Genomic DNA, 257821 nt, shown 5'->3' on the forward strand with positions numbered 1-257821 from the left:
AACTAAGCCACTAAGGCGCCCCCTCAAATGTATTCTTTTTTTTTTTTTTAATTTTTTTTTTCAACGTTTATTTATTTTTGGGACAGAGAGAGACAGAGCATGAATGGGGAAGGGGCAGAGAGAGAGGGAGACACAGAATCGGAAACAGGCTCCAGGCTCTGAGCCATCAGCCCAGAGCCCGACGCCGGGCTCGAACTCACGGACCGCGGTGACCTGGCTGAAGTCGGATGCTCAACCGACTGCGCCACCCAGGCGCCCCTCAAATGTATTCTTAATATGCTTTCAAATAAGGGGCGCCTGGGTGGCTCAGTCAGTTAAGCGTCTGACTTCAGCTCAGGCCATGATCTCATGGTTTGTGGGTTCAAGCCCCATGTCAGGCTCTGTGCTGACAGCTCAGAGCCTGGAGCCTGCTTTGGATTCTGTGTCTCCTCCTCTCTCTGCCCCTACCCTGCTCATGCTCTGTCTCTCAATAATAAATAAACGTGAAAAAATGTGCTTCCAAATATTATTTTCAAGCTATATGCAGTAATTAAGTAAAATTATATTAATGCCTATATGAGAAAGTAAACAAATATTACATCTTATATACATATGATACATAATAAAATAATTTAGTAGTCATGTGGGTGACTTGGTGTGTAGTGAACAAAATGAGGCCTAAGTCTTGTTTTTTTTAATTATTATTAAAAATTCAACACCCTAAAGCCAAATAATCCAATTAAAAATGGGCAGAAAACATGAATAGATGTTTTCCCAAAGAAGACATACAGATGGTCAATAGACACATTAAAAGATGCTCAACATCATTCATTATCAGGGAAATACAATGAGATGTCACCTCATATCAGTCAGAATGGCTCAAATTAACAACACAAGAAACAACAGGTGTTGGCAAGGATGCCCAGAAAGGAGAACACTCTTGCACTGTTGGTAGGAATGCAAACTGGTGCAGCCACTCTGGAAAACAGTATGTACGTTCCTCAAAAAGTTAGAAATAGAAGTGTCTTACTATCCAGCAATTGCACCACTAGGTACTTATCCAAAGAATATGAAAATACTAATTCAAAGGGACACATGCACCCCAATGTTTACAGCAACATTGTCTACAATAGCCAAGTTATGGAAATGGTCCAAGAAGATATGATATATATATCACGTCTTGAATGAAATCCATAAAAAAGAATGAAATCTTGCCATTTGCAACAGTGTGGATGGAGCTAGAGAGTATAATGCTAAGTGAAATAAGTCAATCAGAGAAAGATAAATACCATATGATTTCACTCATATATGATGTCTGACATACTGTTCCCCAGCTGATCTGCAGTTCTAGGACTAGGGCTACACTGAGAGCTCCTTATCTGGCTTTTCTTCTCAGAATCCTCCCCAAGGTGTTCGTGGTGTCCCACAGCATTACCTGTGCCCACCACACAGCCCAAGATATAGATGGTTGAGTTTGGGGTTTGCAAGTTGAGTGAGTTACCCTGAAGCAGGGATTATCTTTGCTTCTATATACCCAAGGAGCTATTCGATGGTGGCAAGAGGATACAAAATGTTTCATGGGGCATACTTGTGCAAGAACAGTCATGAAATATGAGCTTACACATGCAGACATATGATTTGCTTTGTTGCATCAATTTGTTCATGCCATAAAGTATAAATGAAAATGTTATGGATGGGGAGTGCCTATCAAAGTTGCTAATGATCTCTATTGTTGACAAAGATCTACTAGACTAGGATTCTTAGAACTCCAGATAAATTACATCAGGCCATGTCCTTCTACTTAATGGGTGAGAAAGAGAAAATTAGTCCCTGGCATCTAGCTGTTCTCCAGGTCCTATCAGCTTGGCTTTGGTATTCACCTGTTGGACATAAACACATTCACAGAACATCAGCATTAGACAAGGCCACTCTGTGACCTTGATGAAAAAAAGACATGATCCCTCTGTAATCATCTCTGAAAACAGACAATACCAAAACATTGGTATTGTCCGTGCCACAGAAATAATCTGATATACTGTGCTCTCATGAGTGACTCTTGATTCTTTACTTACTATATGGCTCTAGCCTTAGTCTAGTCTATCCTCCTTCTAGATAAGACTTTTAAAGATCCTCATTGAATTACCCCATACACCACTTCCTGGCAGCATCCAAGTCAAAACAAACACACTTCCTTAAATCATCCCCCCGAAATAAAGAGTACATTTTACAGTTCAAACACCCCCTTAGGGGGATGTCCTCAAATTCTCATGATATGTGTTTTCCCTCATAGCAAAAAATAATAAGCCCAATTTGGATATTTTCAGGTGTGTTCCTGGTAGTCAACAGCTAAAAGATAAACTATTACTCAATGATTATGGTAGGAACTTTATAGTTGATCAAACAGCTATGGTCCTTCTGATGGCCAACAGTTGCTGGTCCTTAGGTTTTTTTTTTGTTTGTTTGTTATGATAAAATACATGTAACATAAAATGTACCATCTGAACTATTTTTAAGTTTACAGTTCAGTGGCATTCAGTACATTTACACCGTTGTGTAGCTATCACACTATCCATCTCCAGAACTTCTTCATGATCCTAAACTGAATCTCTGTGCCCATTAAACCATAATTCTCATTTTCCACTTCCCCAGCCTCTGATACCTAAATGTTGTACTTTCCATCTCTATGTATTTTACTATGTTAGGTAGCTGATATAAGTGGAATCACATAGTATTTGTCCTTTAGTGTCTGGCTTATTTCATTTAGCATAATGTCTTCAAAGCTCATCCATGTTGTAGCAGGTATTGGAATTTCCTTCCTTTTTAAGGCTGAATAATATTCCATTATACAATTATACCACATTTTGTTTATGCACTCATCTGTCAATGGACATTTGGGTTGTTTCCACCTTTTGGCAATTGAGATTAATACTGCCATGAGCACTGGTATAATTACGGGGTAATTATTTTATTTTTAGCAAAGATGAGTAAAAAAAGTTTCAGGATTTTAAAAAATTCTGCACATGAACCTAAGAGCAGTCTCTTCCTTCCTTCCCAGGCCATCCTTCACCTCTAGCAACTCCCATTCTCTGGCAACTCAAACATTTTGCAAGTAACAACCCCTCAAAATCAACATCATGTTTTTTCTAAGTGTCATCACTGACTTTACCAAGGTAGCGCTAGGGCTGGGACAAATTAGAGGAAACAGTAGAGATGCAAAACAATTTGAACCAACTTTTCTTTCAAAATATACTCTCAAAAATAAGTTATGTCTTTTAGTACTTAGTAAAGTGCTAAAAGACAGGCAGACTAAAGGAGGCTTATTGACATTGAGATGTCATTTATTTATTCAGCCATTAAGTTATCATTTGCCACTTTCTGCTAGAAACAAATTCAAGGGACTTGCTGCTCTATCTTCTCTAAGACCACATAAGAGACATTCAAGAAATATTTACTAAATGAGTAAGTGAGAGATTATTATGAGCCCTTATTATGCCTGAGGCACTGTGAAAGCCATTATAGGGTATCAAATAACACCATCCCTGTCCATATAATGCTTTAAGGCTAAATGCAGAATTAGAAATACACTACAAGATAGCTATAAACAAACTGCAGTGGGTGTGCAGAAAGAGAAGATTACTTCTACTATGGATAGTAAGGGGAGTTGCAAAGATGAGTTAGAATTTTGACAGGTAAAAGCACGAAAGTCCATTCCATGGTGGTCACAAGAAGCAGAAGTATAAAGTTTACGGAGTTCCCATTCTGCTCAGTAAATTTTAAGTTCTCCATTTAAGCCTTGGAGTGCCTTCCATTTGCCCACCCACAGGAGGAAATAATTTCTCTTCACACATTAGTTAAGGAAACCAAGAAACACACAATAAGTGGGAAAACATGGATTTGAACCCAGGCCTTCCAATTCACGAGCACGTGATTCCAACCACTAGATTATATTCAGTGGGTGCTAACAGCTTCTTCTGGGCTGGCACATAAGGTGCAGACATAGGGGAAGAGGGGAGAGCGAGAACTGAAAACTGCAGGGTCAAAATGGTGGAGGGAAATGGGGATTGTAACTTTTTTTCTACTTTGACCTTAAGTGCAGAAAGCATTTTTATACTCGAAATACAGTAAAGCTTTTTGAATGGACTATTGTAAACAATAGTGAGAAAAAAATCCACATTGATTTTAATAGCTAATTTTACAAAGGTTCTTTATTGCCCATTTTATGTGCCCTTTTCTTTAAGTTTGACTCTATAAATGTATATTTCCAAACACTGTGTTTTTTAATGATCTGGCTAAGATCATTAAGCAGACATCCTCTTTTAAAATATTTATTGTTCAGCTGAAATGTGTTCTAATGTTTTCTGACCTATAAGAATCTTTGTTTTTCAGAACATAATTCAGGAACAATTTAATTATAAAAATAAAACACATATTCTCTCCAACAACTGAGAAATATTGTGAACTACTGAAAGAAAATGCATAGCAAAGAGGCATGTATATTTTTTCCTCTAATATATTTTACTTTTTAAATCAAAGTATAATTAACATATAATGCTATATTCGTTTCAGGTGTACAACATTGTGATTCAATAATTCTGTATATTACAGGACTCACCATGATAAGTGTAGTCTTCATCTGTCACCAAACAACATATTAAAATATTATTTATTATATTCCCTATGCTGTACTTTTAATCTTCATAACTTATTTATAACTGAAAGTTTGTATCTCTTAATTTCCTTCAGCTATTTTGCCCATCCTCTTACCCACCTCCCTTCTGGAAACCATCAGTTTGTTCTCTGTATTTAAGAGTCTGCTTTTTGTTTGTTTGTTCATTTGTTTTGTTTTTTAGATTCCACATATAAGTTATATCACTTTGTATTTTTGCTTTGTCTGACTTATTTCACTTAGAATAATACCCTCTAGTTCCATTCATGTTATTGCAAAATCCCATTCTTTACCATGGCTGAGTAATATTCCATTACATTATATATGGTATAATATATATGTGGTATAATATCCCATTATACCTATCTCTATCCATTCATCTATCAGTAGACCTTCGGGCTGCTTCCTTATATTGGCTATTGAAAAAAAATGCTGCAGTAAACATAGAGGTGAATGAATCTTGTTGAATTAGTGTTTTCATTTTCTTTGAATAAATATCCTGTAGTGGAATTACTGGATCATATGGTATTTCTATTTTTAATTTTTTAAGGAAACTCCATACTGGTTTTCACAGTGGTTGTACTGGTTTACGTTTCCACCAACAGCTGCATGAAGGTTCCTTTTTCTTCACCTCCTTGCTGACACTTGTTATTTCTTGTCTTTTTTATTTTAGCCATTTTGACAGGCGTAAGGTGATATCTCATTGTGGTTTTGATTTGCATTTTCCTGATGATTAGTGATGTTGAGCATCTTTTCATGTGTACATGTTGGCCATCTCTGTCTTCTCTGGAAAACATCTATTCAGGTCTTCTGCCCAGGTTTTGATTTTTGTTTTGTGTGTGTGTGTGTGTGTGTGTGTGTGTGTTGAATTGTATAAATTCTCTATGTATTTTGGATATTAAACCCTTACCAGACATATCACTTGCAAATATCTTCTCCCATTTAGTAGGTTACCTTTCTGTTTTGTTGATGGTTTCCTTCACTGTGCAAAAGTTTTTTATTTTGTTGTGGTTCCAATCAGTTTATTTTTGATTTTGTTTCCCTTGCCTGAGGAGACATATCTAGAACAATATTGCTAAGTCCAATGTCAAATTATTGTCTATGTTTTCTTCTAGGATTTTTATGGTTTAAGGTCTTATATTTAGGTTTTTAATCCATTAAAATTTTTTTTAACATTTATTTATATTTTGAGAGACAGGAAGAGACAGAGTGTGAGTGGGAGAGGGGCAGAGAGAAGGGAGTCACAGACTTTGAAGCAGGCTCCAGGCTCTGAGCTGTCAGCACAGAGTCAGACACAAGGCTCAAACTTATGAACCGTGAGATCATGACCTGAGCTGAAGTCGGATGCTTAACCGACTGAGCCACCCAGGCTCCCCTTTAATGCATTTTGAGTTTATTTTTGTGTATGGTGTAAAAATGTGATCCAGTTTCATTCTTTTGCATGTAGCTGCCCAGTTTCCCCAGCACTATTTGTTGAAGAGACTGTCTTTTCCCCAGTGTATATTCTTGCCTCCTTTGTTATAGATGGACTGACCATATAAGCATGGGTTTATTCCTAGGAAGAAAGAACCATGTATTCTTAATAGTGGAAGAGGATATGAAGAAAATGTTCCAAATAAGTAGCAATGTTTACAAACTGGGCATGTGTGATTTTGATGGACAACTAGAGTACATGAATACGTTTTAATGGTAGCATGGAACCACTGCAATAAGTTATTTTGTTCTTTCCAATTACACTTAGAACAATTTTTTGAGGTTAGCTGTTATTGATACCACGATTAAAAGTCATTACTATTTTCTCATCTCTGTTGTGGCGATGAAAATTTTATTCTATACCTTGAGTTTTCTTAGGGTAAAAGGATAGAGTTAAAAAAAAAGACAAAGGAAATATTTTCATTCTTTCTCTTGCTATTTCCAGCAGCCATATGCATGAGAAAGTTGTAGAATACTAGAGTCACAGTGGTCATTAGAAATCAGTAACAACTTCTAGCTTAGTCCAGTTCGCCAGTGGTAGTGATGGTTAATTTTATGTGTCACCTTGGCTAGGCTATGATGCCCAATAGTTTAGTCAAATACTAACCTAGATGTTGCTGTGAAGGTCTTTGTGGATATGATTAGCATATACTTATTTGACTTTAGGTAAAGCAGATTATTTTCTATAATGTTGTTGGGCCTCACCCAATCAGTTAAACGTTTTAAGAACTGAGACAGGTTTCCTAAAGAATTCCTCTTCAAGTCTGCAGCATAGAAGTCCTACTTGAGTTCCCAGCCTACTGGCCTGCCTTTTGGGTTTTCCAGCTCTTATGATCACATGAGCAAGCTCCTTAAAATAAATCCTTCTCTCTCCTTCCTTCCCTCCCACCTTTCCTCTCCCTACTTCTCTCTCTCTCTCTCTCTGTGTGTGTGTGTGTATATATATATATATATATATATATGCAGAGAACCGTGACTTATACAGCGGGGAAAGTAAAACCCAGTGAAATCACATGATTTTCTTAATGTCATTTAGTAAGTGGTAGCAGTACTGGTAATAGAAAGATGAGGAAACTGGGTCATAAAGTTGCCTAAAAGATTGTTTATAAGGCTGGGAAAGAAATTCAGAACTATCAACTTTCAACCCTGTCCTTTCTGGTGGATTGCATGCTGAGAAATGTGAAGTTTTATGCAAAATCAATATATTAAAAATTCTGGAATTTAAAGCAGATAAAATAGGAGAGGGATTGTTTGCTTTACCAAAAGATACAGTGTACAATTCCTTATAGAGACAACTTTCCTCAACATTTAAAGTGGTTTCATTAAAAAAATAATAAAAAATGTTTGTAAATTTTTAGAGACACGTAAGTTCAACATACTTGAGCAGGGCATATTTTTAAAGTGTATCCTATTAAAAAATATTCCCAAGATTCAATAATTATTTCATTCTCTTGAAGATGAATATTCTGTAATTATAGAAAAGGCAATAAAACAGACATATGTTATTGTCTGAATAAACATAAATCTCACATTTCATATGCTGCTTTGCTGATAACAAAGCTTTTCATATATGCCCCTAGAAGATTTACTACAAATCTCTGAGTTATTATCACTATTTTATAATGGAGATAACTAGGGCTGACAGAGACTAGAAGACTTGCCCAACATACTCAGAGACAGAGCAGCTGATTCCAGATCTGAGCTCCTATCATGGCCCTGCCATGATGCCCACAGAGCACCAACATTAGTCAGAAGGGTGGTATTTGTAGAATCTTATAGTGAGCTAAATTCTTCACTCTAATCAAAAGGATATGTGGGTTCTTACTAGGCTAGCAAGAATATTAAGATTTGCCTTAGGAAAAAAAAAAATCCCAGGACGTTTCTACCTTATTCTTAAAGATAACCCTGCCATGTCTTCTTGAAGCTATGAACTGATTCTAGGCAGGAATGGAAAATTTGATCACAAGGATGGGGACTGATCTCTTCTCTCCAACCTTCTCCCAGTGCTCCCCATTTGGAGTCAATATTCTTTGGGCTATGCATCTTCATAGGATAAACAAGCTTTAGTCGTGGATTTTAGTGCTGTAGGGTTTACTGAAATGAAATGATCATTCCCAGGTTTGACAGCTCTCTCTCTCACCTTGTTTTCATTTCCCCAACCGACTAGCATTTACTTTAGGAACAGGATTTACACACCACTGGATCACAGAACAGAGGCACCGTGTTGCATCTACATTCTCTGGGTTGCAAAGACCTAGCCAATTTTCAGTGCATCACTTATACATTCCTCAGGCCACCCTTAGACTCATCACGTTTGTAAAACTTTTCCTTCTCTTTCTCATCTGAGAGCAGGTGGACCAAGACAGTTCTTTGGAGGCTCAATGAGTGATTTCTCCTGAGAGAGACACATCTCTCTAGTCTGCCAAGGAATGAAAAATCAGACAATCGCATAAATCATTTTGAACGTTGCCAAATAAATTCCACCAAATGGTACTGGCAATAATCACAGTATGTCACCAGGAAATGTGATTTTCTTCTATCATTGGGCTTTAGCCTTGTCCTGAGTGCCGTGAAAACGAGACAGAGGACATAGCTTTCCCATGGCGATAACAGATTTCTCATGATCCCAGAAACGAAGGGGTTGAAATGCTTCTTTACCTTGAAACGTCTGGAACAGGGTATCAGGAATTAAGTAGGAACCACCTGGAATTTACTGCTCTTTGCCTACAGCACAATTGCCAACCATTCCCCAAATGAGGCAAATGGTGATTAAAGACCACCATTTTGTTATACGCAGGGCTGTGGGCTCCGGCTGAGGAGAGGCACAACCTGTTGTAGCTTATAAAAAAAGGAAAGCTCTTTGGTAAGAATGGAAAGTCCTGAGAGCCAGTAGGCGAGTCTGCTCCCCAGGAGGCGATAGCATCCCAAGTCCACTAGGATTTTAGCTCCAACCACCGGACTGTCTTTCGTCCAGACTGGACCAGGAAGTCACATCAAAGGGCCGAGCAAGACCCTGGGCAAAGCAGCTGGGTGAACCAAGTTACAAAGAAGCCAAGGAAAGCTGCAGAATGGCGAGAAAAGGCAGAGACGCATAGGAGGGATAAGACGGGAGGAGGGAGGCGGGGAGGGAGGGGAGAGAGCAGAAAGCCGAGCACGGACGTCAGGAACAAAAGCTCCGGCGGAGTCTGGCGGAGGCACTAGGGGAGCACGGGGTGTTTTGAATAATTATTAAAATTAGCATGTGTCTGCGCCATCCTGTGGGTGTGGCGCAGAGCGGAGTGTAAACTCTAGCGGGGCCGGAGCAAACACTGGATTAGCGGCAGCAGCCTGCCAGCCTGCCCGGGAGTGTGGGGACCAGCGCGCGGCACGCCGACCGGCACGATGGCCTCGTCTCAGGGGAAGAGCGAGCTGAAATTCGCCGACTGGATGGCAACTCTGCCGGACAGCATCCACAGCATCCCCCTCACCAATTTAGCCATCCCAGGTAGGCGCGCAGAGGCTGCCGACGGGGCGCTCCACCCGCCCCGCCCTGCATGATCTGCCACGAAGTGGTAACTTGCCACGCTGCCCGAGGGAGAGGAGCTGGTCCCCAGGGGTGGGTCTCCGGCCAGGCGAGCGCGCGCTGGGAGCCTCGGGCCTCCTGGCGTTTTGCAAACCTCTGGGGACCGTGGCGCGGCGAGTCAAGGTGACTGCTGTTGCACTGGGCTGTGGAAGCAGGCAGGCTGTGCGAGAGGACTGGGGCAGGGGGAAGCCTCGGCCCTAGGGTCCTCCTCGTGCCCCCTCCCACGGTTTTCCTCCCAGACTCGGGGTGGGGGGGGCGGGGGCGATTTCTGGGTCTGCGGGGTGACAGTGCGCGGGGAGCGCGAGCTGGCGTCCGAGGGCTCGGCTCCGGCTCGTGGACCTCCGACTCCATCCCTGTCACGGAGTCGAGCGGATTTGGTAGATTCTCGGTTAGAACCTACCCGAACCATTAATATTCGTCCCCAGTCTCCTTTAAAGAGACAAAGCGCTTCCCGAAGAGCGATGAAAGTTCGGGGACCCGCGGCGGCGTGACCACTGCCCTTGACGGGGAGCTGAAGGGAGCGAGGGGCGGAGGGGCGCCGCTTCCCGGTTTGCGTGGACCCGGCGGGCTTGGCCGCGTGGTCACCGTCTGGATTGCGTTCCGAGTGCTGTTAGCGTCGTGTAGCGTCCGGGTCAGGAAAGCAAACCCTTGCGGACCGAGCGTCTGTGTTGCTTGGGACAGAAGCCCAGCAGGGAAACCTGCGTGAGCGGCGGCCGAGGGTGCGATGAACTGGCCAACCAAAGGGGAAATAGCGGACAGTGCGAGCGTCCAGACAGCCTAGAAGGAAGTCCGGCAAAGCGAGGAAGAGACGCGAGGGACCCAGAGTCTTCAGCATGGCGCGCGCGGTTTAGACCAGAGAACTAGGCAGCTTTCCGGGGCGGGAGCGCTCAGTAGCCCCTAGCTCAGGTGTGCAAGAGAGAGGGACATTTCAGGGCGGACTACTACGGTGAGAGCTGGGGCCACGGCCATACTTGGTTACCAATTTGACTCTTCACTTGGGCTGCGGGTGCAGATGTCTGATCCCTCCAGGACCCGGCGAAAGGACAATTTACCCAAAGGTAGTCCATCCCTAGCCCAGAGCTCAGCCTGGTTATCAAGTTCACCCTTCTGGTCTATCTCCTCTTGACCTGCCCCATCCAGCGCCCCCTCTCAGCCACTGGAGGAAGACATAATAAAGAGGAAAGGAGAAAAAACAAGAGAGAAGGGTTCTTTTGAAAAATCCCAACAGGCTCTATCTAGCCAGCAGCGCTGGAATTGATCAGTAACTCAAATCAGTGGTCGTTAGTCAAGTGGATGTTTGGCTCCTAGGACAGGCACAGGTTGCATTCTGAGGGCCAACCCCTGAAGGAAGGGTTTGTCTCCTTTTGCCCTTCTTCAAGAGGTTGCTTCCCGAGAGCCCAGGTATCTCGGAGGAAAAGAACAACCCAGCTTCTCCACCCTGCACTTAACCCTGAGACCCGGGTGAGCCTCCAGATTGCTCTTTTGAAGGAGACGATAGAAAGTGCACAACTTTGTTGGCAAGATTTCACTCTCACTTCCACAGGCGTTCCTATCTTTTCTTGCTTTTTATTTGGCTTGTAGACGGTTGCTTTCATATGATCTCACCTGAGCATTTCTGTACACATAGAAAGTAATAAAGGCAAGGACTCTGATGCCAGCCTTCTGATAGATGACTCACCAGATATGCAGGGGGTTTAAAAGCCTAAGTTCACATTGCTAGTTCTGAGGGATGGTATGATACTATGTCAGAATCTATATTACATTTCTCTAATTTTTCACCTTTCAAAGCCGTAGTATTTACACCAGATCACATAATCCTTCCCCAAACCTCATGAAGCACACTGGTTCTATTAACTCCATTTCATAGCTGCAGCTCAGTGAAGGCAAATGATGTACCATCAGATAAATGATCTGGCCCCTAAAGTGGTCCTTGGGGAAAGTCTCCTAAGACTTTTAATAGGGAAACGCATTGGGATTTGTATCGGGATGACTCAGTGGCAAGAACTACTAACCAGGGTGAGGGGACAAGGAACGAGGCATTAGCAGGATACAGGGCAATTTTCCTTTTCTTCCCATGGGTCAAAGTGAAAACCTGAGGTCAGAGACTCTGATATTCTGCTTGTCTTCCAGTAGAGGCATTGGGGGTGAGACTGGGAGGCTTCACATGAGACCCATTTTGAATATGGTAATAGAGGTACCATTTGAATATGGTACTGTGGCATTGGACACAGTGGGAATTTTCACTGCTTTCCCAGCCCTTCTTAATATTATACTCAAAGCGAATCCCCTGCAAAGCATCCCATTCTCACCCCCAATACTTCTGAGAAAAAAAAATGTTTTGCCAAACCCACACCCCCGAATTTCCCCAGGATTTTGTAAAGTAGGTTTGGTAGACCCATACATATAAATGTAGGTGTAAAAATGGGTTTGGTACTTTTCTGCATTGCTCAACTGTGAGAATTTTTGGAGGAAAAAAGACATTCAAACTTTGATACAGAAGACTAATTGGAGACTATTAAACACTAATGGAATAATTGCCTTAAAATCATGCTAATAGCTTCCTGGCTGCTACATGTTTACTTGGCCAGTTGCTGCAGCTTGAATTAAGTAATTATCTCCACCATTTAAAACCACTCCTGATGCACCATACAAGTGTTTCTGTGGAAGGGAACGCCTGCTAGGTCATCCACTAAGTTCAGGTTTTCTTAGGTGAAGCAACCAGAGAGTGAAGAGCTGCTTGATAATGAGGCTACCCTCTTGGGGCAGCTGACCCAGATTATTCAGGGCTAGTGCAAAGAACAATATGCAGGTGCGCGATATTCCCCACCATGAGTGCAGTTCTGGCATCTCTAAACATTTCTCTCCTGGCGTCTTTAATGCTTTCAGAACCAAATCGCTTACTGGCTGTTTTGCATTTAAATGGTGTCATGATTTGGTATTGACTGGCCTAAGGAATTAAGTTAGTATTAGTAGTTTTTGCTTCTAGTCTACTTTTCAAAAGAATGGTACTGTCAGAATACGTTGACAGTTACTCAGATTTTAGTCTCATTCGTCATTTCTTCCAGCCTCTGATGACACCAAACTAAATTTTCATTCATACATGTTTCTTTAAACAATATCCTGGCATTTTGGGTTATGAATGATACTTCCTCTCACTATGGGCAGGTGAGAGAGGATCGACAGAGATGCAAACAGAAAGACAGACTATAAAATTCAGGTGAGAGCGAGTCTGATGAATTTCTGGCATCATTACAGTAGAGTTCTAACTCTATAATCATGGTGCCTCCAGAACCATGGTAAAGAGATCCATCATTGGAGCAAGCAAGCTGTTGCTTGATATGGCTAAAGTGTTAGTGATCTGGGTCTATGATAGGTAGTCATTCTGTCCAAAATTTGAAACATCGGGAAGGGTTTTATTATTCCATGGGAGGGATCGGCTGTGCGTTTTCTGATATGTGATGAAAATCTTCTTCACATAATGCAGCAAACTGACCAAGTGACAATGAAAGATGGGCTAAAATATGTGGTATTGGAACTCAGAGAGGATGTATGTTTCCTTGGTGTTGGAGGAGTTCATGGAGAAGTGGAGACCTCAAGATGGACCCCACAATCAGAGGCTCCTTACCCCACCCCTATCCTTGGAATGTGTTTTCCACACCTGGAGCCCTTTTCAAGGATGCTGCCTTAAGAGAGTAAGTTGTTATTGAGACCATCTGGCAGTACACGTGACTGAATCTGGGTAAGGCCTCTAAGATTCTCGTGGGTGGGTGCAAAGATGTACTCTTCTTGAGGCCACTGAAGACAAGCCTTGTATGTAGGTTCTCTTGCTTTACTAAACTTGCCACCTACCAGGCTGGGGGGGCCTGCTTCTTTCTTTGGTCTCTCCTGCCCTCTGTGTACACAGGTCAGGGTTTAAACCAATGCTTAAACTTTCGATAAGGAACACAGAAATACTTTGGAAATCAATAATCATGCTGTTGATTTTCTTCATTTCTTCCAGAAAATGCCAATGGCAATGAAAAAGAGCAGTTTTACTTAGAGAAATTAGATCTTTATATGGTCCTGATTTCTGTGTTCTTGTGTCTGCTTTTATTAGTTTTTAATGTCTTTCCCTACAACGATCTCTTCTTGTTGCCAGTATTTCTGGAGCCAGCTGTCTTTTTCCTTTTCCTTGTAACTTACTATTTCTGTTTTGATTGGGATGAGACCATCTACAGGACATATCTAGGATTGGGTCTAATTGTACAAATTTCTTTTAAAAATCAAGTTTTTTTCCCTATAATTTTAGGATGGTGACACTGAGATTAATCCTGGAAAGCAAACAAAAGCAACAAAATTGTTTAGGATGAATATCTTTCTTGTGTTGCCTTTCCAATTCCCAGTTTTGTTTTTGATTTTGCTAAAAAGGAAAAATTAAATATCTGGAACATAATTTATTCTAGGACTTTTCTTGATGAGTTGAACTGAATCACCAACTTTTAATATAAAGTGATCCTGATGCCATTTTACAAAATGCTTTCTCATGTACATACATGTTTTCTACATGTTCTATCAGTAAACCTCCAAGGCTTTGCCACTCAAAGTTGGTCCAGGAAGCAGGGAAGGAATAGGGGAGCTTGTAGAAATGGAGCTCAGACTCTACCCCTCAGACCAGTTTAATTACAATGAGCATTTTATGTGATCCCCAGGTCTTGTGTTTTTTTTTTTTTTTATGTTTGTTTATTTTTGAGAGAGAGCGCGCGCGAGAGAGCACACAGCGGGGGAGGAGCAGAGAGAGAGGGAGACACAGAATCTGAAGCAGGCTCCAGGCTCCAAACTGTCAGCACAGAGCCCTGTCGCGGAGCTCCAACCACAAACTGTGAGATCATGACTTGAGCCGAAGTTGGACACTTAACCAACTGAGCCACCCAGGTGCTCCCCTCGCCAGGTCTTGTTATATACACATTTAAAGTTTGAAAAACACTGCTTTAGGGTAGCTTTAAAGAGATCCTTTATGTAAGTGGTAGAGCCAAATTTAAATATACATTTTTGAGTAAGCTCTTTCTATTGGACTATGCAGTCTATTTATGAGCGTTCCAATTTACAATCAGGCTTAGAGCCAGAATATGGGTATTTGACTCCAGGCTAATGGCCCAGGTTGGGAACATACTGATAAGCTGATATTATAGTTCCTCATGCACCTTGAACATAAATGTGACTTAATTGCTACCTAAGTGTTCAAATTAGGTCGCTGTGATAAATGTAAAACCTTTCCCCTCATTTCCTTAAAGTACTGCTATCAGCCATCAACAGCACTTAAAATCATCCTATCTGGTGATGCTTGTGGTCACTAATGACAATTTAGGAAACAACCCTGTGTTGGTTCGTTGTCCATTGGTGTCATTCTTCATTATGTTACAGGCTCAGCTACTATTGTTGTATTTATAGGTTACAGATTCATTCAATTTATCTATAAGCTAGAACTTTTCAGTATTGCTCTTGAGTCATAGTGGTATCATGAATGCAAAATGTGTTAAATTATCAGCATCAGAAAGCCATCAAAACCATACGTGAACAATAAATTGATGTTTTATTAAAAAGGAAATGATTGGGGCGCCTGGGTGGCGCAGTCGGTTAAGCGTCCGACTTCAGCCAGGTCACGATCTCGCGGTCCGGGAGTTTGAGCCCCACGTCAGGCTCTGGGCTGATGGCTCAGAGCCTGGAGCCTGTTTCCGATTCTATGTCTCCCTCTCTCTCTGCCCCTCCCCCGTTCATGCTCTGTCTCTCTCTGTCCCAAAAATAAAATAAAAAACGTTGAAAAAAAAAAAAAAAGGAAATGATTGAGGGGTGCCTGGGTGGCACAGTCGGTTAAGTGTCTGACTTTTGATCTCCGCTCAGGTCACGATCTCACGGTTTTTGAGTTCGAGCTCCACATTGGGCTCTGTGCTGATGGTGCGAAGCCTGCTTGAGATTCTCTCTCTCCTTCTCTCTGCCCCTCCCAGTGTGTGCTCTCTCTCTCAAAATAAATAAATAAACTTAAAAAAAGGAAATGATTGATCTTGTTTATTTTGCAAACCATGCCTCATTTGTTTGAAGCATGGTTGACATGGAATAGATATATAAATATGGTTATAATTCACTTACTTGAATTTTAGTTATTGAACATAATCTGTGTTCTAAAACAGTTAAAATTTTTAAAAATCCTCAAATTGCTTCAATGAATAACACAATGTTTACAGGTTAAGGCTTACACACTTTACCCTTATGCAAATTTCTCATATCTTTACTTAGAGTTTATTTTCTCATATTTGATGCCAACCCTACCCAATCCAAATAGAGAGTGAATTACAAAGAAGAGGAATATGACTGCTGAGTGTCATATATCAGCAGTAACATAGGGAATGTTCATGGGGGAAGACTAACAAAAGAAGACCCAGGGACTTCTGGGTTTCCTAAAGGTAGGATTTCCTAAAGGTAGGGTTTCCTAAAGGTAGGGTTTCCTAAACCCTGCCACTCCCAAAGTAAAATCAGAATCATGGGGAAATTGTCTGTTTTGATACTTCCCAGACACCTCTTTAACGGACTTCCACATAGTTCTAGAAATCTCTGGTAAAATTCTTAAGTATGCTTTATAAGCTGATTTGGGGGGCTACCACATACATGGTGTCTGCCATTTTTCTTCTTTCCTGTTTTGAGGACACTTTAAGGAGTTGTCACTTTTGCTGATTGGACATCTACAGGACCTGTGCTTCCACAATTTTTATACCCACAATACCACTGCTGCTGACAATCCTGCCACGGCCAGAGATATGTCTGCAGAGACCCAACGTTGAGGATGTTAGTGTGTAAAAAAGGCCCTGGATTCCACTGTGGTCAGAGGCTCCCAGAACTGGTTTCCCTATTGTGGAAGCTGCTAATGCCAACTTCTGACCTGGTCTGCCATCACTGCTTGAGCTACGAATGCCAACAGTGACAGAAACTTTTAATATTTTTGCCTAGTAGGGATGTCAACAAAAGAGCTTTCTGAATTTATATTGATTCTTTTGTTGTTGCCCCTTACCCTAGAACTCAGGTATGAGTTTATAAAATAGAAGATAATATGTAGGATAGACTTTGTTCCTTACTGTGAATTATTCTCAATTGTAGCCCACGCTCCATGTGCACGTGTGTGTGTACACACATATAGTGGTTATCGACTTTAACTATTTTTCCAAGAAGCTTGTCTTTTCCCTCTGCCCTGTAAGTAGACCTCTGGTGGGTGCTACCTAATTAATCCTTCCTCTGGACGGGTCCAGAGTAGGAATGCAGCTGGGGTCTATATTGTTTTTGGTGAGCAGCCTGGAACAATGTAAATAGAGCCAAATAAACTGACATACCTAAAGTAATTGCTGACACTGCCGTTGTTTGAAAGCAGAATAGTAGAGTAATTGATGTACTCTGAGCCTTAAAGAAAAGTTTAAATCTCATGCATATGTAGATCTGTATACACACGTTTTATTGTTGATCAAAGGAGTCAGCTCTGTTAATATAGAAATTTTTACCTATTACGACTAATGAAGCTGCCTCTTACCTAAAAGCATTAGTTTGGGGAAACCGGAGAACATGTCATCTTGATGAGCACTCAAGGAACTTCTGGATACAATCATGGGACTTGATAGTTTCAAGAAGTTTATATATTCTCTTATTTCTCCTTCTCTGGGTGGGGTTAGGATCCATCTTAGAAGATTGGGAGCCAGAAAAATGCCTAAATCGCATATTCCAGAAGGCAGGAAAAAGTGAGAGAGAAATTTACCATGGTTCACATGGAATTCTGCTGCCAGAAGCTTTCTACTGAGCCATATGTTTTTATTATGCTCTATTAAGAGAGGAAGATGGGTCAGGAAGAGGGGCAGGAGGAGATGGTTAAACATTCTTGAGAAGCAGCCAGGATTAGTCACCTCCGGAGGCCAGGTACTGAAGCAGATGGCACATTGATTTGTTAGATGTGCTCTTGTTATGTTCCTATCTTTCATCACAGACCCTGGGAATGGACAGCTCTGTTACCACTGTATCTTAAATGCCAGCCAATACTATGTTTCGCATAGAATTCTTCCTGTGAATTAATTTTTAGGAAGCAGCTATGTTTATCCTTAGTCAACATTATAAATGATAGTTGTGTTCCTTGATCTACTTGGAGAATTTACTTCATGAAGAAAAGTGGACTAAGATGAATGGATAATCTTAGTTGCCTGCTAGGCTTTCCTGGAGGTCCCCTCTGGCTTCTTGGGTGGCGAAGAGGAAGATGTGCTTGAAGGTGTCCTAATGGGCAAATGGGAACTTATCTCAATGCATGTCTCAGGCCACATTGCACTATGGAAGGAGGAGGGGCAAGGGGAGCAAGAGGAGGAGAAGGAAGTCCAGGGCTGCCTTTTGTAGAGTTAGCTCTGAACATACTCCTGCCATGTCTGGCCCTGAGCTTTTCTCCCAGGAAAGGGTAGGGGAGAGGCGGTGTTTGGGGGTTGGGGTCGGTGGTCAGGGGGATGTGAAGATACTGACTTGAAAGTTGCTAGAAGGGAAGGCTACAGAACTGTTTTGTTTAGACTTGATCACACCCTCAGGTCCTTATTTCTCCTTGTATCTGTTCAAATTCCTTGGGTCCAGCATTAGAGTCCCAGTCTTGAAAATGTCCTTGATTCTCTTATCTCACTCTTTCTATCTGCTTAGCTGGAAAAGCTTCAACTTCATTAACCTCTATTTTTTTTTAAACTTATTTAAATCCCAGAAAACTTCAGTGGCTAAACATTACTGGTGGAAAAATTACATAGCCTGGATGCCTCAACTCACTAGAAATTTCTGACCGTATATCTTATTGTACATCCCCAGTAAATTAGTTTCCCTGTTCTCTAAGATGATAATTTCATATTTCTTCTTGCTCCTCAAATCAACTTGCTCCTTCCCACCTCACTCTAAACTTAGGACCTCATCTTATGTTTTACACACACACACACACACACACACACACACACACACACGTGCGCGCGCACACACACACACACACACACACAATATACGTACAGAGAAGAACTTCCTCAGTTTCCCATCATTAACCCAGCAACCTACCTGCACTGGTTTCTACACATTCTGCTTTTTCTTTATGTAAGAGAAAGCCCTGGATATGTTCCTCCCTAAGTCCATCTTCTCTACTTGTGGTCTGGATCACATCCACTTAAATCTCCTCAGAGTTTACTCCCAAATTCATCCCCTCTCTCTCCTGTGTCATTATTTTTCTCTACCTCTACTGGATCACTCCAGTCAGTATACAAACATATGTTATTATTGCCCCTCTTAAAAAAAAAGTCCTCTGGCTCCATACCAGCCTCTCTCTCCACTGTAGTATTTCTCTCTGATATTTGTAAAAACAACTCCTCTGTCTTGAAGTTTCTTCCTTTTCTCTCTTTATTCCATGCTAATCTCATTATTTCCCTACCACTGGCACTAAAATTGTTTTTATCACGTTTTTCAGTGATCTGTATATTGCCAAAGCTAATGGCTAATTCTATATCATCTTATTTGATCTTTCAAAATCATTTGAGGTGTTTGACCCCACATCCTTTCTTAGACATGTTCTTCCTTTGGCTTCTTATGGCACTTAAAAAAATTGTGGTAAAAACACACAGCATGAGATTAACCCTATTTTTAAGTGTATAGTATTATTAGCTATAAATATAGTGGTGTGTAGTATATCTCTAGAACTTTTTCATCTTGCATGTCTGAAGTTTTATATCCATCAAATAACAACTCCCCATTTCCTCCCTCCACCACCCCTGGCAACCACCATTCTACTTTTGCTTTGATGGGTTTGACTACTTGATGCCATTTGAATGTAGTATCTGTCTTCTGGCTTATTACACTTACCATAATGTCCTCAGGTTTCATTCAGCATATGACAGTATTTCCTTCATTTTTATGGCTGAGTAATATTCCATTGTATGTATATTCTACATTATATTTATCTGTTCATCCATTGATGGACAGTAGGGTTGTTTCTACATCTTGGCTGTTGTGAATAATGGTACAAGGAACATGGGAATGCTAGTATCTCTTTAATATCCTTATTTCAGTTTTTTTTTGATAAATACCCGAATATGGAATTGCTGGGTCTTATAGTAGTTCTGTTTTTATTTTTTTTTGAGGATCTGCCATATTGTTTTCCATAGCACCTGTATCATTTTACAGTCCCATCAGTAGTAAACAAGGGTTCCAATTCTCCACATTTTCACCAACATTTATTTTCTGTTGTTGTCTTTGATAATGACCTTCCTATCAGGTATGAAGTGACATCTCATTGCAGTTTTGATTTTAATTTCCGTGATGATTACTGATGTTGAACATCTTTTCATATACCTGTTGGCTATTTTTATGTCTTTTTTTGGAGAACTGTCTATTCAAGTCTTTTGCCATTTTTAAAGTTATTTGGTATTTTGCTATTTGGTTATAGGGGTTAATTATATATTTTAGAAATTAATCCCTTATTGATATATTGTTTGAAAATATTTTCTCCCATTTCAGAGGTAGCCTTTTCACTCTATTAATTGCTCAATTACTTTCTTGCATGTGGAAGTTTTTTTATTTTTATTTATTTTTTATTAAAAATTTTTTTAATATGAAATTTATTGTCAAATTGGTTTCCATACAACACCTGGTGCTCATCCCAACAGGTGCCCTCCTCAATGCCCATCACCCACTTTCCCCTCTCCCCCAACCCCCCATCAACCCTCAGTTTATTTTCAGTGTTTAAGAGTCTCTTATGGTTTGCTTCCTTCCCTCTCTAACTTTTTTCCCCCATCTCCTGCCTGCTGGTCTTCTGTTGAGTTTCTCAGGATCCACATAAGAGTGAAAACATATGGTATCTGTCTTTCTCTGCCTGACTTATTTCACTTAGCATAACACTCTCCAGTTCCATCCACATTGCTACAAATGGCCAGATTTCATTCTTTCTCATTGCCAAGTAGTATTCCGTTGTATATATAAACCATATCTTCTTTATCCATTCGTCAGTTGATGGACATTTAGGCTCTTTCCATAATTTGGCTATTGTTGAAAGTGCATTGGGGTACAAGTGCCCCTATGCATCAGCACTCCTGTATCCCTTGGGTAAATTCCTAGCAGTGCTATTGCTGGGTCATAGGGTAGATCTATTTTTAATTTTTTGAGGAACCTCCACACTGTTTTCCAGAGCGGCTGCACCAGTTTGCATTCCCACCAACAGGGCAAGAGGGTTCCTGTTTCTCCACATCCTCGCCAGCATCTATAGTATCCGGATTTGTTCATTTTAGCCACCCTGACTGGTGTGAGGTGGTATCTGAGTGTGGTTTTGATTTGTATTTCCCTGATGAGGAGTGGCATTGAGCATCTTTTCATGTGCCTCTTGACCATCCGGATGTCTTCTGTTTTTGTTTTTAATTTTTTATTTTAAAAAATTTACATCCAAATTAGTTAGCATATAGTGCAACAATGATTTCAGGAGTAGATTCCTTAGTGCCCCTTACCCATTTAGCCCATTCCCCCTTCCACAACCCCTCCAGTAACTCTCAGTTTGTTTTCCATATTTATGAGTCTCTTCTGTTTTGTCCCCCTCTCATTTTTATGTTATTTTTGCTTCCCTTCCCTTGTGTTCATCTGTTCTATGTCTTAAAGTCCTCATATGAGTGAAGTCATGATTTTTGTCTTTCTCTGACTGACTAATTTCACTTAGCATCATACCCTCCAGTTCCATCCATGTAGTTGCAAATGGCAAGATTTCATTCTTTTTGATTGCTGAGTAATTCTCCATTGTGTATATATATATATATATATATATATATATATATATATACCACATCTTCTTTATCCATTCATTCATTGATGGCCATTTGGGCTCTTTTCATACTTTGGCTATGTTGATAGTGCTTCTATAAACATTGGGGTGCATGTGTCCCTTCAAAACAGCACACCTGTATCCCTTGGATAGATACCTAGTAGTGCAATTGCTGGGTCATAGGGTAGTTCTATATTTAGTTTTTTGAGGAACCTCCATACTGTTTTCCAGAGTGGCTGCACCAGCTTGCACTGCCACCAACAATACAAAAGAGACCCTCTTTCTCTGCATCCTCGCCAACATCTGTTGTTGCCTGAGTTGTTAATGTTAGCCATTCTGACAGGTGTAAGGTGGTATCTCATTGTGGTTTTGATTTGTATTTCCCTGATGATGAATGATGCTAAGCTTTTTTCATGTGTCACTTTTTCATGTTTCACTTTTTTTCATTTGTCGGTTGGCCATCTGGATGTCTACTTTGAACTGTCTATTCATGTCTTTTGCCCATTTCTTCACTGGATTATTTGTTTTTTGGGTGTTGAGTTTGATCAGTTCTTTATAGATTTTGAGCACTAACCCTTTATCTGATATGTCATTTGCAAATTATCTTCTCCTATTCTGTCGGTTGCCTTTTAATTTTGCTGATGGTTTCCTTTGCTGTGCAGAAGCTTTTTATTTTGATGAGGTCCCAGTAGTTCATTTTTGCTTTTAATTCCCTTGCCTTTGGAAATGTGTTGAGTAAGAAATTGCTGCGGCTGAGGTCAGAGAGGATTTCTCCTGCTTTCTCCTCTTGGGTTTTGATGGTTTCCTGTCTCACATTCAGGTCCTTCATCCATTTTAAGTTTATTTTTGTGAATAGTGTAAGAAAGTGGTCTAGTTTCATTCTTCTGCATGTTGCTATCCAGATCTCCCAGCACCATTTGTTAAAAAGACTGTCTTTTTTCCATTGGACATTCTTTCCTGCTTTCTCAAAGATTAGTTGGCCATACTTTTGCGGGTCCAATTCTGGAGTCTCTATTCTATTCCGTTGGTCTATGTGTCTGTTTTTGTGCCAGTACCATGCTGGCTTGATGATTACAGCTTTGTAATATAGCTTCAAGTCTGGGATTGTGATACCTCCTGCTTTGGTCTTCTTCAAAATTACTTTGGCTATTTGGGGCCTTTTGTGATTCCATATGAATTTTAGGATTGCTTGTTCTAGCTTCGAGAAGAATGCTGGTGCAATTTTGATTGGGATTGCATTGAATGTGTAGATTGCTTTGGGTAGTATTGTCTTTTAGCAGTATTTATTCTTCCAATCCATGAGCACGGAATGTTTTTCCATTTCTTTTTTTTTTTTTTTAATTTTTTTAACGTTTATTTATTTTTGAGACAGAGAGAGACAGAGCATGAACAGGGGAGGGTCAGAGAGCGGGGGAGACACAGAATCCGAAACAGGCTCCAGGCTCCGAGCTGTCAGCACAGAGCCCGACACGGGGCTCAAACTCACGGACCGTGAGATCATGACCTGAGCTAAAGTCGGACGTTCAACCGACTGAGCCACCCAGGTGCCCCTGTTTTTCCATTTCTTTGTATCTTCTTCAATTTCCTTCATAAGCTTTCTATGGTTTTCAGTGTACAGAAAACTTTTACATCTTTGGTTAGTTTTCTTCGTAGGTATTTTATGATTCTTGGTGCAGTTGTGAATGGGATCAGTTTCTTTATTTGTCTTTCTGTTGCTTCATTATTAGTGTATAAAAATGCCACTGATTTTTGTACATTGATTTTGTATCCTGCGACTTTGCTGAATTCATGTATCAGTTCTAGCAGACTTTTGGTGGAGTCTATCAGGTTTTCCATGTATAGTATCATGTCATCTGCAAAAAGTGAAAACTTGAGTTCATCTTTGCCAATTATGATGCCTTTGATTTCCTTTTGTTGTCTGATTGCTGATGCTAGAACTTCCAACAATATGTTAAACAACAGCAGTGAGAGTGGACATCCCTGTCATGTTCCTGATCTCAGGGGGAAAGCTCTCAGTTTTTCCCCATTGAAGATGATGTTAGCTGTGGGCTTTTCATAAATGGCTTTTATGATGTTTAAGTATGTTCCTTCTATCCCGACTTTCTCGAGGGTTTTTATTAAGAAAGGATGCTGAATTTTGTCAGATGCTTTTTCTGCATCGATTGACAGGATCATATGGTTCTTATCTTTTCTTTTATTAATGTGATGTATCACATTGATTTGTGAATATTGAACTAGCCCTGCAGCTCAGGAATGAATCCCACTTGATCATGGTGAATAATTCTTTTTATATGCTGTTGAATTCGATTTGCTGGTATCTTGTTGAGAATTTTTGCATCCATATTCATCAGGGATATTGGCCTGTAGTTCTCTTTTTTTGCTCTGTCTCTGTCTGGTTTGGGAATCAAAGTAATGCTGGCTTCATAGAATGAATCTGGAAGTTTTCCTTCCCTTTCTATTTTTTGGAACAGCTTGAGAAGTATAGGTATTATCTCTGCTTTAAATGTGTGGTAGAATTCCCCAGGGAAGCCATCTGGTCCTGGACTCTTATTTGTTGGGAGATTTTTGATAACCGATTCAATGTCTTCGCTGGTTATGTGTCTATTCAAATTTTCTATTTCTTCCTGTTTGAGTTTTGGAAGTGTGTGGGTGCTTAAGAATTTGTCATTTCTTTCAGGTTGTCCAGTTTGTTGGCTTATAGTTTTTCATAGTATTCCCTGATCATTGCTTGTATTTCTGAGGAATTGGTTGTAATAATTCCATTTTCATTCATGATTTTATCTATTTGGTTCCTCTCCCCTTTTTTTTTTGAGAAGTCTTACAAGAGGTTTATCAATTTTGTTTATTTTAAAAAAAAAAACAACTCTTGGTTTCATTGATCTGCTCTACAGTTTTTTTAGATTCTATATTGTTTATTTCTGCTCTGATATTTATTATTTCTCTTCTTCTGCTGGGTTTGGAGCGTCTTTGCTGTTCTGCTTCTATTTCCTTTAGGTGTGCTGTTAGATTTTGTATTTGGGATTTTTCTTGTTTCTTGAGATAAGCCTGGATTGTAATGTATTTTCCTCTCAGGACTGCCTTCACTGCATCCCAAAGTGTTTGGATTCTTGTATTTTCATTTTCATTTGTTTCCATGCATTTTTAAATTTCTTCTCTAATTGCCTGGTTGACTCATTCATTCTTTAGTATGATGTTCTTTAACCTCCATGCTTTTGAAGGTTTTCCAGACCTTTTCCTGTGGTTGATTTCAAGTTTCATAGCACTGTGGTCTGAAAGCATGCATGGTATGATCTCAATTCTTTTATACTTATTAAGGGCTGTTTTGTGACCCGGTATGTGATCTATGTGCATGTGAGAAGAAAGTATATTCTGTTGCTTTGGGATGCAGAGTTCTAAATATATCTGTCAAGTCCATCTGATCCAAGATATCATTCAGGGCCCTTGTTTCTTTATTTATTCTCTGTCTAGATGTTCTATCCATTGTTGTAAGTGGAGTATTAAAGTCTCCTGCATTTACCACATTCTTATCAATAAGTTTGCTTATATTTGTGATTAACTGTTTTATATATTTGGGGGCTGCTGAATTTGGTGCAGAGACATTTATAATTGTTAGCTCTTCCTGATGGATAGACCTTGTAATTATTATATAATGCCCTTCTTCATCTCTTGTTACAGCCTTAATTTAAAGTCCACTTTGTCTGATATAAGTATGGATACTCCAGCTTTCTTTTGACTTCCAGGAGCATGACAGATAGTTCTCCATCTCCTCACTTTCAATCTGAATGTGTCCTCAGGTCTAAAATGAGTCTCTTGTGGACAGCAAATAGGTGGGTCTTGTTTTTTAATCCATTCTGATACCCTATGTCTTTTGGTTGGAGCATTGAGTCCATTTACACTCAGTGTTATTATTGAAAGATAGGGATTTAGAGTCATTGTGATATCTGTAGGTTTCATGCTTGTAGTGGTGTCTCTGGTACTTTGTGGTCCTTGCAACATTTCACTCAGAGTCCCCCTTAGGATCTCTTATAGGGCTGGTTTAGTGGTGACGAATTCCTTCAGTTTTTGTTTGTTTGGGAAAACCTTTATCTCCTTCTATTCTGAATGACAGACTTGCTGGATAAAGGATTCTTGGCTGCATATTTTTTCTGTTCATCACATTGAAGATTTCCTGCTGTTCCTTTCTGGCCTGCCAAGTTTCAGTAGATAGGTCTGCTACTACCCTTATGTGTCTACCTTTGTATGTTAGGACCCGTTTATCCCTAGCTGCTTTCACAATTCTCTCTTTATTCTTGTATTTTGCCAGTTTTACTATGATATGTAGTGCAGAAGATCGATTCAAGTTATGTCTGAAGGGACTTCTCTGTGCCTCTTGGATTTCAATGCCTATTTCCTTCCCTAGATCAGGGAAGTTCTCAGCTATGATTTGTTCAAGTACACCTTCAGCCCTTTTCTCTCTCTCTTCATCTTCTGGAATTCTTGTTACAGATATTGTTCCGTTTGATTGAATTGCTTAGTTCTCTAATTCTCCCCTCATACTTCTGGATTTTTTTTTCTTTCTTTTTCTCAGCTTCCTCTTTTTCCATAATTTTATCTGCTAATTCACCTATTCTCTCCTCTGCCTCTTCAGTCCATGCTGTGGCCGCCTCCATTTTATTTTGCACCTCATTTATAGCATTTTTTAATTCATCATGACTATTTTTTAGTCGCTTGATCTCTGTAGCACTAGATTCTCTGCTGTCCTCTATGCTTTTTTCAAGCCCAGCGATTAATTTTTTCAAGCCCAGCAGTGACTATTATTCTAAATTCTTGTTCTGTTATATTGCTTAAATTGGTTTTGATGAATTCTTTAGCTGTAGCTACTTCCTGGAATTTCTTTTGAGGAGAATTCTTCCGTTTCATCATTTTGGCTAGTTTTCTGTCCCTTGTGTGTTTTAAAAGCTTGTTGTGTGCTCTGCACCTGTGAGCACTGCTATATTAAAGGAGGGTCATACACTATCCAGGGCCTGGTGCTTCAGGAGGTTTTTCTCTGGAGATTGTTACTTGCTCTCTGTTGTTGTGACTTTGGCTATTTTATTACCCTACTCGTAGCAATATTATGGACCCTCCACCAGGTGTGCTTTGATTTGTTCCTTGGAGTAGCCCTGTGAAGGAAAACAGACGAACAGGAGAAAAAAAACACGCAAACGCACAAATAAGTAACACAAACAAACAAAGAAAAACAAAAACCTAAAGACTAAAAACAAAAAACCCCAAAACACCGACTACAAGTAAAGGAGTGGGTGGAGGTGGAGCTAATGGAAGAGCACATACAAGGAGAGAAATAACAGGAACGGGGTGGGGGCGGGGGTGGGGAAGAAAAAATAAACATTGATTAGGCAGAGAGACTAAAAGGCTTAATCCAGAAAGATAGAAAGGAAAATAAAGATGGAGGCGGGGAAAATGGAATGAAGATAAAGTTACCCAGATGGAGAAACTATATGGCTTGATTATTCCAGAGAGAGAGAGAAAGTGTAAAGAAGGAAGTGTAGAACATGTATCAAGACACTGGATTAAATATGTTTGTTTAGACAGGCCAATAACCAGAGCAATCAGCCTAAGGGGAGGGAAGAGATAAGGAGGAGAAATGGGGGCAGGGGGAGAATATATCTCTATATCCAGAATTGACCTAGAGTTAATCCAGGCAATGCTGCATCACTTGAAGGTAGTCGCTGTCTTCAGGGTCTCTGCCCCTCCGGTGGATATGCAGTTACCCAGTGCAAGGGGGCGTGGTTTGGTGTAATCTGAACCTACCTCCACTATGGGCCCTGGGAGTGATCCCTGAGGCCACGCCTTGGTGGTGGTGGGGCAGGAGGGAGGTGGACGGTGATTCCCCAGTCTCTTCTCCATGGAGCTGGACCGGGTGGAGTCAGTTTGAGTCGTCCTCACTGTGCCGCTGGCAGAGATTGGGTGGTCCTTCTCTCTCTGCCAACTCCTTTGACTCTGCGCTTGGCTAGGATTCAAAGTCCCACTCCATGAGCTCTGGCCCTGGGGAGGTGCCTCTTAGTGCTGCAATATGTGGTCCCAGCTGGCTTTGTCTGTGCCACTGCACTTCAGGGAGGTCTGACTTCTCCTACTGCAGACTGAGCCGCTGCCCTCGCCTCTACCAGCCCCCAGGGGGGTGGACACAGGCAGGCTTTATCCTTCCCACAGCATTCCAGGGAAACAGCGGCCTTATCCTCCTGCAGAGTGCACCCTCAGCCCAGCCACTGTGCCTGGGGGTGGCAGACGCAGGCAGGTTCTGTGCTATCATGCAGCCCTCCAGGGAGGGAACTGCTTTCTCCAGCTGTGGACTCAGCCTCTGACCTACCCCGCACCCAGGCCTGACTCCCCTCCTCCCCAGGTGCACTAACAGGGAGCCGGCTGGATCCCTCTCAGTCTCAGTCCGAGGTCTTTCTCCTGTCCAGATACGGTCCTGCACTTCTCTAGCCGCTCTTTCTCTTCTTTTTGTCTCTCCTCAGAAGGGGGTCCCTCCCCTCCATGCCCACATGGCCTTTTTTTTATCTCTGCCTGTTCGCAGTTACCCACCTATGTTTTTTTCCAGCTTTCCCATTTTATTCCTAGAAGATTCAGTCTCATTTCCTCCCAGGCTCTGGTGTTCAAAGTCCTTTGGCTTCTACACTTTTTTGTTTGAGAGATGCTGGAATTATGGATTCCCCCTACTTCTCCACCATGTTGGCCCCCACATGTGGAAGTTTTTTAGTTTGTAACCCCACTTTTCTATTCTTCTGTTGTCTGTTCTCTTGGTGTCCTATGCAAGGAATAATTGCCAAGACAAATGTCCAGAAGGGTTTTCCTCATGTTTTCTTCTAAGAGCTTTACTGTTTCAGGTCTTATATTTGAGTCTTTAATTCACTTTGAGTTATTTTTTGTGTATGGTGTAAGATAAGGGTCCAATAAATTTTATTCTTTAGAATGTAGATATCCAGTTTTCCCAACACATTTATTGAAGAGCCGATATGTCATTGTATATTTTTGGCAACCTTGTCAAAGATCAGTTGACTGTATGTATATGTGTTGGTTTAGTTTTGGGCTCTCCATTTTGTTCTATTGATCTATGTGTATGTCCTTATGTTAGTACCATACTGTTTTGCTTACTATAGTTTTGTAATATGTTTTGAAACACAAAGTATAAGTCTTCCAGCTTTGTTCTTTTTTTTTCAAGATTATTTTGGCTATTTGGGTTTTTTGTGGTTTCTTATGAATTTTAGGACTGTTTCTTCTATTTCTGTACAAAAAGGTCATTGGGATTTTGATGGAGATTGCATTGAATCTGTAGATAAATTTGGGTAGTCTGGGCATGATAACAGTATTGTCTTCCATCAATGAACAGGGGATGTCTTTCCATTTATGTGAATCTGTTTATGTCAATCTGTTTCACAAATGTTTTACAGTTTTCTGGGTACAAATATTTTATCTCCTTGGTTAAGTTTATTACTAAATATTTTATTGTTTTTAATGCAGTTATATGGGATTATTAATTTCCTTTTTGGATTGTTTATATTTATTTTTTAAGTTTATTTATTTTGAGAGAGTGAGGGACAGTGAGAGAGAGAATGAGCAGGAAAGGGGTAGAGAGAGAAGGAGGGAAAGAATCCCAAGCAAGCTCCTCACTCAGCACAGAGCCCGACTCAGGGTTTGATCTCACAAACAGTGAGATTATGACCTGGACCAAAATCAAGAGTCAGACACTTGATCGACTGAACCACCCAGGCACCCCAGGATTTTTTTTTTTGGCATATAGAAAGGAGACTGATTTTTATATATTGATTTTTGTATCCTGCAACTTTACTAAATGCATTTATTCCAACTGTTTGTGTGTGTGTGTGTGTGTGTGTGTGTGTGTGTGTGTGTGTAATCTTTAGGATTTTCTACATATTTGATCATATTATCTGCCAGCCAAAATCATTTTAATTCTTTCTTTCCTATTTGAATGTCTTATTTTTCTTGTAGAATTGCTCTGGCTAGGTCCAGTACTGTGTTGAATAGAAATGTTAAGAGTGGGCATACTGGCTTTGTCCTAAGAGCTTTTAGCTTTGAGTGTGATATTATCACAGACATTTCATATATGACCTTTTTGATGTTAGGGTCATTTCTTTCTACTCCTAGTCTGTTTAGTTTTTTTTTTTTAATATGAAAGGGTGTTGAATTTTTGTCAAGTGCTCTTTCTGCATCTGTTAAGATGATCATGTACTTTTAATCTTTTATTATGTTAATGTGGTGCATCATATTGATTTTTTTTTTAACATTGAACTATCCTTGCACTCTTGTGTTAAATCCCACTAGGTTATGGTGTATGAATTTGGTTTGCTACTATTTTGTTGAAGAGTTTAGCGTCTTTAACTCATCAGGGATATTGGCCTGTAGTTTTATTATCTTGTAGTGTTTTTATGTGGCTTTGGTAGCAGAGTAATGCTGGTTTCACAAATGAGTTTGGAAGTGCTACTTTTTAATTTTTTGGAGGGGTTTAAGAAAGATTGGTGTTAATTCTTTAAATGTTGGGAGAATTCAACAGTGAATCTGATTTCCAGCTTTTCTTTGTTTAGGGATTTTTGATTACTCGTTTAATCTCTTATTAGTTATACATTTGTTCAGATTTTCTGTTTCTTCATGATTCAGTCTTGGTCAGTTGTATGTTTCCAGGAATTTATGCATTTATTCTCGGTTATACAGTTTGGCATATAATTGCTCATATTAGTCTTTTTTTGAACTGTTTTATTTCTGTGGCCTCAATTGAAATGTCTCCTTTTTCATTTTTGATTTCATTTAAGTCTTCTCCTTTTTCTTATTTAGTCTTGCTAAAGCCTTATCAGTTTTGTTTACCTTTTATATTTTTTAATTTTTTTTTAACGTTTATTTATTTTTGAGACAGAGAGAGACAGAGCATGAATGGGGGAGGGGCAGAGAGAGAGGGAGACACAGAATTGGAAACAGGCTCCAGGCTCTGAGCCATCAGCCCAGAGCCCGACACGGGGCTCGAACTCCCGGACCGCGAGATCGTGACCTGGCTGAAGTCGGACGCTTAACCAACTGCGCCACCCAGGCGCCCCATTGTTTACCTTTTAAAGAAAACAACTCTTAGCTTTGTTTTCTATTTTTCTATTCTCAATTTCATTGATTTACTCTCTAATCTTTGTTATTTCCTTTCTCCTACTAACTTTGGGCTTAATGTGTTTTTTCCTTAGTTTATTGAGGATCTAGAATTAGGTTGGTTGAAACTTCATTCTTTTTTTTAATGTTTATTTATTTGTTTTGAGAGAGCAAGTGCAAACAGGGGAGGAGCAGAGACAGAGAGGGAGAGGGATTATCCCAAGCAGGTTCTCCACTTTCAGCAGGGACACAGAGGTTGATCCTATACTGGGATTGATCCTATGAATTGTGAGATTATGACCTGAGCCAAAATCAAGAGTTGGGTGCTTAACTGACTGAGCCACCCAGCGCCCTGAGATTTCCTTCTTTTTTAATGAAGGAATTTGTTGCTATAAATTTCCCTCCTAATAATGCTTTTGATTTATCCAATAAGTTTCAGTGTGGTGTCTTCATTTTCTTTGTCCCAAGATATTTTCTAATTTCCCTTTTAATTTCTTATTTGACCCATTGGTTTTTATTTTTTTTTAATTTTTTTTTATTAAAAAATTTTTTTTTCAACGTTTTATTTATTTTTGGGACAGAGAGAGACAGAGCATGAATGGGGGAGGGGCAGAGAGAGAGGGAGACACAGAATCGGAAACAGGCTCCAGGCTCCGAGCCATCAGCCCAGAGCCTGACGCGGGGCTCGAACTCACGGACCGCGAGATCGTGACCTGGCTGAAGTCGGACGCTTAACCGACTGCGCCACCCAGGCGCCCCAACCCATTGGTTTTTAAAGAATATATTGTTTTTATGCATTTGAGAATTTCTCATTCTATTGATTTCTAGTTTTATTCCATTGTGGACAGAAAAAGACACTTGGTATGATTCTAATCTTTTAAAATCCTTGAGACCTGTTTTGTGACCTAACATATGATCTGTCCTGGAGAATGTTCCATGTGTGCTTGATAAGAATGTGTATTCTGCTATAGTTGGATGGAATATTTTGTGTATGTCTGCTCAGCACATTTGGTCTGTAGTGTTCAAGTTCTCTGTTTCCCTGTTGATCTTCTGTCTAGATGTTCAATCCATTCTCCAAAGTGGAATATTGAAATTTCCTATGTATTTCTCCTTTCAGTTTTGTAGTATTTGCTTTGTATATTTAGGTAATTTGTATATTTCCCTTGTGAATTGACCCCATTGTCAAGTAGGTTTTATCTGTGGGATGCAAAGATGTTTTAACATATACAAATCAATAAATGTGATATCCCATATTAATAGAATCAAGAATAAAAATCATCTGATCATCTCAGTAGATGCAGATAAGCTTTAACAAAACTCAATGCCATTTCATGATAAATTCTCCCAACAAATGGGGTATGCAAGGAACATACTTCATAAAATAAAGATCATATATGACAAAGCCATAGCTAACTTCATACTCAATGATGAAAGCTAAAAGCTTTTTCTCTAAAATCAGAAACAAGATAAGGGTGCCCCCACCAATTATTCCTATTCAGCCAAGTATAGAAGTGCTACCCATAGCAACTAGGCAATAAAAAGAAATGAAAGGCGTACAAATTATAAAGGAAGAAGTAAAATTGTCTGCTTGCAGATGACGTGATTTTATATGTAGAAAACCCTACGAACTCAGCCAAAAACCTGTTAGAACTAATAAACAAAGTCAATAAAATTTCTGCTTAGAAAATCAACTTACAAAAATCTGTTGTCATTCTATACACTAACAACAACATTTCTGAAAGAAATTAAGAAACAATTACACTTACAATAGTACGAAAAAAAAACCCAATAAAATACCAAGGAATAAATCTAACCAAGGAGATGAAAGATTTGTCCATTGAAAACTATAAGACATTAATGAAAGAAATTAAAAAAGACAGATTAATGGAAAGATCTCCCATCTTCATGGATCATAATATTGTTAAAATGTCCATACCACCCAAAGCCATGTAGATATAGATTCAATGAAACCCCTATCAAAATTCCAGTGGCATTTTTCACAGAAATAGAAAAAAACTATCCTAAAATTCATATGGATCCACAAAAGACCCCGAATAGTCAAAGTAATCTTGAGAAAGAACAAAACTGAGGTTTCACAATTCCTGAATGAAAACTATACTACAAAGCTATAGTGATCAAAGCAGTATGGTACTGACATAAAAACAGGCACATTGACAAATGGAATAGAATCAATAGTTCAGAAATTGATCCATTCATATATGATCAACTAATATTTGGCAAGACAGCCAAGAATAATCAATGGGGAAAGGATAGTCTTTTCAATAAATGATGTTGGGAAAATTGCTATTTGCATGAAAAGAATGAAATTGGACCTCTATCTTAACTATACACAATAACTAGCTCAAAATGGATTAAAGACTGAAACTGTAACACTCTTAGAAGAAAACACATGGCAAAAGTTTCTTAGCAGTGGTCTTGGCAATGACTTGTTTGGATATGACACCATATGCATAAGAAATAAAAGCAAAAACCTAAACCAAAGAGGTAAAATATCTGCATACTGAAAACTACAGAAAGCTTATGAAAGAAATTGAAGAAGATGCAAAGAAATAGAAAAAAATTCCATGCTCATGGGTCGGAAGAACAAATATTGCTAAAATGTCAATACTACCCAAAGCAATTTACACATTCCATGCAGTCCCAATGAAAATTGCACAAGCATTCTTCTCAGAGCTAGAAAAAACTATCCTAAAATTTGTATGGAACTGGAAAAAAACCCAGAATAGCCAAAGTAATGTTGAAAGAAATCCAAAGCTGGAGGCATCACAATTCTGGACTTCAAGCTGTATTATAAAGCTGTAATCATCAAGACAGTATGGTGCTGGCATAAAAACAGACACATAGATCAATGGAACAGAGTAGAGAACCCAGAAATGGACCTACAAATGTATGGCCAACTAATCTTTGACAAAGCAGGGAAGAATACCCAATGGAAAAAAGACAGTCTCTTCAGCAAATGGTGTGGGGAAAACTGGACAGCGACATGTGGGAGAATGTACCTGGACCACTTTCTTACACCATACACAAAAATAAACTCAAAATGGATGAAAGACCTAAATGTGAGACAAGAAACCATCAAAATCCTAGAGGAGAAAACAGGCAACAACCTCTTTGACCTTGGCTGTAGCAACTTCTTACTTGACATGTCTCCAGAGGCAAGGGAAACAAAAGCAAAAATGAATTATTGGAACCTCATCAAGATAAAAAGCTTCTGCATACTGAAGGAAACAGTCAACAAAACAGGCAACCCCCCCAGAATGGGAGAAGATATTTACAAAGGACATATCGGATAAAAGGTTACTATTCGAAATCTATAAAGAACTTATCAAACTCAACACCCAAAAAACAAATAATCCAGTGAAGAAATGGGCAAAATACACAAACAAAAGATACTTTTCTTTTCTTAAACATTTTTTTAGTTTTTATTTATTTTTGAGACAGAGAGAGACATAGCATGAGAGGGGGAGGGGCAGAGAGAGAAGGAGACACAGAATCCGAAGCAGGCTCCAAGCTCTGAGCTGTCAGTAGAGCCCAACGCGGGGCTCGAACCCATAGACCATAAGATCATGACCTGAGCCGAAGTCAGAAGTTCAACTGACTGAGCCACCCAGGTTCCCCAAGACACTTTTCTTTTTTTTTATTTTTTCAACGTTTATTTATTTTTGGGACAGAGAGAGACAGAGCATGAACGGGGGAGGGGCAGAGAGAGAGGGAGACACAGAACCGGAAACAGGCTCCAGGCTCTGAGCCATCAGCCCAGAGCCCGACGCGGGGCTCGAACTCACGGACCGCGAGATCGTGACCTGGCTGAAGTCGGACGCTTAACCGACTGCACCACCCAGGCGCCCCCCAAGACACTTTTCTAAAGAAGACATCCAGATGGCCAATAGACACATGAAAAGATGCTCAACATCACTCATCATCAGGGAAATACAAATCAAAACCACATGAGATAATACTTCACACCTGTCAGAATGGCTAAAATTAACAACTCAGGAAACAACAGATGTTGGTGAGAATGTGGAGAAAAGAGAATCCTTTTGCATTGCTTATGGGAATGCAAATGATGCATCCACTCTGGAGAACAGTATGGAGGTTCCTCAAAAAATTAAAAATAGAACTACCTACAACCCAGCAATTGCACAACTGGTATTTATACAAGGGATACAGGTGTGCTGTTTCCAAGGGCACATGCACCCCAATGTTTACAGCAGTGCTATTGACAATAGCCAAATTATGGAATGAGCCCAAATGTTCATTGACTGATGAATAGATAAGAAGATGTGGTATTTATATACAATGGAAATATTACTCAATGATCAAAAAGAATGAAATGTTGCCATTTGCAATGATGTGGATGGAACTAGAATGCATTATGCTAAGAGAAATAAGTCAGTCAGAGAAAGGCAAATATCATATGATTTCACTCATATGTGGAATTTAAGAAATAAACAGATGAACACAAGGGAAGGAAGGAAAAATAAGATAAAAACATAGAGGGAGGCAAATCATAAGAGACTCTTTTTTTGTTTTGTTTTAATGTGTGCTTCTTTTATTATTTTTATGAAGATCATCTTTTTTATATGGTCAGGAGCCATTGGTTTTTCTTTTTTTTAACTTGTTTTATTTTGTATTTTTTAAAATTGACATCCAAATTAGTTAGCATATAGTGCAACAATGATTTCAGGAGTAGATTCCTTAGTGCCCCTTACCCGTTTAGCCCATCCCTTCCCCCACAACCCCTCCCGTAACCCTCAGTTTGTTCTCCATATTTATGAGTCTAATCATAAGAGACTCTTAAAGACAGAGAACAAACAGGGTTGCTGGAGGGATGATGGGTAGGCAGATGGGCTAAATGGGTGATGGGCATTAAGGAGGGCACTTGGGATGAGCACTGGGTATTACATGTAAGTAATAAATCAGTAAATTCTACTCCTGAAACCATTATTATGATATATGTTAACTAACTTGGTTTTACTAAAAAAATGCATTCTCCACATTTTTAACAGAAAAAAAAAAAACCCTTCTTTGTCAAAAAAAAAGAAAAGAAATAAGCAAAAATGAATAAAAGCACATCACAGCACCTGGGTGGCTCAGTCAGATAAGCATCCGACTCTTGATTTTGGCTCAGGCCATGATCTCAAGGTTTCTGTGTTCGAGCCCCACATTGGGTTCCCTGCTGATAGTGCAGAGCCTGCTTGTGATTTTCTCTCTGTCTCTGTCTCTCTCTTTCCCTCTGTCCCACATTTGTGCTCAAAATAAATAAACTTAAAAAATTAAAAAAATAAATAAAGCAGGACTATATCAAACTAAAAACCTTCTGCACAGCAGAAGAAATAATCAACAAAATGAAGAAGCAATATATAAGATGGTAGAAAATGTTTGCAAATTATATGTCTGATAAGGGGTTAATTTCCAGAATATAAGGAACTCTTACAGCTCAATAACCAAAAAACAAACAAACAAACAAACAAACGAAAACCCAATCTGATTTAAAAATGAGCAGAGGACATGAATAAGGCACTTTCCAAAGAAAACATGCAAATGGCCAACAGGTACATGAAAATATGTGCAAAATCACTAATCATCAGAGAAATGCAAAAAACAAAACCACAATGAGATATCACCTAAAATCTATTAGAATGGCCATTATAGAAACATACAGTTAACCTGGCTAGAGATTCTAGAGGCCTCTCGAACCACTTTTGTGCATGTGTCTTCTCTGGGCTTGTGTTTATAGATTCTTCATTAGAGGGATTTGCTGGTCCCTCCTCTACCCTGCCAGCATCTCATAATTTCTCACTCCCTCTCGTGTTTATTATGATGCCACCTAGCTCTTTTTTGTTCTCAACAGTTCTTGGGCATCTAGAATATGCCAGATCCCATCAAGAGGCAGGCAAAGCAGCGGTCAGTTCCTTGAGCAGCTCCTTGAAAAATCACGTTGGACACATGCTCTATTCTTCTCTACTCCTTGAGGAAGAGGTTGCCAAGCTGTACTGGCCTCTGTCTGTGATATTGCCAGTGCTCTGGAGCAACAACAAACCACACAGCTTTCTTGTTTTTAGTGAGCTCCAGGCATCTAGAATGTACTGGGCTTTCCATTACAGCTCTTAGACAGGTGAGGCAGAAGCCAGTGTCTTGGGTAGCCCCTTGACCCCCAAAAAGTCAGAACATTGGAAAAATGGTCCAATCTTTCCCTTTTCAAAAAGAAGCTGGGAATTTACTCTCAATCATGTAGCACTGTGTCAGGGAGGGACTAAGGCAAGAGTGTGCCACAAATTTTCCTACCAGCTTCAATGGTTTGTATTGCACTTGTGTGGGGCGTAGGGGCTTCTGACTTGGTTTCTGGATTTCTCACAAAAGGAATTGATTAATATATTGTTGAAAAATTAGTGTCTCCATGGGGGGAAGAAGGGTTTGTGGCTTCCTCTTCTGGCATATTGCTACTGTTACTCATTACTATCTTATTTTTCCAACCGTATTACTATTTCCTTTAGGTCATCTTTGCTAGCTAGGCCTCCGTTTCTTTATATCTAGGGCTTAGGCCTTGATCTCTCTTTCTCTCTTTTTCTTTTTTTTTTTAAATTTTTTTTCAACGTTAATTTATTTTTGGGACAGAGAGAGACAGAGCATGAATGGGGGAGGGGCAGAGAGAGAGGGAGACACAGAATCGGAAACTGGCTCCAGGCTCTGAGCCATCAGCCCAGAGCCTGACGCGGGGCTCGAACTCGCGGACTGCGAGATCGTGACCTGGCTGAAGTCGGACGCTTAACCGACTGCGCCACCCAGGCGCCCCTCTCTCTTTTTCTATAATGACACTCTTCCCCAAGGTTAAAATATATAAACCAATGACTTGAGATAATATCTATGTGCTGATGACTTCTTAAGTTTATATTATTTGCCAGATACCTCTGCTGAACTCTGTCCTCAGATACCCCACTACCTTCCTATCATTTTCATTTGAATGTCCTATAGAAACCTCAAACTTAACATGACCTAAAAAGAACTCTTAGGTTTACCATCCATTGTTACCCTCCAAGTTTGTTCCTAATCAAGTGTTCCTCATCTAAGTGTTTTACCTCACTGTCCATCAGTTTCTCAAGTCTTGGAATGATTCTTCAGTTTTTTCCCCTTCAAACCCTAAAACCACCCAAACAGTAAATCTTGTTGAATCTTTCTCCAAATGTATCCCATATCTTTTCATTTCTCACTATTTCCACTATTAAAATGCTAATCTAGTTACTGTCCCCTCCTACATGAATTACTCCAAAGGCCCCGAACCCATATCCCTGCCTTCATTTTTGTCCCTCTACACAGAGTAGCTTTCAAAAGTATAAATGTGGTATATTATCCATTTGTTAAAACTCCTCTACCTTTAATTACTAAAATTACTGATCCCTGTCTGTCTCTCTGACCTCAACTCCTTCTACTCTTTTCTTACTCATCATAGCCTTTTTTTTTTTTTTTTTTTTGGCCATCAGGCCCTCCCAGTTTCCTCTTGCTTTAGAGATTTGAATCTTCTAGATTGTCACCACTCTGCCTTCTTCCTCTTCTAATGAAGTCCTCTCCTCAGGAGACATCCCCTGACCATGCTAGCCAAAGCAGTTTATCTCTATCCTTATAATTTTTCCAACCATTGCTTGACCTATCTTCTTTATAGTGCTTAAGTAAAAACAATTAACTACTTTCTTTATATATTTATTATATATCAACAGAGTATAATACAAGCTCCTTGGGAACAGAACCTTGTCAGTCTTTGTAGGTACACAGAATATGTCTGGGCTACAATCAGTATGCAATCCATACTTGTCGACTAAGAAATAACAGTATAGAGGGAGCCTGATCTTGCACAAAGACCTCTGGTCAGTTGATTTGAGAAAAGGCAACCCAAAAAAAGTATTCAAGGCAGATTTATTATTTGAATTCTTTGTAAAGTCCTGACCTCCATGAACATTAGTTAAGATTATACTGGGCCCAATGTTTTTTTGAATGAGATACATGACAGTTGAACAGAGTGAAATCGGAATTTGCTTTATGTAGCAATTTTTAGCCATTAAGGTACCCACATGTTCAACCAGTTTTCTTCTATTTTTATATATTAAATTGAGTGATCATAATAAAAACTTTGATGAAATATCAGATTGGACTGTGACTTAAGGGTAAAAAAAAGTATGCAATCTTTAATACTATTCTGGTTTCTTATTTATTTATTAATTTTTTTTAAATTAATTTATTTTTGGGAGACAGAGAGACAGATGCAAGCAGTGGAGGGGCAGAGAGAGAGAGGGAGACACAGAATCTAAAGCAGGCTCCAGGCTCCAAGCTGTCAGCACATAGCCCGATACAGGGCTCAAACCCATGAAGTGCAGTATCATGACCTAGGCCAAAGTCAGATGCCTAACCGACTGAGCCACCCAGGCACCACAATACTGTTCTGGTTTCTAAGCTTTGTATTCTAATTGTCTGTAAGTTGGTCACTTGAATATAATCTGTATAGTGACTTATTTAACCAAAATATAGTAATAATACTAGACCCCCACAATTACTTTGAGTGCTTTTATTATTAGCTTCATAAGAAATATGAGAAATTCTATTAAAATACAACAAAAGTATACAGGCTAGCCCACAAGGCAAAAAAAAGAGGATACAAATATGTGCAAAAGATGTAGGAGCTGTCATTTAATTGCAGAAATGTATCCGCGTGACTGAAGTCCAAAAAAGGTTGACACTCAAACAAAGATGATATCAAGATGTCTCCTCCCTATGCTTGGAGCTAGATGTAGTACAAGGGAGGTCTAGAACATTGCTTGAGACAGATAATGTAAAATGAACAAATGATACCAAGAAATAACCACTCCCTAAGTCAGGCAGGGGAGGCATAGTTTAAAAATTCAGGCTCTGTTTTCAAATACCTGGGTTTTGGGTTTGCCATTTATTAGCTCTGTGAATTTGGGAAAATTATTTAATCTCTCTGTGCTCCAGTTTCCTCAACTGAAAAATGAAGATAATAACAGTACTATAGGTTGAGTACTTCACAGGAATAGTATTTCTTGGCTTGTTGCTAGGATTAAATGAGAATTAAATGCTACCTATTCATATTTTATTTGTGATTTTCAACCAGAATGAATAATCTTCAGAAGCAAAGTGAAAAGCTAGTAAGAAGAAATGTTTTCAAATGTGTTCAAGCTTTTGTGCCAAGGCAATATGTATCTCCAGGTACTAAGGGAAAAAAACAACTGACAAAATGTTATAGAAGTCAATGGTCATTTCTAGAGATTGCAGAAACTGAAGTATACAGATATGTAACTGCCACAGTTTTCAAAAGAGGAAAAATAGATCCTAGCAACTTTACGTGGTAATAATGAATGGTTTGTGAGTAATTAAAAAGGAAGCGATGGTAATCTATATCCTGGATAGAGGTAAGGCATCACCCTCTGGTGAGAAAAGTGAACTAACTGCCTGGGAGATATAAGACCCGCATTATGGTGTTGATTTGCAAACAAGTCTTGGCAAGTCACTTAACCACCCAGCCTCCGGTGTTACCTTTGTAAAACTGCTTAACAGTTGATGTTGCGGGCCAATTTGGTCCAAGCCATGGCTCTGCTACTTACCAGCTCACTCAGGGGAGCTCCTAAAAATTCTCTGGGTTACAATTTCTTCAGCTCTAAAATGGAGAAAATGACAGTACCAACCTCACATTCTTTGTTATAAGGATTCAATAGGAATAAGCATGTGTATGTGTGTAAGGTGCCTGGGTGGCTCAGTTGGTTGAGCATCTGACTCTTGATTTCAGCTCAGGTTGTACATGTGGTACATATGTACATGTATGTGACAGCATACCTGTCACGGAGTAAGTAGTCAATAAATGTGGTTTTTAAATCATTCCATCATGTCTAATTACCCTCATTTACTTTGCTGACTGGGTCTCTGGCAAGGCCTACCTGGTTCTCTGCCTCTCTAAGTGCCTCTTTCCTTGTCTCCCCTCAATTAAAGCTTCTTGGCTTTTCTGTCTTCCCTGCTCAGGCTCAGCACAGCCTTGGGCTCCAGAACCAGTCCAACTATAAACAAGGGAATGTGAAGAGGGCTACTTCAATGTTCACCTTCCTGTGTCTGGCATTCAGGTTCTCTGATGCAGCTGAGTACAGAAAATGGGCTTTATAGGAGGGGCAGATGTGAGTAACACAGAGAGGAGACTGGATCTCCCACGGGTGGAGAAGATGTTGGCTAGGTAGATACAGTGACAAGTGATTGGGAAGGTGTCCATAGCCAGAGAGGACAGTGACCAGCAATAGTTCTGGTGCAGCAGAGAGAATAGGTTCCAATATATGGACAGAGATAATAGGAAATCTACAAGTAGATTTTACAGAAACACAGGAAAACTGCAGCCAGATTAGACTGCTTCATATGAAGTTTACTTGTCTGTGTTTGAGCTTTGGACACCACCTAGATGACTAGATTTTTCTAAGATTAAGCTCTTCAGCCCCAGACTATACCCATATCATAGGACAGAAAGATTTCTGTACGACTCTTCCTACCAAGGTTAGAATGCCTTGTGCCTGACTGAGTGCTCTCTCACTGTGATTTATGAGAAAACTCCCAGTTGTCACAAGTTGATATATTAGGTAACGGAGCCTAAATTTTAAAATGACTTATAAACTTGAAGATTAATTGAAGCTATTCTGATGAGCTTTAACAAGAATCAAACTAATAAAAAAAACAAATTAAAATATGAAATATGTAATAGGAACCTATGGTTTGTGAGAAAAAGACCTAGGACACATAGCCACCTGGAAGCTGAGTATAAATTAGTAGTGTGACATGGCAGCAAAAATGTATATATGTGCTTGGGCTGCATGGCTAGATACAGTTTGCAGAGCAAGGGATGTGACAGCCTGGTTGGCCCCGTGCTCAGCTAAGCCATTTGCAGCATGGTGCTCCGTTCTAGACTTCAGACTTTCACAGAGATCTTGGAAAGCTGCAGTGTTTTGGGATAGCAAGGGAGTGGGGATTGTGGGGAGGGCTTTACCAAACCATTGACTCTGACATTTCTGGAAGCCAAACCATATGGGAATATAGCTACCTCTCTTCAAATACATGAAGGAGAGGTCTCTGGAGTTCTAAATTAAAGCAACCATAAAATAGAATGGAGGTATGAAGGTTTTGGCAAGCTGAAGGGAAAGGGAGAACGCCTTATCAATGTGACTTTTAAGTAGTGAACTCGTCCTCTCCAGTAGAAGTGTGTAAAGAGAGGCTGGATGGTCATCTTCCAAACACCTGCATTGACACAGTGTTTGAGCCAGATGACCTCTAAGGTCTTTGCTGGTTTTAAGATACTGTGTGGTTTGGGCTATGTTACTTAGTCTTTTTGAACATCAGTTTCTTATATAAAATACCGATATGAATAGTACCCATTTTCGTGTGGTTGTTATGCAAATTAAATGGAATATTTGGTGTGAAATATTTAGCATAGTGCCTGACCCCTAGTAAGTTCTCAATGTATGAGTTATGAGTATTTAAGTTACCTAATGAATTATTGACAGACAGAATAAATCAAATGTCCTAATCACTATTTCTACCTTACCTGTTCTCCATCTATAGCATGTTTTTGGTCTTTTACCTTCATTTTTTTTATATAGTTTTACTTATTGTTTAATTGCCTATAAGGATTTAGCAATCTCTTTCGGCAGGCAGGATATGAACTGAAAATTGAATACAGCAAGACCAAAGGCCATTTTAATTTAGGACCTGAATATTATTTCCAAGGCTATTAGATTAAACAATATTTTGGCATATCAATAGATAGAACTTACTTTTCTCTTGTGTCAGTGTGATTATTGAGACTAAACTCCTGTGATAGAAGATGTGCAGACTCCAGGCTGCAATCATTCCATTACCTATACACAGATTGGGATCCCCTGGGCCTTTCCTGAAGTCAGGGTGCCAGAATGACCCTAAGGACCTGACTTCGAGCAAAGTTCTTGAAGGAGAAAGCAACAACCCTGACTTCAAGATTTTTGAAGAATGTTTTCCCCCTGAAGCCAACTGATTATTTCATTATGATAGCAGACAGTTCATCTAAAATCCATTTAAACAATTTATTGGGGGGCACACTATAGTATTTGGCAATGGTATTTGCTTATTTAATGGTGATAAAATGAAAGATTGGCAATAGAAAAAACTGCTGGACTTGAGAGCTAGAAATGTAAGAACAAACACCTTGCAAAAAGTTGCTAAAAAACAAAGGTATGTGACTCATGGAGACAGTAACTTAAACATGGCTCCCCTACTTTGGTCTCAATAATTCAACGAATGTGCATGTAAACACTAGAATATGTGTGCATTTGTGTGTTTTAGTATCTTAAATCACACATTTTATTGGTATCATGTATTACCAAGTCAGTCTGATTAAATATTGGAAATCAAAAATGTAAGACTAATTTCCCATCCCTCCCAGTGCACCTGAGAAAACAGGCATTACCTTTTTTTGGTGATTGCTGACAGTCCGGACTCTTGGGGTAGAGTAAGTCACTCAACATCTTTGTGATTGTTTGCCCACCTACTCAGATGGTGGTCTCAATTATTGCTTTCTCAAAAGGAGAATGATTCTATGTTAAAGCATGTAAGGCTTTTGTAAAATATGTGTGATAATACCAGGATCAGTAAAATTAGACTAAATAATTATGTGTGCGTTTGTGGTGCTGACAGTATTTTTGATGCAGGAGTGCAGAAAAATGGCAATTCAAAATTGAAACACTGACACATGACTATGAATTTACAAGTGAAAATGTGACTTTTTACTTCCCAAGTATATCATCTAAGTGACCAATAATTTTTCAAGATGTAAATAGTGTTTTATACATATATAAATTTAAAGATTTATACTTGAAAAATTACGGTAAGAGATGTACAACACAAGATTTGCCATTTTAGCTCTTTTTAAGTGTGCAGATCTGTGACATTACATACATTCACTTTGTTGTTGCAGCCATCATGGCCATTCATCCACAGAATATTTTCATCTTACAAAACTGAAACTTGCTAAACAATAAGATTTAAAAATTACTTTGAAAATAATCTTATCTTTTACCCATAAAGCACTTTTGATATTGTAAAGACATAGTATCTATTTTATCATACTTGCATCAACAATCTTTTAAGAAAGATGGGGACTCAAGTGTCTCTGAGTGCTTGGTAGCTTTGCTGGCTCTCGCTCTTCCCATTAATTGGAAAGTCAGGACTGGAACTGAGGACATCTGGCTTCCTGTGCAGTAATTTTCCTTCTTAATCCCTTAATAATAAAAATGAACTCATCGTTGTTTTCGCCTGTACTCAAGTAACTGGGCTCATTTTTCCTTGATTGTGCTAACCCATTGTAAACTTTGTATTGCCCTCCAGGTTCTCTTTTTAATCCCCATTGTTCGAGGTTTGTGGGTTTTTTTCTTTTTCTGATGGGATCATATTACGTTCCCTTTAATTGAGATTCTTTATGCTTTCAATGATATATGGAGAAACTCATGTTAAAGCGAACCTGGATCTTGAGAACATGATGCTAAGTGAACTAATCCAGTCACAAAAAGACATATACTGCATGATTCCACATACATGAGCTATCTAAAATAGTGAAACTCATAGAATGAAAGGGTAGATGCCAGGGGCTGACGGCAGGGCAGGGAGCTGGGCAGTTGTTGGGCGTGAATAGAGTTCCAGTTTTGCAAGATGAAAAAGTTCTGGAGATCTGCTGTACAACAATGTGAATACAATTAACACCATTGAACTGTACAATTAAACGTGGTTAACAGGTGGAAAGTTTTATGTCACGTGAGCATGTATTTGTTACCACAGTTGGTGGGAGACAACTTGCCCAGTCAGATCAGGTCTTATGGTTTTGGACATAAGCGGCTGGAGGTTAACTCTGCGGTTTCCCAGACTGTTATAATTCTTTGAGTCTCTAACATGAAGAAACAGCATCTTCTTTAGCTTTGCTTCTGGCTATGAGACTAATAATCTTGTTTTTTCCTCATTTCATTCATGATTTCACTGATTGGAGGTGGCCAAGTCACATTACCTTCTTAGGTCTCTGTGATATCAGACTAATGTACTTTGTTGTCTTTAATATCCTGCTGGTAAGGATTAATGAAATAATAGATGACAAGCTTTAAAATTCTTTCTATTGGAAACATCTTCCTGGGTTTGTAAAACAGGTTAGGATTCACATTGCACAGAGTTACCTACCAAGGAAAATTTCTCTTCTTGGATGGAGTGAGTGGCACCATACTACAAATTGGACAAGATCAGGATTCATTCTTCTAGAAATTACATACTAAACAACATATCCCAAACTGTTCTTGGAGCTAGAAATGGAAGTAAACATAAGTCAGGAAATTCCATTCAGTAGTAGGAGGGAAGGAGACCCTTTGAAAGAACTGGCAAGCAACTGTAAGTTGTAAAGTAAAATGTATATGTTTATTTGAGGTCTTAGCGATTGTAATCTGGGAGACAGAATCAACCAAAATCAAAAACGTGCTGGAGAAAGACAAGGAAGGCTAGAGTTTTTAAAGAGGAAAGAGGGGATTTGCATAAGTTGTTTTGAAGAAAAGGTGATTGGTACTGGCTTATCTACAGTTACATTAGTCTATGTGTGATTGGTTGCTGGGGCTGGTGTTAGGCAGAAAGTCCATTTATGCCCATTATATCAAAAGTATGTGCCTTGGCTTTTAGCTGAATTCAGGAAAAAGATAATCAATTCCAAGAATTTGAGACAAAAGATGTGCATGAGTCCCACCTCCTCAGTGTCCTCTCAGCTCCATTTAAAAGAACTCTCTTAGCAATAGTTACTCCATTTTATTTTCTTCATTGTTAGAATTTACCTAAATCAGAGGATAATGTTGAATTTTATTGAAATATCTGAGCTGTAGGTGAAAAAGTCCTCTTGGAAGATTTTATTTGTTTTTCATATTAAAAGGTACAGCATGGGCACAGTGGTTGGGGCCCCATCACATGCTCCCATAAGCACTCTTAGGTCATTATCCACATGGCTTGGGCCCTGAATAACCAATTAAAGACTGAAATTTCCACTCTCTTAGTTTCAAATATCCAGTTGAAGGCTTGGACTTTTCATCTTTCTCAGGGATGTTCTTGTGGACTAACTTTCTGATCTTCATGCTGGAAAGTGGGACAAGGGAGGGAGGCCATGGCTGAGGTGCTCATCCCAGAAGGCTCTCCGCCAGCCTTTAACCTTGTTCCCTACGCGGCCTCTGTTTTTTTAGTCTCCTTCCAGACCTGGGGACAACCGCTTGCAATCGTATTACACTCTTTATTTTTCTGCATCTTCAGTTTCAGGCCCTGACGGGAGTAATATCAAAAGAAAGCATCTGCTCTTTTTGCTTGGCCCTTTTAGAAGCTGTCCATCTGGTTGGAGAACGCTTACTGAGTTCTGGGGTCACCCTGCTGAAAGAAGTTGTTTCAAAGGTGATGGAAAGGCAGTTGTTGGTTTTTTTCCTTATGTTTGATTCCAAAAGTGTAACCTGACTCATCTTTAGTAGGCTGGAAAGCTCTCACGCAGTTCTGGGAGGTTTAGGTAAAAGTCCTACAGCAGTATGTTTGTAGAACAAGATTGTGTAGTAATAGCTGCCATTTATCAAAGGCCTGCCTTTTGGCAGTCTCTTATGTATACTAACTCTAATCTTTATAATAACCCTGTGCAGTCAATATTATTCCCATTTTACAGGGGTGCAAACAGAGATTAAACGCTTGGGTTCACAGAAGTATCAGCTGATGAAGACAGTGCTGTCAAATTTCCAAGTTCAAGTGTTCTGTTCTTTTCTTTTTTAAAATTAGGTTTTGTATCCTGAATAAAACTTTTAGGTCTTATGTAGCAGTCCCCATTATTTGTTCAGAATTTTTTTCATTGATAAATGATATTTTTCTGTGTTGTTCTGTTTTAAGTAAAGAGCATATTTGAACACATTTAAAGACAATCAATATTTGTGTATTTAAAAAAAAATTTTTTTAATGTTTATTTATTTTTGAAACAGAGAGAGACAGAGCATGAATGGGGGAGGGGCAGAGAGAGAGGGAGACACAGAATCGGAAGCAGGCTCCAGGCTCTGAGCCATCAGCCCAGAGCCTGACGCGGGGCTCGAACCCACGAGCCATGAGATCGTGACCTGAGCCGAAGTTGGATGCTCAACCGACTGAGCCACCCAGGCGCCCCAATATTCGTGTATTTTAATGTTTTACTTTCTTGTTGGGCTCTAACTTTAAAAAAAGGACCTAGACATTTTCTTAAATCCTTAAACAAGTAAAGCACCAAACCTAATGGAATTAAATTCAGCAAGAGTAAGATTAAAAGTTTGCTTTATGGCCAAATTGTGTTTTTTCTTTACACTCTATCCCTGGCTGCAAATGTCATCATACCATTTTCTATCAGATGAGAAATAGCAAATGTTATAAATGAGAAAAATGTTCAGTGCAGCTACATCAGCCTCACAAGTGCCTAAGTGGAACTTTAAATCCAGTGTTATATTCGAAAGGACATTGCTGCGTAGTGCAGCTTGGAAAGCCTCTCAATGGGTGATGCATTGGTCCTTGACCCTGAGAGATGGCATTTTGATTTTGATTGCTTTTTTTATGGTGAGTTTAGAACCTTTCCTAGAATATTGCTTTCAGGGGATTCTTCTTGGCTAATGTTTGGGCAAAAATCATTTTTATTCCAGCTGAAAGTCATCTTTTTTATCAGAATTCAGAGTAGAATATGACAAAGCTTTGGCCCCCATCTACTTAAAACGGTTTGATTTCACTGTAATATTTGCTGACAGTCATAACAAATGCATTTTCCCAAACCTTAAGACAATATTTTAATAGAAAATTAAATGAAAGAAATAAACTTTGCTAGATATTTCCCATTTCCATTAAAAAAAAAAAAAAGAAACCTATGGAAACAACATTTAATGGTTACTTTCTATATTCTAGGCCATGTGTTAGATACTTAGCCAAATATTGGCTAACAGTTCCATGTAATGAATTCATGGGGTTATTATTTTTTTATTATAGAATTTGTTTCTTTAAGGTAGATACCATGATTAATTTTAACTATTTTGAACAAAGTTTTATTTTTATTTTTTCCTTTGTTTCGTGTTATTTATTTATTTATTTATTTATTTTCAACTTATTTTTAATTTTTTAATTTACATCCAAGTTAGTTAGCATATAGTGCAATAATGATTTCAGGAGAAGAATCTTGTGATTCATCCCCTACATATAACACCCAGTGCTCATCCCAACAAGTGTCTTCCCCAATGCCCCTTGCCCATTTACCCATCCCCCCACCCATAACCCCTCCAGCAACCCTTAGTTGTTCTCTATATTTAAGAGTCTCTTATGTTTTGTCCTTTCCCTATTTTTATATTATTTTTGCTTCCCTTCCTTATGTTCATCTGTTTTGTATCTTAAATTCCTCATATGAGTCAAGTTGTATGATTGAACAAAAGTTTACAAAGGACCATACTTTCCTTTTTTGGTCTTCTATTAATGACTAATATAAGTTAGTCATTTTATGATAACAGGATAATTATTAGCATCGGTTTTTGAACTACGTACCATACAGAGATATTTGGAAGAAGCTATTGGTATGCGCACAGCTGTTTGCGCACACACTGGACTAGACATCTGGGTTTTTTTGTGTTTGAATATTACAGTTTCTAAAATTTAAAAAAATTTAAAAATTGTGGTAAAAGGCACACAGCATAAAATTTACCATTTTAACCATTTTTAAATATAGAGTTCTATAGCATTAAGTACATTCACATTGTTGTGCAGCCATCACCACCATCCATTTCCAGAACTTTCTCTTCTTCCTTAACTAAAACCCATTAACACAACTATCCATTCCTCCCTCTCCTACCCTTCCCTAGACACTACCATTCATCTTACAGTCTCTATGAATTTGACTACTCTAGGCAGTTCACATACGTGGACTCATGTAATATTTGGCCTCTTGTGAATGGCTTATTTCACTTAGCATAATGTTTAAGGTTCATCCATGTTGTAGCACAACTCAAAATTTCTTTCCATTTTAAGGCTGAACAACACTGCATTGTATGTATAGACCACATTTTGTTTATCTGTTCTTTTGCTCGTAGACACTTATGTTGTGTCCACCTTTTGGCTATTGTGAATCATGCTGCTGCAAACATGGTTGCACCAACACCTGCTCAAGTTCCTCTTGTGCTGTATTTGTGGACATGTCCAGAAGTGGAATTGTTAGATCATATGGTAGTTCTATGTGTAACTTTTTGAGTAATGTGATTGTTATAGTTTTGATCTCTTCTTTTGCTGCCATTTCTTTGAACTTTTAGTGTGCTTGTCTTTAGAAACATTTTCCTACCTAATTATACCTCTTTATTTGCTGTTTATTTTCTCTTAGTTGAAGAGGGACTTAGCTAAGTTGATTGTACTTAGAATAGAAGTAAATAGGACTCTGAGGGACATTTAATTAAGTTCATCAGCTTTAGTATATAAATGTTATCACATCTACTTTAACACTAAAAGGTCCTTTTATATATACTTTTAATGTATTTAATTGCAAGTGTAGTTGATGGTGTTTTAGATAATTAAGATATAGGAGTTGTGACTTCTAGATAAGCAAGATATTATAGTTATTTGAGTTAAGATTCCTTAACTAGATATTAACTATGTGTATTCTAGTAATGAACCAAACATTGGATGCTATCCATAGCAGAATTTTGGGGGCAAAAATTCATCAATTATTGTTACAGATGCTTATTATGTATCTGTGTCAGCCTCTAAGCACAGTTTCAGATTAGCGTGTAGAAGTAGTCTAGATCTTGAATATAACATGTAAAAATAAGCCTTGTGCACCTGCCAAAACAAAACAAAACAAAACAAAACAAAACAAGACATAATTTACTGATCTTACAAATGACTTTAAGAATAGCCAATAATTTCACTAAAAATAAATAAATGCCAATAAACAATATGGCTACATGGAAAGGGGATATGTTATGACTATGAAATATTAAATCTTTAGCTATGATATTTGCAAATCATCCTAAGATAATTTCTCGATGGTGTGAGAAATTTACTTTACTTCTGCAGCATTTCAGCAAATTGGCTTCCCTGACTTCTTTCATTTTTCAGGCAAGCCAAGCTACCCACCCAGCACTAAGCCACCTAACTAACACTCCAATCCCAATCAGGACCTTTACCTTGGATCCTGGTTTTTTGTCATCCTTCCCACTTGTGCTCTGGGTCCATGTTTCCATTCAAAGTCTATTTGAATTCTGACCCATTAGGCTTGTCTCCCATTTCTACTTGTCTCTCACACTTGATGACAGGGAAAAAATAGACCCCTGGAAAATAAAATAGGAAGAATTATTTACATTAGAAACTTCATCAACACCAAATCCAAAATGGAAAAGACTTTTTTGTCCTGAAATGGAGAAGCTACTCTATTGAGGATTAGTAGTAGGAAATCAGTATACCTTCCTCCTCCTTCTCTTTCTCTCCCTCCATGTCTTTCATTTACCCAATGACCTTATAGAACTTATTAGACACTGCTGGTTTCTATGCCCTTGAGTAGCTCATAGATTCCTGTAGGAAACACACATGTCAAAAATAACAAAGCAAGAAATAACAGGTATTGGCAAGGATGTGAAGAAAGGAGAACACTCTTGCATTGTTGGTGGGAATGCAAACTGGTGTAGCCACTCTGGAGAACAGTATGGAGGTTCCTGAAGAAACTGAAAATACAACTACCCAGGATCCAGCAATTGCACTATTTTACCCAAAGGATACAAGAACACAGATTTGAATGGGTACATGTACCTCAATGTTTATAGTGGCATTCTCAACAATAGCCAAATTATGGAGAGAACCCAAGTGTCCATCAACTGTTGAATGGATAAAGATGTGGTATATGCAATGGAATATTACTCAGCCATCAAAAAGAATGAAATCTTTTTTTTTACAATGTCATTTTATTTTTATTTTTTTCAATATATGAAATTTATTGTCAAGTTGGTTTCCATACAACACCCAGTGCTCATCCCAAAAGGTGCCCTCCTCACTACCCATCACCCACCCTCCCCTCCCTCCCACCCCCCATCAACCCTCAGTTTGTTCTCAGTTTTTAAGAGTCTCTTATGCTTTGGCTCTCTCCCACCCTAACCTCTTTTTTTTTTCCCTTCCCCTCCCCCATGGGTTTCTGTTAAGTTTCTCAGGATCCACATAAGAGTGAAAACATGTGGTATCTGTCTTTCTCTGTATGGCCTATTTCACTTAGCATAACACTCTCCAGTTCCATCCACGTTGCTACAAAGGGCCACATTTCATTCTTTCTCATTGCCACATAGTACTCCATTGTGTATATAAACCACAATTTCTTTATCCATTCATCAGTTGATGGACATTCAGGCTAAAAAGAATGAAATCTTGACACTTGCCATTCACAATGATGTGGATGGAGCTAGAATGTATTATGCTAAATGAAGTAAGTCAATCAGAGAAAGATAAATACCATATGATTTCACTCATATGTGGAATTTAATAAATAAAACAGATGAATATATGGGAAGTTGGGGAAGAGAAGAGAAGGAGACAAACCACATATCTTAATGATAGAGAACAAACTATGGGTTGACAGAGGAAGGTGGGTAGGAGATGGACTCGATGGGTACTAAGGGGCACTTGTGATGAGCAGTGGGTGTTCTATGGAAGTGATGAATCACTGAATTCTACTCTTGAAACCAATACTGCACTGTATGTTAAGTAACTAAAATTTAAATAAAAAGAATAAAGATCTATAGTATCTCACGGAGGCCAATGATTTTAGGGAAAAATATGTAAAAATACAAAAAATAAAAATACAGTATGATTAGAACCAAAGTAGAGATCTGCCATGTATAAGCAGTAGGAGGAGTGGACAGAGAAGATTTACCGTAAGAGGCAATGCTGAGGTTATGTCTCAAGGAATTCGTTTTCTTGGTAGAAAAGGAAACCCAGGACAATTCCAGGCAGAAGGGTCAGTATGTGCAAAAAGCATCAAGGTGTCAAGTAATAAGGCACATTCATGGAATCGTTAGTTGTCAGACACAAGGAGACATTTGGAGATGATGTAGAGTAGGTAAGGAGTCGATAAGAATTAGAGGAGAATGAGGCATTTTCAGCGGGAGCTGAAAAAGAAACATTCTGGCACCTATGCTTAGGGAACAATTCTATATTTAAATATGAAATGCCAAATAAGACTTCATATTAGAACAGCTATAAGTCTGGGGAATCCTATATCACTGCATTCTTTGATTTTTGGAACTGGGACCACTCAGTTCCACTCACTGTATAGGCTCCAGGCAATTCATCTAAGACTTTGGGGACTGGAGATAATCTCTCCCAACAGATTGGTTGCTTAACGTTAATTTAACTTCATTTCCCTGTGCATTAATTTCTCAATATAAAAGAGGCTTTGGATTGGCTTCTCAATCAAATTGGTGATCTCACTCTGACATTTGGTACAAGGTTCAAATGGGCTTCTTAATACGGAATCCTAGAGTTAGCTTGGCTAACTCTTTGGGACTCTAATTGTTATAACCTGACAGAGAGGGAAACATAACACATTCTCTGGTAGGACAGGATGTCTGGCAAGAGAAAGGCAAATGCTATATGTGATAGAGTCATTCCTGTGCCCTTAAAGGGAAGAACAAAAAAGTAGGCATAGAAAGAAGGAAGGAATTCCTCCCCTCAAATAATATCTGCTCAGGTTTCCATAGGACTTGAGTTTTGTCTTTCCACATGATCCTCCAGAGGACTTAAATTATACCTTGAATCATGGTTCCCATATCAATCCTGTCATCAAGTTGGACACCAGGATACTGCCTTCATCTTGGCTTTCTTTTCTTGCCTCCTATTTAAGGTTCCCCTAATTGCCTTTTGGGTTTGTCTCAGCTTTATAACCTGTCAGCAAAGCCTAACAGCCAAGTATTGTTCGTAATGTGTAATTTTACTCAGTCTTTCTAAGCTCTTATTCCTGTTGAGGGAAGATCATGGTATGTGTGATTCATTGTGTGTGAAAAAATGGTTTCCTCTGGCTAGTTGTCATTTAACTTTTCTGGTACTCAGAGTTCTTGTTTTTAAAATCTGAGGATTGGACTAGATGATCCTAGGATCCAGGAGGCTATCTTATCTAATGACTCCATAGTATGTTGAAATATTGGCCCCTGTTCTTCATCTTCCCACTCATCCACATGACATAGCCTCATTATGAGCAGAGGATACTTTCCTACTCCTTGATTTTGGAATTGGCTATGTGACTTGCTGAGAATAGACAAGAAGGTACAGTATGTTAGTTCTGAACCTAGTCCTTAAATATGCCTCTCTCCTGCACTTCTGCCATGATTATGAGAGTAGCTTCTCTGGGTAGCCTGCCAGTCCCAAGAAGAGGATGAGAGAGATGTGGAGCAGAGCCACCACACAAGCCACTGCTTCCTCATGTGAAGCCTTCTTGGCCACTTCAAACTTTTAAACAAGAAGTGAGTGTTTATTGTTGTCTGCCACTGAGGTTTTGGTTTATTAAATAGCATTATTATTGGAATACCTAACTGATTCAGCCTATATGGCTGTAGTGTTTTCATATAGTAGACTTGATAAATATTGATTGAATGATTCTGTTATTGAGAATTGTCTTATTGTTTTTGCATGAACCACAATGGTCAATATAAAATTCCCCTTAATTATACATAGAATCCATCTAAACTGCACTGATTAGGGATTCTTAAAAAACACTTTTCTGTAAGAGAAAGTGGAGTAGCAGTTATTGAGTGCTATACCTTTCAGACATTTCTTAAAGTACTTTTACCCTTGCAACTACACTCAACTGCACCCCTAGTCAGTACCTGTCTGTCATCAGTCCTTAGAGACACTACTCCACGCTCCCTGCAGAAGCTTCTCAAATGACTATGTAATTTCTCTAGCTGGTTGTATTGGGCCATCCTGACCTAGATCATTTGGGGGAGAAAAGAGCAGCTGCTGAAGAGATGAAGGTTTTTAATGAGACTCTTTTCACTGGAGTTTTTACAAATTAGGTCAGTTATAATCTGATAAAAGCAGGAGATAGTCTAGTGGATAATTAGGAAATTGCACTGAGATATAGGACAGCCTCTTCAAAATGACTTTTAATGTCTAGATGAGTTTTTCTGGAGCAAGCTGCAATGCTGAGAAATCCCGAGTTCAGAAGTTACTGTGGTATAAGGAGAATGGATCTTAGGTATCATGGACAGGAGAGACCTCTTGATCCTGAGTACCATATAAGGCTAAGTATCTGAGAAAAGAGGCACCTAATCCTTTGAAGGATCCTTCAGAGAGAACCAGGTAATGTCATGAGCCTTTTAGCAATAAGGATGCAGACTCAGACGATAAGAAATTGACCCAAATTCTTTCTACTACCCACTGACACTCTGGTTATTTTTGCCATGCTAATAAAGTATGTTTTTAAAATTGATCATCTGCAATAACCTGTGCATTGTACTAAGAGATGGAAAGATTATTGGTTCTTTTTGAAACTACATCTATTACTAGTAGAAAGTGCCATTTCTTGAGTTCTTATTTTGAACTAGATAATTTTATCTGTGTTATTTCATTTGATTTTCATAATTTTACTGTAAGGATGATAGTATTATTACCATGTTTCAGATGAGGAAGTAAAGCCCAGAGAAAAGAAGTAACGTTTCTTCTTGTTCATAGGACCAGAAATATAAAACATAGGCTTTTAGGAGATTTGAGGGAGTTTTTCTCAGGATAACAGGGATAGAAAAATGATATGTGGTAGATGATATCAGTACATGTGGCATAATATTGGCTAGGAGAGCAAGGCCTTGGCATGAAGGGTGTAGACGACAGAGCTCAACCTTTTTCTATAAAGGGCTTTGAGGGCCATATGGTCTCTTTTGCATTTACTCTGCCAGTAACATGAAAACAGTCATAGAAATTTGTAAACTAATGGGCATGGGTGTGTTCCAATAAAACCATATATGAACACTCAAATTCGATTTCTTAATTTTAATGTCCTCTTTTATTATTCTTTTGCCTTTTTTTAACCATTTAAAAATATAAAGGTATTCTTGGCATGCAGACTGTACAAAAACAGGTAGCAGACTAAATTTGTCCTGTGGTCTGTAGTTTGCTGACCCCTGGTCTGGTGTCCAGCAGTATGTATGTATCCATATGTATAAGTTTTCATTATTTATTGTAGCAGGAAATGGGAACAACACTGTCACCGAATACTGGTTAAACAGAGAAATCTGTGGAACCTCATTTTGTAGCCGTCTCAAAAGCAGTGGAAGATTGGAATGTTCAGCATGTTATGTCCCCCAGAATCATCTTTGACCTTTACTAAAAGCCTTGATGAGAACTTTGGGATTTTCTTAACCTTTCTGTACTTCAGTTTTCTCCTCTGGATAATGTGGGCAATAAGAATACACTCTCTAAGTCAGGTTCCCTGAAACCATCCCCAGGTTCAGCAATTCACTAAGAGGAATCAGAGGACTCATCATTTGGTTATATTTACAGCTGTGACTTACTGTGGTTGAAAGGATACAAACCAAAATCAGGAAAGGGAGAAGGCACGTGGGACCAAGCTAGGAAACCAGGTGTAATCTTCCATTGGTTCTCTCTCTCCATGTGCCTTTTCCCTTTCCTGATTTTGGTTTGTATCCTTTCAACCATAGTAAGTCCCACAAGACATGCATAATTCTTTCAGCAATGAGTTAAGACAACACATGTGAGATGTTGTCAACCAGGGAAGAGCATTAGAGATTCAGGGTTTTTACTGGGCGCTGACCACATAGGCACCCTCTGTCTGGCATGTGTCAAATTCCAGATACCCAGAAGGAAAGCAGATGTTCAGGGTATCATTCACACAGATAGTTTAGGCATAGTGAACTATTCCTGTCATTTCCGTAAATGGTAGAAAACTCCCTGAAACCCAATTCCTAGATGCCAGCTAAGAGAGAAAGTTGTAAGTAGGCCTTTCAAAGGATAGTAATGGGGCCTGTTAACTCTTTATTGCGTACTTTCCCAAAGTGGTGAGGATTACATATGAGTTAACATATTGTTAACATATTGTGCTTAAATAATGCTTGGAAGAGAATGAACCCGCCCCCCCCCCCGAAAAAAAAAACTGTACATATCACTCTCCGAAGATTAACCAGGAGACAAGAAGGCCTAATTAGAAGGTGTCCTAGGGTTGCAGATAGGGCACATTCTTTCATGGATATATTTTTGTGGTGTGAATCATTATACACTCATATAAACATATGGGAAAGTGTAGTTAATTTTACCTCTTAAACTATAGCAATTAAGAATATGCCTTTCCCCAGTAATCTATTCAGTGTTATGCCTTATAGGCCAAACAGATACTTAGAGAGGTCCACACACCAGAGACAATGTCATCCTTCTGTTCACTCTCCTTCTGGTAGTGGAGGATGCTGTTGCTCATGAACTCCTGAAGATTTGAAGAGTTGTTTGAAATTAACAAAGAAGAAATTTTGTTGTAAGTTTCCACTGAAGGACTGGAGGGGATATCCAAATCATTGTACAATAGTAAGTGACAAGGTTACCTCTGTGGACTGTTCTGTATGGCTTTCTCTCTACTAAGGATGCCCGAATGCAGAATGGTTCTTCTATTGGTTCAGTCATTGTATTACTCACAATTGGTACCAAGAAAGGATGATAAATGTGCTATCAGTTTGTACGAAGGAGCAAGTCATTACTTTGTTTTGTGCTGCAGAAACCCCAGTGATCATAAATTGATTCATTAAAGGCCTAAGATGTCAGAGTTCCTCTTTTATTCTGTTGAGATACTGTTAATCCTCAATTACCCGCCAGTGCATTTTCCACTTTATGGCTAATTTAGATGCTAATTTTTAACACTGGGCAGAGTTTCTCGTGCCATCCAGAATATTTTCCTTTACGTGGTAATTTTTTTTAGACAATAAAAATGCTTTAGAGAGCAAAACAGTTAAAAATCTTCTGCATAACGTATCATATAAATTAAAGAGCTAGACATGTTCTTTACACATAATAAAATGATTTATCTTTTTATAATGGAGCTGTAACTTAAGATACATATTAGTATCTATAATGAGCAGTTCTTCCTTTTTTTAATCTCCTGAGTATTGAGGAATTGATACTGAGCTAAAGATCATCAAGTCTCTAATAACCCAATGGTTTTCTGACAAATCCATAACGTTCAAGCCATCACCACTTCTTAGAAAGCAGACCCTTAAGCCACGGCAGTGTCATCTCTGAAACACAACAATATGGCCTGCCTATTCTGGGATGACAATTCATGGTATTTTTTTTAAATATAGAAATTACGGTCTAGATCGTTTTCTTTTTGAGAGTCTGCTTTAATTACTGACAGACTTAAAAAATCCCCTTGAGTGAAAACTAAAAATTGCAGCTATTTCTAATTCTGTCATGTACAGTTTAGTATAGTTTATAAATGTCTTCATCACCTTAAATATCTTACTGAGTTTTGTAGGCCTAGGAGTCTTAAGTCACGAGAAAAATGGTATTTAGTTTGACAATGAGGAGAATGAATAATTTACCCAGTTTGGGGGCTATACTCTCTTTACCAAGCGGTTTAGAAACCAGACAGGGCAGATTGGATGCAGCTACTGATACCTACAGAATTAACTGCCTGTTCCTGAAATGTATGGAATGGCAGAAGCATTACAGTTAGAAAAATGGAAAGAGAAACTGCCTCAACAATATATCTTTTATAACCAGATAGGGCATCCCTTATGCCATAGGCCTGTTGGAAACTTTAAATTGTGAACTCATTATATTTGGCAACTTAATTTTAAGCAAGAAATAGATCCAGATTTTAATTCTGTGCCACTGTTCTGAGATGGGACCAGGGGTTTAGAGTCTTGGTAGTCATGGAACAGAGGAGACAAGATAATCATTAGAGGGCAATCAGCTACATAGTGGCAACAGGAAATAAGGCAATATAAAGAGGGAAGGGTATAAGCAAATAAACTATAATTTGCCAACAAACATTTCTATATGTAACAGTAGGAAAGACCATCTTTAGGTCTGATAAGCAATCATGTTGGTATTTAAGCTTGGTTATGAGTGATTAAGCTCAGTCTCAACCCCAGAACCTTAGTTAGTGAAGTGGGGAGGGGGTTTTTCATTTACCTTCAAAGATGGGCCTAAGGAATGGTTCTGCCTTTATTAATTCAACTAGACTCAAGATCAAAATGCTCATTTTATTAAAATTCATATAGGTTTGTTACAGGTGTTCATTTAAATTATCCAATTAAAATCTGAATTAGGTTAACTGTAACTTTCAGTATGAATGCACTTTGAAACTTGCCTTTACTAGAAAGTCCATTCTAGGATACATTCTAAGAATGTATCCTACTGATATGTGTGTACATTTGTAAAGTGATATGTGTATTAAGATGTTTCAACATTGTTTGCAATAGCAAAACATTGGAAACAACCAAAACACCTATCTGCAGAGATCTTTAAATAACTTATGAACAATGAAATACTCTGCCAGCATTAAAAAAAAATAGTAGGATAATTCTATATGTCCAATGTGGAATGATCTTCACAGTATTTTAAATGAAAATTATCATGCATAAATCTGTATTATGTGCAGCCATTTGTATTCAAGTATATTTTAATGCTTATTTATGAATATATATATGAATTCATATATGAATATATTCATATAAATATGTATTTATATTCATGTAAATATAGGAACATATGAATATAAATATAGGTATGCATATGAATGTAAATACATATTTATATTCATGTTCAAAATCCATAGAACATCTTTGGAAGGATACTTAATAATTGGTAACAATCACTGCTTCTTGACAAATGAAAAGGTGTTGAGCACTAGGGATGAGAGGAGGATTTAAATTTCACCTTATATACTATTTTACACCTTTTGACTTTTGCAATGTGTGTGTTTTATCTACTGAAAATGTTGTCTTAAAAAATTTACCTGCTTGGGAAGAGCAAATGAATTTGTCCTCTTTTGTCCAGAATACTTTGTTCATACTATTATTATCACATTTCTCAAATTGTCTCCTACTAAGAGTTTTCTGTTGAATTCCCTTGTTAGTTTGTGAGCTCCTTTACCTTATATCTGTTTTATGCATTTTAACATCAGACCTAACATCTGGCATATGGTAAGGGTTCAATAGTGTTGTATGAATAAATGTATTTTTGTATGACATGATTCACTTTTATCTGACTAAAAACTACCTTAGTTTTTACTTTATTATTTTATGATAATCAAATTGCAAACAAATCAATAAATTATATAGTACAAAACGGCTTATATTGTGAAAAGCAGAAGTCACCTATCCCCATCCAGTTTTGTCCTATAGAGAAAACTACTCTTAACTTCCTTTTTGCTGCATTTTCTGATATTTGCTTCCATACCTCTAAATAATAATTTTATATTGATGTTTGATGATATTTCCATTTTAGACACCATCTGTTGGCTTCTTGGTATAGTACTTGAGGACTTAACTCCCTTTGCTGACTCCTACTGCCTCCCACCTCCACTCCTATCATCCTCTCATTATGATTACATTGCTATTTTTGGTTAAATCCTAGAATTAATGTGTACATTCCTATGACTAGATATCTATTGTTCACTACTAAGCCAAGTAATATACTATGATTATATTTCATACAGTTTTTTTTCTAAAGCTAAAGATTGCATTAAAAAATTGTTTTCTTTATGCTTATGGCTGTTATGTTCCAATGCTCACAAAGGCTTGTCACTTGCCTATAATAATTTTTCCAAATGTTCACAGTTCCACATGGTGCATGGGTTTATTTTTCCCTGGGTACCCCACTCCTTAGCCCTCCAAGCTTCTATCCTAGTGTGGATTGTTCTCTAGATAATATACAGCTATGCCCTGGACTTACTTTTCTGCCTCTGTGTCAAATTTCCTTTCTCCTGGATTCTAAATCTGTATCTTCTGTGATATAGTAAAGCCAGTAGTGATACTGAATAGCATTTGTTATGTGCCAGGCACTGTTAACATTCATGAACTCACTGAATCCTAATATACTCATGAAGTTAGGTACTATCACCTCCATTTTACTGATGATAAAATTGAGGTGCACAGAGGTTAAATAGTTTTCTCAGTGGCCCACAGCTGGAAAGTGAAAGGATTCAAACCTAGGATTCTGATTCCAGGATCTATGCCTTAATCAATTTAATATACTGCCTCTTGTTCTCAAAATGTGTCTTCAGTATACATGAAAGGGCATTTAGGAGGGAAAATTTTGAGTCTTTGCATGTCAGAAAATATAATGTATGCTCATGATTGACACATTAGCTAGATATAGAAGTCTAAGTTGAAAATCATTTCAACTCAGAATTTTGAAGGTATCGTCTTTTATTTTTTATTATTTAAAAACCTTTTTTTAAAATTTATTTTGAGAGAGAGGTAGAGAGCAAGCAGGGGAGGGGCAGAGAGAGAGGGAAACAGAATGCCAAGGCAGGCTCTGTACAGAGCCCAGTGCCGGGCTTGAACTCATGAACTGAACGGTGAGATAATGACCTGAGTTGAAATCACGAGTTGGACTCTTAACTGACTGAGCCACCTAAGCACCTCTGAAGGCATTGTCTTTTAGCATCAGTGTTACTTTTGAGAAATAAAATGCCATTTGCCTCCCTGTGTTTTGATCTGTTTATAAATAACCTCTGTAAACTCAAGAAATCCTGTTTAGCTCTAGTATTTTAAACTCTGATGATATGCTTTCATTCATTCATTTTGCTGGGTAATTGGTAGCCCTTTCAGTCTATAAATTTCTGTTTTTAGCACTCAGAAATTTCCTTTTATTGCTTCTGTGCTAATTTCCTTCCTGTTCTTTTTGTTTGTTTCTTTATAAAAATCCTATTAGTCTGTGTCCTTAGAGATCCCTTTTCTCATTTGTTTCTGGTCTCTTTCATGTTTGGAGTTTCATTCAAATATATGGTGATCCTTGGATTCCCAGTCATGCTTAAGAGTGAGACCAGATGAAAGTTTATTGGAAGTTTGAGAATGATGGTGGTGATGATTTGAATGTGTATTGTAGGGAGCTGAGGGGTGCAGCTTATCAATTCTCAGGATTCATTCTAAGGTGATCAGATGGTAAGCATGTCTGCTCACTGAGGTAGATACCTCCCCAAGTTGTTCTGGGGAAGTATTTTAAGAACATTGTAGGGTTTTATGTGTGTGCATGTGCATATGCATGTGTATGCATGTGTGTGTGTGTTCTGCCTGTTTAGGCTTCTAACATTAGGGAAAGTAGGCCAGCTGGGATTTCCACTGCTGAGTAGCATTTACCCACCTTCAATTTCCACCATGCATAGGCCCCTATTGGGTCAATTTCTCCTGAGCAAATCTTTGTCCTCCTTCCAGTTTGTGTGAGGAGAAATCCTTGCCAAGTTGTATGGGATGAAGGAAGATACCCAGTTATATGGGTCTAAGTGCTCTGATTTCTAGATTTTTGACTAATGCTTTCCTCATTTCTACCTTGTCTCACTGATTTCTAGATTTTTGACTAATGCTTTCCTCATTTCTACCTTGTCTCATTGCATCTCCCATGATACTTGGTGCTTCTAAATCCTATGCTTTTTCAGGCTTCTATGGAAATTGTCTTTACAACTGTATCCTTCAGGCCCTTGGGTTGCAGCTTCCTCTGCTCTTCTGTCATTCATAAGTTATTTGTTCGTCCACCTTTTACCTTCTAGATATGTGTTGATATTTCTTTATTTCCTTTTACATTCTCATTTTTTCCTGTAATTTTTAAATCTCTCTCTCTTTTTTTTTAATTTGGAGAGGAGGCAACATATTTAATTTGCCATATTTCCTAAGTTTATTCCACATTGTCCACTAAAAAAAATTGAAGTATTGTTGGCATACAATGTTACACTGGTTTCAGGTATAGAACATAGTGATTCAACAAGTCTGTACATTATGCTATGCTTACCACACATCAGATATGTGTATGTATATGTGTGTGTGTGTGTGTGTGTGTGTGTGTGTGTGTGTGTCTGTTTTAAAGCTCTATGCCCAATATGGGCCTCAAACTCATGACCCTGAGATCATGAGTCACATGCTCTACCAACACATCATATATCTTTAACTGATGCCTTGTCTAGCAAAATCACTGGACACAGCTGCTGGTCTGGATCACACCAAAGAGGCCTTCTTTCTAAACTATCTCCTTTCAGCCCATAATCACCTTGATCTCACCATTCTTATTTTCCATGTCCCTGAAGTGAAGCAAAGTATTTAAGAAGATAGAGACTATGGATAAGGCTGTTGGTGCCTAAGATCTTTCGTTAAGGTGAAAGAGTATGGTAGATGAATTTGTGACTCACACCACAAAGTAATAAAAACAGCATAGGCTCTGACAGAAAGAAAATTTTCCTACCAAAATAATATATAAGTATAAAGATGAAATGTACCCTGATGTTTTGTCACTCATTATTTCAGTGATGGTAAGTTTTTAAAAACATAATTACTGCTATTTTATAAAAATTTGACTATGATACCTTTTATAGTATGCTGCTTTTCCCCACATTGCTAGATTCAATTATTAACTTTATATCCATTTTTAGATCTGCTTTTTCTATCCAGTGCTCGATTTTCTTATGCATGAAAATACTTTTGTTTAGTTTTTTTTAATTTATTTTTTTAAGTAATCTCTACACCCCAACATGAGGCTCAAACTCACAACTTCAAGATCAAGAGTTTCATGCTCTACTGACTGAGCCAGCTAGGCACCCCTGAAAGTACTTTTCAATGAAATCTTAAAAAAATTCTGACCCTCAAAATTTGTTTTTTATTAAACATTTATATAGTATTTTAATGTTAAATTCTTATTAGAATTTTAATTCTATTTAGAGACTACAACTCTTTAGGAGATTAGAAAAAGAGGGCATGAAAGAGAGAGCAATGCTTTTTTTTTTTAAGTGTTGGTTAATGAGATCCAGGGAGAAAGATGAAAGAAATGGGTTTCCTTTTGTGTTTGCAGGAGAATAAGGGGAAAAAAGGAAGAACAGACTTAATTGGGTAGTTTTTTTCTTACTCAAGATTTTGTTTTCATGGGTTAGGAAAATTTGGGACTTAAAGTCTTAGTCAATTTCATAGCAGAGGTATATATTCACATTGAATTGAGAGGAAAGGTCTTTTGAGGTTAGTAAGAAGCATCAAGAGGGAGCTGAGACAGCAGCTTTTACCCTAGGCTATTTGAAAAGTCAAGAGCAGAGCTAAGAATAGATGTTTGTAATGGCCTGTCCAGTTTTCAGACCACAGACACATGCTCCTTGGTCCCCATGGCTGCTTAGAGTATCACTTTAGAATATGCAGTGGTTGGATATATTGGAAGAGACTGAGTCACTTGCCTATCCAGGCTCAATTTTTCTTTTACTCCCCTGGTTGGTTATTAGATTGAAAGCAAAGCTGAGGCAAGGACCAAGAGCAAGGCTTCTGGATCAAGAGAGTGAATTGAGAATTGAGCACATGCTGAATCATCTCTCATATGCTTTAAACTCATACAAAAATATTGGGTGCATACTTATAAAAATTAAGAAAAAAAGACATAAATTTCAAATGCTGAGAAAGGGAAATCTCTGGAGACTTTAAGTAGAACTGCTTAAAAAAATTGACAAACACCTATGTGGATAGGTAGAAGCTGAAGTTTAGGAACATAAAATGCTGTTCTTAAGCTGAGTTTTCCTAACAGGGTCTGAGTGTTGTGCACTACACCATCAACGCTGAAGACTTCATGAAACTATAATGGGTTTACACAGAAGATAACCTCCCTGAGTACCTGATAAGGTCAATAAAATGAAAAGCATGGAATAAATTTAGCAAGCTTAGGAATCTATATTTCCCAAAGCAGGGATTATTAAGTAATCTGAACAAAATTAAACAAATACTTATAATGTCCTTTAAAAGATAAATAATGGAATAGGAACATAAAAATGGATAGGTGATAATAAAATAAGAATAAGTGACCATGAAAAAGCAGGTGTATTGAAATTAACATTAAGGTTCTTAGACGGTAGTAAAATAGTTCTAGAAAAACCAGAGAGAAAACACATACATTGCATAGAAGACTGGAAACAGATGAGGAGAGAATGATGAACCAGGAGAACGCAACACAAAGATGTAGAAATGGAAAGTATGAGATAGTGAGGGGACATAGAAGATTCCCAAAGTCCAACACACATGCGCTACAAATTGAGAAAGGAGAAAATACAAAGAATGGTGTCAAAACAAAATATAAAGAGATAATGGTTGACAATTCCCTAGAACGAACATAAGAGTATTCAGATTAGAAATGCCTTTTGAGTACTGAGCAAGATGAACAATGACCAGGGGAAAATAAAGGAGCAATTTTTGGGAGTGGACACTGAAAATAAAATTTTTACTGATATTTATTGTATCTCATCTCTTTCTATTATATGCGTTATACTGTTCACAATATACAAAGCAGTAGTATACACACATAAATATTTTTTTGCTGATTGTGGTGCGCAGTCAGTAAAGTTTGGGACTCACTGATATTTATATCTTATAAGTATAATCTTAGGATTTTTTAATAGGTAATTAAGCTCAACCTAAACTGTGGGAACTTGATGTATCCTGAACCTCGTATGTCCTGAAACTAGACCATAGAGTTCTTCATATTAAAGCTGACTGATAAGTCAGCACAGTGTAGAGTGAGGGATCCTGTCAGACTAAAAAGATAGAATAATGATTATTTTGCAATCAGTACTGGGCATGATGTTGGACTGGTGTATGAGTGGCAATTGGATGGTTCAATTATGGAAGCCCAGATGGTCAGCGAAAACCTGACCAAAAGTGTCTAGAGCAATACTTGTAGCATAATAACTAAGAAAACAGTTACATTAAAAAGTGTTGTCACTGATTTTGTTGAGTTCCCAAGGATTTAGGAAGCCTAATTTTCCTTGAGAGGGCAAGTATTCAAAGAGGAAGGGTAATCCTGAAAGTGAATGCCGTGATTAGTAGAAAAGAAGGAAGCTCAAGGAAAACCAAGCCTAATAGTGGTCAATGCCGATGCACAATACAAGAGGCATGGAAATAATAGTACATCAGCAGGTTAGGGATACCTGCCATGATCAGGAATACAAGCCTATGCTAAGGTAATTTAACTCTGGGGAAAATTTAACTCATAGAACCTTTGCATCCAGATAGCAAGATCTGGGAAAATCCCTAAGAAGTTGCAAATAGGGATTACAGATGGAAAGCAAACACTCAAAGACCAGAAATATGAATCTCCTACCATTAGAAGCAAGTACACTATGGGGCACCTGGGTGGCTCAGTCAGTTAAGCGTCTGACTTGGGCTCAGGTCATGATCTCACTGCTGGTGAGTTTGAGCCCCACATCGGGCTCTGTGCTGACAGCTGAGCCTGGAGCCTGGTTCGATTCTGTCTCCCTCTCTCTACCCCTCCCCTGCTCTCTCTCTCTCTCTCAAATATAAAATAAAACATAAAAAAAAATTTAAAAAAGGAGCAAGTACACTATGACAAATTCTTCTTGAGGTAGGATTGGTGTTTAGGTGAGACCACAGTAGTTTTATACAATTGGTTATAAGGCACACAGTTCATAAACTTTTCTCAAAGACAAATTTGCTCTGAGTTCTATACATGGAAAGATCTTACTTTCCATTCATTTTCTCACTCAAATCAATCTAATTGCTGTCCTTACCATTTTACTAAAAATGCTTATTATAATTTACTGATAATTTTAGGTTGGCAAAGCGAATGCACACTGTTTAATCAGCATCATTTCACAAAGTTGAGCTTACTCTTTCTTTCAACAAGATAGTTTATTCCATAGGCTGCTGTTCCGGGCACTCTCATGGATTTTTTTCCTACCTCTTAAGCCACTCCTCCTCAGGCCTCCTCTTCTATCACATTTCTAAATATTAGATTTTGGTTTTATCTTGGACCCTCTTCTGACCCCTCAGTCTAGATGAGATCATTGAACACCACCAATCTGCAAATAACTCCTAGATTTATATGTTCAGTCAAGATCTCTCATCTGTGTTCCAGGACTGCTCAACTCCCCACATGCTGTCTCCATGGGACTGCCTCACAGGCATTGCAAATATGTTAAAAACTGCACTCCTCAAAACCCATTTCCCCTGAAATCTCATACCCCGGATTTCCTGATCTGACCCTTGGTTAACTTGTTAGCTCTGTTCTGCTGGTGACTTGATCAGAGCAAAATGTTAACCATATTTTTATGCAGAATTGCTTATGATAAATGGCCTTGGCTTTCTAAACTGAATCTTGACTAAGAGCATTGCCATATACCTCATGTGAACATCATAGCTTTGGGCTTCCCTGAATATGGTGACTCTTGTAATTGGACATGTTCCTTGCAGAAATATGACACTGATTGCCTGGGCTAAATGACTTGCTGAAGGACTAGACTGAAATCACATATGATCCTGAGGCTCTCTAAGGCTGCTAGGTGCAGTTTTAATATCATTAATTTCTCAGGGCTGTGGGTAGAACAAAGTTATTGATTATGAGACATGTACTTCTTCAGTGGATTTGATACCTAATTAGAATTAATTAATGTTAATTAATGTAAAACAGATGTATGGACCTAACTTATCACAGCTCAATTTTTAAAGAGTTGTCCCTGAGATAGGAGTGGAAGGCTGATGTGTTGGGGTGGAACCCAATTGGGTTCTGATCATGACACTGAATTGGTCTGCTGCTACTGATTTGGAGCAGAATAAGTCGTTTCATTCTCCATCTTCCAAGCAACCACCGTGGCTGACCCTTCCTCTGGATGGTCTTATCACTTAATCATTTGAAAGATGATCAAGCACTTCTGAGACACTGTAAAAATAAGGTGAAAGTAGAAATATCAGTGTAGGTTAACGAGTGGGGAAAGATGATGAAAAATGCTCCTATAGCCCAGTGTCTTTGGAAGAAAGAAACCACCACAATTTTGCAGCACACTTTATAGGGGAGAGAGAACTAAATTCTCAAGTGTGTGTGAAACCAATTGCAGTGACTTAGAGGAGAGTCATTATTTCAAGAAAATCACATTATTCCTCCCCCTCTCCTCTTCTACAGATTTTAGAGGTAGGAGGGACAATTTCCTGATCTTTTGTAGGATACAAGAAAAAAAAAAGGAAATTATTCCAGTCATGCATTACACTGTTCCTGGAGGCTTCTCTAGCTTAGAATCCTGTTGCCTTCATTCTTAATGCACAATAAGCTAAAGTACCCATTTTGGTTTTATCTGTTTTTTTTTTTTTTTAATTTTTTTTAACGTTTATTTATTTTTGAGACAGAGAGAGACAAGAGCATGAACGGGGGAGGGTCAGAGAGAGGGAGACACAGAATCCGAAACAGGCTCCAGGCTCCGAGCTATCAGCACAGAGCCCGACGCGGGGCTCGAACTCACGGACCGCGAGATCGTGACCTGAGCCGAAGTCGGCCGCTTAACCGACTGAGCCACCCAGGCGCCCCAGGTTTTATCTGTTGAGTCAATTTATGGATTATATAGAAAAGTCTGTTCCAGTATCTAGAAGAAATGTTTTGCTTGAGTTTATTTACAAATAAACCAATATAATAGCAAAGTGTATTATACAATTTGATTATCCATTTCAGGTTTTAGATGTAGTCCGAACAACTTTTAGTCCTTTTGGAAAATAGCAAACCAATTGTTAGAGGACAAATATGAGACACCACTGAGAATGTATTTGCTGATAAAATATGAACAATTAATCTTACACCAAATTTAGAAGCCAGACTTATTATAATCCCTTTGATCAAAGACAGAATATTTAGGCAGCAACAATAATTGCAGCAAGAATAAAAACCTGACAATTCCAAAAACAATCAAAGAATAGTTTCAATAACTTTAAGTTTACACGTTCGTAATAAGACTTGTAAATAACACAGAATGTAAACTGTAAGCTTCTTGTTAATGACAATACATAAAATCTAATTATCAAAGATTTCAAATGAAATTTCATTTCATAAATACATTAAAAAGTCTATCATAAATAGAGCGATGAATCCTTCAATTCTTGCAGGGTAAAGAGGACTCACTGGGTAAAATTATTTGTGTGGAAACACATTTAATTTCTTGGTTACCTGCAGTACAATGTCAGTAAAGTAGAAGCATATGTAAACCGCTTGACTTATTTCAGTGTGCCAGGCTCTGCTCTCCGTGTTGATGAGCTGCAATAAAGCCCGGAGTTTCCATGCTGGGATTTGATAGCACACATTCTGATGTTTCTTCAACTTAAAAAAAAAAAGGTGAATCTGATGATGCACATGTCTTAGTCCATTAGGGCTACTCTACCAAAATTTTATGGACAAGGTGGTTTATGAACAAGAGAAATTTATTGTTCTGGAGGCTGAGAAGTCTAAGATTAAGGTGTTGGCAGATTTAGTGTCTGGTGAGAGCCTGCTCCTTGGTTCATAGATTGTTATGTATGTATGTATGTATGTATGTATGTATGTCCTCACACGGCAGAAGGGGGAAGGAAGCCTTCTAGGGCATCTTTTTTTAAAAGGGCACTAATCCCATTCATGAGTGTTCTACTCTCATGATCTAACACCTCCCAAAGCCCCACCTCCAAAGGCCATCACATTAGAGATTAGTGGTTTCAGTCCATGAATTTGGGAGTGCATATTTGGTTTAAAGCAGCACATACTCTTACAGAAGATGAGAAAGTCATGTATCACCTGTGCACCTCTATTTAGCCACAGTTTGAATGATTTAAGTACAGTTCAGCAAGAACAAAGATGAGGTGTATTAAAATTCAACCAACATTTTTGATAATTGACTTGTGGTCACCACTGTGGTGGGCATTGGTGTGCTGAAATGAAATTCCCCAGTCTCTGAGAGGTTTATGATATACGTGGGGAAATAAAGCATCCATAAAAGCACCTTTTGCAGGAGACTGGGAATTACGTTATATTTTTATACACACATATCTTTCTTAGAAAACATAGGTTAGTTAACTCCTTTAAATTGGAGTTCTTTTCTCTCTGCACTGTATAATTAAGTCTTTGTTGCATATGACCTTTGTTGCATATGACCCTGGGATTGTTTCTTGACGTTTTACTTTGACCTCCATCATTAGTTCCTTGCAGGATTTGTGTTTATGTATCCAATCATTTCTCCTTCCCTTCTCCCCACACAGAATAGATGGTCAGTCAATACTTGTCACTTGTTTGATTGTATGCTTGATTGTATGTTTGACTGTATGCTTGTTGGGCACAAAAGAAGCTGGTAGGAAGAGGTCAAAATCTGACAGGTAGTTGAGAGTGCTGATATTGGCAGAGAACATAATGGTAGACTGAGAAGTCATAGGGAGGTATCTGATGGAAAGGAGTAGAATGTGTTATGAAACAGTAAGAGATATGGCCATCTAACCAGCTGGCAGTCTTGAAGCCGGGGCTATGAAGTCTTGTTATTATTGATTTTAGGAACATGGTATTTTAGGAACATTAACTTGACATTGGTGTGCTAAAGGGACTTAGGTAGTGTTGCTAGTTGGACATGTACCATTCATTCATGTGAATTTATCATTCTTTCAAAATTAGTGAGATAAAGCTGGATTTGAAGTATGAATTCATCATGATGTTATTTTTTTTTTTTTATCTCAGGTTGTGTTGACTGATTTCTCACCTCCATTTATAGTAATGGAATCTAATTGAAGGGCTTTTAAGTAAGCAACTCTGCCACACTGATGTGGGTGATTTTTTTGTGAAATTCTGATGACTCTTTTTTCCTTTTATCTAGTCTGAATGGCATTTACATTTGGAAGAATCAAGACATGAAATCCTCCTAGCCTCTTCAAACATAAAAGTGGCTGTGAATATGTTATTTGTCTTCTTAAGCCATATTTTTCTCTACAGCCTTGAACCTAGGTGAGGAGACTTAGAAGAGAGTGTTTAATCAATGACTTTACTATTCTTTTATTTAGTCATTTGAAAGAGTACTTGGCATTTAAGGGAAATATTTTTCTTTGAAAAAATAGGTAAGAAAGAGAAAAACTCAAGCAGTATGCCGTGGAAATGTCTAAACAAAAGATGCTTTGCATAAGGAAATAAGTTGTAGGAATAGATACTCTGAAAAGAATATAAATATATCTTTTCTTACTTGAAAGGGTACAGCTAAAATGTAGCATGAGTTGCATATGTTTGCATAACACCACCCAGTGTTTCTGTATACATTTTTTTTACAGGGTCTGATAAGAAACCTTCCTTGTTAAATGTGTATGTAGCTCCTGAAATAAATGCAATTTATGTAGATGCCTTTGAATGTTTTCCCTCTGATCCTTTATTTTTCACTTCAGCCCATTCTTCCTGCTTCAGCTTTCTCTGGCAGCCTCACAGCCTAAAGAAAAACATTCTCGGGTTTCCAGGGGGGAATTCAGCATTTCTGTGAGCTGACTCCACCCTTTATCTTGGCCACTTGCTTTAAATCCACTGTTTTGTCCACCACTTGATCCCAACAATTAGCATGGCTTGTGGCATGGGATTGGCATTCAGTTAACATTTACTAAATGAAAATGATTAAAGGTCCTTAGATTTGCCCCAACTGGTAAACTTTTGCTCTTCAAAGTAAATGACTGTATAATTTCTTATCCATCTCTATCACATTTCTTCTTCCCTCTTATTTTAGTTTCAACTTTTCAGTTTTGGTGTCTAACTTTCATTTCCACTGGAGATTCTCAGGCCATTCACTGTGTTCTTTATTCCTTCTATGTTCAGTTCTTTGCATATTGAACCCCTAAAGCTTCAAGTTGGGTCATATCTAAATCTGTTTTCTAAAATCTTATTACCCTGACTACCCTCTACCCTTTCATCTCTGATCTAATTAATTTTTAAGAATTGAAGTAAAATTGACATATATTAGTTTCAAGAGTGCAGCATAATGTTTCGATCTTTATATTTATTTCACCTAGCTAACCTTTACCACCATGGCTATTATCTAGAATGGGGAGAGGGAGAAGGAAAAGCGATTGATGGATGGTGGTTAAACATTGTTCCGGTGACAACACACATTTGCTCTCTCCCTTTGAAAGTTGTTGTGGGGGCGCCTGGGTGGCGCAGTCGGTTGAGCGTCCGACTTCAGCCAGGTCATGATCTCGCGGTCCGGGAGTTCGAGCCCCGCGTCGGGCTCTGGGCTGATGGCTCAGAGCCTGGAGCCTGTTTCCGGTTCTGTGTCTCCCTCTCTCTCTGCCCCTCCCCCATTCATGCTCTGTCTCTCTGTCCCAAAAAATAAATAAACATTGAAAAAAAAATTAAAAAAAAAAAAAAAGAAAGTTGTTGTGTTTCAAATATATTGTGTATGATGATGGTTGATATTTCCCTAAATTAAACTTGCTGCCTCTGTTGATTCTTTCCACTCATATATACACAGTTTTTCTTTGCAGCCATCCACCAACAGCATTCTATTTCTGTGACTTATATACTGTTTTCTTTCTTATAACTATAGAATATCATTCTTTGGGAGAGTGAGCTGAGACACAATGGTCTGCTGAGATGGGGAAGACCCAGTCTTTTTGCAATTCCTCCAAGAAACTTATGGCAAAGTCAGGGAAATACGATACTCGTCTCAAGAATACCAGGGACTTGCTGAATGACTCTGGGGAATTCAGCAGCTATCCCCTTCTGGGGAAAAGCGACTGAGACACAAATTTCCTGTACATGAACTTATTCTCATGTCTAAGGACTGGAGTCTGGTTGATACACAACCCTGTGCATAGAAAGCATCTATGTTCCATTGAGGAAATATATTTAGTAACTACCACATGCTCAGAGGTATACTAGCGTCTTTATAAAACGTAAGTAAGTCATCTATTTCTCCAGACAACCCTGTAAGATACTTATTAGGTCCATTTTACAGAAGAGGCAAAGGTATTGTTAAGAAGGTTAAAAACATTTTGCCCAAGTTAAATAGTATTAATGAGCCATTGGACTAGAACTTGTACCCACGTTTGTCTACACTTATGCTGTACAACAGAAACAACAAAGCAGACAAACTCCAGGTGAGTGACTAAATGAGGGAACATACCTATGAAAGAATACAGATCTCTAGGAAACCAGTTCCCATGTGGTAGGAAAAAGATGATAGAAAATAATAGGCATAACAGGAAAACATTCAGCCAACAGTCTGTGATGCTTGTATCAGTTCTTTGGCATAAGAATATTGATAGGACCGCCTGGATGGCTCAGTCAGGTAAGCATCCAACTCTTGATTTCAGCTCACGTCATGATCTCACAGTTCATGAGTTTGAGCCCCACATTGGGCTCTGTACTGACAGTGTGGAGTCTGCTTTGGATTCTCTCTCTCCCTCTCTCTCTGCCCCTCCCCTGCTCATGCTCTCTCTCTCTCTCTCTCTCTCTCTCTCAAAATAAATAAATAAACTTAAAAAACAAAAGAATATTGATAGACTCTCTGGCAAGAACAGGAATGTTACAGGGTTTTTAGACTGGAGTTAGCTGTGGGAACCTCAGAAATGTGTTGCTTTAAGTGTAAATGCTTTTAAACTTCTGATACTTGCTGGGAGGGCCAACATTGCTCAAGAAAATCATTAACTATTGTTTTAACAAATATGTCTTTGCCCACATTGATCTTGAAGTATACCACACAGAGATCCCTGGGAGGAAGGCAGCTGAATTGTGTATCACTGCCTTGTGTGCCTGCTTTTGAGATTTTTCAGTTGGAGGTCATATTTGACACTACCTTTGTTGTTGTTAGTTTTTTCTCTGTAATCTGTAGTGTTGTCTCTTTATCAACAGTTACACAGGTCTCTTGGATTGAGTTTCACCTGCTCTGGGAGATCATGAACTTCTCATTTTAGATGCTGCACTGGATGAAAACTTCATAGCCTCTACTTATAAAGTTTAGACCTTTCAAACATGCCTTATAAATGTGTTGAAAATCTTACCAGCTTCATTTCATGTATGTAGATTTTTCTTGAGTAATTTCCCCTTTGTTCTTCCTTAATATTTAGGAAGTTTCCACCCTTGTGAAAGTTCTATGCCATAGTACGAAAGAGAACCAAAGGGAGTCTTGTCCCAACTCTGATGAGCGATTTTACAGGAGACAATGCCAGCAAAATTTGGGAGAAGAGAAGACTATGGGAAGGGCAAACTTGGGAGACAAGATCAGGGCAGCTCTGTCTGCTTTCCCCATCAAACTCTTTCAGGCATCAGTGCCTTGGGCACTGGTTTTATTTCAATAAGGAATGTGATCCCTGAGAGAGGAAGGAAAAACTAGGCTGACAGTGTGGTAATCGAAACATCTCTCTTTCTCAACATTGCCACAAAATCGTCCTCATCTGAGAGTTGGGTAAATATTCCACTCCGCATGCCAGGCAGGACTTGGGAAGCCTCTACACCAACAAGAAAATGATATTTTATCTTACTGTTCAGTGAATCAGTTGATTATATTGTTTAAAGAAAATTGCTATCTGAAAACTCTAGAATAAAGTAATAAAAGTGAAAAAAGAAAGAACCCCAGGGAGAGCCAGTTCTTAGGGTGCGGCCTCCCTCCGCCATCATTCAGTGAGTTCATCTGGTTCTTTGCTGATAACAAGGATTAGGAATTGATGCCCAGTGGAAAATAAAAAGAGTCCAGCTCTACCTGACAAAACAATCACTCTGTTCCTCTTCTGAGGTATTTCTCAAATGTTCTTGGCAAAGCAGTGCTTTTTCATCTCTGCATAAACATTCGGGGCACACCACCTTTATTATCACAGTGGTCTACACCCGTCTTTTCTGCTAGACTTTGACCTTGTTGACACCAGGGACAGTTTTATGCTCACTTTTGTAGTAATAGGCATACGAGTGTCTGTCAAACTGAATTGTAAATATAATCCTACCATTTTCCTCCTCAAGTGGAGATCTTTTATAGAGTTTCCCAATGATCATCATATGGCAAATATTCTATGCACTTCTTCCGGCCTGAAATTCACTGGCTTACAAAATGTTCCGTATGTGTATCTCAGGAGCCAAAAAATAATAAAACAAATTTCGATGTGCACTTCTTTTCATTGAGATGTCTTAGGATACTTTGACATATCTGTGTCTTATGAAGAGTGTAGAGTAAAACTCTTTGTTCAGTATGTACCAAAGGAACATTATTTTCCCAGATTCCACTTATTTCATCTGAAGTTTATCAGAACATGCTCCTGATTCTGAGACCTACTCCAAACTAGAAAGAAGGACACCTAGTTGCATTCCAGGGGCATACTAATTTGGTATAGAGATAGCAGGAGGCTCCATCTCCCGTTTTGCTAACTGGCCTCCTCATCCTCCATTTTTCTGCTTCTGTTCTCCCCAAGGTGGATGGGTCTGTGCTGCAAACTATCTCCTTCTTTGCCCCCTTTCTATTGTTTCTCTTCTGCTTATCTGGGGAAACTTTGAACAGAGAAGAGGGAATGAATTGATGCCACCCTTCTTCACAGAGAAGGATGAGAATGCATGCCTCGGCGGCAGCCCAAGGAGCCGGGAGACCTGCATTTAGAAAATGTGCCACTGATAAAGGAACTTCTATAGAAACTTTTATCTCCCCTTAACAAATAAAGCATTTTTGGAAGATGAGAGTTAAATGGGAAAACAGGAAATTTGTCTGTCTTCGCTAGTGGGGAGACCTGAAGTCAGGTGTGTTTTGCAAGAAAATTTCAACATGTTCTATCAGTTTAAAATCTGTGTAAATTGCCAGCAGTTCTCCTGACAGCCGCCTTTCCCAGGAAGTGCCCATGGAATGTCCTCTTTAAACTGCTGAGGAATAGAAGGTTAATTTTCAATTCTCTGTCAGCTGAAACTTGTCAATTAAAATTTCATGTTCTTTTCTCTTTAAGACTTTTGAAGAATGGAGTAGAGGAGCTTGTCTAGAGATAATATAACTACTACCTGGCTTGAAGTTTTTGTACCTGAGATGCTATAAATGTTCATTTCCTATCAGTTGCAACCTGCAAGAAAATCCACAGCTTTCCTGCTTTCCTTGCATCAGTCTTTCATGTGGCATCTTCTTAATCCTATCCTTTGTCCCTATCTTCACTACGCTCCTCAACATCTTGATCTGGGGGAAATCAAACTAAAACTAAGGGGAGCTTTGCAGATTAAAGAAAGGTTGAAGTCCCATGGAACAGAGTTACTTTTTATCTGTTTGTTCTCAGGGTACCATTTCTGTATATAGATGTACTTACTATATAATTGCTCTTGTGCATACTCCTCCAAAGAATGTCATTGACCTCTCCTTTAGAATGAGGATTATGAAAGTATTCGGTGTCAATACCATTTCTCTGGTAACAGTTATGCTTTAAGATACACGGTATAGCAAACCCGGTTGATGTCCTGTATGTATATCCCCTTGGCACTCCCCATTCCTGTGCCTGCCAGTGGCTTCTAAATGCAAGGCTTCTTAATGACACGATGATGGGGGTGGGGTGGGCGGTGGGATGCCAGCAGAGCTCTAACCAATGAGGAAAGAAAGTTTTCTTCACCCACCCCCCCCCCCGCCCCCCCGTAAGACAGCTCTGGGGCATGTTCTATTTTATATCCTAGATGGTCCCAGCAGGAGGAAGCCCTGGTCTCACAGTGATACCCTGCTCATTACCATACCTCGCATTGGCTTCTTTTTCTTTCCTGTCTCACTTCCCCACTCTCCTTCTGGTGCTTCTGCAATCACCTCCCAAATAAACTACTCATCTTAGGCTCAGCATCTGCTTTTGGGCAATCCAAACTCAGCTACAAGCAGAGATAATACATTTTATTCTTCGAAAACGAAAATGTATGGTGTCATTGATAGTGGTAGAAAAATCTGTGTATAATTTAGAAAATTAGAAAGTTATCTTGAAAATAGACCTGGGCCTGTGCTCTAAGATTTCTGCTTTATAATCTTAGCACAATCTTGTTCAGTCACTCATTTAAAATTTTTTTCTTGAGCTTTGATATAAAAGATATTAATGCAAATTGCTGTGGGGATATCAATAAATGTAATATCTTTTCCTATTCATAAGAATATTAGATTGTACATTTGAAGAGATTAGGGGAAACATAAAAAGATAAAAGATAATAGATAATATGCAGAATGTCAAGCAGTAAATGTTAAAATGTAACACAAAAATCGAGACAATATATACTGTAGGAATTCAGAGAGACCTATGCATGGGCTAAAGGAAGTTTTACAGGTACAGAGTGTAGAAAGCATGTGTGTGTGGCATTCTGGGTCTGGCTGAAGTGGAAGATTCTTTTAGGGAAGTGGTAAAGTTAAAAATATGTAGGTACCATGGTGGGGAGGGAAGGGGAAAAATAGTTACAAACAGAGGGAGGGAGGCAAACCATAAGACACTCTTAAATACAGAGAATAAACTGAGGGTTGATGGAACAGGGGGAGAGAGGAAAATAGGTGATGGGCAGTGAGGAGGGTACCTGTTGGGATGGGCACTGGGTGTTGTATGGAAGCAATGAATCATGGGGATTTAGCCTCAAAACCAAGAACACACTGTATACATGATATGTTAGCCAACTTGACAATAAATTATATTATTGGGGCACCTGGGTGGCGCAGTCGGTTAAGCGTCCGACTTCAGCCAGGTCACGATCTCACGGTCCGTGAGTTCGAGCCCCGCGTCAGGCTCTGGGCTGATGGCTCAGAGCCTGGAGCCTGTTTCCGACTCTGTGTCTCTCTCTCTCTCTGCCCCTCCCCCGTTCATGCTCTGTCTCTCTCTGTCCCCCCAAAAAATAAAAAAATAAAAATAAAAAAAATAAACGTTGAAAAAAAAATGTAGGTACAGGGGTGCCTGGGTGGCTCAGCTGGTTGAGTGTCTGACTCTTGGTTTCAGCTCAGGCCATGATCTCATGGTTCGTGTGTTCGAACCCCATGTCAGGCTCTGCACTGACAATGTGGAGGCTGCTAGGGATTCTCTCTCTCTCTCTCTCTCTGCCCCTCCCCACTCTAAATAAATGCATAAATAAACAAACAAATAAATAAATAAATAAATAAATACTTTAAAAATAAAATGCTTCTTCTCTTTAAAAACAAAATATTTAGGTACATTGTCCCAGTTAAGAAGAACCTGAATGTGTCTAAGGAGTTTGGAAAGTGAATACAGTTTTTCTATTTCTTTTCTTTAGGTTTATTTTATTTATTTTGAGAGAGAGAGAGAGAGAGAGAGAGAGAGAATGAATCCCAAGCAGGCTCCACACTGTCAACACTGAGCCCAATGTGGGGCTCAATCCCATGAACAGTGAGATCATGACCTGAACTGAAACCAAGAGTCAGACGCTTAACCAACTGAGCCACCCAGGCACCCCATCTTTTTTTTAATAAAGTGCTATCATATTCACTTTCTCATCTGTTCACTAAACACATACTAAACTGCTCTATTTAAAGACATACACTTGGTTTTGTTACTTGAAAAGAAGACAGAGAGGAGAAAAGGATGACTCAGATGATTAAGAAGGTAGGAAATTTGAGAGAATTGAGTTTAATTTTAGACAAATTCTGTATTTATTTAGTTATTCACTAACTTTTTCAGCAACATTTAAGGCAGGCCACCCTGAACCCAATATACCAGTCCTGTGTGGTTTTTACAACATGAGAGATCTTTACAAATTTCTCTCATTCTCTGATTCTATCCATTCTTTCAGTTACTTTTTGAAAATCTAATTGGCACCACATTTTAAGATATTTTTCAAAGCATTACAGTAATGGCCAGTAGCCAGATTAGGATGTGGGATCAAGAAGGCTCCAGCCAAAGTAAGTTCACCCTAAGCTTGGCCCCAGACCTCTTCTCTTCAAGGTCAGGTGGCCTTTTCATCCTTCTCAACTCATTGAAGTCCACAGGGTTTCTGGCTTGGATCAACTCTGCAGGTCCCAAGAGGGATGAAAAAAATGGGCTCCGGGTGCCAGTCAAGAGCACCTTGTCAGGTGCATTGATTTTATGAAACCTTTGATGTCTGTTTTGGTCCTGGAGATCTGGGGAAATATGATCTATAGAGTTGATGTTTCCACACTTTATGGCATGTTAAGAGCTATTATGAGGCTTTCAGTTACAGTTGCACCAATGTCGGAGGGTAGGTTTCTCTCTTGCCTCCTCCAGTCTCGTAATTTTGGTGTGTGAATGGTTGGTGGTGTTTGTAGTGTTATATTGCACATCAACTGACAACAGCCAGAATGCTTCTGAATCCGCATTTAATTTATTCACAGCACTGTGTGCAACCAGATGATGATGGCAAGTTAATGGGCTTTGCCTTAATGAAATAACTGCCTCCCAGGTTTGGAGGTTTATGCTAGTTTTATTTGTCAGCATTACCTAAGTGGATACAAGAAGAAATTGTAGCTTTATGCTGACATATTATCAGGTCCATTTGCAGAGAAAGACAGATGTTATGGCCTCCTGCTGCTGCTCTGTTCTTTGAGCCATGTCAAGTTTTATCTCCCTTCATTCTTGACAATTAAATGCTACAGCCCTTGGGGCTCACCTATGTGGCTTAGATGAAGAGGCTTTTCAAGTTGCATATTCCATGGAGTTGCATCTTAATTCCAATATGCTGTTATCGAGCAAGGCCTGTAAGTGTACTGGCTCTGTCTCTCTCTCCCTTTTCCCTTTCCTGCCTCCTTCCCTGTCTTTACCTCATCAGCATTTAGAATCCCGGAAATAATATGACATAAAAACCAGTGCCTCCCAATAAATGGGAAATTGACAAGATGCTTGGCCTTAGTTTTATATGTACATATTTTGGCTTTGTTCTTTTTCTCTCAAATTCTTTTTTCTTCAATTACTACTGAGTCTTTAACCCTGGCTAACGACTATGCCTTTCCCAGTCTGCCTTTCTGGTAACTCATTAATGCTTAGCAATGAGAAGAAAAGGGCAACGGCTCTATTAACACAACCAAATTGATTTATAATCAGACATGAACCAGGAACTGGGTGAGAGTTTTACAAGCACTAAAGGTTAATAGAACCATTCTCTAGCCCATTTTCCAAACCAACCTTCTTGAGGTTTTCTGACCTCCACCCCCAGATATACAGCCATTGCATAAGAGACTTTGGCAAGGGTGGCATGTAGGTGGAAGTTATTTATGAACATTAATAGCTTTTTCAACTATTGTACAATTATCAGAGAACCCCTACATGTAGCCCTAGCTAGGTTCAGAATAAAGCAATTATATAGTTAATTTAGCATTTATCTGGAAGACTGGGTTCCAAATTAAAAAGCTTGTTCAGTTGAGACTAGCACTTATTCATTTCATGGGGATTTTTACACAGGCTCTGTTTGCCAGTATGAAACACTCATATGAAACTCTTTTTTGGAGTTGACTAGTTGAGTCAGATCACAGTCCAATCAATTTCAGAATGAACAGCCAGCTGGATAGAAGCCATACTTTCCATTACTGGTTAATTGCTTTGGTATGAATGTGAATGGCTAATCCATCCTCCAAAGCCAAGAAGACTTTAAAATAGTTTGTATGTGGTAATTCACTGGTAGGAAGGAATCAAACAACAGCACTCCCCCTCAACCACCCCTTGTATGCTAGTCTCTGATTCTTCTGAAGAATAGTTTCACCTTCCTCCCTCTCCCCACAAATACAGTTTCCCTTGCATTTTAGTGTTTGGAGATTTTATCTCATTGATCTTTTTCTCAAAAAACGACTCTGCCACAGCTTCACAGAGGAACTCAACGAAGCCTCTCCCCTTGGAATTCGAGCCTTGCTTCCTAGTGAGAATCGGTGGCAATATTGCCATATTCCCACTGACAGAGTTTTAAAGATTTTACTAATCCTTTACCTGCTGGATGACTCATTTGCTGAAATTCTGTCATGTACCTGAGGTGTGATATTAGTTTTCCTTTGACCCACTGGATAAAATGTGGCATAATAAGGACACCTCAATCAGCATGATTTCTGTGTTTGGAGCCAGGATGGTCTGATTTATGTGCCCTTCCTTAATAAGAGACCCTGAAACACTGGATATAAATAAATTGGTACTTGAAAATAGTCTGTCACCAGGAATTATGCCCCACAATGCAATAAACCAGCCTTGTTATGAATTCGGTTGGCAGGATCCTAGCATCACAAATCAAAATTGACCCTACCCTTGTCAGCTGTGCTCAGCACATTAATATAAAGAAATGGGTTTCTCTTCAGGGCCATGGACTTAGATTCCTTTCCCATCAATGGAGAGTGTTTTCTGGAGCTGTGTCTAGGAAAACCATGTTACAGATTCACATGTTGTTCCTAGCTGTCTCTGTGACAAAAGCTTATTGGGGAAGCTCATTCTCTTCCTTTCACTTCAAGAATACGACCCAGGGGCTCCTGGGTGGCTCAGTCAATTGAGCGTGTGACTTTGGCTCAGGTCGTGATCTCACGGTTCATGAGTTTGAGCCCCTTATCCGGCTCTATGCTGACAGCTCAGATCCTGGAGCTTGCTTCAGATTCTGTGTCTCCCTCTCTCTCTGCCCCTCACTTGCATTCTGTCTGTCTCTCTCTCTCAAAAATATACATTGAAAAAATTTTTTTTAAAAAGAATATGACCCAATTATTACTTCTCTCTCTCCCATTTTATTCTTTAAAATATAATACCCAAATAATACAAAGAGTACTCTACTAATTCTACTGCCAAAATTAATACCCATAGTAATAGCAAACTCTTATATAGACCTTACTATAAGCTACCATAATCAAAAAGCCTAGCAGGTGCTAATAAAATACCTTGGGCACAGATATGCTATGAGAAATTTGTGTGTGTCTGTTCTGATGCACAGTTAATGGGCTTCAGCCTATGATGCCTACTTAAAATTGAATTGACCACTTGATTACTCATTTTTATTAATGTCATTATCTGAAGTTATGAAACCAATGCTTAAAAGGTGTCCTCTTTTATTGATTCATGTAGTATTAACCTTCCAGCATGTATTGTAGCTTAACTGGTATTATAGGACCCAAGTCATTTGTTTAAGTGATGAGGAGAAAATAAGAAGAGCTGGCCATATATTTCAGAAGGAGGATTTAGCTCAATTATAGGCAAATAGGCTGCTCTTGGCAGGCAAAGTTGATACTACTCCCCAGGTGGAAAATGTTGGCTAATGCTATCTGAGAAGCACCGAATGAGTCCCTGTAACCTCAACCGAAACTGTGACTCCATCTGTGTCTTGTGGTACCTGAAGTGCTATCATTAGGATTTCTTTCCTTTGAATCTAACTTTGCCATCCTTGGACAGAATGGTTGTAGTAATAGTACTCCTAAAAAAGCTTGAGGAGTCTTGGGGACATGTATGAAGAAAGCCAAATCAGATGGAGATACCCCTGGATATACTAGGGACTAAAATACCAGACAAATAACCAAATGACTGTTAATGTGAGAAATATGGTTGTCATCACTGTTCACTTGGAATTAAGGCCACTGAATTCTAGGGCCTTAATACTTGCCTGAAGATAAGTAATGAAACGTGAGATGAAAATATGTATACAGACTGATTTACACTCGCTGTTTTTCCCATGTAAAAGAATGCCTATAATAATTTAATTAGGAAAAAAAAAAGCAGACTCCAACCTCTTACCAACAAAATAGCTCAGGAAAAGTACCAAGACAGAACAGAGTTAAAAAACAAAAACTAAAACTAAAAGTTGCAGAAGAGTATATATGGATTCTCAGACAAATTTGTTCTTTTTTAGTACAGTCACAGGCCATCCTAGATACTTACACCTAAGTCTGGTATGTCTGTACTTCACCCCAGCTGCCCTGAAATACTATTTTAAAAAGCTAATAATTTTGTTTATCAACACATCTCCAGTTTCCTTAAAGGGAAGACTCAATTCCTATTTCTTCCCTAAGACTGCTGCCCTACCCAGCGTTCCTGCAGAAGGTCAGCAGTCTTTCCTGCCTCTGTGCTGTGCTTCTCCTAATTAAAATAATAATAATATATTGAATACTTACTAAGTCTGAGGTCCTTTAATGACTGATTTTATCTATCTATCTATCTGTCCATATATCTATCTATCTATTTAAATTACTGGACAAATATTAATATGTGAGGATTCCCTGGATCTCCTTATCCTCATAATAAGGAGAATTCTTCTTCAGAATTTACACACACACACACACACGCACACTAATAGAATCATCACAACAACTCTCTATAAGGTAGATATTACTTCCTTTACTTAATGGATTAGAAAACTGAGACATGAGACATTACATAATTTGCTCAAGGCCACGTAGCTAATAAATGGTGCAGTTAGGATCTGAACCCAGTGGTCTGGCTCCTGATTCCATGGACTTAATCGCTATATATTCCACAGCTCTTTATAAATGGCCATCATATAAGCCAGGCCATGGCCCCCATGTCTATGAATATTTCCCTTCCTACCCTTGTCTCAGTTGACTTATTCCTTTCTACTTCTTAAAAGTCATCATCACTTCTATTCAATTTAACACTAGTTACTATTGTACTATTGTTTTTCACTGTTTATTCTCTAAATTCTTCCTGCCCAACTAGCCTGAGCAAATATCTGAAAACAGACAACGTTATATGGTTCTTCTGTGTCTCTGGAGAATCTGGTACTTGAAAAGGGACCGACATACAACTCAATGGAAACTTGAGATACTGCAAGTTTTAGAAATTAGGTTTAAATGTATAGGAGATTGTCAATTTAGGAGTAAGTTTCATGGCGTAAAACAGAAGAAAAATTCAAATAATAGTAGCTTAAGCAAGATTTATTTTCTTCATGCCTGAAGGAAGTTTGGAGGGCTAAAACGGGATCTTGAAGATGTCTTCAGGGACCCAGGCTCCTGTCTTTATGCTCTGCCATCTTTAGTAGTTAGTGTCCATCCTCAAGGCCACTTATGGTCAGATATTACATCTGCATTTCAGACAGCAGAGAAAAGGAAGGGCACTTTTCAGTGGGAGAACTTTTAAGGAGACTTCCTGAAGGTCTCAAATAATACTTTAATTTATATCTCACTGGACGGACCTCTTTATATGGCTACATGGCTGGGAAAGGTAGTATTTAATTTAGCCTATCAATGTGCCCACTTAAAAATCAAGGTTCTAGTAATAAATTGGAAGGGGATAATGGATATTAGTCAACTAGTAAGTTTCGTCACAAAAAGAATGAAAATCAGTTTCTTCTCAGGTATCTTTTGTTTTTTTTTATGAAAAGGTTTTCCATTCATGACCATGACTGTGCAAGAAATTAAAATATATTCTGGGTAGCTCCTGGGAGTTGCAGGACACCTGAAAATCAGCCTGGTCTCCTTTCTATAGAAATAAGTATCAGGAAATATCCCTGAGCACCATTGCCGATCACTGATGGTACTGTTTTTGTTTGCTTAGATTGTTAAAGATGAGAGTTTTCTTGCATTGAAATTTACCTTGATAAATGTATTTTTATAGTTATAGGAACGAATACATGTAAAGCTTTGCTTTCTTTGGCTCTTTTCCAAGGAGGAAAACATTTGGCTGAGCATTTAGATTTTTTGATGCTCTGAATTTAGTTTGTATAAATAGCTTGTAAAGTTGTTTGTCTAATCAGAGGTTCAATACTAAATAATAATTTCCAAAGAACACTCCCCAAGTTAACAACCTTGGCTATTTCTAATGGAGAGACTTCCATATGTGTTTGCATGCTGCTCTTATTGTCTTGTTTATTCATTAAGGTATGATTAAGCTGCTGAAATAAGAAGCCCAACAATACTTTGACTTAAAAAGAGGAATTTAATTTCCCTCTCACATAAAATTCTTATGTGAGTGTTCTAAGTCAGCAGCTTTGGTCCACATAGTCATTCAAGGATTCAGTAATGATTTGTCTAGTGATCACCTTTCCAGGCAACTTAAGACAGAACAAACCAAAGCCTAGGGCTAGGCATTTCTTTCCAAACATTACTTTCCCTGCATTCCATTGGTAAGTACTGCACATGTCTTATCATGTGTAAGAGGAGTTGGGAAATGTCTTGTAGCCTTGTGTCCAGTGGGGTGCCTGGGTGGCTCAGTTGATTAAGCGTCCGGCTTCGGCTCAGGTCATGATCTCATGGTTCATGAGTTGGAGCCCTGCAGAGGGCTCTGTGCTGACAGCTCAGAACCTGGAGCCTGCTTCAGATCCTGTGTCTCCCTCTCTCTTTTCCCTTTCCCCGCTCTCACTCAGTCTCTCTCTCAAAAACAAATAAACCTTAAAAAAAAAAAAAGAAAAAACTAGATTTGAGTGAATGGCTAGCAGTATTTATCTCACACTAATGGTCAGTAGTTAGTCTCCCTTCTTTCACATTCCTCTGCACGTCATAATCCAATCTCCCCCAACACTAAAAAGGTCTTTTGAAAAAGTAAATTAGATATTACTTTTTTTCTGATCCAACTTCTCTGATGGCTGCCCTTAACATTTGAATAAAGTCCAAACTTTTTGCCACTATCTACCAGACAGGGCATCATGTAGCTTATGACTCTTCTTCACTCCATCCCCTACATTCTTGCATTGTTTGGGTTCTGCCACATCGGATTTTTAAAAAAAAATATTTGTCTATTTTGGGGAGAGCACAAGTGGAGGAGGGGCAGAGAAAGGGGGACAGAAGATCCCAAGCAGGCTCTGTGTGGACAGGCTGATAGCAGCAAGCCCAATGTGGGGCTCAAACTCATGAACTGAACCATGAGATCATGACCTGAGCTGAAGTTGGATGCTCAGCTGACTGAGCCACCCAGGTGCCTCTGGCTTCTATTTTCTTGACCTCACCATGCTTTCCAACTTTCAAGCTTGTGAATTTGCTGTGTTGTGGGTCCAGACTAGAGTACTCTGAGATGATCCCGTTGCTGCTTCCTTCTCATGATTTCACTTTCTCCTCAAATGTCACCTCAGCAAGGCAACCTTCCCCAACCACTTCTCACTACCAGTTACTGTAATAAGACTCTGTTATTAAATTACCTTTTTAAAAATGCATTTTCTTATTTATCGTGTTTATTTGCTATGTGTGAAAGTTTATTGTGGCCAGAGCCTCTGTCTGACTGGATCATAGCCCTATCCAATGAGCCTGATGTCTCAGTAGTTCATATTTCTATTGGTTTCATGTATGTTGCATTGTTCACTATATTTAGATTATAAGCTCCACAAAGACAGAGGTGATATTTTCTAAATAATTATATATTTAAATTTTCAGTAGGCTGAGTTTATTAAAGATAAAAGGGAAAAATATAGAAGGTTTTTAAAGAGAAAATGGCCCAAGGGGCTAACATTTCAATCAGATTAGATTTTACACCACTTCTCTTTCTAACCTCATGAAATTCTGGTGACAAAGCTTGTCCCTATGATGCTTAAGTAAACAAGTTTTCAGGTGGAATTAAAGTAACACTTTCTGTTAAATTCATAGTTTTTCCTTGACTATATATGCTAGATATCCTAAAGTATAGAACCATGCAATAAAATAACCGAACTTCAGTCAAAGTGTATAGAGAAATTATTTTGATTTTTGGTTTTGAAAAATCTGTTCTGAAGTTGGTTTACATCTTTTGTCCAGTACAGCTCACAGGAATGTGTAGTTTTCTGCTTCCTACAGGCCCTGAATTTAGCCCTCTATACCTTCATTTTGTGCACCTGCTAAATAATATTGAATTGAAAGATGTCATGGCTGCTTGCATAGTAGGTACTAGAGGGTCACAACCTTTGACTGTTGGAATTTCTTAGTAGAATACCTGCTGATGCTGTTACAAAGAGATGCCTTATAAGAACTTTTCAAATAATTCAGCAATAGTAAGAATTAATATTTATTGAACATATTAAGTAGCAAACTCTGATGAGAGTGTGTGTGTGTCACTATTTAACCGAATTTCTGGTTGGAGATGTATCAACCAAGGGTTAGAGACGTTAAGTCACTTACAAATGATCAGACAGCTGGTAAGAGATGAAGCCAGGATTCAAACCCAACTCGGTCTAAGATCCCATTCTTTTAAACAATGCTAAAGTGCCTCGTATTAGTAGGTATTTACAGGGATGGTGCTCAGATATCTTAGAAAATTGCTAAGTTAGTTTTCAGGGTTGACATTTATAAGTCTAACCAGTTGTAGTATTCAAAATATGTATCAGGCATTCAGTCAGAATGGATACCTAACTAATGTAAATGGATGCTAGCACATCTTACCCGATGCATGCTTACTGAATATCATTCCTGTTCCAACGACTCTTTCAATATTTGCCCTTCCTCAGAGAATACACCAAGAACCTCTCATCCCCAACCAACGTGTCAGGATTAAGTGGTATCTGCAGGGCGGGCCATGCTGTCAGGTGCACGGCTGCCATCCAGAAGGTGGTATGGAGTCATCTCAAAGGCCCCGCAAAGAGTTCTGCGTAGTATGATGCTGAATGATGGTTCTTGTTTCTTCATGGTAGAAAGAGGGTCTCCTTTCTCTGCTAAAGTATGAATAAGAACCTCTGTTCCAGTAACTCGTCTCCATAAATATTATCTTACAAACTTTATTCAGTGCTTTAAAACTTATTTTGCAACAGAACCATTATGTTTACCAAAGAACACCTATTACCTTTGCTCTGGATTAGTGCTTTGGAAGTGCTATGTAATCTGAACGTGACTTCCCCTCCTGTACACGACCAACCCTTCTCCCCCCACCCTACCCCCTTCTCTGTCTTTCCCCCCTGCTCCACCTCAGTTACATATGAAGAAATTCATTTTCAGAGAAGCTTGGTGACTTTCCTAAGATTTCTTGGGCAAAAGCTGAGACTCTTACGTTTTCAAAATCTTTACCATCTAGTCCAGTGCACGTTCCACTATATCCCCCCTGCTTGCACACTACAGCTGACCAGTGTCCATGTGAGTGGCACCCAATGAACTTCAACTATCAGATGATAGGCCAGACACTAATCTTGAGTTTCAATGGCACGTTGACATTTTTTGCATACTCTGGCTTCTCTAAAGGTGTTTTTTTTTTTTTTTTTTTTAATTTTTTTTTTTCAACGTTTATTTATTTTTGGGACAGAGAGAGACAGAGCATGAACGGGGGAGGGGCAGAGAGAGAGGGAGACACAGAATCGGAAGCAGGCTCCAGGCTCTGAGCCATCAGCCCAGAGCCCGACGCGGGGCTCGAACTCACAGACCGCAAGATCGTGACCTGGCTGAAGTCGGACGCTTAACCGACTGCGCCACCCAGGCGCCCCTAAAGGTGTTTATTAGAAGGTTACTAATAATTGTCAAAACTTGGAAAATAATATCCATCCACATGGGACTAGTTCTATAAATTATGGTGCAACAATATAGTGGCATCTACTGTCTTAGATATGGTGACAGCATTGTACACTTGTGGAAGAGATGCCTAGAGCATATCAAACAGGAATAATGGCAGCTCACCAAATAATGTTCTCGGTATGATATCATTTAATATTATATGTATGTCTTCGTGGACACATGTCTATATGCCAAAAAAAATCTAAAATCTATATGTCAAAATATTTACAGACAATTATTTGAATAGTGATATTATATGAATTTTTATTTTCTTCATATACATTTTATGCTGCTAGAAATATTTTATGATGAGTGTGTAATACCATTAAAATTAAGAGGAAAAAGTTATGAAGTTATTTTCTTTTTAGAGAAACAAAACATCAGCCATTTTTCATAGCTCCTTTACCGGTTCCAAACCCACCATTGTCTCTGAGTCTTCCACAGTACCTGCTAACACTTATCTCCAGGCGTAACCCCAGGAGCCACCTAGAAATAATTCCTCCTGCCCTCTCTCTCATCAGGCTCCCTTTCCCCAGGTCCTTGATAATTGGCTTCCTTCTTGTATGCACAATGTCTGCCTCTTCACCTTTCACCATGTTATCTCTATCTACCAAAAATGTATTCATCTCTCAAGACCCATTCTAAGATTCACCTTTGGATAAACAGCTGCTTGGTGCCTTTGAAATCACCCCATCCATTGTATTTTTATGTTGCTTTTATAAGATTCCATATCACAGGATTGGATGCAGGGCTCTGTGCTGAATATGCCTTGTGTAGAGGTGTGTGACAAGGGAGTGAGTGGAGAATGAAATCCAGACTGCAATCTGATCATCAAGCTGAGCCCCCTGACCTCCATTACTAGGTCACATCCCTCTGTTATTAACCATTGTCCCACTTATAATTAAGCATTATTAATACTCATCTCTTCATTACCCAACGAGGAGAGGGTTTGGGTCTGCTTTTGCTCCCCAGTACCTAGTACTGTGTCTGGCACACAGAAGGTGCTCAATAAATATTTCATTGAGTGAATCAATAAATTAATAAAAGGCCAAGTGACTTGTCTAAAATGACAGACAGAAATCACCCCTGGGGTGCTTTGTAATACAGCATCTTGGGTCGTTGCCACCAGGGCAAAGAGAGGTAAACAATGATATGTAGAAGAACCACAAGTGTCTCCAGCTTTTGGCGAGTGCCTCCTGGGTCTTTCTTTCATGCTGTTTCCTGTGCAGCGGGAGAGGAATGAATGGCTGTGGCACTGCTGCTGAATGTGTTTGCAAGGCATGTGCCACCCGTGCTCAAACACTCCTTCCCATTGGCTCCAGCCACATCATAAGACATCACAGCGACACAAGTGACCCATTCATTTTCTCTTCCCACCTCTAGGCGTTTGATGGAAGCAGATTACAGGAGGGGAAAAACCAGATCACCTCAAGGGGGATGAGTCATTTTATGTTTTTGTTTCTGTGCATTAAAGAATTGATTCATGAGATTTTAATGCTTTACTTGCTATTGCAGAAATTTTCTCTCCCTACTGTGAGGGTGCTGATGAGATCCACTGAGATGTGCAGCACTGCGTTCACACCACTGTAATCATTCTTGGAAGGAGCATTTTATTTCCTGATTTCTACTGTCATCCTTGTGAGTCAGTAATAGAAAAAAACACTTTGGCACCAAGGCTCAGGTCTCGTATCTTCTGTGCCTGAGCAAATATGGAAAAATCTATAATATTGCTCTCAAGGTTACTGAGAAATTAATCTAGCTACCTTCAGCTTGAGACTGAGGAGAGGGGTGTTTTAGCAATTATTGAGTGGACTGCCTTACGATAGGGAGATTTGGGGACCGAATATCAGACCATTTTTCTGGCTTTCTCATTAGCAGTACTGAGGCACATACTAGGTGAGAAAAGGGGCAAAAGGGAAAGAGATGAGTATCACTTAACAAACACTGGGCATATTCCAGGATGTCAGTATTAAGGATTTATTGTCATGTAATCCTCAAACAGAAGGATAAGGTTGGTGTGATTATTTTCACTTAGGCTGTGGGTTCCGAGGTTCAGAGAAGCAAAGATTGGCCCAAGGTTACCTGATTGGTAAATAGCAGTGTCTAAATTTTCATCCTGGTCTCACTTTAGCAGGGGAACAGCCTCGAAGGCATAGAAGGCAGGCTGGTGTGCGCAGGTTAGCCCTGAGCTCCTCTTTTCACGTGATGGTGAGAGCCTGGCTGTCAGGGTGGTTGAACAGAGCTTCGGTGTGCAACATGACCTTGCTAGCAGCACCAGCTCACTGCTCCAAGACCTTGAAAATAAGGTCGAGTTCCTTGTGAAATAGGAAAAATGGTTCTCAGTTAAAAGAAAACTACAGGCAAGACAGAGTGAGATGTACGGAAGACAGAGTAGACAGTCCCTTTTGCCCCTTCACGGGAAAAGAAAAAAATGCATCAGTCAATTCATCCTGTAAGCAGGTCAGTTCAACAAAAATATCAAGGAAGTCACTGGGTTGCACAGCTATTTATTTAAAGCATAACAACTGGTTGGCTACATTTTTTGTTTTTCATCTGTTGGTCTGTTATATTAAATAGAATCTTCTTGGTTGTGCTATTATATTAAATAGAATCTTCTGGCTACCATTTATTTACTCAACAAATATCCATTAGTCACTGACTGGCAGATTTTGCTGGGTGCTCAGATATTACAGATGTGATCTCTTTCCTCTTGGAACTTGGTTCTCTTGCTTTTCTTTGGCAGAAGGTGCTTTGGAAAGTACAGTTTTATTTTTTATTTTTATTTATTTTTATTATTTTTTTCAACGTTTATTTATTTTTGGGACAGAGAGAGACAGAGCATGAACGGGGGAGGGGCAGAGAGAGAAGGAGACACAGAATCGGAAACAGGCTCCAGCCTCTGAGCCATCAGCCCAGAGCCTGACGCGGGACTCGAACTCACAGACTGCGAGATCGTGACCTGGCTGAAGTCGGACGCTTAACTGACTGCGCCACCCAGGCGCCCCGGAAAGTACAGTTTTAAAGCACTTTCTGGAGAAGTAGACATTGAAAGAACACCGTGCAGTTTATCACTGAAAATCTTAAGACTTTATGAAGGAAATAGGGAATAAACATCAATTCGGTACGTCTTCCTTCCTCTTCCCTCCACTTCCTCTGCTCCTCTTTTCTTCCGTTCTTCCTTTCCTTTATCTTTTGAATATACTCATTGCTGTCCACCAAAAAAGCAGTGGCAGCCAAAGAAGTGAGAGTTTTTCAGCTATGATGAACTTCCCCAACTTACGCAATTGAAGCATTTAGAAAGAAACTCTACTTGTAGCACAAGTATAAGAATTGCAATTTCTACATTAAAGTTGCTTTTCTTTTAAATTATAGAGTCAGGTGAGCGAGGCTTGCAAAATTATCCAGGGTATGGGCCTTCTAAAAGTCTTAGTCTGCTCTGGATTATTAAGTCAATTTAAACAATTGACTTTTCATCCAACAGCAGGAAACTAGGGAAAGTTGGGTCCTTTGTGGCTAGGCACTGTCTAGTTAGAAAAAGTCCCTCTTGTTTCCCAGTGAGATCTGTCTCTTCATCTTTCTTGCCCCTCACTAGCTTCTCCCTCCTGTTCATCTTTCTCAAGGTCCCAGATGGTTGCCTTGGTCACTTTTTGAACGACAAACTTTATGGATCTAGCTATCATGGACCAGTTGTAAAGAGATGGCCTTGAAATTGGAGGTAATTACATTATTGTTCCCCTCTTGAATTTCTGAAAACAAAGTGTAATCTGAATCCCTCTGAAATTGTCTGCTTCTTACCTTCACAAATCTTGTTTCTATTAGGGATTTGTGAGTAATGGCTCAGCAAGACAGCCAGGTCAATGAGACCTTCCTTTGTGGATTTTAATGTAAAATACTCCACATTTAGTCTGAAAACAATCAAACAAAAGGATGATTGGATTCTGTTCTGCTAGTTTTCATTTTGAATGAAGAACAGAAAGATAAAATATATAGACATACAGCTAGCCACTTAATGTAATATCTAGTGAATGTTTTCCTCCCAATTCATGTTGTAGAATTTCTAGGACCTCTATATCTAGAAAATTATCTACCTTGACAGGAAAATTTAGGATTAACTTATTGTGAAACGTGTTTGTGTTATATGAATAAACCTATAACCTAATACAAAAGTCACCATAAAGTTATGCGTAAGAATTTATAACTCTAAATGTAGGGAATTTTATGGATATGTTTATGACATAAGTCGTGATAATGGTTTCACGGATGTTTACTAATCTCCAAACTCATCAAGTTGTTTTTGCTATATATGTACAGCTTTTTGTATGTAAATCAGACCTCAATAAAGTGTTTTAAAATATAAATATAAAAAAATAAAACATAAATATCAAGAATTTTATATACTCAGTGTGCTTTGTATCTTTGCACTCTTAGCACTCTGAGTATACTCTCATATACTCAGAAGTATATATAAATAAATATTTTTCTGATTACTATTCAAACCAGAGAATAAACCAGTAGTTCTATCTGTGGCCATTCTATAATTAATTAAACTAAATCTAGTGCTTAGAATTCAAAACATCATTAGTGAGTAATGAAAGCTCTACATGGAAATGGATCAGTCTGGCCTGGGAAATTGGCATGAATATTCTCTAATTCTGACATTCTCTGCATCTGCTTGGTGATTCTTTTTTTGTTTGTTTGTTTTGAGAGAGAGAGGGAGAGTGGAGTAGAGGGGAAGATGGAGGGAGAGAATGTTAAACAGGACCTGATGCAGGACCTGATGTGGGACCTGATGCGGGGCTTGATCCCACGATCCTGGAATCCTGACCCAAGTTGAAATCAAAGTCAGATGTTCAACCAACTGAGCTACCCAGGCACCCCTGCTTGGTGACTTGCCCATGGTATAGTGAGCTCTCAGCAGAGAATTTCTTTCTTACATATTTCCAAGTGAAGAAAGTTTGGTCAAATACCCAGTAGAGGACAACCAGTTAGTCAGTCAAAGCTGGGGGACGACAGTTGCTCTTAGAGCCTGCTTAGATGAAAACGTTGTAATGGGCTGGAAGGACAAAGTTCTGAGGTGCCAGCATTTCCTCTTTCATGGTAACTTTCCTATTTCCTTCACACCTGACCATAAGCTTTTAAGGATTTTATCATTTAAATATTTCACTCCCCCTTCCGAAGCTCTTAGGTAATTTATATCTTCTAATTATATGAGCCCCAAGTACTATACCCCCTTGAAGGTGTCCTGGAGAGAAACCGGGAAGGTCACCCGCTAATTAGTAAGTACCTTCCCTTGGCATGCAGCACACATCGGGACAGAGAATTCTCTTGTATGCTTGCCGAGTTCATTTTGGACAGGCAAAGGCCCAAGTGGAGAGGCAGGTGAAAACCTAACCACGCCTGTGAAACATTTCGTGTCTTTCCTAAATATTCCTGCCTCATTAAGCTCCATTATTATGGGAAGATGTGGAAATTTTTGCTGCTGAAGGTGCAGTTATCTCCAATAAATTGAATTAGTGCTGTTTTCATACTTAACCTTGGAAAACTACAGACAGGTCAGTTCTTTATAAATTCATTATTTTAGTTTCACAATCCGATCTTACCAGAATTCCAAGCAACAGTTTGCTTCATTTCAATTCGTACCTTTCATATTCATTCTTCTTTCAATTAATTAAATGTGTGGATTTACTTTATTGACGAACATTACATAACATTTGCTATGTGCTGGGTACTGTTAAAAGTGCTTTACAAATATTAACTCACTTAATTCATAATAACCTAATGCAGTAAGTGCTATTATTATTCCTATGATATCTGTGAGGCAACTAAGATACAGAGAGATTAAGTAATTTGTTCAAGGCTATACAGCTGACAAGTAGCAAAGCTAGGATTCAAACTCAGACAGTCCTGCTCTAGAATTTGCTCTCTTGCGTTAGATTGCTGCGACATGCCTTGCCAAATTGGCATTAGGTCCTATCTTTGACATTTGCTTTCCTCTGATATATGAAACAGTGTTTACAGAGGCATCAAGGTTGATAAGAAGCTGAATATTTTTCTAACATTATGATACTGGTAATTAACTGGTGCTGAATGAAAACATTAAACATAAGTTAAACTTTAGCTTATATGACTTCTTAACTGACTTTTGTAAATTTTTGGATCAGTTTGGATGTGAAGAGATGTTAGCTTTTACAGAGAAGTCTCAGATCTGAACTTTTCCCTTCCTTATCCTTTTTTCTCTTTCCCATATCCTTCCTTATCAGGCTTGCTCATTTCTCTTTTTTGAGGACATTTATTTCTAAAGCATCTGCATATTCACAGCATCCACTCCCAGTACACCTGTTTTTTTTTCTTATGTGAAATCATGTGAACACATTCATATTCAAGATGATATGGATCCCCAATTTGGTGACATAAAAATCCCAGTTCAGTAAGATACAAATCCACAAAATTCCCCTTAAATTATTTGGCATACAGTCATGTGTAATCAATCTTTACAATTATATTTGACCAGGTAGTTGCTAAGGTAACATGAAATAACATCATTAGCCATCTCTCTTTATCCCTTTCTCTTTTCCTCCCGCTCTTTCTCTGTGCCCCCCCCCCCCCCCGCCGCCCAGTAGGTCATTTCCAGATATTAAATGTATCTATTCCCCTCCCCACCAGTAGCAGTGTCTTCTTTGTCCTATTCCATTCAGTTTTCAGTCTCATCCATTAACTTGGTCTTTCCTAAGCAAGCCTTAGCAGAAAGCAGACAGATCGTGCATGAGTCCAGTAGCTTTTCTCAATGGTGAAAATTTTCATAGGTAATATCGCATTTTTGTTTTGGTGGTTGACGGTATGCCTAATGCAATAGATGAAAGAGTGACCGCCCTTCTGAGGAGCATCCCAAAGTCTTGGCCGTTTGGGTATAGCCTGAGTGGTATAGATACAGAGACTTTCTAGGAAGCTGGGATAATTCAGTACTTCTTCAAGGTAGAAATGCTCGTTTCCAGCTCTCCCAAAGTCAGTCCATAGTCTGACTATTCCAGTTTCTGAACTTAGAGAGTCTTTGAAATATTGCGCGGATAAAACTGGTACTTGTTTTACCCATCCTATGTATCTTACTGTGATACCAATGTTTTAAAAACTACCTTTTGTTACCAACTGTTTGCTTTTTAATAGCAACGGAAGCTTCTATAAAGCATTTTCTTTGTGTAGAAAAATGCACGAAATATTATGGGGTAGAAATAGGGAGGATGAGGATATTGATTTTTAAAAATTAAGCAATTTCTGGAAGAAATATCAGGAGACTAGGATGGAGATACTTGTGGTAAAACACGGTAATAGTCTGTCTGCTAGGGCTGTCAAGACAAAATAGCACAGATGAGTGGCATAAAAAACAAATTTATTTTCTCTTAGTTCTGGAGACTAGAAGCCCAGGATTAAAGTGTCAGCAGATTTGGTTTCTTCTGTGGCCTCTCTCCTTGGCTTGCAGATGGCCATCTTCTCGCTCTGTCCTCGTATGATCTTTTCTCTGTGTGTGCACACCCTGGTGTCTCTCTTTGTATGTCTAAATTTCCTCTTCTTATAAGGACACCAGTCAGATTGGATTAGGACTCACCTTAATGGCCTCATTTTGACTTAATCACCCCTGTAAGGCCCTATCTCCAAATACAGCTACATTCCGAAGTTAGAGCTTAGGGGTTAGGGCTTCAACATAAGAATTTTATGGGGACACAGCTCAGCCTATAATAAACATCTAGGAATGCTGGTTGAAATATAATTTCTTAAATATATGTCCAAGCTTAGAAGAAAGATACAGAAATTCCTGTGAGCCGGAGATAAGAAGGAGCTAAAGGCTAAGGGAATTGTTTTCCATATAAGCCATGGCAGAATGGGGTGCAAGGTGTTGGGGGGGAGGGATAAAGCTTAGGTTTGAATGTCCTCACAGGGACAGAAACAAGGCATCTGACCCAAAGAGATCCCACGGAAAGTTGGAAATGGGTACTGAGACTCCCAATGAAAGATGGAAACCTTGAAGCATTTCTACTTTAAGAAAAAGGAGGACTAACTGGATTCACCACTTAGCTTGGGAAAAATGCAAGATGTTTTTTTGTTTTCTGGTTTTGAATAGACTAAATAAATATTCCCATGTGCCCTTAATGAGATTGGAGCCCAAATTTATCCTGCCTAAGTAGTACTTCAAGCCCTAACCTGAAAAGTTAACTTAGAAGTTGTTTCCATGTGAATGATACCCATGGGGTGAATGGAGGAAGAAAATCCCAAACTGTTTGAGAGCAACACTTCAACAATCCAGACTCTCTTAGGAATGGGAGTCAGGATTCCCTTAGGAAAAACAATGCTTGCTTAAAATGGCCTCCCAATAAAAGTTTCAAAACACACTTGGAAATTATCTACCATGAACATGAGGCAGCAGATGATTAATTTGTAAGGCTGGCTGGAGGATTAGCAACCAGAAAACTTGATAAAAATAGACAAATCATCTGAAAGAAATATTCACATAAGTATAGCTAAAATTATTAAAAAGCTAAAACAAGATTTAGAAGACAAAAAAGAGTAAGATGTTACTTATAAGAATAAGAAAAATATGAAAAAACTCTTATGTAGAGAGTATTCTTCACTGAATTTAAAACATGATATACTGGGTAAATAGCCATTTTATATAGAGCTGAAGAAATTTAATGAACTAGAAAACAGAGCTGAGAAAATTAACCAGACTGCAACACTGAGGGAAAGAAATGGATACATGGATGATAGGGTAAGAGTCATGGAGGAAAGAATGAGAAAATCCAAAATAAAGGTAATGGGATTTCTGAAAGAAATAGAATGGGGAATGCTATTCTTAGATCCAAGAAATCATGGCGGAGAATTTTCCAGATTTGATTAGCAACGTGAATGTTCATAATGAAAAACTCCATGGGTCCTGAGTAGAAAGAAAACAAACAAACAAACCCCCCAAATCTACATGTAAACATACTGTAGTGTGATTGCAAAACAAAGCAAAAAGTCTTAATAGCAACAAGAAGGAGGATCAATATGTTACAAAGAATAAAATCAATTAGGAGAGTCCTCAATAAAATCATTAGTGATCAGAAAAGAGTGAAATACCTTCAAAATACTGATACTAATAATAGTCATTCTAGAATTCTTTATTCAGATAAATTATTTAAGTGAGAACAAAATAAAGCCATTTTCTGAAAAACAAAAACTAAGAGAACTAATCACTCAAAGACCCTCATCAAGTGGATTACATTAAAAAATGGCCCTTTAAGAAAGAATGGGATGAAAGAAGTAATGGGGAACAAAGAAATTAATAGATACATATGTAAATCTAAACGAACATTAGATGTAAAACTTAATAACGACAATGATCATTTGGGCAGAGCGTTATAACAAGATAAAACTAAGACCTATCTTCTATATAACTGATATATATAACTGATTTGTCAGTTCTATAATACCATGTTTTTCCAGAGAAGGATAGAAACATTAATACTAGACTGTTGAATTAAGTATGTGTGTCAAAATTTGAAGGATAATGACTAAAATAGAAAAAGAATGAATAATTTTCAAAGCAGTAAAAGTACAAGAGAGAAATAAACTTGATTAATACAAAAGAAAGCAGAAAATAATCAGAAAAAGTACGGCAAATAGAAGACACAAATAAGAAGGTAAGAATAAATCCAAATTCATTGCTACAATGAATATAAACAAATTAAGAGACGATTAAGAAACACCCCAATTAAAAATGGGTCAAAGACCTTAACAGATACCTCACTAAAAAAGATCTACAGGTGGCAAATAAGCGTATTAAAAGATGCTCCACATCGTATGTCATTAGGGAGTTGCGAATTAAAACAACAGCGAGATGTCACTGCGCAGCTATTAGAATGGCCAGAATTCGAAACACTGACAATACCAACTGCTGGTGAGGAGGCAGAGCAACAGGAACTCTCATTCACTGGGGGGAAGAATGGAAAAGAGTTATAGTCACTTTGGAAGATGGTTTGGCAGTTCCTCACGAAACTGAACATACTAGCAGTAGTGTTCTTTGGTATTGACCCAAAGGAATTGAAAATTTATGTCTACACAAAAGCCTACACGTGGATGTTTATAGCAGCTTTATTCCTAATTGTCCAAACTTGGAAGCAACAATGATGTCCTTCAGGAGAATGGATAAATTGCGAAACAGCCAGACAACGGAATGTTATTCAGCACTATAAAGAAATGAGCTATCAAGCCATAAAAAGACATAGCAGAATCTTAGATGCGTATTACTAACTAAAAGAAGCCAATCTGAAAAAGCGACATACCATATGATTCCAACTGTGTGACATTCTGGAAAAGGCAAAGCTCTAGAGAAGTGAAAGGGTCAGAGGTTGCCAGGCATTAGAGAAGGAGAAAGGGATTGATGCGCAGAGTCTGTTTAGGTCAGTGGAACCAGTCTGTATGATTTTATAATGGTGGATACATGTCATTATATATTTATCTAAACCTAGAGGTGTACACACCAAAAGTGAACCCTAACGTAGACTATGGACTTTATGTGATAATGATGTGTCAGTGTACGTTCATCAAATGTAACAAAAGGTTGATAATGTGGGAGGCTCTGGGTGTGTGAGGATAGGGAATATATGGGAAATCTGTGTAGCCTTCAATTCACCTAAAGCTTCTTAAAATATAAAGTCTATTTTAAAATAGACTTAAAAACAATTAGGAGGCAGTTTCAAGGAGTCCTGCTTTTGCAGTCTTCACGGGAGACTCACCTGAGACATAAGGACACAGGAAAGTTGAAAGTAAAAGGATGGAAAAAATATACTAAGTAAATATTAACAAAGGAAAATTGGTAATAGTAGTTATCAGACTGTATTAAGACTGTAAGGCAAACAGCATTTCTTTTTTTTTTTTTTTTTTAATTTTTTTTTCAATGTTTATTTATTTTTGGGACAGAGAGAGACAGAGCATGAACGGGGGAGGGGCAGAGAGAGAGGGAGACACAGAATCGGAAACCGGCTCCAGGCTCCGAGCCATCAGCCCAGAGCCTGACGCGGGGCTCGAACTCACGGACTGCGAGATCGTGACCTGGCTGAAGTCGGACGCTTAACCGACTGCGCCACCCAGGCGCCCCGCAAACAGCATTTCTATGGCAGAAAGATAGTTACTACACAGAACAATTCACCAAGAAAAAGCTTGAACAGCCCTAAAGATGGCATTCACCTAACAAAATCAAAATAGCCTCAAAATATACAAATAAAAGCTGTGTGCATGTCAGTCACTAAAGCCACAATTTTAGTTGAAGAGTATTTTTAGTATAATTATCATATTATGTGCTAGATCATGCAGTTAAGAAATTAGTAAGGGTGTGTATGGTTTGACAGGACAATAAAAAAGCTTGATATAATGGGTATATAGAATCATGCTCCCCTCAAATTAAAGGATACTCATTCTTTTCAAGCACATATGGAATATATTTAAATATTAATCACATACTGGGTCACATAACAGGTCTCAAGAAATACCAAGGTTAATTATCAAGATTATACCTATCACTTTCCTTATTTTCAATGCAAAAAAGGGAGAAATAACAAAAATACAGAAAAATTAATTTTTAAAAACATCATTAAAATATTAAAAAAATATTTCCTATGTTGAAGAAAAAGTAATGGACACTAAAAGTAGGTATCAAAACTTGTGTAAGAAAGCTAACCTGGTCAATAGAGTGGAATTCAGAGCCTTTTATGCATACATTAGAAAGGAGAAACATGGGGGTGCCTGGGTGGCTCGGTAGGTCAGGTGGTTAAGCGCGGACGTCAGCTCAGTTCCTGGTCTCACGGTTGGTGAGTTCAGGCCCCAGCGCCAGGCTCTGTGCTGACAGCTGAGAGCCTGGAGCCTGTTTTGGATTGTGTGTCTCCCTCTCTCTCTGCCCCTCCCTCTCCCCCACTCATGCTCTGTCTATCTCTCTCTCAAAAATAAAGAAATAAACATTAAAGAAAAGAAAATCATGGGAATTAAGAAGCTAATCATCTAATTTAAGAAGTTAGACAAATAAAGAGAAATTAAATCCAAACAAAGGAAGGGAAAATGATACTGGCAGAAATTGATTAAATACACATCAGAAAATATAGAAAGACAGCAAAATAAAAATCTATTTCTTCTAATAAAATAGACTATCCTCTGGAAAAACTAATCAAGGAGAAAAGAGATTACAGAAATAAATAATGCTAGAAATGAGGAGGTGTAACTATTAGTGCTGTAGAATTTTAAAAGTTCATGAATTACTTCATGCCAACACATTTGAAAAATTGAATGTTTTAGAAAAATATAACTTAACTAAAAATAACTCATTTGAAATAGAAAATCTGAAAGGTCTATAATGATTAAGCATTAAAAAAAATTTTAAAAAGTCTATCTTAACTGACAGATAAAACATTTGGATCAGACTATGTTCCAAGCATAATGTTCTAAGTCAGCAGAGAACATATAACCCCTATTTTGTATAAACCCCTGGAGAAAAGAAAAAAAGTTAAAATAATAAATCAAAGCCAGATAGGGCTGATGTCAAGAATGCAAGGATATTTTAAAATGAGAAAATCTATAAATGTTTTTTACCACATTAAAAAAATTTAAAAAGGGAAAAAAATTGATCAACTCACAAATGCAGAGAAAGTATTTAAAAAATTAAACACCCACTTATAATTTTTAAAAATATATACTTTTTAGCAAGCTAAAAATAGAAAGGAGAATCCTTAACCTGATAATGTATCTACCAAACAACTAATTTTAGCACTCTATTTAGCAATGAAAAGACTCTCATTAAGTTTAGAAACAAGACAAAGATGCCCACTGTCATTACTGCTCTCCAGCACTGTGTCGGAGGTCCAGCTAGAGTATTTAAAAATAATAAATAAAAACACACCTATTGGAAAGAAAGAAAGAAAACTGCTACTTTTTGTAGCAAACCAAACTATAACATACCTGAAAATAAGTCTAACAAAGAAGCATACAAACTTCATAAACAAATTATAAAGCCTTATGGACAAAAAAAAGACTTGAAGAGTTCAATATGTTAAGATGACAATTCTCCCCAAATTGTTCTATCAATTACTGAAATCCCAATCAAAATCTCAACACATTTTTTCTTTTTTCTATTTTTTTTTTTTTAATTAGAGAGAGAGTACAAACAGGAGAGAGGGGCAGAGGAGAGAGAAGGAATGTTACGTAGATCCACGCTCAGCACGAGACACAATGCGGGGCTCCATCCCATGATCCTGGGATAATGACTTGAGCCAAAATCAAGAGTCGGATGCTCAACTGACTGAGCCACCCAGGCGCCCCTCAAGTTTCTTCACTGGATCTAATATATTCTAAAATTAATAGGAAAGAATGAAACTCCAACATTAGCCAAGGCAATTTTCACCAAGAAAGGGAAGTGTAATGGTGAGACCCATCATATCCAGATATGTAAAGACAGTGGGTGATAAATTTCCCAAGACTAGAGTTTAGTAAAAGGCAAAGCTAGGATTAAATCCTAGTTCACATTGCTGCCAAGTCTACATTCTCACATAGCATGCTCCTCAACGACATTTAAGTCATAATTTAAAGCTATTTCTAGGATTGATAAAATGGATAATGTGCATGTAAAACAACAAGGGTAAGGAAGTTATAAGAAGGAGCAAGCTAACTAATTGGGCTGTGGACCACATTAAATCTACATTATGAATAATTATTCAGAACTATAGAATTATAAGTCTTTGCACAATAATGTATGCTTTCTATTATCTATAAAGATCCAGAGGAAGGATAAAAATACAAGAAGCATGTTAAAAAGAATACATACACAAGTAATTTTTAAAGCAAGGTTGACAACTATTTATATGCATTAGAAAAATATATAAAATATATATTTGGAAGAATCTAGGTTATCTTTTTATGAGTGATACTGAGAATTGAGTAAATATGTGAAGAAAGTATATGTCATTACATCAAACTTGTTTTATTAATGGGTAATTAGAACATGAGATCTTACTGCTTGGGACACCTGAGTTGACTTGAGTGTAAATTTTTGTTAAAATCAGCTGAAATGAGAATATGCATATATTTAAGTTTTCCATTCATCTGGTTTCTGCCAGCTAGTTTTTTTTTTAAAGATCTGCTGAAAATCCACAGTATAACACTCTGTAGACTCTTAAAAGAAATATAATTCATGGACTCTACCTACTCTCAAATTCCTTGTATTTTAATTGAGAGATATGGTCTAGACACAATTAAAAAGGAATTAAGGATTGAGCATTGTGAATCCGGCAATGGATTTTATGAAAGAGACAGGAAAACAAAAGTATTAGTAGGGAAGAATTTAATACATTCTGGTTTTAGTATTTGGAGTCCTGATATTTAACATATTTTTTAATTTTTATGTTACTGAAAAAACCCTCTAGGACTTCAGAGATCAGATATCGTTACTGGAAAGGTCTTTTGTTCACCTTGGAAGAACAGAAGAGAATCAGAGGTCTACTTGGTAGGTAGGATTCAACTGAAAGGACCAGAGAATGCAGGGGGAAATGTCCCAATCTGTGAGCTTAATTGATAGTAAGATTTGATTATCTGTAGCCTCACATGATGGAGTTAACTTGTAGAGAAGTCACCTGAAAGAGTTAGGATAGTGAAAACAACCAATAACTTTCTACCACGCAGAGGTGGTGTGACAAAATTAAGGGGTGGGGAAAGACTAGAAATGCAGAAATAATGTCATTTTTTAATCTGTGTTCCATGGCCTGGCTGATTGCCTATAATTATCCTGCTGTGAAAAGGTAAATTCTCTCCTGAGCATTAAAGGTGCCATTTGCCACAGAGGAGTGGGAGGAATTGCACTGCTAAGCATGTTGGGTTTGGCAGAAGCCCAGTCTGAGAGATATAACCTATTTGCTGACTAGTAGGGAAAGGAGTTTGGTAGGTGGGCATAGACAGTTTAATTTCTTTGCATCTTTTCTTGTTTCCCTTTAGAGTCCTGAAAGAAAATGTGATTATCATAATCTTGTTTCATGTGGCATCTTAAGTTGGCTGTTGTGGAGGATGGGGAACACTGAATTGGTGCCAATAGGTGTTGGGGGTTGTTGTGTAGCCATGTGACTCTGAAAAATGTGGTTTTCTGGGCCAAGGAAAAGAGACAAACAGAATGGATTCATTTTTTTTTAATTTTTTTTTAAATGTTTATTTATTTTTGAGACAGAGAGAGACAGAGCATGAGCAGGGGAGGGGCAGAGAGAGGGAGACACCGAATCTGAAGCAGGCTCCAGGCTCTGAGCTGTCAGCACAGAGCCCGACACGGGGCTCGAACTCACGAACTGTGAGATCATGACCTGAACCGAAGTCGGACGGTTAACCGACTGAGCCACCCAGGCGCCCCACAGAATGGATTCATTTCAAACACTTAGTGACATATATGTGCTTTCTTCTTTTTTCTTTTGCTATATGCTCTGACATATATCCAGAAGTTCCTTTCTGTTGTATGAATAAGAATTAGATATAAAAAGAAGTCCGTTTAAGAGCTCATAGGAGAGGTACTTGATATAGGTACAATCATGGCCTTTATTTTTATTTATAATTTACTTCCCACATACTTTTGGAAAAGATTTGAGCATATTGTAGCACACCACATTTGACTAGATAATTAAAATAAAAAAATAAAAGGAGATTAGCAATTAAAGGAAAGAGATTAAAGAAACTACCATATATCTCTAGCCTGGAATTATATAGCTACCAAAGGAACTTGCTAAGGAAGGTTCAAGATGTAATTTTCTGACAATAATCATAATAAAAATCATAATACCTAATTCTTTGGCAAGCACTGTGCTGAGGGCTTTATGTGCATTACATCATTTAATTCTGCTCGTGGCCTATCAAGTGAGGTTGGTCTATGGTATTTTCCCTATATCACAGCTCAGGAAACTGAGGCACAATAAGATTAAGTCATTTAAATTGTCAGATAGCTAAGAAGTAGTGGAACTGGGTAATCTAATTTCTAGAATCCATGTCATTCTCTCCAGTATGACTGTTGACGTGGAATGAGTTAGTGGACAATAGGGTAATACTCTTCAAGAAAATAAGAGGATTTTGCCCTGGATATCCAGGGGTTCAGTCTCTGAGTTTTTTCAATTGCTTCACGGTAAACATATTGCAGAATGCTATTTACCATTTTCCCCAAATTCCAACTATGTCTTGGCATCATGGATATTTGTCTGACTTGCTATATATATGTTGTCTGTTGAAAAGAAAATATCATGTCCTAGGAAACCTCGTAAATCCTCCCTAGCTCTTTGATTCCAAAGTTCCAGGAAATTATTCTAAATAATGCATGCATTGCATAGGATATAGGACCTAATTTTTTGTGATATCCTTTTTTTAATCGTGAAATCTGAGGGTATGGAGTTATATGATTTGGAGGAGACTTGTGACTGCACAATCTTCAGCAGAACCGGGAAGGGAAGAATTCTTGCTGCTGGCATTTTCCTATAGGGAACCCCATCAGAGGGCATTTTCCCTCAAAATGATTAACCCCCAACCCCTTTCCTGCCAAACTTCCAACTTTTATATTTCTAATCTACATAGAGGAAGAAAAGGGAACTAACAGTGACATAGCGTAAGATCTGTTGTCCAGCAATTAAGGGCTATGGCCTCAGTCATAGCCAGTCCAAGATGGCAGAACTTCCTCTATTGCCTGAGATTCAGATTTGGACCCTTTTTGACTCTACTGCTCTCCCCACACAAGTGATTTTATAAGGCACAGTGTAACCTTTTGGGCTGTAATGGTTCATCATTTCATTGTGAATCATAGGAAATGATGAAATATTTGGGAGTCATATCCTTTCAAAAAAGATGAATGATTCAAGTGTCACTGTTGGAATAGCAAATGGCTCAGATAGTTTATGAGTGAATGTGTTTTCAGTTGGAATCTGGGGTGGAAGGTGTGGGGAAGGGGTATGGCAGGAAGAAGAGAGGGAATAAGAAGATATTAGTTCCACTTTAGGAACTCTTGATCTAGTCTTATAAGCTAGAGGACTTGTGAGGTAATCGTAGTGTTCAACTTTGTGTTTGGCTCAGTGTCTAGGATATTGCCAGGCATATGTTAAATATTAAGTAAAGTTTACCAAAAAAATATAACCCTTATGTATTTTTTGTCCTAAGCTTCTAGGTTTATAAAAGACCATAAGAGTTCTTTCTGCTGCTTGTCCCTCCGTTTCCACATAGGGCTGTACATTACCAGAATTTATTGGAATTTTCCACCCAAATACTTCTCTTTTTTAAAAAAAAAATTATATATAGAGAGAAAGAGAGCATAAGCAGGGGAGAGGCAGAGGGAGAGAGAGAGAATCTCAAGTAGGCTCCACTACATGGGGCTCGATCCCTCGAACCCTGGGATCATGACCTGAGCTGAAATGAAGAGTCAGATGCTCAACCAACTTGAGCCACCCAGGCACCCCTGTACCCAAATACTTCCAATGACTCTTTGTGAACAGAAGCCCCCAAATAGGAGTGGGGAGGGGGGTTTGAGTGTTGTCCAGAGTAGCCTGTCACAAGAGAGGAAGTCTTTGAAGCCTCATGTTTCATCTTAAAAACAAAAGCAACTTTTGTCCTCTTTTTGGTGTGTGTGTGTGTGTGTGTGTGTGTGTGTTTGATAAAAATAATCTTATTCTCTTTAAAATACCAGCCAAAATTGGTGTTCTGTAAACATATGCCATGCTTATGCATTGGCTTCTAGAACACCACACTGCCATGTACCTACATTGCAATTTGAAAAGACCAAAGCCTTCCTGGACAAATTTTTCCCCTAATAATTAAGAAGCAGTTAAATTTGTTGTCTGATTATTTGATAGGGCTGAAGTTCAGACACTTTAATATGTCAGTTGAATTCCGAAAAACAGTGCATAGGTAATTCTAAACAGTTAGAACTGTTAGTAAGTAGTAGATGACACAACACCTGAGTGTATTTTCTCTCCTCTATCCCATACATCCTACTACCCAAAATCTTGCTTGATCTGTTCAGCCAGTTGACATGTGCACCAGATTCAGCTCCACTGTAAGCAGGCTTCTCTGGCCACCCTGCCCTGGTGTCCATGGATTTCTCACGGAAGTCTAGTCATTGCAGGTTTGTGTAGCACATATCTGTGCCATAGCTTGACAGCTTTGTGATGGCAGCAGGGGAAAGGTCGGTAAACTCATTTGCAGCAATTAGTTGCTGGTCAGAGAGTAGTTAATACTAATGTGTTATTCTTTACAGGATGTTTTTTTTCTTCTCTTGGGATTTCTCCAAGGTTTTCTCAGAGGCCTGATTGCCTTCCTCCTGGTGATTCTTCAGTCACCGGCTCTGTCTTCTTGCCTTGCTAGCTAGAACAAGAGGCAAGGGACTACTTTTTCACAGTCTGGATCAGACAGCACCCTGAGTCCCTTTCTTGTCATCAAGCCAAGTTCATCATCTGCTTCTATTAGTCCTAGGGTGTGAAGAAGGAAGCTGACCCAGGAATTCAGCTGGGGTTCCTGAGAAGACATGTTCCGTTAACATTCTTCATCTAACTGCAATGAGGAAACTGTTTGTAATGCAGGAATCGACAATGGAACCATCTGTCAGGATAGTGGCCATCCTAAGGTGTAGAAATGGATATTCCTTCCTGAGGCCATTAGGCAGCCCACAGTGGGTAATAATAACAATTGTCATATGTAGAGAGCCCTACAATTTACAAAGTGCTATTTCATTGTTTTGTTTAATTATCATAATAGCCCAGTGAGCAATGTCTACAAAGGAATAATGGGCACCATTAGTGTTAACTACATATTTGAGAATGAAAGAGAGAGGTCTAGTAGACATCTACTAGATCATCCTGAAATGTCCCCACCATTGTTCTTCTCCTGCCTGTGCATACTAGTATTCTCAGTCTGATGATTAGTCCTGGAAAATGTTTTTTGTTCATATAGGATTAATTGTTATCTCTGGCACTCTGCTGCAGTGGAGTTTTAGGAGAGTTGCCTTCAAGCCCACAAACAAGTGTGAGTCTATTCCTGTCTTCCAGAATTTGGTTTCACCTCTTACTGGGGCAGAGGTCTTAGGTGTGGGCAAAAGAACACCAACAGTTCTTGAACTTTTTCCTCCTGCCAAATACCTTCTCACATAGAAGGACACTTCACAGAGTTAACTCAAATTCTGAAAATTAGTATGTCTATTTTAAATCCAACCAGATCTGTCTTTGGCTATGGTCCTATGCTTCACACTGTGTCCGGCCTGCCATATGCTGGGTTGTGTCACTGTTTAGCAAAAGAGATGCTGAATGGATCTTGTTGTTTGGAACATTCTACTCACTTGGCCCTGGGCACTACACTGGCTTCCCATCTGCTTCTGGGTACAGCTCTTGGATCTGATTCTAATCCTGAAAGTAGGAGATGGTCTGAGACCCATCCTCACTGGGCTGTGACTCAACCTTATGTATGCAGAGCTTCCTTCTTTTGGGGAGAGATTTTATTCAATTCAGTTGAACTCAACTCAAGTCATTAGGCATTTTGAGCAGCATGAGAAGAATTACGTTCTAGTTAGTAGTAGGTCAGAGTTTGGAGAATTCTATTACAATCAAAGGTGTATGTCCTACATATTGTTTCTTCCCTCCAGATATCTCTTCATTTGCTCTTGGCTCCTGACTATTATGGACTTCATCAGTGGGCTTCTGTGTTCTCAAGTTCTCATTGGTTTGACCTTGAGTGGAGGTACCTTGAGTGGATGTAGGAAACTGATGTTGGGGTCTGGGGTATTTATTGCTTTAGATCCCTCTCTGAGCTTGCTTTGGGTGGGTGAGACCCTTCACTAAAGATTTCTTCCAAGACAGCCTTCATTAGAGCCCTCTTCTACCAGTGTTTGGTAGCACTCTTCATCCTTACCCTTTGCTGCCTAGCAGTGGTAGCAAAGTCTTTGACTGTTACTAGCATTAGACACTACATTATAGTCTGTGGTTTCTCTATACCCTATTCACATGGTCCCATCATATATAAATTTTCCTTGAATTACCCTAATTGGATTGTGCCATCTGTTTTCTGTTGAGACTCTGACAGATGCACTGTGTGATTTGGGGCAAGCCCCTTCACAGAACTAGTTAACCTCAAATGTTGTGGGAGATTTAAAGCAGATAGCATCCCTTCCAGCTCAAAATTTGCTTGGCAATGTAGGGACTGAAAAATAAATCTCTTCTTTAGGAACTTCAGGTCTCATTAAAGATATAATATATATACCTCTGAAACGCAGAATAAAACTAAGCATCCAAGTGATTAGGATACATAGTAAGCGCTCTAAGAATTTGGAAATGGGCAAGGTCACTGACGGTCAAAGGAAACATATGGATCTGCCAGTGAGTTCTGCTCCAACACTGAATAACCTTTTATTCGTGGATTTCCTAATCTAGATCCAAATTGGATGGTGTCTTCAAGCCTGTACCAAGCAGAAAGCCTATTTTGGAACTACTCCAGAGATCCCACACAATATTGGTTAACCTTAGACAAGGCCTTTTGGAAATGATTTACTCTTGATTTACTCAGATACATCCTACAATAAAATATAAAACTTCTAGGATTTATTAAATTGAAATGTTCTTTTTAAAAAAAGCATAGAAAAAACAGATTAGGAGCTGAGAGGCTGGAATTCTAATTTTAATTGTCCTTCTTTAACTCTGCCTTAAATGTTTTTTGATCTGAAAAGAATTCTCTTTTATTTTGTTATAGGTTACTTTGGTTTTTTTCTTTGATTCATCTCTATTAAAGACATATACACTGATATAAGAATAATATAATAATCACCATCATATCTACCATATAAATTAAAAAATGAAATACTATCAATACAATTAAAGTCCATGGTACCTGCACTATATATATATATCCCATTTGGATACTACTTTTTTCTCCACCAAAAATAATTCCTACTCCCTCTCTCCACCTACCCACCCCTACTCCCTCTTTCTACCCGCCCACCCCAGCCAAGGCCAAGATGGACACATCGCTTTGCCAAATCCCTTTGTGTAGGGAAGCCTCACTTTCACTGAAGATACAGAGATATACTTTAGCCTCAAAGGATGTTAGCTTTATGTGAACACTGCTTGCTCAGGCCCAGGCCTTTCTGCTGTGTATCTGTAAAAACCCAAAGCCTTAGGGGTTTAAATCCGTAAATGTCCCCGTGACATCCAAGGCTTCAGGGCTGGCTTACCCTATTGGATTCTGTCTGCTCTTTGGTTTGTTTTTGAGCATTGGAATTTTCCTTATTTTCTTACTAGTTCAGTTGTACATTTTTAAAATAAGATATTTAAAAAATATATCTTCACATATTTCTCTTATAGTAGAAGACTATTTAAAAAAAATTGGTTTACCATATTCTGCACCAGGGTACAGGAGCTAGACATTCTACTGAGAATCAAAGACTACTCATACTGGAAGTTTGAGAACTCTTCTCCCATTTCATAGGCAAGATGACTATTGCCTAAGCTAATTATGAAAATAGAAAAACTTTTATAGCCATGAAGCTAATTTGGCTAATCCAAATCTGCTGTAATTCAAATACATTGACTATTAGAAATGAATAGTAGAAAGTAAAATAATAGTCTCTTTAGCAGTATTCTGCTGTAGAACTTTTCACTTAACATTCCTTAAAGGCAGGGACCATCTTTTTATTTTATTTTATTTTATTTTTATTTTTTATTTTTTATTTTTTTTTATTTAAAAAAAATTTTTTTTTCAACGTTTATTTATTTTTGGGACAGAGAGAGACAGAGCATGAACGGGGGAGGGGCAGAGAGAGAGGGAGACACAGAATCGGAAACAGGCTCCAGGCTCCGAGCCATCAGCCCAGAGCCTGACGCGGGGCTCGAACTCACAGACTGTGAGATCGTGACCTGGCTGAAGTCAGACGCTTAACCGACTGCGCCACCCAGGCGCCCCTATCTTTTTAAAAATATTTAGTTGAGTTTATTAGAGGCAGCAATTGTCTTAGTGTTCAAAATGTATTTGCTAATTTGATTTGAATTGACTTTTTCAAGTTCAATGTGAAAACAAAATGGCCCTCATGTTTTCTCTTGTTTTGCTTGTCCTGACACTGACATTGAGCCAGTTCACAGCAATCCCTTCTGTAGGTTCTAGAGAATTTGTGACTGTCCTGGTCTAATATTGGGCTCATTCAGTCACAAAGTATTTGCTTGGCTTGTACAAAAATAAATAACTTTTAACTAGGGAGTTGTGTTTTAATTATTTGCAATCCTGTGTGGCTGAGTGTTAACTCCCAAGTTAAACATCTAACAAGTATAATACAATAAACGGCAGAGTTTGTTATGATTACGTTTGTTTTGTTTTCATCTCAGCCTGGGATCATTAGAAATGACTGATTGGCGTGGGAGATCATTCCATCTATCATTATGTCTTTTTCTCCCGGAAGAGACCAAAAGTGAGTAAGAACATAGAGTGCACATTTCACCACAATTTAAACCCAATCTGAACACTCCCTACTTGAAGACAGCACAAATAGTCTGGTACAATAACAAGGATTTCCAAAAAAGAAAAAAAAAAAAAAAGAATTTCCTTAAGAAGTAAAACAATCGATTGAGGTCTCTGTGCCTGGTTCTGTGTGTTCTATACAGTGCATGTCCAAGTCCAGAATCTTTGAGCTAAGGCCTGGAGTCGCTAGACATCAGAAGTAAAGACTAGCAAAAAAGAATATAAATGAGGAAACAGAGATGTGAGGCATCGACGCTGAAACAAGAAATGTGTGCCCCAGGGGGAGCGGACTGAGGAAGGTGTGAGATTGGAAGAGGGTCGTAGCAGGAACGGGGCGGGGTGGGGGGGGGGGGAGGGCAGAGGAGCTGGAATTTTCCCCAGTCACAGCTCCCATGACTGCCGCAGCCTGCTTTGGGTGTCCTTTACTTCTCTTAAGGTAGTGACCCGGGGCGCCTGGGTGGCTCAGTCGGTTGAGCGGTTGAGCGTCCGACTTCAACTCAGGTCACGATCTCGCGGTCCATGAGTTCAAGCCCCGCGTGGGGCTCTGGGCTGATGGCTCAGAGCCTGGAGCCTGCTTCGGATTCTGTGTCTCCCTCTCTCTCTGCCCCTCCCCCGTTCATGCTCTGTCTCTCTCTGTCTCAAAAATAAATAAAAATGTTAAAAAAAAAATTAAGGTAGTGACCCAACTCTGAAAGGAGATAGGAAGAATAAAGTAGGGGAGGAAGAAAGAGCGTGTTAAGTCACCAAAAAAATGAGACCACTTATTGTAAAAACAAAAATAATAGGAGGAGATTCCCTTCAGTATAATTTATATGAGAGGAAGTTCAGAAATGTATGCCAATAGAGGGATTATTCTTTTAAATGTTTTTATTTATTTTTGAGACAGAGAGAGCATGTGAGCAAGGGAAGGGCAGAGAGAGGGGGGAGATAGGATCCAAAGGGGGCTCTGGGCTACAGCAGTGAGCCTGATACAGGGCTCTAGGGCTCAAACCCATGAACAGTGAGTTCATGACCTAAGCCAAAGTCTGACGCTCAACCAACTGAGCCACCGAGGCGCCCTGCTAATAGAGGGATTATACGTGTTAGCATATGCAATATAATGAAATCATCTAAACAGTGTTTGAAGACTATGTCATAATGATGAAAAAAGACTATGGAAAAACTTTGATGATATAACCTAATGCGTTTGGTCTGCACTGATCAAACTGTGTAAACTATGAATGCGTATGGATCCATACTAAAAACACATATGGGTAAATGGAAGGTTTTCTCTAGGGTGGCTCTATTCAGGTAAGAAAACTACATATCTTCTCCATTTTTTTTTTATTTTTTATTTTTTTTAATTTTTTTTTTCAGCGTTTATTTATTTTTGGGACAGAGAGAGACAGAGCATGAACGGGGGAGGGGCAGAGAGAGAGGGAGACACAGAATCGGAAACAGGCTCCAGGCTCTGAGCCATCAGCCCAGAGCCCGACGCGGGGCTCGAACTCACGGACCACGAGATCGTGACCTGGCTGAAGTCGGACGCTTAACCCACTGCGCCACCCAGGCGCCCCTCTTCTCCATTTTTAAACTAACCCTTAATGTTGTCATATTTGCTTTGTAGCCAATAAAAACACCATATATGTGCTGGAGTATGGAAAAGGAAGTGGGGTGAAGTGGTTTGGGAATATTTGTATTGTGTGTAATACGTATGTGTGTGCGTTCTTGGACTTAGGAGATCAAATATCACGTAGCAGTAAGGTGATGCTATTCAGAATCTTCTTGGGTTTAACGTTGCTACCCATATTCTAGTTTTTAGCAACCGGTCTGCATGCGTGCACCAGATCTACCAGACACACCTTATTATCTTAGCTTGGTATTGTGTTTGGGAAGCAGGAGGAGGTATGCAGTTCTCTACATACCCAGATTTCAAATCCGAAGGCTGGAGGAAGGGAAAGGGAGATTGGTAGAAGGACCAAAGGAATAAATAATCCCCATGCCTCAAGCACTTCTTTGATAAGAAAAGATCCAGCTATTGGCTAAAAGTGGTGTTTTGTGAGGGCATCATAGAATCAAAGGCTTAAATATCAAGGAGATGTTCTCTCTGTAGCACAAACATGATTAAGGGCAATGTTGTTTTATTTCAGATTTTTATTATTCATAAAAGGGAAACCAATAGTGCCAGACATGCAAGAACAAAGCTAAATGAGCTTCAGAGGCCTTCTGGCTCTCAAATCTAAGAGAATATAATAACTGGACTGTTTATTTGCCATGTTTCTTATTTGTTTTCTTCTTAGAGGTAAAACACAATAGAGATTCATTTCATTCAGAATAGTTGGTTTCAATGATAGGGTTTCGGTCTTATGTAATCTGTCCCCTCCCTTTCCCCAGGTCATTCATTATGTCTGCCCATGTGACCAGACCTGCTCCTGTGCCTACAGACATAGAGGGCTGCCCCAAGCTTTGGGATCTGTCAGTATAGGGAAGTTCTAGTGGAGAAACCAGTGGAGCAGGTGGCGTTAGGAACACATCAGCATCTTAAACAACTAGCTCCTAAAGAGGAGTGGGGAATGCCGGGCTGCGTGTCTGGTGACCACATCTCCCTTCCCAACTTCTTTGCCCTTTCGATGCATGTTAGCAGAGTCTGACTGAATTTCCTTAGTTCCTGCTTCAGTGGCTGCTCAGATTTGGGTACCTGTCCCAAGTATAAAACTCCTGGGGGAAGAGGTGGTCATGGAGTAAGCTTTCCTACTCTCGAGCCCCTACAGGCGATCTGGGTTGAAGGGAAGCTAAGGGTCATGGCTCTGGATATCAGGAGGAAGACTTACACTTGTAAGAATCTGGAATGGCATGTGTGTAAGGAGCAGAGCCTTCCTGTGACGGCAGGCTTTGGCATTGCTGCATCCAGTGCGGGAAAGGACACCTGTGGTCCAGGGAATCAAAAAGAGAGAGGACTTTAAGACACAATTTCCTCTCCACTGCACCCCTAGATGTAGTGGCAATATTTTCACTGAGTGGTTCTACGAATTTATGACAGCCATAGTGTTCATAACCTTTTGGTCCAGTTCTCATTCATTCATTTATTCGGTCTATGCTTGGTGAGAATCTACACTGTGTGCTAGGTAGTTTGTGCTCAGAATTAATGTGGAAATAATAGTTAATATTGATAATAAAAGCTAGTACCTACTGAGTATTTTCTATAATCAATGTTTAGTGCTTATCATTTACTTAAACTTTATAGGTAGATAGCATTATCAATCCCATTTGCAGATTAGGATATTGAGGTTTAGAGAGATGGAAAGATATTATTTCATACAACAAATATTTATTGAATATCTTTTATGTGCCCATGGCCATGCCTTTTAATGGGTATATAGTAGTGAAAAAGACAGATTAGAATCTCATTCTCATGGAATTAAATTCTAGTGAGGGGAGATAGACAGGAAGCAAACAAGCAATTAAATGAAGTGCGACTTGAAGCTAGTGATAAATACTGTGAAGAAAATAAAAGGTGATCATGTGACAGAGACTGACAGGCAGTAGGGAAGGGTTGGATGAGTTCCATTCACTTTACATGCAGGAGGTTTACTTAAAAAGATGGCAGTTGATGGGGCTCCTGAGTGGCTCAGTCGATTAAGTGCCTGACTCTGGCTCAGGTCATGATTGAGTTCGAGCCCCACGTGGGGCTCTGCAATGACAGTGTGGAACCTGCTGGGGATTCCCTCTCTCTCTCTCTCTCTCTCTCTCTCTCTCTCCCCCTCTCTCTGTCCCTCCTCCACTCACGTTCTATCAAAACTAAATAAATAAATACTAAAAAAAAAAAAGATGGTAGTTGAGCTGAGACTTAAACAAAAAGTTGCCAGCCCTGAAAACAACTAGGGGCAGAGCATTGCAAGCAGTGAGAATAGAGAGAACAAGGGCTAGGCTGGAATGAACTTAGTGTATTCAATAAGCAGAAAGAATCCTGGTGTAGCTGGAGTCCAGCCAGCAGAGGGAGAGGGACCCATCTTGAGTGGCCATGAGACCCGGGGCTACGTACTACCAAAGGCTCCTGGGAGTCCAATCTCCTTCGACTTCATGGTGCATCTTTGGGGCCAGTGAATGTGGAAAGAACCACACAGTCTGCTCTGCAAAACAGGTTTTCTTGTTGCCTCTTAAATAAAGCATGTCTCTCTCAGGTCCAGAATGTCTGGTCCTTCTTGAGCTGTCCAGGCCCTTTAGAAGTCAAGGCAGAGCAGATTGCCAAAAGGAGCATGATTTTTTTTCTGGTTCTCTCCCAGATTATTTGCCAACAGATAAGTCCCTTCTGAGTTCCCCTCCAGGCTCTGCTAAAATAACCAAGGCCAAAATTATTGACAAACTATGCCATTTTTCTTCCGAATCTTTGCCACATTTCTTTCATGGACACCATCTCCCATCTTTCTTACTTAGTCATCCTTGATTCATCCTTTTCCCTGAATCATGGCATCTGGCAGAGTGGCCATGATGAATCTGGAAATACAGACATTTGGAGAAATTGAAGCTTGGTGGCCTCAAGGATAAGAGCAACGAGGCTTACCTGTGCTCTGATTTGCTCCTGCCTTTTCTTATGGCTGGGACTTGTGTTTGGTTATTACTTGAGATGTGCAGATTGATTGGCAGTGTTCATATGAGTAGTAATGAGCAAATGACTTCAGAAAATTTATCAAAAACATATTTTATTATAAAAATTACCAATATGAATATTTTATTGATAAATAAAAAGACCAGATAAGATTTTCTTCCTTGTGACACAGCAAAGTATTCAATCAATAATCCAAAACACAAGCATTATAACATCTTCCCAAACTGCACACAAGCAAAAGTGTATGCATCAGTGTGTGTGTGTGTGTGTGTGTGTGTGTGTGTGCATGTGCAGATAAGGGAACTGAGGAATAGGGATGCACAGAACAATGGGGAGAGAAGGCAGTTTAATAGTAGTTGTAGAGAAGATGAGGCCAGTATTACCTTAGTACCTTGCTATTCAAAGTGTGGTCCTTGAAACAACATTGATAATACCTGGGAGCTTGTTAGAAATGCAGAATCTCAGGGGCGCCTGGGTGGCTCAGTTGGCTAAGCGTCCGACTCTTGGTTTCGGCTCAGGTCATGATCTCACTGTTTGTGGGTTTAGGTCCTGCATTGGGCTCTGCGCAGATAGTGCGGAGCCTGCTTAGGATTCTCTCTCCCTCTCTCTCTGCCCTTTGCTTGCTCTCTCTGTCTCTCCCTCAAAAATAAATAAATAAACATCAAAAAAAAAAAAAAAAAAAGAAAGAAATGCAGAAGCTCATGCCCCTTCCCAGACCAACAGAATCAGATTTTAACAAGATACTTGAGTGATCCCTATGCATATTAACATTGAAAAAGTTTCATGTGTTTGGGGTTTTGTTCTCAGCCTTTCACATTGATTAGTAATTATTCTGAAAGATCCTGTTGAGCTCAGGACTGAACTACTCTTTTATCAAAAGGTATCGTATGTAGCTTATCATAGCATCTTTCATACTTTATGATAATGGTGGCTTTTCTTGCTTATTTCTCCCCACTATGATCTGAACTCCACAAGGACAGAACCTAGATGAGTCTTGCATCTGTTTTATTTCCATATCCTTGACCCAATGCATGGCATATAATAGATACTCAATAAATGTCGACCAAATGCTTGGCCTGATAGAGCAGAAGATAAAGCATAAGAAACAGAGGGAACCCACCTTCCCTTTTTTGACTTAGTAAATGCTAATTATTTTAATCTCTCCAGCCCTCCACCTCATCTCTTCACAGCCATGCATAGAACTGTCATACTGCCTTGCACAGAATAGGTGTTTTATTTATTTAATACATTAAAGAAGAGCTAAACAAATCTTGTCCTCATAACATTCATGCCACACAGAGGCTTCTGGAGTGGTGATGAAGACAACGAATAAAATGTACCTGTCCGCATGGGTTTAATTTTATCCTAAAAGGGCTACTGGTTACCTTGAGAACTTGTTAGAACAGTTGAAAGAAATGTTGAAGTAAAAATCAAGAGATTAGTAGAAATAAGTGCCAAAGCCACATATTCTGTTGGGTTTTAAATAAACTCAAAAGCAATGCCTCATGTGTGACAGTTTTTAGTTGCAGTATGTTTTTAGACAGCTTCAAAATAGAATGGCACAATAAGTGTATGAGAGATGTGTTATAGGTGTGGGGAAATGTGTATATTACAGATGAAGCAGGGAAATTCAGAGTGTTTGGTTTCTACCTCTGGAAATCGCTCTGCCTGTATGGTTTCCACTAGGGTAGGCTTTCTCAGTCTTGTCATTACGGGCATTTTGGGCTGGTTGATTCTTCGTGGTGAGGGCAGTTGGTGCATGTAGTTGTAGGATGGATAGCAGCATTCCTGGTCTTCTACCCATTAGATGCCAGTAGCGGTCCCCTTCAGCTGTAACAATGCAAAGTATTTCCACATGATGTCAAATATCTCCTGGGTCAAAATCACCACTGGTTTAGCACCAGGGGTGCTTAAAAAAGCAGATGGGTCTATTGCTCTTTTGAATTACCTGACAAATACTGCTGATCTACTGATTTTTTCCTTAAGACTTTATATTTACGATATAGATTCTTCCTGGTCTCAGGACCTTCCCTTTTTGGAAACTGCCCTCACTGATGCTGTGTTGCTGGGCTTAGAAGGTCATAATGCTGCCAGTGTTGGCTTAGCAGCACAATATATGTGGCAAAACCTCCACTCACGATTCCATTTGACTCTGCTGAGAAGAAGGGCCGAGATAGATGCCGTGGAAAGAGAGAATGCATTGCTGAGCTGGCTTAGACAGTAATTTCAAACTTCTCTATTTCTTGGGGTCTCTTTTAATTATTTTCTCTGGCATCCCTATTGATAGTCCTTAAAAAGAAATTCCTATAAAAGAAGGTTCAACTGTTTCACCAAGGGTGGCAATTAGAACAAGCTGCTTTTTCTGCCCCTTGCCTGGAACACCACTGCTCTTAAACTATTCACTGTCGGCTCATCTATTGGTTTAAGGAAACAGCCCAGTAATTCTAAAGATATTGTGATGAATATTGAGCTTCTGTACTCCTGGGAAGCATCAATGTAATAGGGCTTCTCAAATTTGGCATCTGGGATCCTGGATCAAAAGACTTAAGTAAGGAAACCAGCCTCTTTTATTTCAGCTTACTATCTCTGAGGTGTGCTGGGGAAGAAGGCGTTACACAGTATGAAAGATACAGATTTAGCCAAAGAGAATCACAGCACGACTATTTTGATTATTCCTTTACAAAAAGATTCATCTCAGTGTTCTGCAAGATATGTCAGGTTTATTACTTGAAAATGTTTTTTCTATACATTTATTATGTCAAGTAAAGTATATGCATTACAGGTGTGTAGTTTTTAATTATCCGTTCAATCCTAAAGTGTTCTGGTTTCTGATACATATTGTGCATTATCTCTGATGATGCAAAATCTCTTGTATTGTGCACAAAGACCTGATCATGTGCTGGAGGGCTGAGGCAAGATTGTGTGCCAGGAGTAAGGAGTGATCCCTATTCTTCAAGGTTTGGTCTTTGTCTCTAAAACAAATCCCAATAACTCATCAGTTTAATTAATGGGGCAAACAAAAATTAGTGAGATTAATGATACGTTGTCAAGTAAGAACCAACTAATTAATTTTAAAGGTTTTTTTTTTTTCTGTCAGATTGAGCATCATGTATTTACAATGGAGAGGACTGATTGACTTCCAAACCAAGTAAAAGTGACTTAAGAATTAATATTATTTCCATAATCTGTGCATTTTCTCTCCTCCATTACAGTTAGAAGCCAAGAGTGGATTTTATTTAAGTACTACCAGTGATGGGGCAGTACAGATCCACCTGCAGAGAGGATCATGTGCTGATGTTAGAGTTCCATATACCATCAGTCAGGTTTGCAGCCTCTCAAAGCCAGAGTCCACACAAAGGGTTGTGTTTAGTGATTTAGTACAAGGTTACAGTGGATGGAGCTGTCTAACTAGTACTCTGGAGACAGCATTGAAGGGTATTAAAGGAATACCGACGGGTGGACAGACTCAGCAGATAACCAGGTTCTAGTTACCATTCTAGAATATAATGATGGGATTTCAGTCTCCCAGGGGTGGCAGGGGCTTATAAGAGCAAATAATTCCCCCAGAAGAGTTGGGTACTAGATATGTTACCAAGTCAAAATTCCTGTTAGTGAAAAATGGGGCAGAAAGCAAATGGGTCTTGTTGATGAATGCCAGGGTATTTAGCTGGAAATCAATGATATCTTCTCTCTAAGGTTAAATCCATTCTAGAGGCCAAGACAGGGTAAAACCTTTGAGAAGGGTAGAATGGTGGCAACTGGGATGAAGGAAATAGTACCTGAAAGCGATTTCAGTGGTCCCAACAGGAAACCAGGCCCCTGGCAGTGGAACAGAAAAGAAGAGGGCATATCTGAGAGAGGATTTGAAGGTCAATACAATGGGACTTTAAGACCAATTGAATGTGGGGTTTGAGAGGCAGGTGAGAATTGAAGATGAAGCCAAGAATGAGATAGAAGAATCATAAGGTAATCAAGTATGTTAGGCGGCACATGAAAAGGAGGATTTTGGAAGAGGAAGATGCTAAGGTTCACCTGGGACATTTTAAGTGTGAGGTTCCCACAGACTGATGAAATTTAGTTGCCTGGTAGGCAGACAGGGGGTCTGGAATGCAGGTCAGATTAGATGGTGTTAATTCATGGTGCATCTGTTAAAGGCATGAGGCCAACGAGGTAGAGGAGATCAAGCAAGGAAAAAGAATGGAGCCACTTGAAGTCTCGAATAGAGCTCTGAATAACACCCTCATTTAGGAGCTGGAAGAACAAGAAGAGGTCGTGAAGGAGACTGAGAAACAGCAATCACAGGGAGTGTAGAAAGACTAGTAAAGAGCTATGTCCCAAAAGCCAAAGGAGGAAAATATTTCAAAGAGGGAGCATAGCAGTATCAAATGTTCCAGAAAGGCTGAGAAGGATTCATTCATTTGCTTCATCAACGACATGAGCTAAATGCCTGCCACGTTCTGTGTGAGGGCTTAGGAATGAGATCACAGAAGTGGCTCGTGGGTTTTCTTTAGTGGTCATCAGTGATATTTCACAGAGGATGGATATGAGTTGCAATAGTGATGGTCTGACTACAGTGGATGAAAGATGGAACCAAAGTCAGGGAAAGAGAACCGTGCTGTGTAGACTAATTTCCTGAGAAATTCGAGAGGAAGTGGTAAAGAAAAATTGCCTAATCTGTAACAAATGATTATTAGAAGTAATTATTTCACCTTTGCAGCATATCCTGTATAAATTTTATTTGGACCCATTGGCCTAAAGTAGGTTTATATTAATAAAACCAGGTGCAGTAGTGGACGTGGACTTATAAGGCATGGGTTTTTTGGTTTTGTTTTTTTTTCTAGGAAGCTTGCAATCTGCTTATAGTGTGTGCATGTATATGTGTATATAGGAAAGAAGGTTTGTGGGCGGAGAGTCAGAAACAAAGAGAAAATATTTAATGAACATGACGAGTGTTAGTAACAACATCTAATAACAATTACTAGTTGATGAAGGGGTGGGTGCAGACCAGAGGGACTGTGCATTCAGGAGACAGGAAGACCACCATGAATGGAAATAATTCTTTGCTATACAGAAGGGAATACTTGTGGGTCATAAAAGAAGACTAGGATTAAGAATTTCATAAAAGGAAGACAAGAGGGTAAACTTCACACCATCTCTTCCAATGGAAAGTGGAGATTGTGCCACCTGCTCATCCCTACCCTAGAATCAGGACTCAGAAACGAAATCTACCCTTTCAGTTCCTCACCCAGCAGTCTTCTTTTGGTTCCCAGGTAAAAGGTACATATGCTTCCCCATTCCTGTGGTGTTGGTCCTATTATCATAAAAGGTATCAAGGTATCAAATATGCAGGAAGCCTGTTACCAGACAGCAGGAGTCTTGAAAACCTCAGCCCTGTGCCAAACAACAGGAATAAAATAGGGAGAGGGAAGCCTGGTATGCCATACATAAACTTGCAAGCTCAGTGCTCTGCAGACCAAGGAGAGGAGCAGTTGTCATTTTGATGGAGTCAGAGCCTGAATTCTAAGGTCAGGATATAGATATTGGAATTGTACACTCATGGGCATGTCAAACCTTAGCCTACTGGGCCTTTTGTTCTGAAGGTTCACAGATGAAATTGACTTGATACATTCTCTTTGACGTTTATTAACCCCATGATTTTGTGGAATTTGAAATGGAACTGTGGCCAAATCAAGAGACCAATAGAAGTTCATCCCAAAGAACTTGTATAGATAATACTGGAAAGATATTGAATGAAAGAAGGTTACTATTTAGTGTAAGTACATGGCAGGATGTCCCTATTCAGTTGCTGTTCAAAGCCACAAGACATGGGATACATTTGATCGTTCAATATTTGCTAAAACCTTAGACAAATGGCGGATAAGAATCTTGTTTTCAAAAAAGTATTTACAAACCTAAATCCTACAATTTAAATCATCTCCCATGTGAGTTTGCACTGCCATCCCGATGTGTATTCACCTAGGTAGTGTTTCTTAAGTCACAAGTGAATCTGTTTTGTGACTAGGTATACCACCTCAAGAGAACAACAGTAATTTAAGTTTTATAGTCCTTTTATGGGACTTTTGCAAACCTGGTTTCATTTGTTCTTTGTAAGAACCCTGTGAAGTAAGTGTGGAGAATGTTTTAATTGAGCAAACTGGTAAACCCAAAGCCAGAATGGTAAATAATCTGATGATCCTCCAGTGTTAACTTGTGAGTTAGCGATTGAGCTTGAGTTTGAAACTAGTCACCCAACCCCCACTTTAGTGCTGCTTTCGTTACCTGATTTACTTTAATCTGAAGACCAGACTGCAAATCAAAGTGTTGGCCAAGGCTGTAGTCTCATCACCTGAGGCCGAGGCTCCTCTTGCAAACTTGCTGCTTGTTGGCAGAATCTAGTTACTTGAGTTGTGGGACTGTGGTCCTCAAGCTCCTAGAGGCTGCCCACTATGTAAGGGGTTGGGAGGAAAACTTTTCCTCTCCCAGTTTGGGTCCTGTGATTGGCAGTCTGTAAAGTAATTGATGATAGATTACTAGGAGAGAAGACAAGGTTTATCTATGTGTCCACAGTGTACGTGTGGGATCACTCAGTGATGAGTAACTTACTGAATAACCAGAAAGGAAAGGCTTGTATATTAAAGTTAGTCAAAGGGAGGCAGGTAGGGCTTCAGTGAGAGGGTATGGAAGGTTATATTGTTTTTTTTTTATTCTAATGACCAGCTGAATTTACACAGTCTTCCCAGTCAAGAAAGTCCCTGGGAGAGAGGTCAATGGCAGCTGTATTTTCAGAAGCTCTGCTTAAGTTTAGATAAATGTTTCTTTTTGTGGCTGCTGATTGTGCAGATGTTTTCAAATTAAAGAAGTTTCATAGCACTTTGGTATTAATCCCTTCAACTGCCATGTTGCCCTCTCTGCAACATTGCATTTTACTTAAAATCGACAGGAGAAAACCTGTTGCTGCTTGTTGTCTCATTTTATGGCTTACCTGCTTAGGTCAGGCCCACCCAGAATACTCTCTCTTTGGTTAGCTCACAGCCAACCAGTTAGAGACCTTAATTACAAATGGGGGAAAAACTTCCTTTCCGTATCCTGGAACATAATCACGAGAATGATATCCCGTCATATTCACCACATTGAAGGGGAGAGGATTACACAGGGCATCTGTACTCACAGGGTGGAGGTTTTGGGGGCCATTCTAGAATTTTTCCTACTACAGCACCCAATAGAATGAGCAGCTAAGTCCAGTGCTATCAGAGACCATAAAATGAGATTATCATACATATTCTTTACATTGTTAATAAAATGGGTGATGCATGCTAGTTGGTTAGACCAGATGACATCTAAGATCATCCACCACAGTATGCAGAATGAAATTACTCCAGTTGTGCACTCAAGAAGACCTTTTAAGCCAACTTTCTTTCATTCTTCCTCTTACTTTATAGTTTTTATGCATAGAAAGTTGCACATGAACATTAACATTTTTTTAAATATTTATTTATTTTTGAGAGAGAGAGAGAGACAGACAGAGTGCAAACGGGGAAGGGACAGAGAGAGAGGGAGACACAGAATCTGAAGCAGGCTCCAGGCTCTGAGCTGTCAGCACAGAGCTGGGTGCGAGGCTCAAACTTGTAAACCATGAGATTATGACCTGAGCCAAAGTCGGATGCTTCACCAACCGAACCACCCAGGCACCTTGCCCATGAACATTTTTAATTAATTTTTCTTCATTAAAATTTTGACTTATTTGTCTATTTATTTTGAGTATGGTTGACACACGATGTTACATTGGTGTCAGGTGTTACAACATAGTAATTCAACTCCATATATTATGCTATGCTTACCCCAAGTGTAGTAAAATTCCAAGTTCTTATATTGGGCAGTTGAGTCTTTAGACCTCAAATCCTCTCATCAACACAAAAGAGTTGTCACAGCCTGTATTTGTTAACTGTTGCTATGTAATAAATTATCCCAAAACTTAATCAAAACAACACATAGTTTCTATGGGTCAGAATCCAGCCAAGGCTTAACTGGATTCTCTGCTTCAGGTCTCTCTCGAGGCTACAAATCAAGATCCCTCCGGGGCAGGGTGTGCTTCCAATCATACTCTGTGGCTATTGACAGGATTCAAATCCTTGCGGGCTGTTCAAATCAAGGCCTTATTTCCTAGCTTGCTATTGGCTGGAGGCCATTCCCAGTTCTTTATCACATGGACCTCTCCAACGTGACAGTTTGCTTCATCAAAGTCAGCATGAGAGAAAGTAACATGATGGAAGTCACAGTCTTTGTAACCTAATCTCAGAAGTGGTATCCCATCATATTTGTGTTATTTAATTCATTAGAAGCGAGTCACTAGATTAGGTCCATACTGGGGGGTCAGGGGGCAAGGATGAATGCCAGGAGGTCAGGGATTTGGGGGGTCAATTTTAGAAGGATACCTACTGCCTAAATGAAGGGATGATGTGGCAGACTGAGGAGGAACTAGTAAAAGTGATTGCTTCAAAGAAATGAAGGGGGGAAAAAAAAGACCTAATCAGTTCATTTCTTCAGAGCCAGAGCAAATGAATTTGATTGGTGTGGGTTCATAATGGGAGTGGCCAGCTCTTCTCTGACTAGAGAATGCAAATCAGACCCAAAATTCAGAGGCTAAGTTCAGAATCAGGGGAGCAACATTAAGTATCGGGTCCAAGGTATGAGTCTGGGGCTGTAGATAAGAAAAGGATAAGAGGTGAGGAGCCCAGAAATACTGAGCCAGTGTAGCAGCAAAATATTAGAGCAGATAAGGAAGAAAAGTTGTGGATGTAGCCAAGAACAAAGAAATAAAAAGCATTGTCTTGCTTGTGGGTAGGGCTCTCTGGTTTTTAAAGAACGAGGGCTCAGCCAGACTTTTCCTCTGTTACTGAAAGGTCATAAAATACCATTGTATTTTTGTTTTAAGTTCAAACAAATAGAAAACTTAATGGGTTAGTGAAAATGTTAAAATTGGGGAGGAAGTACTATTCCAAATGCAATCAAAACGCATGAAGATAGTCCTTTTTTGGCCAACATTAGATTGTGTATTCTCTCCCCCCAGTGCAAAGACAGTGTTTTTTATTGATTGATGATTTAATTCTCCTCTCCAAGTGATGTTTGCCTCTGCACCAAATGCTGTACATGGACCTCAGAATCACCTAGCTTAGGACAAAAAATGGTGGGGGTTTCTTCTTCTGACTGTTAGCTGTTTTTAATTTTTATTCCTAACATTCCCTTATTTTGATCTCCTAACATACTGTCCTGAAATGTCAACAAATAATTTAATCTAGAGACTAATGTCCTTTTATACGATTTTCAAAATCGGTGACTTTTTCTAGGCTTTTTTTTTTTTTCTAATTTGCCAGATAGCCACATGACAGAATAATGAAACCAATGTCATATTGAAAGCAAAGAACCACTCATTTCTGGAAAAAGAAATCTAGTCATATTTAAATTCCCTTTCTGCTTGCTTCCAAATATGTCTATCACAATATTACAGAAGTAGCCAATTATTTTCATCTCCCTTCTTTTCACATGCTTGGAAATTAACTTTAAAAATTTTTCAAATTTTATAAATTAACCCTTATTTTGAGAGTTTAGTTTTTCATTTATACCTATTTTAATCCTAGATCATTTGATTATAGCTCTTCTTCAACTCACCTTTTTATTTCTCCCTTTAATCATGTTCTGTCTGTATATTGAGCCACAGCACAGGTTGTTTAGCCTTTTCATTTATATAGCAATTGGCTGAACAGCAACTAATAAGTTGATATGCGGCAATTTCAATCCCTGTTAAAATTTGCCAATACAGATCCAGACTGCCAGTTTTGCTTATTTAGAAAGTGCTAACATTTTCTTCCTATCCCATGTACTGAAGATAAATAGATCAGACAGTTCCAGATTAAATTAAACATGGCATTTCTGTATTTTGGAGTTACCTTTCATTGTTTAAAAAAAGCTAATAATTCTGAGGAGTTAGCTGTTCCAAATCTTAAAGGTTATCATTTGTAAGGCATTAAAGTATTCTTCAAAATATTTTCTCTAACAATTTACCGAGGTTTCTGAAGTTCATACTCTTGTTATTCCTCTGGGCTGTTTAATGCTCGACATAGATAGATGTACACATGGACATATAGATATAGATTGACATAGATATGGAATATAGACAAAGATAAATATTGCATCACCAAAAACAATTGCTTCAAATAGCTTATCAGGCAAAGGCCCTGAGGTGATGGATGATAAATATAAAGGGAGTATGTGTGTGTATGTGTGTGTGTGGGTGTGTGTGTGTGTTGGGTGGGAGGAGTGTAAGAAGTAGAACAAGGTGTGTCTTTTTTATTTTCAAAAGAACTAGATCAGAAATGGGGCAACAAGGTCAAAGGAAGCCTGAGTAACAGATGGGGAATGACGCGTGTGAAAAATTCAGGACATATTAATTTCATGTTACCTGTTCAGTAGGTCATGCCCAAGAATTACGTGAGGCTTTCAAAAATAAAATTAAGGGGCATCTGTGTGGCTCAGTCCATTGAAAGTCCAACTTGGGCTCAGGTCATGACCTCACGGTTGGTGAGTTTGAGCCCCGCATTGAGCTGTATGCTGTAGGCACTGAGCAGCTTTGGATCCTGTCTCCCTCTCTCCACCCTCCCCCACTCATGCACATGTGCGTGCTCTCTCTCCCTCTCAAAAATAAATAAACATTAAAAAAATTAAAACGAAATAATTTTTCTTGATTAGATCCAACAATATTTTAAATGGCACTCTGTACTTACAGGCAAATCATGCACATGTTCATTGCTACATTTCTGGAGTTTTGATATTTGTAACAGACAAAAATAATAATAAATAATTAAACTAAATTAGTAATAAATAATAAATAAATAATAATAAAATAATACATTAAACAATTAGTAACAATTAAATACATAATAATTAAGTGATAATTAAAGGTTGCCCTTGTTCTTCCTAGGAAGAAATTCTTCCAAATTTGGAAGCTAACTCCAAAGAGAGCTTTCACTGTTGAGAGGAAATATTTGTGAAGAAAATAGTCTATTAGTTAATTTTTTAAGTGCTGTCAGTTTTGTTAACTTATAAGAAAATCTGTTTATTCAATATGAGAAAAGTACTTGGCCTCATCCAAGTTCACTGTTGCTCAAATGAAGAGTAAGGAATGATGTTAAATGTTATCAACATTGTTCTGTCCTGTTGCTTCTTTTTCCCTGACTCTAACCCTGTGACCTCTTGTGCCTTCCAGAGTGTATGAGGTAGCAATTCATATGTTGATCATCTGTCCGTGAAAAGGGCTTCTTTATTCGTTGACACAAGCTCTCTACCATTAAAATCAACTCTGAATGAATGGAAAGGGCAAGATCATAGACAAAGTATTTGGAAACCAGTGAATCCCCATAAATTCCACTTTATAAGTGGTCACTTATGCCACCTATATGGAAAGTCAATCCTAATGAATACATTAAATTCTTTGTTGACAGAAGTAGAAGGTGATCATTTGTATTTAAAATACTGATCAGAAGGAATTTTTAAGTCATTTTATAATCAGTTTGGTCTGTTGAAGTGCTGTGTGTACTGTATAGGCTATAAAAAGGGCCCGCCTAAAACATGAGACTGAACTGAGAAAATATTACTTATTATTTCCTTTGGTTCATTTGAGGGAGAGATACGGACATTATAAGAGGGAAACAAGTTGGGGAGAGCAAAGGACTGAACTATAACCACATTATGCCTTGTTATTCTTCTAGGATCTCATGATTCCTTCAGCTTCTACATTGATGAAGCCTCTCCAGTAGGGCCTGAACAGCCAGAAACCGTCCAGAATTTTGTCTCTGTGTTTGGAACCGTAGCCAAAAAGCTGATGCGGAAATGGTTAGCCACTCAAACAATGAACTTTACTGGTCAGCTAGGAGCTGGGATCCGTTATTTTGATCTTCGAATTTCTACCAAGCCCAGGGACCCCGACAATGAACTCTACTTTGCTCATGGTTTGTTCAGTGCCAAAGTCAATGAAGGCCTTGAGGAGATTAATGCATTCCTCACAGATCACCATAAGGAGGTAGTATTCTTGGACTTCAACCATTTTTATGGGATGCAGAAATATCACCATGAAAAACTGGTCCAGATGCTGAAAGACATCTATGGAAACAAGATGTGCCCAGCGATTTTTGCCCAGGAAGTTAGTCTAAAGTACCTGTGGGAGAAAGACTATCAAGTGCTGGTCTTCTACCATAGTCCAGTGGCTCTGGAAGTGCCCTTTCTCTGGCCTGGGCAGATGATGCCAGCACCCTGGGCCAACACCACAGACCCGGAAAAACTGATCCAGTTTCTTCAGGCATCCATCACGGAGAGAAGAAAGAAGGGCTCGTTTTTTATATCTCAGGTGGTACTGACCCCCAAAGCTAGCACTGTGGTCAAAGGAGTGGCCAGTGGCCTCAGAGAAACGATCACAGAAAGGTAAGTGTCTTAAGGTATCGAGAAAAAGTCTTAAGGAATGTAACCCAAATTCATAGAGCTAGTAACTGACAGAGCTAAAATTTATACTCAGGTGTATTAATATCCTAGGGCTGCCACACAACATACCACAAACTGGGTGGCTTAAAACAGAAGAAACTTACGATCTCTCAGTTGCAGAGGCTAGACATCTGACATCAAGGTTTCAGCAAGGTCAACTCCATCTGATAGCTTTGAGGGAGAATCTTTTCCATGCCTCCCTCACTAACTTCTGGTGATGGTTGACAAGCCAATGTCTTGGCTTATAGATACACCATTCCAATCTCTGCCTCCATCTTCACATGGTGTTCTCCCCATGTATCTTTCTCTTCTCTTCTTATAAGGACACCAGTCATATTGGATTAGGGTCCACCCTAATTAGATCATCTTAATTATGTCTGCAAACACCTTATTTCCAGATAAGCCTCAGTTATGAGTACAGGGGATTAAGACTTCAATGTATTTTTTTCTAGGACACAGATCAAAGCATAGCACCATGCATTTTGACTCCATGTCCAGTTGTATTTTCATAGCACTCCTTTTCACATTTATATAGAACTTTACAGATTACAAAGCCTTTTCTCTATTTCTTGTGGCCTTGTTTTATATACCTAATTCCATTTGATCTGCACAATAATCCTAGGAAGTAGATAAAAAGTGAGGTTTAGAGAAGTGAAATGTTTTGTGTAAGGCCAATTGGACAATGAAGGAGGAAATCAAGACTCAAATTCCATGCTTCTCACACCATATTCTATTCCTTTATGCTATACCATAAGCAAGGGTCACTCTCCAGAGCATGGGTTTCCATTTGGCAAGCCCAGCCATACATGTTAGAGTGGTGCTTACTTGTGAAGTATAATTTAAGCAATCACCAAAGATCTCTAGCTCTTTCCCATCAGTGTGATACAATATGTAGAATTGTACATATTGTTTATTCTTTTCAGTTAAACTATCAAACAAAGCAAATATTGTCTGAAGAGAAACTACAATTCTTACCAGACCTTATCTTAAACTTTACTTGACATTTTGAATTATGGTAAGGAAATAGAGCATACATATTTTGCTCAAGGTCTTTGTAGGAAAAGACAAGGAGACGAGGAGAAAAGATTAGGAGATGAAATCGTATGGATGGCCTCATAGCATAGCACGTAGAGTAGGGAATGGCAGGAGGTGAAGCTTGCAGTGGGGCAGGAACACACTTGTAAGAAAGCCTTTAGCCAGGCTAAAGAAAGAATTTCATCTTATGAACAATGGGGAGCTAGAAAATTGTATTTAGTGGCATAGTGACTTGACCGGATCTGCATTCTAGATATATAATTGGTGTAGCGTGGAGGCAGAGGATTGGAGAGAGTGGACAGTGAAGAGGTGCTCGGAACTATTTCAGCAAGGTAATGCAAGCTAAACTGAGGAAATGAGAAAACACAGAAGGGGATGGTATCCCACAGCAAAAATTAGAATTATTTGACTATTTAGCTATGTGTTGTGAACGAGAGAAAAGAGTTAGGGATAAAGTTTCTTCTTGAGAAGTGGAACGAGTGATGCAGACATTTACAGAATCAGGAAACAAAGACTTAGGGAGGAGGTGGGGAAGCTACAGTCAAGGTTACGTTAAGTTTAAAGTATGAGTAAAGCATCCGGTGGATGTGGCCAATTGATCATTAGGAATATAAACCAATTCAAGTGGCAAATTATTGGCATTTTTTGGCAGTGAAAGCCACAAGCTATTTGAGTTGAGGCGTTCCTCCATACAGAATTGTAACTTCCTTCTGTTATTCAGATATTAGCTGAGATCTCCTATTCTTTAAAATTTTAATGTGATCCCCAGCTCTTCATTGTATACCCTATGCAAGTATAACGCCTTCCCTAGGATTTCTGCCAATGTCTAGATTTCTTACGTTCCTATGGTATGAATGCTTGCTGCTTCTGGTTTATATCATTTTATGGGTTGATTGTCCCATGTGTATTTTCCATGACCCTGTAGAACCTTAAACTTGCTTCTTGCTCAATTTCTACAATGGTTTTTAGATTTTACTGAGGATTTGAGACGACAGGTTTGGTTTTATAATTATAATAATACAATTAATTTTAAATTGAACTTTAGACTTGTCTGTAAGTACAAATATTCTGGCCCAGGATATCTTCCCCAGATGACGTCTATATCACTTTAACCCCATGCTCAAGTCTTATGGCTAAACCCTCTCCTCCACCTCCTTCTCCTTTTCTTTTTCTCATCTCTTTTCTTTCCCTAGGCACACATTGTCTTGGAGATTCCACACACTCCTCTAGATTATTATGCCAAACTATTCTCCTCATTTCTAGCCCTAAGGCCCAGCTAATCCCATCAGACTGTGTTTGATAGCACCACCTTCTACAACAGTTCATTGTTTTGGTAAATAACAACTTACCACTTCTCTTACATCCTTAAAAATGAGAGAGTTCTAGTGTATACACATAAGAATGTGTTGTTCTTAACTACACCCCACAAAGGCCCCAGATTTTGAGAAGTCCCTGAGGACCCATTAGAGGTAGGGAAGGCAGGAGGGGACTGGGAATCAACCAATTACAACATTCTTTATTCTCACTACGTCTTTAATGAAGGAAGCTTCATCTCTAAATTTTACATATTGGGCATGAAAGGAGTCTTCCCTTTCTTTCTTTACCTTCTGTTGCCTCGTTCTATATTTAGGAAAAGACTTTCCCATCTAATATGCCTCCTTTGCATTTGGCTAAGAACCATACCCTGCTTTTACCTGTGTAAGGAATAGCCTTTGGGAAGTCAGGAAGAAAAATCCACTCAAGGTATAGATGACTTTCATTTTTTTCTCTTACAGGATTTCATGCAGTTAGGTCTTTGCAAGTTATAAGTCGAACTGCTCTTTGGTTACTTATGCTATAGTACAGTATTAGTAAAGTAGGATTTGTGGAAAAAAGATCAAATAAGTTAGGAAAGTGCTGAAAATTAGATATCTGCTTAAGTCTCTCAAAAGATTCACAATCTTTATAGCATGTAAAAGTCACTAACAAGCATTTTAACGAAGAATTCTGTTTAAACTGAACTAATACAATGTTTTGCAAACACTTAATATTTTCTCAGATAGCACTTATTAACAGCCCATAAAATTAATTTTGAAAAACTGTCCTCAGTCATCTGCTCTAATTCAGAACTTTTCACTTGCCTCTGGCTTACATATCTGGAATAGTAGAGCTGTGTCACTGAAAAAGGTGGAAGAAAGGGGTGCCTGGGTGGCTCAGTTGGTTAAGCACCCCAGTCTTGATTTCAGCTCAGGTCAGGATCTCATGTTCAGAAGATCAAATCCCGCCTCAGGCCCTGCACAGGTGCCTGGTTGGGATTCTCTCTCTCCCACTCTCTCTCTCTGTCCCACCCACCACTTGCTCTCTCTCTCTCTCTCTCTCTCTCTCTCTCTCAAAAAAAAAAAATAAATGAATAAATAAAACTTAAAAAGAAAAAAGAAAAGGGGGAAGAAAAATTTAAAAAGTAGAAATGCAGACCCTGTAGGTAGAATCAACTTTTTTTTCCTCTCTAGGACTATGCAAATTACTTGCAAATGATTTGCAAATATATCTGAACCTGGCCATTATGAACAGAGTTTGTCTCAGAAGTACTAGAAAGACCTCCTTGTAAACAAATTGGAATGCCTGTATGCTGCGTATGGTATTCATGTAAAGCTCTGGTTTTGTTTTTATTTGATTTGACATATTTCAGCCTTCTGTGTGAGGCTTATAGGAAAAGGTCATTGTCAGTCCTTAGATAGTTCCTTGCAAAGTTAATTTACTTACCTCTGAAAGTCATCGAAAGAATACTTGACTTCCCAAAGACATAGTGCTTCTTTTTTCTCATCAAGTGATAAAGCCCATGAAGACTTTTTGCCATTTTCCTCTTGCTATTGTGCACAAACGTACTCATTCAGAAAGTCCTACATTAACACCAAAAGATGTAATGAGACTCTCCTTTGCCACCAAAGAAGTCGCTAGGCAATTTTAAGATCTTCCTGGACCTTAGGTATTTTCACCTGCAAAGTTTGGAGTTTGAACTAGATTATTTCCAAGACACTTTCCAGTTCTAAAATCCTACAGTTCTAAGATCCTGCATGTGACTAGTTTCTCTATAATGTTTTATGGCATCTAATATTTGGACTAACAAAACTGTGAGCACATGCATTTAGAAAACAGTGTTTGAAGGTGTAGGTGGATTTTAGGACAACTCAACTCAGGTAGTGTAGCTTTCAATCTGGCCACTGGTTCCAAATATTGCAGATGCATTTTCCACATTTTAGTAATGCCAAAAGACACAGATTTTTATTTCTTAAAGACCTATTTTTAATTTATTTTTCAAACACCAGCTTTTGCACCTCACCCCCACGGAATTCACACATTCTTAAAAAGAAGGTGTGCGACTTGAGTCAAGTCCTTCTCTAATTCATGGAAGTTTATTAAATTATAGGTTTTGTTAGTTTAAAAAAATCAGTTAGACCACCTGTTGGAATATTTAAGGAGCAATACGTCTTTGCAAGTAAATTGATGCTGAATTAATTGAGACAAGGTTTATACAGGCCAGTAATTTAGATGATGATGATGATGGTGGTGATAATGATTATGATCATCATTATCATCTATTTTAAGTGTTCCACATCTGTTTAATACTGTGCTAACTGCCCTGCCCATTTTCCCTCATCATCACAGTCATTGTTTGGAGGATGAAGTAAAATATTCAGCATGTAATTGGTTGTTGGCTGACTGTGAATAAGCACCAATGTCACCCAGCTGGGAAAATGAAGGCTCCTGTATTGGTTGAGCCCACATTATGTACCAGGCACTGTACTAAGTGCTTTGCATGAATTTATCCATGTAATCTTCTCTCCAGCCTTGCAAGGTAAGTATTATTAAATACATTAGAGTTGAAAAACTGAGGGTAAGAAATGTCTAGTACCTTGCTCAAAACTCTCATATTGGTTTAGCAAAACCAGGATTATTATTTGGATTTGTTTGACTCCAAGTTCCATGCCTACTCCTGCAAACTAGGTAAAATTCACGTTTCTTAGCAGTGGGTACATATAATATGTCATCTGTCATCTTGGAGGGCAGAGTCAGGTCTAGGGGTTTGGCAGGGAAACGTATGCTGCAGTTGGGGTAGGCAAAGCTAATGAGAAGAATAGATTTGAAATGTTTTGGTTTCAGCTCAGGTCATGATCTCAGGGTTCATGAGTTTGAGCCCCATGTTGGACTCTGCGCTGGCAGTGCAGGGCCTGCTTAAAATTCTCTCCCTCTCCCTTGCTCTCTCTGGCCCTCCTCCATGCTCTCTCTCGCTCTCAAAATAAATAAATAAACTTAAAAAAAAAAAAAGAAAGTGAATCGAGGTAGAATGCTGTCATGGTGACCCTCATGGAAGCACCACTATTAAATAACAGAAAGGAAGGGAAAATTTAAAGGTGACTTGGTTTCCACCTCCTTGCCTTGTGCCTCGATTGCCCATTTGACTGTTTCCGTTGAGTAAGGAAATTGAGGCCAGAGGTATGCTAAACGATTGTCCAAAGTAACAGAAGTAACTGCCAGCAAATATGGGATTAAAATCCAGGTCTTTTGGCTTGCAGGCAGAATTTTGTCCTCTACACCTTAGGGAAGGATGAGGACAGAGGATGGACAAGAAGGCTAGGAAGAGTCAGAGACCATCAGACTGCAGGGACCAACATGGAAGGGTCAACTGGCTCTCTATCTGCATCGTGTGCAACATAACAAGGTGCCCTAGAACCTTGACCAGAGAGGATCAGACGTCAGACCTGGGGGTGGGCCATCGATTTTGTGCAGGGCTGACCTTTCATGGGCTCTCTTTCTGCTTCGTGAACACAATAAACTCTAATATTTCCATCTTATGGGGACATACCCCAGTTCACAACCATACCTCAAACAATATTTCTGCTGCCCGATTTACCCTGTTGTTGCCTGGACCCAGCAGGTGTGGGGCTGGACGCTGGGAAGTTGTTCACCTGTGGCACCATCACCTTAGCATCTTCAGGGAGCTCAAAGGGTGGAGACTCAGAATCGTTCAAAGGCAGCTCAGGGTGACATGAGAAAGCACCAATCTCCATGAAGAGCAGCTTTCTGGCTCTGCCCTATCCCACCCCCCACCCGGCCACCCCTGCCATGCCCCAATAGGTCAGTGCACTGGTGGGACAGCTGAAAATGGATTAGTCTCTTCAGTAAAAGGGAAAACGGCCTCCTCAGGAGACACATGCCTAAAGAGAAAGAATGTCAAGGAGACCATGGAAGATCGGCATTAGAATAATCATTGTTCGTAAGATGCTTTCATCATAAGGTTTAATTTCTTCAACATATACTTATGGAGGCCTCATTTGTTCAACAGGTATTATTCTTGATATGCAATTTAAGAAACTGAAGGTCAGAAAAACTAAATAATTTGTTCAAGTGGGGCTTGAACCAGTGCTAGGATCAATTCAGAATCTAGGTCTTTTGAACCATTAGAAAGAGGAGTCTGGCTTGTAAATAAGATGGAAGCTCCAGACAAATGGGGCCATGCATAAGAAGCGTTCATGAAAATGCAAATTCCTGTGTGCTTTCCCAGAGGCTCTGATTCATGAGCCTGTGGCTCAAGAGTTTTCAATTTCTAACAGCCTCCAGGTGAGTCCTTCTTTGAGCAACACTGCTCCCCTCTGTAGGCAAGCTGCACCTCAACCCCCACCCCAGCCACAGATGAACTTGGTTTCAAGAAACCTGGAAAGAAGACATCCAGATGGCCAACATGCACATGAAAAGATGCTCAATGTCACTCCTCATCAGGGAAATACAAATCAAAACCACACTCAGATACCACCTCACACCAGTCAGAGTGGCTAAAATGAACAAATCAGGAGACTATAGATGCTGGCGAGGATGTGGAGAAACAGGAACCCTCTTGCACTGTTGGTGGGAATGCAAACTGGTGCAGCCACTCTGGAAAACAGTGTGGAGGTTCCTCAAAAAATTAAAAATAGACCTACCCTATGACCCAGCAATAGCACTACTAGGAATTTACCCAAGGGATACAGGAGTGCTGATGCATAGGGGCACTTGTACCCCAATGTTTATAGCAGCACTTTCCACAATAACCAAATTATGGAAAGACCCTAAATGTCCATCAACTGATGAATGGATAAATAAATTGTAGTTTATATACACGATGGAATACTACATGGCAATGAGAATGAATGAAATCTGGCCTTCTGTAGCAATGTAGATGGAACTGGAGAGTGTTATGCTAAGTGAAATAAGTCATACAGAGAAAGACAGATACCATATGTTTTCACTCTTATGTGGATCCTGAGAAACTTAACAGAAGACCATGGGGGAGGGGAAGGGAAAAAAAAAGGTTAGAGAGGGAGGGAGCCAAAACATAAGAGACTCTTAAAAACTGAGAACAATCTGAGGGTTGATGGGAGGTGGGAGGGAGGGGAGGGTGGGTGATGAGTATTGAGGAGGGCACCTGTTGGGATGAGCACTGGGTGTTGTATGGAAACCAATTTGACAATAACTTTCATATTTAAAAAAGAAAATAAATAAATAAATAAAATAAAAGTTAATTCACAAAAAAAAAAAAAGAAAAAAAAGAAATCTGGAAAGAGAGAGTCAACCCCAAAATTTATCAGTCCCCTTCCAATCCCAGATTCAGGTAGTTCTTCCTTAAGCCATGATTTCTCTACCCACAGACCGTGCTAGATTTGTTCTGTCACTAAGGTAGAGCTACCCGTCACTGATTTCTAGAAAAAATTGGTCCTTTACTATTGTCTCTCATACATCTTCTCTCCCATGTCACATAACTCTATCCTAGGATTATTGTGCTGCAGAAACATGGGCAAGGCTTTGGGGAGAGACTCTTTTCCCCTGGGCCCAAAAGCACATTCCTTTGCAAGAAGCGTTAGTAACTTTGAGACTCTGTGTCTTCCACCAAAACCAATTAACATTATAGCATTTGCAACTCAGTGGCCTCCCCAGTCCTGATTTCAAACAGTAAAAAGGAGTTTCTATAACAATTTCCGACCATAAGGCCGTGTGACACAAGAATGATTTCTGCCTGGGTCCTGCTGGGGTGTGGCAGGAGGGAGGACTGCCTGTACCCCTCTCTGTTTTAACAGCTTTTGACCCAAGAATTTTTAAAACAGGAGTGCACATCAAAGCTCACCTTCTCCTTTATTCTGCTGATGTTGTATGATTAAATGACAGGTGAATACAGGCAGGCATCTTTCATTATCTGTGTCAGAAGAGTCAAAGACTAGAGAGAATGCCAAGCTGTTGGGAAGTCAGTTGCCCATTCAGTGCCTGGTGTGTGTGTGTGTGTGTGTGTGTGTGTGTGTGTGTGTGTCTGTGTGCATGTGTGTATCAGAGAGAGAGAGAGAGTGTGTGTGGAGGAGTGGGAAACTTGGGAGTGTATGTGTAGGGGAGAGAGGGTGTGTGTGAGAGAGGGGGAGGGAAAATACGTACACTTGTCTAACAAGCATGGCGTAGGATAGAGGTTTACCCACTTTAATCTCTGGATCTAAATTTTCTTATGGGGAATTGCTTGGCAGATTGAATTTAACATCTGAAAAGGAAGTAGCCTAGTATGTAACTGGCATTCACAAAAAGCTGAGAGCAGGTGGGTTGATGGTGGGCAGAGGGAATAAAGATGGAGGGCCCAGGCAGCAGGGATGTTTAGTCAATTAGATTATGGCACAGTAATTTGGAGACTTCAGCCAGCAACTGAGGAATAAGGAGGCTTGTTTGGGATTTGAAATGAACCAAAGCACATATTTTCAGTAGATGAGCCAGTAAGTGGTGTCTGTTTCAAGAAGTAAAATGGGTCGGATCTGGACAGCACAGGCCACATACTGAGGCGCAAGGAAAAGCCTTCAGGCTGGTGCTCCCTTTCTGCCCTGTACTCACAGGGCTCCTGAAGGGAAGCACAAGCCCATTCCACTGAGCACTCATCCAAAGGGAACAGCTCCACTCTGGAGAGACCTTATTGAAAACTGGGGGAAGGGGAAGCATTGCCAAATCACTAGACACAAATATATAGTTGAACACACTGACCTTCCTTGTTGCAGCAAAAGAGAGTTCCCACCACTGGGAACCATGATACATCCCAGTGAGAGGGTTGGAAGGGAATTTTAAACCCTATAGAATTGGGGCTTAGATTGAGTGACTTGGGGAAAGGTTCAAGGAATTAGAGGTTCTCTCTAGATTGGATTGTGTGAAAAGGCAAGGATAATTCTATAAGTGGGTATCTCCATAAGCCTTTACTTATTATTTATTTTTTAATATTTTTTAATGTTAATTTATTTATTTTGAGACAGCGTGTGAGCACACGAGAGGGGAAGGGGCAAAGAGAGGGAGAGAGAGAATCCCAAGCAGGTTCCCAGCTGTCAGTGCAGAGTCCATCACGGGGCTCAATCCCACAAACCATGAGATCATGACTTGAGCCAAAATCAAGAATCTGATGCTCAACCGACTGAGCCACCCAGGCACCCCAAGTCTTCTTTTTTTAATGTTTGTTTGTTTGTTTGTTTTGAGAGAGAGATAGAGAGAGAGAAGAGGGGCAGAGAGAGAGGGGGAGAGAGAATCCTAAGCAGTATCCACACTCAGTGCAGAGTGCAGGGCTCAATCTCACTACCTGAGCCAATTGCTTAACTGACTGAGCCACCCAGGCTCTCCATGAATAACTCCTATCTGTATGGCCAGAAGAAGGATAAACTATAATTGGCAAAGGAGGTGCAGTCATTTATTTTAGTCTAGAGAGGTAGATGTTTGGTTACTTTGTGGGTGATCTTGTTTTTGTGCTTAGACAAAATTAAAGTATCCTTTTTTATCCCACTGCCTCATGATCTCAAGTAACCTAGTCTGAGGTTGGTATTCTGGGAGATTGTTCGGGTCCAAAAGGAACATAATAGGCCTAGTTGTGCGTGTCAGGCCAGCTTCTAAATGTCAGGGGTGGCTTTTAAATTTCTTTTCTCCCTTTTCAGTGCAATGCAGGGAAGAATTATCACTTCCATTTGGTTTAAAGCCTCTGGTGTGAATTAGGCTTTCCATGTGCTTTTTCTTTGTGGTTCTTTTTCTCACTGAAATAAATGAGGCTGTATCTATGTAGGAGCCCAGACCATTTTGATAATGAAGCCAATCAAAGAATTGGTGATACCCCAGCCCAGGTTCGTCTACTGAAAGTGAAAACTCTTCACATTGAGCCATACTGACAATCTTGATATTCTTTCTCTGCAGTCTTAAGTTTCTGCCTATCTCATTGAGAAAGGGCTGGGGCTGAATGGCAAATATAAGGAACCCAGGTGGTAGATATCAGAGGAGTTGAGGGTGAGAAAAAAATGTGAGAACACAGAATTTTATAAAGAGAATTGCTGATTCTTTGATATTGGTGACTATTCCAACTTTCTTCCCAAAGTTTCACAACTTGTTGAAGGCAAAAAGAAGCCAAAGGGGAGAGTCAACTGTCATATTTACAACTGAATTGTTTTCTTGCCCTTTATGGCAGGGGGAGGCATATCCGCCTGGGCTTGCTTGAATGGGTGCACTAGCAGGCTTATTTGTGTTGGGTGCATTTGGTAGACTCAGCTTTGGGTGACTAATCTATGCATTCCCAAGGGTGACTCCAACAGGTATAAATACTTATTTCAGTGAGGTGTATGAGCTAAATCCTCTCTGTGAAAGGATAAAAGGGTGAGGAGTTGCTCCACCTGCACCCCACCTAACAAAATTGTTACAGAAATCTCAAATGAGTTAACTAACACCACTCTAGGCAATGACATTTCAGCTTTTAATTTATCACATTCAGTTGATAAAATATTTTCTTCCGTAATATTCTCATTATAACAACAATTTAAAAAGCTGTAAATATGATATTTTCTCAGACTCTCTGGCCTTGGGGCATTTCAGAAGCAAACACTACATGCATCGGCTGCAGACACTAATCTTTGGCTTCATGGTGTAGAGCACAGATCTTCCGGCTCTTGATCTGTGTGTCTGGGATTGTAGCCTCACTCATTAACTTATTTTAAAGTACTAAAAATAATTAGACAAGGATAGATAGAAACTTGCCTGTCATAATTGATTTTTTTTCAGAAATCGCAAGTATAGCTTGCATTTTTGCTTTAGAATATTCCTTCCTCCCACCCCCTCATCACTTATTTCTCTGTGGCCTCAGCTGTTAAAAGAAAAGAAGCTTACAAGTTGTTTCTGGAGCTGTGACATCCTTTCTTGAAGGAGCGGTATGTGGCAGTGAGACTGTAATGTGTGATTTCATTAGTGAATGCTAACAGCACAGGCTGCCCTTTGGAAATGTATGGGAGATTTGGCCAATATAAAACTGAGCGAATTCACCGCGTAGCTGCTGCCTGTCTGAATACTAAGCAGAAAAGCTGTTGCCAATATGACTTAACTATGGTTTGAAAATGAACCAGTCAAGAGGATAAACAACACAGTAACAAGTTATTCATGAATGTACATTTTTCAGATGTTTTGGTTCATTTTTGAAGAGTTTAATTTAGATGGCCTGTTTCTCCAAATAAAATACTTGTAAGAAGTAGCTTATAGTGAAGAGATTGTAGGGAAGCTAGGTTAGATAGTTCAGTCTAAAAGTCAAATCTGTCAACAGATACCCTGTGTTGATTTGGGGGACATATGATGGAAAAAAATAGCCTGGAAACTTAGTTTTATTCCTGTCTTAGTTTTACATTTACTGGTTAGCAGTTGAACGTTTGTGTAATGAATTTGACCCTTATTGCCATTCACAAGCAGAGCAGGCTGCCACGTGCATTTCTACCTGGTTTTATAGACAGAAGGAGAATTTCACACCTTTGCACACACACACACACACACACACACAACTCATTACCACTATGGGCTTACACTTTACACTTGTGTTCTAAGCAGCCCCCAAACAGGATATGGCCAATACTCTTGTATCTGATAAGGACTGAGAGACTCCATAATACCATGGACATTGAGGCAGATGTTTTAATGTCTCCATGACATGGGCTGTGCAAATAAAGGCGTATTCAATGGTCCACAATTTTCTGCTCCAAGTAGCATTAGGTAGCCAGCTTGAGATTGAAAATGTGATGTGATGTGTGTGTGTGTGTGTGTGCGTGTGTGTGTGTGTGTGTGTGTGTGTGTGTGTTGAAAGGTGTAAGAGAGAAGTAATGAAAACAAACAGAAATCTACTTTTTTCTCAGCATCTGTGAGAGTATATCTTCTGATTGGAGGTACAGAAAGTGTTCAAAGACCAGATGTGGTGCTCTCACCTAGTTTCAAGATTGTTCTGGAGCATACAAGTACAGTGATTCTTGAGGTATTTCTTTGGCAATTGAGTTGTGAAATTTTATTTCCCTATCCCAGCATTGCATGGCTTATCTTTGTGATATTTTGAGGCTTTTGTCTTTCTATAACTCTTGCTAAAAATTCAGATAGAACTTAGATATGGTGGGATAGAGAGGAGAAGAAAATAGCATAAACCACTTGGTGAATGTTTTTATGCTATGGGTGTAGAGAATTTTAATTTCTCTTTTTAAAGTGACCAAAGTAGTTTCTCTTAGAGTCCCAGCTCAAGAATCCATCTATCTTTTGAATCAGCCAGTCACTCAACCAAAAAGAATGTGTTAAGACCATGCTGTGGGCTTGGAGTGGGGATAGGAGAGGCATGGTGTACTGTCTTATAAAATATTGCTTCCTGATCCTTGGGTTACAGGGTAATCTTTTTAGAACTTGAGATTTATATAGGAGACAGAATTAGAGAATGGCACATGACAGAATTTGCAACTAGTACTAACATTTTGACCTGTAGATTTCATATGCCATAGGAGCTCAAAAGAAGGAAAGATGACAAAAGTGACTTATCTAATATTTCAGGATAATAATACACTGGCCGTCTCTGCCCTTTACCTTCCTCCAACCATTGCAATGTGTTGTACACAAATATCAAAAGTATGTCTATTTTCTCTACTCAGATGTGGTCTACTTTTGTGGTTCTCTAATCATTGACTATTGACGGTGGTAAAAGCATCTTTTCTAAGGTAGAAAATTCTGCTTGATTTTGGGAACATTTCCAGACAATAAGGTTCAAACTAGGCCAACAAATTGAGTTCTGTGGTGGATTCAAAGACCCAACACTTTGTGTGTTTACTGGTGTTAGTGATGGCTGTTTATGAGAGAAGGGAAAACAAAACCATTATGCGAAAGGATTTTCTTTTGACCACAAAATTCAGCAAGTCCCCTGAGAAAATTTGGCAACTATGTGACTCATGTCTTATTTTTTAACTTTGAGGTAGAAAAATATGCTTTTAGGTTTGACATTCTGTCCTGCCCACCGTATATGCCAAGATACTTCCTTTGTTATCAGAAGTACATATCAATGAAGTACATTCCTTCACTTATTGAATTAACTTGACAAGGGAGCCACCTTTGGGATTTCTGAAAGATAGCTGGGAAGCAACTTTTGACAAATATGGTTGGTCTATTTTTTCCTCTCTTCCTTCTCAGTTTTGCAGTGAAAAGGGACAATTTTATAGCAACTTGGCAAAACGTAGCGCAGGAAGTCCCAGCTGTTCTTGCCCCAGCTGCCTGTGAGATCTAATAACATAGGGTGGGAATAGCACATCTCAGAAGAGCGCACACATTTTAAGTTGCTTTAATTTTCCTGCCAATTAGACTTTTAAGATGCCAAATGTATCTCCAGGCAACCTCTGTGACAATTTAGTACCCTTTGGTAAAGGAGCTTAAGGCAAAGAAAGATTTTCAAGTGGCAAACGGCAGGGGATACATTTATTCTTTCATCACCAAAGAAAAATGCATGTACGTATTTATGGAGACATGAGGACACAGGGATATTAATACTGACGCCACTGAAGGATGCTAAAGAGACTGGGAGTCAGAATTCTCAGCCTAGGGCAGGATTTCTTAGCCTCAACACAATTGACATTTTAGATAGGATAATTCTTTGTTGTGAGGGACTGTCCTGTGCATTGTATGACATTCAGCAGCATCCCTTGCCTCTACCACATGACTCCAGTAGCACCTCGACCTCCAGTCAGAACAGTCAAAAATGTCTACAGACATTGGTGTGTGTGTGTGTGTGTGTGTGTGTGTGTGTGTGTGTATACATGCGTACATGTGAAAATTCCCTCTAGTTGAAAACCCCCGGCCGAGAGCAGCCACTGCACAGATCTATGACAGTTACTTTTTCTGGAGCTCAACTCCTTTACTTGTTAAACAAATGATACCAACTGCTCAGGGATTAGGGAAACATAAAATATTTAGTTATATGGCTTGTTTTTTTTGTCTAAGTGAATATGCCAAAATTTATACATTTTCAGTGTCTGCTGCCTTCAGAGTAGTCACCTTGGGAATTTACTTATCCATCCAAGTGATACTGAAGCAATTTTAAGACCAGTTTCAGTGGGGGTAAATCTTTATCTTTTCAGGGTAAAATGGGTTTTTGAAACAACCTAAACTCATTCGGAGCCAAGTTTAATAAATAAGGTGGGTGAACAGAGACGATAAATGCTGTTTGGAGGCAAAATCCAAATGGTACAATAATGAGATTGATTTTTCATATGTGCCTCATGAACATACTCTGAAGGCAATTTCAATAGAGGAGTTATAAAAAGGTTTCGAGTCATCCTACCATTGATGGGATAAGTGAACAATCATCTCCACAGGTAACAATTCTGAATGATAGCTCACTTTCAGCTTGTAAGTTTTGGGGGAGTGTGTTATAAAAAGAACATCCCACGACCTTAGAATCATACCTCATAGAATAGGGTAGTATAAGAGAAAATATTCTTGATTCTTGAAAATAATGTCTGTCTTTGAATATGTTTATTATTATTTGTATTATGTGGCTATGCTAAGTGCCTGCACTTCGGAATGACTAATAGATACGATCAGTCCCTAGTCCTCAAGGTGGTTACTTTCTAGTGGGGAGACATATTCATGAGCAGTTTAATTCAACATAGTGTGGTAAGTGCTAAGATAAACCAGAAGCAGATGTTCACTGGTTTCTGAACCCAGCACTGCCATTTACTAATGAATTATGTAAGCTGGAGGAAGTCAGTTTCGCCTGCCTTCGGTTTCCTGATTTTGTAAAATAAAGGCATTGACTAGCCTTTGTCCTCTCTTCGGGCATCAGTACTCTAATTCTGTAGTAAGAGTGACAATTTCCAAGGGCATATGAATTACAATGTTTTGTAGGGGAAATTTAATCATATGGTATCTGAACACTAACCTTTAGTTCCATTTGAATTATTACCAAAACAGGAAGAAATTCCCAATTAGATGTCCATGAATACCAACTCTTGAGAGACCTGACCTGTTACTGGTAGTTCATTATTAAAGAATGACTGTAAATCAAATGAATTATACTGACTTTCTTTTTCCCGGACTCCGCAGGGTTATAATGAGCTGTATGTAGCCTTGGTTGATCAGAAGTTGCTGTATCCTAGGAAAATGGCAAGCAGTGGAGAGTGAAGTAAACGTTGATATTTAAAACTTAAATCAATAATCTTTTGTTATTCAAATCAATGCATTACTACAAAAATATGACTGACATCCATAAACCTAGGTTCAAGTTTAGATGATTTACAGGGTGCCAGTTTCTGACCTCGAGATTCTCAACTGTAACATAAAGAAATTGGAATGAGAAGTTATATTTTTGAATAACTACAGTAGACATATCTGTTCTCATTTTAGACCTCCTAGCAATTGAATGATGCAGATATTTTCATTTCTACTTTATATGTGGAAAAAAGGAGGCTTAGCAAAACAAACCAAATCACCCAGACTTACACAGCATCCATGGCAGAGCTGGATACAAACATATGTCTGCCTGATTTCAGAGTCTGTGTTTCTTTTTTAAGCCCCTACACATCACTCCACGTTCTAAGTTGTTTCTGATTAAGTTCTGAAATTGTATGATTTTTTTCACAAATAACCCAAAGCAGTAATAAGAAAGTATCATATTTACTAACAACTATAAAATGAAAGGGAAGAAAATGTTTCCATCTACTTCCAAATTCAGGAATTTTAAACAACAAACAACTTAAAAGTCCTATCAGAAGAGTAGCTTTTCCCAACATGTGAAAATGGCTTCCAATGAATGTCATTGATTCTTATCCAGAATATTTTAGATTCCCAAAGCTTTAGGGATAGAGGACAAGGCAATCCAATTTTCAGATTATCTCCTTTGGCTAGTGTACTGACTGACATGCTAACAGAAAAATAAGTGTGGTGTTCTATTTGGTGGCTTGCCCAAAAAGCAGCTACCTCCAGCTCCAGTTTTAAACTTTCACCTGTCAGGAGCCCTGGTGATTCAAGGGTTTGTGTACTAAAATAGTGATAGTTCAAGATTAAAATAGTCAATTAAGTGAAATATCCCTTTTAACTATATTACTTTTTTATGTTGTAGATTTTAAAAAGCTGTAGCGAAATATAGAGCTAGAGATTAGCAAGAGCTGTCAGATGTGGCTTCCCGTAGAATGGCACAGCAGTCTATCCATTCATTTCTTTATTTCTTCATTTTTTCTCCATCCTGGGAATGAGTTCATTCCATTGGGTATCTTGTTTGTGTTTTCTGTATAGTTTAAGTAGCTCAGAGAATTCACTCTGGACACCGAGCTGCGCTTGTCCTGACTCTGCCAACTTGCCATGTGTGATCTTAGGCAAGTTCTTTAAACACTGAGCCTCAGTTCCTCTTCTGGAAAAAAGAAGTGAAAATACACCTGTCTCATAATGCTACTGAAGAGCATAGCATGATAATCATGCAAAGTGTTTAGCTTAGAGCCTAGTACATAGTAAGAGATAAATAAATGTTGGCTTTCATTATTATTATTATTAACAACAGTTTTATGAGGACACCCAAAGGCATTCTGCTAAATTAAAAAAGTAAATAATTCTCTTCAAGAACCCAATTTCCTATGAAGAGATTTTATTATTGAGGCTAATTAAATTTACTTTAAATAGAACTTTACTGTAATAGAGCTTATTATTATGATTTGGATTTTCCAATAGATGTGGATACACATGACAATTCTACTCACCAAGGGTCAGATGTTACATGGCCATTTTGCAGCATGTATCTTAGGGTTTTGTTTTTCTCTAACACTAATATTACAGATTTCTATTATGTTGCTCATTATTTTTCTTTTTATTTATTTATTTATTTATTTCAACGTTTATTTATTTTTGGGACAGAAAGAGACAGAGCATGAACGGGGGAGGGGCAGAGAGAGAGGGAGACACAGAATTGGAAACAGGCTCCAGGCTCTGAGCCATCAGCCCAGAGCCTGACGCGGGGCTCGAACTCACGGACCGCGAGATCGTGACCTGGCTGAAGTTGGACGCTTAACCGACTGCGCCACCCAGGCGCCCCTCATTATTTTTCTTATAATCATTTTAAAACTAAGCTTAAATCTGTTACAGTGATTCTGTACATCAGAGTTATCAGTGGAACTTTACAATCTACGTGTGTTCAAGCTCCTTCTTTGGAGATTCTGCAGTGGCCCTGGATCTCAATGTCATTTTGGTGTTGGTCTGATTTGAGAACCACTGATTGACTATCCCATGAGCTCCTTGAAGAGAAGGACCACCACCTTTTCAGTTTTATACTTCCTAAAATGACATATAATAGCTATTAAGTCTTTTCTGAGTAGTTTTGGAGGTCAGATATCATAGAAGAAAATGAAAGAAAAATTGAGTTACATATTCCAAAGAAACCAAGCCTTGCATGTTTTTAGAAATGAATTCATATCTAACAAATTCAAAATTGGCCAAAGTCACCTAAACTTATTATGGTAACAATTTTTTAATTGATAACATGATTTTCAAAAATTCAGTCTGTAGTATTCTTCTGACATCTGTATTGGTTTATACCAAGGAGTAAAGAAAAGACTAGCCACAATTAACAAATAGCTTAAATACCTATCCTTCAGAGATCTACTAACAGGTTGGGCTAGCTAGATAATGTTGACAAGGAGCTGTGCTGAGAAAGACATATTGTTGTCATTAATCACATTTCCATTGTTTAAATACATCAAGCAATGCAGCAGGTTCTGTTGCAAGTAAGCATATATCCATCTCAGGGTGAGGTCAAGCGTGTCTGCACAAATACGGTTGTTATAGTAAAACTGAAAATAGTTCATTACAACTCTTCTAGGATCTCTGTCACCCTTGGTGACAATTTGTTGTGACTGGGGTAATTGTGCAACTAATTCTGGCATTGAATGGTGGGCCCTTAGGTTGTGTGAGTTCTCCACATCCCTGTGCCCCCCTCCGTGTTTTTCCACGTGGCTTGCAAAAACATCACGCACCCTCCAGATGGTATAGCTTAGTGAGCATTTCCCACTGCAGCCCCATCAGCAAAGAGATGGGAAGGGAGAAAGATTCCTTCTATCTCTAGGAGTCACTTCCCTGTGAGGTTTTGGAAAGGGTTGTTTCAGAATATATTGATGTGTTTCAGAATATATTAATATCAGAAAGATTTGTTCAGACATGGTACTCTGCAAACTGGATGAAGGTGAGGAGCCATTCTTATTTTTAAAACCAAAGATCCACATGGTTTGGGAATTGTTGATACCCCTAATAATATGAAGTCTAATATTTGTGTTAATGAAAGAACAATCAAAAGCAGTGACCCCCAAATCAATTAATAATAACAGCATCTCAATAATTGCTGATGCCTGTAATCTTAGATCCACACACCTGAACTGATTTCCCCAAAGTCACTTGCTGATTTTTATTTAGGCCAAAATCTCCAGTTATCACGCCCAGCTTTCTCTCAATAACACAGGGTCACCCTTGGTAGTAATGCCCACCATTGTAATAAATTTCTCAGGGACATCAAGATGCTCAGTTTTCTTAGAGAAGTGATTGGGTAGTAAAGATAAATGGACTGGTTTTGCAAACAATTATTTCACGTAAGTTAACAATTGAAGCCAAAGGAAATCATCTGATGTCCAAAGGAAAAACATATACGTGTGGAATAAGAAATAAGACCTAAGGTCTGGTGAGCAGAAGTTATTTTCTTCTTCTCCTAGTATGATCCCGATCTATTCCAATCTAAACTTCACCCTGACCAACACCCACCACGTCTCCACTTGCCAGATCTTACATGCAACACACTTTTGTGATTAGGACAGCAGGAATGGGAAGAGGACATTTGGTGAATGAAAACAATGCACAGATGCTCATTTCCTTTTAATGTGTATAATATATGTCAAACCAATTAAAGAAAAACTCTTAGGCACAGTTTTCCAGTTCCCCAAGTGAATATGTAGGTCCTCTTCAGGAGCAGCAGGGAGTAAATTTGGATGGAGTGTAAATGAACACTGTCCATAGCATGACTCTGTTAAGAGTTCAAAAAAAGGTGGGGCTTCAGTCTTAAACAGGAGCATGGAGGTTGGGGTAGAAGTGGTTTGTGATATTATCATTTCAGACAAGTGCCTTGGAAACATTATTAATCAAGTTGTAAAGTGTTCTAGAGATCATTGTCCCTGTTCCAGTTAGAAAGGTGTTGCTCCAGGTGTTATATGGCTCTTTGTAGCTCTGTGCACTTCAAAGTATGATCTCCAATGACAGAAAAATCATTTACATCACATAGTAAAACGTTAGGTTAGGGGTCTGTGATATCTAGAACTCAAAAAGTACGTTCTGTGTGTCATAGGTGGAAGAGGCTGCCTGCCTCTACACTCTTAGCAGACTGATGCCCGGTGTCAGGCTTGTGCTAAGGGAGGGAGAGGGTGGTAGTGCAGTGAGGTGCCTTGGAGTAAACACGGACACACTGGGGTCTCAAAAGCTTGGTGTGAGTGTGTATTCTGTCAGGGGGCTTTCCTTTAGACATATAGAACTCTATGTGTCTAGGGGTAAGGGAAGCATACAGTACATTAGGGAAATGACAAGGGGTTCTGTATTCTGTAACATAGTATTTGGGATTAGAGCAAAAAATAGCTGTAGAGAAAGAAAAATGGTGCACATTACAAAGGGTCTTCCTTGTATTTCATCCTAAGAAATTTGAGGTTTCCGTGAGAACTAACTGAATGGTTTTATGCAGGGAAGGGTATGATCAGATTTGGATTTAGGCAAGTCACTGTATCCACAGTAGACAGAATGGGTTCAAGCGGGGCAGTACTGCAGACAAGGAGACCAGAGGGGAGTTGCCAGACCAAAATTCCTATTGGAGCAGGAAGTTTGTCTAGTTTTGCCCCTCACGATCTAGGTACATAATAGGTAGTCAATAAATTTTTTTTTTAATGTTTATTTATTTTGGGGACAGAGAGAGACAGAGCATGAATGGGGGAGGGGCAGAGAGAGAGGGAGACACAGAATCGGAAACAGGCTCCAGGCTCTGAGCCATCAGCCCAGAGCCTGACGCGGGGCTCGAACTCACGGACCGCGAGATCGTGACCTGAGCTGAAGTCGGGCGCTTAACCGACTGAGCCACCCAGGCGCCCCTGTAGTCAATAAATTTTTGTTGTGGTTTTAATTCAGATACCATATGGTGATGGACGAACTAATACGGTGACATCAGAGATTAAAAGAGATACACAGAAATTCCAAAGATGTTAGTGAGGTAGAATCTGTAAGAGGTGACAATTGACTTGCTATAGGAAAAAGTGAGGGGAAGGAGTTGTAGGAGTCAAAATAAAAACAAACGTTTCTGGCTTGGCTCCCTCATGATGCCATTTGCTAAAGTCAGAAACACTGGATGTAGAGCAAGATGTAGAGAGAGAGAAGATGACAGTTTGCTTCAGAGATGTGGTCTTCGAGAGGTTTGTAGGATGTCTAAGTTCCAGAATGCAGTGTTTTAAACAAGAGTCCACACTGTTATTTAATGCCTTATTTATTGCCTCTAGTAAACCTCCTTAGCTGTGATGTGCATTGTCTTTAAGTCATATGAAAAAGTCTTCATACCTTCTTGCTCTTTAAAGCTTTTCACTAAGAGGATTCTCCTTCAAACAGGTCCAACTCTGGGAAGTATGAGGTGGCGAAGGGTCTTTTTTCAAATTAACGTTTCTCATTTAGAAATCTCCTAGAAAATTACCTGAAACTTAAAAGAAATTCGCAGCTCCAAAAGAATGACTTGTTAAAAAAGGATTTGTCTCATTTTAAGCTCTCTAAACAAAGCATTTTTCAGCTGTCAAGAATTGTTCAGATGTACGTTTGTTTTTTGCTTGAATAACACAAAGACATCTGAGTCTTAAGAGCATCAGACTTACTGGGGCAGAGTTCAGAATAGTTTGTGCAAAGGTAATTTGTGCAATGGATTGCTACCCTTATTGTTAACCAAGTGCATTAAGAAAAACAGGCAGAGATTTAAGACATGGCTAATTATCATTCACTCGTATCTTGAGCACCTGCTTTTGCCAGCATTTGCTAGATGTTGTCCATTCAAAGTTAAATATGATATTGTCCTTGCCTTCGTAAACCCAGAGAGTTCCAGGAAAAATTCACAGAAAAAGTGGGTTTTGATCTAAAAATTATGATCAGTAGGAATTTGCCAGATGAATCTGGGGGAAAAATAACTCTTAAGGCAGAAGGAATACTGCATGCAAGTTGTAGGAGGTGTTTAATAGGCAAGAATGTTCGTGTTAAAAATGCACAAGGTGTTTAATGGGGTTTGAACTGAAATTCATGTGGGAGGGGACCAGATGAAGTAACCAGAAGTTTACTAGAGGTCAGACAATGGGGTGGGTCCTTTGTGAGTAAAGTCTTTCAATTGATAAGGGAAATATAATTCTTTGTTTTATATTTTTAAAAAATACATGGATGCATTGGAAGAGCATATCTGTGGCTATAGTTCATCCTGTGACCAGTTTTATCATCAGCCAAATTCACTGATTCAAGTTCTCAGGATCTGGCCATTCTTGGAAATTGACCATATCTGGCCTCATTAAGCCCACACAACTTAATGTTGCAGTAGGTAAATTAGATAAAAGTGACCTAGTTCTTAAATGTAATATTCACCATGAAATTTAATCTTCACCATGCCAGAATATTGCAATCATTTTGCTCCTTTTTTCAAATGTTCCCTCAAAACAATGAAACAAATGTTTCCTCAAAAACATGGCATATATTTCTCATATGTTTCAAAGCAGCAGAGTGAGGCGTGAAATTTGAGTTATATTACTTAATTGAAAAATAATATACACTTGACTTAACATCTTAAAACCAAGATCTTTGGTCCTTAAAGTGTAATGGGCAGTAGTAATATCAGTAACATTGCTTATTCATTGAATGAATGAATAAATAATTTACTACACTGACAACAGTGAGAAACTTGGAATTTGAAAACTGGAAAGGATGTTTAGCTCTCCTTATAGCAATTTCACTTAAATATATGAAAACTGAGGGCCACAAGTCAAAGAGCTATTTAGTAGAGTTGGTCCTAAAATTCCAGTCCTTGGGCTCTCAGGCCAGTGGCTCCTTCCCACAATATGTCTCCTGTCATCACTGAGATAATGTTTGAATTTCCTTTGTTTTGCAAGGACTCCAAGTAGGAAGGACAGCGGGAACCTCACTTTACTTGTATACATGGTATGCTCAGACCTCCCACCACATTATGGAAATGTAATGACAGATAAAAGGAAAAAGGATCCCTACTAGCCTGAGGCTCATCCTTCAGTGAAAATAGATTTTGGGGTGATGGCTAAATAAAATCACACTGATATGAAATGACAAGCTATAGGGAATGGTAAGTGGGAAAGATGTATGCTCCAACAGAAGCAGATAGCAGAGGGACCTAGTGAGTGGGTAGGGTATCTACCTTGGTTTTTACATTTTCTTAAAAATCCAAGAAATCTGAAAGATAGAGCAAGTTTGCCTCAAAGAACGTTGTGCGACAGCACTTGGGATTTCTTTGATAGTTTATGAAACACGTCATCACCTAATTTGAAGTTTTTCCAATCTTTGCCAAAAACAATATGATAAAGGATGGTTTGGTGAATTTCATCCAGTGTAACAACAGGGAGCAACTTTTTGCAGAGTTTACCACAACCTCAAGGTGGTGGTAAAGGCATAAAGTTGCGAAAAGTAATCACCAGCCTCAAATTCCAAAATAATAATAAAAACACCAAGATCTAAAAAGGAATTTAACAAATATGAGATTTTGATTTGCTTATGCAATATATTGCTCAGACTTAAGAGGCAATTTTCTGGGGAAAATACTGTTGTTTATAATTACTCTACTCCACAGACCTCTGTGGGACTCTTCTTATACTAAGTCTTCTAGAATGGATACCAGGACAATTTTCTTAATCTTGTCTTTGGACAGACTTGGACCTGATTTTTCTGATTCATCTTATATGCTCAAATCACCCTTATTGTATTCCATTAAGTATGATTTAAGAAAGATGACATTTGTATTTGATGACTCAGCCCCCCATGGCAATGACAGTCTTTTTAATGGGATATATTTGACCCCTAAAAAGAAAGATAGAGTCCCACGAAAGTTCATAGTATCTTCTGCACAAAGGAGATAGGACCTAAGATCCTAAGATCATTGCCCCTACTCTCATAGCTTCAGGCGGAGAAAAAGGAACAGATGGAAGAAAAGGCCAAGTGAAGAGAAAGTCTCAAAGAGAGATGGGGAGTGCAGTAGATGTGGGATCAGGTAGTGGGAACTGCAGCAAACAGACCTCTCCCGGTACCTCCTTTATGGGGTCTGCTGTGGAACTGGCTGAAACCAACACACCTCATTCATTTTCAACGAATACATGGGAGAAACTAGGAGAATGAGAGAACTGAGCCCTTCAAGAAAGGGAGGTGGAGGAAAGCCTCGGCCAGGCATAGGGTGTTTCGAGCCTGGTCATTTCTGGGAGTCTCACTGTGGAAATGACCTTGAGTGTTTTAAAGCAAGGGCACTCAACCAGCATGTTGCAAAACTGCACGCTGAGCTGTCAACTTTTGATCAATGTGTACAATTCACTTTGGCTTTGTTGTGAATATAAGGAAAGCAGACAGCAAACTGCCCCCACGTTTACTACGTGAAGAAGAAAAGACGTAGCAGATGCTCAGCCTAAAGGGGAATGATTTGACTTTCGAAGGCTCTTGGGACCTTGAAATTAAAAATGTTCCATGCAGAACTACTTAAAAACTTGAACAAGAGGCGGCTGTGTGAGGCTTGTGATATCTTGCGATGCCGGGGATGGGAGACACTTCTTGCGTGGGGAGTGTGACTGCAGTCTTCATCAGCCTCACCCATCATGTAATCATCTGCAGACAGACACGAACTGAACAGGCTGGGCAACGCAATGCAGAACTGGATGCAGCTCTCTACAACAAAATGGAGCAGAGCACTAAGAGCAAACAAAACAACCTCCCTGTTTCCTGGGACATTCTAAGACTTTGCCCTGGGAGTTTACAGGTACAGTTATGGGAGAAAGCAGGTAGGATAAGCACAGAGCTTGGACAGCCAAGAGAGCAGTGCTCCATTAATGCAGAGTGATTTATACTCACTGTGGTGCACGTGGTTGTATTGTAATCATTACTCGTTTAGTGCTTTTTTTAGTCAAGGGTGCAGCAAGGTATTCCATAGCATTTTAAAGTGTCATTTGAATCTCCAAAGTACAAGAACCACTGCTTTAAACCCTTGGACTCCTTCATGTGGGGAAAGTGTGAGATGTGTTTGACAAACCCTCACCTCCAACTCTCCCCTTCCCCATGAAGCCGGATGTCCTCTGGTTGTTGCAGTTTCAACGAATGTTGATTTCTTGGGGATAATATCTTTTTATCGCATTCTGGCAGAATTTAGGGTAACAAAAAGTTAAAGAACTCTGTACACTTTTCCCAAAAAGAGTACTTGACATCTCTGAATTTGGGAGAAGTTATTTTCCTGAGAATGCAAGCCCCGCTTAAGAGCTAATTATCAAAATGACATTTTTCACCCCTACATATCACTTTGAACCCTAACTGCCTCTAATGAGTCCAGCCATCCTCATTTTTAGGGTTTTATTTAAATTTCAGTTAGTTAAAAAACAATGTAATATTAGTTACAGTTGTACAATGTAGTGATTCAATAATTCCATACAACATCCGGTGCTCATCACAAAGGCACTCCTTAATCCCATCATCTATTTAATCTACCTCCCCTCTGGTAACCATCAGTTTGTTCTCTATAGTTAACAGTCTGTTTCTTGATTTGCTTCTCTCTCTCTTTTTTCCTTTGCACATTTGTTTTGCTTATTAAATTCCATATATGAGTGAAATCATATGGTATTTGTCTTCCTCTGACTTATTTCACTTCACATTATACTCTGTAGCTCCATACATGTCGTTGCAAATGGCAAGATTTCATTTGTTTTGATGGCTGAGTAATATTCCATTATATATATGTAATGCCATTACACACACACACACACACACACACACACACACAGGACATCTTCTTTGTCCATTCATCAGTGAACATTCAGGCTATTTCCATAATTTGGCTATTGTAGATAATGCTGCTTTGAACATCAGGGTGCATGTATCCTGTTTGTATTCTTTGGGTAAATACCTAGTAGTGCAATTGCTGGATCATAGGGTAGTTCTATTTTTAACTTTTGGAGGAATCTCCATATTGTTTTCCAGAGTGACTGCAATAGTTTGCACTCCCACCAACAGTGCAAGAGGGTTCTTTTTCCTTTGCATCCTCACCAACAATTGTTGTTTCTGTGTTGTTGATTTTAGCCATTCTGACAGGTGTGAAGTGATATTTCATTGTAGTTTTGGTTAGTAGTTCCCTGATGATGAGTGATGTTGAGCATCTTTTCACGTGTCTACTGGGCATTAGTATGTCTTCTTTGGGAAAATGTCTATTCATGTATTCTGCCCATTTTTTATTGGATTATTTATTTTTGGGGGTGTTGCATTATATGAGTTCTTTATATAAGAACTTATATATTTTGGATACTAATCCTTCATTGGATGTGTCATTTGTAAATATCTTCTCCCATTCTGTTGGCTGCCTTTTAGTTTTGTTTCCTTTGCAGTGCAGAAGCTTTTTTTTTTTTTTTATAAAGCCCAGTAGTTTATTTTTGCTTTTGTTTCCCTTGCCTCTGGAGACTTATCTAGAAGGAACTTGTTATAGCTGATGTCAAAGAGGTTACTGCCTATGTTCTCCTCTAGTATTGTTATGGTTTCAAGTCTCACATTTAGATCTTTTTTTTTTTTATTTTTTTTTTCAACGTTTATTTATTTTTGGGACAGAGAGAGACAGAGCATGAACGGGGGAGGGGCAGAGAGAGAGGGAGACACAGAATCGGAAACAGGCTCCAGGCTCTGAGCCATCAGCCCAGAGCCTGACGCGGGGCTGGAACTCCCGGACTGCGAGATCGTGACCTGGCTGAAGTCAGATGCTTAACCGACTGCGCCACCCAGGCGCCCCACATTTAGATCTTTAACCAGTTTATTTTTGTGTTTGGTATAAGAATGTGGTCCAGTTTCATTCTTTTGCATGTTGCTGTGCAGTTTTTCCAGAACCATTTGTTGAAGAGACTTGTCTTTTGCCCATTGGATATTCTTTCCTGCTTTGTCAAAGATTAACTGACCAGCCATTTTTTTAAAAAAATAAATCTTGCTTTGGAAACAGAAGAACAAACACAAAAACAATTTTCTGGACACTTAAACAACTACTGGATAGAACTAGGGGTCTTCACCTTGCATCTGTAGAACTGGTAATGTGTTGATATGTAGAATCTTTCTCATACTTTTATACTAACAGCCATTATTTGTCAACGGGTATTGCCAACAAATCATAGTAAGGATTAGTAGGTGACATCACAATCATCTAGGAATTTTGAATTATGTTTGAGACTCTGTTGCCAGATAATTGAAACAAGTATTTAGATGTGTGATTATTTGACCTTGTTAGTTCCTACCATTTTTTACTATCCTTGGCAGACTTCCCAGGGCTCAGTACTTCTGTACTTTAAAAGTATAGAAGGCAGTTTAAAAGTCACTCTTTTTGGGGCGCATGGGTGACTCAGTCGGTTAAGCCTTCTGACTTCGGCTTAGGTCATGATCTCATGGTTTGTGGGTTCAAGCCCCTCATTGGGCTCTGTGCTGACAGCTCAGAGCCTGGAGCCTGCTTCAGATCCTGTGTCTCCCTCTCCCTGTCTCTCTCCCTCTCGCACTGTTTTTCTCTCTCTCCCTCTCAAAAATAAACATTTTTTTAAAAAGTCACTCTTCTTCCTTACCAAACACTCATGGATCAACTGAAGGTCTTGATCTCTTCCAATGCCTTTTTCTTACTGATCCTGCATTTTAGGGACTGCAGAGCATCTAATGTGTTCACCATCACCTCTTGTCCAATGCTGTTTGGATATAAAACAAAACAAAAACAAAACCCCTAATAATTTGCTCTATTTCTAAGTCATCATTTGATGTAATGGTAATGGAATTTCTGGAAAAAAATCTGTTTCAAAGTTGGAAGACCTTTTGTCATTTTATTTGCAAAAGCCACTTTATTTTGTTACTTAACTAGTTAAGTTAGACAAGTAGATATTGGCATTGCAAAAGAACACCAAGAATGCCTGGATATTTTTTTTCCAGTTTCCCATACCGACTCAAAATTCTGTTCTCATTTTTCTGACATTAAATATAAAGATACAAAACATTAGTTCCTGACAGGATTTCTCAGCTATACGTGATTGCTTCTTTTTGTCTTCCCACCTATATTTTAAGATAATGCTGTGCTGGGGTCCATTTGGAACCTCTGTTAGACTATAATATCACACAAATAGTCATGCCTTTTTTTTTAAATAGCATCCAGACAGCTGCTCCCCTAACTCATTTTGGAAATGAGGCTAATACCTTACAAAGCAAAAAACACTTTACATAGAGAATCCTCTTAAGTCTTAAATAATCATTTGTAAAAAAGTGTTTGTTTCTCCAAATACCGACGAAAGCTACTGGAGAGCATCTCTAAAAAATCTCTCCATCTTTCCTTGGAGGAAATGGTTGGAGCAGCAATGCCTTGGAGGAGCAATGACAGGATATCCAGCATCCCTGAAAGAGTGGTGGTGTTAACAGAGATGCTGGTGTCACCATCAGGAGAGTGGGGGAAGCAAAGGGAAAGAGTGGTAAAGCCAGCAACTTTCATTGTCTTACGGATTGGTTAGCCCTTTGGGGGACCATGGTGGGTTTTTTTCCTCTCTGTCTTTTCTTTCTTGCCCCTGTTTGGTGATGCTTTGAGTAATAGTTGCCCCCACCTGATGTAGTGTTAGAACAGGGAACACCTAGGGAATCTGCAAGTCAGGGCAAGCTTGTCAGAGAGAAGATAGAGAAGCTGAAGGCCAACAGGAGTTTGAGTGGTTTCACATGTCCCCCGCTAATATCCATCATAATCAGGAACACCTCTAAGATGATAATTGCCACATATGGCCCTGAGATGCAGACACAGGTACAATGAGCTCCCTGCCTTTAGGACCTCAAAGTCCAATGAGAAAGGTGGGCATAGCAATAAATTGTCATAGTGTAGTATGATACACCACTAATATAAGTATGAACAACATGATGTAAGAGTTCGGAGAAGAAATCTGGCATTTTGCCTTTGAGTGAAAGGTTGCTAAAGACCTATGAAACTGATCTAGTAAGTACCAGAATAGACCAGTTCTACTGGATAGTGAGTTTTGCCAATAATGGACCAGAGATCATTTAAATAAGTAAAGAGGGGTTTTTCGTGTGTTTTTTTTTTGTTGTTGGTTTTTTGTTCACTTGTTTGTTTGTTACTGTAGTGAGGTCTCTATTGGAGGTCCTAAAGTGTCCATTTATTAAACAAGGAGATTCACTATGCACCTATTAGAAAGGCTAAAGTCCAAAACACTGACAACACCAAATGCCCCACCCAATGTGGAGTGACAAGAATTCTCATTCTTTCTGGGTGGGAATGCAAAATAAAACAGCTATTTTGGAAGACAGTTTGGCAATTTCTTACAAAGCTAAACCTAGTCTTACCATATGATCCAGCAACCTCACTCCTACGTCTTTATTAAAATGAGTTGAAATCTTACGTCCACACAAAAGCCTGCACATGGATGTTTATAGCAGCTTTATTCATAATTGCCAAAACTTGGCAGGAACTAAGATGTTCTTCAATAGGTGTATGGATAAACAAACCATGATACATCCATACAAGGGAACATTATTCAGTGTTATAAAGAAATGGGGCATGAGAAAGCATGGAGGAAACTTAAATGCATATTGGTAGATGAAAAAACTCAGCTGAAAACGTTCTGGTAAAGGAAAAGCTATGGAGACAGTTGGATGCTGGTGATGGTTGCACAGCAATATGAACGTATTTAATGACCACTGAACTGTACACTTAAAAATGGTTACAAATGTAAATTTTATGGTATACATATTTACACACACACACACACACACACACACACACACACATACTATAGGGACAGTAAAGACCAGTGGTTTCCAAGGGTTTAGGGGAAGGGAGGGTGGGTTGAATAGGTGGAGCACAGCATTTTTAAGGCAGTGAAACTATGGCACTGTAATGGTGGATTTGGGACATCATGCATTCTTCAAAACCCACGAACTCTACAGCACAAAGAATGAATCCTGTTGTAAACAGTGGACTTTAGTTAATCATGTGTCAATACTGGCTTATCAGTTGGAACAAATGTACCACACTCAGGCAAGATGTTAGTAAGACAAGAATCTGTATATTCACGGAGGTAGGAGAGAGTGTATATATAGGAGCTCTCTGTACTTTCTGTGTACTTTTTTTGTAAACTTAAAACTTCCCTTAAAAATAGAGTCTGTTAAAAATATCCATTTGGATAAGGCCAAATAAGTATATGGCAAAAACTCAAAACATGGTTGGCCATGAGTTAATGTCAGTTTTGATTTGAGCAAAAGAATACAAATCTGTAGAAGTTAGTGGCATTAAATCTGAAAATATACATATGCACACACATACATGCATGTACACTCATGCACACAATTTAGGGGAAAAGATGATACATAATAAGTAATTGGAAACTTACCAAGATATTTAGTTGTATGCACTAGCTATATTTTTTCTCTCACCAGTGGCTTGAGCTAAATGACAGATTGTGTTCAGAAAACAATTGTTACTTCATGAATATTCTCATTCTCTAGCCTCTCTTGTCACATTGCTATTTCAGTTATTGCCTTAGTGCATCAAAGTAGATAACATTAGATAAACCACACCCAGAGTGGCATGAATGAGAGGGAAGCACTCTGGACAGGATGTTAGCATAATGGGATTCCAATTTCAGCTCTGCCACCGAGTGAAGACAATACAAGGACAAGCTATTCACCCTTCCTCATGTAGTTTCTACATCTATCCAGTAAGAGGGTTGGGCTACATATTCTGAACTCCATTCTTGCTCTCAAGTTCTTTTGTTTGGTCTGGTTAAATATAGCCAAGACAGGGGCACCTGGGGTTAAGCGGCTGACTTCGGCTCAGGTCATGATCTCATGGTGCATGAGTTCGAGCCCCGCATCGGGCTCTGTGCTGACAGCTCAGAGCCTGGAGCCTGCTTCTGCCTCTGTGTCTCCCTCTCTCTCTGCCCCTCCCCATTCGTGCTCTGTCTCTCTCTGCCTTTCAAAAACGAATAAATGTTAAAAAAAAAAAATTAAAAAAATATAGCCAAAACAAATTTGGAGAATCTCAAAGAAAACCCAAATCTGCAGAGATAATTTCATTTTGAAACAAATCTAATGTTGACTTACATCATCAATTACTATTTGGACTTTCAAAAAGAAAATATTCAAGTTGCTATCCTGATTACCCTGACTGAGTCAGAGTCACCCTCTTACATGCTCTTATAGAACTATTCAACTTCCTTACATATCTCTAACCACAGTTTGTAATTACAGTATTATTTGTATGATCATCTTGTTAATGCCTGTGCACGCGCGTACACACACACACACACACACACACACAACACTGAATTGTGAGCTATGTGAGAGCAAGGAATGAATTGGTTTTATTCACTTCCCAGTGCTTAGAGCCCAGAGTAAGTGGGAAATGCATATGTACTGAATCAATCAATAAATGAATCAATGAATGATTCAATATATTAGTTGAGTGCAACAGCAATATAACTTTAATTTTATGAAGTAAAAGAATTATGATATTTAAAACATGATTTAGTCTGCACAAATTAGGAAGCTTTCCCTAAATGATACCAAACATAGATTTGCAGAGTTGAGCTGAAAGTTTTTCAACAGAAACTTAGGAATTTTAATTTTTAGTAATCAGTGGTAATTTCTTTTACATAAATGATCTTCTGTTAATTAATATAAGCCACAGGCATTAGCTGCATTTATGGACTTCTTATCTAAAATAATTTCTAGGCAAATTAATGAATTAAAATAAAGTTATAAGAGCAAATTAATCGGAACTATGCTGAACATAAAACTTATAACAAAAATAACTATTTCTTTATGTGACATAATGGAAATAGATCTTTCCTTTAGATGCAAATATTTCTTTGCTTGATGATTTGATTATTTGGAAATGTAAAAAGTCCTACCTTTTATTTGAATAAGAGCTGAAGAAACCTGAAACTTTAATTATTGAGTCTACTCCTTCTAAAAATAAGTTGCATTTCTAGATGTTTGACTTAGTGCTTAGTCTTTTGGTCAAATACGTCAATAAAACATTGGATGGACTACCTTTTGCCTTCTTCTATCCTATATTCATGGAGATGACTTTAAATGCCAGCTTAATGCTTTCCTTTATGTCCAATTCATTATTCATGTTTTAGAAGCCCATATGAAATCATTCCTTTTAAACATGCCCATTAATTCAGAACATCAACTTAGATTATTTCTTCAGTCCAAGATAATGGGTTTTTTTGGTGAATGGAGAATCATACATGCCATTTAAAACTTAGAGCTAATATAAGATGGTGAAAATGCAATATAGTTTGTTGTTACTTATCTGAAATTGACATAGATGCCTGAGGTGTAAGGAAGATTTTTTCTTTTCAAACAAATGAATCATCCAATTCAGTTTAATCAAGTAAATAACATAATTCATGGAAATATTTGCCCTGTGTGTAGCAAGTATATGCTGAGGCTTTAGGGGAAAATGTTTTAATATGACTTAACACTGAAAAACATTTTCATTAAGATCAGAAACATGTCAGAATCCACTATTAGTTGATGCCATTCTTTATTTTCTCACGTTCAATTATTTTGGATTTTTATTTTAATATTCTAAGTCTAGACATGTGTTACGGTTTTAAATTATTTCAATCCAGTGTTCAGGATGGAGATACACACTGGGTTTAGTGATTTTTGTGGCAGTCCAACATGGAACCACCTACCGGAGTTAGACATTTTAGCTTCAGAACTAAATTGACCATTTATTTCCGCCAAAATAAAGGTACTTTGCATATAAACAAAGTTAATCTTCCTTTTGCCTTACTGTAATTCACTTTCAAAATATTCATTGGGTATTTACAGATATTTTATTTTGAGTTTGGATTGTTTTTCTGTTTATAGAAAACATTTTTGAAGCAAAACAAAGTAGATTCCAAGTAAACATAAAATCTGCAGATTAAGTAATAAAAGATAGTCACTCCATTTGAAGGAAAAAATGTGCTTTTAATATCTGTAGTCCAATTTCCCTCATCATTGTGGTGTATTAAGTGGTCTCCATGTACCTGGAAGCCAGGTCAATGGGTGAGGATTCAGGGCAAGAAAGGCAGAGCTACGTGGGTTTAACTCTGGATCCTACAGCTACTGCGAAGTTGGAGCAGCTTTGACAACACAGGTGTGTTGACTTTGATGAGTTAATTATCATTAAGCTTTTACATGCTTCTGATGAAAAAACAATCTATACTCACACTACTCACATTCAGGTAAGTACAGATCTTTGAAGCTGCCAATTCTCCACTTTTGAGGACATGAAGAGTTCTAGGACACATCTAGATATCCATCATTATTTTTACTTTTATCCAGATACTGTCTTCAGATAAATGCAAAAAACAACAACAACAACAACAACAAAAAACAAAAGAAGCACCACTGTTTATGTTTCTCTGTATGTGAAGCAACAATTTCAACTTACTGAAATAACTAAGTACGTTACAAAATCTTACATATTTCAGTTTGGTAATGAATCAGCTCCTTTCCTATTAGTTTGTGTTTACTTTTATGCTGCCCTTGTGAGTTTTGCTTCTGTTTTGACAGTTTTCTACAACCGTTGCTGTTGACTTGATATATTAAACAGAAATAGAGAATGAGAGGTTGAAGCTGATAATTGAATATCGACATAAAATTTACAAAGCATTCTAGGCATCTTATTTTTAGGTTCAGTAAGGCATATTTTGTGAGCCTTCATGTTAATCATCACACTGCATTGTGACTCAAGCTCTTTGGGGCTCAGCCTTTCTGTACCATTGTTAAGGAGATCGGTGGACAAAATCAATAACATCTAACTACTGCATGAATGTTGAAATTATGGCCATTTCCTGAGTATATGTTCAGGTTTTCTGGTTTAAACTAGAAACTTGAAGATCTCATCTTTATATACTCTACAGAGTTCACTCTTCAACACCTAGAATGATGCCTCCATTACCTAGCACAGTGCCTGATGCAGTAGCATTTGGTCTAAAAGGATTGAATGAAAACTATGGCATCACTAGCCAGAAGAATCCAAGAGTGAAAGACTCTGAGTTTATGTTTCCATGGCTTGATCAATTAGAAGATATGTTGATTACCCTGTGGGGCACAGTGCACTCAAAATCACATCTGCTTGCCACTGTGCTCATTTCCAAAAGGGAAAGATACTGGCTACCAAGATTTATTTTTGAATAAATAGATAAGACATGGATTCATCAGACTTCAACCCCTATAATGAAGTCTCATTTATTATAATGATTAGAGCAAAGCTTTCTTGTGGATGGTGGAAAGCCCAACTGAGAGAGGGCTGTGGACTTGTATTTAAGTAAGAAAGCATGGCTAAAAATGGGCACCTTTGCAACCCAGTTGAGTTGTTTGGCCGTAAAACAGTAAGCTAGAATCTCAGTTTATCACCACTAGGTACCTATGTAGGTACATAGTAACTAGAAGACTCCCTCTTCATTTTAGATTCAAGTTATTTGAGATCAGAAACATGGAGGAGGGTCTAAGAAATCCAAAAAGAGTGATAGAAACTTTCTTCTCTACCATGACCTTGACTATTTCCCTGCCTCCTTTAAAACCTCCAATAAGGTAAGAAGAATGATTCCTAGTCAAAGCAGGTTGGGTGAACAAAGATTGAAAATCCAACAGCAAGCCAACCCATTTATAAGTGAAAAGTTTGGCTGAGGGCAAGGAGCGTTTTCAGTTTACATAATTCTAAGTAATTCACTTAAGTGGAAAAACTTAAATTTGTAGGGCTCTTGGCAATTTTCAAGGGTATTTACAGTCATGATTGTATCTGAGCCTTCCCCATAACTCTGAGATAGAGTGATATATTTTCACCCTGCACACTGCACAGAGTCAGTCATTTGCAGACATGGCTCAAGTAGTCAGTCTTCATTTCGAGAAATACTTTTTCATGGAAAGGAAGCTGGCCATTCTGGACATTAACATAGCAGTGGAGAAATGTGATAGTGATGGCATGGCCTTCCTCAGGTTGCCTGTTAGTGGTAGAGCCAGGTTCAGAATCAAGGACTCATAATTCTCAAGTCATTTTTACTGATTTTGTTTTCTACTCAATTCCACTAGATGTGATAGTGTGAAGTAAATAAGAAAGTTTACTAAATTTTACTAAGAAAAGTAAATCAGCATTATAGACCTTCTTTATTTGTCATCAGAAATAGTAGCAAAGAGTGTTTAAAAATGGCAAGTATTTTATCAGGAATGTTTTTCATATTTATTGTAAATACTGTACTTCAGTAGGATATTAAGAAAGGTTTCTGTTTGTTTTTTAAGTGCCAATCCCTTTTTTATCCCCTAAAATGGAATGGAATACCAGGAATAAGACGTGTTATAAAATACATTTTCTGTTATTTGTAGCTAAGAACGCCACACATCTGAAGATATTTTCAAATGATTTCTACTTAATGACTTCCAGTGGGACGGAAGTTCCTAGTAAAATTATTCTTTGGGTTCTTTCCTGCTGATTTGATCTTTTAGTTGAAAAGTATTCATTAATTCTTTCACTTGAAAATAGCGCTGTCCCTGTGCAACAGTTCCCTCTCAGACGATTCCACCTTAAAGAAAGTTCTTTCCTGACCGTGTGTCTCCTAGGGGCAGGGCTGGTAAAACTGATGAACAGCTGGCCCACAAGTCATCAAAGACAATGCCCATCATTAGTGCTGCTGTCTGATTCGCCACCAACTTCTCCTTGTAAGTTCCTTTTCAAATTTGAACTTGGATTGTTTGAAAGAAAAGTTTTCAATCTGTAGTGGTGAAGGGATATACGGGATTTTTATAATTGTACTTCACATCTAGAACAGAGAAACTAAGGACACCTAGCATTCAACTTTTGGTTAATTGATAGATCAGTTAATTGATATGTCAGTGATATATAAAATACATTTTGTTGTCTCTAGGGAGGTTTTGATATTTTAATATGTTAGTTATTTAATTTCATAGTATCATGTCATGTGTTTTCAAGGACACTGTGTGAGGTCAAGTTCAAAATTCAGTTGTAAGCAAATACTCTGATATAAGGCAGATTGTGGTGCACGCTGGTCACTTCATTCCCTAAAAGAAACTGTTTCTTCATTATTCCACAGAAGTGCTGCTGATGGAAGGACCCAGGGGAGCAGCATCTGTATAAAAACATGCAGTTGTAGGAGTGACTCAATAGAATTTTGGAAGTTAATTGAGATTCCAGAAAACATACACACATACACATGCACACAACACACACACACACGCACACACACACACACACACAGACCCTCTTTTCTGAATTTTCAACAACTCTTCACATCACTAGCATCAGGCTCCTGTCACCTCTCTATGCCAGTGTCTTTCCTTCTATTCCAGCTTGAATCAGTTCTATCTATAATAACGTTTAAAGTCTTACCCCTGCAGACTCCCCTCAGACAACCCAGGACTGTTCTGTCATGAGGAAGCATTTTTTTTCACCTTTTTTTTGGTGGGGGGAGCGGACATTTTTATAGCATTATAAATTAACGTAAAGGAGGATTTTAGTGAGGGAAAAAGTGTAGCAATTGTTCTTTTAGGACCACATTTCAAACCCTCCCCTAAAATTTAACCAGACACTGTTGGTAATAATGCTCATCTTTCATATAGCACATTCTATGTTCATTGACTCTTAGAATCAATAGCTAGTTAATTAATGACTTAATTAAAGCTAGAGTGAGCACCAGCCCTAAGGAAGGGCAGCATCGTCACTGTGTCATCTTGCCATGCCCTGCTTCTCAATTTGCTAAGTGCAGACTCAATTAGGCAGGCAGATAGTTCACATGGCCAAATATTTGCATGCCTATGTGATTCCAAATTTTGAAAAATTATATCATTTCAAATTTCTCTGTATATGTACAGGTTTTTCTGATGTTGATATCTTAACTCTAAAACAACCCAGAGGAGACTTACCTGGATGGCTAACATCCCCTGACAAGGTTATTGCTACTGCCAGCTGGAGCTACCTCTGAGAAGCCCAAAACTTCCATTTCTCCTCTGCTCCTACTCCTTAGTCTCCAGCAGCTATCCAGCCTCACACCATTCTTGAGGGCTTTTCTACAGTTCGGGGGGGATCTCAGCTCCTACATGCTGTATATCTTCCTTGGCGGCAGCAGAAAGGAGATTGCCTGAGCTAAAGAGGGAGAAGAATGTGTAAGGTAGCAAGCTTGTGTTGACTTTTCTATAAGCAGAGCTCCTGCCCCTGCACTAGCATTGCCGAATAATACCTTCCTTCCCGCTTCCTTCAGAAGCCGTTAATTCCAGAGAAAAGGTGATGATGCAAACATCTCGGAAGCATTACTAGAGAAACAGTCAAAATAATCTTTGACCATACTAAGAGAACAATAGTACCCAGAATGAGGGTGGAAATACTCTGTTATACTCTACACCCAAGTTAGAAAATTGCATTATTTTCCAGGTACCTCTTTTGGAGGAAGTATCAACAAAGTGGAGTGTCCAGAAGAGATTGACAAATACAATAAGAATGTTCCAAACTGGGGGCGCCTGGGAAGCTCAGTTGGTTAAGCACTCAACTCTTGATTTCAGGTCAAGTCATGATCTCATGGGATCAAGCCAGGCATTGGGCCCTGCACTGACAGTGTGGAGCCTGCTTTGTACTCTCTCTTTCCTTCTCTCTATGACCCTCCTTTGCTTATGCTTTCTCTCTCCCTCTCTCTAAATAAATAAACTTAAAAAAAAGAATGTTCTAAACTAAATTATATAAGGGAAAGAAATAGAACGTCTAAGATGGAGAAGGGGAGATACAGATGGTGGGGTAAGAGAGTCCCAGTTATTTTCAAATATTTAAATGAATATCATGTGGAAGAGGAAGAGATTTGTTCTGGATTAACCTAAGAAAGACTAGTGGGTAGTCAGAAAGAACCTTCTAATAGTGGGAGTAGTCCAAAGATGTCTGACTCAGGAGGCTATGAGAATTTCAAGTCCCCAAAACATATGGCAGAGTTGAGCCCTTGAAAATGAGGCTGTACTGCAATAATTCCAGAACAGTGTTCTTTAGAACATTTGATCCACTACATGTCCATTGGTGATTTATAGGAAGAAATAAAAAGGGTGCATATATGCATGTTGGTAGTTGTGGGACTGTCTTTGGGTCAAATAAGTTTGAAAACAGGAAAATAAATTTTAACTTATTTAAATAACATTTCAATGGTTTTAAAATGATAATATGCTTAATATGCTATTATGTGTAATGTGCACATCAAAGCACAATATGCTATTACGTGTATTGTGCAATCAAACATTAGCTATACGTTTTTGACCAAAGAAATATTTATTTGTCTTAGGAATATCTTTCAATATCTCATGAAGCATTGTTCTTGGAACTCAGTTTAAAAAACATTTTAATAGAGAATGTGGTCACTGTTTATATCTTAAGGACTTAATACCCTCTGTCAGTTTTCTAAATATGGCAAGGAGAAAATCTATGAGAAAGAAGGAGAATGTATTAACAAATTATATACATATATGGCACCTCCATGGTTCAGCAATATTTGCTTTATATTATTAAGTTTCTAGGAATTTTCCATGTTGTCAAAGAATGCTGAAGTGGATAATTTAAAAAGTGTCAGATAACATGATATCCCAAAGATACAACAAGCAGATAACACAATGGAAAACACGCTTCTTATACTAATTGACCTAAACTTTTGCATTCTTTTGGTACTATGAAAAGACTCTGTAAGATCACTGTCAGGAGGAAGTTATAGAATTAATAGCGTAATGGATATTATTCTCTTGCAGAACGGATGACGAATCACTCCTCTCCTCCTTGCACCTGTGGTTGTCACTGATTAAGGAGCAAAGGCCAAAGAAATCACCCCTGATAATTATGCATGATTACATGGGCCCACAGACACATGAACACATTAGCAGTTGGGATATTATGATCAAATTACATTCTGTGTGTGTTTGTTCTACCTGTTAGCATTTTCTCTAAGGAAGGTGAAATTTCTGAATTTGGCTTTTTAAAACATTGAACATCTGATTTGGATGCTAAAGCACATTCATCTTTGAAAGAATGTGTCAGGGACATGGAGTTACACAGCGTACTTTACACAAAAGTCTGTGCTGATGTAACAAATACCTCCCCCCCTCCCCAGCTTCTGCTGAGCAATTTGGATTGAAAAAGTCTTCCATTAGAGTGACCATGACAAACATTTTCTTTAGAAGTAGGTTTGGATTTTCTGAGCCTGATATATTATTCATGGCATAATGGCATAGAGGAAAATTCTAACAGATGATTAAAGGAAGATTATGTGGTGAGAGTTTCTAAGTAGTCTAATTTTGGTTGCCTTTCTGCTTTGCCAGAGGGAGTAGAGGTACCCATGTGAGTCTGCACCGTGCATGGCACTAAACATAAATGCAGTTTTCCTCTGGCGATCTCCTCCCACCTGCCCTCCAAAAACAAACAACCCTCAAGCTAGCCTAAGACCGACGCTGTTTGCATTTTGGAAATGGAAATGTGGTTTCAATTTCTCCATCTCACTGAGTTTGCCAAAGGCCGCTCTTGATTCCTACTTTGGTTGAAAGAGAAGATCTACTGATCACAGAATTCCTGGCCAACTAAATTGGAGACTTGTAGGTTGGGTTTCCCAAGAAACGCACCCTGAGGTGCTGAGATCTGTATGCAGAAGTTTTGTTCTGGAGCTCCCTTGGGATCCATGCCTATGGCAGAGTGGAGGAGACAGGATAAGGCGGAGAGAGGAGCTGGGCTGGGCTGCAGTCTCAACAAAGGCCTCAGCCAAGCCCACAGAAGCTCTGGACTGGGATGAATCTTCAAAATTGTCCCACTTTGAGGCAGGTGCCTCTATATACTCCTCCCCAGGGTGAGTCATTAGACTCAGGCTGTCCTCAGAGAGGGTATGTCACCTTGAGCGAGGTGGCTTTCTTTGCCTGAGGGCAGTTCTTGGACAGAAACTCAGCTCAGAGGTGGCCACCAACAACACAGCCTCTGGGAGAATGAGCCATCCCAGTCTGGAAGGATGGATGTGGGCGCTCTTCATGGCAGTCACTATGCATTTTATACGTAGAGTAACTTTTTCCATCACTTGCCTGAAGGTAACCTAAAACTAGGAAAAATGAAAAATTCAAGGTAGCTAACATTTATTCGTTGTCTAACGTGTCCTGGGCACTTTAAGCGTTAGCGAACAGTAAAAATGGAAGAGGAGCTAATACTTATGGAGTTCTGATCTTTCAGGCATTATGCTAAATGTTATATACATGTCATTCCATTGAATCTTCACATTCATTCTCTCTTTTTATTCTGTTTCAAGAGTGAGGAAGATAAAGCTAGAAGAGTTGAAGTGACTTGCCTCAAGTAACACAAGTATAGATGAGAGTGCAGGGTGTGAATTCAGAGTCTGCTCCAAAGTCTTCACTCTTCACCTCTATGCTGTACCACCTATCTGTATTATATTGTTTTAGTTTATTCTTGCAAAAACACTATGAGGCATGTACCATTATATGCCCAACTTACAATGGAGAAACTTCACATTGGGGAGGTTCCATAACCTTCCTTGAGGTCACATTTCATTAGTAACTCAAATAAGGCTCTGTCTGATTCTAAAGATTTTGCTTTTTTCCACTGCCCCTGTATCGATTGTTGGCAGTCCATTAAAACTCGATAAATACTCACTTAACTTATGAGTCCTTAGAGAGTAGTTTTTATTTAGCCTCACGAATTTATAAGAGTCCATGAAATGTTTCCATTGGAATTAAAGTGTGTGTCAAGAAAGAGGCCAGCAGCTAGTTCACGAGACCAGAGGAAGCTTTGGGGACATCTCCATTTGCTTCCATGCAAGGCTATTAGAGCAATTAAGCAATGTCTTATTTGCAGCAGTTCAGGCAATTCCAGAATTAGTTCCATAATTAAGGCAAAGACCATGTCTGATCCATATCTGTATCTGTCCCAACAACTGCCACATGGTAAGTACTCCGTAAACATTTGTTGACAGTACAAGGGACTACATGAATGTGATGGAGACCAGTGGTTACCAGGATTTCACCTTCAAGGACCTTTTACCACATTTTCCCCTCAGACATCCTGTCCTCTCTTAATAAATGTTTATTTGATAAGTAATAACTTATCTCCCCATTGTTAAAATTAAATGCATACAGAATTCCACTAGAACTGCCAATAAACAATAGGTACTCAACACTGAAACTGAATTAATACCATGATCCTGCCAGCAGTAAAGAAAAGTGGCATTTCAGTTAACGTGTGGGACGACAGTTCATGGGTGACTGATTTCTGTGGTGGCTTACATTACAACCTCTGATTATCCCCCCAAGCAGGGAATCATTGACAGCCAAGGGATCAACCTGGAGAGTCCTTGAGATGTTTGTTCCCAGCGAAATCAGAAATGTCAAATTTGCTTTCAGGGTCCGTTCAACTGTGGCTCTTTTGTAGCCAATGGAAATCTTTCCGAAGAGCAGAAAGGCAGGACAGATGCCCACAGATAGAAACTGTACTGAATGAAGTCAATTGCTTCTGAACTTTGAGTACCTGAACATTGCCCCGAGTGAGGGGCTATCTGGTGTGGAGGAATAAACTGAGGTGAAAACCCCTGACCCCGCACAGAGGTGTTCATAATTGTGAGTGCTACCCTTGAATGAAACCCGTTGTGTGCCTCCTGGCAATCTAAATCTCAACATCCGGAAGGGTCTCTGTGTTTAGAATTTGCAATGCTTTATTGCTCGCTTGCTCCCTTAAAAAATTAGCAGACCAGAGAGTCCCTGCTCAGTGGGAAGCTGACACCTCACCCTCTGTTCTCCGAGCAGGATTACGGCTTATGCTGCAACATTGGCTGGGAGCAAATGATGAGCCTGCAGACACAGGACATTTTATGAGCTCTAAACACCATTCTTCTTGTAGTTTCTATGATCTTGTTTTAATTGAAAATGAATTTTTAACGGTTTTGTTCCACGCCACAATAAGAAGCTCCTGTTGCCAGCATCAAAGGAAAGGAATGGCGTCCTTTGCTTTGATTTGACTGCATTGCTTTTTGCTAAACAAACGCAAAAATAAACTAAACAACCTGTCCGGCATGGGAAGGAGGTGAGATAGCTTTCATGTACTCGTGGGGACTTGGAATGTATCCCTTTGAAAACTTAAAGCCACTAGTAAGGGTGATGATGAAGGCAGGTCTGTCCCCTGCCTGATATGCCTCATATGACAGCAGCTCTTATGTCCTTATCCCATGGCCCCCAAAACATGTCTGCTTTCATGGTTGTGCTGAGTCACGTTTAAACAACCCTGTCCCGAGAGACACCCGGGTGGTTCAGTTGATTAGGCATCTGACTTCAGTTCAGGTCATGATCTCATGGTTCATGAGTTCTAGCCCCACATCAGGTTCTGTGCTGTCAGCACAGAGCCCAGAGTCTGCTTCAGATTCTGTATCTCCCTCTCTCTCTGTTCCTTCCCTGCTCGCACTCTGTCTGTATCTTTCTCAAAAATAAATATTAAAAAAAAAATTGAGCAACCCGGGACCTTACATTTGAATTGTACCCTCATAGATATCATCACTTTGTGTGTGGGTGTGTCTACCTCCGAGTGCTATTATTTCTAATTTTACAATTAGGGAAATTTGGGATACAGAGGGTTTGCATAATTTATGCAAGATTATAAATAAAACACATTACTATAGTCAGGACCAGAACTGAAGTTTCTCTCTTAATACCAACCCAGGTTTTGCTTTCCTGTTATTTGTTATTGTTTTGTTTTTTTCTTTGTAACAAATCTCTTTCCCTTACTAGACTGTATGTGCCAGGAGAGCAAGGAGTGTGTCTGTTTCTGACCCCCACTGTGTTCTCAGCACACCGTAAGAGGTGCTTCATAAATATTTGTTGAACAGATGTCTTTATGAAGCTACAAATGGAGTTTTAAGCAGAGAATCTAGAAAAGTCAAGGAGAGAGGGCTTTCGTCCTTTCACTGCCAGAGAGGGGAAAATTCAGACCAGCTATGTATGTAGTCATGCCTTTAATTATTTTCTGTTTTACACCTAATGGCTGCAGTAATTTAGTTCTGCAAGTATGTAGTGTAGGTCATAGGAAGGCACGGGAAGGCTTTAGTCTCCTACTTAGGAAAGCTCAAGTCCTCTAAAATCTCTAGAGTTGTTTGTGAGGGCATTTGTCTTATAGGTAATTCATGACTTCATTCTTCCTCTGTGTGCAATTCTAGGGGAAAAGGATTTTTTGAAAAATGAGCTATTTTCATCAGGCATAAATCAGATATGCAGCTTCCTGAACAGAAACAGGTTTAGCAAGGAATGATAAGCCTTGTATTTTAGGAAGTTATGATTTATGAGATAACCCATCTGTCTACCTGAGGTTATTTTTAAGCTTCTTTCAGGGTTTAAACCTACAGATGCAAAAGCCCTGCCTTTTATCACTGTATTCTTTGGTGAATAAAACACCAACCTTTTACGCAAGGGCTTCTCTTTATTTTGTCTTTCTTTTCTTTACCTTTTCAAGTGAAATTTCTAAGCTTTCAGAAACAGCCAGACTGACAGGAAATCACATTTTAAAATATGTCGGACTTGATTTTAATTAATTGGTCCTGGGTGACTCAGTTGCTCATGGAAAGAAAGACCTGTGATCGTAATTTTAAACTTTGCTGATCAACAAAAATCCATATCTCAGGAGAGGCTGGGTCTGGGACAGGCAGTAATGAGGCCCTGACATTTTCATTTGTAATCTTTATCCCCAAGGCCATCAGAGAGTTCTGTAAAAATTAATAAAATGAATTTGGAGATCCTATTTCATTCAATAAAAGAAACATGTCATTGTTTAATTAAATACATTCAAATAAAATTCACTGAAAGATGCAAGTATTTTATTATCTACAATCATTCATTCATAACTGCAAAAAACCCACAGTTTCGAGAAGTTAGAGAAGTAACATATATAAGATGCATTTGTGGTAAAAGTATTATGTGTATACACACACACACTTGAATATAAATTTGACATGGATTCCTAGTATATTTAAATCTAATTAAATGATAAGTAATTAGAATTAATCATGAACACTAATATGAAATTGATAGTAAATGAATCTGATTAAGTTTAATTCTGATATACTTTAGTCTTATAAAGATAATGGTCACTACTATCATTATTATTACACAGACTCTCCCAACACTGTATGTGTAAGGCAGGGAAAATCATTGTACAAATTGGTCAAGTTAATTTAAAAAACACACACACACTTTCGTTCAACAAAATAGCGTGAATTCACAAACTCAAATCTGTGGCAGTAGCCACAGTGAGGAAAACCGAGCAGGCTTTTCACGAATTATGTTACTGCATACATCTCTATTCCCAAAGTAATTTAAAAACATAAAACCTGTTCATTTACTCAGTAAATGTTTATTGAGCACTTAGTCTATGCCAGGCACTACCATAAGCATTGGGGATACATCAGTGGGAAAACAAACAGTCCTCCTCCTCAAAGCGATTGCAGTCTAGTCGGGGAGACAGATATTGATCAAATACATAAATGTAATTACAATTCTGACTAGCATTTTGAAGCCGTGACATTTAAACTATCACCTGAAAGACGAGTGAGGTGGCCAAGTAAAGGGGCATAAAAGAGAAGACATTCTAATAAAAAACAGGCAAACAACAAAACAGCATCTACAAAGTTCCCTGAGCAAACTCAGGCTGGTCCAGAAGCAAGACTGAGGACGTGGCTAGAATCCAACCAGGGGAAGAGTGACCGGAGACGCAAGTGGAGAAGCCGCTAGTGGTAGTTGTTTCATAGGCCAGTTAAGGATTTTTACCTTTGTGCTCAGAGCACAAAGAAGTGATTCAAGCATCCTAAGTAGGAGATTGACATGAATTAATAAGTCAAGGTCAGCACACTGAGGGTTGCTGAACTCAGTACTTTCAACTCCTGTCTTCCTTTAAATCTTTTCAGAACCGATTCTCAAAGCCAACGCTTCAGAAGACCTCTGGCCGCCATTTCTCTCCCCTCTTGTTGTTCCTTGGAGGGAGGTTATCCGGACTCCTGCAGATGTGCCCGTTTCTGCCCTAAGAAGCCTGCAATCTGTTTGAAGATGCCTTTCCTCGGGAGAGCTCCACAGTCCAGAGAAGGGCTTTGAGGCTTCCTTTGGTTCTGAAACTGCTTGCTCTTTTGCCAACTTAATTAGCATCTGTAGCGGGACAAGCATACTCAGATGTTTGCCACAACCGAGTGCCTAGAAACAAAGCCCTTCCCAGGACATTTCCCTAAAACCCTCATCACCAGTCTTGCCCTTATAGCACCAGGACCTCTCTCCTCCTTTCTGTCTTTGATTGGGTTTGTGGACGTTGGAAAGAAATCCCACAGGCTCATTTTTCCATTACGACTGTATTATGGCTAGGTGGCTGTCAGAATTTCCTGCTGCCTTCCTTCCTGGAGATTCTGGAGACTGGAGCAGGGCATTGCACAGGCCGTCCCTCAGTGGATATTCGAGACAGTACCACTGACAAAGAGCTAGACACTCATCTTAGCACTTTATATGCACGACTCTAATCCTTGCCCATCTCTGGACAGACCCTAGGCTTATGCATGTACTTTCCCTTCTCTTGAAATGCCTTCCTTCTTTATCTAATGAGTCATGACCAAGTTCAGATGCCACCTGTTTTGTGATCTATTCCTTAAATTCTTCTTTAATTTCTCCTAAGTGACATAAATTATTTCATCTAATATGCTCCCATGGAGTCCTATGCCCCTGATCATTGTACCATATTATATTGTTACAGTTGGTTCACATCCATTTTGCTTGTTAGACTTTGTGACATCTGAGACCAAGATTTCTAGTTCAACATTTAAGTTCCACAAGTGTGGGTTTTTTTTCCTTTTAGGTTTCAGGTATCGCGGTAGGTACAGGCAGTATACTGGTGACTATGATACGATTTTTGTTTTTTGAAAAGCGTGCAGGCACTGAAAGAAAAAGGCATGGAAATGAATTATCTCAATGCCCTGTGCAATGCATAGTCACAGAACTATGTTTAAAGGATATAAAGCATAAAGAAAGGAAAGGGTTCTTCACCCAGACTTAAGTGGGAGGGATCAAGATAATGGCTGAGCCAAATCTTAAAGGGCAAATAGAAATTAGTTAAACAAAGAAGAGGTACTGAAGAAGGAATGGTATTTCATAGAAAGGTAAGGCCTGAAAAGATGCTGAGGGCATGATGAAACCACAGGGTGTGGTTAGGGAAAGATACAAGCCTCTCAGTATTGCTGGAGAACAAATTAGCACGTAGGAAGTAATAAAGACGAGGCCAAAGAGGGGTGTGTGTGGTGGATGGTGTGAGAGAATTTGTGTAGACAAATTCATCTACACTGCTGGAGAGCTAGATGTATCTTGTAGGTGAGAGAAGAGTTTGTGATTGTTTTTGTAGAGAAATAATGAAAAGAGATTGTCCCAGTTGTAGCATAGAAAAAGCACAGAAAGGACTGTGGGGACAAGGCTATGGCAACATTTCTCTGAGAGAGATGAAGTTTTGAACTTCAGGGTGCTTCTAGGGAGCTGTAGTTAGAACCCTCTTCTCCAGAGGTGTGCAGTACATCTTTGTTGAATGAATGAATGATTTAAAAAACTACAGTTTAACCATCTTATACCATGAAAATTGTTACACTGGGACAATATTTTATTAGCACCAGAGTAGGTCACTCTGTCCAACACTAAATATAATCAAAACTTGGTAATTAGCTGTACATCTTGCATTGTCAATATCAATATTGTGCCCAAAGGGGCAAACCTCGGTTCCCGGGAGGGCAAAAGCAAATTCAACTCTTTTTGTGTATAAAACACAGATATATAATCAGTATATCAACACAGTCTATCATGGAGCAGGAGAGTGAGTAGGAAAAACTATTTGTAAAGGCTCCATAGGGGGGGGCCATCATGAAAATGGGTTAAGAAATGCCATTCTAAATAATTATAACTTCAGTAGCATTTGCTGGTTTTAATACAGTATATTGTCTTCTTGTTTAATATAATTCTACTTAAAATTGTCTGAGTACTTGAGATCCAACCTGGCATTATTACTTGTTTTGTCTTTGGTATCATACTGTCTTCAGCAAAGTATATCTGAACAGAAGTATAGAAGTATCCCCACAACTCAGAGAAATGGCATTTTAAATGTAAAACTCTTTTTTTTTTCACCTGAGGCCTACACGCTATTCCAAAAGGATGTTTCATCGATCCTCAGAGCAATCTATTTTATAGGAAACAGAGCAGAGCACTTTCACATTCTCCTAACATCTCCCTATGGGGATGATAATGAGTTGCTAAATTCAGGCCCAGGGATTTTAATCTTTGAGTGGTAGAAGGCATCTGAAGAGCTGTTTCTGTGGTGGTCATGGTTCTAAGATGGGAATTAGTTGCTGTGACCTTGAACTTCAAGGAATCTAGTGAACCAGCACACAGTTAAGGTCAATACATAATGAGCACTGGCCTCAGGGTCATCCTATTCATGCCACCTCCCACCTCCCAGTTCCTCCCAGGAAATGCCCCCGTTCAGATAACTTTTTCCACAGAGTGTCCACCTTTTCTAAAATGCCAAGACGATTCTGCATTCACAACAGAGAGATATCTTCTGCTCTGGCAAGTCCAGAAGAAAAAGTAATGGAATTCAAACCCGAGTGGCTGCACACACATAGCAAAGGCATCTGCCTTTCTAATCAACTTGAACACACTTGTGTCTGTACTTAGGGATCCAGATTTTTCATTGTAAGGTACAATTATCTTCTGAAACTGTTGCTGTGAAGACCAAATTTCTCCACCTGCCAGTCTATTCTATGAAGGCATTTAGATCCATGTCATGCCCGTTTAGAAGCAATTGGATCCTCCCCTATCTGTGTCCAATGGGAAAATGTATATGCTGAAAAACATGGATCAGAATTTTTAAGGTATTATCCACCAGATTAAGGTAGTCCAAGGCAGTCGACCCAGTGTTGTCTGGGATAGTGGAGTTTGCTTAGACCAGATATGCTTTCTGAGATCTGGAGAAATGGGTGTCTATTCCATTCCATACTTCTGCTTCACAAACCGAAAGGGGCATGGCTTCCTTTTTTGCCCTGATTTTCTTAATTACATGCTCCTGATTTTCCTTCTACCTCTATACCTACTTCTCTTTTTCTTTTCTTGAATCAAGTTTTCTGCTCAACCCTCACATGATCTTCAGATTCTCTCTTCTCTTCTCCTTCTGCAAAATCAGGTAATCTTATCCACTCTTGTAGCTCTAACTCTTCTAGGATGGCTCTTAACAGCACTTTGTGTCCTGAATATCAGATCTTTTTCCAAGTAGACACGCTACCCCTTTAGGGCCATGGTGGTAACTGAAATGCTTTCCCTAGATATTCACATGACTAACTCCCTTGTCTCCTTTAACTTTGCACAAACATCCCCTTATCCATGAGGCCTATAACCCACCCTATTTTAAGTTGTAATCTATACCACCCCTCTCTACCTGCACATTCCTAATCCTTTTTTGTCTCCATTTTTATAGCTCTTATTCCCTCCTATCAAATGACATAACTTATTTAGGATTGTTATGTATTGTTTGTCCCTCTTTATTGGAATGTAAGCTCCTCACAGGTGAATATTTTTATCTTCTTGGTTCATTCAAGTTTTCCAAGGGCCTCCAGTGGTATCTGGAATATAATAGGTGATCATTAACTGCTTAAAGGATGAGCCCTGATTGTATTACGTTAAAATGTTTTTCCGTATCTACCTTCCCACCAGCAAATCGTGCACTCTTTGGATCCAGAGGTTTTTTCTGTTGTATCTATTTACAGTGTCTAACACATTTTCTGAAAATAACAAGCTCATCATAAATATTTGTTAGGCGTACGTAGTCATCTCTGACCTCACCACGCATGCCTTTGCAGGGTTTGAAATCACACCATGCCAAACTAGAATACGCGTGCAAAAATGTTGTATTCTCAGTGGGAAAACTGCCCTATAAACTCTCACAGCAACTGAGATCTCCAAAGGGAAAAGTCCAATATGGACCGCTCTAGTGAATGTTTCTCCTGCAAAGTCCCTTCAGGGGTTAAAAATCTACCATTGTCCATTTGGCTTTTTTTTTTTTTTTCTATTCTGTGTCTATAATTGGGACACTTATTTTAATAAGTTAGAAAACTAAAGTTAAGCCTGGGTATTGTAAGCTTGAAAAATAGTATCTTGCCTCCTGTGACTTCTCTTTTTCTTTCCTTTCTCAGAGCTCTTCCTGCCATGATGCAGTGGGTCCGCACACAGAAGCCAGGAGAGAGTGGCATCAATATTGTCACTGCTGATTTTGTAGAACTTGGGGATTTCATCAGCACTGTCATAAAGCTCAACTATGTCTTTGATGAGGGAGAAGCCAACACTTGATAGTACCATTTGGAGCATCCACGAGTAAGATAGAGAAGACTCATTGTATTAGGCATATTATCTATAAACACTCTGATCTTCCTATTCCACTGAGTCTCTGAGGGGATTAGGCTGGTAGTGGGTGGGAAAAGGGGGAATCCATTTCTTCAGTGATGATTATCATACTCTGCATTACTATAAATACTTCATTTCCCATTTGATGAGCAAAATCTGCTACTAGTGTTAGGGATAAAAAAAAGACCAGTGAATTTTGTTTTTCAGAATTAGTCTTTGTAACGTATAACTCATGAGTGTTTACTTGATTGCGTTTCCGATTTCAGCCTAGGGCTCCTACACTGTTTCCACTAACTGAACCTTTCTGCTCCCTCTTTCGCTCGCTCTTTTTAATCAGCTGCCATATGGGACTCAAAACAATTGAATGCCCAACGTAATGTGTATTACATCATTGTACTGAAATTTGTTTTTGTGAAGACTTGGTATAATATAATATTCTATAGTTGTCTGCAATTGGTCGATCATTGCTAACTTTTGGTCATAGAAAATATGCATCAAATCAGTTTCCCTGCATCAGTAATATTGGAGGCCATAATCAGTAATTTTTGTGTTATATGAATATAACAGTGTTTCACAGTGTTTCTATTTAAGGCAGCTATAAATATAGAGTAAAAACTTTTTGAAAGAATGATTAGTGCCAACCCTGTAGTGAAAAATGGAGGAGGGAGAAGAGATGGATGCCATTTTAATGCAGGAATCTCTTAAGTAATATTGCCCTGCAAATCCTCAGTAAGTAAAAAATTATGACAAATGTGTTAAAATCAGGAAGCTCTGAAAAGAACTCTTACAAAATCTCCCCTGTTAATTCTCTTGATTAAAAAAAAGGAAGGAAAATGAAGAAGAAAGAAATGAAACATTGTGCAAGCTTTCCTACCAAACTGGCATCTCCGAACATGTAATTCTAAATCTCAAATTTTGAAGAACGTATTTCGAGCAGCTTCAGTTCAAATTTTTACTTGAAGTTGAGGAAAGTTGAGAAAAGAGGAAGGGTTGCAGAAAGAATTAAAAAGTTTTTGAAACCATGTATAGCGTAAAATCTTAAAGATCCATGAAATGTTTTTAGGAGATGCTTAAATACATGGGGTGTGGGCAGACACAGTGAAAATTAACACTGACTCATCACTTCTGGGTTCTGTCCTACCCCAGAATCGAGCCTGGGGCAGAGGCAAAAGTTTCACAGAACCTTTCTGTGTCTCAACTTTTTTTAAAAAAAAAAATTTTTTTTTTCAACGTTTATTTATTTTTGGGACAGAGAGAGACAGAGCATGAACCGGGGAGGGGCAGAGAGAGAGGGAGACACAGAATCGGAAACAGGCTCCGGGCTCTGAGCCATCAGCCCAGAGCCCGACGCGGGGCTCGAACTCGTGGACCGCGAGATCGTGACCTGGCTGAAGTCGGACGCTTAACCGACTGCGCCACCCAGGCGCCCCATCTCAACTTTTGATATAGTCCACATCTACAGAGAAGGAAAATGATAACTCCGCTTTGAGCCTTGCTCCCTCCTTGGTGTCTTTGTGATATTTGACAACTCTAAAATATTCTAAAAGAGCACAATAACCCTTACCGGTGTGCCTCACAGGAATACTGTGAGGCATTTCTAAAAATCTATAAATTGCTGAAATTCTTATAATTATGAATTGTTTTAACTTCGCGTTTAGAAATAATTGCACCTCAAGAGTTTCCCGGGGAAATGCGTTCCACGCAAAGTAGGACCATAGGAAAATAGAAAAATGAAAGCATGTCTGCAGTTTTTAATTAATTTAAACATAGGACATACGGTTTGATCCCTTACACCTAGGTAAGGGGGTTGATCCCAAGATTGTGTCAAGATTTTGAGTAATTAAGAGCTAGTTCTAAGAGCTATGAATACTCACTGTCAGAAAATAGTATTTTTTAGCAGCTGCAGGGAGGAAAGAGAAAATTTTCACCCTGAAGAGAATGTTTATGAAGAATGTGTAGTTGTGCTTGGGAGAGCTGCAGCAGCATGCAGACGTGCAACACTTCCACATTCCAGTTGTGTGTCTGTCGTGCCACCCCCAGTATGCCGACACGTACCCACTCCTGCCAGCAGACAGATACAAATGCGCGCAGACACACGCAGACACGGGTATAATCACAGTTCTCCTTTTCCAGGGAAAATATTGGTAATATTTAATCACTTAATTTTGAGACTGAAACCCTTAGCAAGGTATGAAAAGAGTGGTTAAGACCTTTGAACGTAGAGTAGCTGATTATCTTCAAATATTTTTGTAAAACTATTCTGGCTTGAGACTTAATTATTCACAAATATAGTTTTCTTTCCGCCTTCCCTCCTCTTGCAGTTTATTGTCTTTTTATCTCTTTCACCTGCTCTTAATGTGCAGTTGAATATGAATCCTTTTTAAAGGACTATGGATTATTGAAATTTACATCCTATCAATTTGCTTTGTGAGCAGATCTTCTCTCTGACAATTCATTATTCATCCCTCGGGAGGATCTTTAGCCAAGCACACTTGCAATGACACAAGGATTTAACTTATAAATATGACAGAAAACAAATCTTTCAACATATTAATGAGGAATGAATAAAATATAGGGGTAACTATGTTGTATTTTCTTGAACTTAGATGCTTTCTTATAATGTTTGCTTAGAATTAGCTTTGCCATATTTGTCATTTGGGTGCTGGCAAAAACAAACATGCTGAAGCATTAGACTAATTGTGCAGGGTTTTTTTTTTTTTTTTTTACTGGAGAAAGCTTTTTATTGCTATTAATGATATGCACGCAGAAACCTTGTTGGACAAAAGGTACTTTCAAGTCAATGTTATGGTTTCCATGTGGACATACAGTCCCCATGTAGCAGGCACCAAGAATAAACGGACTTGCCTTCATTTCTAAAGGCGGGAGCAGGTCGAAGTGGACCATGGGTCCTCCAGCTAGAGGGAGAGTCACCAGGAGGGAGTCCTTGGAAAGGGGAACAGAGAGAAGGTGCCTTTGGCTGTCTTCTGCCTACTGGCTCTGCCCTGAGGCGGATGTAGGGAGCAGGCTGTGGGCCTTAAATAGAGTGGGGGTGAGGACTAGTATTATGCAATCAGAGCTTAGCCTCAGCCTCTCCTCCTTTGTCTTCGCAGGGCATTGTCTTTCCAGAGAGCCAGGAGCACAAGGGCTACAAATAGGCCCCAGGATGTAGGCGGTATATCTTGGTGCACTTTTTGTTTGGCTTTTTCTTAAAACTTTATGTCACAAGTCCTATAAGGCAAAAACAGAAACAAAATCCAACCACTACCCAATCTGCAGCAGGAAATCAAAGGAGGGGGTGGGATGAGGGAAGATAGGCAAAGAATATCATTTTTTTCGTTTGCTTTCCTGTCTGTAATTTTGAAGGACCGAAATGGCGAATACTTTGCCATTATCATTTATGTCTCCCTTATTACCACACATTCATACGAGTGCAGAGAATGAGGAGGCATCTTTGAAAAGCCTTAGGATATTTTGTATGATGACCTCAATATTCACTTTCAGCCATACTGGGAAAACTCACTTTTCATAGAGCACCACCCAGCAGTGAATGTACTAGAGCATTAAGTGTTTGGCATGTATGTGCCTGTGTGTGTACACGCATAGAAACACACACACACACACACATACACACACACGGGATGCACATCTCACACGCATTATTCAAGTTACAACTGCACTCTCTAATCACCCGACCTGATTCTATTGCCATTTTAACTCTTAAAATCAGTATTTCCTTATGTTAATGGGAATAAACATAACTCAGATATTTACATATTCAAGAGGAGAAAAAATCACTAGAAAACCAGTGAAAAATGAGACCATCATAAATAAGAAATGACGAGCAGTGATAGTCTAAATACATTGTCAATTACGCTTCAAGCTGGAGAATTGAAGATGGACTTGAATCAAAGTTACAAACATCTTGACTTGAAGCTGTTTTCAGTTCTTTGAGGTCCTAACATGTTTTAGCCAGAGTTACCTGTTTAGGTTCTCCCCCGTTATCATTCCAGACTGGAAAGTTGGAGGTCTCAGGAAATGCATGTTCTCGTGAGTTTCCAGTTCTATAGTTCTACAGATGCGATGATGCAACCTCCTAACCTTTGGTTGCTCATCCAAATGAGAGCTTCATAGGTAGAGTGCTTGACTTTTGAATCACTAACAGAAAATAATGCACAGTGTCCCTCAGGATATGCTAAACAAGGTTTTTACAAGTATTTTATTTGACAGCATTTTAGTCTTTTCGACTAGATTACAGTGACACAATGGTGTAGAGGCTATATTTGCCATAACTTATTGGTGGCTCCTGTGTTATATACAGTTTTAAATAATGCTCTAAGTCGTTTGTTTTCCCAATGACATCAATAAAATGTTCTGTAGAATTTGTAAAATGTATTGATTGAGTCTGTTAAAAATTGTGCAGTTTTTATTTCATTTGTGGTACGATTTTATAGGTATTAGTTCTAAATGTATATTTGTATGAGTCAAAAGTATGTGCTTGTATGTGGTTTGTGTGTTAATATATTGTATCTTATCAAAAATCAAACTTATCCTAAAGAAAAAGGGCACATTATGACCAGCCTTAACTCATTGCCATTTTTTGTTGTAATTTGGGATAAAAATCTGAAGAGAAATTATGTTTTTGTCTAAAATGGCCTTTGTAAAAAAATCATGTAAGGAATGTGCTTTAGAAATTATCTGAGCTCCCCCAAGCAAATAGTTCAGCTTATGGAGTACCGGAAGCCTCTCAAAAGTTTCAAATGTCAATGTATTTATTCACTTCATTATCATGCAGAAAAGTTAGATTCACATTTGTTTCCATCAGCAACAGAACCAGTGCACTTCAGAAGTTGTTCTTCCAGACACGGAACCATTCCGCTTATGAGGATAAGTCTTCCGTGAAAGATTATTTCTTCAGACATTTGCTTTTTAAACATTGGAATTCTCAGCCAAGATGAACTGCCGAGGCTCTGTGAGAGTCACTAGAGACCCATCAACATTAGGTGGTTCCAACACGGTTCCCTTCTCAAAACACAGGTGTACGACATCCTTTTACACCTTTGTTGTCTGCCTACGTGTAGACTAGCAATAGAAAATGCAGGACTAATTCAAGGATCTGCGTGAGTTGTCATGCTCAGAGCAAAAACTTTGTAATCTTCCTTGAGCCTGGTATCTGGGTGTGGAATATTAATCAGTCTGATTTCCTCTCTTTCTCCATCCTCAGTTGTTTCTTTTCCATATTTAGTCTTGCCAGATGAAACACAGAACACGCAGTGAAATTCAAATTTCAGATAAACAGTATTTTTTAGTATGAGAATTTCCAAAACATTTCATGAGACATACCAAAAACTTTTCATTGTTTATCTGAAGTTCAAATTTAATGGGATGTGTCCTTTCTTTTTTCTTTTTTTTTCTCCTAATCTGGCAACCCTATCCATCCTGCCTCTCTCTTTTTCAATTGGGCTACCTATAAAGGGTGAGATCCTACCTCCCTCCGAACCCCTATCTTAAGATATCTTATGGAAATCTATAGTCCTAATACCCTTCCTGAAGGAAAATGTGGGTCCATGCCAAGTTCCATGAATGCTTTACAAAGGACCAACTCAAATATAGGTGGCATAATCAAGTAGCTCTATAAGATTAATGCCACCACATTCAAAATTTCCCTTCACCCTCCTGTTTCGAGATCTAAACTCTCCCCCACTAATCCCTTAAGTAATATTCCCCAGTAACTAGGACATCCAACAACACACCACACCTTAAAAATGCCCCTTGAGGGGCACCTGGATGGCTCAGTTGGTTAAGTGTCCCACTTCAGCCCAGGTCATGATCTCATGGTTTGTGGTTTCCAGCCCTGCATCCAGGCTCTGTGCTGACAGCTCGGAGCCTGGAGCCTGCTTTAGATCCTATGTCTCCCTCTCCCTCTGCCCATCCCCCACTCAAGCTCTGTGTCTCTCACATGTAAAAATTAATTAATTAAATTTTTAAAAATGCCCCTGGAAAGTGGTAGCACCTTCCAACTCAATACCAGGACCTCTTTTAAAATTCAATTTCTTTTTCTTCAGAGAGTAACGAACTAATCTATTACTCCTGATATAAAAATAACTGATAATTATTTTTATCAGTTTAGAGCTAATCATCTATGAAATTATAGAAAACCTGACATAGAAAGAACTCTTTTGATTGCTAAAAAGAGAGAGAGAAAAAAGTCTGGGATGTAGACACAGTCTCCTCAGGAGACTGGGTTGGGATTGGGCAGGTGATAGAATATGGACCTTGACAATGAACCAGTACCCCACAGGGAGACTTGCCAAAGCAAATTATAACAACCAGCAGTTTCTTGGAGGAAATGAGAACTCAAGACATCCCAGAGTAAGAATAATGAAATCTAAGGCCAGTTTCTAGAACAGTTTGCAGAGAATAGAACTATGTTGGAATTCCTAAAATAGAATTTTCAAATACTCTTGTATCCCACAGTGAATCCGTGACATGATCTAAATGTGGTTGGTGTTTGGGAAGAGTTTTGGTACCTACCTCCTCTCTTAACATTCCTATGAATGACAAGAAAATCCAAATTTCTTAATGTAATATTTCCATCTCATGGTCCCTGCTTGTACACATTTGCATTGATTTGCTTCATTTCTAAAGGATGAGAATTTGCAGAGCTGGTGACATTTCCTTCACTAGACCAGAAATTCACCAGAGGGAGACAGATCTGTGCCTTCTCTTTTTAGGATCTGGTCACTGATACTTTAATAAATGTGGTATAAAGAAAATACATACCTACCACTGTTCTGTTTAGCAAATGTGAATCTTTTGGATAAGATTGTTGTTCTTAATGTAAAAAAAGTTTCTTTGTATCCAGTGAAATGCCTAATAAAGTGCTGGTACCAGTTATTTTTATTTTTTTTTTATTTCATAGTCATCAGTGTTGCATTATAAGTCCAAAAGTAGATCTCTTAAGTAGAACATGACTCAGAGCATTTTTAAAAATATGAATCATCGTGTAAGGATTTCCTCTGTGAAAGGATATATTCTCCACCAATAAAGGCAATGCCATGAGTACTGCCATTGCATCAAAGTTAGGTATCTCCAAATCTAATACTCTCAGCCTCTGATATTACCACAAAGAAGACCAATATCAATACAACAAAATTATATTAATTTACTATTATTATTATAAGATACCATTTTGAGGTTAAAAGCTTAGGGTAAATGAAATCTACTTTTGCTGAACCTTCACTATGCTCAATGTGTGAAACACTATTTCAAAAGGGAAATGCCTTTGTATTTCACCAAACAAACCCTATGTATTGGAGTTCAAATCAGCCTTAACACAAAATTTAAGCATTGTCATAGTATTTTAAAGACAACCCAGCAAAACAAAACAAAACGACATGTGGTCCAAGATAATTTTGGGGATTGAACTTGAACATAAGTGCCCCCCAAAACTCTGCCTATTATATACATTGGTGGGTTCATGACATGAGAAGATTTCTATTTATAAAGCTGTAATGATTTCTACATTTGTGAAACAGTGTGTATCTGCAAATAATACTCCACATAATCATATCTTTGTCCTTAACATTGCAATAGTTGATCAGAGCCGTTATTCAGTCAGTTATTCAGCAAACATTTGCCAAGTACCTGCTGTATGCTAGGCTCCTTGCTAAGCACTACAAACGTTTCTAAAATGTTCCTTAGGAAAAGGGATGAAGCACATCTTTGGTACTTTCTCAATGGAGCTAACAGGTGGCATCATTTTGTCCTCCAACAAATAAACAAAAACCAAACATACATTTATTCTCAATGATCTTTTCAAGGTAATATCCCCAGATAGTAAAACTGTTCGAACACAGTTGTTCCTAAAAGCCTAAGAAGAAAAGGACAATTTCTGCAGTAAGCATAATTGGAAATTGGTTGGTCAGGGTCATACATGAACGAAGAGTAGATTCCCATCCTCTCTCTGCCACAGTCCCTGTCATCATGTGCAGGGCAGTGTGTACAAGCTTGGCTGCCACATTCTAACTGTGGCTCAAAAACTGCAAAAACTAGAGACTCTATCTCTTCTCCTTCCTTTGCTTGCCTCCAGGACTTCAGATGAATTTTTTTCTTGCCAGAAGAGGCTGACCGCACAAAGCAAAACAGCCCCCATAAATTGTCTCTTTCACACAGGATAAAAATGGTGATGCTCCCTAGATCAAAGGAGCGAAAACATCATCTGGAATTGGAGGAAATACTTCTTTTTAAGTAGAAAGACCGTCCTGCAATGGACAGTTTCAGCATTGGCTCTCCCAACATGTGCCTCAACATAGTCCTTAGTAATAAGCCATAATAAAGGCTGCACTGGAATCAAGAGCCAGAAGCAAACCTAAATGTAACTGGCACTTTCTACCATATTCATCCTTCAGTGGATAGAAGTATTCCTGGAACCATCTGGAGCTGGCTATTAAGCAAAGATGAACCACATCAAAACTACATTGAATTCTGGAAAGTGGGATTTAGTACCCTAAGTGACAGGGAGAGAAGAAGAATGCCAATGCCGGCAGTTCCCAAAGAACTCCTTGGCAGAATGCGTATTCTCCCCTCATACTTTTTCCCTCATAGAAATGTGTAAACTTGACCTCCTGGGGTTTTACTGAGAAATGATGAAGAGGAAATCTTTTGCCTCAATACAAGTGCTCAGCTATTATTAAACTGTGCTCTTTCATTTTTGGGGAAAAATGTGTCTGCAGGATGGTTTTTATTTTAGCAATAGGAAAAGGCAAAAAATATTAATATAGAACCAATAATCCTTTTCTCATTGGGCTATAGGATTATGAATCTTTGACTTAAACTTCGACAGGAAGAGGCACATCTTGGCAATGTCCGTACTCCCGGGGCATGGCAGTTATTACAACATGTTTGGAAGCAGTGAAATTAAATTGTGACTAGATGTGACCCAATCAAATGGTAGACAAGTGCTTGATGAGGGTCAGGCACATGCTGAGCACTGTTTGGTGGTGATGAGGGTTCAAAAAAGTCCAAGGCAGTATCCTCTACCTCTTTTTCCTCCTTGGAGAAATACTAGAAACATTGGAGGAATTTAGGAGAAAACATACTGCCTAGCGTTCTCTCCAAGGACAGAAAAACCTCTTCTCTTAGCTATAAAGTCAACTGAGTCTTTGCAGAGAATATTTACCCAAGGGAACTGGCTTATGATGCATCTATTTAAAAAGAGCTGAGGAAGGGTGAGGGAGGGGGTTACATTTTGAATATCCACAAAATCTCTTGCGAAATTTTCCATTCTTTTGCTTGTAGATACAGGTGAGTTTGCATGGATACATTATCTAGAATCCCACAGACTCCTGCTTCTATATAAGACCTCTGCTCACACACCCTTTTGGAAGACTGTTCCCCTCCCCACACTTTCCTGAGTCCCCAGAGGATGTTTCCTGTGTACTTAATAAAAAACTCCACAACTTTCAGCGGCTGGCTGTTATTTCCTCATCTTGATGTTCACTTCAGCCTCCAATATTTGCCTCTTTTCCATGAGCCCCAAGAATCTGCCAGATAGGCACTGCTTGTCCGGTAAAGCCCTCAGGTGCCGAAGGAGCGTGCAATCATGGCTGAATGAAGGTAGGTGTGAAATGTTTCTCCTGCCTTTGTTACATTCTAATAGAGGGTCTCTAGTACCCTGATAATTACCCAAATTCAAATCTCTCTCTCTTTCTCTCTCTCTCAATCTCCCTCCCTCCCTTCTCACCCTACTCCCTCTCTCTGTTATGTATGGGCTTGGGACAGAAATTAATTCCAGAGACAGCCACCATGCTATTCTCAAAGTCATATGCTAGTCTCAAAGTCACTACGCCCCTCTGGGTACCAAGGCTTTCTTCCTGGTCAAATTTATTTTCATGAGTTTGCTTTCTCTCAAATTATTCTAGGAGGTTTCTTGGTTCTTAAACAAATAGGCTTCTGATGGACCCCCCCCCCCAATTCTGTTATTTAGACCTATTCCCAGATGTATGTACCTTAAAAGAGCCAGCAGCTCCGGCCAGCAGCCATCTCCATACAATGGGCAAATGACAAAATTGGGTAGAGGACTCTAAAGTGCAGGTTCCCAGCTTCTGTTTAGTAAGAGTCCTCCTTTATCCACTACAAATAAAACTTATTTCCTCGCAATCTGATGAGCTCGTTCACAAGGAAGTATTAAAAGGACTTAAAGTGATGTTTTTCAATGTTACTTCAAAGAAGCATTTACAGAAAAGTAAAAAGTAAAACTCGCAAAATAATTTATCACAGGATGGCTTTCATAAGGGAAAGGCTGATGGATTCATGTCCCCCTTCCCCACCTGTGAGTTATCTTGAGAAGCCCTATGAAAACACCCAGGACTCCCTGTTGCAATTATCAAATTTTATCGTGCATACAATTACCTGAATCTTAAAAAAGTTTCTGGTTCAGCAAGTCAGAGATGGGGCACCAGCTTTCCTGTATCAGAATGACTTAGCTCCTGCATACGAGTAGAATGTCGCATTCTTACTGATAGAATTTCAAATAGTCGTAGTCACTCAAGGGTATTCTTAGGACACTTTAGAGCCATGGTATGTCCTTGGCATTTCCTGTTCACTTTGCCAAGCTGGCTTTATCTCTGCCTGTTATTCCAGTCTGATGAATGGCCAGGCAGATTTTACTTTCTCAGTCCAAGATAATTTTTACCTTCTCAGTTTGTGACGGAAATAGAACTCTAATTTAAGCCCCCCAAAAGAAGGGGCTATTTTTCAGCCTAATCAAAACTGAAACAGAAGCAATTTGGGGATCACTGGATCTGGGATCTCACACAATATCATGAGGGCTTGAATTTTCTCCTTCTCTCAGTTTTACTTTCCTCTGCATTGAATATATTTAAGGAGGGTTTTCCACATTGAGTCAAGATGACCAAACAGCACTTCTTTTTCCCAGTAATTTCAACCAAAAAAGCAGAATTGAGTCTGACTGGTCTGAGTTGGGACTGAAGTCAATTTCCCAATCAAGCACCACACAAATGAGAATGGAGTGAGATGGGAGATGGTCGCGTACAAGGAAAATCAAATCTCTGCTAGGTGTGAGAAGGTGCTCCTGTCAGGCACAAATATGGATGTCCTCTAGCAAGGTTTTCCCATCACCTCTGAAAATCATGCCCTGTGTTGGAGCACTGCCTTTACTCATCGGCTTGGCCTTGATTGCTTTGAGTTCAGCTCAGAGTCCCCAGAGGAGATAAGAAAGTCAAAACTAACATCAAGAAGATTTTTTTTAACATCAAGAAGATTTTTAACTTTTATGTTTTGGAGGGTTTTTTTTTCCACTTTTTTATTTTAAATGATTTCAAACTTACAGAAAAGTTGCAAAAATATTAGAGAAAACTTCCGCATATACTTTCCTTGGAGTCATTTTTAATTTTTTTTAATGTTAGGCTCTTCGCATCTGGGAAATAGTGTGTTTTAAAGCATTATTCAAATTCCAGAAGCAATTAGGATGTCAGTACTGAAAACTTTAAAAATCTATATCCCTGAAGCCATTCATATAATAAAGTAGGTCTTCATTCAAAATGCACAATATACTAAAGCACCACGGAGAATATAAAGATTAAGTCGGTGGCTCATATAAAAAGAGGAGAAAGGAAAATCCCTAAGATATATAAAATATGAGAGGATATTATGTGTGCTGTTTAGTCCAAATAAGATGCAAGTTAGATTTCATGCTGTGGAGAAGTGACAGGCAATTCTGAGCAAGACCATTTCCAGAAGAAGGTAATATAGTGAAATTAATGGTTTTATAATGGGAGAAATTATAGCCTTGGTAGCACCAAATCATTTTTCCCTAATCAACACTAATCGCAGGAGGTCCAAAAGTCATCAGCTCAGTCCTTGGGGTCACTCTTTAAATCATGGGATGAACAGAATCTACCTGATATCTGAGATAAAGCATTTCTGAAATAAGGAAGTGAATGAAGGAGAGTGTACGGTGTGTATCTGTGAGTGTATGTGTGTCTGCGTTAATGTTTGGAGCTCGATAGGATTTTCTGCAGGATTTCTTCTTCAAAGTTACTTATTAATAAATGAATTGAAAACTTATTAGACGCCTCCATCTAATAAGACTCCTCACAAGGCCACATTTCCAAATTTGGGCTGCCATTTCAGCAGCTACAATTTCTTATGATGCCGCAAAAAGAAAAAGTCCTCCCAAATAAGAACTATTAGATAAAAACACGTTTTTAAACTAACAGTGGAAATATAAAAAGATGACTAGCAGCCATGGGGACATGAATGATTTTTGTGTTATTTACCAGTGAATCCCCAATACCAAGCACAATAACTGTGTATTTATTTCCCAGAGCTGCTATAACCAACTGGGTGTCTTAAAACAACAAATTTATTCTCTCACTGTTCTGGAGACTGTAAGGTGTTGACACATTTGGTTGGTTATTGCTAGGAGATCTAGGGAGGGAAAACCATCCTATGCTTCTCTCCTAACTTCTAGTGGTTGTAGGAAACCTTGACATTCTTTGGCTTATGGATGAGTCACTTTGCCTCCATCATCACACTGCCTTGTCTTCCATGCTTATGCCTATGTCCTCTCCTCTTCTTACAAGGACACCGCTCATCGCATTTAGGGACCACCTTAATCCAGTATGACTTCATTTGAACTAATTACATCTGCAAAGACCCTATTTCCAAAGTAGATCACATCTGAGATTCCGGCAGACACTCTCCAACCTACCACCAATTAGTACATTTCTTAAAGAAATGCTGGAATAACCACAGTGTGTTAAGAAATAATATCAGTGTATCATCCATCTGCCTTCTGGTAAATTCCCCTATAGTTCAATGGGTGGGCAAGCTGTTCAGTAAATTTAAACCAAAACAGTGTCAAATTAAATTCAAATCTCTAGTGTGTAAAAACCCACTTGGAAGTTCTTTTCTTATAGACTGACAATATAAAAAAGCCTGGACACCATAAACAACATTCTCACATTGTTACTATATAACTCTGAAAAATAATGTTCTAACATACTCTGCTCAAATAATGTGTTTTTTTTCCTACAACCTCTCCCCTGTTACATATCTCTGTAGATGTCTTCTCAAGGAGAATGACTACATGATTAATAATCCTTTTATCCTTTTTTTTTATTTGCCATTTTTGGTTGCACTTCAAGAGGTATAATAAATTTGTGTTAACAAGTTTACAGAACAGCATCTAGATAGAACAGATTTGTTGTCTCGTGGTTCCATTCAGATAGTAATAAACTCTGGTGTTTCCATGAGGAGCAAACAAGGAAACAGAAACTGCATAGTCATTTGAACAGGGAAAAATTAACATAAATAATTATTAACTAAAACTGGAGATTGAAGTGATAGAGTATTGCCTAGCATTCAGTAAGGAGAACCAGAACTCTAAAGAGTATAGAAATAGCAGAAACAAGAAGCACTCTCAAACTCTAGATGTGAGATAGAACATCCAAAATAAGAGGTCCTCTCAGAGTGAAATCATATCTAATTGGGCACTGCTGTGTCACTGGAACTTAATGGCAATCTGCCCTCTGGAGAAAGCCATCCAGAGGGAGATGTTATGCCTCAGAACTCATTGCATGTTGCTCAAGTGGGTGCAGAAGAAACCACAGACAGGGGTCTGCTCCACCAGAGTCTCTGCTGCAGAGCCATTCCTAGGGAAAGCTGCTGGCCAGTGGGTGTTTCTGAGCATCGTGCACTGAAGGAACACAATGCCAGAGAAGCCATACACTGTAGGAACCCAACATTAAAACAATCATTTGGCAGGAGGCTGGCAAGAAATACAAACTGAGACCAGGAAGGCAATAATACGTCCTTCCTTCAGGTCCTGTGATATTATGACTGATAAGAAATATACACAGTATTTGGTTTTCATCCACAATTCTTGGCTCACAGCTCCCAAAACCTTGAAATTTCCTAAGTGTTGATAAAGGTGTCTTTTGTTATGTTAATGTGGTGACTTTTGGATTCCCACCTAGGAATGGGGGCTGTTTGCCAATGAAGCCAATCACATGATTAGAGGGTTAGAACTTTCAATCCCACTCCCAGAAACTGCAGGGAGGAGAGAAGGACCAGAGGTTGAATCAGTCACCAATGGTCAGTGATTTAATCAATTGTGCCTATGTAATGAAGCCTTCAGCTTGGAGAGAGTATGGAAGCTCCTGTGCCTTTTCCCCATGGCTTACCTTATGCACCTCTTCCATCTAGCTGTTCCTGAGTTATGTCCTTTTATAATAAAGGTAAAAATGTAAAAATGTTTTTCTGAGTTCTGTGGGTGGCTGTAGCAAATGAATTGAACCCAAGAATGGGGTCTTGAGAACCTCTGATTTGTAGCCAGTGGACAGTACAGGTAATAACATGAACGTCCTCAGAGTATAGAGGACGACAGTCTTTGTAAGATTGAACCTTCAACCTGTGGAACCTGATGCTATTTCTAGGTAGTGTCAGAATTGAGTTGTGATTAATTCTTAGATACCTTATTGGTGTCCAAGAAGTGTTTGATGTTGTATAGGAGGCCCTGCCAATACATATGTTGGAATTAGATCCAAGAACCTAAAGAGTTCCCCTCCAGTGTGCTCTACCCCTAAAACTTAACATTGTGCCAGCTGAAAAAGGAAATCTATTTAAAGGACCCAACTATATTTTCACAACACAGGCAATTAGGTGTTGATTTGGAGCTATAAATTCATAACTGGCACATCTGGACATCAACTTCCTTAGTTTGCAAACTGAATTTAATTATCTTTCCATGGCTTAATGACATATTCTAGACTGCTAACTTTTAGCATATTTTCATTGCTTAATGACATATAGGCTGTAAACTTTTATAGGGAAGAGAAAGTTTCTCTAAATTCCACAAGTGCTAAGAGAACAGCATAACATTGGAGGTCAAATATCTGATGTGTCCTATTGTGACATTTCAACATAGTGATCTTCAATTCTGGGCCAATTATAATGCTTTTTTATCTTTCATATGAATAAAATTGAAATCATCATTACATAAAATTATTTTTAATTCAAAAGTCTAATTAGCATTATATCTACTTTCAATTATTTATTTCTCACTTCATGCTTTTTTTTTAAACTCTTTATGACTACATTGTTGTTTCTTGATAACTGTTAACACTAGGAGGATCTAGCCTGTATTAAGCATCTTTTATGGACTAATACTTTCCTTATCTCATTTAATTGTCAAATATTAACATTGGAATTTAAGTATTATCATCTCCATTTTCTTTAGAGAAAACAAGACTTTAAGTTTAATAACTCTCCCAAGCCTTCATAAGCTAATAAATGGTTGAACCAAGATATAGATGCAGGCATCAATGTATGTATCAATGACTCATCAGGCCCCCATATAGCCTCTTGAAGAAAATAAGACAAGTGTTAAGAAAAAAATTATAAAATAGTTACACCATTGCTACTGACTAGTTGGCTTTTTTCCCCTTCAGTTTTAAGGCCAGAGAGCATTATTGCTTCTTGCAGAGTTAGACCAGATAAAGCGGATCAATGATGATTATTTTTTAATAACATACATCATAACTAATGATGCTTATTATGTATACTTACAGGAACTAACTGTAGTCATTTTTTCCACTTCACCTTCTTGTTTCCCCATTCCATTTTACTCAGAACCTGGTGTTCATAGGTCTTCTTCTGTTATCACCATCTGACTCACAGAGATTCCCTGTTAATATCCAGGGGAAGGTGAAGCAAAGAATAAGCTTATCACCAATTCTTGCAATTATTTCCTTGGAGATTTAATGGAGTAGATCAATAAAGACAACTATTAAGCGGCAACATACAAGAATAAAGAAGCTGTGCAAACAAACATCCTGTAGATCAGTGGACATTAATGAATCTTCTCCTTCAGTAACTTGCTTTAGAACCTACCTAGGAAATACTCCACCCTGTCTTTGAATGCTTAAAATATTTTATTATTTGACAAAATAAACACATAATCCACACATTGATTAAAATGTTACATATATTTAATTCAAGTGTATTGTGAAAGCTCACAATGCCAGCAAGGAACTTTTATAAGTAACTCATTCACTACTTGTTGAATACATATTATGTGCTAGGCTGGTGATACAACAATGAACAAAACAGACAAAAATCACAGCTGTCCTAAGGCTTAGAGTGTAGCATGGAAGACTGACTATAAAAATAAACAAGTAGTTTTATAGTATATTAGAAGGTAACATGGGGAAAAAAATAAAGCAGGAAAGGGATATTGGGAACGTGTAGGTGACTACAATTTTAAGTGGGAAGCTGAGGAAAAGTCTTACTGAGAAGGTAGCATTTGAACAAAGACCATCTTTGCTCAAAGGTAAAGTGAGCCATGTCAACATCTGGAGAAGAACACTCCAAGCAGAGTTTATCAGACATCTCTTATGCATTCCTGAGACCCTCTTGGCCTCATCTGTGTCTTGTTCCAGTTTTATGTGGACTCTGATGGATATAATTTCTTTTCTTCTGCCCCAGGGCTTCTTGTTGATGTTGCTGCTGACCCTTGGGCACTTAAACCCACAATTGCACAAGTTGGAAGTGCAGGGGAATTAATGCCCATGTAGATAAACTTTAACCAATGCAAAAGACGAGCCTGTGGATAAATTCTTCCCCCTTAATGTTTCCCAGGAACACTGCTGCTTAAGAGTGCAGTCTACTGAATCAAACAACTAATTGCGCTAAATAGATGGCAGCTCAGTGTGTCCTTGCATTGGTTCTCCATCCTTTTCTGCATCTTTCTTCTCTTCTATGAGAAAGAGAAATATCACATAAGCTCTATGCCTCTGTTTCTGGGTAGCCTAATCTAAGACATAAAAGGAAAAAGAAGTGCAAAGTCCTGAGGTAGAAATATGATTGACACACTAAAGAACAGCAAGAAGGCCATTGTGGTAAGGCCAGATGGAGCAAAGGGAAGAATAAAAGGAAACTAAGCGATGTCATTGAGGACCAATCATGTAAGGTCTTATAGACACTGAAGAACTTTGGCATTGGTTCTGCCTGAAGTAGGAAGTTATTGACATGATCTGACTTATGGTTTAACTGGATCACTATGAACACTCTGTTAAGAGACTGAGAGGAACAAGGGTAGACATGGAAAATCAGTTAAAAATCTTCCCTAAAAATTCTGGTAAGAGATGGTGGTGGTTTGGGCCAGTAGCAGCAGAGATGAAGAGGTGTGGTGGATTCTGGTTATATTTTGAAGGTAAATATATCAAGACTTTAGGGAGTGAGAAGGAAGAGGAAGTAAAGATGACTCTGTTGAAACTTGATTTGATATAAAATGTAAGGAAGAAAACAAGGAAAGAGTAGGTGTGGGAAGAAAGCTCAAGAATTTGGTTTTGTACATGCTAAATTTAATATACTCATTAATCTCCAAGTGCAGATGTCAACAAAACAGTTGCATAACATGTCTGGATTTTAAGGGTTTATGTTTCAAGTTTCAGAACAGTAATCATCAGTATTGTTAATGTTTAAAGACATGAGACTGAATAAGATTACCATGGAAATGAGTATAATCAGAGAAAAGAAGGGTGCAGAAAACAAGCCCTCCCAGGATACTCCAACAGTAAGTAAGGAACATAGAGGAATCCACAAAGAAGACTGAGGAGTGGTCAATGAGGATGATGAAAACCAGGAATGGTGTCCACTTAGAAAAAAAAGAAAGAAAACACTTCAAAAAGAAAAGAGGATAAAATGAGAGAAAAAAAATAAATGATTTATTGTGTCGAATACTGCTGAAAGTACAACTAAGATGAGCATTGATATTTGATCAATCAAATACCAAGCATTTGATATTTAATTTAGCAAATGGGACTTGTTGACAACAGTATTTTTATTGGAATAATAGAGACAGAAGCATGATTTGACTGAGTTCAAGAGAGAATGGCAGAGGAGAAATAGAGATAGTGAGAAAAGACCTCACTTGAGGGGGTTTGCTATAGAGAAGACTAAAGGAATTGAGTGATTACTAGAGAGAAAATGAAAGGAAAGGTTTAGTTGAGATTGTTAAACTAAGAGCTTAGGGGCGCCTGGGTGGCGCAGTCGGTTAAGCGTCCGACTTCAGCCAGGTCACGATCTCCCGGTCCGTGAGTTCGAGCCCCGCATCAGGCTCTGGGCTGATGGCTCAGAGCCTGGAGCCTGTTTCCGATTCTGTGTCTCCCTCTCTCTCTGCCCCTCCCCCGTTCATGCTCTGTCTCTCTCTGTCCCCAAAATAAATAAATGTTGAAAAAAAAAATTTTTTTAAAAACTAAGAGCTTATAAGCAGATAATAAGAATAATCCACCAGGAGGGGAAATTAATGATGCAGGAAAGGAGTATTACTGGGGAAATAGCCCTGAGAATGTGAGAATGGAATATAATGGACAATTGAAAAGGTTGTCCTTACTAGGAACACAGACACCTCATCTGCAGGAGCAAGAGGGAAGATAAAATATAAGGGCACAGGTGCTGGTCAGTGAATGGATGTAATGTGGAAACTTGTAGACCTTCTCCTGTGATTGCCACCATGTATTCAGTAAAACTGAAAGCAAATTCATCAGCTGAGAGTAAGCATGGGTAAGTAGGTGCTGAAGGTAAGGAGAGAAGAGAGAGCACAAAATAGTCATCTATCACCCTTTCTGTTTGAGAATTCTAAGTTACTTTCATTCTAAGCTACCTACTCCCAAATCCCCTACCCCAACCACCAATGCCAAATGGTAATCAAAGTAGAATTCATGGAGGGGTTTCAGAGTGAGCAGAACCTGGTAAAGTAAACAACTCTGCTCACTCAAATTATTTTCTCTGGGGCACTTGGAATAGGGCCAAGCATGGTCTCTGTTTTTATTACTTGAAATGTTTTCAGCAACAACTAATCCAACTTCATGTCCCATCCCAATGGTTCAATTGATACCCAATTAGTTCTGGGGGTGAGGAGTCAGGCTGAGTTTCTTTTCCTGCTTGGAATGACTTCTTGAGAAAAAGCTGAACCAACTTTCTCTGGTAGGCATCTAGGGGATTCTGGATATTTTGATGAGGCAAGATGAATCCAAAGTTTCCTTTCTTTCTTCTAGGGCATCTAGAGATGCCCTAGATTGAACTTCTAGAGATGCCCTAGAAGAAAGGAAGAATGAGTTAGAATTTCTATGCCCCAGAAAATTTTAAGAACTTAACAAACATTGTCTCCTTCTTTTTGGTCTGCTTCCATTTGGCTAGCCTTCATTATATATATTTTTCAGATACATAGACCTTCTTTTCCATGTCTGGATTGGGAACTACATTTTTCCTTGTCTTATAAACAAAATAAATTGCATTTAGAATGCTTTCCTTCTTAAACTTTACACATGCATTATGTCTGTCATGTTCACAAAAACTGTATCAGAGAGGTTATCTGATTTTGTAAATAAAGAAACTGAGGTTTTAAATGACCTATTCAAATTTATGTATCTAATGAGCAAAGGATTATTTTTGCCAATACCCTTTTACCACAGATCTCATAACTTTCACTAAGATTATATTTACCCATCTTTTCTCTGCTACTACAATTATAGCACTATACCAACCCAATAAAATTCTAGATGGATTCAGCTAATCTAAGCTTAGAATATCCAACTAGAAATTGATTAGCAGTGGACATGTACCTTACTGATCAAAGATTCTAAACCCTTCTGTCAGTGGAAACATATACTTCATCAGTAAAAATAGATGAAATTTTTCACTAGTTACTAATATGTTTAAGGAAGACTTAAATTTCCTTAAGCTACAGAATTCTGGAGAATCTGCAAGCCAATATTTTAGCCAGCCAGTACCCTGTAAATTAAAGAAAATCATAAGAAGTCTCACAGACCAGGAAGACTATGACAAAGGAGTTGGGGTAAGGAAGAAAAAGAAAAAGAAAGAAAATCTAGGTTTTATGGGAAGAGAAACTAACATTTATCCATCTTTTTTAATCTGCCAGGCATTTTATGCATATTATTTATTTCAACCTTGAGAGCCATGAAGTAGAAGTAGGATCTCTCAAAGACTAATAATGTTCAAAACATTGTAAACTTTGTAAGTAGGATTTCCACCCAATATTCCCTGACTTCCCACCTCATCTTCTTTGGAAAGGCTATTTTATTCCCAAGGATCCTAAAATACTTGCCAATAGCAACATGGTTACAATAAATGTATTTGAGCCAACAGACATCAACATATATGTAATAAACACTTAAAGAAAAGAAAAAAGTCCAATTCCTCCATAATATGCCAACCTAGGCAATTAACTAACACAAGTCTGGAATCACAAGGTGTCTTGTTTTGAAAAGGCCATTATAGAGCCTGCTATCTTCCTGTACATGCTGTTTTCAAATGTGAATAATTTCTTTCCAAGGCAGCTAAAAAGAAGGCAGTTTTGCCAAAAAGAACAATGTGTAATCCGATGTTTTGCCTGTCTTTATCAGTTCATCCTTAGAGATGTTAACTGTATGCCCAAGCCTAAATTAAGAATCAGAATTTCAATAAATAATTGAACTCTTGGGGTGCCTGGGTGGCTCAGTCAGTTGAATATCCAACTTCAGCTCAGGCCATGATCTCACTGTTCGTGAGTTCTGGGCTAACATCTCCAGGTCTGGAGCCACCTCAGATTCTGTATCTCCCTCTCTCCACCCTTCCCTTGCTTGTGCTCTCTCTCTCTCTCTCTCTCCCCCCTCTCTCTGTCGCAAAAAAATAAACATTAAAAAAAATAATTGAACTCTTATAAGGAAGAGACATTCATGTATTGATTGAATTAACATTTTAATTAAAAACTCCTATTTTTCAGGTATTCTCCTATATCCTTTAGATACAGGGGTGAACAAAATATAAACATACTTGTTCTCATGGAATAAACATACGTTATAGGAGGGCTAGGAGAGCTATAGCCAATATAGGAGAGGTAAAGCCAATTATCAGACAGTTACATAATCACAAATGTAATACAATATATGAAGTGAAAATAATGAGTTGTAAGTAAGCATACAAAAAAAAAATCACCTGACTTATTTTGGAAATCATAGCAGATTCCTAGAAGAAGTGAGACTTGAGTTCAAAAGGACAAGTAGGTGCTGGCTAGCTGAAGAGAGAGGAAGGGTCAGGGAAGGCATGGGCAGCAGCATTAAGTGGAAGCATGGAATGCTCTGGTTTCAGAAGGAATTCCATTAATGCTTTTGGGGATTGAGGAGGGAGGAGCTTGAGACGGAGCTAAAGAGGTTATGCAAGGTCTTGTGGACTTTGAGAAGCACTCTGGACTGTATTTATTTTTTTATTTTAATTTTTTAAATATGTATTTATTTATTTTGAGAGAGAACGTGCACACGTGCGCAAGCAGGGGAGAGACAGAGAGAGGGAGAGAGAGAATCCCAAGCAGGCTCCGCCTTGTCAGCACACATGCAGGGCTCCATCTCATGAACCATGAGATCATGACCTGAACCGAAATCAAGAGTACAACACATAACCAACTGAGCCACGTAGGGGCCCCTGGCCTGGATTTTGAAGGCAATCTGATGCTGTTAAAAATTTTTAAGCAAGAGAGAGAACTAAACATATTTGTTTCTTGAAAGATTTCTCTGGATGCTATGAATAAATTGGAAGGACCAAATAAAAATATTCTTCAGGAATTCAGGAAAGAGAGGAGAATGGTTTGAACTAGAATAAGGGTAATAGAGGTGGAGAAGAGTAGGTGGGCTTCAAAACACAAGAATTAGTGTTTAATTCAATATGGGGGTCGAGAAGAAAGAGGGTTTGATATTACATCCATGTTTCTAACTTGAGAAAATCATGAAATTGTACTAATCATAAAAATGGAAGAAATCCAAGGATACACACATTTGGAAAGGTGCAGTATTGTTCCAACTTTGGACATAATGAATTTTAGATACTTGTTTGATGAGGAGGAGCTCTTAAGTAGGCTGCTGGGTAAACTGGCTGATGATACAAATTTGAGAATGTCTCCAAATCTATTTAGGTACAGAGCCTAGATTGAAACAAGGCTCCTTCTCAATTATTTAGGTTGTATTGCACAGTGACAGCAGGACACAGATATGCACAAAGGAGAAACCAATAACAGATACCCCTTGTGACAAGTATTTTCCTCCCTTGTGGGCCCTCAAATTAACTGACCTTTTATCCTTCATCATCTAAGTGACTTCCTTCTTTCAGTTCTATTGGGATAGGATTTGAGCCATCAACAAATGGTAATGAAGATGTGAAAGCAACATTGCCTAGAACTTTTCCCCTTAAGGTGTGGAGAAGGCTAAAATTTTAAGAATGAAAAATATCTTCATAGATGAAAATTTTACAGTGTAGATTAAACAGAAACCAGGGGCTAATATCAAGAAAGAGAATATAGTTCATCAAGGATAAATTCTCAACATTGACCTAGGTGGTATACAGGGTATTCAAAAAATACGTGCTATACATCATGCTTATAATTAAAGGTAATGATTCATAGATGAAAGACATTTAATTATTAGGCAAGACAAACAAAAATTTTAAAAAATATGTTCAAACATATGGTATGGATTATTTGTTCAGTCAATAAACACTTGTTGAGGAATCATCATTTGACAGACTCTGTGTTGTATCTGTATCTCAGGACATAGAGAAGAATAAAATATTAGTTTCTTCATTGAAGAAAGTCAAGTTTTAGGGGAAAAACAGATAACTATCAAAAAGTTACAAAACAAACGTACTCAAAACAAATGTGTTTCCATGGGAAATTCCATGGGAACATTTAAATTGGATCGATTAAATTGGCTGGGGTAATGATATTTCAATTTGATTTTTTAAAAAAAAAGGTGAATGTGCCAAACTGAAAATGGCGGAAGGCCTCTATAAGCCTAAGACATAGTTTGGCAAAAGAAACAGAAGAATGAAAGGTTGCGGTGGACTGACTGATATACAGGTATATGGTGGGAACCAGTGGGAACTGGTGGAAAAAGAGTCTGGGATGGTGGATTAGGGTTCTGTGTACTGTGCCACGGGTTTTATCCTGCAGGTAATGAGGGATCATCTGATCGATTCCCAAGAGAGAGGTGAGCCATGTTCCACATGGGACCGAGTCTGGATATTGGAGTAGAATGGTCACCTGAGTAGTCATGGCAATGTTACAAATGAAGTTCAAAAGATAAGAAACTGTTTAACACTAAGAAAGCCAAATCTGTCAAGCATGAGGCTTGAGCACTATAGATGAATAATAGTACAAGGTAAATGGTTGCAGGAATGGGTTGAAAATAAAAAGGCAAAGACAGAGTAAAATAAAGGGCCCCAAGAGCTAAGGAACAACAGATTCACTTAATAGGCCTCTGTCTAGGACATGGGTGAATGAGTTGGTTTAGTTAAAAGGGATGAAGTTTGGGGAGCTCTCGCAGAGGGAGACATAGGTTGTTAAACAAGGAGCTAACATAATCAGACTGGTATTTTAGAAGAATTGCACTGGAGTATGGTGAAGATGGAGCGAAGATAAGGGTCAGGAAAGCGTTCTTTTGTGAATGTGAAAAAGAGAAAGACTTTGGTGAAAGTTTAAACTAGTTTATGGGCCAGAATAGTTTGGTCAGGAAAGGGAAAGATAAAATGCTGCCAGAGAGGTTGGGTAAGACTGCAAGGTGATTTGCAGGATGGGTAGAATTTGGCTCAATAGTGAGGAATGGGGAAGGGACTCCATATTGGAGGAGAAGGTAGCAGAACTTATTACAGGATAGCAGATTTGGGAAACTCCTGAGCCAGACTCCATCTGGCGTTTTGGTATTCATATCTGGTTCTCAGCATGAACTCTCTTTTGGAAAGGATTGGTAAGTGTCCTCAGCACCATATTTGTTACTGTCCAGTGGCTTCCTGCATCGGTCACCTTCAAAAGTTTCAGCACAAAATCCTGTGGGTTGGAAACCAATACAATAATAGTTAATCCATGGGTTTGCATTTAGATGATATTTTGTGCCTTGGTGTAGTAGAAAGAACTTGAGCTTTAACCACATACTAGCTAAATGATTGATGAAAATGATCTTACAATAAGAAAGATGGCTGTCTGTCAAAAGAAAAGAATGATATGGTTTAAGTATCTGCACATTGAGCTGCAATCAGAGATGTTCTGCAGACTGGCCACTGCTTTTTAATGATTGCATTGACGTCAGACGGTGTCTAGTGCAACCAGCTATTTTTATATATCAATTGAAAATGCAGCAGCTATCTCTCCTCTGAATTAGATCACAGAGCAGCAATGAAAACACATGCCTCTGCCATAAGGTAGATGAACGGGCACTTCTGGGTTATGTTAGAGAGAATATGAGTTTTTCTCAATCTGCCCTGGAGCAATGGTTACAGTTGTCAATTGTACAAATCACTGGGTACCTTTTCGTGAAGTATTTGTAAGAAAGGAAGAAAGGGAATATTTTGCTTCGCTGATCTGAGAATAGCTACAACAAAGCTGAGCACAGTACACACAGCAAACCAATCTTTAGGAAAGCAGCAAGATTATCAATGCCAGACAAGGAAAGAATGTCCTTTTCTCCATGTTAATGCTGATTCCATTAATGAAAAGGAAGTTGGAGGATCAGGTTCCGGTCCAAGGTCCTGGGACCCAGGATGTCTGAGGGGCTGGGTCCATGAAGAATTCCTCCAACTGGATATTTTCTGATGCAGCTGTTCCTGAAAATACCTCCTGATGTTGCCAGATGGGAATCTCTGGATTAGAAAACCTTATGCATAAGCACACAGCAGCAGGACAACTGTGACTGGTATTCTCAGCAGAATGCCAGAGTAGCTCTGAATATATTTTCATGTGCTATCATACTTTGATTAGAAATAAAGAAAAGGCATGATCAACAAACATTACATAATACGTGTTCAAGAAAAGTCTCATAATCATGATGACAAAGGTCATAGTAGATTTTTAAATCTCCCTATATAAAATCAGTTCCTTGTGCATACAGTTTTGTTTGTTGGAGAAGGTAGAAACCCATTATTTTATAAAATTTGGGGGTGAGATGGGAGGAATAAACATTCAAATTCAAAACCATCAGCTTTTTGTGACTCTATGTTCTTTCCCAGATAAGTACAGACATTTCAGCAAGACCTTTGTTTGCTGGGCAGTATTATATGACTGCACTTTATAAATTCCGAATTTTAAATTACAGATGATAATATCAGCTCCCAAATGTCAGACATCATGATGAATTGGCTTTTCAACTTTTTAAGCCATTCACTTTCCTCCCTTCCGAAATGTCAAATGTAAAGGCTCCTGATAACAAAGCTGTGCAAAGCTTGTTATTATTTTTTTCTGCAGGAATTATAATACTTAATGGACAATTCTTCCAAAGCTTGTTTCATATGTGTTCTTTGCTTGATATTCTAATTGTTCAGACTGTACCAGCTTTTGAGTAAACTAATCAATAAAATCTACCTCCCCCCAATATAGCAGTTTTGAAATGATTGTTTTCACCACTTCCATAGCACTAAAATTGTGTTTAAAATGTCAATTTAATGCCTAATTAACCTCTTACTTTTAATTTGTCTTTTGTTCCAGACACACAGATGTTCATTTTGCCCTTTTGGAAAGTGAAGGTAGAACAGCTAAAAAAAGAATGTCAAGGCTCATGAATTTTTCTTCATTAACATCTTAATCTAGCAAAACTGACATAAGAATTGCACCTTGTATTTCATGGAATGTTGTTATAAAGCGATATTAAAAACTGGACTGTCATGCTTTTTTCCCCTACTTTCATCAAAGCTAAAATGGAAATATTCATTGTTGAAAAGCACAGAAATTAAACTGTCGGTTGTTTGAAGGATTGATTTACTTATAAATATACTCATTTACTCATTCATTCAACACATCTTTATAGGGTATCAACCAAGTTCTAAGCACTAGGCTAGGTAAGAAATACAAGGTAAACAAAACACAGCATCTGAGTTTGAGGAGTTGGAATTTATGGTGGGAACAAGCTATATCATAGTTATAGTAAATAAGAACTTAATAGGTCAAAGACTATCTCTTTTTTCTGAACATGACTTTGAAATTAAGTTCCTGAAGTTCTGAAAAGACTATTACACAATAATTCTTTAAAAAAACCAAACCTTACCTCAACTATAATCTAACATAGCTCTAAAGGATACTCCTCCTTTGTTTAGGTCACATTGCCATTCAGCTTTTATCCTCTTGCTCAGCTATGTCTCCTTGAGAACATGAAACAGGTCGCAGTGCCCTTATACATGCCGTAATACAAACAAATTCAGATTTCCAACAGTGACCCTCATCAAAATAACTGTATGTATTGCTCCATTTTCAGCAAAGTCGTTTTCTATTTTTCTTTTGTATGTCTCAGGAAAATGAGTGGGCATTCTAACCAACTCTGATGATTGCAACCTTGACTTTCATTACAAAGGGAGCACATAACTTTCAGATAGCTTAATTGATGAACAAAACTGTTGACACAGAAGATTCAAGCACCCTTCCTCCGTATTAGCAATGGAAGAGAATAAATATCATCATATATTATATGCACCAAACATCTCTGGAAGGATGCACAAATTCAGATTCCAGAGGCCTCTATCTTCAGATTAAAACTATTCTGAACCACCAGGAATAGAAGGGCTCAACATTTTTCTCAATGAGAAAAGCATCGTCAATTGAAGATTGTTAACTCTGATAACACCTAACCTTATTAAATTACTACCACGTTCTTACTTGCAGGTACTGTGATTCACTTTTCTCATGCTTCATCTCAGGTCAGCACTCACTTCCACTGCTACAATCCTAAAAACAGGCCATGGGCCAAGGGTAGCCCTGTGCACGTAGGACACCTTCAAAGCCTACTGCATGTAATCACAACTGCCAACTGGCTGTGCAATTTAATGGAACTTGAATATACAAAGGTAACTTCGGCGGTGAGGACCAAAGAGAGTTCTATTTATTACTTTATATTTGAGAACAGAGAAGTAAGCAAAGTTGTATGGTGCTGAGGAATCAGAAGGAATGGAAATAAGAATGAAGCTCTGGGTTGTATATGGTGGCTAAAGGACTTTTCATCACAAAGATGCCTATGGTTTAGTTTTAATTTGTTCATGTGTATGTGATGTTACATTTGTACTCTGATATACTTCAGGAAAGTCTGCTACTCACACAAAATGACCTTGTATAGGTAGGTGTATGTGTATGTTTATTTTTGTTAGTTAATGGTAGGGGAGGGTTGCAATTTTTTTTGATATGTGAAAAATATGGAAAAGATCCAAGGGTCTTTGTGTCAGTCTCAGGGTTGACACAGTCTGAGAAGAACAACATGAGCAAAAGAGCAAGTCAATTCATAAAATGAGAGCCAACTGTTGGAAGCAGGTTCCCAAAGCCAGAGGTGGCCATGAGAACACAAGTCCCTCTGGAGCTCATAGCAATCTGGGAAAGAGCTGTGGTCTTCCACATTCCAGGGAATGGGGCTCAAATCAATCCTCCTTACACCTAAAGAGTTAGGGAGAACTCCAAACACCCACAATACATAAGTATTTGCTTTGAACAAAACATTTTCCCCACAGTTATTACAGAAACCGCAATCAAAAGATTTGTCTATCCATCGCCTGTTAGAAGGCTGCAGGAATATAAGACTATGCATTGTTTAAATCTCTTAAAAACAAGATTTGTCATCCCTATAAGAACTTCATTTTTTAAAAGTAGGTTGGTCCCTAGAGAAGGGATTACTTAAATTAAAGCCAATCTGTGAAACGTAATTATTTCTCTGGAGTGTCAGCATTTACTTCTCTTGGAGAAAGCCTGCAGATCTGGGCTGAAATGGTGTAGCTGCATCAGTATTTTGTGGTCATTGGACTTGGTTCCTTGTATCTGATAACATATTTCTATAAAGGCTACATGTGAATTTTATGTAAAATGGTTATTGAAACGTTGTCCATTTTGTTATTTGCTGTCTGTGGCAAAGACTAGCAGTTGCTCATCAAATGTTTTTAGTGGTATATACCTAACCAGAAGAAGACTACATACACTTCCCAGCCAACCCCGCAATCCTTACATGATGTGGCATGTGCTCAGTTGGAGACAATAAAATAGGTGCAAAAGTGGTTGTATGAGAGAGAGTTCTGGAAAATTCTCTTAAATGGAAAAGGACAAATAACTTTGGAGGCTTACTCCTTCTTTCTCACAGCCTGAAAGTCAGATATGATCACTAAAGCACCATAGCTGTGTTGGACCAAAAGGTACTTTAAGGATGGAAAGCACAAATCTTGAGAATGATCAACCAGAAAATAAGAGCCCAAGTCCTTGGTGACACCATGAAGATTCTCCAAAAAAGCTTGGGATTTCTTCTTTTATTTGAGAGAGAAATAGCTGCTCATTTGTTTAAAGCATTTTTATTTGGGGGTTTCCTGTTTTATGCAGCAAATCTAACCATCTGTCTCCTGCATAAGGATATGAATTGTAAGTTTCTTGTAGAGTTTATTGCCAGGAAAGGCTACTTCTTTCATGATAGGTTTACTTTATATCTCGCTGCCTTTGCTTTTTATGGAGAGCGGAGTTAAATTTAGTGGTTGTTGCAAAATGATTCTTGCCGTAGGCTGCTTCTATAATGATTTTTATCTCTCCCCCTGCCCCCAGCCTGAACCATTCCCACATCTTCTGGTACTTTACCTCCATTTGAATTAGTTCAGTTGCATATATTTATAAACTTCCTGAAAAGTGCTTTTAAAAATATATAATCACAAGATTTAGCATGATCTGCTGATTAGGTGACATTACATTTTAGAAAAGAATCATATAGGAAAAGGGAACTGTGGTTTAAATCACTGATATTTAACCAAAAACTGCTTCATTCTCCCTTAGCTGAAGGATATTTTCTCTCTGCTCATCAAACAAATCAAAGACAAACAAGACCTATGTATATTTACAAAAACAATTCAGATTATAAATATAGTTCTTACACTGTTGCTTCTTTTGTATACACAGAACTCAGGAACTCAAGACATGGCTATTTACAAGCACTAAATTCATCAGTGTTGGGTAATGAATTTTTATGCTAACTGCTATTAAGGAGCAGAGCCAAAATTGAAACTCAGGTCTCTGTCCTCTGTCCATAGTACTGATTCCTACTTGTAGAAAATAATGAGATGGTGCAATCTCAGGGGGAAACAAAAGGTAATGTACCAACAGCCACCATCTCCTCACCTCTTCAAAGATGTTTTGTTTTGTTTGTTTGTTTTTTAATTAAAAAGAACAGATAAAATAACAAAATAAACCTCTACAGATTTCAGTTACACCTCTGCCACCAGTCTGAGGTGCTGACCTCTGGAAATCAGTGACCTGATGGTGACACACCTCCTGCCCCTCCCTAACGTGTTCTCTTGCTTCCTTCAAACTGGAAACTTCTCAGATCTGCAGGGACTTGCTATAGGTATAAGTACACTGGGGACAAGAGTGGGGTGATTTTCACTACAGTATAAAAATGCAGAAAATATAAGCCTTGTTTTCATTAGAACATAGTTCTGACTGCGATCTATTTTGTGGGTGGATAAAGTTGTGCACACAATAAATGATTTTGCTAAACTTACTGTCAACGAAAGAATAAAGTTAAATTTCCTTCGGGCAATTTCTTATATAAATACAAAGATTTTCTTAAGCATAATTCAATAGAGCAAAATAAGGGTATTTTCCCAAAAACCTCTTAACAGCCCAGAGAGAGAAAAGACTTAAGTTCTCCTGAACATAGCTTCAAGTTTCTAGAATTATACAGGCCCCTCTATCCACTCCTCCATCAGCATTTGCCTTAGCACAGTGATATTATGTTCGTTTCTGTAGGAACCCCTCACTGTTGACTCTTGCAGAGCAGGGACTACAGCACGGTGACAGGAATACGTATAATGGGGACTCAGTGCCAAAATGAAATGAATTTCTGATTTAAGTCCCTCTTGCCAGTTCCCTGTTCTTTACAGAAAGAGAGATCTGCTCATACTCACACTTTATTCTCTTACTTGAAGATTTACATCTCCCTCTACATTCTCCTCTCCAAGCCACTTGTGTTTAATTGTTATTCTTTCTTAGTTTAATGTGGTTCTTGATCTTGACTGTTCCATTCCCTTTGAATGAGTGACGAACTAACTCATTCCTTCATTGATAAACTAAGAGTAGTTCCAACAGCAATGAAAACAAGGCATGCTAATTAAAATGTCAAAGAAGATTCAGTGGCTGGCAGGCTGGCATGAATGGCTGTCTCCTGGAAGACCTGGTCTGGTCACTGAGGGCTGAGAGCCTAAAATCAGACTCCACAATGCACTTGCCATCCTGTTATATGGCATGCATGAGGCATGAGTTTTTGTTATCAATCAGTTATTCTAATTAAGAAAAATTAGTCTAATTAGTCCATAAATGGACTGTCCACTTCCAAAGAATTTAAACACAATAAAATATAATAAATTTTTAAAAATACACTGTGCAGATATTTTTTCAAAATCCAGAAAGATTGCAAGACTACATGTGGAGCATACCCAGCCCCTGGAACATACTAAGTTATGTTAACTGGGATAAGTTTTATATTATAATACAAATTGTTAAGTTCAGACATGTTAGTAAACAAAAAGGTGTAGATAAAGAAGTCATTATATTTAACCAGCTTTGAAAAGTGGTTTTGATAACATCTTAAAATCAGATTGGGCAAAAAACAAAAAACAAAAACAAAAAAGCAAAAAACAAACCTATATGGAAGCAAAATGCTGAGGAATAAATGACTAGGTAGTATCTATTTTTCAAGAGCTTCTTCCAATAACAATTTATTAACATTAAACTATCAGGACATACAAGACACTGAGCTAGGAATTCTGCAGGAGTAACAAGATATAATATCTGTATTCTACCCTAAAAAGGCTTGACTGATAAGCTATTTATGGAAGAATAGTAAATTCACAGTATAAGGCAAACCATTAAAGCAAAATTATAGGAACAACTATATACTCTCTACAGCTCAGAGGTAGGAAAGGTTTCTGCTTAGAGCAAAGCTCACAGGCCACCTAGGAAGGTTAAGTAATTCTATCTAAATGAAACAAATTTCTAGGAGTCTGTCCTTTGTCTCATGCTCCCGTTCCCGTCTCCATCCTCAAACCCAATCTTATTCCCTCATTGAAAAAACCATATTTACGCTCCCAAGGATACCATCCAAAACTCAGTGGATAACAGAGTAAATAAAGTAATGTGAGACTAAATTTCCAGCCTAATGTAAAGGACTTGTGTCACAAATTTGAGATTGAAATTTATTAGGTAGTGCTTCTACCTATAGAGAGGAGAGAAAGAATCTGTATTGGATAGAGAGAAAATTGGGGCAGTGATGCATTCACATGAAGCCCTCGGCCAACTCCACCAGAAATTTCCAAATTTAGCTGGGATTCCTTAAGAGTTGTTTCAAGTTGGGTCAATAGGCCCAGGCTGTCACTTCCCCAAGTCAACCAGTTAGTGAAGCAGCAGTCTTGGGAAAGGATTTAGGCATTGGGCAAAGTTAGCTCTCTTTGAGACAATCCTGAAAGAGGGCAGACAGCTCTCCACAGCCCCAGGAATAAATCTTGCAGTGCTGGAGGGGGATCAGAGTGGCATGAACCAACATCCACACAGGTTACACGATTTTTTCCATTTAAGTTTTCCAAAGTCAAAATTGTCTTCATTCATTTTATGTACATATATACATTACACTGATGTCTCCTAATTAGTATTATAATTATCAATTCTGAGTAATAAAAAATACTATAGCTTTGTAGATGACTGTGATATTGTGACTTATATACTAAGAAATATACATATTTGGTCTTTGTCTTATTTCTGGCACAGAGCTCCTAAAACCCTTGGAATATCCTAAGAGATGAGACCAAACAACGAAGTCTTTTGTTATGTTAATGCTATTACTTTTGTTTTTTTCTTCCCCCAAAATTATGTTTATTAACATACATCATTTATACAGATTTTTTTGTTTTATTTTTAAATTTATTTTTTAAATTTAAATCCAAGTTAATTAACATATAGTTTAATAGTAATTTCAGAAATTTATTTAGTGATTCATCACTTACATATAACACCCAGTGCTCATCCCAACAAGTGTCCTCCTTAATGCCCATCACTCCTTTAGTCCTTCCCCCCACCACACCTGATCAGCAACCCTTAGTCTGTGCTGGTATTTAAGAGTCTCTTGTGGTTTGTCTCTTTTGCTATGTTAATGCTGTGACTTTTGAATCCCACCTAGGGATGGGGTGAGTTGCCAGAACAGATCCCATGATTAGAGGGTTACAATTTTCAGAACTTTGGCAAGGGCAGAGGGGCTGGAGATCATTAGGGCTAACTTCCAAAACCACGACCTCCTGAGCAGGGGTGAGCAGATTCTTTTCATTTAGGGTTTAGGGTGAATATTCAGAAGGGAAACTTTATCACCACATGTAGAGGTGGGTATAAGATCACATGTGTATCTTAAGGAAACATGCTCATACATACAGTGTATGCTATGTTAATGAGGTTTGTGCTTCTCCTTGAGAGGAGATTGTAACGTTACAGTGACATAGAGGTAACCATGGGACACTCCAGGGTCCATCTGCGCAGAGGTGAGTCAGTGATCAAGCTCAAACTGGTCTAGGCCAGCTGGAGTTCTTGCTGTTGTTTTTCTCTAAAAGATAAGATTAACATTCCTATGAAGAGGAAGGGGGTCAGTAAGGGTCTTGCTGGTGACACTTCCGTGTTGGTGCTGAGAGAGTGGTGCTTCTGGAGAGGGCATGGAAGCTCTGTGCCTCTTCTCCCTGACTTGCCCTGTGCACCTCTACCATCTGGCTATCCCTGAGTTATATCCTTTTATAATAAACCAGTAATCTAGTAAGTAAAATTCTTCTCTGAATTCTGTGAGCTGCTCTAGCAAATTAACCCAAAGAGGAGGTGATGGGAACCTTTGATTTATACCCAGAGTTACAGGTAACAACCTGAACTTATGACTAGCTTTTGAAGTGGGGGGCAGGGAAAGGGATCTGTAGTCTTGTAGAACCTGTGGAACCTGAGGTTATGTCTCCATAGGTAGTGTCAGAATTGAGTTTGACAGCAACCAGAGTTCACACCCTGCTGGTGTCCAAGAATTGCTTGTTGGTGGTATAGGAAATACTCCTTCCACAGGTTGAAATTGGGTCTAGGGACTCAAGCAATGATAAAGCTTCCAAGCAGTTTTGGTTATTATGTTCAGACCTCCTTTTTCAAATAGAGTATCTCTCCTTTCTCTCTTGCCCAGCTGTTGCCAAGTAATTTACAACTTGAGAAAGGATAATGGAGGTATAAACAATGCACAGATGTCTCTCTGATTTCCTTTATTGTGTTTCCTCTGGGAGGTATTAGGGAAATCATTCCTTGACTTTGCCCGAGTTTGTTGAGGATGTTGATAATAATGGAAATAAATACGGGCATGCAAACAAAAGAACAGCTTTGTTCTTCTCATTAGAGAATGTGACTGGAGGCTCTAGGTCAACATGTCAATGCCATTGGAAGTTGGACTTCTGGAAAATTGTTTCATAGAGAATTTAACTATGATACATGCACAACCATTTGTATCATAGGACTTGTAGAACTATGATAGAGACTGGTGAGTTTCTCACTTAATAACTTTATTCATTCCCCAACAGATTTCTTAGTGAGCCCACTAAGAACTTTGGAGATACAGTAGTAAATATAACAGCTACAGCTACAGCTTCTAATGAGGACAGCAGAACAATGGGGCAAATAAACATTTTAACCAAGAAAACAAAGTCCAAGGTGTCCCAGGAGTATAAGCAGGCCTTCTAATCTAAACTAAGAAATCACTACAGATCTCCAAAAGAAAGTGACATTTTTAGCTGAAACCTGAAAAAAATGAGCTGGGTTTAGACTTTGAAAGAGGTCAGAGAGAAGTGTTTTAAATGAAGGGGGCATCTTGGTCCCAAGGAAAAAGAATGGCATACTTTAGAAAATAACCAAAAGAAAATTGGATGTTCAAGGGAAACAGTGAGGGGGAAGAAACTGGAGGTCAAGGGGAAGAGAGGAACTAAATTATGAAGGACACCATTAAACCATGTTAAAGGGCTGGACTTTATTGTCTGAGGGACATAAGGAAGCCATTGAAAGATTTAAAGCAGAGAAAATATGTAACCGTAATTCAATTTTATAAAAATGACTTTGACATAAAAATATTGGAGATGGAGCTGGAGAGAAATGACTAGATTTAAGAGATAATTGGTATCCAGAATCATGAGGGTTAATGATTGATTGGATGATATGAGGAATTGTAGGGGAGTCAGAGAGCACTTGGGCAATTTGGTGGAGACTAGTGCCATTTACTGTGTCAATGAATGCTGGAAGGAGAAATGATGGAGCTGACAAGTTCACTTTTGCACATTGGAGCCTGAGGTATCTTTGAGACATCAATGCGTAGAGTTTCAGTAGCAATTTGACTGTGCTTTGGGGGCTCCCTGGGCTAAAGACATCCACGAAAGCCATGTGAAAGAATGATATTGTCCAGGGAAAGTTTGGAGACCAAAAAGAGTAGCATACTTAGAATAGCACCATGTGTCAATATTCTAGAATTGGGTAACGAACAGAGTCACAAATGCATCTGAGAAAGAATATGCAAAGAAGTAGGAAAAAGGGAGAGTTTGTTTGGCAGAGATCGTTACCTAAGCATCCACCTGCTTCCTCTGTTTCCTAGACTGTTTTTTCCAGCCTCCCAGGAGTTCAGTGTTGCCATATTGAGCTCTAACTAATGGAAGGGGAACAAAAACTGATGAAGGCCACTTTCAAAGGTGGTACATAAAAATCTCCCCAAACTTCTCCATCTCATGGCTCAATGTCAACCCCAAGAGGAAGTCAGAAACCTTCCTCATCCCTTAGGAGAAAATACTATTAGATTTTACATGAGTAAGAAGGAAACTTCTTTTATGTTAAGCCACCAAGATTTGGGTGTTTACTGTAGCAGCAGCATTACCTTCACTCACACACCCAGTGTGGCACAGAAGCCAAGGGACTAAACTACTTCAAAAAGGAAGGAGTAGTCAACAATGTCAAATGACTGCTGAAAAGTCAAGCAAATTAAGTACTAAGGAATCTCTTAGATTTTGCAACCCATAAGGCCCGGGTGACCTGTATATATCAGTATTTGCAACTGAAGATTTTTAGGATAAATGTAAACATATCTGTGATCTTAATGGCAGTGGTTGTTTTAAGGAAGTTTCTGCATTCATAAATCAATCAAACTGTCTTAACAAACTTTGTGTATAGGTGTTTTAAATGTCATTTTTCAGTCAAACAAGACTTCCGAGATTGGTTACACAATTGAATTTTGATTTATCGACTTGGTCCTTAGTTTTCAATTGACTGAGTGGATTATTTAATTCTCTTGACTCAATTTGGATGAAGAAACAAAGCCTGTCCACAAAGTGTCAGAAAAAAACTTGGGATCTATAATAATCAATTAATCAATCAATGGCTGTTTAGCTTGGCTGAAACAATTACACTTATTGTGAATGCTCTGAATTTTCTGAATCAGTGATTTAAAACTAAATTTTATGCATACTGAACATTAGTGTGTGGAAAAGCCATAAGGTTCTTGTTAAAATGTAGAGGCCTAGAACCCTACATATAAATATTCTAATTCGGTAAATAGATCTTGGGAGCAAGAATTCACATTTTTTTAACAAGCACTTCAGGTGATTCTGATAGGTATGGTCCCTAGCTCACACTTTGCCAAATACTGATCTGTATCTACCGGGATGCTTTAAAATCCAAATTTGTTCTCAAAAGAGGAACTGTAAGAACCCTTAGGTACTTGGCACCAGAAATAAAATTTGGAAAAAAACCCAGAAGAGCATTTTTGTTACAAAAGAATGAAAAGGAGAATTTTAAAAGGCCATGTCAAATTTTTCTTTCTTTATAAATTTACAGACATTATTCTCTCCATTTTTATCCATTCTCTTCTTGTGAATTTCAAATAAAATGGTAATTCGATGATGAAATTTTCTCCTTTCAGAGCCCCAGCATACAATTAGCAGGCGATGCAGCAAGCTTCTGTAGCACTTTGTGCTATATGAACTCATTATGAAAATAAGAAGGATTTTATTTCCTCATTTCCTCATAATCTCATTTCCCTGCTTTTTTACTCACCTTTTAAAAGAGCCCTCCCACTGGTATAACTTAAAGAACAGGACCTCTCCCTCCGACCCCATCCAGATGCATAGCCACTTAAAACCCTTGTTATTCTGCTCTCCATTTGTTCTCTCTGGTTCTATGTTTCCTCGTTTGTAAAGACAGGATAGTAATAGAACGAACCTCATTAAGTTGTCATAATCAAATGAGATAATATATGTAAAATGTTTAGAAAATGTCTGGTATTTTGTAAGGCCTTACACAAATGTTATTCAAGAATTATACTAGCACAGGTGTTTCAGCCATATTACTGCACTTACACCTTCTTCACTTTTTGCAAAATCACACACTAAACATAACAGTGCTCGCTGGAAAAAATAGGGTTAGGAACAGATCCTCAAAAGCCATGGTACTTTTACAAAAATGATAAGAATCCTGAAGATACAAAGATTGAGTTAAATCTCCACTAGCCTTTGCCCCCCAAATCTGTCAGTCCGCCCTTCGATGTCTCAAACCCTGGGACTCAAACTTCCCCTGTGGAGATACAGGTCTTTAACAACAGCCACTTTGATAAAAGATAGTTACATCAGGACTCAAAAGTTTGTTCTTTTGTTGTTGTTATTGTCTCATTTTAACACAGGAAAATCTCTTCCCAGGTTCTTAGTCTGCAAATACAGTTTCTTCAGGTAGTTTCACCTAGTGGACAGTATAGCAAGGATTTCAGGCCATTAAGCCAGCCACTTTCTTGAATTAGAGGAAGATATTCAGAGCCTTTTAAGCGTTTTTTTTCCAAACTCTTCAAATATCATAAAAGTTTTGTTTTATTTAACTGTGAAAAAGCTTACACAGTTGATTGCTTCGGACAATGAACACACTGGGAAAAACCAAGTTTGGTCCAATTTGTTTTCTGTGTTATGCTGATATCACTCCCCTAATTACCAATTGCATGAGTTGATTTGCATTTAAAAACACATGTTGTAGCAGACTGTAGATACGATTTTTAAAAATCCAGAAGACTTGAGAATTGCGCTATAATAAAAAGAGCCTTAGCAATCTAACTCCCCAGCATTCTTTTCCAAAAGTGACTTGAGCCCAATTATCAAGGGCTAAAAACGCTGATCTTGTTAGAAGTCTGGAATAGTGTGAGTGTTGGTGCACCCTGGTGGCAAGCAAAGACGGTCAGACTTGATGTATTTGGCTAATATATTAATCAGAGAAGGCAGCTCTACTGCTTAAACTCCATTTATATCTCAGCCAGTAATAAACAAACAAATAAAACTCAGCTCTGAGCTTTCTCGCAGGACATTCTTTTGTTGGTGTTTTTTTTCCCCTTCCATTGGTCATTAGTCATTGCCTACTTTTTTTTCTTTTCTCATTTCTCCCTCAAAACAGGTGGAAAGGAAGTCTTGGGTTGTTCTAACAGCAGGAGCTGTTTCCCTGAAAGATTTTAGGCCCTACTTCCTTTGAGGGGAAGTAATGGGAATGTGATATTACAACAAGCAGTGGCCCTCCAATGGCTTGTGGACCCTCTTACAGGTAACCAATGCTCCTACAGACTGCTAGGCTCACTCACTCCCCCTGCTCTGCGCTGGGAGATACTATCACCAGATAAAAGAGAAACCACAAACTGTTGTGGATAAGGCATCAACTGCTGTACCAGCAACAAGGTAATGAGCATTGTTATGTTGTCAGCATTTATTCTACTGTCTTTGAGGCACATAGTCAACCTCGAAAGATCCCAGTGGTAGAAACATTACAACACAAAACCTAGCTCGCTTTGCTCCATCTCTTCGTGGCCCCAGGCTATACAAGTTTCTTTAAAAGGTAAAGTTTTCTGAAGTCCTGGATCCAATCTTTGAATATATGGATAGTAATTAGACAAAGTAGGGACCTGTTGAGCCATACATTGGCGAAGTCCATGGAACATTAGCAGCGTCACTTGTGATCATTAATGAAATAAAAGGCGACAGATCTCAGCAGAATGCAGAGTTGGATTCCTCCTCAAATTAGGAGAAATATGAGAGGGGTGGCCAGTTTGGGTGTGTTTTGGATCCCCTCATCCTGGCAGCCATCTCCCACGGCCTCACTTGTTGATAGGATAAGTCATCCGTTTCCATCATATTTCATTTGCCTTATGCCACACACTCTGCAGCCTCAGACTCCTAATAAGAGTGTCTACACTCTGGCCACACGTCCTCTGAGGCTGCCTTCTTTCTGAGGTCAATAATTGTCAAATCCAATGGCTAAAGCCAGGTGCTCATGTGCTAAGCTCTACTACATTTGGCCTAATTGTCCAAACTAACTCCCTCCTCTCAGAGTTGGTCTCCCCATGGCTTTCTCAGGGGTCTCTGCCTACACCTCTCTCACTCTCACTTCCGTTCTGAGTGCCCACTCCATCATTCCTGCCTCTCTCAGTATTACCTGTCTTCTTACCCACAGACTCTGTAAGGCCTGTAGCGTTGGCTGATGCCCTGTAGCATTAACTTGCTTGTGGGTCTGACTTGCCATGAGGTCAGAGCTGACCCCATGTCTACATGACTGTTTGATCTAGTGTACGTTACCATGTGACAAGGTATAGTCTCCAATCATATTTCTTCAGGCAAGTATCTGATAGAGAATCTGCTTGATTGCGATCAAACAAAAGGATGAACTGACTTTGCGCCAGGTATAAGCCTCTGGTCTAATCAGTTGTGGATAGTGGTGGGCATGCTACCCACTCCACAGGTCTCATGGGGAGCACTGGACGAAGGCCGGTTGACTATGAGTTCATGGCATAAGAGTTTGTCACCCTGTGCCCCCACCCCATCTCTACCATAATCCATTATTTACCCCTGTCAGCCCCCTGCCCTCCCCTGTCAATTTTTTGCTACATCTGCAGTGGAAGTTTTGCCATTTTCCCCTTACCTTTTACTCCCTTTGCAAATGCCATTCTTTCTGCCTAAACGGTCCTTTACCATTTCTTTGTGAAATTTATCTTTTAACACCCAACTTCTCCCTCTCTGAAACTTTCAGCCTACTTTTGCAGGCACTGCTGCTCATCTCTGAGTCCCCATTTTCTTTCGTGCTTACTTCATTTAAAGTTTTTCTTAATGTTTATTCATTTTTGAAAGACAGAGTGCAAGTGGGGGAGGAGCAGAGAGAGAGACACAGAATCCAAAGCAGGCTCTAGGCTGTCAGCACAAAGCCCGATGCGAGGCTCGAACCCACGAACTGTGAGATCATGACCCGAGCGGGAGTCAGACGCTCAACCCACTGAGCCACCCAGGAAGCCCTACTTACTTCCATTTTAGCACTTACTATATCCATGGGCCATGTTTAGTACTAAACTTGTCTTCCCCGATAGAATTCTTGCCCCTTGAGGTACAGGCCTACCTCTTAGTCATCATAGCTTCTTCACCAATGCTTAGGATACTGTCAGAAATGCAGTAGGGATTCAGTAAAGGCTTTTTGAAGGAATCCATACATAAGTGAATGAGGTGTTTGGAGTGAACATGGAAATAGTAAATCAGGGATTAGTAACAGGGAAAGAAAGGAAATGATAGTACTTATGCTACAAATGGCAGTCATTCTCTCAGAATGCTTTTTGTGAAACACTTACACCTGTGTTAGGCAAATTTTTACTGTTTCGATTTCTCTATAAAAGGTAAGGCTACATTTATGGGAAAAGAAATTGATACTATAGCTTGTATATTATGCATCCCATTAAAATGAACTTCTTTGCTTTAAAATAAACCATAGCTTTTCTTAATGTTGACATCCTGCGGAAATTCTTACCATAGCAAAATTTCAAATTGGTCAGCACTATTGAATCTTTCCAACCTGTGTTAATCTGGGATAAGAGTAGGAGATAAGAAAAGAATTTCTTTTATAGAATATGTAGAATTATATAACTTTGTAACAAAGAATTCAGCTACCTATCATTACAAATAAACAACCCCAAAATTAAGTGGCTTAAAATAAGTCTTTTACTATATTTCAAGATTTTGTTAACCACAAATTCAAGTAGGACTCAATTGTATGATTCTTCTGCTTCATGGGTCATCCACTGTGATCACTTTATGATACTTAGCTAAAAGCTGAGCTGCTCTGGACAGTTGAAGATGGCTTTCTGCCACGTCTAATGACTAGATGGGAATGCTAGAAGACTGAGCTCAGCTGGGTTCCTCTCTTGTCTGTGTAGTCTGAGGACCTCTTGAGCACTGAAGCTGAACTTTGTGTATAACAGCTCCAGGCTCCAAGACACCAAGGCAAAAGCCACCATCGTCCTAAGGATCAGGGCCAGAACAAATGGAGTGTCACTCTCTCAAGGCTCTATTGGTCAAAGCAGTGATAAGCTGGGATAGATTCAAGAGTGTGGAGAAATAGGGTGCTTCGGTGGCTCAGTCGGTTAAGCGACCGACTCTTGATTTCAGCTCAGGTCATGATCTCATGGTTTGTGAGATTAAGCCCACGTTGGGCTTTGCACTGTCAATGCAGAACCCGCCTGGGATTCTCTGTCCCTGTCCCTGTCCCTGCCCCTCTCCCACTCATGCTCTTTTTCCCTCTCAAAATAAATTAAAAACACTAAAAATAAAAGAGTGTGGCAAAATATACTTCATCCTTTGATGGCATGTGATATAGGCAAAGAAGGAATAAAGATGGACAGCTACTCCAGAAATATAACTTCTCTTTCATGCTGTATTATCTTCAAATATAAAGTCTTCTAATCACATCATCTAGAGAGCATTTTACCCACTGCTCTATCTGGTTGCCAGTCTCTTGTCTCTTTCTTCAGCAATGGTGAGGCAGACATCGTTTCCACAGGAAAGAGAAATCCATGGTTTGTTGCTTTTGTCAATATAAAAATGTTGGAGAGTTGGGTGGCAAAGCTGCTGCCATTGACATCTTTCACATGAACTACATCAAAAGAACCAGCGTGCCTCTCTCTGTTGATGATCACACCAATTCTTCCCAGGTTAACACCTCCAGTCACCATACACAGATTACCAGTGTTAAACTTGATGGAGTCAGTAAACTTTCCAGTCTGCAGATCAATCTGAATGGTGTCAGTCACTTCGATGAAGGGATCAGGATAGCAGATAGTGCCAGCATCATGGGTCACCAGATGAAGAAGTCCTTTTGTCCCCACAAAGATCTTTCTCACTTTGCACAGCTTGTACTTGGTCTCCTCAGGTGTAATCCAATGAATAGCAAAGTGACCCTTGGTGTTGCAGATCAGATGGAAATATTCCCCAGTCTTGTGTATGCTGACATCCATAAAACCATTAGAGTAGGTTATATCAGTTTGGACCTTGCCATCAATCTTAATAAAACACTGCATACAGATCTTCTTTACCTCATCTCCTGCTAGGGCACACTTAAGTCTGTTCTTCAAGAAAATGATGAGAGGGAGACACTCTCTTGGTTTATGGGGACCAGTAGATGAACGAGGAGCAAACACACCGGTCAGTTCAACCAGCGTACAATGCTGAGCCCACTACATGCTTCAGATGTTTCTTGGGACCATGAGCCATGGCTGTGCTAGGCACAAAAAGATAACTTTATTACTTTTAAGAAGATAGAGTAGTTTGGTTCAAGTTTAAATCAATCAGTGAATAGTTATTGAATATTTATTATGTGACTTATTCTCCATTTAATTTTATTTGGCCTGCCTTAAAGTCCTTAAAAGACCTATTTTCATGGAAAACATGTCATTGCTAATGATGTTTTTAGAAAAAAATATATCAATTTGGCCTTTAAAAAGAACCAGCCCTCCTTGGGTTGGGTCTCAGAAAAAGCAGAAGCTCCAATCTAGCTACTTGTGTGACTTAAGGTAGCTTAGTGGAACTTTTCAAGATTTTTGTTTCTTTATCTGCAAATTTATTTAATTAGTCTTTACTTAGTATCTATTCACTATCTGTACTGGTCTAACTACTGATGATACAAAGAAACACAGACTATTCCCTCGAAGAATGCACAAGGTAAGGGGCACATTCACAAATAATTATGAGGCAGTTTTGCAACACTTGGTACTGATTGCTAAGGTCTCTTTTATACCTAAAGTATGAGTTTTAATTAACTTATAAATAATTTATATGTAAATGAGTGTCTGAAGAATTTATTCTCTTGGGGCGCCTGGGTGGCTCAGTTGGTTGAGCATCGGACCCTTGATTTCTGCTCAGCTCCCGATCCCAGGGTCGTGGGATCAAGCTCCACATTGGGCTCTGAACTGAGTGTGGAGCCTTCTTAATATTCTCTCACTCTCTCCCTCTACCTCTCTCCCCCGCTCACATATTCTCTCTCTCCCATAAAATAAAATTATAAACAAGAATTTATTCTCCTAAGGATTTAAAATATGTATCTGTGCAATTTATTTATATTATTAAATTGTAATTAACTGCATTTTAATCTCTTCCTTCAGAGCCATAAGACTCTAAGACTGAAAGTGGTTAGGAATGCATCCACTTCAATTTCTTCTTATATAGATAAGGATTCTGGGAAACAGAGAGGCTAAGGGACTTGTTTTACATCACACAGCTTGTTATTGGCAAGGCAGGCCATGCCAACATGTTCCACCCTTCATAGACCTACTTGCCTATAAGGGCATTTTAGTCCTGCACATCTTCCCTCAACTGAGGTGCTAAATTCCAGAGCTCTCTCAGATTTATTGCATTTTTAAAAAATCTTCTCCAGAACTCTTGTGCTGTTTTGATAAAAAGAACTTTAATCTGTCTACTTCACAACTTCTGGAGATTATATAGTAATAGGTTAACACATACGTCTTTGGCCATGGAGGAAGGCTGACTATATAAACACTAAGACATACTGTTACAAGTTCTATTTCCATTTGTTATACATACAGCTCCTAACTGGAGTGAGATTAAAAAACACAGTTACTCACAAATACAAAAATTTCTTCATTATTCAAACCATGGTATTATTCTATTTTTTTATTAATAGTAATCCACAAAACATGTACTAGAGACATGGTTTTCTTTCACTGAGCTGTCAGGAGGAAGCATAGATTTCCAGAATATTGGCACCAGAAGGGACCTTAAAATACTCCTAAGTCAATCTCCACATTTTACAGATGTGAAAGGTGAAGCCAAGGGGTCAGCAGCCTTTTCTAAATTTCCAGACAGTCTTACCCAAACTAAACCAGAGTCCAGCTTTCTGATTCCCAGGCAGTGCCCATGGCTAAATGAAAGAGCTTTGCTGGAACATTCTCAGAAAATTGTATTCTCGTTTTTGATAATGAAAGGATGCAATTAAAGCTATTCTCCTCCAAAAAGATGTGCTGATATTTTGCTATACATCAGAGAAAAGCTTCCAAAGTCTCTCCTGCTCTCATTCATGAAGATATTTTCTCCTCAAGCCATTCAATCGGCCTACAAAGATGTGCCTGGATAATCAGTAAACATTCAATTTGTCTTAATGAAAGTCAGACAAAAGGGATGAGACTTCCATGTTTGCCCCAGTGATTTTCATTGATGTCAAAATGGTTTGCTATGGAAATTCCCTGAGCCATTGTCTTCTGCCCACGGATGTTTTTCTCAAAGTTTTCCAAGTTAAGGAAAGATGTGTGTAGACATGCTATGAACCAGAGCAGAAACCAGCAGGAAAGAGCCACCCGTCAGCAGTCCTGAGTACACTGATGCTCGGGAGCGGCATATGCGTCTTTCTGCTACTTCTCTTCCTTTACCCCCAAAGACTATGACATCTTCCTGTCTAAGTTTTCTTCATCTCTGCTCACGTTTCCGTCTAAACATCTACCCCTATCTTACTGTGGTCTTTCTTGTGTTTTCTTTTTCTGCAAGTATGGGTCCAAATCTATGTGAAAACAGGACAGTGTTCAGGCACTGCAGTATTCATGTCACATAAACGAATCATCTGAGAGAAAGAATGGATACTTCACTTTTATTCTTTATGTATTGATGTTATATAGACTTAGCTTTGCTCCACCTGTATTTGGAGTTGAGTGGGAAGCCTTTAGTTTATTTTAAAAATGGGCCCCTGCTGAGTAGCCTCACCTCTTTTGACCTAATTATGAAGAAAACACCTAGACCTTTTAAAAATATTCTGATTCTGACTCCCAGACAGACTGTTATTGAATTAGATCTGACCTTTGGGGCACAAACCCCTTAGGCAATCCACTTACTCTTTTCAGTGGGGTTTGCTGATATTTTCCTCTGGTTCTAATGTAGCTTAAACTCCTGTCTTTAAGACAGCTTTTAAAAAATTAGAGAGAAAGCAAAAAGCTAGCCTCAAGGCAAACAGTCCAAACTCGTCGCTTTGGCAGGCTGAGAAATCTCCATTTGGTTGTGGCAGCAAGCCTAATGAGAAGAAAGCCATTAATTAAATAAACAAAACATTGCATTTTGGTCAGAGGAACAATATAGGTAGCAGCGCATTAGCCCTTTCCAAACCCTTTCTAGGATTGAATTACACCTGTTCTAAGGAGTTGGTTTTGTTTAACCTACCACAATTACTTCCAGAGAAAGAACTTCAGAGTATATGCTTGTGAATCATCAAGCTTCTCCTATACTTTGGCTTTATCTTAGAGGCTAAAGTTAACTGTAACATACTGACTGTATTTCTTCCGCATGAGTAGAGACTAAAAGACAGAACTATCCCGATCTCCAGGTTTTAGGAGATACATCTCCTAGAACAGTCCTCTTGGCTTTTTCTTAGACGACTTTGCTTGTTGACTCCTATACCCTTGGTGTCTTGTGACCTACCCTGGAAAACTGGGACTACCCCACTCTGGGTCCTGTCTTCTCTCCACTGCACTAGTGATGGTGGAGACAGATGATGTAAAAAGCCTTGAGTGCTGTTCTTTCTCTATTATCTGGTCCCTAGCACAGCTGTGGTACCTCACTGGAACCTGGCCTAATGGTTTTATGCAGTCAGATAATTATTCACAGGACTTATCTTCATTGAGCACATGCTGGGGAGAAAAATAATAGCAGGATACAGGAAACATTATCTGCCTCAGATTCAAAATTGGCTTCCAGTGACTTGATTCTGGTTTATGTTATGAAAGGGAAATGAATAGTCTGCCTGTTGTTGTTATGAATGCTTTTGTTGAGCCCCTTACCCCATAACTTCACAAGCATACATTGGAAAACATAGGTTTTTCACACTGTTTTCCAATGATGGGGTTGAATCACAGAACCAGCTACATTTTCTCTGCTGGTCCTTGTTGGAAACCATGGCATGTATTTGCGCCATGGTATTGGGGGCGGGGCGGGGGGGAGTCCTGTCTGTATTTGAGTTTATGTGTTATGGCTCCAGGTGACCTTTGCTAAACATAGGAATATAACCTGAAAGTGGGAATACTGACACACTGATCCCTAATGAGCATGATAACAAGTTTGGCTAAAATTAGGTAGCTTGAATCCAAAGCCATAAAGAGAGATAGAGAGATTTTGATAGAGGAGATGATTAAGAAAGATTTCTTGGAAGTTCATATTGTTTTAGGTAGTAAAAATAAAGACACTATACACTGAGGAACTATTGCACAAGATCTGGGACCCCAGACAATGCTTAGAGAAAAACAGCCAGGAGGTCTGGGAGGAGAGGAGCCACAGCAAAAGCTGGGAGATGGGGGGGTGGGGGGGCTGGTGATGAGAAATAAGATAAGACAGCACCAAAGGCAAACCTTGAGCCAAGCTCACCTTTGATTTGAATGTGAACTTTGAGGAATTCATAGGACCTTAAAACAAAGAGTAAATATTGTTCAGATACATTACTTAAAATTTGTATTTAGACCTTTTAAAAAGTCAAATCATCTTAAAACAACAAACATCTTGTAGCCAACTTACTAAAAGTTTTGATTCATCCTTCTCAAATGAAACAGTGGGACTATTGGCCTGTAAATCATTAGCATATGGTCACTTGTTCTACGGGGCACCGTAAGAACGGTCAGTACCTCCCATGGTCAATGTTGGGGAGGTACCTCCATGAAAGAGCCCTCTGCTTCACCACTAATTTAATGACTCCATGCTTCAATCCAATCCTAATTACAAAAACAAAAACCACATCAACTTACATACTCCAGCATTTCATATTGCAATATCTGTCTTCCTTAGGTTGTAGCCAAGATGAAAACACTGGCCAAAATGATTTGAAAAATAAAACTTATTTTACCTTGTGACCAAAGAGTAAAGAATCAGGTACCTAGGAGGAATGTACTTCTGTTTGAAGGAATGCTTTTCAGGTGGTGTTTTACGTCTGAAATGCTTTTCTGATGTTATTTTACATTTATACCTTCTATTGGATGTTCAAACATATTACCTAGTTAATTAAATCTTTTCACAATTTTGTAACACCTGTTTTCAGAGTGACTCCAAACAGCAGTGACATATGAGGTTTAGTCATGACCAAATGGGTCACAGTATACACAGAAGAAAAATTTCTAATAACATCAAATGTCCTAAATCAAAGAATGTTTTCCAATTTTTTGGTGATCTCTAAGAATGGAAATATAAACAAAGATTAAATTTCATCCCAAAATTGGCAAATGAGTTATCCACACACATGAATAGTCTTTAAAATGGTCTTTTAAATTTTTTGTTTAACATTTATTTATTTTTGAAAGAGAGACAGAGCACAAGTGGGGGAGGAGCAGAGAGAGAGGGAGACACAGAAGTTGAAGCAGGCTCCAAGCTTTCAGCCCAGAGGCCAATGCAGGGCTTGAACTCACAAACCATGATATCATGACCTGAGCCAAAGTCAGATGCATAACCGACTGAGCCACCCAGGTGCCCCCAAAATGATCTTTTAAATCATCCCAGGAAACTCAAGCTTCCTGCTTGGTGTGTATGCTCAGAAGTCCTCCAAGAGAGTGAAAAAGTAGTAGAAAGAGGCCCTTCCTGAGGAGAAAGGCTACAGAAAGCAGAATGTGGAATAAATAGGAAGGCATATTGGTTTCCTGTGGTGAATTCCTTCCTGATTTTCACACCACAGTACAAACCTGAGCTCCTGCTCCATTTTAAATTACTTCAAGCAGCTTCTACCACATTGGAGTGGGACTGTAGGTTGACTATAAATTTTCTGTTTTCTATGAATCTACCCCTCTTTGTTTTCTGTTTGTTCCTCCTCCCTACCCACCTTAGTTCTTCGATTCCAGTTTTGTGAAATCCACTTTAGGAAAAGTGGAGTTTGAAAGGAAGGAAGGACAAAGAAGAAAGAAAAGAGAGATAGAAGAAAGGAAAAGAGATGGAAGGAAGGAAGGAAGGAAGGAGGGAAGGAAGGAAGGATAGAATTTGCTTACTCATCCTATATTGACAGGACTTTCTTTTCTTTTTCTGCCAGTTGTTTTCCTTGCTCCAAAAGAACATGTCTTGCTTGTTACAGTAGTTAATATGTTTCATTCAATAGAACTTTTTTTATTTAGTTTCTGTGTATTCCAAAAGTTAAAGCCAGAATTTGAAAAGTATTTTGAAAGCAGGAAAAATCACCCCTTCTGGTGTAGTGCTATTGTTATTTTTAAAAATCTCATTAAAAATGAAATAAAAGGTCCTGAAACTGATATAACACTGTATGTTAACTATACTGGAAGTAAAATTAAAAACTTAATTTTAAAAAAATGAAATAAAAGATGTTAATCTTTGGACTAGTAACAATTAAAAAAAAAACTTTTTTTTAACATCTATTTGTTTTTGAGAGACAGAGACAGCCAGAACATGAGCAGGGGAAGGGCTGAGAGAGAGGGAGACACAGAATCTGAAGCAGGCTCCAGGCTTGAGCTGTCAGCACAGAGCCTGATGCAGGGCTTGAACCCATGAACCACGAGATCATGACCTGAACCAAAGTCAGGTGCTTAACCAACTGAGCCACCCAGGCACTCCAGGACTGGTAACAATTCTTAAACTACTGTTGTTTCTATTTGAAACATTATAATTGTAGATAGATTTTAAATATTTAGATGCAACTCCAATGTTCTTTCCCTGAATTCACAATTGATAAAAATTGGAGTAAATATTTGTTTCATGTTTAGTTTGTATTTGTTGAAAAAAAGTAAGAATGGTAGAAAAAAGAAACCAGACACCACCGTTGTGCCTCTATTTGCATTGCCAAGGATGCTGTGGGCTCTGGCTTTTTCACCTGGTCCAGAGGGACCCAGATCCAATTTATCCCACCCACACCCTCATGGAAAATTCATGTCTGCCCAGGTTTTCCTCACACCCTGTCCTCACAGGAAAAGGCTGGTGGAGGCTGCTGGGTGGCCTTGATCACACACACAGACAAAGCCTGTGCTAGATCTCACCCATCAAGGGGCACTCGTGTCTTTTTCTCACATCCCTCCTTCCTAGTTGTGCTGTTTCTCCTTCTAAAAAAAACAGGACTTGAAAACATTAAAAAAAAAATTGGGGGTTGCATGGGTAGCTCAGTCTGTTAAGTATCAACTTCAGCTCGCTTCACAATCTCATGGTTTGTGAATTCAAGCCCCGCATCGGGCTCTGTGCTGACAACTCAGAGCCTGGAGCCTCCTTCAGATTCTGTGTCTCCCTCTCTCTCCGCCCCTCCCCCACTCAAGCTCTGTCTCTCTGTTTCTCTCTCTCTCCCTCTCTCTCTCTCTTTCTCTCTTGAAAAAACAAACATTAATTTTTTTTAAATTTAAATAAAGTTTTAAGAAACTTAAACATGTAGAAATTTTACGCAGTTATATAATTTATAGAGATTTCTCACTAAAATAGATTTGAGACTCTCTTAATTTACCTTCAACTTAATATTTATCCAATTTTGTTTTGAAGCTGAGTCTTGAAAGCTAGAATGTTTTTGAAGAGAAATGCATCTCACCTAAACATTTCAAGACATATTGAGATTCTTGATGGAAGCCATAATAAGGAATATGAAATTTGTTACCTGAGGCTTGGCTGTTGAGCTGAATTTTGTGCTGGTATTTTTTTAAGTCATAGGTAAATGGTAAGTTTTCCATTTTTTTATTATCCTCTTTCCTGTAGTAGTGGGCATGCATGTGAAGTTTGTGTTTCTTAGAATGGCTGGTTAAAAAAAAAAAGATTTCTAGATATAAATTGACTAAGTCAGTAACTGTTATAGACTATGTTTTATAGCACATAACACACCGTATCCTCTCTAATATGAGATGACTGTGTGACAAGGTCTATGTGAGGTGAGTGGAGATTTTATTTATGCATTTGGGAAGCAAACCTTCATGTACTATCTTGTCATTACTAATTGAAGTGCAATCTTGTCATATCTAACTTGTTAATAGCTTCATATGTTCATTCTGTTTCTCCTTATTCATACTGTTTATCTTTAAGACTGGTGTTCAAAACTAGAGAAGTCATGGGGTGTTTGTTTTGTTTTAGTGAACAAGTCTGGATTTACTAAAAGAGGAAGTCTGAAAGTGCTGATTAAGCAGTTTGATATTATTATGTTTATAAGCCAGATTCTCAAAAATTTGCTGTGGATCTTTTTCCTGCAGAAAATTATGTAACCAAGTCACAAAGTTGTTGTTGTTGTTGTTGTTGTTGTTGTTGTTGTTGTGTGTGCACGTGCACGCACCTGGTAAGTCTACCACGTGGTAACTACTTCATTTGCCCAGACTAAGAATTTAAAATATATTTGAGTTCTAGAATTTATATTAAGCTTGTGGCAGAATAGAAAAAAACTGTTAGCCTGACTGATACTTTTGAAAAAAATTAAATTATAGAAAACTTTGGCTATAACTTGTGAATAACCTAGAAATCGTTATCTATAAGTGGATAATAAACAGATGCATCAAAAAACAAATTAGTTCTTCCTCTGAGGTTTAGGTTTTCAGCTGGGGGTGATTTGCTTCCAGAGAACATTTGGAAATGTGTGGAGGAGGTTTTTGATTGTCATAATGACTGGGACAGCCCCAGGCATTTAGTGAGTACAAGGCCAGAGATGCCAAATAACCCTCAATGCATACAAGACATTCTGACTCAATGAAGAACTCTCACATCATAATGCCAACAGCACCCCTGATGGTGTCCCTATTCTTAATAGGTCTGACATATGGAAAATATTAGAAACTGGACTGGATAATCTTTTTCTTCTTCTTCTTTTTTCTTTTTCTTTTTTTTTTTTTTTTTTTTTTTTGTGTGTGCCAATATAGACTCAGGCCAATGAAATGGACTAATTAGTAAACAGAAATTTCTTTTTCCTAAAATTGTAGCTAACACCCACTGTAAGCAATTAGTAATTTAGATTCTCAATGTTTGTGCCAAGGGGTTTGATGGGTTTATGTAAGGTGGTAACATAATGGAAACAGTTTAAATCTTACTGTAGCAAAATAGTGCTAGTATCTCAGAAAACAAAAGATTTCTTGTAATTTCAAGTGCTCAAAATTGGGACAGCTGGAGGTTTAATAGCTTTGGACTTGAAAATAAGATTTAAAACTAAAGTTGAACCTGTTAACAGCCTAGACATCATTGTTTACACTGATGATGGAATAAACATAAGAAACTCTGGAAATCTATATAAATACCAAGGAACAGGATAAAATAAGCTATGTATTTAGTTCAGCCTTGGACAATTAAACCTTTTTATTCTTTGTTTTTTCCATCAAGAAGAGCTATGGTGGGATTCATATCTTTTTTTAAAATTTCATCAAATGTTTAACTTAATAATTTTTAAGTTGAGTAAGTTGATTTTTTCAAGTGCATTAGAGCAATATCCCTTAAAGGCAACACCAACTTATTACATTCTTTTTTTCAAGTTTTTAGGATGTAATTTCTCAGCTGTGATAATGACCCAGAGTCCAGTTCTTTATTACAGAACTAAAACCCATGAACACCTTGGTTAATCTCCTCGTATATGTGTAGATGTGGGTACTTTCATGCAACAAGTCTCTAGTTTTAAAACCTGTTTAATATGAAAAGATCCCTTGTGAGCTTTCCAAAAATTTTTATAATCTTCTGTGATATGGTTGGGTTTTAGTTGTGTATTTCTCTGTTTTCAACTTTTTGAGTTATTGCTGGAAATCAAAGTAGATAATAGTTTTTAAAAATTACAGTTTACCTTTGAACAACATGGAGTTAGATGCCAAACCCCCACACAGTCAAAAATCTGTATATAACTTTTGATTCCCCAAAAACTTAACGATTCGTGGCCTACTGTTGACCTTTGACCAGAAACCCTACTGATAACATCAATAGTCAATTAACATGCATGTTGCATGCTATATATATTATATGTTATATTCTTGCAACAAAGTAAACTAGAGAAAAGAAAATTATATTAAGAAAATTGTAAGAGAAAAATCTCCAAAAAACTTGACAATATATTTATTGAAAAAAATGTGTGTATAAGTGGCCCATGCAGTTCAAACCCATGTTGTTCAAGGTCAACTGCATTTGAGTTTTGACTAAGTTCAGGCTATTACATTACAGTTGGTTGAACTGCACTTTAGTTCTGTTAGGGAACTCTTTGACATTATCTTAAATAATTTTCGCAAAAACCATCTAGGCTCAGTGCTATTATTCCCAAACTACAGCAACAGGCATTTAAATAACTGGGTCCCAAGGTCTAACGTTTGGAAAAGAGCCTTGTAGTCTGAAGCTCTTCCTGTGATAGTATATAATCTTGCTATTTTCATTTAAATGTGACTGCCTCATATTTTGGCTAATAAACACATTAAATAAAATCATGAAACTACTGGGGCACCTGGGTGGGTCAATTGATTGAGCATCCAGCTTGGGCTCAGGTCATGATCTTGAGTTTAAGCCCCGTGACAAGACTGCTGACAACTCGAAGCCTAGAGCCTGCTTCAGATTCTGTCTTCCCCTCTCTCTGCACCTCACCCTCTCTCACTCTCTCTCTCTCAAGAATAAATAAACATACAAAAAACCTAAAGACAAACAAACAAGAAATCATGAAAGTACTACAATGCCAAAATTTGAATCTAAAAAAAAAATTTGAATAAGGGTTAGAATCTTTTCTCATTCCATATAGAATAAATAAATTTATAAAATTTGACTTTCTGGTTCTCCTTTGGGTCCTGAGGCTCTGCAAGACAATGTAAAAATAATCGTTTTCAAATTTGTTTTCTTTCTTTTCATCCTTCTTTCATTTCTTTTCATAATACATTAATAAGAATTTAAATCAAGATTTGAATGATACTACAAATATGTTATAAAGTGATCAGGAGAATTAAAGTAATTTAATTTTTTGCTTGTGAGAATCATCCCTGGTGTTGTTCTTCACTTTTTAGAAGTCATATCAAGTTTTGTGATTTGGTAGAAACACAGTGATTTATAGAAAAATATGTTAACATCTATGATAAAATATTTTCAGTTTTAAATCTGGTTAAAAAGTTTCTAGACTTTTTTTAAACACAGTTTTTGTGCTTGTTTTTTTTTTTAAGTCATTGTATCTGTCAAAAACCAGAAAAGATTAAATGATAAAAAAAAAAAAGAAAAACTGGCATAAAAATAGGGGACTTTCAGTTTTGCTGAAAAAATAAGCAGAGTAATGCAAGGTAGTTGGAGGTTGAAATGAGGGTAATTGTTTATTTTGGTTTGTTTTTGAAATTGGAGAAATGGGAGCATGGATATATGTCTATGGGAACCATTAACAAAGAGAAGGAAGATCTGTCAGAGGAAAATTCCTGATTCAGTCAGGAGCAGACAGGATCTGGGACACTTAATTCCACTATAGAGTTCGAAGAGACAATATGGAACACATCTCAGACTTATTCCATCTGAGGAGAGAGAACGTGTGAAAGTGTGAGCATCTTTCTACCAGATCCCCAACTGTCCAAGGCTGAGGGCTACTCCAGCAGCATTAACTCCCTGGCATTTCTGGCTTGACTTTTGCATAGGCTGAAACTTCCCAGGGTCATTAATGAGCCTCAGGTAGGGAGTAGCAGAGATTTCATTAAGCAGGCTTCAGTGTGTAGGGGTGAGCTAAAGGGATATGGCAGGTCACCCATTGCTATTGCTACCCCCACACTCTAGACAGCAGACACACTAAAAACTAACAGTCATGTCTAGTTCAGTAACCAGTTGCATTGTTCCCAGAAGAGCTTTATAAATCAGGAACTTAAAATACATCAGCCAAATTCAAGACCTTCTATCTTAAAAGCCTAATGTGTTATTATGAAGCCCTCTACAAGCTTACAAAGGCCAAGAACAAAAAATTTCTTTAACATAAGTGAATAGTTATTTGTAATATCTGTAATGTCACAAACTAAGAGAAAAACAAGGCACCCGTAAATCATAAGATGGGAGTGTCAACATGAAAATTAGTCAATCCATTTATTTTTTCAAATGACACTAAGTTTGGTTGTTTGCCTGAAGACTGACCCATTTCCTGCTCCATTACTCTTTGATACATTATAGTCAAAGATCCATCCTTATGTTGGTGAAATACGTTGCACTTGAAACAAGCCCAGTTGTGGCCTTAACACTTTCTTTATCTGTTGTCCTTAATAAAACCAGGCTCTCTTTTAATCTTTCACCAGTGGTAGCTGCTGCTTACCAAGTGTACCAGAAGGTCAAGAAATAGAAGTTGGTGTTCTTTCCTGCACTCCCACCCCGTCTCTTCTTCTAGACCATAAGTCTTGCCTTTCTTCTAAAATTCTATCTTCTTCTGTGGATTAGTTCAACCTCCAATCCCACCATGTAGTTTTTAGACCACTCTCTTTCTCACCTCCCAAGGGAAACCTTCCTGATTCCAGACTCTGCCCCTGCACTGCCAACCTGTATCTTGCCTTCATTACACTGTTAATATTTGTGATTATAATAAAATCACAAATTTATCTATATATACTTGCTATTAGTACTTTAGATGGTCCTCTAAATTCTAGTAATTTACATTAAGTTTTTAAACTTGATTCTTGTGATGACTACATTTATTCCACGTTTACAAATGAAGACAGTGAGTCTTGGTAAGGTTAAGAAATTTGTCAATATCACACAGTTAGAAGGCTGTGAGCCCATCCATGGTCCACTCAAGCCGACCAACTTCAGAACTTGCTCTTCTACCCACACTGCTTCACTGCCTCCGTAGTATTTTAACTTGTTTTTTCATTATTGTTTATTGTTTATCTTCTTAAAAGACTCTAAGCTTTTGAAAAAAGGGGTCATATGTACATTGCCACCTACCTAGGTCCTAGACTCATGCCTAACACAAAACAAGTGTCTGATTCACATTTGCCAAATAAATGAATAAATAAACCAGTTACTACCCAATCCTGCATTGCTAAATAACTAAAGGGATGGTTGATAGGTTGGTGATGGGTCAGTGGTTTTATTTTTCTATGATATAATCAAGTATATTGACTAAAACAGACTCGCAAAAAATAAACTACTTCATACTAATCCATAGCATATACATGTAGATTATGTTTAAAAATTGCCATAGGCAAGTAAACATCTCAGTTTAGATGGATTGGAAAAAGGCTAGTTTCAATTAATGAAGTATCCTTAAAGGAATGGAATTTTATTCCCCAAATGTATATTGCAATAAACCAAGGAAATAAGATTTGCTTAATGGATATAAACAAATAAATGGCTTTTCAAAAAAAAAAATTTAAGTATCAACACACAAGCCCAATATTATGCTAAGTGTTATGAAGAATATACAAGGAGAAGATCTAAACTGTTCTTAAGTACTTTACAATCTGGTTTGATACATGAGACATAATGAGCAGACCAAGAAAATGTCTAATCAATGGCATTTTCTGTGACGCAGATAATAGCCTTATAGATACTCTAATCTGGAACTTGGCCTAGGGGCTGGAGAGGTGAGGAAAGTTTAGAGTACGAAATGGGATTTGGCTGAGAGCATATAGGTTTTTCATGAGTGGGTTGAAGAGATTTTAGGACAAGGGCAGGGGAGGATAGAGAAATGAGCAGACAAGTGGAAAGTTGACGAGTATAACAGAAAGGCAAGTTGCTTGCCGTGAGAACAGTTTGTGGTAGGAAAGAATTACAACACTCTGTTAAAAACCAGCTGGCTGAGGGAAAAGGGCGATTATCAAGCTGAGCATTTAGACTCAACATAAGAGAGTTATTGTGGATTAAGAGCAAGAGTGTGGATATGATAAACAGAGGGTACTAGGAAACAACGCCAACAAAACTTTTAGAAGGGGCTGAAAGTAGAGAGATCAGCTAGGAGACTATCAAAGTTACTTAAACATGAGGTGGAAGGAGCCTGGATTCTAGATAAGACAGGAGGAATCAGAAGGAATAAAGAGATATAAGAAAGCCCATGAAGGCAGAGTTGAAAGGGCCTGTTGACTGGGCATATAGATCTGGGGAAAGGAAGAAATAAATGGTGACCTCAAGGCTGTAAATCAGGAGAACTGAAAGCTCAGATTTAGAAACACTGCTCTGGGAATGCCTGAAACCATAAACATGAGATTTCTGAAGGCTTTTGTAAACACGAGAAAGAAACTTAATGTAAAAACCTTAGCTAGAAATGTATTTGGGAGTGAAACACAATTTAGAAGTTATTTTAAGAAATAGATTATGGAAAGATTTTTAAGATTATAGAGAGGTTTTTGAAAATTTTCTTAAAATAAGAAACGGTCTCCTTACAAGGGTGTACTGACTATAGTGGAATTGGTATTTTTACCTGCTAGAACTCAGACGTACCTCAAAAATGTAACTTTGTTTTCTGTGAGTTCTTCTTGCCTTCCTGACCCTAACTCAATGACTGAAGAAAAATATTTTGAACTTTCAAATTAATATTCTTATTCAAGGTAAATATTCAGTCAGCTCAAAATTTAAATTCCTATCAGTTTTATCTTTTGGTCTGTCATAGGGTTTCTTTTCTACCTTCTCTGTTTTCAGATTCATCCAAACACTCATAGAGGTGGTGGGATGGGGCCTCGAATCCACAGACTGTCCTTTCACACCACGTTGGCTGCCACGGTAATGGGCTTTGTCCTAATGACTTGCTCAGCATCTACAACTGGCATTCATTTTGAACGAGTCTTTCTATTTGCTCTTTAGAGGCTTTATGCTGACACCCACCATGAAACATGTGTTCCTTGCCATAGCATCTAATCAAGGCCTTTCCTGTTCTATCAGAGTTTTCTCAATAGGCACACAAGAGCTGAGGATATGACAAATAGGCTTCCCACAATTAGGAAAATTATCCCTGGTCCATTTACTTCCTGCAATATTCCTGCTTTCTTGTTGGCCTGCCATATTGTTTGTGACACCATTCTGAATTCAGGGCTTCTCTGAAAGCTTTATAATCGTTTCCATCTATGTCCAAGGTATCATAGTTCAAAGTCCAATATTTATTTGGACTCACAATTTGTTTGGATATATTTTGCTGCACCCTAGGTTTCAACTCTGCGAGACAGAGTGTGTTACCAAGATGTAATGGTATACTAGAGCCAACTTATATATACTAGCTCATGAAAGTTTAGGAATGCTGCCAGCTAGTTGTTAAAACCAGACTTTATTTTAAATTAAATTATATGAATTTAGGTTTAAATTAATTAAAAACAAAAGCAATAAATACTCCAAATCATCGCATCCTTATCATCTTACTACATTTTTACTAACTTTATCAGCATTTTAGTAGTAAAATAGACTTTAATAATACCTATGCCCTTGAGGTTATTTATGTATATTTTCTCTTTCTACCTCTGTACTCAATAATATCCGGTTGGTAGCTTGAAATTGTCCATAACGTGAGTATTTACACCACAGAAATTGGAAGATGCTACAATTATTAAACATTTACCAGCACACCACTCATGAGCATAGCTCATGACTCATCTCTTGCCCATTATTTCCTTAAATTTTTCATCTCCTCTTCTTCTCTTCTTTTCAGTGGTCTACAGGCTTTATTACTATGGTTTCAATGTGTGACAAAACTTGCCTTTGCATCCTCCTCTTTTACTAGGTCAAAAAATGCAACAATGGCATTTATTATTTATTAATAAAGAAGGGCAGCAGAGAGCCTGGACTTTAAAAAATATATATTGTCCTTATTGCTTGACTACTAACTTGCTTTCCAAATGTCTTTCTAATAAATAAAAGGACAGATCTCAGCCAAGACTCCAAATCATCCCAAACTCCTAATTAATAGGGTTCCATTAGTGAGGATTTATTACAGCAACAAGTAGTAATAAATTGTCTGTCTTGAGTTCTGAATAATTCACAGTTGCAAATGTACTTCCATATTTTACTACCTTGACATTTCTCATAACTTTCTTAGTTTCTGATGGTAGTAAAGCTGCTTTAACTAGTAATTAATGAACAGGAGTAATTGTGTTCCCTTGGCATCTTTAACAAATGGAGTCACCTTAGCATGGCAGTGTAAAAGCAGAGGATTTTCTGTGCTTCTGTTTCCACAAATGGTACAGAGGAGGTAGAGGATTGCTTCATCAGTCACCAATAATCATTTATAAAATTGGAGAAACCACAGACTAATGAATGTTTCAGCTTCTTCTAGCTCCTACATTCAGCTAGAAGAAGGAGCTAGAAGAAGCTGAAACATTCATTAGTTGCTAGCCCAATTAAGCTATAGATTAAATCTCTATTTTTCTCACTCTGTTGATTAAATGGCCACTTTGCCAGATAGAATTTAAACGAACAAGCATTGGGGAAGTATATTTATTTCTAAATTCTCTGATGAAGTGATTCTAGTTCCCGAGTAATGCAACATTTCCCAAACAAAAGAAACTTAGAATAACAAAGTTTCACTTATTGGGAGAATGCTAGAATTTTCCCTGAACATTAAGGGAAAGTGGCATTTCTATTATTGAGACAAGGAATCTACGTACTCTGGGGGTGTTTCTATATTGATGCCTTGCAATTATATAGTGCTTTTTACTTTTATTCTTCAAAAGAAATAATGCAAAGTTCATCTGGGAAGATCATTCTTGAGATAGAGCATTACGTAGGTAGTACTGTTCACCTCGTTTTGCAAACTCTGAGTTCTAAAACCTTCACTCAAATGGTTAGTAGGGTCTACCCATCCAGGTATCACATATAGCAATACTTGAAGGTGTTAATTTAATCTCAAGAATTTATCAAGAAAGCAAATATTTGTGGAAATGATTGAAGCGGTATTCAGTAGTGATAATGTTGCCATATGTATATTATACCAAAAAGAGAAAAACAAATAAATTTAATGAAAGAATTAACTAACCTGGAAAAACATACATTGATAAGATTCTCATAACGCCTGCTGATAACCCAGGATAGTTAGAATAAATGATCTCATGTCATCTGGGTTTGTCTCATGGTGATTTTCTTTCCAATCTTCTAAGATGGGAGAGATTGTTTTCTTCTCATCCCTTATTAATAACTGCAATTATTTCTTTTTGCTCATGCACTTACTTAGAAGCAACTGAGTGTTTATTACATTTCTGCAGATGTTTGCCACCCGCTAAAGTGCTCTACAAAAAGCTAATTGCCTACTTTTCTGTAATGGAAATAGCTGCATCTTGTTTTAGCTCTATGTTGTTTTCTTACCTAATTGCTCTATGATACTTATCCCTCTGCCATGATGTAAACATTCTATGTGTGAAGAGCTTCTCCATTTATGTGGTCAATAGAAAGTGTTACATTTTCCCTAGAGATATGAGGTAAACATGGCTCTTTCATATCACTTATGGTCCCAATGGTCTTTTTGTAGACAATCCATCAAGCAACAATGGTAGCAACAGTTTAATGCATCCTAGTTTAACTATTTCATGTTCTGTATCTTTTATGCCACAATTTCCTTGCATATCAGTGGGGCTCATTCACTTTTGACAATTCTCCAAATGAGTAGTTAAGGCGATTATCATTTCCTTATTTTACAGATGAGGAAACTGAGCCCTATAAATATTAACTGATATGTCCAAGGTCAAATAGTTGGTGACTGAGCTAGTATTAGAAGACAGTCTTCCTATGGAGAAATGTATATGATATGTCATCAAACGAATTTTTAAAATACAGAAAATGGGAAAATACACATAGAGATTACATGCAGAATAGAATATTAATTGAAAACATACACATATATGCACACAAAAAAGAAATACTGCTCAAAAAGCATATTTCATACATATCAAATAGTCCATAATAGATAATATGTTTACAGAGAGAAGTAGACGTGGTCCTTGCGACACTAGAACTAATAATCTAGTGAAAGAGACAAGTGCCAATCAAATAAATACAGAAATAAATCTATAGTAACACATTGTGAAAAGTGTAAACAACAACAAAAAATACAAGGTGCTATGAATAGCAGCTAATTTAATATAAATGGGGGTTGATTAGACACTGAAAAAGTTAAATGAGGTAGAAAACAGAAAGATGACTACGGATTAGCCAGGTGAAGATGGTGGAAGATTTTTTAATTTCTTTTTTTACTTTTCTGACTTTCCAAATTTCTACAAAACAGAAGTGGTACTTTACCAATCAGAAACTATGCATATGTGAGTTTTGATTCTCTCTCTCTGGCAGAGTATTTCCTATCAAAACAAACCTCCTAGAAAAGCAACTCTAAATGTTGAAATTAAAAAGAGAATAGGGGCACCTGGGTGGCTCAGTCTGTCAAGCGTCAGACTCTTGACTTTGGCTCAGGTCAAGATCTCATGGTTCATGAGTTTGAGCCCCACATCAGGCTCTACGTTGGCAGAGGGAAGTCTGCTTGGGATTCTGTATCCCTCTCTCTCTGCCCCTCCCTCGATTGCTCTGTCTCTGTCAAGACTAAACAAAACTTAGTTTTAAAAGAAAAAAAAAAGAGAATAATCAGGGCAAGAAATACTTTAGCAACAAAGAAACCTGAGAAAAGGAAAATCCACTGCAGTAAGAGAAATTCTCTACTTTTCCTTTTTTTAAAAAAAATTTTTTTTAACATTTATTTATTTTTGAAACAGAGACAGAGCATGAACAGGCGAGGGGCAGAGAGAGAGGGAGACACAGAATCTGAAGCAGGCTCCAGGCTCTGAGCCATCAGCCCAGAGCCTGATGCGGGGCTCGAACTTACTGACTGCGAGATCATGACCTGAGCTGAAGTCGGACGCTTAACCGACTGAGCCACCCAGGCGCCCCTCTACTACTTTTCCTTTTAAGGAATTTTCTGATATATAAGTGCTGCAGGACAGAATCCTAATGAAAAGCAGCAGATCAGAGCTTTTTCCTACTTCACAGTGCTCGGGAGACAAAAGTTAGTAGGATGTTGAAGAGAGCCAGAACTCAAGAGATGGGTAAAGCTGTTGGGAGGTTTTAAAGCACTTCTCAATAGTAACCGATAGAACAGGCAACTCAGTAAAGATATCGAAGATTTGAAGGTTGCTTTTAATAAATTTGATCTAATTAAAATAGATAAAAGATTATAAAACTTCTTTATACACACTTTTCAAGTACATGTGAAATATTTACCATATATTGGTAAATGATCATATGTTGAGTCATAATGCAAGTCTCAATGGTTTAGAGGGATGAAGATATATAAATATAATCCCAAACAGTAGTGGAATTTAGCTATGCATATGTATTCTGAAATATCTGGAAGCAGTGTGCCTGGGTGGCTCAATTGGTTAGGTGAGTGACTCTTGATTTTGGCTGTGGTTGTGAACCCAGAGTCGTGGGATCAAGGTCTGCCTCTCTCTCCCACTCCCCCACCTTCTTTTTCTCTAAAATTAAAACATATATATGTTTTTTTTAAACAATATATATACATATATCACAGTTACATAGTTATATATAACTATACACACACAAACACACACACACACACACATATGTATCTCACAGTAAAATCTTGGATTGCAAGTAATTTGTTCTGTGAGTATTCCACAAGACAAGCGAACATCTCTAATAAATGTTAATAAACAAGGGATGTCTTGCAATACGAGTAGCATGTGATGCCAAATATCACATGATCACAGCTGAGCCAATGGTTCTTCTCTCTCTCTCTCTCTCTCCCTGAGGGATTGTGGGTGACTGTCTCCTATGCTCAGATGCTGGGCCTCAGGCCGTGGTGTTTGACAGAAATCAGTGATATTTCAGAACGTTGGAAGGTGCCCACAACTGGCATTAGTGTATTTTTTGTCACTTCAAAGCACCTATGAACAGTCCTTTGCTTTTCCATACAAGAGTAAGCTTAGGAATGCTTTGCTTCATTCTAGGTCAAGCTGCCTGCAGATATAGACCCTTTCCTCTGCTGCCTTATTGCCAGGTACATTAAATACAGTATATAGCAAGATCTTATTAATTCTGCACTGTAGTCAACGTGCTATGTGAGCATATACAATAGCCCCCATGCAGGAAAATATTGAAAAAGAAAGGTGGTAAGAAGAAGGAGATGGGGGCGCCTGGGTGGCGCAGTCGGTTAAGTGTCCGACTTCAGCCAGGTCACGATCTCACGCTCCGTGAGTTCGAGCCCCGCGTCAGGCTCTGGGCTGATGGCTCGGAGCCTGGAGCCTGTTTCCGATTCTGTGTCTCCCTCTCTCTCTGCCCCTCCCCCGTTCATGCTCTGTATCTCTCTGTCCGAAAAATAAATAAACGTTGAAAAAAAAAATTAAAAAAAAAAAAAAAAAGAAGAAGGAGATGATTACTGTGGAAGTTAAGAAGGAAATCATCGAGAAGTATGAACAAGGTATGCGAGTGGCCAAAATTGCAAGATTTTATAAGAAGTCTATGTCTTCATCTCATCTGCAGAGGAGGAGGAGAAAAAGGCAGGGGAATACCTCACTTCAAATGAGATTAGGGAGATATGTAATATGGGAAACGGTGCAAAATGTTGTAGAAAAGCACCACCCAAATAAGGCTGTAACAATGCAAGCGATGAATCTGTTAAATAATAATGCAATGTCTCATTTCCATGAAATCCTCAAAAGGAGGCAAAAGCAAGTGTCATTGGATAGGTTTCTTGTGTAAAGTTGCACAAAAAGAAAAAGATTCTATTGAACCAATAGATAGCAGTGATTCCATTAGTGAAGTCGTCCTACAAAATGATTCTCCTCTCTCTTGTCTCCCCACACTGGTCGTGAAGGGTTTCAAATGTAAGTGCAGGTTAATTTGTTTATTTTTCTCTATATTTTGTATTTTTTTATGATTTTGTATTATATTACAGTATTGTAAATCATTTTTATATGAATATTTTTGGGTTGTGAAACGACTCATCTGAGTTTTCCATTATTTCTTATAGGGAAATTTACTTTGATATACAAGTGCTTTGGATTACAAGCATGTTTCTGGAACAAATTATGATGGCAAACCAAGGTTTTATTGTATATATATTTGGAAGTAGAGGGCATGCATGCATAGGCAATGGTTGGGGAGGAGCAAGAACTTGGCAGCAAGCTGGGAGACTAGGAGCCAGGGACCCAGGAACCCCTGGGGCACCTGATGTGAGCACCATGGGGAGAAACCTGGCACCAGGGTCTCCAAGAAGTTGAGCTCTAACTGCAAGCTCAGCATGTACTTAGGCAAGTGGGACTTTGCAGACTACCCTGGACAAAGTGATGACGTGGTGCTTATGGACCCTGACTACTTGAAGGACCAAAAAATGTTTGTGACCCTCACCGATGCCTTCCACTATGACCGTGAGGACCTGAATATAATACCCCAGAATCTGCCCTGCTTTGTCACACTGTAGTCAGACCCAGAAGACACAAGGAAGGCTTGTGGGGAAGACTTTGAGATTCAAGCCTCTGTGCTAAGTCACTAGAAAAGGAAAAGCCACAGAAGGAACTTTTTGTGTCTGGTGATCCAAAAGGTGCAATTTCCACCAAAGAAACCAGGCACTCAGATTTCAGTAGAAACCACACTTCACTTTATGTCTGACTGCTCCCTGCACCTAAGGCTTCCCTGGACGAAGAGCTATACAACCAAGGGGAGCCCCTCAACACCAACGTCCCTGTCACCAATTCCACCAAGACCTTCAAGAAGACCAAAGTCTCTGTGAGACGTCACGCCAACATCTGCCTCTCAGCACTGCCCACTACAAGTGTCCTGTGGCTCAGATTGAGCAAGATGACCAGGTGTCACCCGGTTCCACCTTCGGAAGGTGTATATCACACCACTGCTCAGCAACAACTGGAAGAAGCGCGGTCTTGGCCTGGATGGGAAGCACAAGCACAAGGACACCAAAATGGATTCCAGCACCATCGTGAAGGAGGGTGCCAAAGAGGAGGTGCTGGGAATCCTGGGGTTCTACAGGGTCAGGGTGAAGCTAGTGGTGTCTCGTGGTGGGGATGTCTCCATTGATGTGCCTTTTGTTCTTATGCACCCCAAGCCCCATGAGCACATCACCCTCCCTGGGCCCCAGACAGCCGCGCCTGAGGCTGATGCCCCTGTGGACCCCAACCTCATTGAATTTGAAACCAACTATGCCACAGACGATGACATTGTGTTTGAGGACATTGCCCAGCAGCCACGGAAGGGGATGAAAGACGAGGACCAGTTCTGCTAGAAAGGAGCTGCAAGGAGGGGGCGGCTGGTGCAGGGAGAAGGAGGGTCCCAGGCTCTCTGCCCTCCCTCCACTCAGCAGTTTCCTCAGCTATCCTTCTCCCCACCTCCCTCCCTTACCAGTTTCAGCCAGACACTCTCTGAACCCATTTTTTTGTTGAGAATGGGTATTACTTTTTTGAGTCTGGCTATGTTTCCCCAACCCCACCATGGGTGGCAAGTCATGTTCAAATCTATTTTGGAGAGGGGTGCTGAAAAGGGGAGTGACCGTAGGCAAAGTGGGGAGAAAGAATCTCACATTCAACACCCCCAACACCCCTGTCATCACTCTTCCTCCCTTTTCCTTCAACAGGAAAGGCTGAGGTGGGATGTGGGGGGAGAGGGTGAGGTCAGTTCTTTGTTTCTAAGCATAAAGAAGAAAATAAACCCTTTAATAGGGAAAAAAATTATAAAATATTTGGAACAAGTAATACACTTCTAGATTACCTATGGTTCAAAGACATAATATTAATGGAAGTTAGAAAAGGGGAGGAGCCAAGATGGCAGAAGAGCATGGAAGCTTTTTGTGTGTCTCGTGTCCATGAAGTACAGCCAGACCAACACTAAACCATCCTACACACCTAGAAAACCGATTGGAAGATTAACACAACAATCTGCACAACCTGAACCACAGAATTCAGCAGGTACACAACACTAAGAGCTGAACCTGGGGAGCAAGAAGCCCTGAAAGGTAGGGAACTCCAATTGCGGGCAGAGAGAGGACGGAGACTGGGGAGGGGGGAGCATATGGGAAAAGCACCCCTCCCCGAAAGCAGCTGGAGAGAAAGTGGAAAATTCGAAACAGCTGCAGGGACTAAACTAAAAAGGGAAAAAGGAGAAAGGAGAGGGTTTAAATTCCATTAAGACTGTAAACAAGGGGAGCGGAGAGGCTGCAACTCCGCAGCTACATACCTGGCGGTGCTCTGGTGGGAAAGGTGAATCCCCAGGAGCTGAGTGGGGTCCAGGAGGTTCTCAGGCCACATGGGGAAAAGCGGTTCCACTGCTGGAAGGACATTTGGTAGAGACTGTTGAAGCCACCTGGTCCCAGCAGACCCCAGAAGGCAGCCACATTCACTGGTGCTGAGGCAAGGTTGTTGAGGGTGAAGCCTGGTGCCAGATGTGTGTTGCGATTTTCCATGGTCCCTGAAATGCTGAGGCTACACTGTCTCACGATTTTTTTGGGGGTGGGCTGGCATCTGGCCACAGTCTCGGGGCACTGGCAACAGCAGGGTCCAGCGGCCATCCTGGGTGCAGCCAACATTCGGCCACTGCTCATTTGGCCATTGTTCGGTGAGACCCTCCCACAGAGGGGCAGAGTGGGTGAAAGCCGCAGTCCTTCGGAAGTAAGGGGCCGGGAAAAACAGCCGCATCTGAGACAAAACTTGGGAGAGAGGTACTGCCTGGGGCCTGGTCACGGAGAGTGGAAAAGCGGAGAGTGGAAGAGAGCTGAAGATGGAGGACCAGTGCGCAGTTGCTGATCTGGAAGAACAGACTGGGTGGCTGGGTGGCGCCATTTTTCACCGCTACCACACATGCGCATGTGAACCGATGAGCACCGCAGCAATCCACCCCAGTAGGCTAGCAGCGCCATCTAGTGGAGAGTGGAGCTATTACACCAAGCCCCGCCCAACTGGGCCAACTTCGCTCTTCAAGAACACAAACCTCACCGCCGGCTTACTGTATGGACTATAAAGAGCTACATGGACTGACCTCTAGGAGAAAACGAAACAATTTCAGTCCTACTTAAATCTGTTAGCAGGTTCATTATTCAATTTTTTCTCTCTCTCTCTTTATCCTTTTTCTCTTTTACAATTCTTTTCTTTTTCTTGAATACAGAAAGAAAAAACTCATTTTTATTTTCAATTTTTATTAAAAATATCTGTCTTTAATTTTTATTACCATATTTTTTACTTTGTGTAAATTTTTTCAAATTCTACTCTATTTGAAAAAAATACTTTATTTGATCTACTTCCATCATTTTATTTTAGTCTACTTCAGTGTACTCACTTTTTCAAATTTTTTTCTTTCTTTTTCTTTTTTCTCTTTTTCATTTCTTTTCTTTTTCTTGAATGCAGAAAGAGAAAAACTTCGTTTTTACCTTAATTTTCTTTTAAAAATATTTTTTTAATTTTTATTACTATATTTTTTGCTTTTATGTAAATTTTTTCAAATTCTATGTTACTCCCATCATTTTATTTCAGTCTACTACAATGTATTCACTTTTTCAAATTTTCAAACGATTTCTTTTTTTGTCTTTTCTTTATTCTTGTTTTATCTTTTTTCTCTTTTTCATTTCTTTTCTTTTTTCTTAAATACAGAAAACAAAAAAATTCATATTTCTTTCTAATTTTTATTAAAAATATTTTTCTATCATTTTTTCTACTATGTTCTCTACTTTTGTGTATTTTAGTCTACTTTAGTGTATTCATTTTTTCAAAATCTCAAATGATTTCCTTTTTGTTTTCTCTCACCCCCCCTTTTTTTTTGTTCATTTGTTTCTCTAATCTGTCAAACCACTTTCTACACCCAGAGCAAAACACACCTAGGATCTAGCATCATCTATTCGATTTTTCTGTGTGTGTTTTTAATTCTTAATTTTGATATTTTTTAATTTTAATTTTTTAATTTCAATTTTTCTACCTCATTAATTACTTTTCTCCCTTCAAAATGACAGAACAAAGGTATTCACACCAAAAGAAAGAGGATGAAGAAATGACAGCCAGGGATTTAACCAACACACAGACACAAGCAAGATGTCTGAACCGGAATTTAGAATCATGATAATAAGAATACTAGCTGGAGTTGAAAATAGATTAGAATCCCTTTCTGCAGAGATGAAAGAAGTAAAAAATAGCGAGAATGAAATTAAAAATGCTACAACTGAGCTGCAATCACGGATGGATGCAGTGGTGGCAAGGATGGACAAGGCAGAACAGAGAATCAGCGATATAGAGGACAAACTTATAGAGAATAATGAAGCAGAAAAAAAAGGGAGATGAGGCAAAAAAGCACGATTTAAGAATTAGAGAAATCAGTGACTCATTAAAAAGGAACAACATCAGAATCATAGGGGTCCCAGAAGAGGAAGAGAGAGAAATAGGGGTAGAAGGGTTATGTGAGCAGATCTTAGCAGAAAACTTTCCTAACCTGGGGAAAAAGACAGACATCAAAATCCAGGAAGCACAGAGGACCCCCATTAGATTCAACAAAAACCGACCATCAAGAAGGCATATCATAGTCAAATTCACAAATACTCAAGCAAGGAGAAAATGAGGAAAGCAGCAAGGGAAAAAAAGTCCCTAACCTACAAGGGAAGACAGATCAGGTTTGCAGCAGACCTAGCCACAGAAACTTGGCAGGCCAGAAAGGAGTGGCAGGATATATTCAGTGTGCTGAATCAGAAAAATATTCAGCCAAGAATTCTTTATCCAGCAAGGCTGCCATTCAAAATAGAAGGAGAGATAAAAAGTTTCCCAGACAAACAAAAATTAAAGGAGTTTGTGACCACTAAAGAAATTTTAAGGGGGACTCTCTGAGGGGAGAAAAGAGGAAAATATATATACATATATATATATTTGTATGTATATGTATATATGTATATATATGTATATATTTGTATATGTATGTATATATGTATATATGTGTATATATATGTACATATATGTATCAAAAGCAACAAAATATTAGAAAGGACCAGAGATCACCACCAGAAACTCCACCTCTACAAGCATCATAATGGCAATAGATTCATATCTTTCAGTACTCACTCTAAACATCAATGGACTCAATGCTCCAATCAAAAGACATAGGGTAACAGAATGGATAAGAAAACAAGACCCATCTATATGCTGTTTACAAGAGGCGCACTTTAGACCTAAAGAAACCTACAGATTGAAAATAAGGGGATTGAGAACCAGCTATCATGCTAATGGTCAACAAAAGAAAGCCAGAGTAGCCATACTTATATCAGACAATCCAGACTTTAAAATAAAGACTGTATCAAGAGATGCAGAAGGGCATTATATGATAATCAAGGGGTCTATAGACCAAGAAGACCTAACAATTGTAAACATTTATGCGCCAAATGTGGCGGCACCCAAATATATAAATCAATTAATCACAAACATAAAGAAACTCATCGATAGTAATACCATAGTAGTAGGAGACTTCAACACCCCACTTAGAGCAATGGACAGATCATCTAATCAAAAAATCAATAAGGAAAAAATGGCTTTGAATGACACACTGGACTAGATGGACTTAACAAATACATTCAGAACATTTCATCCTAAAGCAGCAGAATATACATTCTTCTCCAGTGCACATGGAACCTTCTCCAGAATAGACCATATACTGGGACACAAATCAGCCCTAAGTAAATACATCATACTGTGCATATTTTCAGACCACAACGCTATGAAACTCGAAATCAACCACAAGAAAAAATTTGGAAAGATAACAAATACTTGGAGACTGAAGAACATCCGACTAAAGAATGAATGGGCTAACCAAGCAGTTAAAGAGTAAATTAAAAAGTATATGGAAGTCAATGAAAATGATAACACCACAACCCAAAACCTCTGGGATGCAGCAAAGCCGGTCATAAGAGGAAAGTATATAGAAATCCAGGCCTTCCTAAAGAGGGAAGAAAGATCCCAGATACACAACCTAACCTTACACCTTAAGGAGCTGGAAAAAGAACAACAAATAAAACCCAAAACCAGCAGAAGACAGGAAATAATAAAGATTAGAGCAGAAATTAATGCTATAAAAACCAAAAAAAACCCAAAACAAAACAAAAACAGTGGAACAGATCAATGAAACCAGAAGCTGGTTATTTGAAAGAATTAACAAAATTGATAAACCACTAGCCAGTTTGATCAAAAAGAAAAAGGAAAGGACCCAAATAAGTAAAATCAAGAATGAAAGAGGAGAAATCACAACCAACACAACAGAAATAAAAACAATAATAAGAGAATATTATGAGCAATTATATGCCAATAAAATGGGCAATCTGGAAGAAATGGACAAATCCCTAGAAACACATACACTACCAAAACTGAAACAGGAAGAAATAGAAAATTTGAACAGACCCAGAACCAGTAAGGATATCGAATTAGTAATAAAAAATTTGCCAAAAAACCAAAAAGCCAGAGCTAGATGGCTTTCCAGGGGAATTCTACCAAACATTTAAGGAGGAGTTAACACCTATTCTCTTGAAGCTGTTCCAAAAAATATAAATGGAAGGAAAACTTCCAAACTCTTTCTATGAAGCCAGCATTACCCTGATTCCAAAACCAGAGACCCCACTAAAAAGGAGAACTATAAACCAATTTCCCTAATGAATATGAATGCAAAACTCCTCAACAAGATATTAGCCAACCAGATCCAACAATACATTAAAAAAATTATTCACCATGACCAAGTGGGATTTATACCTGGGATGCAGGGCTGGTTCAATATAGAATAACAATTAACATGATTCATCATATCAATAAAAGAAAGGACAAGAACCATGCAATCCTCTCAATAGATGCAGAGAAAGCATTTGACAAAATACAGCATCTTTTCTTGATAAAAACCCTCAAGAAAGTAGGGATAGAAGGATCATACCTCAAGATGATAAAAGCCATATATGAGTGACCCAACGCTAATATCATCCTCAATGGGGAAAAACTGAGAGCTTTCCCCCTAAGGTCAGGAACAAGACAGGGATGTCCACTCTTGCCACTGTTATTTAACTTAGTATTGGAAGTCTTAGCCTCTGCAATCAGACAACACAAAGAAATAAAAGGCAACCGAATCGGCCAGGAGGAGGTCAAACTTTCACTCTTCGCCGATGATATGATACTCTATATGGAAAACCCAAAAGATTGCACCAAAAAACTGCTAGAATTGATCCATGAATTCAGCAAAGTTGCAGGATATAAAATCAATGCACAGAAATCGGTTGCATTCCTATACACCAACAATGAAGCGACAGAAAGAGAAATCAAGGAATCAATCCCATTTACAGTTGCACAAAAAACCATAAAATACCTAGGAATAAATCTAACCAAAGAGGTGAAAAATATATGCACTGAAAACTATAGAAAGCTTATGAAAGAAATGGAAAAAACACAAAGAAATGGAAAAAGAATCCATGCTCCTGGATAGGAAGAATAAATATTGTTAAAATGTTGATACTACCCAAAGCAAACTACATATTCAATGCAATCCCTATCAAAGTAACACCAGCATTCTTCACAGAGCTAGAACAAATAATCCTAAAATTTGTATGGAACCAGATAAGACCCCGAATAGTCAAAGCAATCTTGAAAAAGAAAACCAAAGTAGGAGGCATCACAACCCCAGACTTCAAGCTATACTACAAAGCTGTAATCATCAAGACAGTATGGTACTGACACAAGAACAGACACTCAGATCAATGGAACAGAATAGAGAACCCAGAAATGGACCCACAAACGTATGGCCAACTCATCTTTGACAAAGCAGGAACGAATATCCAATGGAATAAAGACAGTCTCTTCAGCAAGTGGTGCTGGGAAAACTGGACAGAAACATGCAGAAGAATGAACCTGGACCACTTTCTTACACCATACATAAAAATAAACTCAAAACGGATGAAAGACCTCAGTGTAAGACAGGAAGCCATCAAAATCCTCGAGGCAAAAGTAGCCTAAAACCTCTTTGCCACAGCAACTTCTTACTTTGATCTTGGCCACAGCAACTTCTTACTTAACACATCTCTGGAGGCAAGGGAAACAAAAGCAAAAATGAACTGCTGGGAACTCATCAAAATAAAAAGCTTCTGATAGTGAAGGAAACAGCAAAACTAAAAGGCAACTGACAGAATGGGAGAAGATATTTACAAATGACATGTCAGCTAAAGGGTTAGTATCCAAAATCTATAAAGAAATTATCAAACTCAACACCCAAAAACCAAATAATCCGGTGAAGAAACAGGCAAAAGACATGAATAGACACTTCTCCAAGGAAGATATCCAGATTGGCCAACTGACACATGAAAAATGCTCAACATCACTCATGATCAGGGAAATACAAATGAAAACCACAATGAGATACTGCCTTACACCTGTCAGAATGGCTAACATTAACAACTCAGGCAACAACAGATGTTGGCGAGGATGTGGAGAAAGAGGATCTCTTTTGCATTGTTGGTGGAAATGCAAGCTGGTGCAGCCACTCTGAAAAACAGTATGGAGGTTTCTCAAAAAACTAAAAATAGAACTATCCTACAGACCCAGCAATTGCACTATTAGGCATTTATCCAAAGGATACAGGTGTGCTGTTTTGAAGGGACACATGCACCCCCATGTTTATAGCAGCACTATCAACAATAGCCAAACTATGAAAAGAGCCCAAATGTCCATCAATGGATCAATGAATAAAGAAAATGTGGTATATGTATACAATGGAGTATTACTTGGCAATCAAAAAGAATGAAATCTTGCCATTTGCAACTGCGTGGATGGAACTGGAGGGTATGATGCTAAGTGAAATTAGTCAGAGAAAGACAAAAATCATATGATTTCATTCATATGAGGACTTTAAGCGACAAAACAGATGAACATAAGGGAAGGGAAACAAAAATAATGTAAAAACAGGGAGGGGAACAAAACAAAAGAGTCTCATAAATATGGAGAACAAACTTACAGTTGCTGGAGGGGTTGTGGGAGGGGGCATGGGCTAAATGGGTAAGGGGCATTAAGGAATCTACTGAAATTATTGCTTCACTATATAGTAACCAATTTGGATGTAAATTTTGAAAAATAAAAAATAAAGTTAAAAAAAGAAATTAGAAAATATTTAATTTGAAAATGAAATGCAACACACAAATCTTATAAAGTGAAATCAGTTTTCAAAGGGAAATTTAAAAACCTTAAAATGTGTGTTAAGAGGGAAAAAGCTGAAGACAAATGATATGTTTACTAAATATTTAAAAAACTAAACTTACATGAAAAGAAAGTGATAAAGTTAGGAGTAGAAATTAATAAAACAGAAAACAAACATGACTAAAGAGAAAATCAATAGACCAAAAATTAGATCTTTGAAAAGACTAATAAAGGGGCGCCTGGGTGGCGCAGTCGGTTAAGCATCCGACTTCAGCCAGGTCACGATTTGCGGTCCGTGAGTTCGAGCCCCGAGTCAGGCTCTGGGCTGATGGCTCAGAGCCTGGACCCTGTTTCCGATTCTGTGTCTCCCTCTCTCTCTGCCCCTCCCCCGTTCATGCTCTGTCTCTCTCTGTCCCAAAAATAAATAAACGTTGAAAAAAAAATTAAAAAAAAAAAAAGAAAAGACTAATAAAATTGAGAAACCTTAAGACACAGAGAGAATAATTATTAGTAATAACAATTTTAATATGAAGAATAATAAAAAAGACATCACTAAAGAGGCTACAGAATCTAAAAATACCTTAGAAGCATACTGTGAGAAACTTTGTGCCCAAAAAAAAGAAGAAAAAAAAGAAATGGACAAATTCCTAGAGAAAGAAGCTTAGCAAAAATGACATAATTAAAGAAATAGATAACCTGTAAGTCTTATTTCTGTTAGAGTCATTGTACATGTTATTAAATCCTTTACTCCACGGGGCGCCTGGGTGGCACAGCCAGTTAAGCGTCCGACTTCAGCCAGGTCACGATCTCGCGGTCCGTGAGTTCGAGCCCCGCGTCAGGCTCTGGGCTGATGGCTCAGAGCCTGGAGCCTGTTTCCGATTCTGTATCTCCCTCTCTCTCTGCCCCTCACCCGTTCATGCTCTGTCTCTCTCAGTCCCAAAAAATAAACGTTGAAAATAAATAAATAAATCCTTTACTCCTCAAACACTCAGATCCATATTGGACTTACTGGTAAATATTTTAAAATCACATCAATCTTAAACAAACTCTTCCACAATATAGGAAAAGAGCTAACAACTTGTTTAATCTGGCCAATCCAATCTTAACACTAAACTTTGACAAATGTTTCAAGAATATTAGTACAGGCTAATATTTCTCATGAAAATAGAGACAAAAACCCTAAATATATACTAGCCAATCAAATCCAGGTATTCCCCCCCAAATGCACTTATTCTCAAAATGCAATGGTGACTTGAGATTCAAAAATCAATTGATGTTATCTCCAGATGTGATCCTGTCAGACAAACCCCAAATGATGAATATTCTAAAAGTAGGTGGTCTTTATTCTTCAAAATTGTCAATGCCACTAATGACAACGAAAATTTAGGAATCTGTTCTTGTATTAAGAGAGACACTTGAGGGTGCCTGGTTGGCTCAGTTGGCTAAGCATCTGACTCTTGGTTTCAGCTCAGATCATGATCTCTCAGTTTGTGGGATCAAGCCCTGTGTCTGGCTCCATGCTGACAGTGTGGAGCCTTCCCAGGATTCTCTGTCGCTCCCTCTTTCTCTGTCCCTCCCTCACTCGCTCTCTCTCTCAAAATAAGCTTAAAAAAAAAAAAGAGAGAGAGACAATGATGGCTAAATGAAACATGTGATCCTGGGCTGGACTCTGTAATAGAGAGGAAAATAAAAAAATCATGCTTCAAAACTTGGTTTAAAGAAAGAGCAGATTGGATAAACTGTGAAATTCTTCTACTGGGATTTATCTTTGTTTTCTTTCATATATCTAAGCCTGAAACAACACTGTTTTTATTCAAATAGACTGCTTTACACTCTCCTATTAGAAACGATAGGGTCAATACAATTACTCAGGAAGTCAATTAGGCATATTCCATGGTGTCAGTAAAAGGTATTTTGAGATCTCTTTTCCTATGATACCTATCATTTTCCTATGATACCTATAAAGGTATCATGTCCACAACATTTTGAGGGTCTTGCTTAGTGATCTAGCCCTGGGATTGCTCACCCACCAGCCTATTTTGTAATTGTTGCCCCCCGCTAATTTCCTCTATTATTGCTGGAAAGCAGAGCAGAAACAGTACTTTTATTCAAGCACAGTTTCATTCAACCATCTAGCCCTTGTAGAATAATGAAATCATCACAGTTTTGTAACTAATTCTCTGCTCCTCTCTTTGTTTTCCTGCCTCCTCTGACATATATCTCCCCAGTGCCCAGTTGGGTAACAACACCTATTCATCCCTAAATGTCAGCTATAGGAGAAACCATAAAACCAAAGCATTTGTGTATTATAATAGGACCCGAGGTAATTTCAGCTTCAGGCTGAATACAAATCTTTTCCTCACATCCTCTTGAATTGTATTCCTTATATCTGTGATCAAAACAGATTGGGAAGCTTAATTGACAGTAGAAATTCAAATGGATTGATGGATGTTAAAACATTTTACAATGGGGGAGGAGGATAGGGAAAGTGTTTGGTTAAATGAATATGGCTAAAAGATTATATTTATTCCCATCTAGGAAGCTCCAGGAATTTCTATTGAACAGAGCAATTGGCCATATAAACTTATTTCATCAATCTCCTGTTATGACAGGAAAGAAATAAAATGTTGTAAATCCAAAAGGACAAGAAGAACAGAGGAGATGTCAGTAGATGTAATTTTTCAATAATTTTTGGAAACAAAGCAAATGGAAGAATGGTAGCTGACTTAGAATGGAGCAGGCTTATGTGCTAAAAGGCACACAGAGTACCAAAGAGGAGTCCCTTTTTAACCTGCAGAACCCTGTGGAGGCAAAGGACTTGGAGGCATCAGGTTACCTCACTCAAGACAAGCAAGTACCTCCCCATCTTCTTCCAGCAGAAGACACTAGGCTTGGAAAATCAAACCTTACACAAAGATCAAGGATAAGAAGTGATAAAATTGTCGATATACATAAACAAGCAATTATTTTCCTTTTAATTTATTTACAATACATGTTGGTTTAAATCAGTTTCACCACTTTTTTTTTCATTATTATTCCCTAAGAAACTTTTTCCACTTCTTTTTCCCTAATTGCTCATCCCCCAATGAGATTTTGACACCCATGATATATTGTATACCTGCTTATATATTGTATGCATATATGTACTTTAAACATAAAAACAAAAAATACAAAGTTTACTTTTTGCTCAATGCAGATTTTAGAATGACTACACTTTTAAAAGTTAAAAGTTGAAATATTAAAAAGCTATTGTCATGTAACAGCTTCATGATTATTGCTCAGTAAATTTTAATGTAACTTATTTAGTTCTATAAATTGTAATCTATAAAATGAATATGCAAATTGGCAACATAATACACAGTTATAAGAGATTTTTAAACTATTCTTGTTTTTTTTTTTTAGGTAATTTACAGTTGACCCTTGAACAATGCAAGGGTTAAGAGTGTCGATTCCCTGCACTGTAAAAAATCGACATGTAACTTTTGATTCCCTTAAAATTAACTAATAGCCTACCATTGACCAGAAATTCTACCAACAACATAAACATTTGATTAACAGATATTTTGTATATGTATCATATGCTATATTCTTACAATAAAGTAAGCTAGAGAAAGGAAAATGTTATTAAGATCATAAGGAAGAGAAAATACATGTATAGTATTGTACTATACTTGTCAAAAGAAAATTTGCATGTAAGTGGACTCATGTAGTTCAAACCTATGTTGTTCAAGAGTTAGCTGTAATTTAAAAATTAAATTGCTTAAGGGGCGCTTGGGTAGATCAGTTGGTTGAGTGTCTGACTTCGGTTCAGGTCATGATCTTACAGTTTGTGAGCTCGAGCCCCACATCAAGCTCACTGCTGTCAACGCAGAGCCCGCTTTGAATCCTCTGTCGCCCCTCCCATCTTGTGCTCTCTCAAAAATAAACATTTTTTAAATTAAATTACTTAAAAATTATATTAGTGGACTAAACTCTTAATTTTGGCTTGATATGAGTAAATAACTTTTAAATAGCTGCCAGATATTCATTTGGATATTGTCAACATTTTCTTTCTTTTCATCACTTGATGTGACATTGAATAACTTGTAGAATTCAATAATAAAATATAAATTATTTTTATTTCAGTCTCAAAGCCTAATTCACACATAAAAACGCTGAGGTCAAACATAAATAACATCTAACGAATATGCCTCCTCTTGCAATATGCATCAAGACAGAGGAAGCAATCGAAGAAAAGAAGTCATCTGCTCATCATGCATTTAGCACTAATCTTGTAAATATTCTGTGTATCTTCCATAAACTTAACGTCAGTGGTGCTTGCAAGATACCCAAGAAACCCAATAAAAGAAGTTAAATCCTAAGGAATAATGTTCTATTGGTAAGGCTAACCTTTACCAGGCCACAGACAATTGTAATATCTAAGAATTTTTCACCACCCCCCAACAATCAATTTTCATCCTCTTGAGGGCAATGTTACCCCTCTTGTGAATGCATAGTTTATAGCACAAACTATAACAGCAGTGTATTATGGAATTTACATGAAAGCCATAGCAAAGAGATCTGGAAGGGGGATAAATGGAGTTATACGGGTACCAGTAGTGAGAAATACAAAGATAAAAAAACAAAGCACACAAAACAAAAAAGAGAAGAAAGAAAAGAAAAACAATCCAGCTCTAATTTGAAAGTGACTGGTCCTGGAGAGAAGATGAGAAAGTAGGAAAGGGTAAAGTAGTGATGATGTTTTGTTGCCTTAAAACTTTGAGTTCTGTTTTTTTAAACAATATAAATAGATGTCCTTAATAAAATAAAGGAAATACTTTAATTAAATGTTAAATTAAACTGCCAAGATTATTTATTAGATCCTTGCTCTTGCTTTTAGATCTAGTTTATAAAAAGGTTTTTCTGATTACATTCAAAATATTGCAAGTCTATTAAAGGAAAATAAGCATAACAGAATGGTTTGGGGGTGGATATGGGAATGCTAATAGCTAATTGCTAATGTACTCAGAGACTGAGATTCTTCTTATTAATAATAGTCTGCCTGCATTAAAAATGAGGGCTGTACAGATCAGACACATGAAAATGTGCTCAGCATCACCCATCATCAGGGAAATGCAAATCAAAACCACAATGAGATATCAACTCACACCTGTCAGAATGGCTAAAATCAACAACACAAGAAACAAAGGTGCTGGTGAGGAGGTGGAGAAAGGGGAACACTCTTGCACTGTCAGTGGGAATGCAAACTGGTGCAGCCGCTCTGGAAAACAGTATGGGGGCTCTTCAAAAAATTGAAAAGGTAACTACCCTATGATCCAGCAATTCCACTACTGGTTATAAATCTAAAGGAAGCAAAAACAGAATCTTGAAGAGACATTTCCCCCACGTTCTTTGCAGCATCATTCACAATAACCAACCTATGGAAACAACCGGTGTCCATCAACAGATAAGTGGATAAAGAAGTGGGGTGTGTGTGTGTGTGTGTGTGTGTGTGTGTGTAATGAAATATTAGCCACTAGAGAAAAGGAAATCCTGTCATTTGTGATAATGTGGATGAGACTTGCTGGCATTACGCTAAATGAAATAAGCCAGATAAAGACAAATATGGCATAATATCACTTATATGTGGAGTAGGAAAAAAAATCAACCCCTTAGAGAGTAGAAAAATGCTTGCCAGGTGCTATTAAAAGGGAACAGGTGTACCTTATGGAATGCAAAGGCAGAAAGTATAGCTGAGCCTCATGACGGACAACATTTATACTCTGTAGGCATATTTCTTCAACTCCCCACTTCATTCTTCGTTGTCTCTGCAGAGAGGTATTTTCTGCCTCTCTTTGCATATGGCTTAAATGAGGTTCACATTATGTCTAACTGCAGTTCCAATTCCTAACCTTGGCACATAAAATCCAATTGACTCATGCCTCATGCTGGCCCATCAACCCTGCCCAAGAGGCAGACTCATGAGACCTACAGCAGGATTAGATTTTCCTGCTGACAAGGAAAATCTTTCCTGAGACAAGGCTGGACAGATTTTCTCTAATAAAGCATAGGGACAAGAGAAAATAGAGGCAGAGAGAATGACCCACAATTTTTTTAGAAGAAATGGTATTTTACAAATATTAAAGAAATGCTGCTAAAAAGCTATATAATTTGCTCATTTGGTTTGTTTTCTCTCTCTTCTGCCCAATAGATGATAAGCACCATGAAAGCAGGATTTTTTTTTCCTTGTCTTAGTCACTGTCCAATGCCTAGAACAGTGCCTTACAGTAAATTTTTGGTGAATGAGTGAACAGAAGGCTTTAAATAATGATAACGGTGATGATTATAATAAATGTGAACTGAAGAAAAGAGTGCATGCACAAGAGAGGCTATAATTTCTGAGATAAATTTCTTATAATTTTCAGTATTTTTCAGAATTCATTTTTTCCAGCCAACTATTTGTATCTTTTAACTAAAGTTCTTGAAATTAACAAACTTATTCATTTTTTGCTCTTTAGGTCTCAACATAATGTCTGGTGTGTAACAGGTGCTCAGTGAATATGTATTGATCAGAATGGGTGAGTAGATACTGTTGCTCTTATGGAACTAAGAAAAGTGCTTTGCAAGCCATGAGATGCCACCCAAATATCAAATTGTTATTGTCAGCATAGTGGACCTTTAGATTGAATGTTTACATGACCCTGAATTCATATTTGAAACCTAATCCCCAATGTGATGCTATTTGGAGGTGGGGATTTGGGTGGTGATGAGGTTGTAAGAGTGGAGTCCAATGAATGGGATGAGTGCCTTAAAAAGATAAAAAAGATTTTAGACAGTTCTTTTGCACCTTCTACCATATGAAACTGTAACATGAAACAGCCAGGAAGTGGGTCCTCACCAGATACCGAATCTGCCAGCACCTTGACCTTGGACTTCCAAGCCTCCAGAATTGTGAGGAATAAATCTCTCTTGTTGATAAGCCACTCAGTCCATGGCATTTTGTTTCAGCAGCCAGAACGGATTAAGACAAGAAAACTTGGTAATAGTGTTCAAGATGCATGGGATAGCTGTATGTCATGGAACCAACTAGGAAACTGATTCAAGAGTTTGGACAAGACTTATTTGACCTCAGTCAAATCTTGAGAAAAATATGTAAATATCTATCGTAAGATGTCCCAGAAGCCAACAGTAAATTGAAAGACGGTCATTCAGTTTGACAATAGTTCTTGTAGACCCATTGTATTTGTAACTCATGTTGCAAAGAGTGACATTAATGAAGAATAGCACTCAAGTAATTAAATATAGTCCTTTTAGACTACCCCGGAAATAATTTTAGTAGGAAAGGAGAAGAAAAGAGCATGGTAGCCTGAGGTCCAAAGCACACTTCTACTTCCTCCACTTGAGAGTTTTGATCTTTGATTCTCCGGGTGAAATGATTCAATTTGTAATTTTACTTTACTCACACACTGACTGACAAAGTACACTCTGAAGGGCCTGTGAAATAGATGGGGTCATTAGCCTTAACTCTAATAAGAAATTATAGTATTTTTCCTGTAATGATAAGTTGGCATGTGAATGCTTAGCGTATGAAAAAGCCTTCAGATAGTCAGCAGCCTCCACTGTTCATTATCTTATGTTTGGGGTTATTTTCTTGGCAGAAAACACCATTTGGCTGTGAATCCGTCATCATTAAGAGAGGAATAAAGATTTTTAAAAGAATACATATTCTCCTTCTGGAAAAATTATAATTGCTCCATTTTAGCATTCCACGTCCTGGCTCTAATTTCCTTCAACACCCTTCTGTTCCTTTACAAGTAAAGGCTTTCTCTCCTGGTCAGTCTACACATTTAAGCTCACCAGCAACTTTCTGCATCATACAGATACAGAGCATTTTATTGAAAAATGTATTCCATGTCACCAGCCAACACTTTAGAAGGCCTGCAGTTGCTGAAACAGTTCGGCTGGCGGATTTCACAGCATGCTTTGTTTCTCAGCAGCATGTGTCCAGATACTGTTTAGAGAGCACTCGTATTCGTGCCAGAGGCGTACCTGAGCGTAATTGCACACATTCAATTCCTAGCTCTGGAACAATCACCTGTTCGTCTTACATAGAAGACTATTTCTACTTTCTACTTCTCAAAGCCAACTGGACACTGTGGTTCTATTGATCAGACCTCTGGGTTTCAGGGTTCAGAACACTTTTTCTGTAAAGGGACAGACTCATTTCTCTGCCCTTCTCGTAGCCCATATTACTTAACAACCCTACTTTGGCTCGTCCTTTCGGCTTCTGACTTTCTAGGTTATGACTGCTAGCATTTGCCCTTTGCTCCAAATACCATGACCATGGGAAAAACATATTTCATTTTAGGGCCTCATAGAACCAACTAGAGAAAGAAGTGTACATAAATGGTGTATTATTACCATATATTTTTTTCTCCTATTTATCTTATCAGATACTCAAGGGTGAAACTCCTACCACCCCCAAAGTGCCTTCAATGCTGGTCTATTGTTTTCCTTCTTAGCCTGAAATTTCAATCTTTAAAGTCTCAAAATGGTACAGGAGAAAGACAACAGACTGTGAATCTGAGACCTGTACTCTGGTTCTGACTTACTCTGGTCTTGGGTAAGTTACTACCATGCATGTTAAAACATGTTACTTTGGAGCAGTCGTCTCCTGCTTTACTTCAAAGAGTCTTTAGACCTGCTCAGATAATCATTTCCCACTACATGGTGAAAATATAAGTTGTTTGAGGAGTATTTGTTTTAGCTGTTTTCCATATTTGGGATATAATTAATATTTTTTAAAGTTTTCCACTGTTTTGAAAAAGTTTGAAAAATACTTAGTTTCAAAAGAAGAAACAATTTCAATGAAGTCATGTGATTTGCTAAAGATCACATAGTTGTTGCAGAATCAAGAGCAAAACATAAGTCTCCACATTCTCAATCCCCACAGTTTTCTTTTTCCATTGCACTACTTTGTTGTGCTTCACCTTAGCATAATGTCCCTATTAGCCAATCTCAAGCTATATTGTGAACCTCTCCGGAAGTATAATCATCATTAGATGGAAAGAGCACACTTGCCATTGCTATTTTAAATCTTCCCAGATTAAATTTGTATTTGCTTTTGCTGGTTTACGGAGATGCTTTCTCTATCATAAACATTTCTATAATAAACTGTACCCAGCAATCTCACTAAATTCATTTATTAATTTTAATGTGTCTGTAGATTCTTGGGGATTTTTCTATCTACACAAGTAATACCAGAGGATCTCCAGTACAGTATTGAGAAGTGGTGATAGCAGGCATCCTTCTCTCTTTTCTGAACAAAGGAAGAAACTCTTCAATATTTTTCCATTAACTATGATGTTAGCTACAAGTTTTTTGTAGACACCTTTGTCAGAATAAGAAATTTATTTTCTGTTTCATTTGATGAAAGTTTTAATCAAGCATAATTGTTGAGTTTTTTTTAACTTTGAATTGTAGTGTAGTTGACATATAAGATGTTAATTTCAGATGTACAACATAGCAGTTCAACAATTACACGCATGAAATCCTCATCACGATAAGTTTAGTTATCATCTGTCACCATACAAGGTCGTTAAGTTTTAATAAATTCTTTTCTTCATTTATCAAATGGTTATAAGATTCTCGGGTTCTGTTTTGTTTACTTTATTCTGTCTCACACCATTGATAAAAATACAGTAGAACTACAGAGGATTAAAAGACTACTCACAAAATCTAAAACTGCAAGAGTGATGAAAATTTAGGAATGTATCTGTGACTTCAGATTTCTTAAACCAAATAATTTCTGTAGCAAAAGAAAAATTATCCAAAACAAAAGCTATGAGGACAGAATCACCAAAGTAGATTACCTTAAAATTAAGATTTTTTTCTCTTCCAACACACGATCAATAAAACTAACACATACGTGACAAACTGAGAAGCGATCCTTAACATTTTTTAAATCATCAGTATATAGGAAATCAAGCAACAAAAGAAAAGAAGCACAATAGAAAAATAATCAGGGAATATTAATTGTTAATTCACAGATAGGAAACCAGAAGGTGCAGTGAGAACACAGGGATGCTGAAATTCATTACTGAAATTCACTGCTTAACCAACCACAAGACACCACATTACACATGTCAGATGTCACATCAAATGCTAGGGAGACCCTGCTAGTGAGCAACGCTCCTAAGCTGCTGCTAAGAGTGTAAATGTGTAGAGTTTTTCCAAAAAGCAACCTGGGTGCTTTTAGGAATTTTCTCACTAATTCACAATGAAAATTACCTTGTGCTTATAGCTGAAGGGAGTCAAAGTGAACAAAAGTAGGCGCTGAGAGAGTGTATAAGAAAAATGTGGTTGATATAATGAATGTCTATGCTCCAACAGATTTACCTTGAATAAGGCTCAGAAGCATAATGGTGAATGAAGAAAGTAAGGAGCCAAATAAAACATTTAGCAAAGCACCATTTCTGTAAATTACAAAAATATACGTGGAAAAATGAGACTGTATTTTTGAAGGATACACATATATCTAAATAACCCTATGTAAGAACAGGCATCAAATACATTAACACATGTAACTAATCTAGGAAAAGAAATGAAACAAGATCCTTGGGAGAAAATAGTGAAATAACTAAAAGAATATCTTGCACAGACCAGTAATGATATGGCTCTATACACTGTGGAATGTGATCTATTCTATGCATTTGAATCTTTAAAAAATATGTGATGTCACTTACAAAATTATAAAGTTATATATGTACACATATTCCTGTGCATGTGTATACTTACAAAGAGAGAGGCACACAC

General features: G+C 38.6%; 1 protein-coding gene, 1 long non-coding RNA gene and 2 pseudogenes across 2 annotated transcripts; 3 read left to right on the top strand and 1 right to left on the bottom strand.

The window, feature by feature from the left end:
* Positions 1–8934: 8934 nt before the first annotated feature.
* Positions 8935–176102, top strand: PLCXD3 (phosphatidylinositol specific phospholipase C X domain containing 3). The gene is made up of 3 exons (XM_043599235.1): positions 8935–9602; positions 125798–126506; positions 175442–176102. The coding sequence occupies exons 1-3, from the start codon at positions 9500–9502 to the stop codon at positions 175593–175595; spliced, it is 966 nt and encodes a 321-aa protein (XP_043455170.1). The 5' UTR covers positions 8935–9499; the 3' UTR covers positions 175596–176102.
* An 8611-nt stretch (positions 176103–184713) lies between these two features.
* On the top strand, positions 184714–202355 carry LOC122494237. Its single transcript, XR_006300133.1, has 2 exons — positions 184714–185264; positions 201995–202355. It is a non-coding gene; the product is annotated as an uncharacterized LOC122494237 (long non-coding RNA).
* Positions 202356–216509: 14154 nt separating this feature from the next.
* On the bottom strand, positions 216510–217297 carry LOC122477579 (annotated as a pseudogene).
* A 436-nt stretch (positions 217298–217733) lies between these two features.
* Positions 217734–239222, top strand: LOC122480042 (annotated as a pseudogene).
* Positions 239223–257821: the final 18599 nt, after the last annotated feature.

The sequence above is a fragment of the Prionailurus bengalensis genome, chromosome A1, assembly GCF_016509475.1.
Source record: "Prionailurus bengalensis isolate Pbe53 chromosome A1, Fcat_Pben_1.1_paternal_pri, whole genome shotgun sequence".
NCBI lineage: Eukaryota > Metazoa > Chordata > Mammalia > Carnivora > Felidae > Prionailurus > Prionailurus bengalensis.

Excerpts from the sequence above, each read along its gene's own strand:
- PLCXD3 (XM_043599235.1), top strand. The coding sequence starts at position 9,500 with ATGGCCTCGTCTCAGGGGAAGAGCGAGCTGAAATTCGCCGACTGGATG. Across the intron at positions 9,603-125,797 it reads CACCAATTTAGCCATCCCAG|GATCTCATGATTCCTTCAGC; the intron begins GTAGGCGCGCAG and ends TTATTCTTCTAG. Across the intron at positions 126,507-175,441 it reads AGAGAAACGATCACAGAAAG|AGCTCTTCCTGCCATGATGC; the intron begins GTAAGTGTCTTA and ends TTCCTTTCTCAG.